Source organism: Falco biarmicus, chromosome 10 (assembly GCF_023638135.1).
Source record: "Falco biarmicus isolate bFalBia1 chromosome 10, bFalBia1.pri, whole genome shotgun sequence".
Classification (NCBI taxonomy): domain Eukaryota; kingdom Metazoa; phylum Chordata; class Aves; order Falconiformes; family Falconidae; genus Falco; species Falco biarmicus.
In genome coordinates this window covers 21,159,448-21,403,240 of record NC_079297.1, presented here as the reverse complement: position 1 = coordinate 21,403,240, position 243,793 = coordinate 21,159,448, and the positions used below count along the sequence as shown (strand labels likewise).

General features: G+C 40.2%; 6 protein-coding genes and 2 long non-coding RNA genes across 13 annotated transcripts; 6 read left to right on the top strand and 2 right to left on the bottom strand.

Moving 5' to 3' along the window:
- The first annotated feature begins 226 nt into the window (after positions 1-226).
- On the top strand, positions 227-15,767 carry CSRP3 (cysteine and glycine rich protein 3). Its single transcript, XM_056353240.1, has 6 exons — positions 227-306; positions 6,589-6,720; positions 11,128-11,296; positions 12,655-12,790; positions 13,472-13,565; positions 14,298-15,767. Exons 2-6 carry the CDS (start codon positions 6,609-6,611, stop codon positions 14,375-14,377), a joined length of 591 nt encoding a protein of 196 aa, XP_056209215.1. The 5' UTR covers positions 227-306; positions 6,589-6,608; the 3' UTR covers positions 14,378-15,767.
- Positions 15,768-15,898: 131 nt separating this feature from the next.
- Positions 15,899-34,223, bottom strand: ZDHHC13 (zinc finger DHHC-type palmitoyltransferase 13). The gene is made up of 17 exons (XM_056353237.1): positions 34,071-34,223; positions 33,137-33,279; positions 32,612-32,734; positions 32,060-32,137; positions 30,654-30,798; positions 28,966-29,030; positions 28,252-28,414; positions 27,167-27,292; positions 26,715-26,848; positions 25,822-25,922; positions 23,007-23,131; positions 21,869-21,931; positions 21,386-21,479; positions 19,888-19,971; positions 18,365-18,522; positions 16,819-16,916; positions 15,899-16,106 (listed from the first exon to the last, which is right to left on the bottom strand). Exons 1-17 carry the CDS (start codon positions 34,092-34,094, stop codon positions 15,971-15,973), a joined length of 1,860 nt encoding a protein of 619 aa, XP_056209212.1. The 5' UTR covers positions 34,095-34,223; the 3' UTR covers positions 15,899-15,970.
- An 11,549-nt stretch (positions 34,224-45,772) lies between these two features.
- DHCR7 (7-dehydrocholesterol reductase) lies at positions 45,773-57,539 on the bottom strand. 2 transcript variants are annotated; one of them, XM_056353238.1, is made up of 8 exons: positions 57,282-57,539; positions 52,102-52,205; positions 50,994-51,216; positions 50,170-50,260; positions 49,348-49,561; positions 48,689-48,893; positions 47,674-47,805; positions 45,773-47,078 (listed from the first exon to the last, which is right to left on the bottom strand). In XM_056353238.1, exons 1-8 carry the CDS (start codon positions 57,537-57,539, stop codon positions 46,614-46,616), a joined length of 1,692 nt encoding a protein of 563 aa, XP_056209213.1. In that variant the 3' UTR covers positions 45,773-46,613. The 2 variants fall into 2 exon arrangements, with proteins under 2 accessions (XP_056209213.1, XP_056209214.1); XM_056353239.1 differs by lacking the exon at positions 57,282-57,539 and adding an exon at positions 56,610-56,723.
- Positions 57,496-76,658, top strand: NADSYN1 (NAD synthetase 1). Of its 4 annotated transcripts, none has more exons than XM_056353233.1 (21): positions 57,496-57,622; positions 57,766-57,826; positions 58,255-58,371; positions 59,261-59,314; positions 59,701-59,790; positions 60,632-60,683; positions 61,427-61,515; positions 63,001-63,118; positions 64,718-64,849; positions 65,626-65,700; positions 65,876-66,000; positions 66,208-66,256; positions 66,920-67,022; positions 67,696-67,864; positions 68,222-68,357; positions 69,827-69,933; positions 70,731-70,862; positions 71,320-71,389; positions 72,212-72,340; positions 73,066-73,242; positions 76,114-76,658. In XM_056353233.1, the coding sequence occupies exons 1-21, from the start codon at positions 57,538-57,540 to the stop codon at positions 76,165-76,167; spliced, it is 2,124 nt and encodes a 707-aa protein (XP_056209208.1). In that variant the 5' UTR covers positions 57,496-57,537; the 3' UTR covers positions 76,168-76,658. The 4 variants fall into 4 exon arrangements, with proteins under 4 accessions (XP_056209208.1, XP_056209209.1, XP_056209207.1 ...); XM_056353234.1 differs by having other exon boundaries at positions 73,631-76,658; XM_056353232.1 differs by having other exon boundaries at positions 73,600-76,658.
- Positions 76,659-79,270: 2,612 nt separating this feature from the next.
- Positions 79,271-110,149, top strand: TPCN2 (two pore segment channel 2). The gene is made up of 25 exons (XM_056354640.1): positions 79,271-79,449; positions 81,600-81,664; positions 82,904-82,980; positions 83,607-83,784; positions 84,470-84,586; positions 86,199-86,305; positions 87,262-87,334; positions 89,955-90,054; positions 90,362-90,427; positions 90,820-90,884; positions 93,830-93,927; positions 94,244-94,325; positions 94,846-94,932; positions 95,978-96,097; positions 96,373-96,432; positions 96,518-96,646; positions 97,309-97,358; positions 99,837-99,936; positions 100,908-100,979; positions 103,684-103,757; positions 104,142-104,232; positions 104,368-104,450; positions 105,154-105,235; positions 106,794-106,879; positions 107,578-110,149. Exons 1-25 carry the CDS (start codon positions 79,338-79,340, stop codon positions 107,654-107,656), a joined length of 2,253 nt encoding a protein of 750 aa, XP_056210615.1. The 5' UTR covers positions 79,271-79,337; the 3' UTR covers positions 107,657-110,149.
- A 6,624-nt stretch (positions 110,150-116,773) lies between these two features.
- On the top strand, positions 116,774-147,650 carry LOC130156234 (uncharacterized). 2 transcript variants are annotated; one of them, XR_008824351.1, is made up of 5 exons: positions 116,774-117,161; positions 117,896-118,065; positions 120,004-120,088; positions 141,565-141,664; positions 147,413-147,650. It is a non-coding gene; the product is annotated as an uncharacterized LOC130156234 (long non-coding RNA). The 2 variants fall into 2 exon arrangements; XR_008824352.1 differs by lacking the exon at positions 117,896-118,065.
- A 116-nt stretch (positions 147,651-147,766) lies between these two features.
- On the top strand, positions 147,767-153,718 carry SMIM38 (small integral membrane protein 38). Its single transcript, XM_056355150.1, has one exon. The coding sequence runs from the start codon at positions 152,103-152,105 to the stop codon at positions 152,232-152,234; it is 132 nt and encodes a 43-aa protein (XP_056211125.1). The 5' UTR covers positions 147,767-152,102; the 3' UTR covers positions 152,235-153,718.
- Positions 153,719-157,249: 3,531 nt separating this feature from the next.
- On the top strand, positions 157,250-213,138 carry LOC130156581 (uncharacterized). The gene is made up of 10 exons (XR_008824479.1): positions 157,250-157,545; positions 159,333-159,498; positions 172,996-173,104; positions 173,515-173,686; positions 174,046-174,429; positions 196,978-197,049; positions 197,442-197,533; positions 200,042-200,128; positions 209,916-209,983; positions 211,545-213,138. It is a non-coding gene; the product is annotated as an uncharacterized LOC130156581 (long non-coding RNA).
- Positions 213,139-243,793: the final 30,655 nt, after the last annotated feature.

Sequence of the window (243,793 nt, the reverse complement as noted above, 5' to 3'; positions counted from 1 at the left end):
AGTCTTTATTCGGGATCTGTTGGGCTGCCGTTCAGAACGCCCCGAGGTATAACCGAGGGGCTGCATTGTTGTCCACCTACTCACAAGTGGACATAAGGGAACAAAATGCCAGGCTTTTGTCAGAGGCTATTTTCAGCTTGGCGATAGCAGTGGCATTGCTCAGATCCCTGAAACTCTCCCTCATTCCCCTCCCCTCCCAGCTTATAGGGCCGACGGCAGTGGCCGCTGCATTTAAAGAGCGCAGGAATCCCTCACGGTGCAGCCCTTCAGGCCCAAGGAGGCAGGGGGAAGCATCAAGCGACTCCGGTAAGTAGCGTGCACCGGGTTCTGCCAGGACTGTCCGATATAAACGTTTGCCTATTTTTTATTTTTTTTTCTCCCAACAGGTGGTAGAAACTTGTAAAAGCTTGTTGCTTGACAAATTAAAATGTATAGCTATAGTGTAGCAATGCAAGTCAAACTGAGCTAAGAGCAATATTTTAGGTTTGGAGTAGCCAACTGATAAGAGAGATTCTTCTGGGCTTCTCAGCCTGTTGAGTAGATACCAGGGTGACCAGATCAGGGTTGTGGGGTTCCTTGGTAATGATATACATTTTGACTACATACAAGACTAGATAACAAAAGTTTCAAAGTCTATTAAAAAATTTTGTTACAAAGCTACAGAATTATATTGTCCACAAAACGTCTGTCTTTTTACACACAAATTTCTAAGCATATGAATTTATGGGCTTTTATACTTTCTCAGATGATAGTATTCTAGAAATAAAATAAAAAAATCCAAAAAGCAACCCCCCCCCAAATCCTCAAAATATTTAATGTCAGCGACCAACTGGTTTTATATCAAATGAGAAAAAAGTTCTATGCAGACTTGACAGAAAATGGCTAGACAACAATGCAGGATGAAAGAATTCACATGTCTATCACTCCATCATTACAAGACAGCACCATTGGTCAAGTTTCCAGAAAAGGCCCAATAACTAAATAAAAAAATAAATATATATTTACTTGGAAAAGTTTTCTACCTAAAGGCAAAGTTATTTCAAAGAATAAAACCTGGTACATAGACTAAATAATTCTGTGTCTGATCTCAGTCATCACAGTACCATTTCACAGCCCATCACAGTTTTGCTCAGCACTTAAAAGACTTAGTGCACAGATAAGGATTTAGAGAAGGATCTTATGGAAGGAAAAGTGAAAGTTGATAGCTCAGGATTAGGTCTGGAAAAAGGAACAGGTCATTTGTACAGCAGGGTGCAGTTCCCCACAGCCACAAGAATCGAACTGAACACTGAGGGAGTGTGTGCAAGTAGCTGGGGGGTCGTGGTTTTGTTAAGTCAGAACTAAGTACCTTGTTCTAGCATCAGGATATCACATCTTTTGGAGGTGCGATCTTAAATTTCTGCAAAAGGGTGCAGCAAGGAAGTTTTAAAAGAATTGTGGCATTACTAAACTAGGAAATAATAGATAATTTAGAAGGACAGAGAAAAAAGCAAAGGACTCGGACACAGGGCTCTGGGGTTTTCAATCACCTTTGCACATCATATCAAGTCACTTAAAATCTTTTGTTTCAAGTGGGCTTGTGTAACTTAGCATGACCACTGTCAATGAAAAATCAGTATTTACTTCCCCATGTCAGTGTGGAAATTCCCATCCTTGATCTGTGTCAGTTTACTGCAGAAAGAAAGGGAAAACGCTAATCATTATGAGATGGTGGCGGGGGCTAAATGTGTGATGCTAACTAATAAGCTTTAAATTTACCCACATCAATAGTCTATTGAATGCATCGGAACATAAGAAATACGATTATAAATATGTAACAATATTGCACCTTCATTAAATGAGCCCAATCTTCAAACAAAAACGTTTTCTCTGTGTGAGTCTATTCTGCCAAGAGAGAACGCTTTCTGCAGCGAGTTGGATTTTGACAAAAACACCTTCAGGCATTTTGAGACCCAGGGGCACAAATTCTGCTTTACCCCGCAGACACAGCGAGATATAACCTAACCGTCTCGAGCATTAGTTGCAGAGAAAGAAGAAAAATTATAGCAGTGGTTTATTGCAACTTTTATAAAGAAAGCTCTCTATTGTTACCACCATGGTGCTGGTGAGGTGAGTAACACTAAGGACAGTCAAATGAGTCACTGGTGGTCACAGGACAGGTCAGCAGTGGAGCTGTGATTAGATACTGGAATGAAGTCCTGGCTGCGTTGGCATTTCCCACAGACTTCAGCTGGGAAAAGAATTTCAACTGTAGCCTTGATACTTGCATTTCAACGTAGACAGTGATTTAACTTCATATTATTAGCATTTATTTGTTAGGTAAGGAATCTGTATTCTTATACTTTTAACCGAGCCTAGACCAAACAGCTAGCTGGGACTGAAAAAAAGAGAGAGAAGCAAGGCACGTCCTATCCATCAGTCCTGATTCAGCATTTTTACCACCAGTGGTCATGAAGGCCGACATTTCCAATCCCACTTATGCCCTTCAGAGCCATCCTGTAGCACATGTGGCACCCTGAGACAATCCTCCCAGCCACACCATACACAGCTTCTGCAGTCCGCTCAGATATGACCCAAGGTCTGGACTAACAAACGTCTAAGCATTTAGAAGGCAAACCCTCGTGTTTAACAGGGAAGCACCAGAATTACTTTCAACACCTTTCTCACCTGCGCCACGCTGCCTTGCACTCCTCTGCACAGCTTCATTGGGTCAGCACTGCATCCACTTCCCACTCAGATCGATGGATCTAAATACATTTTTGGATTATATTCTTATCAATAGCACTCCGATCAGAGCAAGACACGCACCGCAGCAGTTATGTGACATCCAGATTTGTGCAGTATGACTAACAACCCAGCAAAAGACAGCTCACATTTTTTCATGCCTGTGCAGGGCAGAGAAACACTTCAAAGGCTTCCCTGGTGCCAGGCTAGCCTACATAGTAGTGCTACAAGCTCCAAATAACGAGAAGCACGTATCCTTGGCTGCACATCTCACGAGTATCAATTCTACTCCATATAGTAGCTGCATTTTGAAGTGGAACGATACAAGCTGCTAAATGCCATCAGAGCAAGTCCAAGAACACTCCTCCGGCTTAACAGTACTGGCAGCGCCTGCCAACGTGCTGCAGCACTCACCCTCAGAAGTTTCTCTGTCACATGTTCAATACGTTTAGAATGAGCCCACTCGACTTCCCACTAGATCACCAACATGTAACACATACCATGTGGTTAGCAGTCACTGCAAGTGAACCAGATTCAGATGACAAAGTTCAGGAAATTTCAGGGGGATTGAGACACTGACACCCAATGAAATTAAGTGAAATGAAGGCTTTGGGTGCATTTGTTTTCTTATGACAAATAGCAGACAGAGTTCTATTTGCACATTTTAAGGATGGAGCTTTACCCACCCTTATCATTTAGATGAGTAAAAAACTATGAATCCGTATACCCTGTGGAATTCACTTGGTCACAGTAACACCTGCTGCACAGGCAGCACCCTCAGGGATGGCTGCAGGTCCGTGCTCTGAGAGATGAACAAAGCAAGGACACGAAGAGCAAGGCTTGCCCTGGTACCTCACCCAGCTGTTCAGCCAGCCAGTGCACCACCGCAGCATACGCTGCCCTTCTTACGCCGCTATCCTTATGGGAATGTTTATACTGTGACAGCTTCCCATCAGGTGATGCCAAAAAAACATGGAAAATGTGTATGCATGCCCAGTCACGTTACTATAATTAGCCTCAGGAGCAATGGTTCTTTTAAGAGCTCTAACCACAGCCCGCAACAGCACAAGGTTTACTATCACGCATTATCAGACTTTTTCAGAGATTATTTTTTTCCCCCTTCAGCTACTGATGTAATTACAGCTACTTTCCAACAAGCATCCTGTCGCCACAGACTGAGATGCTTGGTGTGCCTTTCAGGGGAACTAAACCAGCAGAGGCAGTTTTACATAGACTGCAGCTCCAAACCACTCTCGTCCCAGGCAGCCATCAGTGCTGCTCCCGCTGGGAATGGGTTTGACTGGAAACTTGATTTGAAAGGGAACAACTATGAACACAAAAAACTCATTTTCATTTTCAAGGAACTGTCACAAAACTAATTTTTATCTCCCACTGCTCTTCCTTCTCTTAAAATGTTTGAAGCTTTACTTGAACTATTTTTACAAAAGAAAAAAAAGGCACCAATACAAAAGTACATTAAAAATAGGAGAAAATATAGAATGGTGCAATGAGACCATTAGATTTTACCCATGTGAAACATTTCTCTCTGTTCCTTTATCTTCCATTCAAAAGAAAGGGAAAAAAGATTTTTAATTTCTTTTCTTTAACAGTGCTGTTCAGTAACGCCTTCACTAAGTAAGAAGGGGCCAAATTCATAGTATGTTCCCTGTGTGCAATTATTTTTGTTTATTTCAGCAACATCAGATTTATGCTTTTTACTCATTACATAACAGATAAACAGAGCTAGAGGCAAGCTGAATTTTCTTTTCATTGTTGCATCATTACTGTTCTCTAACTGTCAGAGCAGTTCGGCTTGTGAACAGCCTCCCAAGAGAACTGATAGGGTGTGAAAGAGATAAATGATGCTGTTGCTGTACGACAGCAGAGGATGAGGCTGCCTGAGCTGGGAAGGTTGTTCAGCTGAGCATAAATCAGCCTCACAGAGAGAAGGGGAGACTGGATCTCGCATGAGGGTAATGGGTATGCTGTCTACCACAGGTAACAGTCACAACAGTGACTTACATATAACCATTATACATGGTTAAGGATATACTAGTAACTGCAGTACTAAAGCAGAGATGTTTGGATATGCTGGTATCTGCATCGTTACCAAACACTGATTGTAAAACTTGCCCATGTTGCTACGTCTTCAGTGCTATGGCTTCAGTGTGTGCACAGACTCCTACAGTACCTTCCTTTTGCTCAACACACACGTCTCTTACACCACTGCATGATTTTTAGTGTTAGCTGCCGGAAAGAATTCCCTCCAGCTTCAGGTTCAGCCTGCAGAGCTGGCATGTAGAAATTGTTCATTTCATTCTGAAATTTGGAAGATAGAGTATCAATACAAACATCACTGAGATGATGATAAACACAGGACATTTACTACAGACATAGTAAAATGTTAGTCTAAAATACAAGCCATTGCAAAGACCAGCTACATTCCATCACTGCTGTGGAAACTCCCCTCTGCCTCTCAACCTCAGAAGAAAATTCTCCAGTAGCGGGCCTGATTGAGCGTTCAAAATTCTTTTCTTAGTTAAGAATATCTTATTGTGAATTTAATCAAACACAAATAGCACAACCAGGCTTTGAAAGAACTATAATAAGAAGGTGACTGGTTTTCCAAGAAGGAGAAGGAAGGCTGGTGCCAGGAGCTTGGAACAACCTGATAATACGGTGTGCAGATGACAAGATGACGTCCCAGTCTTTCCAGAAACGATGACTCAAACAAGAAAACAGAAGGGCAAACCATAGGTTGGGGTTGTTTCAGATGCATGATAGCACAATCATCAGGAAAAGCACTTACCCAGGCTGCCGTCAGGCGACCGAAGCTGGGCTCCTGGCTCCGACACTGCCCTCCTGTGTGACCTTGGGCAAGTCACCTCAACACTCACTGGAATAGCAAGAACTAGAACAGTAACCACTACTCTTTTTTCTCTGATGTTTAGATTTTAAAAGCAACTGACAAATTAAAACACACCTCAAGCACCTTAGGAAGCTATCTATTACTACTTTGTAACAGCTGTGCAGCACAGTGAACTTGCAGCTCTTTTATAAGGAATTCAGAAAAGCAACAAACAACTTGTTTCTATTAAAGTGTCCTCTGAAATAACATTTTATGTGTTAAACTTCAAGGTGGAATTAAGAAGTATGAGTTGTATAAAATAATATCATACTGCCGCAGAAAATTGCCTTTATACAAGCTCATGTGGCAGTGGATGACCTAGCACTTGCTTTGGAGAGGTACGGATAGCAGTATATGCTGTCTCTTAACAGAGGGTCTAGGTAGAATACTGCCTTGTAGAAAACTTAATGCCAAATACTGTCCACGCTTTTGCTTAAAGTCCAGTAAAGCTTCAAAGTGTTTGTTGGTCTCCATTAAAAACCGCCTCACCAAAACCAGACCAACACACATAAAGCAAAAGCTGAGGGGCAAAGGCTACGGTGGAATACAGGGGAGGGCAGGATTGAAAGAAAATTACCATTTGTCAGAAAATAAATCCTAGATCCACTTCTCCAGAAGAGGTTTCAGTGATCCTGGCACCTTTTCACTGAAACACCTCACAGTCATTTCATGTGTTTACCATCATGAGCTAAGGAACATCTTTATTTACAAAGGAGGGTTGCACAACATAGGATTTAGACTGCCCCTGCTCCCTGAAGCACCAGGCTAGCACCCTCACCCATGGGTCGCGTATGTTCCTGCTACCGCACAGGTACTTAGTATATTGCAGGGATGCAATAGCAGTTGACTGGAGATGGGGAAAACCCAATAATTTAAAAGAAAATAAAAAGCAAGTTGTTCTGTTTAAAATAACTCACTTGTGTTGTTGTATTTATTTTTATAATCTGATTTGCCAGGTTGCCCTTCAGATATAAGGATGCCAAACTGGGGAGGTGGAGCCAAATGTGGTGCCTGTGAAAAGACCGTGTACCATGCTGAGGAAATCCAGTGCAATGGAAGGAGTTTCCACAAGACGTGCTTCCTCTGCAGTAAGCTGGGCTACACTCTTTTAACTTCAAAGAATTCCCATAGCTCTGTATACGTTTTCCATCAAAGCTAATAAATTCACTTTTGCATTACTCTGCATGCAATAAAGGCGCTTCCATTGCCCCAGTTCATCACGTTTGCTCATGGGACGCCTACAGCAGGTTTTTAAACACCCTAAGCAACATCCAGCATGGTAGAAGCAACGAGCATCAGACTGAATTTTGCAAAGGAGAAGTTTTGTTAAAGCTTATGCCTCTTACTTGTGGGGAAGTTTGAATAGAGGGCATCACATGTTGATCATCCTACTTGAAGTACAGCACAGCAAAACGCGTTCTGGTCTGGCGCTCTCTAGTAACATAAAGATGAAACCTATTTCCCATCCTCTTAGCAATGGAAGGATGGAAAATGATGGCATCTGTTTTCAGAGCAGCCACCAGTTTTCTGAAATGCCACTGTGGTGCTCCATAGCGGCCCTTAATAATCAAGGCCAGTTTTCCAGCCCTTTCTAGCAGTCTGCCTCTCAGGCTCCTGACTTTTCTTTTTCCAAACGTGCCTTGGATGATTTTTTTGTCAGGGACACTAGAGTGCTGCAGAATCACATATCTCCAAAAAATACTACCTTCTGTCCACAGCAGAGCATGCTATAGGTTTGGTTCAGGTTAGAAAGTCTAGAAGAACTAAACAAACGGCACTGACAGGACAGAAGTATATGAGATAATATGGGATATTATAGGAGATGATTACTTTTATGGTGAATCCCCACATGAATTCATTTCACACAGGAAAGCTGAAAGACATTACCCTGGTGTCATCAAAATCTCCTGCCAACACCCTACAAACACCTGCGTCTCCTCCTTCCCCATATTTCATATAGTCCCATTTCCCTTTTTCACCCCACCACCTCTGCAGTGTTTGGCAGACAGCGTCCAGGAATTTTGCTCTCCCTGCAGATGAGCCAACATTTGAAAAATTAGAGAGGAGGTATCAGTTCAGCTCTGTTCACCTTCTGTGGAGAGAGTAAACAATTTGATAAGAACTAAAGATAGCTAAATAGTTTATTTTGCAGACAACACTTGAGATTTAGTACCTTTGCAGTATGAATTCCAACATGACAGCTTAGAAGCCACTGAATGCAATTTTTCCTCCTCCTCTCCTGGACGGACAAAGAATGCTTGTTTGGAGGCATGAGACTGATACTACATGTTTTGATGACACGGCACACTACTAAGCGGAATCGGTCCAAATAACTTCCTTGAGTCATCTTTGCCTTTCTCCCAGGGCCCTGCAAGCAATGTCTAACAGACTGAGTAAGGAAGAATTCCCACAAAAAAATGTAATGGACAACCTTCAGCCAATTCTTCAAGAACGATAAAAATCTCAGTTTTGTGAAAACCACAGACTTGTCATTGCTTCTTTGTGCTGCCTATAACAGTTAATACTAAGTGTCAGAGAGCTACAGGGAGAGGGGCACGAACGTGGTAACTGAGAAAAGCTTTCACTGACACTTGTGCTTTATCAAATGCTAGAAAATTAAACAGCAGAAGATGACAAATTAGTAGACTCTCCAGCGTCTAACAAAAATAAACAGCTGTCCTAATAAGGCATAGTTAATAATATTTCTCTCCTACCTAATACCTGAACAAGTTTAAGCTTCATTCATAGCGTAACTGATTTTTTATTTTTAGCCATTCGTGATAACCAACGTCCATCCATTAACTTTGCCAACTGTTTCGGGTTTTTGTGGTTTGGATTTTTTGTTTGTTTGATTTTCGTCAATAGGTTGGGGTTTGGGGTGGGTGGGTGGGGGTGGGGTTTGGTTTATTTTATTTTATTTGCTCCTCAGAGTCCTAAGTCTGAATTGAATTATTAATAAGTTAGATACTAAAAAAAGTATTCCCAGCAGAAGTATGTTTAAGGTCAAAAACTAATGATGCATCTAAGCCCGGTTGGCATATGAGGAGTGTTAAATGGCTTTACTTATCCCATGATTCACACACACTCATCAGCAGCTCTGGGCAACTCAGTATCATGTTCATGGGCTTTTCAATGAACCAATTATAGGATTCAGTTTCTCAGCAGAAGAAAACCAATGCTCCTCAACCTAATCTCAGGTACAGAAAGAGTTAACCTATTTAGCTGAGCTTTTATGTATCTTGGTATTAAATATATTCAAAATACGTTTTATATTTTACATTATATTTGACCAGACAGAACACACCAGTATCTTGAGACCAAAAAGTTCAATTTGGCCAAATTCTAACCAATTCAAACCAACCTGTTTACACAGTAAGGATCAGACAAGCTACACTATAAATCACACACGCTCCAATCCACAGTTCTTCCCTACAAACATGGGAAAGAAACTCCTTCCCAACAAGCCCTCCTTCCCACGCAGACTGCTGTTTTTACCTACCTTGTTCCCCCATCAGCTCTTACTTAAACCACAGCTGTGACGGACATTTGGCAGGATCTCACGCCATCGACCTGAAACTTCTTAGTACCGGCTGGCGAGCAGTATCTGTTGGCAGATGACGGGTCTCAAAGTTATTTCAACAATAGCACTTCAAGGGCTTTTGCTCCATCTGTTGCGGTGAATTGATACTCTATCCCTAAGGTGCCAGAAATAGAAGCACTTTAGCTACTGCTAGAGTTTCCATCATCCCTTAACTCCCTTAGCAAACATAATTATCATCTCAAAGCAGAAGAGACGGTAGCACTGGGAGATCAGGTTCACGCGTTCACAGAAGCCCCGTGTTTTATTTCTATTAACCATAAAGGTCCTTGTGAATTATTTTCCCTCTACGCAGCGCAGTGGCAGCATTGAAGCTGCAGAGGTTCCAGTATCAGCTTAAATTTCCTGATGTGGATGAATTTGAGAGTCACAGCAGGACAGTTAAACATGGGGGGAAAGGGACCAACCAAACAGTCAGTCAGCTATTCTACGGCTTGAACTTCCAGCGGCTTTCAATAGTTCTGTATTTCACAGGTTTCTGTTGCTTACATGAGCTAAGCAACTTTATTGTCCAAGCTACCAACAGCCCATCCATGACTGGAATGCCTGCTGTGGGACATGCACTTCTTCAAAGGAAGCTGGAGAGAAACTTTTTGCCATTTTCTTTTTCTCCATCAACCACTGTTGAAACAGTGAACAATTTGTCAGAAGTATTGAAATTTTAATTTTTAACCATACTGCAAGCCCCTGGTTTTCTCTAGGCACTCCAAACTAAAGCTCCATCTTCCCTCGGTGGGGTGGGGGCTATTGCACACCGAGTTCCCAAAATGCTGCAGCATACACAGTCACCAAGCAGATGAGAAGTGTAGTTATTGTTTTTTTCTCCCCATTCATTAACGTCCAATTTCCACGCATAAGCAGCAAAGAGATCCACTGGACCAGTAACAGAGTTCAGCCTCTAAACGCTGACCAGGTTTTAGATGAGTGAAGAACTGGGGAGGCCGCAGTTCAGCTTCTATGGCCACTAGTTAAGAATAACCATGCATGAGACAGGTCTCAGCAATGCTGGTTAGCTCTAGGCATGGCTTGTGTTTCTCATAACATGGATACGTGCTTACTGAGATCCCCAAAGCAGCAGCTGTGAGCACTAATCAGCTTTTGGTCCTTCCAAGTTGAGGCTTGGTTTAAAGCAGTGCTGTAGAGAATCTTAACTCGTATTCCATTATGAATGTCAGGTATTCCTACAGCATCTTCTGTCCACAAGTCTCCAAGACCTTGCTTAGTGAGCTGAGCCAAGCAGTATTTCTCCGTAACGATCACAACTAGGAAGAGGCATCCATTTTTGGTACGGCTATAGTCATATTCTTGCCATATTCTGGAGGAAGTCTAACAGAGCTGAAACTACCAGCTGACGGGGATCACAGCTTCACCTTGCACCACAGCGTAAACAAACACATAACAAAACCCATGTCCTGCTTGACTCTGCCTGGACATGGTATGGATGTTACATCCCTTTTTGGAAACATGCATTAAAATAGCATGGGCTGGCATGAGAGAGCCACCACAGACTCAGAGTGACTATTTTGAAAGGTGCAGATGCACAATACAATCACCCCCGCAACCTCCTTTTTTATTTTTTTTTTCTTTTCTTTTCTTTTCTTATTTTAAGGTTTGGGAGTTTAGAATGATATCTCAAATCCATCTTAAGCTTTGCAGATCTAGACAAATTGTCTTGACAAGCCCATAATTGCCCACGGCAAAAGCAGTGTGTAGTGTGTGCATTCACAACTACTCTAGCAACAGCCCAGTGAAGTTTTATACTGACTACAGGCTAACACCTTTTTTTTTCCTGTGAAGATAAACAAAAAATAAACACTAATTGTAATTATTCTCAGCCATGTAAATTCAAATTTGAAAACGCCAATGTTGATACGTGCCTTTCTCTTCCTGTTTTCAGTGGCTTGCAGAAAAGCTCTGGACAGTACCACAGTAGCAGCTCACGAATCCGAAATCTACTGCAAAACTTGTTATGGGAGGAAATACGGTCCCAAAGGTATCGGCTTTGGACAAGGGGCAGGATGTCTAAGCACTGATACCGGTGACCATCTGGGCCTGAATCTGCAACAGTGAGTTCAATCCCACTGACGGCACTTTTTTCTGGTACTACTTGTCACTTAGCAGGGTATTCTAGATATTTTACTCTGTTTCCATAACAACATCCAGCATAAGCAGCACTGCAGGCTTTCCTACAACCTTTCCTTCAGTGGACACAGTAATTTACCAGTTTTTAATGATGTTCACGCTCTTCAAGCCTTCTTTATAAATTATCTCCTCCTTCAATGGGCAATTACTCTGCAGAAGCAGCCTTTATATGCCACCACAGACATAAATATTCACTGCAATTGTAATTTGCCATTAGTAGCACTGCAAAGTCACATTCACCATAGAACGTGACAGTATTTTTTTTTCCTCCAAGAGACTAAAATACAGTTAGGTTTTACTATTAGAGAAATAATCACACTACCACACACTGTTAACTCTCCTCTCAATATGGGAAATAACATTTCTAAATCCTCCCTGTGGCTCAAGTAACACTTACAAACACACCAAGATGTTTGAACAAAGGAATTCTAATGGGATACCATCTTCCAAAAGCACATAATTATCTCTGACAGTACGTTTTTATAGTATTTTTCTATGATTCTCAAAGCTGCACATTTCCAAATCAACAACACTTTCTTCTGGTATAACTATAAGGAAACCAATTAACCAATGTGCTGTGCAGGAAAGAAAAGCTTAAATAATGTATTTAACTGTAGCTCCTTGTAAGATATGAATCCATTACAGGCTGAGTTCTGCATCAAAAATTGTCATGTCCCGTAGATTTAATGACCTGTTGCAGTTCAACAATCTGGTAATTCAGCAGTCATTCCGTGAAAAGCTAACACAAAGACATAAAGCACAAAGTCCAGAAACACAAAGCAAAGTTACTTTTCTGATGTGCTTTGGAGCCCAGGCCAGTGAAGAACCCCAGTTCCTGGTCCAAACATTACTGTGACTGACAAAAAAACCTGCATGCAAAATCTAACTTATATTTTCCACTCACTGAATGCCAGCAGATAGCCAGTTACAAAGAACAGAGAGGTCTTTTGCTTTTATTTCCCCTCTTGCCTCTTAATAAAATTCTTTTTTACTTTCACTTTTCATTAAGTATAATCTTTTCTGCATGTGGCTGCTGTCAGCTCCATTTTCTCAGCCCAAACCAGGTAACATGGGCGGTTACAGTATCAGCTTTTCAATGACACAACACAAAATTCAACAGAAAACTTGCATCACCTCTTGCCACCACCCCCCTCCTTTTGCATGTCTAAGACCAATAAATTAAATATTCTTTATCCCTTACCAAAAAATGATGGAATTGTACTTCTAAAATGAAGACAACATTTTAAGCTCTACTGTAAAACGCTGGAAACTTCTGTTTTAGGGGGTCACCAAAGTCTGCTCATCCTTCTACACAAAGTAATCCTTCAAAGTTTGCCAAAAAGATGGTAGATGTGGATAAATGTCCCCGTTGTGGCAAATCAGTGTATGCTGCAGAGAAGATCATGGGAGGAGGAAAAGTAAGTAGTTACTACGGCATCTAGAAACAAAACAGACTTTCAAAATGCTGATAAACTATAGCTAATAAGTCCTTGATCTTTTCAATTTTTACTCCTAGTCTCAAGGAAGAAAACATGAGGAAGAATTAGCTAATTGCTAGAGTCCAATATACTTTCAGGTTTAAAACCATGTGTTTTTCATAAACCACCGTCAACTTTTTGTGTCTTGTTGATGTCTAAAGAACAACACCTGGCTACTGTACAGCCTGGCTCTTCTACCACTGTTATTCTACTACCATCTCTGGGAATATCTATAATTTAAACATTTATTTGTAGTGGCAATTGCAGCTATATTACAGAGATCCCATGACTAGAGCTTTTCTCACATGACATGCTAGCTCTCTGCTCTAGGAACTCTTACTAGAATATTACCTCTGCGTATCAAAGAAGTGGCCAAAACAAGAGTAACATCTATAGCTCCCACTTTTTACTACACCTCCGTTAATAACAAAGTCACTAGGTAAGGTCTTGATTTTTGATCATAAAGTAACCAAAAAGACTAACCTAGAATGACTAAAAATGAAAGCTGTAAGACCAACAAAACAGCCTAAACCTTTTCACGCCATAAAAAGCAATTGATTCTTGTACCTGCTAGCTGCACGCTTTCTGTAATATACAACAAATTGTCTTAATTTTACTCAGCCCTGGCATAAGACGTGCTTCCGCTGTGCTATCTGTGGAAAGAGCTTAGAATCCACGAACGTTACAGACAAAGATGGAGAGCTCTATTGTAAAGGTAAGAACCGTAATGAGCTGAAACTGCCTGAGTCCATCTACAATTAGTATTGCCACCATGATTTACCTTGTGGCATGCTTAACAACTTCATGAAAACTCATTTTATCTTTTTTTAAAAACTTCCCCAAAGCAAAGTAAAGAGCTAGGCTGACATCGCATCTTCTACTATTCACATATAAATTTTGAAGTTGTCATTTTTCTACAAATATGACATTCTCTCAGACCTGTCCTCAGACCTTTTAACAGGGACACTGGCCATACCTGCTGGGCAGACTCTTGTACCTGCACAAGCTCACTCAGTAAAGAAAAAAAATGATTAAAAACCCACAAAGACACAGATCTGCAAAGGTCATGGTCCTAATTCGAATTCTTGACAGTAAAAGTAAAAAACACTTTACTACATTGGAAGTGCAGACGGTAGCGCATTAATGCCAAATTATACATCCAGATGTTCTCAGATCAAAAGGTTCACAGACTTCACTCGACTCTTAGATATTGCTTAAGGGGAAAAATATGCAAAGTTTTTATATCCTAGGCTAAACTTTAGCAGTCAGATGTGACTGCTGTTTAATAGTTTCAGTATTAGAACCCGTTGACACTTCTGGGAAAGACATTATTTCAGATTTCCTTCCTTTCATTACCTTAAATTTGGTAGTAGTACTAAAACCAAAAGTCATTTACCTCTATATGAAAACATTCAGAATACCATTTACCTCCCTCCTTCTTTTGCAGTTTGCTATGCAAAAAATTTCGGTCCCAAAGGAATTGGGTTTGGTGGCCTCACCCAAGTGGAAAAGAAGGAGTGCGAATGAGAAGAAATGGATGCAACAGACTCCAACTGCTGCTGATGCCACCAAGTGATAGTTGTCAAGTAAAACATTAAAGATCACATATTGCTAAGGACCTAGGGCATTTAATATTTTCCACTTTGCAGGAAAAACTTGTGAGCTTGTATCTTAAGAAATTCTTAGAATAGCTTAAAAAGGTACAGTGATAAAACAAGATTCATGCTTGTTTTACAGTAAAAAGACAAAAAGCTCTCATGGAACATTATTGCTTCTTAAACTAATATTTACCACACTTTGGACTGGAATTTTAAAGACTCAGCATACTGTCCCATTTAGTTAGAGATACCTTATGGAGCGCGAGGGTCAGAGTGTTCCAAGTTAGGCTGTTACTTTCCTTTGTTCAGAACGTTATGCTGTCTGTGTTTCTACCAATCTCCTAGCGGCATTTTGAACATGTTGACATTTTGTGTTATGGCAAAGTAGATGTTATTCGCTTTGAGACAATTAAAAAGGATTTGGAATTCTTTCAAAGGGAGATATTTCTGAAGAAAAACAACATTTTCTTAGAACACTTTTAAGTTTTGTTATTGTATGATTTCAAGCTACAATAAAGTACTGATATTGCTTCACATTATTTTTACTTCAATTTGCTTGTGATTTTTATGTTCCACGGTGTTGCAGATAAATGCACTTCACAGAGATGAATTACATTCCCTATTTCTTAACTACAAGAATTGCACTGCATTACACTGCTTTACTCTTACATTATCAGTTCTAGATGCTATTTAACTTGAATTTTCTGATCTTGATCCGTTTCCCTGCTGGTTTCCGTTATTACCTACTTTGACTTATATTCCAAACCACACCGACCAGGTGGCTACTCCAGACCGACACTGAAGCCTTTCCTCAGGAACATGGCTGATATCTAGCTATTAAAGATCTATGCACGTAGCTGGGAACAATTCCCACTTTTTTTATACATTGCTATTTTCCATCATCAGCTTACCCATTTTCATACACTAACAGGGCGTATATACATGACAAAACGTAAGTCGAAGAGTCAGACTTTCTCTTAGTTTGGTGCCTACCTGTTCTTAAATACCTCACTCGTCACATATCCCTTGAATCTATTTCAGTCTGTAAAGATATAGTTAGAAGCATGAAAGCTCTACTTTATTACATGTAAACCCCTCAAACAAAAAGACTTACTAGAGCTTTTCACAACATAAGCAATAAAATTACAGGGTAATTTTAACATTAAATTTTTCACTACAAACATTCCCCTTAATTTTCAAATGTAATTTTCTTATATTGTCTGCAAAACAAAGCAAAGGGTACCAATGTGGTTTTGAAATTCTGCCCTAACAAAACTTACCTTTAAAAAATATATTCTTAGTGTCATCTCATCACAAATTTTCAGTTTCAGCTCAAACTATATATACACACATATAGTGATCATTCCATATACAAACTTGCTGAGCTTGTGCAAGAGAGGTTTAATGTTTCAAACAATACTAAAAATAAAACCAAGAAACTTCAGAAGAATTTGTAAAAACTAACAAAATATGCAGTTTTATTTAGCTTTCAGCGCAACAGTTTTAGAAATAAAGTAGAACTTCACACAGAATGAACATTCTTCTCCTTTGCCGGATGAAAAAGATTGTATTGCTTGGTCCAGTCAACTATGTTGGGTTTGAACGTACCAAAGCAACTGCACTGAAAAAAGTCTGCAACATTCTGGAAGCATCCAAGACTGAAAACGAGAGAAATATCCATTAATAAACCAAACAAAAGAAGACTGCAAACTTCAAAAACACACATACACCATGAGACAGTATTTAAACGTAAGGCTGTCAGTGAAGACAGCTCTGGGAGAAGAAACGTAAGAACAGTTCTCTATTGAGCACTATTCCTTTCTTGAACTTTACAACCTGTATTACGTTAAACAATGAGAGCAGATTAAGTTAAACTCAAATATTTAAAACTTAGTAAGGTCTCATCTGTTAACACATAAGAGGAAACACAAACTCCTAATATAACAGCGAAAACTTGGTACTAATTTGTCTATTGAGCTAAACATTGCAAGACAAGTCAGAAAGGGGCCAGTTCGTACCTTAATTCTCTTGTTGAACCTAAAGAACAGACCCAGACTGATGAAAAAATTAAAGGACAACAACCCCTCCTCCTCAAGATGGTGTCTACCGATTAATGCCACGGTCAGATTTTGGCACATATTTTCCCTGTACACTGAGCCATGCAGGAAAAACCCCAGTAGGTGTTAGGCTGCCTGTTTAGGTCCCAGAGCAAATGAAGTTCTCAGCAAGGAAAATAAGGTTCATTTCCTCCTCTTAGCGCAACTCATTACAGCACATCCAGAGATCACCACTTTTTTTCAGTTACGAAGCAGTGAAGCAAATCAGTACTGAAAAAATACACACTTAAATGCCCTATTCATTAATACTCACTTGTATGGAGTTCTCCTGAGAGAAACAGGATGCTTAGAACATTTTCTCTGTATCACCAGGTTCATTCTTTCATGTGAGGTCAACCCCAAGAATGCAATCTTGCCAAAAGGAAAACATAACTAGCGGTTAAGATGTGATAATCACAAATGAAAATTCTGGCAATACCAAAAGAAACTATTGAAAAAGGAGGGAGGGGCAGAGATTTGTTAGGTACAGCCAATAAGTAACTACTGCCATAATAAATAACTGAAAAGTATGTTTTTAAATGTCACTTGGACTAAAGCAGAACCCAGCAAGCTGTAACATTAACGCTTCCACTGAGCTTAACTGGGATAACTGTAAAGACTGTAGGTTTACAGATAGTAAAATCTGTAAACCTCACCCCCCCAAAAACAGATCTGCAGAAGTTTAAGATCTACAGCAGTTAAGCATCTATCTGCTCAGATTTCGTCTATGTTCTACCACACGAATTGGTAGAAAATGATCCTCTGTAGAAGACAAAGCACCTTAGAAAAAAGATGAAGTATATGTCAAAGACTCAAAAATAACTTTTCCATTTTCTTGATTCCACGCCTTCTTTCACTGTGTTTCACAATTAAATTTGTGGGGATTTTTCTGCATTTCTGCTTACTTATTCCTTTTTCCATTATCTTTTTTTTTTTTTTTAATCAACAAAAATCTTAAAAGCCCTTATAAATGGCTGCAAGGGTACTTCACTGAATGACATGCTAAATATCACGAAGTGGTGCATTTACAAATGCCTGTGTACAAAACACAGGAGTTAACTGTAAATATCCCACTTAGATCCCTGGTTGTTCTTCCGCAGCACATCATCTCAGTGTCTTGAACATCACAGAAAACTACCAGTACACATTTAAAGTTTTGGATTTTTGACTTTTAAACAAGATTCCTAACACGTCTTTAGCTCAGTATGCTTAACACATATTCAAATGACAGCTTTCCTAAAAGCTGCTAAACAAGCTGTTTCCTAGATGTTTTAAGACAGCTCTGCTCAGTATCGTTTGCATAGCCAAGCTCTCTCCAAGAAAAACATAAACAAGAAATTTGACAGTCCTCATCAGGGTAAAATCCAGGTCATATATTTATTAGCGTGGCAAAGGGATTTTATACAGTCTAATGACACACTGCTGAGCTCTGCCATAGAATTTTAAATTCAGGACTAATTGTGCTATTGAGCTTTTGTGCCATTTTTAGGGCAGTAATACTAGTTCTATTAGTCAAGTAAGTTTCTTGCCATTAACCACATCTTTTCGTAGGCTTGGAATCTTTGATGAGTAGTAAATCATGAATTCAGTTATAGGAATGATTTGCAAACCGTGATCCTACTTTTAATATGGGAACGCTGAGTGTACAAGTACCTGTGAAACTTAAAGGACTGCACTGAGATTTAAGAAAAGCACCTAAAAAGTGACACTAATTAGTCAAGGAAAGCAGGCACAAAGTTTTTAGGGAGCAAATCATCTAGGGAAAAGTTTTAATGTGATGACTATTTAAGCGAAGAGCATAAACTGAAGCAAAATAATACCTGATAAAGCTGAACAGTTAGCCACAGTGAGGCCCATACAGTATGGAAACAGGCTATTGTGAAGATGTAAGAAATCCATGGAGAGCAATATACTATCTGTGTGAAGTATGCCCATGCTCCATCTTGATGGTAACTTGTTGCGCAATGGTTTGACCAATCTGTCAAGATACATAATCCGCCAATTATGTTTTTAGGCCACTTTAAGAACTGAATAAAGATTATTTATGTGGAATGAATATTACACAGCAATATGATCTAGAAACACCATGTTTAATATATCATGTTCCCACTTAAAAGCACCCATGTAGATATGTGACTGCTTGCTATTCTGGCTGCCTAATCTTTACATTATGCATTCATAATCCACAGAAGGAACATTCAAGGCACTGACTATGTAGGTTTTGTATGATACTGAAGAAACTCATCATCTCTCATTGTCAAAACTTCTGAAATTTTGCTTCATGTTTATTTGTAATTTTAGGACAAGAAGGTATCATTTGTCATAAACACCATCATCAACAAAAGAAGACATGATGGTGACAAAGCCAAGAAAGCAGTAATTTACTACTATTAAACAGACATAAACTGGAATGTCCAACTTTTGTACATTTCTTAAAAGCCTACCACATATGTACTTAACCTATAAAAAAAATAAAAAGCCAAACTAAAAGCACAGCAATTTTTTTTCCTTCTGTGTCAGTGGAACAACAGAGGTTTTCCTTCACACAAGGGAAATGGAGGAAATAATATGCTTTTTGCTATATAAGACCACCACAAATCACAGGAAAGCAACTCATGTTCACATGGGTGTCCTGTGCCCTCCACTGCCATAGCAGGTTCACTTCAGTCTATGTAGAGTATCGACTCATTTCAACATAATGTGAGGTAATATAAAATAAAATGAAATTAACTCCCTCTACTTTTTATTTAAACGGTTAGTGTTATGCCTATTCATATTCAGGAACTACACTGGGAGAGCTCTACTCTCTCTTCCAAGAAATTTCTTGATTTTCAGAGTAACAGTTTGGACTTGTTAAGGAGACAAAGTTCTCTTCTTTTCCAAGTTATCACTACATTAAAAAAAAAAATAACTTCCGCAAGTGTTCAATATAGATATTTCAAAATATCAAGATCAATAAAGCCTTTGCAATAATGTATTTACAGATGTATTTTTTATTACAGTAAAGGGTATCCAGACCAGAACCTGTAACCTGACCTTCCTCCACATGGGTTCCCTATTTCTTCTCTCAAAAAAATGCTTTCCAATACTGTGTTTTCCAATGGCCATCCCAGTAGAGCTGTATCTTAGTTCTTACTCGACATAAATGTAATCAGGTATCTCACCAAAGACTCAGATATGATGTATTTTCACTTCAAGACAGAATTACAAGGTAACATCACTGCTGAAATATGTTAACATTTGGGCAGGTATAATTATACTTGCTGGAAATGAAATGCTGAAAAATAAGTCTATACACACACATCCCTTAAAGGTAAATTGAAGTTAATTTATGGATACATACACAGAAGAGTTCCATAAAGCTGCCAGACACAGGTCATGGACAGGAAAGACAGGAACAATATGTAGTAACGATGGTTCCCAATTCCTGAATTTGCAGCAAGGGGAAAAAAAATAGCCATTTTAAAATTAAGCAGCATTTGCATGTCCCCTTAAGTTTAAAGGAATAAAAAGAATCAAAACTACTTATTATTACCTCTGCTATCCTCAAGAGAGTTTGACAAGGCTGACCTCTTTCTCAACTTTCTCCTGTAAACCATCCCAATTTATAGATCAGAATTAATTCTGATTAAGTCAACCAGGATTTGCCTCTTCTCCAGAGCATGCGTTCTGCTGTTTTAGCTATATGAGGACGAATTACTCAGCCATAGTTCTCCTCACACACAGTACAATTGTTTCACATGACTGAAAAATCTTAGCTAGTCAGTGTAATTGCTTGACCTTTGTGTGCTCCAAAATTGCAAACACACACATAAAACCAAACCAGACTTCTGTTAGATGAACTCTTACATGAAAATATACAGTTACACTTCTTTTAATTACAAACAGTATTGCTTAAGGCTTTGAAACAATCATAAGGATGTTTCACTACCTTGTAAATAGTAAACACTGTAAAAACATTTCCAAGTATTTAACATGACATAAAAACTACTGGCAAAAGAGTATGCTAAAAATATATTGTTACAGATGTAAAGCTCTAATTTTTCTATCTTGAGCATCACCAGTAATGAGACAGCATGGAAGAAAGAATTTCTCAAAGAACACAAGAACATAAAAAACACCCTATGGGGTTATCTCGGTGACCCAGCTGCTCCGCTGCACCATCTCTAATAGCAACAACAGGCAACATGAGCTCAGGAGGACACATGAGCCTGGTCACTTTCTAGAGTTCCTTCTCCTCATCCACAGCTACTGCATCAAAATGTCAGTGTGCATACTTGTCTAGTTCTTTTAGTATCTCCTTTTGGACACATTGTGCAGAAATTTGTCTAATCCCTTTCTGAACCTTCTGATACTGCCTGTATCTGCAATCCCTTACTGCAGCAAAATCCAAAATTTCACTAATGGCCACGTAAAGACATTTTTTCTTTACTGATTTTCAAGCCAAATGCTACCCTCACTAAGCCTTCCCTAGTTCTAGTATGACGGGCTTGGCAAATAACAGTTCTGCATTCAGTTTAGCCACCACCTTCATTGCCTTTTTTAAGGAAAAAAAAAAAAAAGCCTCAATCATATCCTCTGTTCTTTCTTCCTTCAGAAGAAAGAGTTCCAGCCTGGTTCGTCTCCGCTCTTAGGGTGAGCACTCCACCCCTTTAATAGTTTTAGTGGCCTTTCTCTCTGCCATCTAACTAATTTCCCTCTGGCACCTATCAATAAGCCCTTCACTATCAACTGTGTATTCTGGTAACAGGTGTGCTCTCTCTCTCTAAGGTGATAAATGTTATTTCTACAACTTTTAAAATATGTGATATTTTCAAATTTGACAAAACAAACACTCTCACCTATGCATCGTCCAATCCAGGGAGAATGCTGATCGTATCTGGCTACACATGAATCACAAGCAAGGCAATGCACAGATCTCAAAGGCTTCCTTACCTAGTTGAAAATGAAGGGAAAATATACAGTCACAGCAAAAGCATCTGTTTTGCTCAAAGTTTAGAACATCATCTCGTGGGTACCGTCATATTTTGCACAATTACTATATAACAGACCTCATAACACAGAACATAGATGAGAATCACACAATTTAGGAAAGAAAAAAAAAAGAGACGGAAACTGTTATTATTTTATTAATATTAGAGCCCAAGGATCTCAAAGCATCTCTTTTATCACCATAACACAAAATCAGAACCAAAACCTGAGTAATATAGAACAAACCACATATGTAAAACTTGTGTGACAAACAAGGAAGAATTATTTTATTTACAACAGTATCGAGTAAAAGCCAGGTTCAAAAAGAAAACAAATACCCAAGCCTCACTTACAAGACACGATGTGCAAAACGTTCTGAAGTCCAAGCAACCTGCTTCTGCAAGAGCTACAATGTTCTGAAAGACAAAGCAGTTTGCACTTGCATTTGGTGGTTTTGCATTTTCAGGAGGATCTATGAAGATTTTTACATTAGGCCTTCTGCAGTTCATAAGCATTTTGAGTGCCAAGCACTACTAGGAATAAGTACTTGTTATTTAAAATCTTCATGAAAAACACAAAACAGCAAAGTCTAACGCAACTTCACCCATGCAGGATTATTCTGAAAAGTATCTCTATGTTGCCAAAATTAATAAATAATGTGGATGAAATATACTTTAAAAAGAAATGGTACTGAGATACAAGGTACCTCTCATATAGTCAGCCAGACTTCAGAGACGAGGAGAGCTGCTGTATTTACTGTTCCTTTATGAGTACCAGACAGACAAAGTTTACTAGTCCTGTGGCAACCAGTTAAAGCTGCAGTTTATTCTCCCTGACAATCTGAAGACATCCAACCTCACAGGGAGCAATGAGATCACAAACAAAATGCCTTCCTTTATCCACAGGTTGGGGAGACCAAATATTAAATTCTCTACAGACTGATCGGCCATGATTTCTTTTTGCCTTTCTAAACTACAACTAGGAAACAGCCTGTCATTTACATGATGCTTTAGCACAAAAGTGAAACCATTATACACATCTTCAAGCACATGACAAAATTTAAGTCATTTCTAGCCTTTGGTATGTTTTACGAGCATGGAGAATTGTAGGAAAGCACAGTGAATATCTCTTTCTAACCTTAGACAATCGGAGTGGAAACCATACAAAATTTGTATTTTGAAGTTCTATGTAAATCTATTTCATACAACATCAGTGGGTCTGTACAATGTTTGGGCAAAGCTCACATTTCAATTAGAAGATGGAAGCGATGAAATTACGGCAGGATGATGAAGATGAGGAGACGAGCAGTAGGAGGAGAAATTATCTACAATCTGTGTTGCTTATGTCATTGCAGAAAAGTCTTAAAAGAATGAAGAATATTCAATGCTTTCAAGTTTAACAAAGCTGCACATGATAACAAACAAATCAGTCAGAAGTACGTATGTGTTGCACCAGGTTAGCCCTTCCATTTGTTTTTATGAAATCACCTACCTCTTTTCTTTCTTTTTCTGAAGTCTTAATATATCCAGGATCAGTTCTCCAAGTTTTATAGAAAGAGTAAAGAAGACCCACCGTGCTGAACATGACAGTAATTTCAAATATTCTATCTGTTACATGTAATATTCAGGTTAAGGAATATATTCTTATCCTGCATACCATCACTCTTTGTCAAACAAATAAAACATTCTAAAATTAGTTTGTTATTGTACAAGCAATATTCAAGAAGTGGAAGAATGATTTGCACTTTTATAGAAGGATCCCCTCTGTTCTTCAGAGGCCATCACATCAGAGAAGTTGAATATTCTGTCCAGTTTGAGCACTGGAGAAGCCTTTTACAACTGTACCAACTTGCATTACAATATACGTTTCTGTCACCCTCACTAGCAGAGTGCAGACTTTTGCCTTTGAATATTTAACAGATAGAAAATTAATTCTATTTCTTTCTTTCCTCTGAAGTTCTTCTATTTTATTCAAACCATACCAGTCAGACACACAAAGTTACTAAGCCTCCAGCAGCTGAGAGGTTTGTCTGACTGCTGCACACACCTCCAAGTCATTGAACAGGCTCTTCTTCGGACTGTTTCCTCAAGCCTTGCCCTCTCTTGTTTGTTTCAGCTAGAGCAACCAACCAGAGTCAGACAGAAAAACGTAAACAAAAATAATCCTGGAACTATCTTTGTCATTCAAAAAAACTAGCGCACACTGCTAAACACTTCTGAATGTAACGGGACAGCTACTGGGAACTCTTCTTCCCTCACAAATACTCTATAAAATCCATGATGATGAAATGACAAATTTCTGGTCTAATTGGACATTTTTCTTCTTGCATACTGTTGGCTTTTACCCAGCAGTTGTCTGTTTCAATTACAGTATGTGGACAGAATTCATCTTTCACAAACTCCAGAGAAGTAGACTTAAATTTGGTACTTTATATATATAGTTACTTGCTGCAAGTTCTCTAGCAGACAAATTATAATTATACATGAGGGAGGATACACAGTCATCAGGAATGTAATTTTTACACTACAGACTAAAAATATGTGTATATCAGGTGAAAGGGGGAGAAGAACATGTCAAGATTAACTGTCTCTATACAGCAACAGAGGCTTGTTGAAGGGGACAAGTTTCATACCAATTAAATTCAAGCATCAAACTTGAGAGCTTGGGCTGCTAAAGAGCAATCCATGACGCCACCAAGGAGCACTCATGGAGCCCAAGCCTGGATCTCATCTGCAGGAACTGCTCAGTCACTATATAAACAACAGAGGGTGAATATCTCTTAAAAATCAAGTACTGCAGCCTCAAGGTAGTTTTGTCTTATGAACTAATAACACTGCAAACAGGTCTAATTAAAAATCAAGATGGTAAATTACAAAATACCAGCACTGTATGTTACTAGACTTATAGCTGTGTTTGTTACAACACAATTGCAGGGTGCACTTACAGAAGTCAGAGTGATGGTGCATTTCTCGCGGATACTGCTGGTCTGTTTGCACTTCTACCGCTTTTCTGGAGCTGAGAAAAGTCCTCAAGTAGGACAACTGGATTTCCATTCAGTCTAGAGGACCAGTTTGACAGACATAAATACAGGTAACTAAAATACTGAACACTTATGACACTCAGATCCTGTGACCAGTTCCAGAAGGAAAACACATCCGTGAGAACAAAGGTTGGACAGTGAAATGGAAAACTACCCACTTGCCCATCTCAGCAAGCTATGATTAAACCTTCAAGAAAAATCGCTGTTCTCACTATCTTCAGCAAAGCGTCTGACGCAAACCCCCATCGCGGGGATTTTTTTCTTTTCATTTACATGACACCAAGTAAACCTTACAACTTCACAATGCAACACTGAATAACATGATTTTCATTTAGACAAGTGTATGCATGTATCCCCAGCGGGAATACACTTGGTCAGTTCATCAAAGTTTATCCTGATAATTTGATTAAAGACATCTTAACTGGGAACAGTACAAAAGAAAATGCTACTTAAAGGACGAAGTAACAGATAATTAAAATTGTGTAGCAATATATTATAGCTAATTTGTACAAAATTATTTACGGTTCTAAGTATCTCCCTAAAGGCCTTTTCACAAAACTTAATCAATAAATAAATAGATACCCCCTGTGTAACAGAAGAGCAGGGCACTGAAAAGCGAGTGTGAACTACTAAAACATTTTTGTATTCATCAGTACAAAGCCTCTTCAAAGAAAGTAAACAAAAAATAGTGATTAATCCACTGTACACCAAGGATGTGGCATAACCTGTGAAAAAAGACAGGAGACTGTTTTGAAGGGACATGAAGAAATTTGATCCTTGGTTTTTTTGCGGGGGGGCAGTGTTGTTTTTAAAAGCAGAAGCACAAATACCCCTAACTGTCAAATCCTTGTCATTTTAGACAGAAGAGATGCTTCGAAAATTATTATCAACGCATGTGTTATCTGGTTATAACACATGTGAAAATACATTACTATATGAGTGTCTCAATAACGAAGATTAGAGGGTCACACAGAGATGCTAACAATTAGCTTTATTATAAAGACGTCTTCATTTTGATATTCCATTAACATAGGAAACAGTTTAGAATGGCACACAAATATCTGCCAAAGATAAAATAAGGTACAGATTTTTAGTTCGTATGTAACTTCAAACTGAACTCAAAGTTATGTCACCCCTGCCCAATATCAGACATTCACAGTCACACGGAATTATCTGGGACTGCTCATTAATATTTTCGTGACTAGGCTTAGATTTATTAGGAACTGTAATGAGAGTTCTATTGCATTTCTTGAGTATAAAGGATATCAGGCAGGAACCAGAAAAACCAGGTCACAGACATCCAAAAAACTGAACTTAGTAGAAATGCTGCGGGAAGATACCTTAGATTCCTGAGCCCCACAAGTTGCCTGAAAGAATATTAAAAGAAAAAAAAATATTGTGAAAGATACATTTAAAATATAACTCCACAGAGTATAAATCATCTGTTTTGTTATTTTAAAAACTTCACACACATAGCACACTTCAAGTCTCTCAAAGTAATCAAGAATTGTCATTCAAAAGCATTCTTTAGCCAGATGCATAGGGGCTTAACAATGCAAAAAATGAAGAGCACTGTGTTTCACCCTAATATTATATATCAGAAGTGCCGCAGCACCAGGTGAAAAGTACGATCTCTATTTGCACACTGGTAGCATTGCCATGTCAGTGAATGCCGACTGTTGCAGGCACCACTGAAGAAAGATGCAAACCTGTGGAACAGCTTAGGATAACACTGGGATGCCTAGGGACCAGAAGGGGAGGGACTGGTTCAAAATTCGTTGTGTGTCACAAATACAGAAGGAAGAATTGAGATAAAGCACATTTCTAAGCATTGTGCATGGATATCTCAGTGCCTACCAGATGCAAACCTTCAATAACACTCTTTATCATTAAAATCAGCTAACAGACTGCTCACTTCTGTAATTTTTTGAAATATTTCAGTGAGGTAAAACTATTATTTTGCACAGCTAGATACATTCAACTTCTATGGTCATTCTAAAAACTATATACATTTAAATTCTTCACATGCTCTGCAACCATTTCTCAGGAGGTATCTTTTAAGCTCAGTGAAACCAAACTCTGAAAACACCACCACATTAAATACCTTACATGGTGTCTGTAACAATCAAAAACACATACAGAGAGAAAAAGGCACAAACCTCACAAACAGAGCCGTCCCAAAGAGCAGGAAAAGAAGCAGACCTCCTTTCAAAAGCCACGAATCAGAACTTAAGTTCATGATGTATCCTATGGCCCACAGCAATGTCAAGGAAGATGCCAACAGCAAGAAGAGCTATTAAAATTGATTATTGTTAAAATATGACAAAATATTAAAGCAGGACTTGCTTCAAAAGTATGTAGTTAATGCAGTAACAAATGATGAAAGACTCAAGGTGGGTAAGACGAGGTGACACAGAAATCCACCGGGGAGGGAACAAAACAAAACCCCCACCCAAACCATTGCTACGTGCTTTGAAATTATTTTATTTTGGGGCATCCAGTGTCAGAAACCTTAGAATATCCTCTCATTAGAAAATAGTTAAGTGGCATGTTATTCTAAACATGGAATGGTGTTAGCTTTATTTCCATTAGTTATCACTCAGGAAATTACCTCATATTTCTCTACTATTTTCAGTAACCTGTTATTTCTTCTGCTTCTCCTTCCTTCTTCCTCTTTTACCATATAAACCATTAAGCGATTCAGACTTTGATAAGCAAGGTCAAGTGGTGTCTCTCCCTTTAACAACAGAAATCGTTAGTTATTCGTGCACTTAACACATAAATGCTTTCCTTCCTAACAGAAGCAAGAAATAAATATAGCTAAAAGTAGAGTTTTAGCCCACCCTCGCCACCCTGAGTTTTAACATGTTTAATCCAATGCTTTGTAGTTATAAAAACTGATACGTGCAACCAGATGTTAACTATTGGACTGTCATCAATAACCTGAAATGCTGAACTGTCCGCTAGACTATTACAGGCTTACTGAGAGGGAAGGTCTCTCATTCATATTCACTTTTTAAAACCAAACAGCAATATCCTAAGTCACATGTATGAATTAAAAGAAGCAGCAGATAGTAAAGCTGTACAGCTTAATACACAAATTTGGAACAACTACACCGCACAAACGTATCTATATAGTCATAGCAATCAATACTTTCAACGTTTATACTTCCCATTATCAGTTTTTACAAATATTATGACTAAGACTTTCACATGTGGCTAGCCCTTTTGGATGTACAAGCAGCCATCGTCAAACACTGGTTTTCACAGGATGACATACACTTCTTTTCAAAGTCTTTATTAAGAGTCTCACTAGAGGCCAAGACACTGTTGTTTCTAAAATCTGGCCAAAGTCATCACTCCTCATGACAATGTTTTGAAGAGAAAACCACCAACTTAAAGAAAAAAGAAAAGAACAAAGGGAGGGAAGGAGACTCTGCAGAAGACACAATTATGTTCAGAGTGACCAAGGCTTGGCTGTTCACTAAATGAACGTTGCAAAGAATCTCTACGTTCGTACGTAGAGCCACATCACAGGAAAGGTGCTAATTCCTTTTGGGAAAGACTAAGGATGCCAGCTCTTGGTCAACCACCCCTTGCAAAGGATGTCCAAAGCGGAGAGGACTCAGATTTTTCTTTACATTCATTTTACAGGTTCATGCCACATGGAATGAAATATCATGGAAGAAATTGTACCTTGACATTTTTTATGTCCAGGCTAGCACCAGCTTCCAGCAACAGATCCACTGCACCAGCATTTCCTGCTGTTATTGCCCAATGCAGTGCAGTATTCTTTTGAACATTGTCTACAGCATTGAAGGAGGGGTTAAACTTTAAGAGAAACCTCGTGGGTTCTGGTCTAGATGAAAATAAAGCATAAAAGTTAACAAACAGAAGATAACCTATACTGGAGATGAAATTTGAACACCTTATAAAAACCACTGCTCCCCTCTGTGAAATAACAGCTGCACAACAAGCTCATCAATGGCAGATCCAAGTTTACAACTCAGGACCTGCCCAGAGGGTCTTTCTCCAGACTATGTTATCTTACCATTTTAACAGCTATGAGATATATAGACAGATTGTATCTTTCTTCAACACTGTGCATAAGCCTACATCTCCGCATTTTATTTTAAATGCATTTTACTGCATCCATCTCCATTTACTTTCATTTCTGAGAAAGCACAATAAAGCTGCAGGCAGTTCAGCCACAAACCTAAACTTCTTTTAGAAATTCTTTTGACTTTCTTTGCTATACCCAATTAGCTACCTCAGAAATACTGCACATTTTAGTACAACCAAAAACGGGAAAGGAATGTCAGTTTAACAAAACATTTCATAAGAAAAAATTCACCTCACTGCTTCTTGGGTACAATAAAATAGATTTTTCTTCAGTTATTCACTACTTACCCAAGCACTTTTTGGGCTGCTAACATTAAAGGTGTTTGGCCATTTAAGTCTGTCGTGTCGATGTTCTAAGTATAAGAAAAAGATAACAAGCAAGTGATTACTAGTGATTTCAGCAAACAGAGTTAGATGGACACATTGGGAGCTCTACAACAGGCTTAGCTTCACTAATGGAAAGAAAATGGAAAGAAACAAAATTATACCAGCCAAGCAGCCAACACATTTAAACATTTTGTTCCCCATACTGATGGGACTTATTAACAATGATGGCTCCTCTGCTCCATTTTCTTCTGCATCAGACACACTGAAATCAAGGGACCAGACACAGATGCCATTGAGAACTGGGATATGAGGAAGGAATTAGAAAAAATGGAGAGAGATATCTAATCACAGGTTCTTTTTTTACCTTTTTTTCCTCTCATTCCCATTTCAAAGAGAGAAAAAAAAAAGCCACATATAGAGAAAGAGAAGGCGAATCATTTAACACCGAGTTTTAGTCTTGCAAGGAGCAGGGAGTTGCACTCCATGATCCTCATGAATCTCTTCCTACGCCAGATATTCTATGAGCCTTGCAAGTCATTCGTTTCAGACTATGCTGAGTCTCCAGTAAGGATATTTTAAAGAGAACCATGTTAACCATATTTCTCCTCCCCTTTCATGCAAAAATACTAAAAATAAAATGTACCTTGTAAAGCAATGCTAACCATCTTCCTTGTATAAACAGAGGTACATAACAGAATGTCCAAGTACATAAAACTGGTTCATTAAAACAACAAAAAAGGACTGATTATGTACCTCAAGATATAATTATTTAAACATCTAACTTGCATTATCTAATTTTCTTCCTTCTTTACAACAAAGGTTTCCTTCTTCCCCACCTCCACCCATCTTTACATTAGAACAGATTTACTTAAAGAAATGTTTAATCACTTGGATTTTTTAGTATAAGACAGATGTGCTAATAACTTCCTTAAGTTTGTGATATTTACCATGTATACCTACATTCCAGAAGTCAATTAGTCTACTGAAGAGAGCTCTCTAAGAAAGAAAATAAACTCACCGAACCTTTAAATCTTAATACTCCGTGTTTCAAAGAAACAGGCTAAGTCATATAAGAACTCTCCTCTCATTTTTATTAGCAAATTGTTACACTTGTCATGAGTCCTGATTACTTCAGGTGTAAGCTAAGCAGATATCAACTGAAGTGGATACAATAAACCAGAAATTTGTAATAAAAAAAAGCAGACCTAGTCTGATAATCTATTCTGCACGCTTCAACTGAAGAACAATGGAACACATTACTAGTTACAAAATTCTAATAAAATAGTTAATCCCTCATGATGTATATACTTCATATACTGCTTTTTGTTCTCAAGTATAAAAGCCAGTTGTAATTTATAAAGTACCATAAGTTTGCATAGCTTAAAAAAACTCTCTTAAACACTCTCATCTGTATGTCAATGTCTATGTGTGGGGAAGACAAAAGCAGGGGACAGTATTAAAAAAATCCAACACAAATATAAACATATATATAAAATAAACCAAAGCTTCTGTGAATTTGTGGCTCAGGGAAATAGTTGTCAAAAACCTGCTCATCAACTAGAAAACAAACCAGTTAATTCTAAAACGCATTGTACATGCAGGCAGCTGGTCGTAAGTAGAAAACAATACTTGGGACATCAACAACATACCTGGCCTTTTGACAGAAGGTAAGCTACAATGGGCATGTGTTGGAACAGCACTGCTAAATGAATGCTACTGAATCCTTCCCCATCAATAAGGCTGGGATCTGCTCCATATTCCATCAATAAGATGACCATAGGCAGGTGACCTTGTCTGTAACGATATATGAAATGAAACTATAGAGATGACAAAAAAAAAAAAAAAAGATATGGAAATTTTAATGAAAGCATTGCCTAAATAATTGTGATAGATAACCTAAAAAAAAAAAAAAAAAAAAAAAAAGTCCTTTCAGATTCCTGTGGGTTTTTTCCAGGAAATTACTTCGTTATTTTGAAAGTTTATATTATAAAATTATACTGAATATGTACCTTAATAAATCAGCCTAAGACAAACTGTTAATTTAGAATACAATAGTTATTCTACAGTACTTTATCCTGTGAGCAGCCTTTCTCAGAAGTATCTAACTTTGTTTGGCAGAAAGGTAAGATGGCCCCAAAAAAAGCACTGATCTTCCAGTGTGAGAATCTGCACTCAAGAGACGTTATCCCAGAATAATTATTTAAGGTTAGTTTTTCCCAGATGAGCAGTGCCTTGTTCTTTTGATCATTTTACTCAAGTCCTGTCTTCGAAGCCAAAGCTGTACAATTTCAAACTGTATCAGGTTGTACAGATGTAATCTAGAGCAGATGCAGATTACATAGAGCAGATCCAAAGAGGCATGAAACATGCGCGAGCACCAATAGGTACCATCACCCTGGAGGAGACACTGCATGTTTGTGGTGGCAGCTACAAGGAGCCCAAGAGGAAAAGCTAACGTCACTGGGAGATGAAGGCCAAAGACCTCTCTGCATGCCTCCAAACAAGACACCTTACACTGGTCCTACTGCTACGTGCTTGTGCCTTACAAGAGCACACCAAGGAAATCTAGTGCAGAAGCTAAAACAACTGAAGGCCTATCAGCTAGGCAGGCTGCAACCTGAGGGGAACAGCGACCCCAAATTTTTCAGACTTAAACTGTGCCCTAATTAGCATCAACCGCTAACGTCAGTGCCCCAGTGCAGCCAAGCCTCCTTCGCCTGGCAAGGCAGAACTGAGGAAGCAACGTCTGAACAGTCCTGTTTCAGTCCTAGGGAAACTAGAGTCCCGGTGACTAAAACACAGATATATGCATAACACAAATAACACAAATAATAAATGTTATGCATAACATAACATTTGCTGTGCCCTGCAAAGTTGCCAGGGATCACAAAACAGATTTCAGCATTATTATGGACGTGCCATGAAATTCCTTTTATCTCAATAAAATAAACATACCGCAGATTTTTGTTTAAGACGATCACTGCTGCACCACACAGAATGCTATTATAACTGTTAATACTAACAGATTTACAACTAGTAGTTGCAAGCAGCGTACCTAATGGCCCAGTGAAGAGGAGTTGAATTCAAATCTCCACCTAGCTGATCCACTATTGCACCTTTGGAAATATAATACCTGTATAACAGCAACACAATAAGATTAAGAATAGACATAATAAAACATTAAAACATAACACTAAGAATAACATAGTTCTACTAGTAAATACCTCATAATTACAAAAAATTCACTGGAGAAGCAAATGGACAAGAGTTTTCACAGTAAAGGATGCTGTTCTGAGAAAACGTGTAAGAAAAAAATGTATTAATTAGCAAGGCACTTATAAAATCAGCTTTAATCTTTGTTAAACAAAACAAAAAAACCCACCAGGAAAATCTAACTATTTCATGTACTACATGATTTCACATATAAAGAAACCGGGGTAATGTTAAATTTCAGCAACATTTGCACAAAAGTAATTGGGTTAAAATTTGAATTTTCTGCTTTTCTTCTCAAGCAGCACGTTCCTTTGTTTTGAAGTGTAATAGCAACAAAGTGATTATAACAGTGGCAGAACACTCCTGTTACTTGCACGAGGACTCCAGAACTTACTTAACCAGCTCCTGTCTGTTGTTTATTGCTGCCCAGTGAAGAAGAGTCACATTTTCTTTGTCTGGTTGTCGAACGTCATATCCTGCTTCGACCAGTTCTTTGCATCGCTCTAATATGCCATACCTTAAATGAGGAAAAAAACCCCAACCATATTTACTGACCATCCATTTGTTAATGTCAAATTAAGGTCAGAGACAGCCACATACAAAAGAACAAGTAAATCCCAGTAAGCATCAACCAGCAGCTCCTACTTGAGCAAATTCCACCTTGCATTCAACAGAAGTCTTGCAAAATGAATTGGGCGGAGCCTTGATGAGTGGAAATTTGTACCTAACAAACCTGGTTGAGATACTATTGTTTATGATCAAAACATTTGCAACAGGGCCTTTATGTGATTTTTCTTCCTTCACTAGGGGCAGAAAATGGAACCGTAAAACTTCCCTTTGTAAAAACATCCACCCTGGCTCACGCCTGAGGACACTCCCATCTGTTTCAACATTCTGTGGGCACAGTACATGTACTTACTGCGTAGCCTTGACAATGTCGCAGGTGCTGGGGTCTTCGACAATGGGATACGGCCCCGGCACCGCTGGCAGACCCTCGTCCCCATGGGCGCTGTGGCAGGCATGCATGGGAGGCCAATGGGGCCCGTGGCAGTGGTTTTTACACTGTTGGTTAACAAAATATCCATCAATTATTCATACACCACCACCTCGGTGTCACCGGGCATGCTGGCTAGACTTGTCCAGTAGTGTTACTACAGGCAAAGGTGCTCGTTTGAAGCACAGCTACAAGCACCTGATGGAAGAGCTGCTGCCCAGCCAGGGGATGGCCAGGGGGTGCGGAGAGGAGCCAGGGGGTGCGGAGGGGAGCCAGGGCCAAAGGCCCCCTGTAAGCGCCCTGCCGGGCTGGTTGCCGGCCCCACGGCCCTGCCCGCAGCGCCCACCGGGATGCGGCAGCCTGTGTCCCCCGGGAGGTTTGAGACCCCGGCTCTGACCCAGCCCCAGGCCGGCCGCCCCCTCACTGGGCCCCGCTGCCGCAGCACCGGCACGGCAGGGTGGTCCCGGGCACCTGGGCCGCCCCCCAGCACCCCTCGCTCACACCGCCCCCCAGCAGCCCCCTCCTCAGCCCCGCTGCACCAGTGCACCAGCACCCACCCAGCACCCCGCTACCTCACCCCCCCTCAGCGCCCCCCCTCCCGCTTAGCCCCCCCCCTCAGCGCCCCCCTCGCACTCAGCCCCCCCACTCCTCCGTGCCCTCCCTCAGCCCCCCTACTCAGCGCGACCCCCCCGCTCAGCCCCCCCCCTTCCTCAGCGCGCCTCCTCCCGCTCAGCCCCCCCTTCCACTCACCGCCCCCTTCCGCCGAGCAGCCCCATTCCTCAGCGCCCGCCTTCCCGCTCAGCACCCCCTCCTGCAGCCCCACTCCCCCCGCGACAGCCGCCCCCTGCCCGCCGCTCACCGCCGGCCCGCCGCCGCCCGCCATCCTCCCGGCCCGCCGCAGCTGCCCGCTCCCGCTTCCTGGTTACGGGCCGGGAGCGGCGGGGCGGAGCCGGGCCCTGCGCACACACGGGCCGGGCGCCGGGGGCCGGGCAAGCCGCCACAGCGCATCGGCAGCTCCCGCGGGCAGATCAGCGGCTCCCACCGCTTTTTCTTCAGCGCTGCACAGAGGCCCCGGCTGGGCCCCGCGGGGCGGCAGCTGCGCTCCGGCCCGGCCCGGCCCGGCCTGGCCCGGCGGCAGGAGCTCGGGGGCCGCCGGGCCGCGTTACAGCGGCAGTTCGCAGTCGCTGCGGAGCCTGCGGCGCTGTGACCCTCGGCAGGGCCGTGAGCCGCCTCACGGGGGGAACAGCGGCCGCGGCAGCGCCCTGCACCCCCCCGCGCGGGTGAAGCGGCGGGAGGGGAGCCGGGGCTGAACGCGGGGCGTGTGAATTGCGGCCAGAACGAGAAACCAGGCGGCCCTAAACCCCTTCGCCTGCAGCCCCGGCTCCGGTGGCGCAACCTTAGGAGCGGTCGGTTGGTATGTCTTTGGATGTTGTCTCCTGCAACTGTTTTGAAGGGGGGCAAAAAGTACTTTTTGTACAGCCATAGCAAGACTCATCTATCATTAAAGCGTACCTACCCTTTCAGCCATAAAACCCACCCCCGGCAGGCAGCAAACCGCCGGAGTTGGCTGCTACAGCCATCCTGAGAGAACTGAAGACACCCATGGGTGAGCGCTGCGGGCTGGTGTCAGCTGTAAGATGCCCATGTTCTTGCCTGACCCGCTCTTGGATCCCTGAAAAATCTGCTCCAGCCGATGGAGACCTGAGCGGGACTGGGGGCTGTGTGCTGGGATTTCTGATCTGGAAAAGAAGCCTGGCCTGGCACATCACGTGTATTTTCAGCTCAGTGGTGCTGCTCTGGAGAAGGGGTGGCTCGTCATCTTCATTACGAAGCTCATAACCTGTTAGGAAAGTTAGCCCGCTACCACAGTTTCTCTGAGGTGTGTGAACTTGAATGAAAAAGTGTAAAATTTCAGCAAAAAAATTCAAATGTTTTGGTTGGTTGGTTGCAAGAAATAAAAAGAAACTCTTCCCCACCCAACAGCCCTCAGGCTTGTCAGATCTCGGGCTGGAAACAGTGACAGTAGCAGGGATTCCCAAAAATCACCAGAACGCCATGAAGTGGAGAATGCTGGTACATCAGAGACAGGGGCTATCAAAATTCTTCACAGTCATGAAAGGTGCTTCATTTTTTTTATGACTGCTAATAGCACTTTGTATTTTATATAAACTTCAGCTGAGATTTTCAATCATTTTAAATGCATGAGTAAGCTGTTTATGAGGTAGGTAAACATTGCTCAGAGCACCCTCTTAATACTTGGGTTTTATTTGCTTTTCCTGGGTTTTATTTGCTTTTCCTGATCTTCTTACTGTCTGATCTTCCTGTTGCTTGGGCTTTGTCCTTCTACCCTTCTCTTTTTTTTTTTTTTTTTTTTTTTTTCCCCCTGTTCCAGTTCCCCTCTCATCCTCATTTGTTATCTGGAAGGAAAGAGACAGTTACACTGGGGTCCACAACAACTGCTGAAAAAATGGCTCAGGAAACCATATTCCAGCGATTCATGAGCACACTAAATCTCAGTATGGTAAGCTTTTCCCCATTAAGCTCTTTTCATCATTTACCACAAGATTATTTTTCTTCCCTGTGCTTTGCTCGCTCTTGCAGGTCATGCACCCACACCTGCACTGCCCTCAGTTTCCTGCTGCAACCCTACGAAGGTGCGAGTTGAGCTCCTCCTGTTCATGCTGTGCATTTAGAGCTGGAATATCCCAAACTGTGTAGTTCAGGCCCCAAGTTGACTGATGAAATAAAAATAAAGTGGGTTTTCCACTACCAGAGAAAAGTTGGCTAGATGATTTTTAAGTCTTTTTGTTTATAAATTCTTGTTAATTTTAGGGTGTTAAAAAGAAAAAAGGATTAAAAAAAAATCTGCCGTGGAACATGTTCAAATCGGCAAAGAAATAACAATTGTTATAACAATTGTTACTTGTTATTTAAATCAGCTGAAACTGTAAATGTTGGAAATTTTTCAGTTAAGGCTAGTACCTTGTGGAGGCAGTTGTGAATACTGTGGGCATCTGCTGTCCTCTGTGGTTACCAAAAAGTGGGTGAATAATAGAAACCAGATGCAAACAAATACAAAAGAGTTCCTTCACAAGGGCATTTGGAATGAAACCAGAAAAAAAATAATTCTGAACATGGCTGCTGGAGGCTGCTCACAATACATCAGGAAAAGTTGCTTTGTTCCAAATAGACTATCACTTGCTTTCCCAAGCATTGTTGTGGAAGAACAAATGTGGTTACTGATAGTCTGCAAGTTTGGCTAGCGATCAACACGCCACAGAACAAATGCAAAATCAAATTCCAGTTGACGGGTTAATACAGATTTTCCTTCCATATGCAGAACTGATATGTAAATAGATATTAAAGCAGCTCAGGCTGATAAAATATTGAGAGCTTTAATTTGGTTCAATATCACAAATGTTTTATGTGATTTGAATGCAGAAATCATGTTGGGGAAGCTGAGGAAGAAACCTCTTGTGTTAATTATAAAATACCATGGAAAGATGTGGTAGCATTTTGCTGCTTGAGCATGTAATAGATCCCAAAAAAACGCAGAAGTGCAAAAAGAAAACTGAAGAAAAAAAGAAAAAGAGGTAGCATTTCCCAATTTAGGAATCCGGCACACAAGAAGTTAGGATTTGTTAAAGTAGAAGTTAGTTTGATAGAGATTTTCTGCACTACCTGAGATTATTCTCCAACCTTAAATTACTTGTTTATATAGTATAGCGTGACAGTGGGGAGCATGGATTAGAGTAGTACGTGGGCAGTTTTCAGCTTGGTCTCTTTTTATCTCTGTTACCTGTGGATCTCACCTCCAGCATATTTTTTTATATTCTAAAAAACAAATCCACAATCTTTCCAGGCGTAGGAAAATTAAGGCTTTCCTTCTACTACACCTACAGCTGTCTTTACAAAAGCAGCCCTATTTGATCTTGCTGAAATCTAGAGCAAAGCTCCTAGCAGAGGGCAAGATTTGGTCCTCAAAGAGCAGATGGGCAAATTTCCATTTTAAACTACATACTACCTTTTTTTAATTTGTGGTAACAGATAGTGGTTACTGATTTAATTAGTTTTTTAAAAAAATTAATAATCAGCCACGTTTATGGCATACAGTGACAAACTAAGCTTAGACCAAGTCTTTGCTGAACTATTTGTGGACAATACATTGAGGCACAACTGAATAGCTTTACAATTTTTTTTCCTGCACTTTGCTGTGCTGTTAACACATCTCATTTATTTATACTTGGTGAATTAATGTGCTTCAAGTACTTAAGCGTTTGCACGAGTAAGAAGGCTTGGATTAAGTGCATTGTCTTCCAAAGTCCTAAAACAATCATTCTCCCTCCCAAACAGCCTTTTGCAAGTGACTGTGCCTGTCATCAATGTCATTTTGATTAGATGATGGTAAGGAGCTACTTAGGTGTTCAGCAGCTTTCTAATAGCATTTTGCATTCACTTCACTGGATAAATTAGAGAGAAGCAAGTATAAAACAATGCCATTAAATCAGATTAAATTATATGAAAATTGCAATTTAAATAGTATAATTGTTTTTATTATGTCAAAACATCACATTATGCATTTTACGTTTTCCCCTTATTGCTTTTAATGCTGTTTGACTAAGCAGTATAAGTAATAAGATTTTGCACATAAAAGGGCACAGAGAGCATTGGGTTTACTTCTAGAAGCTATTTCCTTATTGTATCTCACCTAAAAATAAAACAACAAAACTCTTTCTCCAATTTTGCTGTACAAGGAGTTTTTATGGAACCACAGAAATAACATCACAGTCTGCCAACAGAAGGATCCTTGTAATTCTGCCTCTGTTTACACCCCGAAAATAAAGCCATCAGCTGTGTCTGTGGAATTTGAATCAGGTGGATTGCATATCCTCAGAATGATTCAAATTCCTTTTCTGTATTATTTATGCGTAGCCACTCACAGCCAGAGCTGGTACAGAGACACTGAGGTATAAGACAACAGGTGATGTTCTCCAGTTTGCAAGTTCTCAAAAGAACTTCTCAAAGTCCATGAACACACTGGTACAAGTTGCCCAGAGAAGTTGCGGATGCTGCGTCCCTGGCAGTGTTCAGGGCCAGGCTGGCAGAAAGAGAATGCCGTATCCCCAGGAAAAGTACAATTTAGAGATGCTGATGCATGAAATTGAAATAATGTTATTTTATTCTCAAGATGTTTAGTATGTAACTGTCTCTTCACCTAATGTAAACAAGAATGCCAAACAACAATACTAATTTTTAGTGAGCTGTTGTCTGTAAGACAGTTAAAAACCAGCACACTCACTCAGTGGCTCTCAAGAAGTGAGGAAAAGACACACAAATAGTAAAAGCACTCAAGAAAACCAGATGTGTTGAGTACTGGCCTGTGTGTACAGCTTTCCCAGTGTTTCATAAACAAATCTAAACACATACCACAGTGCTCACTGAGTTTTAACTAATAAAACCAGGAGAACTGACATTTGTACCGTTAAGAGAGTCCTGGTCCGACGAGTGTTTTGTGCTAGAAAGCAAGAGAGCTCCGTGGGACAGAGCAATTGCTTTCCTATGTTCTCGGCAGATAACAAATGGAGAAAATGTCACCTAAAGAGGCTTGGATCATCCCAGAACCATCAGGCTGATGTCTACGCATTGCCAAATGGCACAACTGGAACAGATGCTGGAATAGCATCTTGTACCAGTGTGTTCATGGACTTTGAGAAGTTCCTTTGAGAACTTGCAAACTGGAGAACATCATCTGTTGTCTTATACCTCAATGTCTCTGTACCAGCTCTGGCTGTGAGTGGCTATGCGTAAATAATACAGAAAAGGAATCTGAATCATTCTTTCCTCCTCTTTATATGTTTAGGTTCTCAAGACTTAAGTTGTATTAGGAACACAATCCTTTAGGTACTTGATTATCTTTTTTTTTTTTTTTCCCCCCCCAAATGCAGAACTGCTGGTGTGAGGCCGGAACAGTTATCTGAGAATGCACAAGTTGTACTTCAGAGCAGCCTCACTTCCTTCTGGCTGACCACACTGGATCTTAACAGGAGAAACCTTTAGAGCATGTGCATAGCCTGCATTTCCTAGAGCTGTGGCTTACGTTGGAATTGTAGGACTTGATCGCATCACCACAGTGAGCCACTTCGTTTACCATTCACTGGCTATACTAATTACAGAACCAGTGTAGAAGCAATCGGTCAACTCAGCCGTGTGAAACTCCACTGAAGCTACACAACAAATGATATTAAACAACAGAACACATAGCTCATAGTTTTTGGTTGGAGAGAAACTTTGCTAATCTAAAATAAGGAACTGCATAGTATAACCGAGGACAGAATTTATATCTGTCACATCAGTTTAACTGTAGGGGATAGACATAAATGTTGAAATGCCAGGCCCTTAGGCTACCCAGCTCTGCTGGAAGCACTGGCAGAGCTGAAGAGCTGAGATAAGAGAGCTCTGCTAAACAGAAGCAACTCCGGGAGGGGGAAGAAAAATATTTACTGGTCTTATCTTAAAACATAAGCAAAATTAGTGCAATAAAACAGCAAGCCAAGTACCACCTTTGTGGCATGTATGATACAAGCTGGAAGGCAGTTTTAACTAGGAATTGTGAATGTCAATGTACTGCTCCTGGTAATTTGTATTAAACTGTGCAACATTTTGAATGTTAACATCATCAGAATTAATTTGTCTCATATTCATGCTTGATTTTACTGAATTGCCATGAGCTCTCTTCCTTTCAGGTGCATTCCACATATGAATTTTGTGGCTTTCTTCTCTTCAAGAGAAGGCAGTGACAAGAATGTATGATACACACAAAAGCTGACACTTGTTTTAGCTGCAGTAAAAAGGGCAAAGAAGGAACATCCCTCTTCACTGACAAAAGCTGAGATTTTTACTACCTAGTTTGTGGTAGTACGAACCTTTCAGCTACAACTGTGCAAGAGTTTCTCACGTTTGCCATCTCCGTTTTGGTGTTTTCCTATCCCTGACGTGTCTTTTTGTGTCAGCTGGGATTTTACACACTAAGACCTACAAACCCTTCAGGCTAATACATACATAGAAATGCTCAGAAAACTTTTTCATAAGCAAATACTTTAGGAACTCACAAAAAGAGGCATTACTCCAATAATGTATAAAGAAAATATTAGGAAATTAAGTATGTCAGAAGGAAGTGACATTTCAACATCTGATAATCACCCTCGATGCTAGAGGATCCATTTCCTGTATCTTTCTCTCCATCTACACATAATTGCACCAGAGGTGCAAACCACTTCTCCTTAGCCACCACAGCTGCCTCCCACCCCTGGGCTCAGGACTGCCTGGTACCCTCACTGACCACATCGCAGCCTGGCTTATATTTGACTTACTGGGGGAAAAGCTCTTTGATACATGACTGGCAGCATTACTGAAAAAAGCCATCACTGAGCCATCCTCAAGAGTAACTACAACATGCCAGCTGGAAAGACAAACACTGCAATGAAACATACTTTCCAGACACCGAGATGGTTACTTGTTACCACCGTAAGAAAAAAGTATGGGCACTTGTTGAGATATTTTGGGAGTTTATGACAGCCATTTGCTTGATATATATTCATTTTCCAGCAGAACTGTAATTCTGGCAAGAACAGCCCATTTTTCCTCACAAGTAATCGGTCTTGTAGCAGCACCCGCAACAGTTAAATGTGTTCCCCCTCCACCAGTACATCTTTCCTGTCAGCATTAGTTTTACACACATAATAAAAGTGATAAACTCTGGCTTGAATTAACAAACTGCTTAATATATACTTGAGTCACCTCTTCAAGAGCCTGATTCCAAGTACACTGAATAAGAGAGCTTCCTATCAATTTCAGTGAGGACAGATAAACGTGGCTATGTGCTTATAGACACTACTGAACTGGGGCAAGTACCACTGCAGCATGAAGTCTATCACACCACAAAAATCATGTCATATAAATTAGTTGTTCTCTATTCCAACACTTGCATAGCACGCAAAAATATTTCCTTGTCCTCTTGGATTGTTTCCGTCCTGCTTCCTGGCACATACATTTGCCTGTAGGTCAAAGGACAGACTCAGGCTCAACAAATGTAATTACACAAGTTCATTCTCATTACCAGGCTGTAAATACTTTGCACTTACAGTCCTTAAAACATCACCTGCCCAAAGGAAATTATTAACAGAAATATTAGCTAATCTAAGTAACAAAGCTTAAGATGAGTCACGGAGGAAAAAATTATTTTGGTTTGATACTTTCAGTATTTCAATAGTCAGAGAAGTGAAGCCCTTTTCATACTTGAGAAATTTTGTTAATAACGTTACCATATGGCATAAGAATAAATTCAGCAGTCACAAATTCTAGTTCATATCAATGTGAAAACTGTATCCTAGGGTTTTGCCTTCATTGTAATCACAGTAACACGAATCCATTTCATATAGTCAATCTCTTATAATTTAGACTTGATGGCCAATAACGCAAAAGGCAAGTTTAAGAGCGCTGGTGTAAGGGAAGCTCTCAGGTGGTTGTCCTGAAGGCAGTTATCTCGCTCCACTGTAACAGAGGCAGAAAGAGCAGAACCACTCCTCCCTAGCCACTGCTCCTGCCTTAAACGTTTCCTCAGGCACTCCCAACTCCCAACAAAAAAGGGCACTGAACATTTTCGTACTCACATTTGACAGGTTTGGCTGCTAACTTAAACCTTTCATATTTCAAGACATACATCTGTAAGGCATTAAAAAGAAAGGCAGGGCAGAGATTAAAACAACTGTTCAATTTTCCAGTAATACATATAAGATGTTCAATTGTAGCTTGACTTAAGTTTTGCACAGTATTGTATTTATTTACTTATTTTAATCTAGGAATTACCAAACTGAATCATATGAGAGGTCTACTTAGTTCAATATCCTGCTTAAACAAAAAAGGCTTCCCAAGTTGACACCTGTAGTAGCCAACTACAAATTAATCAACTCTTCCGTACCTCTTTTGAACTGACAAAAAAAAATTGTTTACACTCTGTCAAAATCTTTAGCTTGATTAATTTTAGTTACTTGTGTAAGTCTTTTGTTATTAGTTCATAACCTGGGTTATAAATCGTATTTATCTGGATAGTCCAGATAAATACTTACAATTAAAAAATAAAATTCTTGATTTCTAGTAGCTACGAGCTCCACGCTGTAATCACACAAAAGATACTTCAATTGTTAGTTTCTATTTTTGCAAAAACATGGTGGATATTTTCCTTTCTATATTTTTCCCTTGTGAACTAATCTCTTTCCAGTTTTCACTTCCTCTACTCAGAAGAGCTTCCCTATGGTTTATTCTTGTAATCATTCTCTGACCCTTCTATAAAATTCTTTATAGAGATGTGGCTGTTGCAACACATATTTATTAGATTTTGGTCTTGTTTTTCATTTATACTATGTTAAGATGATAGAATATATATTTAAAAATACCTTGAATTGCAAACTTGTTACATAATTAAGGGACAAGATTAAAAATGGTTTGAATAGCATAACTAAAAAAAATTAAAATTAGTTTCATTACCTGTCTGGTTACTGTAAAGTAGATTCATGTCTGTAATATATATAAAAAAAAGGTTAAAAATGTTTTTTTCCCCCTTTTGATTTGACACACACATTTAAGCTTCTTTTTTTTTCTGTATGGATTGAGGCAGAACAATACGCTATTACCATTTTATCTCCAACTGCACATCACTTTTACCCTTCAGTGAAGATAGTGCATTATTTAAAATAATCAAACAACAGAGCACAGCTCTAGGTTAGGTTTAGGACGCGATCAGAACTTCAGGCTGATCATTTAGAGCAGAAAATATTTTGTGGCTGCTAACATGAGCAGCAGCATGTACTTGTTGTCATTCATGCTGCCTGAATACACCTGGACCTGAGCAATCCCATTTCATTACATGCTAAGCACAGCTCTCTGGACTAGTCACCGAGTTGCTCAGAAATACAGATTTTAAAAAGCAGGTTTACATACTTATGAACATATTTAAAGCCGAAATGCATTATGTATGCCATAGTCAACCATGGAATCGTGTCAGCGTTCTTGCAGGCTGGATGGGAATACACAGAACTGCAGCTTTGCATGAAGAGTTATAAATGATTAACCGTCCTCACGGGGGCAGGTGGAGCCCAGCTCTCAGAAATGCTATCGTATCGTGATGCCACCCAGTGACAGGGGCTTAATGGGAAGGCATCCTCCCTCCCTACAGGTACTGGAAGTTCCCCTCTCTGTGCTTCCCTTCATTTGTCCATTGAATACTGACTATCTGTAATGGTCATACACTGGAAGACTCCAATTTTGTTTTATTTTTTTCCTTACGTAGATTAGGCAATCTGGAGCTTGCTCAGCCTGCTATGCCATCCCCAAATGGGCATTTGCTGCTTTCCTTCCTACAATAATCTCAGCAAACTACTTAGTTACTGTTCCGATTAATTACCAGAAACTTTTGCTGTATTTTCCCATTAGTTATAACCCAAGTTAAATAAGTACTATTTTACAAATATTGACAATTCTGTATTTGAAATTCCTGGCATAATACAGAGACATACACTCTAAAAACTTGATAGGTGATACTGACAGCAAAGTATCAATAAATACGAAATATAAGGACAAAAGTTAATCTAACACACACACAAATCCTTCAAAGAAAATTTTTTTTTTTTTTTCATTCTGGAGGAAACAAATTAACAGCAGTGCCCTGCATGCAACAACATGTGACACAGGCATCACCCCATCTGAAGATGAGCAAGCTGATAAGTCATTCAAATGATTCACTTTTAAAGGGTGACATTAGTTGGATGCTGCTTAGAGTACTGCTTACACATTGCTTACGTTAGCATGAAGCTTGCAGAACAGACAGAAAATGTTTTTCATGTTTCTCTAAAAATAATTTATAACAAGTACAAAGCTGAATGGAATAAGCACTTTCTTTTCCAGCCAGATGCAGACCCCTGTACACATACGCTATATACTTACTCAGTCTGTGTACCACACAGATGGAAGAAAAAAGATCTGTATGGGCAGCAAACAAGCCTGAAGAAGCAGAATTCATCATCCTTACAACAGATAGGATGTGAGTTTAGCCCAGTGACGGCCCCTTGCTTGAAAAACCATGGGACTAATTGCTTCCTACCAGGAGTTGAACAGTCTGGCTGATGAAGAGTTCTCACTTGAGGCAGCTAGCCTATCTGCAGGGTAAAGTATTCTCAGCAGGAGCAGCAGTCTGCATCAAAGCCACAGATAAAAGTGTTTCCATGCTCCAATGTCAGACAATACAGAAAATCCTTTGAGCAATATTAGATGTAACAGAAATCGCCTAAAAGAAGCATTTGAATGCATAATGCTCTTGTTACTCACAATACTGCCCTTTCGCTTCAAATGTCCCCAATTTTAAAGTGCTGATACTTTATTGGTCTTCAACAGACAATTTCTTCCACTAATCATCCAGGATTTATCAGTGAAAAGAAGGGAGCATGCTGTGCCGAGCAAGGCTACCATGATTTAGAGTTCTGACTATCTAGCAGTATTTAAATAACCTTGGCATTAACAGCAAGCTGTCAGTGCAATTTCCAAGGCTACATAAGAAAAGGCTGCAAGGACGGGGCCTTAGGGAAGCTGAGAAACGAAACTGTCCAATTACTCCAGCAAAGTCAAGGGCAGCATAAAGCAAAGCATTGCCAGGGACTGATGGGGTCCAGCAGCCCTAGAAGCCCACACTTTGGGTTTTCTTTCCTGTGAACTGAGTTCTCTCAAATCAACCATTTTGTAAGCATTGTCCCTTAGTGAACTGTTGAGGTGTTGGGCAGTGTATTTTCAGCAGAAGCCCTCAGCCTGGATTTCCCACCCCATTTCAGTATTTGCATTGGGAGTCCCCTTCATTCATAGGAGTGCAAAGTTCAAATGTTCTACCACAGCAATGCATCTGTTGCCAGCGAGTGTGCTATTATTATGGCCATCACTCCTCCTCTGTAACAATGCTGTAATGTATTGAAATTTTTATCTGCAAAACAGTGACAAAACAGTTAAGAGGTTTTCGTGGTTTAACTCTGGCTGGCAACTAAGCCCCACGAAGCCGCTTGCTCACTCTCCTCTGATGGGATGGGAGAGAGAATTGGAAGGGTAATAGTGAAAGAACTCGTGGGTTGAGATAAAATCAGATTAATAAGTAAAGAAAAACTGCTGCAAAGCAAAGCAAAGCAAAGCATAACAAGGAATTCATTCACCACTTCCCACGGGCAGGCAGGTGCTCATCCATCTCCAGGAAAGCAGGGCTCTGTTATGTGTAACAGTGACTTGGGAAGACAAATGCCACTGCCCCAAACATCTCCCCCCCCTTCCTTCCTTCCTTCTTCCCCCAGCTTTATATGCTGAGTACGATGTCATATGGTATGGAGTGTTGCTTTGATCAGTTGGGTTCAGCTGTCCTGTCTACATCCCCTCCCAACTTCTCGTGCACCCCAGCCTGCTCGTTGGTGGGGTGGGGTGAGAAACAGAACAGGGCTTGATTCCCTGTAAGCACTGCTCAGCAATAACAACCAAGAAAAAGAAAAAAAATTCTGTATAATTAACATTGTTTCCAGCACAAAGTGAAGACATTGCCCCATACCAGCTACTATGAAGAAAATTAACTGTATCCCAGCCAACACCTGCACAGCTCAGTATCCTCACAAAGCAAGTTTGGTTTCAGTATCAAAGTAACGACTCAGTTGGTCATGCACTGTATTCTGAGACACCATAATCAAACTTCATTTTTGAGCTATACCAATTTGTACCAACTTTCACAAACACTTGTATTGGATTACAACAATCTTCTCCCACCCCCCCGCCCCCACCCAGTTTAAGATCAAGTTCCCCAGTTCAGTGTTTCCTCAGCTAACCTCTTGAAAAAGCAATAAACAATATAAAGCCTTTGGGAAGTTACTAACTATAGGTTACGAGTGTCACAAGCAACCACATAATACAACTTCTTTCATTAAGAGATCACAGAACTATTTTCTTCCTCTCCTAAATCACTGGAAACTGGTTGCAGAACCCTGCTACTCTGCAGGGTAAGGCCACCCCGCCAGCTTCAGGAGATTTCAGGAGCCTCAATACATGCAACTTTTCTTCAATTCCAAGTTAATTTTGAGAGAGGAAAAAAGTTCCAAGTAAAAGAGTCGTCTAAAAAACCAGGACACTTCAGTGCGTCATTTCTTTTACTTTAAATACAGTCTGCCTTCACGTTCATTCAGTACAAGGATTACTCTCCAGCTACCTCTTCTCCTTCAGAATAGCATGACTGTCCTTTACAAAGTGTTGTTAGTTTAACTATGTGGATAAACTCTCTTCACCTCCAAAAAAAAAAGTTTCTTTTTTCTTTCCCCCAAATCCTGTGTTAGCCTTAAAATATTCCTGGTATGAGCCGGTAAGGCACTGTAGCAGTGTAGCGCTTCCAGTCCTTCCCATATTTGCTGTAACAACGGTGTTCATCCCTAATGCAGCGGTGGGTTAACAGAATAGCCATATAAACAATGTAAAAGTAAGGCAAGATGTGTTCAAACCCACAAGCCAGGCAATAGGCCAGGGAGCCCATCAAATCTCCCGTGTAGTTAAAATGGCGTGCCCACCCCCAGAATCCCGAGGTCAGCAGTTTGCTGTAGTACTTGGCCCCATCCACAGACATGTACGAGCACTCGATATACTCTGGTTTCTTCCCCCATATCTTGCAGTTGCCGTTTGTACGACGGAAGAGGTCCTTCTGGTGGTTGGTCATTCTGAAGATGTAATAGCCAGCCAAGCCCAACATCAAGATCCCTACGGCATTAGCTGTGCACAGCTGGACAGGGTGGTAAACCAAGTACAAACCCTGGGGAGCAGAAAGAGAGACAATCAGTGATTTACTTTAAATACATGCTCAGGATGCCAGATTAATTCCTTGACCTACAGGGACACAGAACAGAGGAGCAGAAGCAAGGAAACCCACCCTACTAGTAAAACCATGGAAATTTTTCAGAAAGCTGCATCCTACATTTAATTTCTCTCTCTCCCCAAAATTGCATTTCTTAGGTAGAACAAGACAACAGAAGTTGCAAGGATGCAAACAAACCAGGACAGAAGGAAAAAAAACAGAAACAAAACCAAACCAAACCCACACCAAACCTAACCATCCTTAGCGTGCAGGAGTACAAAAAGGGACTTAAAGGATTTAAAAAAACATACAGACAAAAGAGATAGTGACAGAAAAGGGCACAAAAGAAGGGGAGTAGAGGACAAGATGTCAGTTCTGTGCAGGGACAGTAAGCCTTCCTACAAGTGAATCATTGTGGAAGACGTTGTAATGCTTACTCAACATTCAAACTGTTTAGAAACAATTTAAGATACAAATCAAACTGTGGGGGAGAATTGTTTTCTGAAAAGTTTTTTTCCTTTTAGCCTAAACACATATTCTACCACATTTTTACCTGCAAAGTGTAGAGGTAAGGCAACCAAACACAGTCTCCCCAGCCCAAATACCATCCAAAATGATCATGGCAGATATCAATGGTTTTCAAATACCAGGCTTCATTCCAAAAGAAGTCCAAAACATAAATACCCTGAAACAGAATGGTTTCACATTAAAAACAGAAGACTCCCACCAGTTACCCTGCTTAATAGCATCAACCTAATCCTTCTGTGCTGTCTCATGATCTCAAACTGATTCGCATTTTTCCACTAACACCTCAAACCCAGGGTATTAACAGGAACGTATCACACAAATACACTCCATCTAGATAGATAAAGCGGTAAGTAATGCAAAGCAGAATTAACCAAGATGACTAAGGCAAGCGTGCTGCTGAAGGACATACACTTCAGAAGTGTACTCGTATTTGACCACACCTCCCTCTCTTCAGCTTAAAGAGTCTTATGCTTACAGAGAGGGAGAACAGAGCTTCTGTCGAGCAGGCTTCTATCAATGAATAAATCCAAACTAATATCTGTACTTATTACTTCAGGGTCTCTTCAGTAGAAAGAACAGCACCTGACTGGCTGTTTTTAGGCATGGCATTATTTATTTTAGGCATTCTCCCACACAAAGAAAAGTTCACTGCAGTGCTGCCCTCAAAAAAACCCTGCCCAATCTTGCTCCAATGAAAGCCATGGAATTTGTCATTGGTTTTAGATTCAATATCAGGCTATGGCTGTTTCCAGAACATAGGCTCAGAAAAGCATTTCTTAATTTAAGTTTACACTGAAATCTGCTGGTGCAGACATGACCATACCACTGCTGGCACTCTGAATGAGTACAGTGGAGTATTTACAGTGGCACCCTGAATGAATACAAGTTCCCAAAGAAGCAAGTCCCAGTGCATCATCACTAAAAGAGGTTATTCAGGCCATGAAAAACTGTTTAAGTTCCATTTCAATGCAAGGAGTTTTTTCTTCTTTAACACTAGTTTATTTCCAAACTGGTTTCTTACTTTCTTCCTCTGATTTTACCTGAAGGACATTGACAAGGATCATGGAGTTAGTTACTTGACCATACAGCTCCTGTTGTTTAGCAGCATAGGAAAGGTTAATTAGAGTCCAGGCTACAATACCAGGGCGGCCGTTGAAGAACAGCTTGAAATCAAACCACTTTCCTATTCGAGGGTTAAATTCAATCCCCATCATGTAGTCGTAAAAGAAGTTGCTAGTGAATTTGCTAGAAAGCACAAAAAATTAGAAATGTACATAGTTATACACAAATACAGTTCATTACTATTCTGACTATACATTTCAGATTCACTTGTTGTAATGATAATAAAAATAAATCCATATAATATTGTGCAAGATAACACAAATTGACCCAACCGAAACATTACATTAGTAGAGATAAATTTTAGCTTCAGAAGTACCCTAGTTTATTCTTGGTAACACTTTTGAACTGTCTATAACTTATCACAAACAGGATGGATTTATCTGTGACGCTAAGGCTGCCAGTCACATGACATATAGCATGAAACACAGACGATGATGCTAATAAAGCAAAGAACCACACTCATATATTGGCCTATTTATTTGTGCCAATATAATACATTCTCTCATTATGATTCTGTGCAGCATTCACTTCATATGTCCAATCACCTAGCCTTCTCTCATTATTAAAAATCACATACCAGTCTTTGGCATTGGTAGGGAAAAAGTAGCCTTTAATCATTGCAAACGTGGAAACTGCATATCCCAGGATATTGGCACACCACAGGAGAGGAATCCAGTTGTCAAAAATGATGGTAGGCGAGAAGCAGTGGAAGTAATAGGCATTTGCAAACCAAAGCACGTGGGTAATGATCCAAGCCTGAAGTCCATTGATTTCATACTTATTCACTACACCTATAATATGACGAAAGATTTGAATGTGAGTGCCATGTCACTAATACAGCTTTTTATTAATATGGATATGCATCAAATATAGAGAGGCTTTATCAAGTGCCCATGAAATGGCCTCATTCTCCTCACCCTCCCAATTAAATATCTTGTGGCACTCTTCTGAAAGTTTCATTACACGCTGCTGTAAGCATCAGGCTTTGTTAGGCTGAGTTTTTCTCTTCACTCTGACTTCACAAAACAGTGAATTTGGTATCTCTCCTAAAGCTGACTAAGTAACAAGTACCTTAGCTTCAGCAGGTGCAACGGCATTGTCAAACACTAACAACAGCCCACTGCTGATTTTAAGCACCAAAATTATCAGTCCATATTTTTCCATTGCTGGTGTGGTACCTGCTGTATCAATAGTTTTACTAAGAGGTAGAAATTCTAGGATTTATTCTAAAAGATGACTTTGGGTTTTATTTTTGTTTGAAGTAAACATATGAGGAAGATGAAAGCATTTATGTCCACTTCTCCTCCAGCTATTTATGGGTTATTAGAGACTCTAAGTACAGAAATGCTTTAATTTTAAAAGATTGTACGGTGTGCATATATTCTAAGGAAGAACTTACCAGCAGGGGTGACAGCACCTTCTTGTACACCTCCTACATATCCAGGAAGAAGTTTATGGCAGAAATCAGGAAGGAACACATACAAAACCACCTAGAAGAAAGAGAATCTATTAACAGCAAAACCACACAAGACAGAACCCCCAAAACCACTATCCCTTTCATATGCATACTAAATATAACACAAGGCAGTTTCAGTTAAGTACTAGATAAGCAAACACAGCAAGATTTAGCTGCAGTGATTTTAGACTACTAACATATCCAAGCTGTTAAACAATTCAAAATATGTACTTCAGGTATGGTTGTCATCCTTTTTTGGTGGGGAAGCAGGACAGCTGGTAACTCAGATCAGGTCCTTATCCTTTTATTTTCAAGTTTATCTGTGTTATATGTAAGTTGCTTTCCAATTTGGAAAAAAATTGGAGTAGTTTGGTAAGGCTAAAGATATTTTAGTCATGTAAGTTTTATTTCATCCATCAAGTCCTCTTTTAATGTCTGCCTGTAAAAAATATCACTCCTCCCCAGTGTTAGTTTATGACATATTTATTGTGTATTAATTGAAAACAAATGGGTATTGCTGTTACATAGTTGCTTTTTCTTAAAAAACACATCAAGGAATATGTCACACAAGGAATATTTGTGTATGTTCCTGACATTTATTTTTCAAGTGCATAAGCTTCCTTTGGATTCCAAAGAGCCATGGAAAGTGAGGAACACCAAAGAGTAAATGCCAGTGAGACATTCCATTATCCTTCACGTAAAAGGATTCATCAGACAGCTATTTGAAAAACCAACCACTTTATCTAGATCATAACTCAATACTATACCTGGAAAGCGACCCAAAGGGTATAGATGCCAGCAGCCCTATAGGTCAGTCCAGGAGTCTTGTTCCAGATGTCAGACAGATGTTTATTCCCCGTGAGCAAGTCAACGAGTGGGTCAATCAGAGAGCACTGGTACTGGTCACAGGACATTATGAAGTAATATGTGATAAGTGGTGCAAACATGAGCAGGAAAAGGATGCTTGCCAAGGAAAACCAGTCCACTTCCCTGTAATTCAAAACAGAGCATTTTTTTCTGGAGCTTTTAGCTAGGGAAGTGGTTTAATTAAGTCAGGCAATCATTTTGGTGGACCTGCTAGTCTAACCAGATGAAAACTGAAAAAGTTTTCAGGGCACGCACATTTCTTTGGGTCGAATCGCTATAAAAAACTTAGCACGTTACATACTTTACCACAAGCTGTTACAAAACTATGCTAGCTGATCAGAGCAACAGACCAGATAATACCTCTCCTCCAAAAAGCAGGCTTATTACAACCTTCCGGTTTTTGGTGGCAGTCACGGGTATAACTGGTATTCAGCTGGAAGTGGTAACAGGATCATAAAAATATTATGCGAAGTGTGGAAACACAGAAAAGACAGACCTTGGGCAGGCGTTAGTTGAACTGGCTCTACCACACACTGCCTGTAGTGGCAAGCTATGTAAACACCCATGGCTGTTTCCAGCTGCAATACAATATTAATACTTGCACAACTCTTTGAGAACACAGATACGAGTCATAAATCTTGCTACAGCAGGAGACGTCAGATAGCAATACCACAGATGGATGCCTGTTTTCCAAATCTCAGGAAACACTTTGTTTGGCCTTTGATAGAACTACAGATTTTGCTGATTTTTATGATTCACTTTCCTTTTTCTGCAAGGAGGACTGTGTTTTAACCCAAGCCATCTGGCAAGCTCTCTATCTTAAAAATCTTGAAGAACTCTTCTTTGGCATCTGTCACTACAGCTCATTATCCATGAGCTTTCAAGAGAAGGGCAATGCAACAATCTGTTACTAACAGAGTGAAGTTTAAAAGGAATGTAGCATCTCTAAGTCCAAGTATGAACCAATTTGAAATACAATGACTAATCAAGGTCATCAGCTTCTCTCACCATGCTCTTCCCCACTGGACTTGAGATGTTTGAGTACCATTTTGGGTACTCTTGTGTTTTCTTTCTTCAGAAGGCTTTTTCTCCTGATGGGCTGCCATGTTGTCCTGTATGAAAGAAAATATTGATGGTGTTACTTCAGCTGGTTCTCAGTAATTCTTATAGCTCTACAGAAGAAAAACACAAACAGAAGTTATTAAAAATTATTGTACAGCGTTCCGATTGCAAGAAATTTGTGGGAGGAGGGTAGGAAGGTAAAATTGCTTCCCAATTCCTTATGATCTTGTATCAGCAAAACAATTACAACACTGATGTTTAAGTGATCCGTGATAATTCTTGCTGTTAATGTCTTTTAATATACATTGTATAATATATCGCTTATTACTTACATGTGAGATGCAAGGGGGAAACCCTGTTTTGCCCCACTCTTCTAAACCTCTGAAAATAAAGTGTTGTAACTAACTGCCTTTCTTAATAAGAGAAATTGCTGCTGTTAGTACCTGTACTGAACCTTGGCAAATTGTGCACTTTTCCCCAGACCGCTTGCTCCATTATGTGTTAGCTACATCAAAGAAAACAAGGCAACAGTTTATAATCCCATCTAAATCAGAAATCAGTGGGAATGGAGAATGATGTACAAGGCAACACCTAATTCTCTCTGTGGAATATGCTTTATAGTTTTCTTCTGCTTTTGCACAAATACTATTTTTGTTCAAGACCATAACCCCATAACCTGAACATTCGGTAATCCCACCTCAAAAAAAAAAAAAAGTAAGAAAAAAGGAAAGGTATTTTTCCTGAACTTTATCTCATGGGACGATAGACTATAAAAGATGTGGAGTACTGTAGCTAACCATTCAGGGGGAAATTTCCTAAAAATTTATAGTTTTGTACTTTTTCAGGCTTTGATGGTACTTTTTCAGGCTTTGATGTTTTAACTGAAACCAGAAACTAGCAGTTATTTCCACTGAAACAGAAATGACCATAAAACACACAGTCAGGGGCCTGAGGACACCAACGGGCCTTCCTGTCCCTGCCAGGCCTGGCCCAGGGCTTCCCTTGACCCCCACGTGTGAGCTGATGGCCTCGGCCTTGCTGGCCCTGTCACCACAGCCCTGCCTGGCTTTCAGGGGACCTGGCCCTGACCTGCGCACTGACTGCCTGGCTTGACCTGCCTCGTCACCGTGAACTTCACTGATCACCTGGACTTGGTTGAACCTGGCCATAATCTCTGCGCCTGCCCTGCTCACCTCATGGAGGTACTACGGGACTGACAGGCAAGCCCCTGCCTGCAGCCGTGCTATCCCCCCTGAGCTCCCTGCTCCCGGCCCCTTCGCGAGCAGCAGGCACTCACCGCTCCCCGACACGCTCAGAGAAAGGAAGGTCCTTATTCTGGCACCTAGGCAGATCTCAAACACCATCAACCCAGCCACAGGGATAACACGTCACCCTCAGATTCCAAATACGTAGTATGCTACTCTGCAGAAGTCTCCACACTTCAAAAACACCGCTTATTTTCAGAAGTAATCCGCAAAGAAGTCTTATCACTCCCCTTTGCCAACCTGGTTAGGTAGAAATCCTAAGCAAAGAATGCAAGAAGATATACGGGTAGCAGGAAGCTCATGTTATTTACTATTTCCAGTACCATAAGAGCTAACTATCACCCTATCTTCCAGCAGAAACATTGAAGAATATGGTCAGACTTCCAGCTTAGATTTGATCCAGAGGTCTACATCTTTCCAGGTATCAATACGTTCACAACAAGGTTTCTAAAGCAAGTAATGAAACAACCTCAAGAGGAGATTATTGATCACATACAAGAAGAAGAAAGGCAGGACAGGAGATGCACGGTATCAGGGTTATGGAGTGTGGGAGCCTACTCCAGCTGTTTGTGTTGGTTTTACTTTACAACAGTAGTGGAAATTCTTACAAGGAACAGTTATAACACTTTAAGAATTTTACCAAGATAGAAGATGATTCAGGAATCATCAGAATTGGAACTATTTAGGTCACATGAAGCCTTTGACAACATTTAGTCCAACCTTGCCCTTCCTGAGAGCAAGGACAACTTAAAACAGGTCACTCAGTGCCTTGCCCAGTTAATTTTTCAGTATTTCCAAGGATTCTACATGATTTGTCAGTCCTACTGAAACACTGGGCCTCTTTGAGACTCAGAACAGAAAACTTAGGTTGAACATTTTCACAGCGTTTAATTTTAATTTTGTTTTGGATTCTTAAGCAGTCAAATACCCCAGCAACTTGCAGTGCTCAGCATAGTAGATTTCAAAACTCTGCTCCCTCTGCTGAGCACTCGTAAAAAGCCTGCATGCAGCTGGCAGAGCCTGGGGTTTTGTGCAAGATACACACAGAGTTCATCATTAATCCTACCAGACAGCGCAGAAACAAGACAATCATCCAATTAGTAAAACTGGGAACTGGCTAGATGTGAAAGGCTGGCATTCAATAGGTTACATATGGGATCCATGTTTTCCTCCTATTTAAAGGCTAATAATTGCCACCAAGTTTTGCCCTTCTACAGAGTAATTTGAGCAACAAGTGCCTGCTTAGGACTACTCCCCTAAACAAATACATTCCAGTCTGACAGACGGCTACTCTGGCAGTAACAAATTCTCAACGTTCAGAACTATTCCCACATCACTTAACAGATGCTAACATTTCTAGATCAAGATTCTCATTGAAATTATACTCCTACTAACTTCTATAAATGCAAGCTTTCTGTTACCCCACTAAACACGCCCGAAATATTGCTTTCCTAAACCCTTAGTGTAACGGGTTGATCATGGCTGGAGGCCAGGTGCCCACCAAAACCGCTCCATCACTCCCCTCCTCAACTGGCCAGGGGAGAGAAAATACAATAAAAGGCTCATGGGTTGAGGTAAGGACAGGGAGAGATCACCCAGCGATTAGTCACAGGCAAAACTGGCTTGACTCAGGGAAATGACCTTAATTTATTACCAATCAAATCAGAATAGGATAATGAGAAGTAAAAGCTAAATCTTAAACCACCTTCCCACAACCCCTGGCCCTTCCTCCTGTGCACAACGTCACTCCCAATTTCTCTACCCGCTCCCCTGGGGCAGTGCAGAGAGATGAGGAATGGGGGCTGTGGTCAGTCCATCACACGGTGTCTCAGTCACTCCTTGCTCCTTACACTCTTCCTCTGCCCTAGCATGGGTCCCTCCCATGGGAGACAGTTCTCCACAAACTTCTCCAATGTGGCTCCTTCCCAGAGGCTTCAGTTCTTTTACATGCTCCGGCATACGTCCCTTCCACAGGCCCAGCCTGCTCCAGCATGGGTCCCTGCGGGGTCACACGTCCTGCCAACAGCCCTGCCCCAGCCCAGGCTCCTCTCTCTAGAGGGCCATAGGCCCTGCCAGGAGCCTGCTCCATTGTGGGCTGCCCACAAGGCTGCTCCTTCAGGCACTGCCGTGCTCTGGTGTGGGGCCCTCTGCTCCTGCACCTGGAGCCCCTCCTGCCTCCTTCCTCACTGACCCTGGTGTCTGCAGAGCTGTGGCTCCCAGGTATTCTCACTCCTACCTCCCAGCTGCAGTTGTACTGGGTTTCCCCTCACCCCTCTTTTAAATACACTATCCCAGAGGTGCTACCACCACTGCCGATGGGCTCAGCCTTGGCCAGCAGCCGGTCCATCTGTGAGCTGGCTGGCATCGGCTCTGTCAGACATGGGGACAGCTCCTGGAAGCTTCTCACAGAAATCACCCCTGTAGTCCCCCTGCTAACAAAAACCTTACTGTGAAACCCAACACACTTAGTCTGCTTCTTAACAAGATCCTGAAGCAAAATTCACAAGTCAACTATCACCTGCACGGTGAACTCCTGAGACTCACTCTTCCTTGAGTCCAAACTTCAGGGCTTAACGATGCAGTCCGGTGTTACTGCTCACACTGCGTTAAAAGAATAACCATGCCAACCACACAGTCATTTAGGAGCTCTCCCCGTTTGGTGCCTGAGCCACCCATCACAGAGTAAAGTTTGCGTATTCAAGCAACAATAATACACATGGGTGATGCTTTTCATCAGCATGCTCTGGACTTATCGAAGAGAACCTCAAACATGTGGAAATGAGGCAAACAACCTACTTTTACATTTTGTCCTACAAAGATAAGGCAGACTGCTGTCCGTTCACATGTATTGTAAAGGAAAACCCCTAGCTAACGTGTGGAGCCCGGCGTTTCACCCAGGAGAGGGGCTGAGGCACGGGCAGCACCCCCCCACGCCACCCGCCCCTGCGAGGCACGGCGGGGGCAGCACTGGGAAACGCAAGCCAACCTCGGGGCTCTGGGAGCCCGCATCGAGCCGACAGGACCGCAAACGCTCCCCTCCCACCCCGCTTCGCCCCGGCGCCAGCCCGCTCCTCGCCAGGGCCCAGCACGGCGCTCAGCGAAGCGCCCACCCGCGCACCCGCCCCCCGCGGAGGGGCCCGCCGGTGGGGCGGCAGCCGCCCGCTAACCCGGCGGTCAGGGACCACTTACGAGGCGCGGCTGGCGGTGTCGCCCGGCTGGCGGTGTCGCCCGGCCGGTGCGGCGCTCCTCAGGTGCGGAACTGAGCGGCGCGCCCAGCACCCCCCGGCCGGTGCCCGCGGCGGCCCCGCCCTCCTCAGGGCGGTGCCTCCCCCCGCTGACCAATCCCCGCCGCGCCCCGCGCCCCGCCCCTCCGCGCCTCCCCGCGCTGACCAATCCCCGCCGCGCCCCGCGCTCCGCCGCGCCGCCGCATTGGCGGAGCGCGCTCAACCCATGGGCTGAGGGGCCGGAACGGGCGGAGCGCGGCGCCGGCAGCCGGCTGGGTGCTCGCGGGGCGGGGGAGCGGCGGGACCCGCAAGCGGGGCCGCGCGTTTTGCGCGGAGCGGTTTGTCCGCAGCGGGAGAGTGTAGCTCAGGGCCGGTGCCGTGAGAACACCCGCACGGTAACGGGTGGCCAGAAGGCTTGATTCAGCCACCGCGCGGGAAAGGTGGCGGCAGAGGTCTTGGAAGAAGGAGCTGCTGCCCAAGGAGGCAGCGGAATGAGCCGGGAAGCCCGTTCGCGGGGGTCACGGGAGGGACGCCAGGCGGGGCGGCACTCCGCGCTGCTGCGGACTTTGCGCCCTGAAAGCCGCCCGGGTGGTGCCGGGGCGTGACAACGCGCGGTGCCGGGCGCTGCCCCCGGTACCTGCGGTGCCTGCACGCTGAGCTCGTTCCGAGGGGCTCCTCCGATGCCTGGGGGATGCGCGGCTGCAGGCAGCGGGCAAGGGAATGCCGCCGAGGAGGAGCCACGCCGGGGGCTCGGCGGCCGCTCGTAACGGAACCGGCGTTTGCTCCGCTGCCGGTGCGCCCCGCGGTCGGAGGGGGGCGGGACGTACTGCCGAGCCCCGGCACCGCCCCGGAAGCGGCGGGGACATCGGCGGGGAGGCGGCGGCAGGGCCGCCATGGGCCGAACGGTGACCGTGGCCACCTGCGCCCTCAACCAGTGGGCTCTGGATTTTGAAGGCAACCTGGAGCGGATCTCCCGAAGTGAGTGGGGCGGCGGCAGGAGCGGGCTGGCAGCCTCCGGGCGGCGGGCGAAGCCGTGCCGGCTCCTCGGGGCCCGGCGCCGCGGGCGGGGGCTGCACGGCACGACGCGGCACGGCACGGTCGTTAATTCGGTGCTTTTCCAGGTATCGGCATCGCAAAGAGCAAAGGAGCTCGGTATCGGCTGGGGCCAGAGCTCGAAATCTGGTAAGATCGGTTCGCTGGTTCCGCGTGCGGGCGCGTTCCCGGGCGCGCAGCAGCATCAGCCCCGCGGCACTGCAGCGCCGGGCCGTACTGGCGGCTGGCGGCGCGGAGGAAACGGGGCAGCTGCGAGCCCCGGCTCGTTTCTCTTACCTTGGAAACGTGAGAGGTCCGCCCGTAATTCTGGACCTGTTTCAGCGAGTCTTCCTTCGCAGAAACTCGTTTCTCCCAGGCCCAGGCTGCTGCCCTGGGAAGGAGCACCCCGGCGGTGCCACCGGGTTTTTTAAATGCTGTCGGTGGTGGGGGGGGGGTGTTGGTGGCGCTGCTGCTTCATGCTCTGTGTAAATTGCCTGTGCGGACGAGGGGTGCCTTGCCCGAAGTAGTTCTGGTGCCAATTCAGCTGAATTTTGTATTTCTGATGTTTTTGTGCGCAGTGGTTACGGCTGCTCAGATCACTATTATGAGTCTGACACGCTCTTGCATTCCTTTCAAGTTCTGGCAAAGCTTTTGGAGTCTCCAGCTACTCAAGATATTATCTGTGATGTGGGAATGTAAGTTTTTTTGTGTACATGTGACAGAGGGGTAGGGCTTTGGGGACTGCTACCTCTGCCGTGCTTCTGGGGAGTGATGGCTCTGCACCAAACTTTTAAACACATGTTGGGAGCTGCGCTGCTTTGCCTTTGGATTACCATGACTAGGACTGTGGCATGCAAAACGCTTTCTGGAAGGGTAATCCTTTCACAGAGTTCTGGTGGTTGAGTCCTTGAAGAGAGAAATAGGAAAATTGCAGTTATTTATTGGGAGCCTTGATGGCTGGGCCCTATTGCCGTGGGTAGGACATTGTATTATATGCAAAGCAAATTTTGTATAAAGTTTCATATAGGTTTTTGTATAAAATTTTGTATAAAGCAAAGGGCTTTATAAATCGACACTCTCTCAGGATATCCGGGCTGATGTAACTTGCTTTGATTAGCAGACATCTTTAAGCAATATATGTGCATGCCAAAATCACTGTAGCCATTGTAAGTCATGTGCTGACGGTGAAGAGTGATAAATTATAACTGCAGCATTACCATGTACACGTGCTTGTTAGTATTGATATAAATGTGTAAAGCTAGCTTTATTTTGAATTAGCCTGGTAGCATCGTAGGATGTCAGGTTTGATGGAGTTAGCCCAGCCAGGGGGATTCTTCTGTTTCTAGGGCACGTCAGCAATCTGGTAGTAGTTGATATATCTGAGACTGATGGAATGGTCAGTAACTCTGATTTTTGCAAACAACTAGAAGCTAAAACTTGATGTATTGTTTTAATTCTCTTTAGTGATACAATGTAAAAATGTTGTCTTGAAATAGCTTTTGTGCAGTGAAGTCGATTCTGTAGTGCTCTTCTATTTCATTTAATGAGCTTAGCCACTACTATCTTTGCTTCTTATTTTCACAGGCCTGTTTTGCACAGAAATGCTCGCTACAACTGTCGAGTGATCTTTTTAAATAAGTGAGTAGTTCTTCATGGCGTTTTATGAGATAATACATTAGCGTATCCTTTGTGAGATCTGTTGGGCCTTCAAGAAAGATTCTTCAGGGCTGTGTGGTGCAATGGAGTTGTCTTCCTATCTGCTAGACTTTGGAGAGACAATGAATGCTTTCCATTATGTCTTTTTTCTTTCTGAATTTGTAGAAAGTAAATTTCCACCTCTTTCTGAAAGACCCCAGAAAAAAACCCTTAAGTTTGCAAATAGCAACTTTAAAATTATAGTATTTAGTAGTTTTTTAATGTACATCATGATAGAGAAAAAGATGTGGTATTAATCAGTGTTCTTATTTAGTCTCGTTTGGCTGTACATCAGGCCTTGACTTGCCCCTTCTTTTCTATGTTTTAAGAAAAATTCTTCTGATCAGACCGAAAATATCATTGGCAAATACAGGAAACTACAGGGAACTTAGATGGTTTACCCCGTGGAACAAAGCAAGGTAGGCTGACTACCATTAAAACTGTTTTTAAAACCACAACTTGCTGTTTGCAGCTACAGCAGGAGGACTGAAATCTCTATAGCGATGCTACAGTGCTGCTAGAGGGTTAGCAGCAAGACAGAGTCAGCTCAGCTAGGTGATTGAAGCTCTGTTAGAAAGCTTATTAGGTACAGTCAAACTCTGAATCGCCGAGCTGGAAGGAAAACTGGCTGAACGATCCTGCCACCAGTGTAGTAGTGTTATTTTTTTTTTGTGTCTGCTTTCTAACTGTATGCAGCTCAGGGCTGGAAGAGCCTGTGTTTATGTGCTCATTTGCTGCATCCTGCTCAATATTGAACTGTAAAAAAATGTGAAATGGATGAATACGCTTGATGCTCATCTCTGAGGCCATGTGCTCATCCTGTAGTCAGGGAATGGTTGTAATTTGATGGTCTCGGTAAAGTACTTCTGAGAGCGCCCCTGCACATCTGTCCTCTTAACCCCACTCAGTTCTGGATGAGTTCTGAGTTACTCACGTAGTAATACTGCAAAAGGAGAAACTTTTGTTTGGTATTTGACTTGCATGTTGTGTTCTTTGTTAAGTCTAGTTTATCACTAGGATGGAGTTTACTAGGTTTACCATGCAGTTCCAAAGCTAAGTGGGATGTTGCTAGCTTATAATCTTAACATTTCTAATTAATTTCAAATTTTTTTAAAATCTTTTTGAACATACACAGCCCTGTACAAATGCAGTACAATTTCTTTAGTCATTGTTAGAAGGTGAGAGAATGTGGAGATAAGAATCAGTTTTTATGCTGTGATTTACATAACTATGTATTCACAACCTATAAACCTGCTTTAGGCATGTGGAGGAATATTTTCTACCCAGGATAATTCAGGAAGTGACTGGACAGGTACGTTTTGAAAGCATTTTTTTCTTTCCTTTTTAACTTCAGCATCTTCCAGATTTAGCAAATTAATAGAATCTGTGGCATAAAACTGTAGTACACCAAATTCTGCTGTTTTTCATGTTGCAGATTCATAGGTTTCAGTGATAGTTCTCGGTTACATGAAATGGGAGCACAATTTAATATTGTTTATGTTATTATTTGGCAGCAAAGCAAGTATATTTTAAATTTGCCCCAGTTACTTGTATATACAGGACCTTGATTGTCTTATTTTGCACAGTTCTGGTACTGAGTTTATCTGTGCTTGAGACTAGAAATGAGTATGTGTTTTGAGGTAAAAAAAATAAAATACAAAAATTAATCTCCTTGATTCAGAAGGGTCTAAAATTTAGGTTATTTCCTGCTAAAGCATGAGTGTGCTAGCAAAAGAGAATCTGTTTTGTAGATTAATTCAAAAGCAGTTGTCCTGCCCTGTCCTGAAGCATTGGATCTGCGTACTACTGAAATTTCAACATAAAATTTCAGTATGATCCAGAAATGTGCATTTATGGAGTGTTTTTGTTGGTTTTTTTTTAAACTTAAACATTGTATAAAATGAAGGAAGGCGTAATGTGATTGATACTGACTCAATGATTTCACATTAGTGAGTATCCAATTTTTGTATTTTTTTTTTTGATTTTTAGTTAACTTTTTGAATTGAATAGACTCTTCTATTATGTATGTGTAAGGATGTTCATGTTTTTTCTCAGGAAACTGTTCCTTTTGGGGATGCAGTGCTAGCAACCAAAGATACCTGTGTAGGAGCAGAAATATGTGAAGAACTCTGGGCACCGAACAGGTAAAGGAGAAGAAGAAATTAAAAGTAAACTAAAACATACCCTGGACCCATGAAATAAATGTTTGGGAAAATCTGCTTATTCTTCTATGTAGTATATCTTCCAGGAAGTGCCAGTAAGCTAAAATATCATTAGGAGCAATAAATACATCACGGGAAAGATTTCACTAGGCTAGGTGCAGCGTGGCAAAAGACGTTTTAAGTGGTTAAGCTAAATTCATTTGAAACAGAAGGTAGGAGAAAAATACAGAAAAGAAGCATAATGCAGAAGTTGGCCTGAGGAAACAAATGACAGGTAACGGGTGCTTGTTTTCCAGGTACTGTTCAGCTTTAGTTCAACCCGAGGTTGAACTTTCCTCTCTGGATACACCTCTATAATTTGATCTAGGATCAAAGCAACAAAGTTATTTTGTATCAGTTTGTAGTATTGATTCAGTCTGGTAATAATAATCCCCTATTATTGCCAGTTACTGTACCTAGTCTCAAAAATTTGAGACTACTAGTAGGTCTTTTTGTTTTATTTTATTTATTCTTTTTATCTTCGGCTTTGACCAACTTCTCCAAAGCATTCCACTTCACAGGCAAAATTGAGCTCCCTTGTATTTGACAGGCTAGAGTGTAGGCTTCTAGGCAACCTCTTTGAGATGCATACTTAACTTTTTTCTGTTTAGCTGTTAGCTTAATCCTTTTGCTTGATTTTTTTTAACAAGCATCAGACAATGCATAAAGACAATGTGGAAGGAAACTACAAAAGGTCACAAAAGGAAAGCAAAGCCTAGTGCCCTTAAGTAATATTTCTTGTTACTATTCCAGTTCCTCTTACAATTTGAAGTTCTTCCCAAAGACAAGTAAGATCCCATTCACAAAGGTCTAGTGTGGTGTGGGGGTGGAGGTATAGTTGCATGAAAGCTGTTGGAGTTAACAGAAAATAAACAAAATGTTCCCGATGTTTTTACAAATCTCTGTTACAGAATTTCATCTCTTTGTAACTGTGGAAGGTGGGGTATGTTACAAAGATGTGATTTTCTTTTTTTTTTTTTTAGTAATTCTTTCTTTTGACATTGGAAAAGAAAAAAACAGAAGCCTTCTCTTTGTCATGGTTCTGTTTGCTTATGCTTTTGGATTTACTAATAGAGAAGGAAGATGGGACGACTGATCTCACAAGAGTATCTCCACGTTGCCTTTTCAGACCAAGATTGTCTCGCTCTCTCTTTCTTTGAGACCCAGGCTTCTATAAAGCAGAAAGCACTTCATTTAGAACAGAATGAGCAAAAGCCCTTCTGCCTGCTGTGGCCATTACTGGTCTTTGACAGAAGAGTCAGGCAATGAGAGAAAACAGATGTAGAGTGCTGTCCTTATTTGAGCTAAGACATGCGGAAAGCTGACAGTGACGTAGATGGTTTTATTTGTCCTTGGTTTTAAATGATACCTGCAGTATTCACAGCATAGTAGTGCCAGCTGATTTTTTTCTGCCTTTTGCTTTGACAGCCCTCATATTGAAATGGGACTTGATGGTGTGGAAATTTTCACTAACTCTTCAGGGAGTCACCATGTGTTGCGGAAGGCTCACACCCGGGTGGATTTGGTGAATTCTGCCACAGCAAAGGTATACGGCTTTAAAAATATGTATTTATTTTGTTATGCACGTCATTTTTTTATATTATTTTTCAAAACTATCTCCTCTCCTCTGACAGGACAGATAGTGAGTGTGGGGCCTTGACAGTCCTTGTTAGTTTCTTGCTTTCTTACCTATAAATGCTTTCCCTGATTGAATCAACTATAGGGGAAGACCTCTCTGGCTGTGGGACTGTACCTCTCTGGGGCACCCTGCTGTATGCCATGCAGTGCTTCGCACTGTTTCCACCTCTGTGAGCCTAAATGCTGTTTGCTGGTCAGCTCTGTCTGGTCTGTGGAACAGCGAACCAAAGAGAGGCCATTTGGTATTTGTACGGGAATAGGGGAGATACAAACCTACCTGTGTGTGTGGGGCGAGCTGCCAGAAGAAATTTCACATGGGAGCAGGTAGTTCTGCACTGGCATGCCAACTACATCATCTGTCTTTCATGCACATCTATAAACGAGTCAGAATACCTTACAACAGTTTGGTAACTCCCAGCTCTGAAGGATTTATCTGATGTCCTCCATGTTAATTCCATTAAAAGTTGAAGAAAAAAATACTGTGCTTGTATAATGGATAGAAAATAGTTAATCAGAGTAACGGGCATTCAGTAATTGGAGGCATGAAGTGTTGAATCCATTGCATGCAGAGGATAATCAGCTGAAAGGGTGTTGTTGAATACGCATTCTGCATAAAGGGCAAACAACCAGGGGCTGTGGTTTCTCCCTGTAGTTATTTGTGCCTGAAGTCGCCCCCTTATGCAGTTATGTACGGAATTGGCAGCTCATTGCCACTTGGTAGTTCTGTCAGCAGAGGGGGGTATTTTCCTGGCACAGACAGAACCATCCAAAACTCTTCTGCTTACTTAAAGTAACAATTTCTTTCCTAATCTTTGGGTAAATGCTGGTAACTATACTGGGAAGGGGAAATAGAAATCCGTGTTTAAACTCAGGTTTCATTATTTTTTCCCCTATTAGCTTCTTGCTTAAAATATATTCTATCTTTCTACTTTGAAAGCTCTGTTTATTTTAAAGAAGTGAAGACATTTATTTAGACTATAATCCCGTCTAACAGTGATGGAACAAAAATGAAGTAAGGAATGTACTATGAAAAATGTTTGATTTGTACAGCTTCTTTGTCATTGTATTTTAACATGCTTTGGTTATATTTAACATTATCTGCTCTGTCCTCAGATATCAAAACACAACTTGTGTCATCATCTTCCTGCTTTTCTCAATCTTAATTTAAATTTAGCATTTCAATTGAGAAGTGTAGCCCTCCCTATTTGGGCTAAGGGCATGACTCTTGCTAGTAACACATGACTCCTGCCTTCCGATAGTGTGAAAGGGATAGAGCTCACTTACTGCATTTACTTATGTAATTACATGTTTCTGTCCTGTGTATCACATGCAAAATACTTTTTCATATGACAAGAGAGAGCCCCAGCCATAAATCATTCACGATGTAAAGACAGAAGAAGATTATGAGAAGGACAGGAACAGAAAAATAACATTTTGTCTTAATATTCTGTCAGGTGCTATATTCCTAAAAACATTTTTTTTGACTGCATGTTTGTTTTCCTCATAGAATGGTGGAATATACATTTTAGCTAACCAGAAAGGCTGTGATGGTGATCGTCTGTATTACGACGGCTGTGCCATGATTGCGATGAATGGGGAAACAGTTGCACAAGGATCTCAGTTTTCACTCAATGATGTGGTAATATATTCAACTATAGCTTCTTAGTTACTCCTGAAATTAGTATGGCTACACTTAAGCTCAACATTTATCAGACATTCCAGATCCTAGGTCCGTGTCTCTAGACTAAAAAAGATGTATTTTTACTACACTATTAAACTATATCCAAGGTTTTTCCTAATCAGATTGTCCAGACCTGAGCTACAGTACCCTCTCCTGCTTTTGCAAGCAAGGAAGAGCTGTCACAGTGGAGGAATTTAATGAAAAAGTTTGTGTATGCGATCACTATGTTTAGAAGAGACCCTGTTAACTTATATTCCCTTATCTAAGAACAAAAGGACAAAGATTGCAGTGTTCTAATTACGACCTGGTTTGGCAGACAAAAGATTTGATAGCTTAAGCTTTACTTCAAAAAGCCCTTTCTCAGTAGAGTTGTCATCAGAGCTGTAGGTTTCCTCACATTATGCACATTCATCTTTCCTAGTATGCCTCTTGCTTTGTCCTCTTGTCCTTTGCCACAACTGATGTTGAACCTTTTGTTCAGCCGTCTGATAAGTGCTGTAGATTTGCTGTGGTTTATGAGTGTCCCCGTGCACTCAGCAAAGCGAATCAGTTGTTCTCGCTTTGTATTGTAAATGATTTTACCGAGTCAGAAATAACTTGGAAAGTGAGTATAAAAGTCTGTATTGAAAAGTGGCGTGCATTCTTCCTCCTCAGCGTTTTTCCTAGTCCAGGTCTGTCAAACATTGTTTATCTGTTTGTGTAGAATCAATCTAATATTGAAAGCCTTTCCATAGGAGGTGCTGGTTGCTACTCTGGACTTGGAGGATGTTCGAAGTTACAGAGCAGAGATTTCATCTCGTAACTTAGCGGTAAGAATTCTTTACAGAGGTTATGTTTGTAAACCCTTGCCAAATTTGACTAGTAATTGAATTTAAAAACTATTTGCATTTTTTGATTTTCACAGTATTCTACAGACCTGATGTTGCATAGATATACGTTACATTAAAATTGATGTCTTCCCAATTCTTCTGTACTGTTGCTTAGGCAAGTAAAGTGAATCCTTATCCCAGAGTAAAAGTGAACTTTGCTCTGTCGGGTTCTGATGATGTAGCTGTACCTACTTGTATGCCAATCCAGTGGAGACATCATAGTCCTGAGGAGGAGATCAGGTAAGCACATACTGAATCTGTTGCTTGAAAGTTATTTTGAATTAGACTGCAAAACCTCAAAAAAAAAAAAAAAAAAAAAAAAAGAGATAAGATTCTATTTATATTTAAGTAAAGAAAGTATCTTGTCAGAAGGCCACAGTAAATACATTGACATGCTTAGGTCTTATTCCATAACCCTCCTGGAATAAGCGTATTCTGTAATTTCAGCCTTGGTCCTGCATGTTGGCTTTGGGACTATTTAAGGCGCAGCAAACAGGTAAGAACAACTGGTTTTGTTCTTTGCCTTGGCATACACATCATCTTCTGTGCCATAGGGATAGTACACATTGTGATGTGCTGCTGTTAATGTGAAGAGATGTTAGTCCAAGGTGTAAAGTTTTGAGTTTTTCACTTGGTAGCTCATTCAGGCTTAAAACCTGTATGCAGAATGTGACTTCAGTGTGCTCTTCAGACCTTTACCCTGGGAATCATGCTTTCTTTGAAAGCAACATTCAAGGTTACTTCATAAAGGGAATTTCTTTTTCCTTGAAACACATCTTTTTCAGTAAGGAGAACATTTTAATGACATACTGGAGATGTTTAAAATAAGCAGAGTGACATGAACTACTAATCTAATAGTGAAATAGGTATGAAAAATTTTATCCTTTTTATGAGCTCTTCTGTCTTACTGTAGAGTGTAGACATACCGAAGGTTTTTCTAGCCAAGGGGTTTATACTGACTACTTATTTCATTATCCAGTCGATGAGAGTTTAAGAGGGTTTGCTAGGCTTGGTTTTTTTGTTTGGTTTTGCCGAGCAGAACATAAGCAGGCTTGAACAATGCATATGTAATTCTTTTATGAGAGTATGTTTCTGAATGGTACAATATGTTTTTTTCTAATTTTGCTATTTGGAACATCTTCCTTGCTCTATTTTCAAGGCAGGATTTCTCCTACCTCTTAGTGGTGGAATTGACAGCTCTGCTACAGCTTGCATAGTGTACTCTATGTGTCGCCAGGTTTGCCTGGCAGTCAAGAATGGAAGTAAGTAAATACACATGTCTAGCGAGCCATGCTCACTAATGGTTATGGACAGGTTAGTATTAGCTGGATGCAATAGATGCAAGAGGTTGTTAATGGTAGACTCTTGCCTAGTTTTTCTCATGGAATCCTTTGTATCTCTTCAGAAATTTCGATAAAAATGTGTGTCCAGGTTTCAGGTTATTTGAATTGGCTTGATAGTTTTCATTTTGTGTTAAGAATCGGGTGTGGAACACAAAACTACTTTCTCCTTAGAATATTATTCATAATCTTGGCTGGTGTAGTTTTGAGGTTTGAGTTTATCATGAGAATTTTCTCCTGTTAAATTCAGCACTACAAAGCATGGTTAGGCATGGTTCAAGCTCTTAAACTGGGTTTAAGTAGACTATATTCATTTAGGTAAGCCTTTGTATATACTGGATCATATTTTCTATGAAGTTTCTTTAAGTTTTAGAACAAAAGAGTTTAATATTTCTGTGCTCAATATTAGGAGCAAGATCAGTAATTCTTTTATTTGATACATGAAAATATCTTTGGGGAGTTAGATGATGGAGTCATTTGTGAGGGGCAGGGTAAAGCTAAATTGGAATACAAGAAATGTACAATATATTTGCATATCCTGGGTAGCAGGCATGCAACAATTTCTGCTTGTTTGTTTCTTTTGCTTTGTCCTCAGATGCAGATGTGCTGGCTGATGCGCGCAGGATTGTGAATGATGAGACCTATGTCCCTGAGGATCCTCGAGAATTTTGCAAGCGGGTCTTTACCACTTGCTACATGGCTAGTGAGAACTCCTGCCAGGATACTTGCAACAGGGCTAAACTTCTGGCTGAGCAAATAGGCAGGTACAAGTCGAGAAGTGCTGGGAAAAAATGTCATGTTCTGGCAAAGACTTTCATATAAAACTTTTGGACTTTAAAATGGGAAAAAATAGGAGAGGAATAGTAGGTGTGTTAATAGGAGTATTACAGACATTATTATTGAAGTGTTTAAATGTGAGGCAAGCTTAGAAGCATTTGGTGAAGGACATGGAAATTTGGAAACAGGCTCTGGAAAGTGTATTCTTTCCTACATTTGTTCATACCAGATCTGAGCTGCTAGCAGCCTTAAAATGTCATTTTGTGTTGGTGTTGCTTTTTTTAATGCAATTTTATATAGCCAGATTGTGCTAGCTGAGTCACTTCTGTTTGAATTCTTCTCAGTTATCACATCAATCTGAACATAGATGCAGCTGTGAAAGCTCTTTTGGGAATTTTCAGCATGGTGACAGGTCGAACTCCCTGTTTTTCTGTCTATGGAGGGAGCAGCAGGGAAAACACGGCACTCCAGAATGTGCAGGTATGTTTCATGTAGGCTGAATGAGGTCAGACCCATTTGTTTCTTGGATTATTTTGAAAGAATAGAAAATGATAAAGTAGCAAGGGGGCCTTTCATTTGTATTGCTGTGAAAACCTGAACTTGTGGTGTGTCCACAACATGGGCTTCCAGTAAATAGTTGTCTGCAGCAGGAGTCTACAATCCCATGTTACTCAGCATACCGAGATAATTATTGTTTGTGACTTTTATAGGATGGTCATAAAGAAATAATACACACGTGTATTCCATCAATAGCATTGGTCTAGATGCTGTTTAGAAAAGCATCCCAGCAGCAAGGTGCCAGGTCAGGAAAATGAGTAGCAAAGTATTCTAATAGACAAGTGTGATTCCAGTAAGATTGTGGCATGTCAGGACTCAAAAATATTGCTGATAGTGTACTAGACTTTCCTCTGGTGAATGTTCACAGCCTTTAAAAGGCTCTGTGTGAGGTGTCAAGCTTACCCATTCCAACTCCTTGATGCTCTCGGTTTTAGAATGTGGAATTTATTTTTTTTTACGTGAGGAGGTATTTAACCTTCAATAGGCTTATAAAATGCAGCTTAAATACACATTTCCGGTTATGCATTTTCATTGTGTCGGAACAGATTGGTTCTGTGCCTGAGTAGTGCTGGTGTACATATCCTATAGAGTCACAGAAAACTTAGGTCCCTAGTGACTTCTAGTCCCTGGCTCCAGTTGTACCTTTCGTTATCTTGATAGCTTTCTTCTTGGCCTGTTCTTAAAAGCTTCCAACCCAATAAGAAACTCTGTTTTAATTCTGGCTAAATGTTGATTGTTGTGTTTGATAGTTTTTGTTAGCTGAGGACTTGATCTTTCTTCCCCTGCTGTTATTGGAGAAATCCAGCTGTCTCCTCTGGAAGCAAACAGTGAATCCTTGGTCAGCTTTTTGGCGATGGGATAGGCATTAGTCACAGAGAAGTGTGGCGATTTGCTTAACGCCACATGCAGTTGTGGGTAGAGCTGGAGGCTAAATCTCAGGTCTGTTTGGTATTGTTACCATCCTTAGAAAAAGTTGAGTTTCAGAGTGGGGACAAAAGCATAGAGAACTTTTTACAAATTTTATGTAAATAAATGCCTTTAGTCTAATATTCCATAAAAGTGTGTGGTAGACAGATGGTTCATCTGCATACTTCGTGGATCCATATTAGTGCTTGTAGGAGGTAGAAAATGGCAACTACTCCCCATACTGCAATTCAGAGTAGAATAAACTTGCTCAGTCATGTAAGTCTGTGGGAGTGGCAGGTAGTAAACCTAGCTTTCCTCTGTGCGTTTGGCATCTTCTCCACAAGACCATACTTCTCACAGTAACACTTTCCCTCTGGCATGATGTTCTTTATGGGTTTATTTACAGAACTGATTAATAAAAGCAACTGGGGAGAAATTAACTGTGCTCTGTAAATTTGCTTTTTTTTTTTTATTTTGCTTTGCAGGCTAGAATAAGAATGGTCCTTGCCTACCTGTTTGCTCAGCTGACACTTTGGACTCGTGGGATGCCAGGGGGACTCCTAGTGCTAGGGTCAGCCAATGTGGATGAAAGGTTGGTGAAAGTTAGGAATGTAAAACCAGGTGAACTGGGAACAGGTCACTGAATTTCCTTGCAACTCTACCAAATCCCAGTGTAGATCATTACTCAGAAGAGGTAACAAGCTAAGAATATACCAATAGCTGTAGAATTAATGAAAACAGTTGAACCTGCCTGAATGGAAAATTGTGTATTTTTCAGAAGTTTAACAAAAGTATTGTCTTTGGTTCTCCAATAAAATGCTGTTCCATAGATGTTTACAGTAGAGCTCGCCTGTACAGTTACGAGCTTAACCTTCCAGTCTGTTGTTTGCTGTGTTTTCAATTACTGTATTAGGAATGAAGTTGTGAAATTTGAGTTGAAAAACAGGTTTTAAAAATCCAGAGTACTGTTATTAGAGCCAACTATTTGAAGATTAAAGCAATCCCCATAAGATTATGGGATTAATCTCTCAAACTGTGAAAGTAGCGTGTGCTGATTCTGTGGAGTGTTTGGGCATTTGTTTTTTTAATTGGTCAGGACAATATTTTAATTGTTTTGCATCAGATGTGTTACCTTAACATGGGCAGTTCTGCAGTGCTTCATAATTTCTTAAAAAACAGTCTTCCTTCTCCTGGCAAATTCATGGCTTTAGGGTAGCCCCATTGCAGCTGAATATGTTTGTCCCTTGTGTATAAATATATTAACAATATGCAGTCTGTTTCTTCATGTCTTTATACCACAGATACATTGTCTATAGTATAAAGGATTATATATTATACTAACATTACATTATTCTTTACTGTTACTATATAAAATTCTCTCTTGCTTAGTCTCCGAGGTTACTTGACAAAATATGATTGCTCAAGTGCTGATATCAATCCCATTGGCGGAATCAGCAAGACTGATTTGAGGAACTTCATACAATATTGTATTGAAAATTTTCAGCTCACTGCCCTCAGAAGGTGAGTAGTGAAGCAGTAGTATTTGGTGACTGTATTTGTATGCAGCATATTGTAGACTTCATAGTTTGGGTTTCTCAGCTAACAGAGCTGAGCTGCAGTAATATTGCAAAAGTTAATAAAGAAAAGTATTCTGCACATCCCTCTGTTTTTGAATGATTGTGTAGGCTTACGCAATGTAAATTGCTGGGTGCTGAAAATGCCGCCAGTCTCAAAAGTTACTGCATACAAGCGTTTGTGGTGTTAATTCCACTGAAGGAACTGTTTGAACTGGATGCTTTATTTTTTTGTTATAAAGTGTCGCTTTTTAAACCTGGAACAAGTTGAAAGTATGATTTCTTCAGAGTTTTTTAGCCCTTTAGAGTTTTGAATAAAGCACTTAATTTTTATCATACCAGACTGTTAACTAGTACTCATGAGGCTGGATAGAATTAATGTTTTGTTGGTTTTTTTTTTACAGCATCATGTCAGCTCCACCCACTGCGGAGTTAGAGCCTCTGGTGGATGGACAAGTGACTCAAACTGATGAGGTAATGGGCAGTGACTTTAAAATGTTCTGGTAAGCTTTATCCCAAAGTTTGGTTTCTGTCCAGGAACTACTGTTTGCTCTTGTATATATCCATGCTTGCTGACAAGCATGTTATACATGGTCTTAAAGCTGCTAACAAGGCACTAGTATCCCACACCAGCCTTATCCATGTTGAAAACAGTTTCCAAAACACCAGATTAACTTCTTTTGAATTATTTTATGTTTTGAGCACTTAGAAGGATGGGTGTTCTGAAATTCCCTTTGTTTTTTAAAGTTTCTTATTTCTTAATATCAAAAGGGGGTCAGTCAGGGCCTTACTGCTATTGAAATGACTGGTGGCAAAGCCCTTCCTCTTGTCCCTGTGCCTGTCTCTTTGCTAGCCACCTGGATAAGAGAGGACTGGTAAGCCTAAACCTCCAAGGGCTGTTGGATGTTTAACTGTAGGGTGTTGTAAAACTCTTTATGATAAAGCAAAGGGTTGCTGAACTAGAATTAATGTTTGTTGGGTTTTTTTTTCATTTGGCCTTACCTTACTGATACACACTACATTTAAGGGAAAGTGAACAAGTATTTCTCAGGAAAGAAATGTTTTCATTGGCCAAATCAAATACATTCATAGAAGAATTTCAAATCTCATTTCAGAGAGATTAAATTCCCCCCCGCCCCCTACTCAAAATTACTCTCTCTTTGTCTTTTTTATCATTTGCAATTTAATTTTGGTGTTTCTTTGATTAAACTGGGTTATTGTAATTGCTCCATGAAACCAGTAATTAAAATTTGTGTAGTTAATATTTTCAGTGACTTTCCGTGTGTTTGATTTCAGGCAGATATGGGGATGACATACGCAGAGCTCTCAGTCTATGGCAAATTAAGAAAAATTGCAAAGGCTGGACCATACAGTATGTTCTGTAAGCTGATTAATATGTGGAAGGAAATCTGTTCTCCAAGAGAGGTATTATACAAAAAAAAAAATCAAATCATGCAATGTCTTCACCAAAATAGAGTATGTCTGAAGAAAAGTTGAGTAGAGTTCCCTTTAACTGAAGGGGACAGTGAATTATTCTGTGTTTAGAGATTATTCTACAACTGTAGCAGAATATGCTGGAAAAACTGGTATGCATCTCTAAAATTAAAGGAGCTTGTTGTCTGTGTTGCAAACTGTTAGAACGGTAATTGGGTAATTTGAAAACAATTACTTCAGAACTATACCTTCAGGGCAAAATTATTCTCTGAAATATACATGGCTAACTACTCTTGAAGCCTTTGGTTATGTATTCTGAGACAGAAAATGGCTCTTGCTTTGAAAGAATATGTATGCTGAAGAGGTATCAGCTTTGCTGTTACGCAGTTCTTGCCTTCTTGCATAAGAAGTGCGTAAAGGAAAAAGTTCAGATTGTTACCTGAATTGCAGAGGCCAGTGCTTACTGTTAGATTTCTTACAAGGCACTTCTTCACTGGTAAATAATAGAGACCGAGGTAGTGTCTGAAAATGGTCTTAAATGCCTCCCACAAGTGGGGTCATCCATGGTGATTCATACTAGTAGTGGTCGATACTTTCTATAAATGTTAATGTGGATGTGTAAAGCTAGAACACAGTCTCCAAAATACTGTTCTCCTCTAAATTTTTAAATACTAAGGAACTTCATCTGAATAAAAGCTATATTCTTTGTACACCAGGTGGCATCAAAGGTTAAGCATTTCTTCAGGATGTATTCTGTTAACAGACATAAAATGACCACTCTGACTCCTTCCTACCACGCTGAAAACTACAGTCCAGATGACAACCGATTTGACCTCAGGCCTTTCCTTTATAATACTACATGGTCCTGGCAATTCAGGTGCATAGATGAACAGGTAAATGTCCTCTACTTCATGATTGGTTTTATATTTAGAGTCCTTGCAATGGGACTCTAGTTCCAGTGAGTCTCCAGCAGAAGACAGATTACCATATAGGATGATAATTATTACAGAAATAACTTGTGATCATTTTTTTCACATAACTGTGAGGCTAAGAGTTCTCAGGTTTCAGTGTAGGCTGGCTTGGTTTTTTTTTTCATTGTTAAATACAACTTGTCATATTGTTGTGAAAGTAAGAAAAAAAACAAAAAAGAAAATATATGTACTGAAGCCAGAAACTAATACGTATACCCATATTCATGAAGTCTTGTGCTAATGCGGAGAACAAGCTTATGTGTTTCGGTTTCATTTCAGGACTTGTCTGAAGGGATCTGTTTAATTGCAGGATTAAGGCTTGACCTACATCTGCGTGGGAAAAGCCAGTAAGCGGCAGCAGTTCATTGTGAATGCTTCTCCCACCTACATCTGCAACAGTTCCTTTTTTGAACCTCAAGTCAGTTGACTCACAAATATGTGTTTGCTCAAATACAGCAACATTAATGGTACAGTGCTTAGTTTGAGCACTGTGAGGTGTGGAGGGGCTCAAGCAACTATTGGAACCATGCTTAACATTTTGTAGTTTTTAGTCACACCTTTTGACGTTATTTTAATGCATTTTTCTGATATTAAGTGCTGGGCTTAAGAATTTTAGCACCTTGAAGTTTTCTGTGCCAGAGACTTTACACCTCAGTTGCTTTTAAGAATATGTTTATATATGTAATAAAATATTAATTCCCTCGTCTCAGAAATGCCAGACATGCTGTAATAGTGTTTTACTACGTTGAAACTTAGGATAAAAGCTACCACGTGCAGTGCTTTTTTGTAGGTCTGCATGGTGGGTTTTTTTCCATCATTTTGGACTTTTTCCCTCTGAAGTCCAGGACAAAAGTTCTTTTGGCTTCAGTGTTGGTTAAAATATTTTTGTAGGGTTTGGACCAAAATGTAATTATTTTATGCTTACAGTAAATGCGATTAAGATCTTCTAATGATCCAGGATATTGTTGTACTCTTTAAGTAGATTTGTTTGTAATGGCAGTTGTGCTATGCAAGGGTACTAGCCATTGCAATTTACTTTGGAAAGCTGGGAGTCGACTTTGGGGAAGAATCTTTTATGTAGGCAACAGTAACCTGAACTGATTAAGTTCAGCAGTAACCTGAACTGATAACCTATTGTTACGGATAGCTTTTTGCAGGACTGGAAAATAATGACTTGCAAGTAGAGACTGCCCTATTCAAGAAAGGAAGTACTGTAAGGGTTTCCGTGTACTGTGTGTGTTCAGCACAATTGTAATTCTGAAGACAATCACTCTCTAGGACAACGTCCCACTGATAATTATGCTCCTGGGAGTTAAGTGGCACTTAAGGTTTTTCTGGCATAGGAACAGGACTGTGAAAATAAGGCATAAACTCTAAATGACATAAACCCCACCTTTAGTTAGGTAATGCCAGGTTTTCCTGTAGGAGAGTCATGTTACAGCCTGAGCTCGTTTCTGAAGGGAAATGGTTTGAAGTGCTAATGGTGGAGAAATCTGTTGGATTTGTGGAAAGGACTTTTCTACTTCAGATGTTTGTAGTGTAGTCAAGCCAATGTAGTTATCCGCTGTTTTAAGTGCAACACTCCCTCTGTATCTGCTGCAGAAGGAACAGGAGTAAGAGGAAGTTGAGATCATAGTGCTTGCTGGGAATTGCTGGATTTGCCCTTGGAGTCTTAATGTCATTTGGCTCTAGCTGAAGGTTCCACCTGGGTGATAAAATTTCTAGTGGTTTAGAGCAACCTAGGAACTCCAGTAGCACTGTCTAGCTTCTGCCTTTGATTTTAGGATGTGTGGTCAAAGTATGTGTGTTAAGGTAAAGGGCGTGTGGTGAGAGCATGTGCTTCAACCGTTTCTAGGTGCCAAAATGTTCGTTGGGATTTTAATAGCTGGCATAATTTGAAGGAACTGTGACACAGCTCAGAAGAAAGCTGGCACACCTACCCGCAAGGATTAGGTATCTGCAGTCTGTCCTCTGCTTTGTCCAGTGCTTACTGGTCGTACCACAAGATCAGCTGCATTTGGTCAAACCAAAAGATTTATCAACCTGAGTATCATTGTGTGTCTCTTGTGAACAGTAGCAGATGCTGAAGAAAGAACACAAGAACAGGGAATTTATAATAAGACCTTCCCTATATATCCCCATAGATTTGAGGCATGTAGAACTGAATTTTCTAGAGTTAGAGATAACGTGCAGAACATGGTGTTTAGTTTGTGCTTTTGGGTCTACCCTCCCAAGAGTTTGTAGAATCTAAGTAACAGCTTAGCTTAATATAAGGTAATTGCTTTTCTTACATTTTAAGAACAGTGAAGGTCGGTTTCATGAAATTGTGTATATGTGCATGAAAAGCATTTCTTTCCTGTGTTCATTTTAATTATTCTAGGTTCTCAGTTACGGGCAGGGTTCCAAGTTACAGCCTGATCTGATCTGATCTGACAGCTGGCACTGAAAGGGGCAGTCTTGCCTCCCTGTCTCTCCTGGCTTCTGAGATGGCTTTGGTGCTTCTCTCACTCCTTGGTCAGCCAACTGAAGTCACCAAACTGACAAAAAACTAGGAAGTGATGGGAGCATGGAGCTGGGGGGAGGTTAAAGGGGATGGGTGGGAAGAAAGTTTGACCTTCTCTTTTGACTGCAACTAACACCTTGTTTGGCTCAGTTGTCCCTTAGAGCATATCGTGCAGCCAGCTGCTGGTAAATCTGGGCTCTATACTGTTTTGCGATGGAAGTCTGAGAAGGTGGGAGACTTTAAATATGAATGAATTTTTACTACTGAATCAGTTTCCTTTTAACTTCCAGGTGTCTAAGCTAGAAAAAAAGGAAGGAATTTCTCTAGTCGAAGACGTGGACTGATTTGCTATCTTGTTTAACTGTGGTAATTAATTTGCTCAACCAAATGTTCGAAACTGGAGTGTACTGTGATGAGGAGCCGAGGTGACCGAAACAATTGTTGAGATGACCATTGTAAACGGTAGTTGTCATCAAGTCCTGGGTTTTTTTGTTTTGCTTGATGTTTCTTATTTGCCTATTTTTTTAATTGGCTCCCTGTTTTGTTCCAAATATACTTAAACCATAGTTTGGCTAAGGAATAATTTCTTAAGTCTTTTCTTCAACTACTTGAGTTAATTGCCTTTAGTTGAAAATATTTGGATAAGCCCATAAATCATAAATAAATGCAGGTAGTCTTTTGTGAAAGTGAATACACATATTAAGTTTGGTTCTAATAATTGGGATATGAATTTTGAGTAACACTCAGCTGAAAGTATAAGATTTTAACAGTTCTGGCATGTGCTGTTGAGGGAAAAACTTGTTTTATTTTGCAATAAACTTGTGATTCTATAATACTAATTGACTCAGTCTTTATTTTACATGTTTTTTTATTTTTCTAGCATTGGCTATGTAGACTGGTCCAGTGTTTTGAATGGCCACATAAGGTCTAATTCAGCAAGGTATTGGAAGCATGTCTAACTTGAAGCAGATAGGTAATCTCCTTGTTAGCGGGATTCAAATTAGAGTTCAGCTTCTTGTTTCATGTCTGCTTGCTGTGTAACTTGTGACGATTAAGTTTAAAATCTCTTTCTTAGTTTTCTCAGAGAGGAGTAATACCTACTTCATCAGGATATTTAATTGTTACTGCTTTCCAAGATCCTCATCTGTATTTTAAGGGTTCTGAATAAAGTTGGCATGGTGTCTTTTCCCTCCTGGCATTTTTGATGTGTAAAGAGAACTTGGTGTACCTGAAGTAAGAAATGTCTTCTGGTGCATGGTGTCTTGAATAGAGAGGACACACATTTGGTATCCATGCCATTGTTGCCATTACTCTGTGCTCTTCTGCTACCTGTCCATGAGCTGTCATCTGTTACTACTGACCATGAGCAGCTGGACTTGCCCACATGATCCTTTTACTGTTGGAATCAGTCTTGCTGGGTGTAAAACATCTGGAAATGGTGTGAATATTGCAGAATGAAGTATAAAGCCTTTGAGTTTGTGTTACCCACCTTTCACCTACTGTTTTCAGAAAGTTATTTTAACTTCATGACTTTGCTGATCTTAAATTTGTCCAGTGCTTGGAGCAGTAAGAGAAGGTATAAAGATAGGCTTGTTCCTTCACTTGAGTCCCTTTTCTGCTTGTTCATTTAATGTTTGGCTATTTCTGTTTGTTTTATTTGTTTGGTTTGGTTTGGTTTTTTTTAATTTGATTTCAAAGGTGGGCTTTTAATAGGGGAAACTGGAAATGCATTTCTGAGGTTCTGGGGGGCAAACAATGCTGGAACTGTGACAGCAGGGGAGCTTAGACCAAGCGAGACTTTTGTTAAAATGGTTGTACATTGTGCTAATGGAAAATGCTCAAGGGCATGTTCTCCACATTTTTCCGCAAACCAGAAAGGCAAAGTTGATTTACTTGGTGTTAAAGATGCTGCATTGTTCTTGGTGGGTTTATTATATGTTATTCATTTAAATACATAGCTAACTTACCTTAGTGGATGTTGCTGGTACTAAGAATGTATATGTTTGTCTGACGGACAACCCCAGGTGAGATTTGCCTTCCTGCACAATCAGTTGGGCCCTTCCACTTCCCCTTCCAGCCAGTGAGAGCAGATGAATTTTGAACAGAAGTTCAGAAATCTGTTGTATACTTGAAAGCTGCTTATTTGTGTTTTTCTTCCAGAAGTTACTGATTCTCCTTCCTGACAATCACAGAAGAGGAAAGAAGGAAACATTTGCTTTCATTTAAATAAAAAATAATACCAAAAATAATACAATGTTTATATGTGCATCCTGTTACTGTGGTTACCCTGAATATTTCAGATACTTAGTGAAAGGACACTTGTGTTCCTCAGCAGCAGCACTTGCAGCGTGTGTGCAAATTGCATTTTATTTCTCATCTGCTAGTGCTGAGTACAGATTGCATCAGCCCACCCTACTTTCCTTTTACTATCCTGAAATTTTCCCTGTACGTGTTCTGTCTGATACCTCTAGTTAAACTTCTCGTTTATTCGTGCTTTGTTCTCTACTGAGAATGGGAAAGAACTGTAACGTGTAGTTGCTGACATTCACTTTTTACTAGTGATGACGGTTATGGTAATGTCACAGTTTTCCTTTTTATCTTTATCTCCCCAAAAAGGCTGGTTCTTACCCCAACTTATTTAGAAATCAGCATAAAGCTCTAATGTTTTCTTTTTACCCATCAGTTGTGCAACTGAAAGCAAAAACTACCCCACTGCTCATTAAAAAGTATAGGATGGACTTACTTTTATGGCTCTGGTTGGAGTATTGAATTGATGTGCTTTCGTGTTTATCCTTATGCTGCCATAGCTCCCCGTACCTGGCAGGAAAGTGTGTGTAGCTTCAAAATATGCCGACATCTACTCTTTAGAGCAGCTTTATGAAATTCAACAGTGCAAGTGTGTATGAGAGGACCGTGGGGAAAGGGGGAGAGTAGCAGAAGGGAAGAAGCGTGTCCTAGCAGCCGAAGTAGCCTAAGCTACATTCATACTTGCTTCTGCGATGCCTAGGTGACAAAATAAAAATTCAATACTTTCTGCGACTAGGGATGTAGATGATTACCGAAGCATGTGACTATAATGTTCTCCTCACAATTATTCTCTCCGTGAATCCTACCCCCAGGCCCCTGCGGTCTCAGTGTTCCGCGGCTCCCCGAGGCAGCCACTGACTAGAGGTACTGAGTTTACAGCTGCCGTCAGGTAAAAAAGCTGCAACTTTTGTGCAATTTTTTTTTTTTTCTTTAATCTTTAACGTCTCCTGGGATCTGCTCTCGTTAATTCCGGTGAAGAACCCCCGCTTCTTCCGAGGGAGGCCCCTGAGGCGGAGGGCGGGCCCGACCTGCGGCGGCAGCCCCGGGGCGGCGGGAGGAGCCGCGCTCCCGCCCTGCCCCGGCAGCGGTCACGTGCAGCGGGCGGGGCCGCCGGGCGGGCGCAGCCCTCCCGTCCCGTCCCCGCCTCCGTCCCATCCCCTCGCACCCCGGCGGCGGCGGCACGGCGGGAGCTCGCTGCTTGCTGCCGATGGAAGTGGGTGCCGGCGCTGAGGCTGAGCCGCTGTTGCCCCCGCGCAGCTGGCGAGCCGGCCGGGGGCTGCGGCGGGCCGGTGGCGGTGCCCGCTCCGCCGCGGAGGACGGTGAGTGCGGTGGGGCGGGCGGGGGCGGCGTGCCCGGGGCCCGGCACGGCGGGCCGGGCGGGCGGCGCTGAGGTGGCCGGTGCCTGAGGCGGTGAGGAGGCCGGCGCGCCTCTTGCCTTTCCCCCCGCGCTGCCGCTCTCCGGGCAGCGGGCGGGCCGGGCCATGGAGGAGCGAAGCCCCCGGCCTGCGGCGGGGCCGAGTCTCGGCGGGGGTCGCCGCCCCGTCGGTTTTCGGCGGCAGCTCCGCCTGGGCCGGTGCTGAGGGATCCGCCGCGGTCGCCCGGGCTGGCTGAGCCGCTATCGCAGACCTTAGGTACAAGCCTTGCCCTGCTGCAGCGTGAGACTTGATTTTATGTCCCCCAATTATTTATTTATTATTTTAACGTGCTGGCAAGTTTTTTTTCTGTAACTCGGCGAACGTCAGAGGTCTGGCTTCTCAATTTCCCCAGGAAAGGCTCCTTTGGAGACCTCAAGTTCTCTATTTCCAGGGTATCATCACTGAAGTGAACCTTCTCTTTTTGTTGCCTGTTTACTCGTTGCCCGAAGCGCAGGGGGCCGTGAGGGGTCCTGCACCCCCAAACCGAGCAGCGCTTCCATCCTCACTTGTGACTAAGTGTCACTTGCTGTGACTAAGAGTTGCAGAATATATTGTGTGTCTGTGGTAGCGTGTATGGAGAATGTGTAGTTGGTTTGGTTCTTTTTTTAAAAAAAACTGGAATTGTTAAATATTTCTTGGTAACTTCCCTGTTTTAGTTTTGTATTAGCAACAGTTGCTTAGATATCGCCCTTTCAAAATTTTTGGGATCAGCACTAGACTGGCTTGTGCTCCAAGAACCTAAGGCTTTCGCTTGTCCCTGTTTATCCTTTTAACTAATACTGTACCTTTAAACAACTTTATTTTTATATCGCTGTTGTGTCCTGTCTTGAAAGAGATAAGATCTTTGTGGCTTGGGCATAGCTTATCTCCTGTTTACGCTCAGCCTCTTTTGCGCAGTGGTTGATGTAAGAATTAGTAAGTATAAAACTGTGTTGTTGCTTATGCTCAGATAAATAGTGACATGTAAAAGCTGCTTGTGGTCTTTGTAGAAAATAAATGCCGCTGAATCATATCGGATGTAAAATCATCCGGGACTTGGATCCGTGGCGTTTCTGGCATTGCTTGGCATCTGGAGAATGTGCTAGCACTGGGACTGACTCTTTCTCACTGTATCTGGTGCTGAGATCGCTGTCTCCTGTGAGGAGGCAGTATGAAGTGCTGCTTGGGACACTTCCCCTCTGAGACAAGGTTACACTAGCACTTATTTTGTGTATCTCTAGCCTCGTCAGCTTGCTTTCTTCCTCTTTATTTCTCATTTTGGCCTTAACTGCCTTAGTCTCTCTTGTTGGCTTAATTGCCAGTTTAGCTACTCAAAGGTCCTAACTCAAGTGAACGCAGGTGATTGCCTTTTACTATGTATGTATCTTCATATAGGTTTACTAATGGGTTTTGAAATGTTGCATAGTAACTAATTTGGTGATTCTCCCCCCCCCCCCCCCCCCCCTTTGTACTTCACCCCTTTCTGTGTCTTAAACTCTGATTTGTTTGATATGGTAATAATGACTCCCAGGGCAAATTAAAAAAGGACTTAATGTTGTTCTTACCTGGTTGGAGATTTCTACTGGTTTTGGAGAGAATGAGATCAGTCTAAGTCTCAGTATCTTCATGAAACAAAAGTAAAAATGCCTACAGCTCTAGTGTCTGATTTTTCCAGCTTTAGTTGACTGTACAGTTTTTGAAAGAATGATTTGATGGAAGCTCCATTAAGACGTGTGTTACTTAAGACTTAGCTTTGTATAGAAATATTCCAGTCTTATGATAGCTCGTTAACTAATAGTGTAATCTAGCTTCTTAAGGTGAATGTAAGGGAGAACCTTTTCACAAAATACAGAAAAGTGCATGATATGTTTGAGACTACTGCTATTATTAATTTCATTTAATGCATGGTGCTGCTGACAGAGCAAACATGGCAGGAGCTGTCTCTTTACTTTTTGCATGTGTATAGTGCCCTTTGTCATGAGAACCATGGTTGTGGTGCTTCTCTTAACTAATATGCAAGCTGTACCCTTAACTAAAATACAGTGAGTGATTCTTATTTCTTTTTAACTTCATAGGTACTGGAGCTGATCATGACCTTTATATAAACCAAGCTGTAGTATTTATTGAAGATGCAATACAGGTAAATAAGTCATTTGTTAGCTGTTATACTTCTCGTGCTGGATATTTGTTGTATATTCTGGTAGTTTTCAAGTTTCTATGCATTCAGGCGATCTCCTTGTAACATTGTGTTGATTCACAAAGCAAAATCAGACTTCCAGATTCCTTTGGTATGAAAGTTTCAATGAGCTTCTGCCTAGGAGAAACATGTTTTCTATACAATGAAATAGATGGTGTCTTCTCTTCAAGCTTGTCAAAAGAGTTGGTTTATGGGGTGGTTTTTGGTTTAGGGTTGTTGGGTTTTTTGTGAGAGTGACTGGCCTTACTGCTGAAAGAAACTGAGTATACCCTGTAATTTGCCTTTAAATCTGACTGTTTGCATAGCTTAAGAGCTGGTGGAGTTTAAGGTTAGCTTCAAGTGAGGAGCTGGGACTCTTGCTTCAGCTGAACATCTTGCTTTTGCCAGTCTTCATTCTTTCTTTGTCTCTCCTTTTCTGCAGATTCCTAGATCCTGTTATCTCCCAGTTATTACTTGCAGGCAGTGGGAATGCTGGAGGGCAATTCTTGAGCTCTCTTGCTGCATTCGGATAGCTTTTGGTTGGGAGGTTTCAGGGCGGGGTGTCTGTGTGTATGTGTGCACACAGAATCAGACATATTTTAGGTGCAAACACCTTTCTGGAACAGATACTTCTCAGCAGAGGCAGAGTAACAGCAGCAGAGGAGGGTCTGAGCAGATTTCAGCAAAAGCAAGCTTGTTCTGATGAATCATAGGTCCTTCTGTGACTGTTAAACATCTTCTGTTTAAAGTAGTATGTTGAGGTCTCCTATATTCAGAACTAATTTGTTTGCATCTTATTGCTTTTTGGAATAGAAAAGCAAAAGAAGATGCATGAATGGTATGTATGCTAGAAGGGCGAACTAAATGGGTGGACCATTTTGATGAGTACATGGAACAGGAACTGTAATGATGATAATGTTTGCTTTTGATGACTGCCACCCAGTTTGATCATCTGAGCAATGTGTGATTTTCAGATTAGGGAGACTTCGGTAAAACCTTTCCCATTACACGCATGTGACTACAGCTATGATCATTGGTGACTGATTAATAATGTGTACAATAATTTCTTTATTGTGAAACTGGAATTGTCTCAAGACCTGAGCTTTGTTGATTTGAACTTGGTTTATTTTGGTAACTTAATCTTTGCCTTTGAGGCAGACTGAATGTAACGCTTGAATTATCCTTTTTGCTTTCTGCATTCAGTATCGATCTATAAATCACCGTGTGGACTCCAAATCCCTGTGGCTTTATCGATGGTACTATTCAAGAACTTGCCAGTGGTAAGAACTTGGTATTCTTTTTTGCTTTTTCATTTAGGAGTAAGTCTTTATAAAAATTTATTCTTCATTTTTCTTTTTGTTAAATAATTAGATAATTGTGCTTTTATCCTTTTTAGAACTTACTGTAGGTAGCAAGTCATTTGACTACACATGAACAGGATAGAAATGGAAAGCAACAAGTTATATGAAAGTATGGTCATGTAGATTGGCTCTTTAGAACAGCCATAGGACCATTGCAGACCTGTTTTATAGCACTGTGTGTTAGGACTTTTCTCAAGTGGCTGTTTCTAAATGTGTTAAATAGTAGCAAGGTTGTCTGCTGCCGTTAGTTTCAGAAGAATACTACTGAAGATTATTTAGTGGTCAGCAGTTATATTATGCTAATGCAGGCAACAGCATGCTAATCAAGTGCTGTGTTGTGGTCTAACCCATTTGTGATAAATATGATGCTATAAACTTGGTTTACTTCTAAGAAAATTGCTTTGCAGTAAGTGTTTTGTTGTTATTCACTCATTTTTGGGTTTGGTGTGTTTTGGGGTGGTTTTGTGGGTTGTTAGTTTTTTGTGGTTGGTTTTTGTTTGTTTTTTTTTTTTTTTTTTTTTTTAATTTCATCTCTATCCTAACAGGATTTTGAGTTTAACCATTACTGTAATCCTGGCATTGGCTTTTATTGAAAAGCCTTCTTCGCTTACTATCACGTCAGATGTACGATACCGCCTTCCTGCGTGGAATCCTCCGTGTGGCCTAACAGAAAGCATTGAGCTGATTTGCTTTCTGGTGTTCGTGGTTGATGTATCCGTGAAGGTAAGCATTGCATTCATCTGGTATCGAATGAAATACTTGGTGTGTTGGGCAGCTCAGTAGATATAGTCAGTGTGGCTTGTCTCTGTTTTCATGTTTTGGAAAATGTCTTGGAACTGTTACTCAAATCTTGGATTTGCGTGATGAGATTGCTTTGTTTTTAATAAAGCCTTACTTTCAGGAGAAATTAGTAAATGCGTATTTTCTGAATGATTTTTTTTTTTAACCTAAGAAATGTAAACTCCTGTTTCTGTAGAAAAAGTGAAATAAATTTTGCTAAGAATACAATGATATTGGCTTAGCTGCTTGTATTAGGCTATAAAATTCAGGGTACGTAATAGTCAAATATATGCCAGTTCATTTAAACAAAATTAATAATAATCAGAATCTGAACTTTTCTTTGGATACTTGTTTCTGGAAAACCTCTTTTTATCCATATTAAGTAGACATTTTTCTTGCATTCCAAGGATTCGCCTCACATGGCCTCTGTGCACCCCTCAGTTTTACTGCCCTTTATTTAGTTTTTGTAGAAAAATTCTCCAATTGGTGTATTTTTGTTTGGATTTAAGGGAGCTCTTTATGAGCACTTACTTAAAATGACAAATACTTGGAAAACAATTGATGCTGACTTATTAGTGTATTGGAATTTATTTTTTAAATCCTTTGGTTGTTGTTTTTTCTTCCCCAGAGTTACTTAATTGGATGGGAAGAATTTTGGAAAAATAAATGGCTAATGGCTTACATACTGACATTAATTGTTTCTCTTGCTGATTGGATTGTATCGCTAAGCTTTTTCTGCACAGAGGTAAGAACTGATTTCTGCAGAAACCAACAGCAGCTTAGTTGTGGAGAGTGGAAAGGAGAAGAACCTGCAAAGGGATAGTTAGCAGGGAGGATGCGGTATATTGGAAAATTAAGGGAGGAGGATGAGATGGTTCCATTTTGATCTTTTGGTCTTGGGTAGCTGGATAATACAACGAAACACAGAAAATGTTTGGTGTAATGTAGCTTCTCAGGGCATTCTGTTTGATTAATACAAGATGTGAGTTCATTGATAGAATTAGAGCTTTAATGCTATAGTCTGTCAACAATCAAAAAGCATAGAGAAAACTCTGGTTGCATAGCACCAATTTTGTCATACAGTTGGAGAATTATGTTCTTGTCTTAATTCAATGGCAGAGTCTACATCGTGACCACTGGTCACTGCTGACTAGGATGTGATGGTAGTATCAAAGAGGTGATCTTAAAATGTTGGAAGAAGATGTCACTTCAGCTTATAAGCATACAACTATAACCAAAATATGTATGTCCTTTTCATATTCAAGCTGAATAAATATAATGTGGCTGAAAGCAGTTAATTATCTAGGATGAAGATTGTGCTTACAGTATGGGAATATGCTTGAAAAGAATTAATTGTAAAATCTTTAGGTGTGGTAGTGGACAAGGAGTTTGAACAGGTGCCTCCCATGCAAAGCAGTGGTAGAAGGAGCAGTTTGACTGCTGGGATGTATGAACAAGGGAATATTGAGGAAAAAAATGGTTATTTTTGACATTTTTCCTGTTCCGTGTGGCCTTGAGAAGACTGATCCTAAAATGCAGGATGCTGAAATACTTTAAGTAGCTGATAAGTCACAGAAATAATTTGAAGGCTGGCAAACATCTTGAATGCAAGAATCAAACAGCTTAAATGCTTTAGTGCAGGGGTCCTCAAACTTTTTAAACAGGGAGCCGGCGCGCGGATGAAATGGCAGGCAGTCATCTGCGGCTGCTTGGTTTCTGCCCCCCAACCCCTGGTGCGCGGGGGGTTTCTGTAAATACCGGGGGCTGGATTGAGGAGCCTGGGGGGCCGTATCCGGCCCGTGGGCCCTAGTTTGAGGCCCCCTGCTTTAGTGTATCTTACGGAAAATAAAGACTGTGAGCTGTTTGAGTCCTGTCAGAGGCAGAAATTGCTGAGTAATAAGTGGGCCCTTTAATTATAAAAAAAACCGCCACAAATTGAAATCGAGCACTTGTTTTCAAAATGTGCATGTGTGTTTACTGAAAGAAGCTCACTATTAATTCCCTTTTTGAAATGGAACTTGGCAGAAAATATGGAAACGCCATCTCTTGGCCTGCTTCTTATGTCTACTGAGCAGTGAAGTTAGATTTTTTTTATAATTAGTGGCCTGATCAGGCTATTGAAATGTCATAGCACATTTTTAAAGCAATTTATCATTCTTTTAACAAGGCACCCATAACTATAAAATCTTTTGCATATTTTGTGACTGCAGGGGGGGCAGATTTAGCTTCTGAGCACAGCTTTTTTACGTTAAACTGTTGACTTTGTTGATGTGTATCAGCTTTTTTTGACAAACTTGTATTAAAAATACTTGTGGCGCTAGTCTTACGGGAACTTGATATCTGATCTGTTTTTGCAGGATGTGAGGATAAGAAGAATTCTTCGTCCTTTCTTTCTCCTTCAGAATTCTTCTATGATGAAAAAAACATTAAAAAGCATCAACAGCACATTGCCTGAAATGGCAAGGTAGGCAATAGCATAGAAAACATACTTTCACAGAAGGTGTATAGTTACCCTTAGTATTCTCGCGTGTGAGATCTGAGTAACTGTCTTCTTGATGGTCTCCAGCTGAGTGGTGGGTGAGATCAGGTAGCAGTGGATGGAGGTTGTGTTAACTTGTTGATTCCTTTAGTCTGTAAAATTTCTCTAGAATGCTTATAATGTGACTCTGTATGCGGCAGATAAGGCTTTTGATGCTAGTCGAGTGGGGGTTTTTAATTCTGTACGTGTCACATAGAGCCCTGTTTTAAGGGAAGAACTGGGGCATCATGTAGGCAAAGGTCTCTGCTATGTTTCTCCAAGGCAGCTTCTCAGAAGTGTGGGTAGACATACATGTATTTGTCTTTCACTCCTGAGTGCCACACAAGAAGATAAACCTTTCTTGACATCTTCAGAGTGCTTCAGCTTTTTCATTTCTAAATTGTTTTAGCAGTATAAGTGTTAAATGTTACAGTCATGTTGAATTGGATATCCCACTGGAGAAATTGTAGCCAGACAGCATGATGATTTTTGAAGGAGTTCAGATACACAACCCATACCACCGTAAGCGTGTGTCTTAAAGAACTTATTGTCCTTGCCTGTTTTAACTTGTTTTTAACCAACAAGTCCCAGGAGAATCAAAGCTGTACGTAATCCAACATGTTGTATTTTGGTAGGAAGGTATAAATGTGACCCTAACTTCAGCAAAACAAGTGTTTGAATCTCATTGACCACACAATTGTCTAAGCTCATGCTGGAATGATCTGAACAAGTGTGATTCTTACTTTGAGTCAAAACTTAGATCATCTTCTGTTATCTCCATACAGCTTCTTGACAATATCCCTAGTTTTCTTTATATGGCATCCTTTTGCATTTTTAAAAAAAGATATTAAAAATAATATAAAGTTGGTATTAATGCATGTGATATGTTTTCTTTCCAACAGTGTTGTTCTACTACTAGCTGTTCATCTCTCTCTCTTTACCATGTTTGCCATGCTGCTGTTTGCTCGAACAAAGGTAACTGATTATATTTATGCTTTGGTAGATCTCTGTGTGGGTTTTTTGTTTTTTTTCTTTACTCGCGTAGCTGCTGCCTATCTAGTTTTATAATCAAACTAGTGAAACTTGTTTCCCCCCAAAAAGTCATGTTACCTTGTCAAACTTCCTGGCATCAGTGTAAAGTCTGTTCAGAGAGATTTACCATGTGCATAGTATCCATGTACAGTGCTATTTCTGTAAGTGTGCATTAGAAGGCCCCTCAGAATAGTGTTAGAATATATTCATCCTTCAGTGAAGAATTTTTTCTAGACGCTGCTTTGCTGCTTATGTGATAACAATCCTTCCTACTCCACAACTGAAATCCTTCAGTCTTGCTGTAAGCTGTGACACATTATTTTTAGTTCTGCTGCTCAGAGCGAAGTCTGATGGTTCCATTCCAAAATGTGTTTGATGTCTTTATTTGTTTATGATGCTGCATATTGCTGGTATTGATGCTATTACCACAAGTGAGAAATTGAAAGTGTGTTTATACAAGAGGTTTCCTTATACAGCTCTCCAAATTGAGTTACTTTATCTGCTTTTGTTGAAACCTTTTATGCTGTTCTGTTTCAAGGCTCTTCATTTTGTCTCTTTTTGTTTATATTATCACGCATTTCTTTTATCTAGCTTTTTGCTAAGCTTAATTTCCTCTCTGTTTTCTTATCTTCCAATACTGGTATCCCTGGCTATGCCTTGGTAGGTTTTTGCCTGTTTTTGCCTGCATTACTCTGATGTTTTGGTTTCTGATCTCTTTGGGTTTTTCCTCAGTTTTTTCTTTTCCTGCTTCCAAAAAGCACATTTGAAATTTTGTAGTTAAAAGCACTTTTGTGTTCCAGTGCTCTGGGTATGTTCCCTTTCTCCTAAACTTCCTGTATCTTCATGTATCTTACTCAGATTTTATATTTTTTTTTGTCCTTACTTTTTATGGTCTTCCATAAATGTGTTCCTATTAGCACAAATATTTCTTGTGCACTTATCCCATAATTTTACTTCTCTTTAATCTTGGTTTTGCACCTTCATTCCCAGTGCAATTTGCACTTGAGCCTGCCTTTAGTTGTCTTTATGGTCGGCAAATCCCTTGAATTCCTATGTTATAGAATTTCTAAGATTAGAAGCAGAGCTCTACCTTTCCCCCCCATTTGTTTAGCTGCATGCTGGATCTTTGTATTATCTCTGTATGTTGCATCTCATTTCAGTTACAAGCTTTCCCAGCAGATGGGAATGTAACTTGTATACCTAACCAGTCAATTTTGTATACATTTAGGTGAAAAATAACAAATCAGAGGGCAGACTTTCTTTTCTTTTTGATTTTTCTAGTCTAATACTCATACAAACTAATTGTATCTAACATGGCAAAATACTGAAAGCAAGTTCTAAAGCTACCTTTAGTAATGAAATTTATGCCTCTAGATTTTTTTGCTTTGTCTTGTCTAATGTCCTCTAGAAGTATGTGTTCTTCCAGACTTTGCAGCAGATACAAAGGCTGTTTGTTCTGTGCTGCATGAATCATGTTTGTATTGTTTGCACTCTGTATCTTTTTTAGCTGTCTCTACTTCAACTTGGGGGAAAAAAATAAAGCATGCAGATGATCCAAGATTAACCTCTCAGCGTGGTTTTAATGAAAATTCTTATGCCATCTGAGCTTTAGCAGGGCATCTGATGCTTCCACTGAGCCACAAAACAATTGTGATGACCTTAGTTGCCAGAGTATTTGCAAGTATTTTTTGGGTGCTGTAGCACTGACTTTTTGAATACTTTTTTTTTTCCTACAAGATGTTTAAGCTCTATGTGATGTTTTCCTTGATACTGTACCTAGCATTATGAATCTTCATACTTTTCAAAACAGAACAGTTGCCTGCTTTTTACCTGCTCAGCAACTCCTATAATGTGCACTAATGCTAGTTATAGATATGTTTCCTTTCTGTTCTTCAGTATAGCCAAAATGTATTTTAATATCATCCCCAATTTGTGTTACACTTTTGGACAAGTCCTGGAGTGTAGTCCTAGTGTATACAGCTCAGGGTGACTAGGTTTCCATCTATGCTGAGGTACGCTGTAGTTGGAATATCAAAGCAAGCAGCTTTCAGTCTACACTAATTTTTATAATGCGAGTTGAGACTGAAGATGTATTATTAGTCTGTGATTTTATTTTATTTTTTAACAAAATTCATATTTTGGGAGTCTTTATCTCCAGTACACTAGTACCTCTTGCAGGCTAAGAGGTGATGCTTTTTTATATCAGTCAAGGGTGAGTTCACATTCCTATATTGTCTGTGACTTTATTGTTCTTCCTGGATCTGAGGTGCTAGCCTGACATAATTTCTATATTGAACTTCATGTGTCTCTTAGCTTGCTCTTCCTCCTTATGTTTTTTAATGGCTGTTAGTAAGTGGAGTGACTGCATTGTATTCCTACACGTCCTAATTTTTGTGCTTGTCTCGTGCTTTTCTTGGTGGGTAGATTTGGTTGTGTCTGGAAGGAGTTGATTATTGCCCCCCATTTTTTTTTTTTTTTTTTGTCTCCCCTTGTGTGTCCCCTCCTAAGATGGTCTTAGTGATTTTTGTGGTGTTTCTCTAACCATGAACATACCTTTGACTAGGATGGCCAGCAGGATAAGGAGTGGGTGGTGTATTTCCGGAATCTGCCAGATTCACTGACGACATTGCTGGTCCTACTAACTACTGCAAATAATCCTGATGGTGAGCAATCTTTCACAAATAATTCTTGTCTCTCTTTTCAAAGAATAATAGAGTAAGATTAACTTCAGACTACTAGAACCATTCTTTAAGCTAGTAGCTCTTAGTACAGCCAGAGGGAGGTTATATAAACATTTTTCAAGCCTTTAGAAACTTGATTCTTGCCTTTCCTTTGGTGTAATTATGTATACAACTCTAAAGGGGAGCTATATAAGAGCTTTTACCAATTGCCAAAAAGTTGATAGAGGTCTCCAGTTTTCATTGTAAGCATTAAGTTCTTCTTTCCTTTTTTTTTTCAAATCTGATACAGTAATGATTCCGGCATATTCTAAGAATCGAGCATATTCCATCTTCTTCATACTCTTCACCGTATTAGGTAAGTTACCTCTTGTCTTCAGTACTGTAAATGCACTTTAACTTTGACATTTGCGTAACAGCAAAAGAGTGGTTCGGTGTTTTGGTTTTTTTTTTCTCCTAGGAAATTTTAGTCATAAATTTCTCCCTTTTTTGTGTTTCTTCCAATTACTGTATATCTTGTAAGATAATATTCATGGATGGTACTTACAGTTTGGGGTTTTTTTCAGTGACATATTATAGGGGAGTAAATATACTGCAGTATTTTCAAACTTTACAAACATTTTTTGAAATCAAACACAAGAAGAAAAATCCTTTCAAAATTCTGCATCTGACTTATTATATGCATTGGAACTTCTCTGAGAAATAGATTAAGTATTTCAATAATTATTACTGCCCCTTTTTCTCCAACAGGCAACTTGTTTCTGATGAACTTGCTTACAGCAATAATATACAACCAGTTTCGAGGATATCTTCTGGTGAGTAAAGCATTCCCAATTTCTGTGTTCTGCCATAACTATGAATCTGTGAAGCCCTGAGTATTAGGTGTTTCAACTGTATATTAAAGGAGTATGCCCATCCTGGTTGTAGACGTAGTTTTAAGATATAATGGCTCTTTGATGTAGCTACTTTTCCCCTTATGCTGTTGTAGCTTGATCCCCTTAAATGAAAAAATTACGTGGTTGTATACTTCCATGTGTGCTGTGGATCTGCAAATTTGACTATTATAAAACTGAACAAGTAACTTAAACTTGGTCTCTGTGAAGAAAACTTGCTGTACTATTTAAATTGTTACAAATCCTAGCACTTCATTTCTCTGAGTAGTACAGGAGTAGAAGGATACCTTCGATTAAAAAAAGAAAAATTGCTGACTAAAACACCTTCACATTTGGTATTTTTTGCTTTGTCCTTACCATGGTGGGCGGGTGTGATGATAGAATGATTAGGGCAGTCTGCTGCCTCTGGAAGATGGGCTTGAGCCTTGTGATTGTCTTGTACCAGAAGAAGAGGCAAATACCAGCAGGTATAGTGGTTAATCTTGGTAGTATTGAGTCTCAACTAAAAGGAAAGTGTGCTTACTCTGCATGGAATGTCAGTCATCTGTGTAATACTTTAACATGCTTCTGGAAGATGCCTGATCATATGTGATTCTCTTAATTTTGTGGAATAAGAATCTGATGTACAGTATAATGACCTCTTTTTGACTCAGGTGTCTATATTAGAGAAGTAAAAGCTGACAAAGTAAGTGTACTTTTGCATGTTGTTCAAGGAGTGTGCAATCTATGATGACAATTAAACTCATCACTAAAAGTTCTTTGTCTTTTATTAACAAGATGTGTGATGTGCTTTGTTGCATTATGTATGCTAGTTGTGTACTGTGAGCGTAGTCTGAATTTCCATGGCAGGAAACAGTGTTAAGTGCTTTTGTTTTCTGTATGAAATTGTTCAACTACACCATCTGGGAGGAATTTTAATCACCGGAGGTAAGAGTATTTTAGAAAGCAGAGACTAAGTCAGTCAAATGAAAGATGGTCTCAGTTACTTCCAATAAAATGTACTTCATCTAAGAGGTTAACCTTGTGACTTTACTATTTCTATTCCAAAAAGAAGTAACTGACTGGGTAGGTGATGGAAGGAAGAGGCTGTGTGGGTGCAGCTGGAGATGGCTGGGACTGGGTTTATATCCAGCAATGAATACAGAACATCCAAGGTGCACCACAGCTACTCAGCAGTTAACACATGTAGTAGGTTAGTAGAAAATTACAGTGTTAGGCTAAGCATTAATGGTTATCACACTGATGCCACACAAGTGAATCTTTGATCAGGCAGTCATCAGTCAAAAGGGGAAGGGTCAGTCTGTTGTTCCTCAGAGCAGGCAGAGTCTTGATCTAGCTGAGGTGCTGTCTTTGAGCTGTTTGAGATTTTTCTTTTGAGCGCTCTATAACTTCCGTGGTGAAATTTTTCTCTCGAGTTAGTTCTTCAACAATTTCAGTTCCACCAGTGTTATTTACTTTCTTGTTGAATATTCTATAAATCTTCACAGCTCGACAGCAATGTTTTTGATAAAGCTCAGTCAGGATAGTGCTATGCAAAAGCACTTGAGTCTGATGGCTAAACCTCGGGGTTGTAGGTTAAGTTTTTTTCCCCTTTGTGCCAGTACAGCGATGGCCTCTGTAGCTTGGAAGGAACAGTGTTCCCAACCGCGTACGTTCCAGCTGGTTGGTCTTATGTCTATGGTTTACTTCAGGTTTAGTGGTAGGGGAAACCCAGTGACTTTGGGCATATGATTTTTTTTTTTTCTTCTCCTTATTTGCATATGATCTTGTAGTTCCTTAGTTAATTATTTTCTCCTTCACTTATATCTAGTCGTATAGTTCCTTCCCCTTATTTATGTACTCATATAGTTCATTTGGTCCTTCAGAGGAGTGGGGTTGAGGGCTTTGGGGGAAAAGTGAAATAATAGCTGCTCTAGTAGAACTCCAGAGAGAAGGTAAATTTGTTGACTAGGAAGCCCGAGGCAATGTCACACAGAAGGAATGGCCCCCACCCTCTTGTAGGAGAGGAGTGTTTAAACCTAGTATGTGCAAAGAGGAGTTCTTGTAATCCTTCACTTCTGCTCTGTTCTTCCCTTCTTTCTCAGTTTTCCTCTTTCCCTTTGAGAGCATGCCATACTCTGACTCCCAATAATGGAGCTGAGTTTGAAAGTGATTACTATGAAAAAAAAAATGAAGCACGAAAAACTATGGCACTGGTTTTCTTCTTTTTGGTAAGAAGCTGGAGTTGGACAAGCTGTTTAACTGCTCTTTGCACAGTAGTATGTGAATATGTGAATATTTGAGCTTTGCTGTTGTCGTTGTCTCTGGAACAGGCATGTGGCTGTGCAATCCAGGATTAAAAATAAACCATAACCTGGATGTTTACTTGAACTCCAGAGACTTGTTTGTTCGCTTCCTTCCTCCGATGTGGAGTTCTTGAATGAAGCGAGGCCTAGGGAAGTCTCCTGTTACGATCTATAAACACAAATCCGGGCTGTGTGCCAGAGAATCGGTGTATTATCTGGCCATAGGGCATAGTACTGCATGAGCAGCTCAGTAGCCCTGATCTTCCCAAGTCCTTGTGGTAGAAATGGGCTTCACTGATTTCAGTGTATGACTCATGGTATTCCTTGTAAACTGGAGTGTCTGTCTGTCTGGGCCCAGTATATGGACAACTAGAACTAGTGGCTAATGATGGGGACTTCGGCAGTGGGAGAAGGAAAACAATTATCTTCCCTTCCTGAAAAATTATTTTAGTAGTAGGCTTGCAGTAGGTGCTCTCTAAGGGCAGGGCAACTAATTTGCAGATCTTATTTGTATCATCTAGTTGAACTTCCTTTAAACAAGTGTAAGTAAATTGTCTTCTCTGTGGTATCTTTACTGTCCAGAAATCGGTTCAGTCTTCCCTCTTCAGGAGGCGACTGGGAATTCGGGCTGCGTTTGAAGTGCTGTCTTCCCTGAAAGAGACTCCTGGTAATGCACAACAGTAAGTGGAGAAAGTTGAAACAGTAAATTATCGAGGAGAAAAGAGCAGATTTTTTGTCATCTTGTTTTGTTTAGTATGTTTACTGAGGTTCCCTTCCTGAAAAATGGCAGTTTGTTGCTCCTCTCTTCTAAATATTTTTTTTTTCTTCTTTAAGCGGATGTTTATAACACACTGGGACTCTTACAGGGTCTGTTTCCTTTTTACTTTTAATTCTGTCTGCTTTTCAAAAAATTGATGTTCCAAGGGTATTCTTCCTCTATTTTTGCAGTCCAGACAGTGATCCGTTTCAGGGTCCATCCTATTTTCTTTTGAATAGGTCGTGTGTCAGTGTTGGAGCCTTACTACAAGTGCTGCAGAAAGTTGAAATGGATTCTCGCTGCCAGCAAGCCATCATGAGAGTAAGACCTGGATTTTCTTAGTCTTTATGTACTTGACTTGTGGGACAGCTGTGGAAACTGATATTTCCTTAATCACAACATTGATCTAGGAATAGTAGCTTTCAGCTCAGCCATTTCACCTTAAGGTTGCTGCTGCTTTTGTTGGTGCAATGAGGAATGCATTCAGCTGCAGAGAGGTGCAGAGGAACGAAAACTCTTGTTTTGCAGAGCTAACCTTTTCATTTGTTTACTTTCACTCTGAAAGCAAAGCATTTCTCACTGTGGTCTAGAGCTGCTATCTTATAGCAGCTTCTTTCTATGGTATGAAAATGTCTGGGTTTTTTTGTTGGGTTTTAGCTGTGCTGCTTCCTACTCATACTTCTGTCAGGCTACAGGAAGACTAGTTTTTGCTTAGCTAAAGACTTAATGTTGCAGTTCATGCCATGATTTTTGGAGTTCAGAGAAAGTCTGAAGGTGTTGGCAGTCTTTGAAGATGCACCTACTGCAAGTGTTGATCTGAATGTTTCTCTTTCATGTGAAGTCACTCAAAACATGCTCCTGTGATCAGCTGTCAGCTGCCCAGTTTCAGAAGCTCTTTGAAGAACTAGACAAAGATGCTATTAAGCAAGTATGTATGTGACAGTCATTTATAGCACGTCATAAGTTGAGTGTGGTCTTGTGCAAAAATAAGTGATAGTATTCTGCTATAAAGCAGATAAAGAAACTTGTTGAACGCTAGGTATGATCAGATGTCATTTGATTTTTAAGTTGTTGGTGGATTGCTCTTATAAACAACATTTCTTTGGGAGCTTTTACAGCGTTACTTTGGGATTGCCTGGTAGCGTTAAGTATAGAAAAGGCATGGTTGTTAATTCTGTCAGCTTTTTGAAGTGACTGGGCCAGACAAAAGAGATGAGAGCTCTGTGTGTGTATTTTGTTTAATAAGAAGATTCATTACAAGAAATATGAGTTAGACTTATAACATAGATTTTCTGACAAGTGATGGGGAGAAATAAGTACCTCTGTAGTAAATTGTTTTTGATGTAAGGCGAGGGATTTGTCTTATCGTGGCAGTCCTATATTGAAGTAATGCATTTCTTTGCTATGTATTAGTCTTTGCAGGGTAACACTTAAATATACTCAAGCAAAGTTTTTCCTCCAGTCCCTGAATGAAGAATTAAATGTAGATTCTTTAAGCGTTCAGACGAAGATGGGCAGAAAGCAGTCTTCTCCATGTGGAGAAAGAAAGTTTAAAATTACAAGTAACACTTTCAAAGGGTTAGGAAATGTTCTTTTCTATGTTTGCATATAACTTAGACTTTAGAATTTTTTAAGGGAGATCAAATATTGGGAAATGGGGAAGGAGTGTATACTATTAATAGCTTGCTGTTTAGTTTACCTGCTTTGAGGCATTAGAGGAACGTTGAATTACCTCCCTTCTTTGCCATTATCTTGTGCTGTGCCATAATTGTCAACCCATTTGCTAATTGGAAATGCTAATAGCCAGAGCTTGAAAACACCTTCCTACTGAAATGTCAAAGTTAGCCTGTGGCCGTGAAGTTTTGTTTTGAAAGTGTCTGTTTCTTAAATCTGAGATTAGCTGTGGTTTTTTCTGCATTATTATTAAAATGCTTATGCTTTGTGTCTAAACAAATCATATGTGTTCATTTCAGCATCCTCCCAGTCCAGAGTACCAATCCCATTTTATGCAGAAAATGCAGTTTGCCTTTGGCCATCCCTACTTTGGCTACTTGGGGAATGTTGTCGCCCTTGCAAACATTGTTTCTATCTGTGTAAGTAAAAGGGGGTTTTGTGTGGTTCACCCCACCCCATTACAAACTTCACTTCTTTTTTTGCTCTTTAGTCTCTGTTCTGATAACCACTTTTTGTAGCAGACGTCCGTATGTGGCATGCTTTAATCATGCAGTCTTAGGTGAGAATACCTGCACTTAAAAAGTATATTCTGAGCTGCTTGGAAAGGCCTTTGCAAAGCATAAAAGCCTGTTCTTGTGCTTAAACATCTGTTTTATGCAGCAGTGGACTCATAGAATATTTCTTCTTGTTTAAGGTGGTTTTGGTGATGGATGCAGATAAGCAGCCATCTGAAAGAGATGACTTCTTCCTGGGGGTGAGATGCAACAGTATTCCTACAGTTATTGCTCTTGCCTGAGATGTTGGTTATTCTAATAATTATTTTTGTTTTTGGGCTGAAGGCTATCAACTGCTTCTTCATCCTGTACTACCTGCTGGAAATGATGCTGAAAATCTTAGCGATGGGCTTGAAAAGATACTTGTCATACCCAAGCAATAGATTTGATGGACTTCTGACTGTAATTCTGCTGGTATGCTTTCTGTTAACTTCTGTATCCCTGGATTTGCTGACTAGGTTGATCAGGAACTGCAAGAGCTAGTGGAATTACTTTTCATTTAACACTGTTATGCAGAGTTAAAGAGCATGAACCAGTGTTGCGGTTTTCAGTGGCTTCAACATTTTGGTGGCACATGGACCTCTTAGGGTCTCTTTTTTGGAGGTATGCTTTCGTAAATTTGTGGAAAAGGTGAGCTTTCTTATAAGCAGTCTCTTTAATGTTATTTGGAAACATCCAGCTCTTGGAGTAATTCTGTGAGGAATTCTGTTACGTAGCTAAAAATCACTTAGCTTTTTGAAGAAAAAAAAAAAAAAGGTGCCAGAGGATTGTTACCATTATTTGGTAAAAGCCTGAAACACTTATGGCAGATGAGGCCAAATTCATGGTCGGTGTAAATGACTGTATATCCTTTTATGTCACTGTTGGATGATGTGCGTACATTGGATTAATACAAGGAGTACCTAGTCAAATAGGACAATTTCAGAGCTTGAATGTGAGTCAGATTAGTGGTTTAAAGCTCTTAAAAAAAAAAAAAAAATTCCTATCAAGAAACGTACCTAATTTTTGAAACTCAGAATCACAAAGTAAGATTTTGATTTTTTTTTCTTTTTTTTTCTTTTCTCCCCTGACTGAAGGTTTTGGAGATTGCAACTTTTGCTGTGTATGGATTTCCTCATCCTGGTTGGTATGTAATCTGTCTGAACTGTTGCACTTTGCGCCGTGTCTGGGGTAGGTCAGGGGAATATATACACACTTATGTCATTACACTATGATTGTCAGCCCAGTCTGTAATTGACCAAACCTAGTATAATTTCTCACCCTTGTAGTAACTAGAGGCCATACAATATGTATAAGTGAAGGAAAATTACTAACGTTTTTCATAAATTTAGAGTTCTCTTCAGCTGTTCTGAGAAGGGTGCATTTGTATTCCTTGCTATCTAATGAAAAATAGTATCTTAGCAGACCTACACTTACTCAAGGTGCAGGAATAAGAATTTAGTACAACATACATAACCAGCTACTAACCTAATATGTTTCAGCATCAGATTGTCCATAAGCCTAATGATATGAATTCCTAAACAGCTGGCATGCAACCTTGTATGTAGAGTGAAGACTAAGTTTTGTTTCGTAATGTAGAACTTAGTAAAAAGAAATTCCCATGGACTTAAACTATTGATCTATACCAGAATAGCAAGAACTTGTAGTTTGATTTTGTTAAGTTCAAACAGTTCTTGGGTAACTATCCGGAGATTTTTTTTTTGTTATCAAAAACATAAAAATCATTGTTCTATCTCTTGAAAACTGCCACAGCAACAAAAGACGAAAATACAGGACTCCTGGAAGATTTCACAAATTCTAGTTTCAGGTTCAGATACTTTGTTTCTTTATACAAACTTACTCTTAAGACGTTGGCTCTCCTTAATTCTTTCAGGATTATTTGTTATGTTGCCATCGAGAAGTTCTGTCTTAATTTACAGTAGTATCTATGAAGAGACCTGGTAGACCTTATGGCTTTAAATGGATTTATTTTTGAACACTACTTGCATTCCTGTTGCTCAGAAGTGATGGTTGTCATAAGGGTAGTAACTGCTAACAGTCTAATGGCATTAACTATTGATCTTACTTGTAATTGATTATATATGAGTTTGTTTTTGCCCTTTGATTCTTCAATGTAGATGACAGATTGCCCTACAATAGTATCTTGAAGCACTAGTAATCCTTATTAGATCTCTTTATCAGTCACTGCAAGCAGATTGCAACCCAGATGAATCATTCGGAGTCCTCGTGCTGCTTACAGTGTGTGCAGCTGGTAACTGCCTGGTCTGTAGATGTAACATCTTCAGGACAGGACAAAGGCCTGACTGTTACTCTGGGATATATGTTCTATGCAGTGGTGTCTTAAATTATTTCTTTTATTATTAGAGTTGAATGTATTGGTGATGCAGGTCATGATTTAGCATCTGTGTTACCAAGGGCATTTTTCATTAACTACTCTTAACCCCACCACCTGCCCACCTTTCCAGCAAAGCAGCATCCAGCATGCTGATGTAAGTCATGTAAAGCTCAGACTGAGATCTGAAGTGTATCATATCACCCGTGGAATACACGTGTAAGGAAGAAGGTTGGCAAGACAGTCTGTTAGCCTAGTGCTTGTTTTGAAGCCTAACTTCAGTTGAGCATACCCTGAAGGATTAATGCACGTCTTTGTGTAAGTTCCTGAAGTATCTAGCTATAGCAGTATTTTTGTTTTGCTTTGTTTTCTGAAAGGACCTTCTTTGGTGCCTTCCCCTCCAGCAGAAGGAAGGGTGCTTACCCAGGTACTTCAGTACAAACAGAGATTTTCAAGAGCTCTGTATGCATATTGAAGAGCCCAGGCTAAATGAATTGCTTCCTTCATCAGTTAGTAGAATTTACTGTAGCTGAAATTCCTGCTGAGCCAACAATTGTACTTCCTTTTTCAGATCACAGATTTCTATATAGGATAGTTCAGGCTGGAAGGGACCCACTCAAAGCAAGTGTCGACCAAGTTACTCAAAGCTCTATGCAGTTGGGTCTTGAAAACTTCCAGTGATGGAGACTTTCATGACCTCTCTGGGTAACCTGCGCCTGTCTTGCTGTCCTCATGGTTGACAAGTTCTTAAGTTCTTCCTTATGTCTATCTAGTGTGAGCCTCCATTGTTTCAGTTGACACCTACTGTCCCTGGCTCTCCTACTATGCACCACTGAACAGCCTTGCTTCTGTCTTCTTGAGGACCACTTCTGGCTGTTGCCACATTCTCCTGAAGCAGTGTTCTCCAGGCCGAACAAGCACAATTCCTGTAGCTTTTATTTGTAGTGTAGGTGCATCAGCCCCTGATAATCTTACTGGCCCTCTGCTGATCTTGCTGGAGTTTGTCCCTTTTTTGGGAATTTCAAAACTACTGGATGCAGTGTTTAGTCAGTCATAGGTTATAAATCCCGTTTATGTGAGGAAATCTTTTTTTTTTTCTTTTTCTCTCTCCCCCCCCCCTTTTTTTTTTTTCCCTTCTCAAATATTTTAATGTGCCATGGATGTTAACCAAAAGTTGTGGGGAATTTAGTTACCTTCAGCCCAGTAGATTTAATGGTGTCCTCCTGTCATGGGCTGTTTCTCTCACTTGTTATTTTCTTCCATCTTTTCTAGGAGACCAGAGTTCATGGGTTTATTATCCCTGTGGGATATGGTGCGATTGGTGAACATGTTAATTGTGTTCAGGTTCCTGCGGATTATTCCTAATATGAAGGTATCTCTTTATCCCCCCACACTTAAGATTTTGTTGTTGGTAAAATTACAAATTTTGTTAAAGCCTTTCTGAATAACATGTAGATGGCATTTCTGTTTCACCCGAGTGGGAGAACTCAGGTCTGACCGGACTATGGCACAGCACCTCACAAACTCACTGTCTCTCTAGCTGGTTGACTCTAAGTTGGCAGCGAAGTTCTGTTGATGTCAGTGCAATTGATACTGGCATTCTAAAGTGGGCAGGCGCATCCAGAAACACTTGTGCAGCTTGTGTAGTGCTTCATCTTAATTGGTTGAGTGGGTATGATACCCTTGAAGAATTTTGTACTCGGGAGGTGGTAGACTTGCTCTCTCTAGATAATACCAGACCTTTTGGTCACCTAGAGGGTTATTTGGGATGGATCCCTCTGTCCAGTTTCCCAGTATGGGTATTTTCACCAGAATACATGTACTTGAATCTGAAATCACTTTGAGTTGTTTGATTGCTTGTTATAATTCTGTATTGAGACTTACTTGAAAGCTAAGCCTGAATTAGTGTCAGGTGCAGGACTTGTATCTTGGTTCAATAAGCCATGAATATCTACCAGATGTAATCAGGGGTCATAATGTCAGTAGAAAGTTTAAACAGGAAATTATATGGATCAAATATGAAGCAGATACTCTGGAGTTTTGGGGCAATTGTGACTTTTTTTTGTTGTTTTCCTGTTCTAGTCTCAGTAGACAAATAGCCCTTTGAGTCAGTTCCTGTGTATATCTGAAACTTACCATACTGTCTGTGTATGAAAAGGACTACAGCATTGTTTGTTCATTTTAAGTACCTCATGGAAAACATCTCTGTATAAAAAAAATGCCCTGTACTTAGTATAGTTCACTTTCCTGGTTGGTATTTCTTTTGTCCTTTTAGTAAAAATAATTTTATATGGATTGGAAGTGGGATGCATGTCATGCATACAAAATTCTGCTTTGTTTTAGTTCATGGCTTTGGTCGTTACTACATTGCTGGACCTGGTAAAAAACTTAAGAGCCTTTGCAGGAATCCTTGTGGTAAGTGGAGATGCAAGACTGTAATTTCCTTTCCCATAGTTAGCAGTATAATAAGGGTATGTCATCAGCAAAATAAACAGCGTTCTCTGACAATCACCATGAGCAGTAACATTACACCTTAATCAGCCAGTTCTTCTCCAGGGCATGTCGTGGAAAGCTGCAACAAATTACTCTTTTGTTATTGGCTGTGCACAGTGACAGTGCGCTGTTCACAAGTTTCCTTCAGGAGTGCCTTTAAAAGACTGTTTGAAACTTCCTCAGAGTGCTTGCCTCGGGCTGGATACTCTAGTTTCAAATAATTCATCAGATGGGAAAAGTAGCCTAGTTTTCCCTACTGTATCTTGCTTATGTTAAATAGCAAAACAAGGTTATAACTGCTTTCAGTTGAGAAGGTCTTGAGATGACATGTTTGGACATGACTTTTAAAGGCCTCTGGCTTCCTGTTACAGGTGTGTCTGTGTAGAATTTATAGTCTGTAAACATGTGATTAAAGGATGCATCACAGTGGGTGGCATCCACTACATAAATTCTCCGTTTCCCAACTCTTTTGAGTTTCTGGCTTTGCAATGATGTCTTTCTGGTAAAGCCAAGTAATACTTGGGTAGTTTAGCATTTTTTTTGTGTCTTTTTATCTGGTGTTTGGTGTTTTTTCCCCTTCTTCTTAGGATACTTTGACATAATGGTTAGAGACCAAGGATTTGCTGTGTATTAGGCATTGTTTAAAAAGTTATTTTAGTCTATATACTTAGCATGCAGTTTGCTCAGAATATCTGTTTTAGTCATCAGTAATCTCTGCTTTTGCACGGAGGGGCTTTAAGCTGCAGTCTGGAAAGGTTTATGTTGCAATTAGAGATAATGATACTGGTTCGGACAAAGCTGAGTTGATAACAGCTTTGTTGTGCTGTACAAGTCACGCTTGCAACTGGGAGCTACTCTCAAAACAGAAATACTGTGGGGTGCACAAACTTAGAAGTTTGCCTTTACATGTGAAAGCCCATCTTAAGACCTTAAATGCCAATCTTGTATATGATAGGAACATTTAGTTTAATGAAAAACTTTTGATTACTTGATGTAATAAGCCATCTAAAGGCTGACTACGGTTTTGGTAGTTTTGCCAGTTCTTGGTTAAGTATGTACACTGTGCTGAAGGAGCACGCATTTGCTTGTCACTTCTGTCAGAGGCTGGTACAGTTAGATTGTGGACAGGCAGGGAAGGCAGTGACTGGCATCGCTGCTGGATCTGACAGAACCCGTATGTCACAGCCCCGGGAGAGAGCCATTATGGGGTGAGCTGTTCTGTGCTCTGCACTAGGACCCCAAAGCTGTGCTCCTACTGGCATGGCTGTACCTGGGCTGTAGCATTCTTCTGGAAGCTCTTTCCATGCCTGAAAGACATGGCTAAGATGCCAGGAGCCTGATTAATATACTTGATTTTATTTTTAGGCTTTATAAATTACTGTTTTAAATACGGTGTCCTTACCCATATATGTAAGACTTTAACGCCTGTGAAATGGTTTAAGGGTCTGCTGCTGATTGTCTTTAATGCTGGCAGTGTGAAATGTAGTTTTGCAACGATTGTGAGGCAAGGGTGCTGTAGTGTTTGCTGCTGCTATTAATTTAGTTTGCTTTTACTGGAGGCTACAAGGGAAACTCACTGAACTTCTACTGTAGTGAAGTCTGACTCCATTACCAGCTGATATAAAGCCTCTTTCCTAATGTTAGCTGGGAACAGATGCTGGTAAAATTGTGTAACTCATTAGCTAATTTCTCAGGTAGTGTGCCTTTCAAACATATTTTTTTCAAAGAATAAAACTTTATTATTGCCAAGTGAGATACCCCATCTTCTGGCAGGCTGTGGAATGTCAGCTTCAACTTACTTCAGTAGCGTACAAAGTGCTGTGGTTCATTGACCAGGAGTTTCTCTTCTATTCTTCCCAGACTTCCCTCTTCAATCTGTTTTGTAGAAAAACACAGAAATATTACTAACAATTTTTCATTTGAAGATTCAGTTTGTTTCAAGCTGTCCTAGGAAGAATGGTACTTCCCCCAGAGGAGTGAGATTGTAGATTGTTTCTGGAATAATTGGTTTAGGATAAAAATGGCAAACTCACCTAGGTGACAGCTGAAGACTGTGAAAGGTATTTCTTTAAAAGGAAGCGTGTATTTCTAACAAGTAAAAGACAGAAGTTCCAAAATCCTTTGTGTTATTGAAAACTGTATCTTCAGACTAATGTAATACTTTCAAAGAAGTTGCTGGTGTAATATATAATGCTGACTTGGTTTTGTCCTTTGGTTAAGTTTAGTAAAATCTTATTTTCACTGAATCTAGCAGAAAGCTTCCCAGGTATTTAGAATATTCTTTGTAAATACAGGTAATGTTTTGGGGTTTTGTTTTTTAAGTGGCTTTTCTGTAGTGCTAATAGTTAAATATCAGCATTCTGAGGTACAAAGAAGTAAAATAGTTATAAAGTAAAATGGCTTAATGCATTATTAACAACTGAAAATTAAATACTAAATTAAAAAGTAAGAGCAGACAGTTAAGTAATACAGACTTTGAGAAGTATTTTCATTTCAAAAGCTTCAGGCATTGTTGTTGATTAAATTCTTTTATTGTGGTACTAATATGAATTCCATGTTAATTGCATTGTTTTCTTATTTAGTGACTAAAATAACCAAAACTAATACTTGCTTATATCCTTTCCAGGTGGTTTTCTATGCATTTGCTATAACTGGCATAATGCTATTTAAAGGTGCTGTTGTTCCCTTGGGAAATATGAGGTAACATTCTAAATATCAGTATTCGGACAGAATATGTTTTTTTAAAAGCGTCTGCAACACGCTACCTCTGAATTGTTTGTGGTTGGGTTTGGGTTGGGGTTTTTTGCCTTATTCTTGGAGCCACCCTTCTTTTATTGTTAAATCACACAGACTTTTTTCATTTCTTGCTCCTTCTGTTTGTCCTTGCTATATTGATATTGCAGGAACACTTATCGGTGGCTTGAAACTTTACCCTGCTGTAGCTTGCATACTTTTTAAACTATTTCCCTTGTTTTCTGCCCATATGAGAGACTTAAGTTTCTACAATGTGCTCAGAAGTATCTTGTTTTTGAGGTACAGTACATAGAAAGCAATGCTTACATCAACCTGTAATTATCTTTACAGTGCTGTCAATACAACATATAATAATGGCACTCTGCAGTGTGGGACCTACGAACAGCTGGAATATTGGCCAAACAATTTTGATGACTTTGCTGTGAGTCTGATCATTGATGGAATCTGTCCTCTTTCCCTCTCTGCCTGTCTCTTCCCCTGATTCTCTTCATGTGCATGATACAGCTTCAGTGTGTTGATACAGCCACTCAGCTTCTGTTTTACTCATGTTGTTTAGGCAGCGGTGGTGACCCTCTGGGATGTGATGGTGGTGAACAACTGGCAAGTCTTTTTGGAAGCATTTTCAAGATATTCAAGTCCGTAAGTAGCAGTAATATAACTGAAGTCCCATACGAATCTGACTTATAACCGAACAAGAATTACACACATACAATTATATAATTATAGATAGTTCCTACTATCTGCTAAGAGGGATGCTGCTTAGCTTTCTTTTAGGTCGATTCTGGTATGTAGGAAATAAACTTAGTATGTCATGGCTCTTCTTTAACTTGTGTAACTTGATAGTTGGTCTAGTGCTTGGCGGATGCCATGAAATCTTTTGTCACATTTAGAAGGGGTTGGAAACTGGCTTGGTAGTAATCTTGTTCCAAAAAAGAGTGATTGAATTAAGTGGATTATTAACAGGCTTGCAACACATATTGTGTGGGTGGCTTTGTCTGTAGAGCCGAACTCCCAGAAGTGAGATACTAGTAAATTGCTTTAGTTCAGGGGATACTAGCCTGGATGGATCTTTTGCTGTGATCCAGTACAACTTCTACTAGGCTGTTTTTCTGTCCCTTCATAGTTCAATTAGGTATGATAAATGGGGGGAGTGAGTCTGTTTGGCTAACTTAATGGAAGACTGAAGATGATTTTATTTTTTGTTCCAGACCTCCTTTTACATTAAGAAAGTAGTAGTATTGTATTTCAAGGTAAAATGTGATTTCATGGCACTCTTTGGTCACTTTCAGGCTGAGGTTATTTACTGCCTACTTTACTTTTTGTCTGTTAATCTGATCTGCAGGTGGGCTAAGATCTATTTTGTAGCTTGGTGGTTGATCTCCTCTGTCATCTGGGTTAACCTCTTCGTAGCTTTACTCCTAGAGGTAAGGAAGTGTGTTTATTTGGTATTAGGTTCTGAAGACAGGTTCTAATACGTGTGGGAAATGAAAACAACCCAAGCAACTTTTTCGGAAAGTGTGTTGTTTTTGTGCTTGCTTTAATCTTTTCTCCTTGTCACCCTTCCCCAGAGATGCTGAGGAAGCACTTTCTTTTTCCTAGATGGTATATTTTTTCTGCAACTTGGTTACAAATCTGGCTGCTTTTCATTGATTGTGCACTTTTTATCGTTATAGCTTACTCCCTATAAAGCAAAAAATGTTTTTAAGTATTATAAAATTGTTTCTCTTGTCTGTTAGCATTTAACTTCAGCATTAGTTATTCAAGCTGCAGGCTTCTTGCATTTTGGTTTGTCAGCAAAGTTAGCGCTTTAAAATTTACATTTTTTTTTTTATTTTGGTTGTCCTGTGTTTCTTCCCACCCCAATTTGAATTATTACCCTCCTTCAGTTCCACACTAGAGGAGTGGAACTTTACTTACTTTGAAGAGATCAACTTCTGGAGTTTAAAGAAGCTGTGGAAATATAGGTGCCTAAACAATGCCAATGAAGAACATCTAGTTCTGCTTGTTTTTCATGAATGCATAGTTCTCTGCAAATCCAAACACCTTTTGGTTTTTGTTTTATGGTGAAGGGAATGTTAATCACAGGCATCTCCTCCAGATTAATGATTGTAGACTCTCTTACAAGTAATGAAATAACTGAGTACCTGTAGAGGGCACTTCACCCCATCTTAAAACTTATGAACATTTATCTTGGAGATGCTCTTGTTGTTGTTGTTGACTGCATTGAGAACTAAAATTTACTACTGTAGGTAGAATGGTCAACTTTGAGACAGAAACTTAGATATGAGTCTTATGTTGAGCTTCAGTGTTGTCCGTGAGAGTTTCAGAAAAGCCTTTCTATTCCAGCTGGATGCCAATGGCATTAAGTCTTCTACCTGCTTGCTTCAGCAGGGCTGTGTTCAAAGTTTGCTGTAAGAGCCAAGATACAGGATTCTGTAGCAGGAGAACAGAATGTCATCATTTTTCTCTCTTCTGCTCCCTGGCCCGAGATTTTTGCCTACTCCCTAGCTATTGCTTTGTCAGAGTGAATGAGAAGGGATATGGGAACATGGAAAAAACAGAAGCTGAGTTTAGGTAGGGGTGCCTGGACTAGGACTAGGTTTATATATTTGTCAGGTTCTTAAAGAAGAAAAAGTACAAAGCAGGTGAACCCTTGTGGATAATTAACACAGTTATCTTGGGGAGGGAGACAGTCCTTGCTGGGAGTAAAATGCAGCAGGGCTGTCATCTGCTGTACTGTTCTCTCACTGTGTGATGAGAAAGTTACTTCATTCCTGAACAACAGGCTTGGATAAAGTAGTGACCTGCAGCCAATCAATATGCTGATGCCTAAATAAATCGCTGCTTTGACACTCTGTTTTAAAAACAAACCTCACCCCCTCTCCCAAACCTTACCTGCAAACATATTGATGTGATATAACCTCTCTTCTGGTGTCATCACAAGTAGCCTTTTTTTTTTCCCCTGTTGCTTTTACATTTCAGAACTTTATTCACAAGTGGGACCGTCGCTGTCATAGAGAACCTCTTTCAGATATTGAATACCAGAGGACAGTTGAACTAATGTTCAGGTGAGTTGGATCTGGGCTTGATAATCAATCTAGTTGGCTTTTGAAGAAAGTGTGCTGGCTGCAAGAGGGTAAAAGAGTTGTTTTCTGTTTCCTCCCTCTGAAACAAACTGTTTCATCTGTTAGTTTGGAAAAATTCAGTATGTGCTTTAGTGGGGCTTGCTTTAAGCTGACTTGGTAGCCTAACTGTATGTGTTCTGCCCATAGCATGATGGGAGAAGAGGTGCTGGGGGTGGTGGGGGGGCTGTGCTGAGGGGGAGAAGAAAAGGGAAGATGAGAGAAGTGATGCACGTTCTTGGCTTATAACAAAATTGTGGGTGGTGAGTTGTTACTTGATGATCACGCACAAGTGGAACTTCTGGTGCACATTGGATATTCAATAGTAGCATTGGGAACATGTTCTCATTTGGGAATTTTTTCAGGAAAACAAATCTACTGACCTTCAGTTGTGTTGTACTGTGTGCAGGAAATTGCTTCCCTGCTTCTTATGGGAAAACAGCTGCTGGTTTCCATGACGCATCTGTAAAGGATGGATCACTTGGAAGTAGATGCATCTTTAGGGAGCATCAACTTATTGTAACTTTAATTCCTTGTTTCATTCTTGAAACAAGTACATGTTAAATCTCAGGATGTGTATTGCAAAAACAAATGCGGAGAAGTTCCCTTTCCTGTCCCTAACAAGTCATGCTTTTTCTTTGTAGAGATGTTTTGGAAGAGCCTACAGAGGAAGAGCTGATGGAAAAACTGCACCAGCATCCACACCTGCACTTATGTAGGTGACTAGTGGGAAGGACTGTGGTGTACTTAGACCTCTGTTTTCTTGAGGCTGTCAGCTGGAAGAATCTGAAAGGATTTTGTGTGACGTGCTGTTAGGAGAGAGGCTTGTAGGGACAGTATGTCAGGTTCTGCTTGGCAATTCTCTGCAGAAATAGGTTTTAAATTTTTGGTTCATATCTTTGTTTTGAAAAAGATTTGAATCTGGCTAATTTGACTTGATTTTAAGTTGCAATTTTAGAGGAATATTGCAGCTGTTATTTTTATAAACTGTTAATATTAGAATGTTTTATTTTCTTTTTTTACGAAGGGAAAATGTGTTTAAAATGACAATGCACTTTAAAACATGAACTTTGTAACCACTAAGCCTGCTACTTTTTTCAGCACAAGAAAATGGAACTGCTTTTTCTGGTAGGTGAGTGGGGCAAGGGCTGTGCCCTGCAATTCATGAACGGATTAGGCAGGACCACAACAAAATCATTAATCTTTTTGTAGTGAGAGTTGAAACACTATTTTTATTGAAAAGTGACACCAGCATATCTTAACAAATTTCCAGAAGTTAATCATGTCAGAACACAATCGATTTCAACTTAGAAACAGGGACTGCCTACTTCACACGTCATATCTTGTTTTTGATCTAGGGTTTGTGCTGGTTGCTTAATGCTGGTAACTTTGAGAAAAGTTAAAACTTTGAATGGAGTAATTGCACTTGTGGCTTTCAATGTGGTAAAATTGAGCTCTCCTTTAGAGTAAACATTCTCATGTTGCTTTTTAGTGGACCTCTTCCTTTTACTTTCTTCCAAGTCTTGTTCTACACTGTATCACATTCCATGAAAAAGCTGAGGGGAGTGAACTTTGGCCGAAATGTAGCACTGTGATCACTATGAGTGTCCTACTTGAAGGTGGGGGAGAAAAAAAGGTTGAATGGGATAAACGAAGTGTGTAGCAGTTTACATTTTCATTTGAGTCTGTGGGAATGGAAAGTGCTCACCAGTGTTGCAAGATTGCATTCTTTTATAGCCTAATGACCACATGCTGTATACCACTAACTTTCATCTGGGGAATACTTTTTGGGTAAATAACTTTGCTGACCTATCTGAAGTGGAGAATTAAGTCAGCCATGTCCACGTGCTTTTCATTATCCCTTAATATTCCTTTAAAAAAGTGGTTTTGTTTGAGTCTTTGTCACATAGAAGAATCACTTCTATGTGATACTAAATCACTATGAAGATTATGTGATAGTAAATCACTATGAAGAATACAATCAATCCCAACTGATATTTTTATATGAAAATATGAAGCTACCCTTTGGAGTGTTGCCTTATTGTTGACACACTTGTCACCAAAATAGACATTATTGTGATCACCTCTGCATTGGCAAAGGCTTGCAGAAGTTAATTGGCCATAGTACTGCTACTATTTATAAGTTATTTGAACATTTTTCAAAAGTGCCAAGCAGCAGTCATTCTGGATGCTTTTCCTTTTCTCTCTCTTTTTTTTTTTTATTGTGTCATTCATCTTTCCTGCATCAGGGAGAGGAAAATATCTAGCATGATGGTGCATTTGAGCTCAAAAGCATATTTCTGCCTGGTTGTCTTGCTGTTCAGAAGTTGCATAGTGTTTCTTGACTGTTTTTTTTACGTTCTGCTCTTGTGTTTTCTTTGTGCTGTGGAACAAAGCATGTGTTGTAGCTTGTATGTGTAGGACAAATCTGAACTGAATCTGAGCTGCTCCTGCAATCGTTCTTTGCTTGCCTCTTATGCCATGCTCTTGTCTGCGTTCTCTGTTTCAGAATAATCCACCCAGTAACTTGCGCAGTTTTCAGTGCTATTACTATGCTGTTTTTCAGTTATGCACTTAAGAACACACATCATGAGAAGTATATAAAGGCATCAGCACACAGTTCTACTAGATTTGAATTTGTTTTTTTTGGTGTGGCTATGTCGGGACGGTTTCTGCTCCTTCTAGCATGATGTAATCACTGCCACCAGTTTATTGGCACTTACTAACAGAGGTTAAATCTATTTTAGCTTTTTACTGGAGAAAAAAAAAAACTTATTTTTGTTTTCCACTTTTCTGAATACTTGAAGAAGTAACTTTTGTTTTGCCAAAAAGCAAGTGGTTGGTTCTTATCAGCCTGCAAGTTTAATTATTTGGGTTTTTTGTCTTGTGAGGTGGTTTGCTTGGAGTTTTTGGGGTTTTTTTGCTATTTTGTTCCACTACAATCTACCAGAGCAACAGAAACTGGTGTGGGATCATTGTAAACATCACAAATGTCTGTGTTATGCAATCTTGGGATCTGGATAAATGTGGAGAAGGCTTTCTGAAGGCAGTATTCTTAGTCTTGTTTCACATTTGTGTAATTGACTGGAAGCGTAACTGGAACTTAATACAAAATCGTGGTACCTAATGTCACTTGTACTAGAAGATGTAAACGACCATAAGTCTTATGCAATAATTGTACAAATCTTGAAAATAAATGTATGTAACTGGTTAAAATTGGAGGTTTGCATTATTCAAAAAAGATCTTTCTTAAAATATGAAGATAATTGAGGTGTTGAAATGATTCTTGTTGTGTGGTTTTGCCCTTCCCCTTGCTAGTGACTTCTGTTGTGCTCAGCATCTATGCTCTCATTATCTTTACTAGTTGAAGGCTGGGCCCATGGAAGAAGTTACGTGCAAGTGGGACATGACTAGTTTCAAAGTGCAAGACCTAAAGAATGCTGCTCTGTTTTTCTTTGGTTCTAGAGGTGCATAACACCATCTGTAGGTAGTTGATATACTTAGTTCTTAAGGTGAAACATCATTGGAATTGAACTTCATCAACTGTATTAAGCAGCTTGACTTCCATTTGCCTTTCAGTCTTTGCATCTGCAAACTAGGTGGTCCTTCATCTCTTTGCCCCCCGCCCCATCCTGAAAATATCCGTGCAATAAGCATTCTCTTAGCATTTCAACACAGACAGGCTTTGCGCATAACTTGGTAAAGTCCATGGCATTCTTTTCTTTTAAACAGGTTCTGGTTTAGAATATGTTGTTTCTTTAAGAACAGGACAAAATCAATTCTGGTTCAAGCTAAAGGCTTGAGTTTGCTGATGTCTCTGACAGTGGGTGTTGTGGATGCTTGTGTAGCATGTGAAAGCCAAAGCAAATGGAAGGTCATTTTGTGTTATTAAATCAGGCTTAGGTTTTTGTTGCTCCTGAAGGAGGGCCTTAATCGCCAGACTATTGGCTAATTTGAGATTCCTCAGAGATATATTTTTTTTCCTTCCTGCTTTGCTATGAATTTGTATCACTTAAAGATTTAGGAGTGGAGGGAGAGGATGGATGCAATTGAAGTGTTCTTGATTCTTTCAGTAGAACTGCACTGATAAACCTCACAAGCACACTTAACTATGATGACACTTAAAAAGCTTGTAGTGGTCAGAGCTGCAAGCAGTGCAGCTACATTAACCTAGTAACTGTAGAAATTACAGACAGAGGAAGAAATAAGTCTTGGGTGTCAAGGGTTTATGTGAATGAAGTGCATGAGACGTGCTTTCTTGGCCTCTGTTGCAGTGGTTTTGTACATCTTGACATGTCTTAGGGAACGTTGCTTTTTCATCCCTCCCATGCTTTTAATGTGCACAAAAATATAGGGACATGTGAAGCTGTAAGAAAAAATGAGGCCTTTAGGAAACCGATGTAGGGTATAAATTAGGTAACCTCGCATTTTAGAGATATCCTTACCTTGTTAGATGGTTTATCTTATCATCTGCTAGCTTATTACAAGCAGTACATAGTGTTGTTATGGCTTCTGCTGTTGTTGAACATTGTGCTTTAGTCACCTAAGTCATTGCAGTACTCTGTGTCGTGGGTTTTTATTGAAAACAAAATAAACATAGCTATCTGCCTGCTTTTTATGTGTCCTATTTTTTTCTTTCACTAGATTTTTGTCTAATTTAAAAGCCCATTCAACTGACAGGATCAAATGCTTTTGGCTTCATCTGCAGTCTTTATAAACAGCCATTTCTTATGTCAGATCTGGGTAGAAATAATTTAGGGGGTGGTGTAGAGAGATAAGCCTTGGTTTCTATTCAAACTGTAAGCACTTTGTTATATAGGACACTGTTTCAAAAGGACCTTAATAAAATAGAGGAAATGGCCAAAATAATAAAAATATAATTTAGGCGATGAATGTGGTCTGTTAAAGTTTTGAAGCACAAAATGTATAAGTACATAGCAGGGGGTAAGAGGTATTAGAAGTCAAATATTATAGGGCTTAGTGTACTAGAAATTGAATGAGCTAACAGCATCTGAAAAGGATCAACAGAAAATTGCTTTGCTGTCATTTGTAATAGTACTTCCTTTTAGGCCCCACTGTTCCCATTTTCAGCCCTGCATTTTAAAATAAACTGGTGGAAGGAGGCATTTATTATAGAGCAGTAACAGAGGTCTTAAGAAAATTTAAAGGTATGAGTTGGGAAGAACTTTGAAGGAAATAATTGGTTCAGGCAAGCAAGAGACAGGAAACTTTTGTTTTTTAAGCTACTAAAGTATCTTCAGTGGTTGTGAGGAGCAAACTCTTGATGTGGTGTAATTGCTGTGTGCTGATTGTAGGACAAGTAGTTTGGATTTCAGTGAAAATAGTTGCTAGATATGAGGGATGCTTCCTAATGGAGCAGTGTAATGTGGGAGGTCACAGGTGCTCCTTGGCTTGAGTGCGAGTTTGATAGTCACCTGCTATAGCTTTGTCTGGATGGTTGTGAACCTGCCCCTGCTTGATGATGCCTCAGCTGGTCCCCAAGATCCTGTCCCGCCTACCTCTCTGTGGTTTCACTGGAAAGAATTCCCATGGCTGTAACAAACCTAGCTTTTGTTGTTAGAGCATGTGCTGTTGGTTCTAGCTAATGGCTTACAAATGTTTACAGCATGTGAGTATTACAAGGAAGGATAGCAAAACAAAAATGCTCCTTCAGCTTGCCTTTACAACTAAATCTCATCTTCCTGTTTATATGTGCTCATTGCTAATACGTGAACAACATCCCGTGGTTCCTGAACCATCTCCCCATAGTTCTGCATGCAGTTCTCTTTGCTGGGTTCCCTTTAAACTCATTTCTACATCCCTTTTAGGGCAAGAGGAGGAATGTGCTGCCCTTCTCTGAATCAGTGTTTGCTCATTGGCAAGCAAGCCGAGCAGATGGGATAACTTGATCTTTCCCTTGGTGAGAATGCTTAATTTGGGCACTCTGCTCTACTTGCTACCAGCTGTGTGTCACACGTTTTGTGACATCTTTGACACTTTAGCTCTTATATCAAACTTGGTTTAGTGAATGAATGTTAAAGTTACTACCAGGTCACTGACGCTTTGTAATGTCTAGAAGCAGCTAAAAAAATCTTACAAAAGGGAATTGTTAACTGAAATTGGTCTGATGTTTCACTGGATCTAAGGCGGCTTAGGATCTGAAGCCTTTCAATGAGAACTGAGCACCTAAACTCTGATGGGGAGAAGAGGAAATGGTCCGGAGACTTAAGCATGCTCAGTATCATTAGAGAACTCGTAGAAGTATGAGCTAATGTGTTGCAGAACTGTGAACTGGGCTTTCCTGCCATCTCAATATCTCCAATACCTTATTCCTGATACCATCACTCTTTTTAAAGATTAAATAGGTTGTGTAGTACCTAAATGAGAAAGTTAGGGTCATGGGAAATCTGTTGCTTATTCAGGAATAAACACTAAATCCTCGGACTTCTTTAATCATAAGCTTCATATTTCATTCTGTACTTAAATCTTTTTGTATATTTGTAGACCTACTGTTTTCCCACAATGAAGTGAGAAAAAATGTTCAGGAAAAATCCTCAAGGCTGAGATGACTTTCTTCAAATATGAAGTATATAGCGATGAGTACAGCAAACTACTGGAGGAGGCACCTGTCATTATCTCCCATAAAGAATATGAAAAGAACTTCAAGGCTGTATGTAACATAGTCACAACACATAATAAGTATGTGTGTTTTTAAAAAGTGTCCTAGTTAACTAAAACTGATGCTTTCTGGAGGAAACAATCTGATATACAGTTACCTCCATCATATATGCAAATCTGAAATACATGAATACTCATCAGTTGTCCCCACTTTAATTTGATATTTAAGGAGTTTGACAAAAGTGTGACATAAGGATACTATGCACTCATTTATGGTTTGTCATGAATTACCCATGTTACCTACTGTAAGGGAAAACTTAATTACCTTCCCTGACTTAGAGTTCCAGCCTTTTATGTAGTTCATTTGCATTGGTTTTCCTATCTAGTCCTGTACTTGGAATTTTTCCACAGTATTTGTATAAAAAATAGTTTACTGATAGTGATTCTTTTTTTATCTTTGAACTGTAAGTTGAAGACAATTGCAGCTTGTCCTTTTCTTTAATGCTAGAAATTCCTTGTAACAGTCTGTCATCTTTTTTCCATTAAGCTAGCTGAGCAGGTGTTGTCTTTGTTCTGTACAGATACTTTCACGGCCCCCATCATTGCATTATTTGAGTGCCTCCCAAGTACTTTCCTGAAAACATTCTGCTGGGATAGGAAAATATTACTATCCTTATTGTGTAGATGATCAGCTGAGATATTTGGTGATCTGCCCACAGCCGAGCTTGAAATCCGTGGGAGAGTTAAGAATTAAAACCCACAGTCCCTGCTCATTGCCTTTGCTCACAGACAATACTGCTTTCTTTTTTTGCAACAGCTGTGAACTTCAATTGTATGTTTGTAAGATGCTGTTGACACTTCCACAGCGATTGGTTTATAGTTTTGCTACTGCCTATTCTTGCATGTAAATTTTATGTTTACTTTGTTTTAAAATAGGAGAAAAAATCCTGGAACCTCTGAACTTCTAACTCTACTGGTTTCCCACCTTATCAAAAAAGGAGGGAAGTCTATTACTGATTTGCCATCTGATTTATACTTCTTAGGGATGATCTGAGGCTGGCACATGTGCTGGAAGCTTAGTACATGTAAGTAAACTGCTAGATTCCAGTAATTAAGGTACTACTGTAACTGTACAAAAATCCAGGGAAAAAATACAGCAGTTATTTGACTGCTCCAACTTTGACTTGTCAGACCTGAAACTGGCTTCAAGTATGCTTGAGTTTTCCTTTAGCCACGTCTTCCTTTGTGCTGCTTGTGTTTTATTCTTTTTGGTGAGCGACGAGTCTGACTTGTCAGAGCTGGTGAGGGCTTCCAGCATCATACTGAATTTGGAGAAGCGTCCAACAGGCTAATTGCCTTACATGATTTTGCTGACAAAGGATCATCAGCATTTGAGAGAATGGAAATTCATATCAAAATAGAGTGCATCTTTAACACCAAGTTCTATGGTATAGCGGGTGTATGTCTGTGTAACGTGAAATATAATCTCCAGTAGTGCTACAGGTTGCTGGGCTGGATGCAGAAATTACTGAGTCAAATCGTAAGGATTATGTTACACAGCCTGACACACCAGGTAAGACCAGAAGGGATTTTGATTTTTATTTAAAGTTAGAGTTATTGTGTAGGATTCTGGGTAAAATCAGACTGGTTTCTGTTAGCTTAAAGAAAAGAATTACTGTTTTGTGTGTGATACGAAACTGTAACACTATAGCATTGAACTGGGTAGTGGTAGTATAACAATGACCTTGTACAACAAGCATCCTACTGAGGTGAGCTGGAAAGCCAGTCTAGTTTGTATTATTTTATTATGTTAGGTCTCCTTGCGTTTAGGAATGAATTGGTTCCACACGTAATGTGCTGAGCCGTTGCCAGTGCTATTTTTTAGTAAGTAATGATCTTAGAAAGTAAAACTCGAGCCTTTAATGTGTCTTTCCTTACTTGTTTGATACCAGTGAGAGTAATCTTGTATTTCACCAAAACTGCAAGTGTTTGGTTTCCAGTGTCCCGGATAATTGGTGGTTACTCTGAAAAGACCTGAACAATTACTTGTTCTTTAAACATGTTTTTTCTATACCTTTTCTGTAAAATCAAAGGTGAAGGTGTTAAATCAAGACGATATAACTTAGATCAAAGTAGCCAGCAGAAGGGGCCATAGGAGGATTGTCCTTTAAGCTTCACCACGTTGTGTAAGGTGTTACCTCTTTCTTTCTCTAATCAGATTTCATGAAGAAAGCAAAGTTATTCTTTCCTGAAGTAATCAGAGCCCTCGGGTAGATCAGCAAGAAAAGCACCTGCCTTTCTTGCTTTAGATTTGGTTGATAAACCCCAGTTTTTGATAGGAGTTGGTTAATCCATAACTGAAGCATGTGGCCACAGCAACACCTGCCATGCAGGTGAGCTTTTAGTCTTGTTAATATACAAATACGGTATATATTTTTGTATTAACCTTGCATGAACATGCACCCAATGCACCCAGTGATCATTGTTAGTAGGAGAATTTAATGAAATGAGATCATAAATGTCTAATGTACTTTTTGTTGGGCAATAAAGTTGCCCACATGTTGTAATTGAGGTCTGAAGTTAACATGCTTGCTGGGGCCTCTCAGGGGTAGATTACGTAGGCTAATAGAGCACTTGAAAAAATGTTTTTCATGCTGTGCTTTGCCTCCTGTTATGTCCACTAGCCTTTCCCCCTTAACTCTGTCTTGGGTTGGTGCCCACTCTAATATCTACTGCCATCAAACTCAGCACTTGAAAATTAGGCACACGTTTGAAACATCTGCTTGACTGAGACCCTCCACAGTGACTATTAAGCCTTTGCCTCTGACATTTTCCGAAGTCCTTGGTTCTCTTCTTGTCTCCTGAGTGACCCTGCTGTAGTCCTCTGCAGATCTGTAAAGCAGGCTCCTATACTTCCTAATTGTGCAGATACTGGAAAGTGAAGTGGAGGCTGAAGGTTCGGGTTCAGGCTTAAATTTTCTAGAACTCAACTACAGCGTATAGGTGGCCAGTGTGTTTAAATCTGGAGCACTTTATATTCAGTTCTGTCCCAAAGTTTCATGTGTGTGGCTTCTGATTTGCACAGAGAAGTGTTACCTGGCTTTTCACCAGACACTCATGAACAGGTGTTTGGGGAGGACCCCATCTAATTTACCAAATGAGAAAGGGTTGAATTAAATCCCATATAGATAAAAATGGTGTTTCAGATAAAAAGGGTTGTGACCCATCAATGTATGTAAGAATCCCACTGAGAGGAAGGCAAATGCATTTTATAAGAAGGAATTTCACAAGATTTGTGTTAACTATGTTACATTACAGCTCCTTTTTCTGTGGCAACCAATGTGTTACTGTGCTAACAGACTAACCAGAAGACAGAACTCATGTTTTACAGAAACTTGTGTCCTTTTACAGAACAAACTCTTGATGGAATATTTGTCAGGATCTGTAGATCTGCTATTTCATTGCTACGGTTGCTTTCTCCCCCAGCAAATGTACACTGGCTGTGCCTTTACGTGTGACTATCGGGGGATGTTACTGTGCCCAATGACCTTCCCTGACACTGCTTTTCTATGGCCTTGGGTGACAGCTCCACAGTTACATTATGTTTGAGGTAAATACCTTTGATGTGACTATTGTATCATTAGATCTGATTGTCTGTCTTGTACCCTGTGTTGGTGTTCAGGGTCAAGTAAGTAAAATAGTACATAAAAAAAAATAAATGTGTGAAATGTTGCCATTTGAATTTCGAAGTACTTTACTGCAGAGGTGGGCTTACCAGTGGGGTTAATGGGACTGGAGCCCTACAATTAACTGAATTCTGCTTTGCCATATGTGCTTCAAGTAATTTTACAGAATTATGGTCACAGCACTGCACAATCTTTCTAACTGTACTATATCATCTTAGCTGGTTAATTGTGACTTAGAAATGGATTACCCATGTGGAAGATTGTGGTGGGTCAGACGCAGTGCTTGAAAGTGCTTTTGGAATAAGTTTTGAAAAGCTGATTGATGTGACCTCTCATGGAAGGGGACTGGGGGCACACAAAGTCTGCTCTGCAAGCTCCTTGGGGCAGAAATCCCATCTCTTGTGGTGAAAATAGATGATGGAACTGAGGCAAAATGATTTTGGGCACAAGAACTTCTCTCGGGAGTGGGGACTGAACCCAAATCCTGCATCTGCCACTTCTGTTAGACTGTTCTTGGTAAATTTGACATGAAGTTGGAACTTCGGTCCTTTGGCTCGCATGTCTTAATTTGCTGCTGTGATGGTGGATTTCTTGTAAGCAATTCTCCCACATTTTCCTGCAAAGGTCCTCATTATATTGGTTGGCTGTCTCATCACAGATACCATGCTGTTTGTGATCTGTTGGCACTGTTTAAAAAGGAAACTGTGCAGGGCTCATCTGCACAGCTTCCCAGTCACAGACCAGTGCTTCAGGGGAGCAGTGAACAGGGAGATCAGGAGTTTTCTTTTCACATGCTGCAATCTCGTTTTGAGACGCCAGCTTGCTGAGGTAGGTAGGCTTTGGGCAGGAGGATGCTCGTGCGTGTGCATCTGAATACTGGAAATCCCAGGGCCAAGTGGAGCTGCACAGAGGGACAGCCTTGCCTCTTTTTCCTGACCAGGGAGAGGAGGCAGGAGCCTGGGACAGTCTTTTCCCCTGGAAGCAGCATCTGAAGGGGTCCAGCATCTCCTTGTGAGGTGGAGATGATAGGATGAATGTGGGGGTGCACGGGTGCTTTTTGGGAGGGTGTGAAAGGAGGTGTGAGGTGTTAGGAGTTGGAGAGCAGAGATGTATAGAGGAATTAAAGTTTACTTGTGTGAGTTTGTACTTGGTATGTATTTGTAAGATGAATTGCAATGCTATTACAGAAAATGGGGAAGCAGGGAGAAACAAGATGTTTAAAACCAGGACAACTGAAAAAAAAAATTGAATCCTGAAGAAGACGTAAAGATTGTCTTTATTTTAAAAAGCTTCGTGCATACTAATTTTCTTTTTTGTTTTAATTGGGGCGGGGGGGGGCATGGCAGGATTATTTTTTTTAACTCTGTAGTTGTGATGTTAGCCAGCAGAGGGAGGTCAAGACCCCGTTTTAGACTGTGCAGGTTGGGCTGTATGAGCAGCACTTCTGGATGCACTTAATGGAACATTCTCAGCATAGTTAAGTGTTGGGGCCTGAATCAAGGGGTTAGGATACAATCAGGTGGGTTTTTTTATGACAAAATGTAAGAAGGTATCTTTTGAAGCAGTGAATTATCAGTAATGCAAATCTGTACCTGGAACACCCTTGCATTGTGATTGGAGTAAGAAAATGTAAGAGTAAGAAAGTGAAACTTCTTAGAAGCTTCCAAATCAATTTTCATTGTCCCGTCTGAATGAAATATAGTTAAATACCACTAACTTCTAATGAGTCTCAAAACACTTTCTGATCTTTGAGAACACCAGACAGCAGCAGTGGGCATAATATAATGTTTTGAGAGTAACCTCTAAATTTTAACACAATGATCAAATTTTCTTGTAGATGGTTCTTGGGAAAGAAGTTAATTCTACATTTCTTCAGGTTTTTAGTGTATATTCTAGGACCTGTATATTCTAGTGGCAGGGGCATCCTGCTACATCTTTTGTGCCAAAACAAGAGTAATAGTGAAATATGTGAAAATAAATCAAGCACTGCTAGGTTTCCTTTAAACCTATAATTGTGGTCCCTCTGTGACAATAAGCTCTCAACTGAGCATTCATCCACTCAACTGAGCAGTTGGGAGGTTTATACCATCTCAAGCTGATAGCTTAAAATGTAAACCACATTTTCAAGTAATTCATTGTATAAAGTGGTCTTGAAAATGTTAAATTATACTAATTTGAGCAGATGTTGTTGCCCTAGCAATCTGGACAGATTTTTCACAACTGAGCAGCTTGTTCTTGTGTGCAAATACATATTGACAAAAGCTTCTTTGCTAGTTTCTTGAATTTCTTTAGATGGGCATTCTACAGATGTATATTTTTACTGCAAGGAAAGATGAAGTGTTGAAACATTTGAAGACTTAATTATAGGTGAGGTGAATCTCAAGATACAAGTAATAGCGTTTCCCTTTTTCACTTAAATCTGATGGGCTACCACTTGTGTTTATATACCATTGGAAACTTAATGTAGATGTAGTAGTAACGACTAAAACAAGTTGTGCTTTGTAAAGAGACCAAAGAAAGGAACTGAACAGTCCTTGAGTGAAAACAGTGAGGGGAATCAGCGTGTCTGGCATTGACATAATACTGCGAAATCAATGCTTTGATCAACTATAAAGCATAACAGCTGTGTGAAAGGTTTGCTGTGGTTAGCTGGCATTATCTCTTGTGTAAAGGAAAGTACATTGTAAACTAGTAAAAATTAACTGCCAGAGCACAATGATGTTTTTGTGACTAGGAATTCAGATAAAGTTTTGCTTCTGTTGGCAGAATGATAAAAAGAACTGGGGCCATTTGCATACAGGTGAAGAGAGGCGGTGATGTCCCGTGTTCCGCAGAGGCCAAGGCACCACAGGTATGTGAAGTGCTTCAGCTCTAAGTGCTGCCTTTAATTGATTTTTTTTTTTTTTTTTTTAAACCTGGTTAATTGTGGAGTAGGCAGAAATGGTCTTGGGGAATGGGCAATACCAGGAGAAGTCATTGGGTGGCAGCAGAGCATTTAGCACTTCCCATGGCAGCCCAACAAAATAAAAGCAGAAGGAACTGTAGTTCTGCATAATTTTGGTATAGGTAACTGAAAATGAGATTTCAGAATGGTATTTGTGGTGAGAGAGTGCTGTGTGTCTGAGACAAGAGATTTCTCTCCAGAAGTGTGTTTGCATCTCTCTCTGTATATATATATAAATTAAATATTTGTGTATAAATACATGTGTACACGTACACATTAAACCTATGTCTTTGTGTGGCATCTGCAGTTTTTAGCTCTGGTAGAGTAGCGAGGAGCTTTAACGTGATTATTACAACTACCAGCTCCCAAATTAGATCCCATATCCCTGACAGATCAAGCTTGTTCCAAAGATATATAGCTTAGTGCCAGTGTGAATAAAGCCATGTAATAGTTCTAAATTACTTTCCTGCTGGAAGGAATTGAGTGGGTCTCTGAATGTGGCCAGCAATACCCACTTTCAGCAAAACTGATAATTTTTATTGGTTGTGTTTGGCTTTTTGTAACAGAAGGATGAGAAGCAGGTCAGTTAGTATTTGTTTTCCTTTTTGGAAGGAGTTAACCTCTCCATATTTTTTCTACAGTGTAAATATTGAGTCTTTTTGGATTATGTGAATGGTGCTCGAAGGACTTTGAAAATGTTCTGTTTTTGGAACTAGAAGCTCAGTGTGTTTTGGGTGTGTTCATTTCAGTGAAGAGACAGAGGATTTGTTTTTATTTGTTTTGCGTTTTCCTTTTAACATCAGACCTGGAGAGGGGTGATGCTATGTACCTTAAAGGAATGTGGTATGGCCTTAAGAATGCAAACTGTAGCATGCATACATAAATGTACGTGTTTCCTTTTCATCCTACACATTATGGCATTGCAACTCTGTTTGCTAGCTTGTGCTGAGTTGTTTGAGTTGCTGCTACTGTAAGGATCTTACCTTTGAACTGTTCTGTGATAGCCTGTTCTGCTGTCACCACCATGGGAATGCTATCCATCTAATACTTTATGGACAGTGTCCCTGCAAATATGGAAACTCAGTGATTGAAAGGAATGTAACATGTTCCTTTTGCTACTTTGCTTGGGAATAAGAAAGTTAAAAATGGGCAACTGTAAGGAATTATTCCACCATCAAGTTTTAATTTCTGCTGTTTGGAAGGTGCCGCTAACAATTCATGCTGGATGCAGTCTTCCAAGTATAGGTTGAACTGAAGTGTGTGCAACGCTATGCTACAGAGCCATGTTTTATCTTGAAGATAAGCAGTTTGGGGACAAAAGCCCACACTTAGAGTACTTGAAGGAAGAGGCTGCTCACACTGACTTCCTACAGGCATTAGGGACAGTCTGGCTTGAGATTTGCCTCTGCAATAGGAAGGGACTTGTGGTTCATAGCTTCTGCTGACAGCTGAGCTGAACGTGAGCTACCAAATCTGTACTTTCTGGACTCAAGATCTTGCCTTGGTAATGCCAAGTTTTTCCGAACAACACTCATTTCTGTGTAGTTTCAGGACTCTGCTGGATTTGGAAGTCCCTGCTCAAGCTAAAACCCAAAACTTGTAGAAACAAGGTATTGCCTCTGATGAAGAGCTGCCCTGTTTTCAAGCTCTCACTGAGCTCAGAATTCGGTGCTTGCTCCTACACCTCGAAAAGCTATTATCTTTTTCCAGTAAGGGGCAGCAGTACCTGGATCCCAGCTACCTAGGAGTCTTAAACCCATGTTTACTGGTGGCATGTGACCTCTTCAAGGAATAAGGGCTTTTGGCTCCTGCAGAGCTTAATAAAGCCTATTTTTACACCCTGTTTTTAGTACTGTTGGGGACTCTGAAGAAAGAGGTCTCTAAAACTATATTAACACTTTGGCTGAGCGTATTACTGCTGAAAATAGGTATTAGAATAGAAGTTAGCACATCAGTTGACAAAAGTATCAGATGTCCCCTGCCCTGAAAAACTTACAAAAATAGGTAAGAAGCAATGCGTGAAAGGAAACCTGTTCAGTTATAGGAAGGTCTGGTTATAGTGTTTTTTAGTTTTATTCACTCATTCCAAGCAAGAAGAAATGGCATGGAGGTGAACTGTAGAGAACCCAAAGCAGGAAAGAAATTCCACAAACTCAGTATTTGCCAAGTGTGCCTGGACTTGCTCCTTTGCGATGTAACCCTACCTCTGTGTGTTTGTGTGCCTGTGTTTGGGAAGCTGAGAGGGCAGGGTGTGCTCAAGCACAGATGTTTTAGGTGATCTCAGCTGAACACAGGGGGCGGAGGGCAGTCTTGGAGGCATCAGCACTGATTTGGTAGGTCAGAATGTGAGCACATCTCTCAGTAGTGTTGTAACATGCTTTCTGTGAGAAATGTAAGCTACCATGTCACTTAGGGAGCAAGTAGGAGGTAGGTGGTACAGCTAAGGGAGCTGCCTCGTGGAAGGCACAAAACAGAGAATGGGGAAAGAGGACAGTGATGGGTAAGGTGGCAGTGAGACCTCATTCCTTGTATTTGGACCAGATGCCATGAGGTTATTAACACTGCATGATCTTCTTTCTATCTGCAGTGATTAAACTACAGTGAATGCAGTTCATCCCTGCTGTTTTCTCTTACTAGTTTAAGTAATTCCCTCATTACTTGTTGCATCCGCATAGCTCTGTACTTATTTCTATTTGCCTATACAGGGGGGAGATGTCCCCTCATGCAGTGTTTCATTATTTGCTTCCATGCTTAGTGTTCACTTTTTCAGAACGTTAAGGTGTAGACTGGAAAGGACAGGAGTTACAGTACTGAAGGTCAAGGGTACAGGCTCTTAACGATACCTCTCTTTGGCATGAACGTGCATACTAGGAATGCAGTCATTGGTGAGAATGTGATGGTAGAAACAACACTGTGCTTTTTTATCTGTAGAGAATTTATTTGAAGCCACTTAGGGATTATGTCTGCCTGTGGTGATTAAGAGAATTGGTGGTAGAAAATGAAGGTGACTAATGGGAGTGCTGTCAATTTTTTGTTTGTAGTACACATTGCAGAATTTTCTTACTTTCTTTTTGATGAAGACGCTGGTTGAGGAAAGAGGCTGATACTGGAAAAACTTAAAAGGCTATTAATTAGAAATCCATTCTAACTGTTCTGGTACTGATGCTTTATATCCTTTTTGAGACTATGTGTGCTGGTTCTGTCTCTTGGAGGAGTCGGCTTTCTAAATCTCAACTTTGTAACCCTTAATTAATAGGTTTTTGAAATAAATTGCCTCTGGCTTTCATTTCCTTCATATTCAGGGGTTTGTCATCATGACTGCAGAAAAAAACCCACAGTGCCTATTGTCCTGTGCCTATTTTACGTGCTGACAATGAAAAAACTTTCTTTTTCCCCACAAGTTTGCAATGACATTCTCGTCTTTTCTACGGGTTACTTCAAGAGGATAACCACCATTTCCTCCCAGTTAACTTCCCTGTGTCAAAGAGATTTGATCATTTCCATGGGTGGAAAAGGGCAGTTTGCAGGCTGATAATTGCTTACGTACCTCTGCAGGCTGTTGCAAAGGATGCTATCTTAGGGCAAATCTCAAGGAGACACAAAACCAGCATGTTAACAGAACAGCATGAGGATCTGTAAGATAAGCGTTGACTGGTGCGTGGAGTCCTTATAGCCTGAGTAACCACAACCAATGGTCAGTTTTGCTAGTAACTCTAGCAGGAATTCTTGAGGGTTCCCTTGGATCCGTCTTGTATTCAGCAAGTGCATCCAAATCTCACATGTTTCAAAGAGTGATTTTTAGGCGGCTGCCTGTTTTAATGGAAGTTTTAGCTAGAAAGGTTCAGGCTGTGTAATTAAGGAAAAGATTATACAGGAATTTTTGAGCAAAGAGGAAAGTAAGTACTGTCATCTTGAAGGGCAACCTAAGTCATCAAAGCATTGATGTATTTTTGGGACACATTGAGCTGAAATGCAGTTACTCGAAAGCTCTGTAGGCAGGAAAGCAATATACGTACGACTATATGAGTGCTAATGAGGTGCCTTGGTGTCCTAGTATGTGTACTGTTCTTGTGGTGGAGGTGACTTCCCAGAAAAAGTGATGTAAAAATTGTAGAGACACTTGCTTGAATCTACGCTGAGTATGAGCTTTTGTGTTGACAGGTAGTGGTACCGTTACCTCTGCACGTTGTAAATAGCTGTCAATAATCCATGTAGTTGTGTTAATGCTCTGAATTCTTCTGTAATATGGTCTAGGATATTTCATAAATTCTGGTCATGGATGTGCAAAGAAGCATCTCTACTTTTTCTTCAGCGTTTAGGATGATGTTGTTCAAGTCCCGACTCCATTACCCTCGTTCAGTGCTGAATTGGTGGCCCAATTACAAATTAGGGGGTTGTGCCGATTTTTGCCAGTGTACCACAGAACTTTGTCATGTGGCCTTATATATAAGGAAATTAATAATTATGTATTATTCATAAAACAATGTTTCCATCATTTTGTCCGTTTCTTCTCCTTCAATACACCAGCAGAGGGTGAAGGATTTATTGCCTACTGAATTTAGTTTAAATTCAGGGATAAACTACTCTGACTCCCCTTCTGAAAGAACTGTTCCTGTGATCTGAAACACTCTGTGCTTTCTGAATGCATAACGTATGCTGTGTGCCATGCGAAGCTAGGAGGTACGTCCTCTCCATGTCTGAGTAGTGTTCACAGCAAAAACTTCCGATGTACCCTTTTCAAGCTTTTTGAAGCATTATTGTTTTCTTTCAGAGCTGCCAAGTGGATGTCTGTCTGGAATGTGCAGTTTTAAGCTTTTTTTAGATCTGCCTGATAGTTTCTGGTCTGCATGAGGGAGATGATTAAGTAAGGTGGCTGCAAGGATCCGTCTTGATCTGAAACTGTGGCTTTCTACAGCAGGCTTGACTGCTCAGTGCACACTCGGGGAGTTCTTCCACTCTTTGTTGCATGCCCTACTGAGCTGGGTTACAAACAGCACTTTGTATTCTGAAAATGTAGCCAAAGGTGGAAACTTGAACTTCCTGGAAGAGAAAACAGATCCTTTTGGTATCTCAAAACGGGTTAGTCCTTGCAATATCCCAACACGTTTTTTCTGACTAGAAGGCCGGGATTCTGAGCTCTTGATTTCTTAAGAGAGTAGTGGAAATTAGTCTACTATTCAGCAGAATTTTGAGCAAATTTTTTGAGCTGTTCTGCAGAAGGCGGCATTATTTCTTGACTCCAAGTCCACTGAGGAGTCTGAAAGATTTCCACTGCTTTCAGTGGGCTTTGGTCAGACATGTGATGCCTGATTCATGATTATGGAAATAGCACGGAATGTCACTGTGGGGTGTTTTTGGACCCTAAAAGCAGATGGGCAACATACCTATAGCCTAGCTTTTCATATTTTCCAAGTGCTTTTCCACTAAGAAAATGAAGTAAATAGTTACTATAAAATTATCAGTAAAAATTATCTAGATGCTCAATGTGTTCAGAAACAGTTTTTTAAATGGTTTTCAGGGTGTCTTCCTGAGTCTTTTGAAATTTTCTATATCCAAATACAGTGTCTCATAGGACAATTTTTCAAATTGAATGTTTTCCTATTGTATTCAGGCAGCTCAATGAAGAGAAAGGAGTGGTTGTGAGCAGGTATGACTTGCTCCTAACTACCCTGAAAAGATAAATGAGCAAGACTTGAATAAAAACAAATTTGTCACCGTGATTTAATAGTTCAGAGATGCCTAGAATAAAAAGTGTGGTTACATTTTTGTGGTGCATAATTTGTTTGAAATAAATGTTTTTTTCCAAAGAATTTTAGTGATTTAGGTTCTGTAATATTTGGCATGTTTGTTATGTGCTTTCTGGGGTTCCTTTTGCAAAGATGGATAAAGGATTGATATCACTCTGGAGAGCGTTTATCTAGAGTAAAGGCAGTTTCTTTTCATTCTCTGATTCTTATGGTAGTGACTAGAGGCTGTTTGAGATCGGGGCTGTGTTGTATTAGTACACAGGACAGTAATAATTCCTGTCCTAAAGAAACTGTAACCTAAAAAGGCAGCACGAGGAAAGGGACATACAGGGAAGTAATGATAAAATAAGATTAATTTCAGTGGTGTCTGTCTTTCTGAGATAAGGTATCTTGTGGGGGGAAACCAAGTGGATTGGTGAAGGGAAGAACCTGGCTGAACCTGTGCAGGAGGTAAAGGATGATGAAATGAAGTTGAGGTGAAAAAACAGAAAGGAGGGGAGAAAGGTAGCTCCAAACTGGGTGGACAATGCTGAGTCGGAGCCTCTGAGTGATCTCTGACTGAAGACCATTTTCTTTCTGTTGAGAAGCACAGTGTGTTTTTATGTTATGTATACATATTTGTCTGTATGTGTGCGTGTGTGCTCAATTGCAGCCATCTGTCTGCATGTGCTTTATTAGTCGTTTCTCACTAAGTATATCTGTATATATATATTTTGCAACATGGTTATTGTGCTAGGTTTTTATTTCTCTCTTGGGAAAAGCATGAAAGACAGAATATTTGAGAAACAAACTTCTTTGAACCTGACTTCCTCTATCATACAGTGCCTCCTTAGTGCTTCCTGTGTTGTGGCCACACGGTGAGATACTGTCCCAGTGGCAGCAACGGTACAACTCCAGCATGGTCAGTGCTGGGACATCTCGAGGTCTGAGGGGAAGTCCTGACTTGGTGTAAGGCAGTGGAATATTTTGTGGCGATGGTTTTGACACAAAGGTTATATAGCTGGCTCAGTCCTTCTGTATGTCATGGAGTTCAGCAACAATTTTGGTGTCTGAGATCCCCAAATCCTTTTGAAAGCTGTACGCATTTTGTGTGTCTTCTCAAAGACTTGTCTCTTTCTGCACAAGGTTCACCATTTGAAAATAAATTCGCGGTGTGAGGGTTCTTGTTTTCAGTATCTCAGAAGTGTTAAAGTCTAACCCCAAAATTTTGATTTATGTCCTCCTCGTTCATTGACGGGGGGAAGAACAACAGATAAGTTGGGAACTTGCTTGAGTTTCAAAAAACAAAGCACACAGGGGCCCATTCTTTTTGCAGTAAACATCTCTGCTGAAGTGCTCAGAAAAAAGTGAGGGCTTGAAACACTAGATTATTTATTATTTTTCCCCCCTGCGCATTGGAGATGGATTTGGAGTTTTCTTCATTTAGCCCAGAAAGTTGATTTTCATTAATAATGCTACCTCTAATGTTTCATTGTAGTCTTATTTTAATGAAATGTTTGAGCATTAAGCGTTTTTCTCACAGCAGTGAAACAATGTACCTTTCCCTGCCAAAGACCACATTGACTTATATCCTCCTCATTCCTGTAGCTGGAAGGTGAAGTTTGGAATTTTTCCACTTACCCCAGCTGCCAGTTTGCCATCATTGATCATTATCAGGAGTCATTCAACTGAAGTGTCTGATGTACAGCAAAGCATGTTCTTGGCTGTGTGTGATGTATTAGCTGTTTCAGGTCTTGGGGTCCCGCTTGTGCTGGTTTCTGGAAGGCTGTCCTTTATAACTGGTCGTAGTTTGCTGAGAGATTGCTCCTGTGGTATAATTAAGTTGTAGTGCACTGATTAGTTGGGGGAGTGTGTGTGATTGGAGGGGAAGAGTTTGCTGACACCCATGTTATAAACAGAGTACCTAATCCAATTCCTTGGCACTCAGTGGAAGTGTAGCTATTCAATTCAATGAGAGGAGGCTCATGCCTAGTGCTTTTTTGAGCAATTCTGTGTCAGCAAAATGTTATGCTATCTGGTAAGAAAGGTGTTATGAGATTGTGTGAGTTACTTGCATTTGGTAAAATCCTCAGACAGTTAATGGGGCGAGGAGGAGGAGAGGAGAGAAATAAAACAAGGTCTATCGGAAGCTCTTATTCAGTTGAAAAGAAATCAGATTTTTGTCATGTGAAAGTACCTCATAGTATTTAGTACCTTAGAGTTCACCAGTAAGTGAGGTTGCAGGAACCTGGCACATCATGCTAATGCACAAGGCACTGTAAATGCTTTGGATGCTGAATTAAGTCAGTTTCTAAACCCGGAATTTCATCGCTAGTGAGGCTTTTGCTTTTCTGTGACAGCTAAACACTTAGACTTAACATTGTGCTTTGCTTTGCATCAATGCCTTGTTTCAGCAGTGTAGTTAGTAAGTTAAGATATAAAACCAGAAGGAATTTTAAAAATTCAATTGATCTTAGTATTTTATGATCATTGTATTTTGATTTAGTGATGCTTGTTTCATTTTGAGTTTTTCGGTTCCATGTTAGGATTACATATGCTATATGAGAATTTGTTTAAAGATCATTTTTATTGGAAGTAAAATAAAAACTGGAAATCTTTATGTTATTCTAAGGGTTTATAACAGCTTGTTTGTACAAAGTCTAAATTTGGAGCCAGGTTTGACTTGTCCTTTAAAACAAAAATAGTCTCAGAACATTGCTAATAAATGCTGGAGGATTTGTTAGTGCTCAAACAAGTTTGAAGATACTTGAATTGTTTGCCAGACTTACCCTTTACGCTGATGGAGTTTGGGTTAGAAGGTATGGGTCTGCATTGTGCTTTCCTTAAATAGCTGATCGTTCAGTATTAGGTGCATAACAGCTGTCCTTATTTTTTTGTAGTTGTTCATGTTTGGTTTTTTTTAACAATTTCATATCTATTAATCATTTGTTAACCCTTTATAAACCATTTATAAATGTACCTTGAATAAAAAAGTGTGACCATCCAGTTTTTTCCTCAAGTTTAATATTAAAGGCGAGTCCAAGGTCAAGATGGGCACAGGGAGGCTTTAGAGAGCTGGTGCAGTTTATATTTTGGCCAGTCAGCTGAGGAACCACGTGGAACTAAAATTAGTAAAGTGTATGCAGTAAAGAAAGTTCACACGGTGTAATATGCTGTGGGCAGTATTAGCGTTGATTTACCCAATCTGTTAATGGTGTGGTCTGTCTAGACCTTTGGAACATTCCTTAGCTCCTTATTTAATGTAGGAGGAATCATTTCTGAAATTAGCATATAAATTGTCCAGAGTCAGCAGCCCTTTAAAACAGTGTTCTAGCCTTGTGTCATGGCACAATAACTGTTGAAAAAACCATAAATTTCCCAATCAGGCATGTTCTCATGAAGAAGCTCTCAGCTTCAGGTTACGTGCTGAAATAATGTGTAAACCTGAGAAAATTCATTAAGTTTAAAATGGGGGAATTGTCAGGATTTGATTTGGGTAAGTTGTATTTATTTAGTCATGTTAATAAGGGGAAGCATATTATGATAAGGAAACATCTGGCAAGGTCTATTAATGTAGAAGGTGTTAGTCTATCTAACTGAAACTGGAGGCTTTTCTGACTTGGACTTAATTTTTTCTTTTCTTTCCTTGGTCTTCCACATAACATGTATGCAAGCCACGCTGTGTGGTGCATTCATTCCACAGCTCAGTCCACCCGAGACTCATACGAAAGCAAATCTTGCTCCTCGTGCTGGACACCAGCTTGCTGCAGAAAGGTGTAAGGAACCTGTTAGAGGCAAATCCACCTCCCTGGCTCTTGTTCTTTTGTTGGCTCTTCTGAAGTGCTGTACGTACTTCTTCCCACTTTAGCTGCAGAGAGTTACGTACAGCATCCCGTTCCTAGGTTGTGATTTTCAGAGGTAGGTAACATAACACGCATTCTACTTGTGAATTTGTACAGGAATTGGGAACTCGCCTTTTAGATGCGTACACAGAGATGGAAAATGAATTACTGTATGGTGTGGTAGGTTTATTTGGCATGAATCTGAGATGACCACACTGAGCAGTTAAGCCAATAAAATCTTTGTACTACAGAATCATGTGTTCTGAACATGCCATGCACTTCACAGAAAAACTATTTCAGGAATGTTACTAGAGAGCTTTATATGTTTATTTGGTACTTATTTTTCATCTCCCTTGCTCCAAAAGCCAGGTGCTTTAATCACAATGAAATCAATTGCCCAGGTCACAGGAAAAAAAAATGGAAAACAATTACAGAAACTCCTAAAAAATATCTAAAATAACGCTTTAATATGTAACTGAATAAAAATTTTAAGTTGGGATGTTTCCTTACCTCCCAGGGGTTAAATACTGAAATTTTTACTGAAAATACCCTATTAAAAATTATTTTTCATTCCAGCAATGTTTGGCTTGTGACCAGGAAAGCCTCCAAGATGCTGGATCTTGAATTTGTCCTGGTCCCAGTGTCTATCCTATATGGCACCCCAGTGTTCTGGAGAAAGAAAGCATATGTTTCTGAGGAGTGGGGGAGAAAACTTTTTTTTTTCCTTATTGTAAAGAACTGAACGAGCTGTCTGTGTGTGTGGTGATAACAAAACCAAAGCCAGCTTCTTCAAAAGAAATTGCTTACCTGATGCTTTGCTAGAGTAGGGCATGAGAAGAGTCACTTCATAAATGCTTTATCTTGTCTTTTGTTCAAATAACTTTATTTTATACATGAGCAGCCCCAATGACCTTCTGATTGGGATGCCATGTTTAGGCTTGTACTTTCATTATCAGGATCTCAAAACAGTAGCTTCTTTTTGTTTGCTTTTTATTATTTTTTTTTTTAAAGAAAGATAATTTAGATGGCTAAACATAGGAATGCTGATAGATGCAAAGTTACGTGCAGTGAGCACGGTTTGTGTTCTGTGCTGTTCTAGCCTGGCACAGGGAGGCCTTGGCTGGTGTCTGTGGGCCTGAAGCTTGATAGAAACTAAAATTGTGGTAACAAAGTGACGGGCAAACAGTATAGCTTGAAGTAGCGTACAGGAGTCCTGGCTTTTATTTGCACACTCCACTTGGGGTGAAATGGGTACACTGAGCCTTCCCGCTAGAGCAAACGATAGCAGTTATTTTGTGATCGTGAGCTTAGCAACCGAAGACTTGCATTTATTTCACAGGCTTTAGAGGGTGTCTGATCCAAAGATAACTGTGCTCAAAAGTGTCAGAATGTACTGGATGAATCGGTGCAGGCCATTGCTCATGCAAACGTGAGGTGGTTTACAGTGCTTTCCGACAGGCACAGATTTGGAGAGGTGCTACGCGAGGTCTCAGCACGCTTCTCTGCACACCTCCTGCACCTCTGCCGTAGCGCTCCTGGAGAGCTGCCTCTGCCAAGCTTGAGATATTGTCAAGTACCTCTGAGGGACCACACTTGGGATTATTTCACTAAGTTTGTGGCTCACGTCAGATCTAACTGTGTGACACAAAAACTTGCTGCATCAATAATGCATGGTGTTTGCGGGGCAGAGTTATATTCCTACAGTCTGCATGTTGTAAAAGCCACGTTATTTTGGGTAGTCCCCAGTGGAAAAAGGGCTTTGAATTTTCTTATCTATGCTCCTCTCTGACATGATGTTGCTTGTGGTAAATGATGTATGTTTGTTTTTATGTTTTCCTTTTAAAATATTTCTGCTTCAGTGGCACTTTAAATGTTGGAAGGGTTTCCCCTCTCCCTTATTACTCAATTTAATTGGAATTATGGTGCCTATCAAAAAGTATTACTGCAAGGTGACCTGGAAATAATCATTTCCTTTCATCTATACCAAGCATTTGTAGATCATTTAAATGTCACAAATAAAAAAGTCTCATTCACAAAGAAATGGCTTTATATGAGCACAGTAAAATATGAGATTTCATTATATACAAAAAGGCTATGTTTTGTATTCCTGGTTCACAGAGCAAACCTCCAACACATGTGGAATGCATGGCAGGATGTAGGACCCTCTGAGGGCTGTGCACAGATATGTGAAGGGGAAGGGGGAGGGGGAAGCATTTGTGGGTCTAAGGAAACGACCCCTTTCAGTAACAAATGGAGCATGTGCTCTGGGTCTCTGGGAGGATTTGTGCAGGGATCTTGCTCTCCATGTGCGCGCATTCCTCTGAATCAGACAGGTGTTAAAGTGAAATGGTGCCCAGAGGACGCAGCACCCTCCTATGCTATCAGCAGCCTAACCACATGACGGATCCAGAAGCAGCCAAGCACAACTGCTGAGGGGTTTGCCAAGGGGTTAGATGCCAAATGCTGAGAGAGAGTATCCTTGCCAGCTTGGCACCTTTAGGCCATGTGGCTGCTGCTGGCATGGAGTTGTCATTGTAATGTGCTGGGGAGAACGGAACCAGAAACTGTCTTAATAGTTCCTTGTGAATGAAGATCTCTTATTGTTGTGAATATAAAATATTAATTACCTTACAAACGTGTTTGAGAGGCTGTGTGAGGCTTTGGCATCTGTCCAGATTTGCAGTGGCAAAACCAGAGGATTGCCTCCTGGCAGCTGAATTTATTTATGCCCCCTCCAGCATCATGCTGGAAATAAGGGGGGAAGTGTTTGAAAACAATTGATGTCTGGGGAAAGACGTTCATTGGTTTCTAGGATTTGGATCAGTCCCTGAGCTAGTGCCTTAGGAGTGGATTTTACCAGTGCTTACAATCTTTTGGCACCTGTTACAGGTTTTGGCAGTGGCACAGGACAGCTTTGATTGCACTGTGACTGGAGCAGCGAGCATATGTCTAATGCCCATCCTAGAGAGATCAGCCTAGTGCCCTTAATGCCTTTCCTATTGGTTTTTTTTTTCTACTTTCTCTTCTCTTGTTCATCAAGCTGCTGTTAGTAGGCATCGTTACATGCAGGCAAGCACCCATCAGTGTCTTCAAAGTGAACAAATCAAGGGTAAAGCAAAAGGTGAACAGGAACTGGGAGAGTTCTGTATTACCAAATTCCAGCTGCTTTTTGCATTTGATTTTGAATTGTTTTTCAGGCCCTGAATCTTTAAGACGTGTGGTAAACGGCGGACTCCAGGCAAAATGATTCATGTGCTACGTCTGAGATGTAATCACGAGCGTTTGGGTTTATAAATGTGTTAATTGAAATAACCAAGCATGTATCTTCAAGAAGAGATATCAGCGGACCCATTAAAGGAAGCCTCTGCCTACATGTCTCTGTACTGATTGTACATCTGTAAATGGCTGCAGTCCAGCAAAGCTCTTAAGTGCATGCTTAACTCTCAGCACAGCTTGGCTACAGCAATGTTGCTAACTTTGGCGTGTGAGCTTTTATGCGTTTGGGGCATTCACATGCCTAGTGTGAAGCACATGCTTATGTGCACTTCTGGATAACTCACTCTTTCTTGTGTCCAACAGGCCTGTAGCCAGTAGTACGAGTCCGGTTTTCACCTCAGTTTCCCACTCCTGTAGAAGGTATTGAAGATGACAATAGGGCCGCACATCATCTATAGATCTGAGGTTTTTTACCCTTCATTTGAGCATCACCTAAACAGAGGTACAAACCCGTGAATAATGTCATGAAGTTTACCAATACAGCGTGTACTTTACCTTTCCCGGTGCCTTGGAATCAGTCTAAGGATTCCTGGGGGTCTCTTGAACATAGTCTAAAATCTGTTAATTAAAATACATTGCGTGGTTTTTTGGAGAGGTCCGTCTGTAAGCCACTACAGTCACCAGAGCAGTTCATGGGGTCTGATGGATAGACCCATTCTTACAGATTAGATTAGTAAGTTTACTAGATATGAGACTGTTCATAAAGGCTCCCATTATTTTAGATCACTATTTAAAATATTTTAGCAGTACAGTCTGACTCTGAAGAAATCCATTCAAAACTGTGGCAAAGGAGGAGAGCATAGTGGAAAAATGGCACGCTCAGGTATCACACTTAAAATCCATATTGCTGCATCACAGTTGTGTGTGTTTGTGCTGATGGATAGCTTGAGAATTATGTGTTAAAATTTATCGTTGTGTTTACTGCCTTGTGAGAAGTAAGTCTCAAGAGCTGGGGTGATTAGATTTGATAAGAAACTTCTCAGGTGCTTGTGGTGGTAATGCCTCTTGGAATTACAACTCGGCTTTGTTATTTAGAAAGTCAAGAGAAGATCTTAGGCTTCCTGTCTACCTACAGATTTCAAGTAAAATGGACATTGGTAGAGGCAGCTCAGCTGGTAAAGCTCTTAAATGATGAATAATGAGAATTAAATTAAATAAAATATAATTGTCACAGCTCAGACCTCATTAAGTACCTCTGTCAGCCAAACCCACCTGGTTTAGAAAAATAAAAAATAAAAAGGTAAAGGAAAAATTCCATTAGTAGCAAACAACTGTACTCATAAGTAAAGTCCAAGCAGGCAAACTGGGCAAAATATTCTAGTGTGTGCAGTTCAGAGTCCAGCCGGATATTTTCCACACCACCATCTGCATCAGAAGGTTGCTGGACAAATAACCCTGATTCTCTCCAGTAGCTTCTTGGTATGCCTGAGGTGGGATTCCAAAAGAGGAATAGCTGACAGGTTGTTGTGTTTTGTTTTTATCTTCATGAAAGCCTGTTTGTATTACAGGGGTCATAGTGCATCTCTAGTCTTTGGTACCTGTACTCATTTATCTTAAAGTTGATTTTTGGAAATCATGAAAAATCCAGATGGGGAGAAAATACCCTGTTGTGGGAAAGTTCTTCTCTACTGCATTGAAATAATTGAAAATGGGTTTCTAAATAGTCCAAAGAAATCCCATTACAGGTCAAGAACCAAATTTCCTTTTTTTAAAAAATAAAGTAGTAAAAATGCAATTTTGAGAAATACTTTAAAATATCTTTGTCCAGCTTTTTGCCCCTGGAAGAGGAAGTGAGAAATTTAGAAAGCAGCACATGTGACAGATGCTGTTCAAGATGCTTAACACATTACTTAAAGATGCTCTGTAACCATCATGTTGTGAGTAATAAAAGAATGTGAACGAGATGGAAAAGGAACAGTCCAGATTGACTGTAGCTGCATCTGTAGCCTCAGCACTCTCACATGATGTAAAGAGGTCAACAAATTTCTGCCAGTTCCTGGAGCATTCCTAAACGTATTTCTGCAGTGCAAGGCAACATCAGATTAGGGAGCCCTCAGGTTACCTCCAAGTGAGCTGGCATGTCTGTAGTGGATTACCACACAGGGATGCTAGCTCCAGTGCCAGAAACAGTAAAGCTCTGTTACTGCCATACATAGTTAATTAGCTCGGGTGTCACACCAAGCAAACACAGCTATATTGCTTCTGGTTCTGCAGCTAAGTTAATTGAGGCTGGCTTGGGGATCTTTGCCCCAATGTGCAGTGCAGACATATCCAGGAATGCACTCCTATTGTTGAGTGAATACTGTATTTTCTCATAAATGTGGCAGGAGTATAATTGCAGGGTGGAAAAAGAAGGCCAATATACATTCACTTCACTTTCGAAACTAAATTAAACCTTTGACTTAACTCACTTCTATACCAGCTCCCTGCAGGCATTTCTACAGGCTTCATTAGAGCCAACCTAGAGGCCATGGAAAAGGTCTTACAAAAGACTAGCCAGGAAGCCAGTCACAGACCCAGATCCTGCTGCTACAGAACACAATCTGCCTCTTGGCACCTTAGGCTTGCAGCTGCCAGGCACTCTCCTTATGTGGTCACTGGTGTTGGCTCGGAGGCTGGAGCAGATAGACGAGGAGGGCTAAGGGGGAACACATTCATCACTGCCAGCAGCGAGTGGAGGCAGTGCCAAGTCACTATGTAACTAGGCACATGTGCCAATTTGCTCAGTAATTGGATTGCTATTTGAAAAATTAAAGTGGTGTCTAGAAAATTCTAACCTTTGCATTTATGAACTATGAAGTTTGCAGCTGAGAGGCTGAACAGGAAGAGTGGAGGTGATCAGATGTAGGTGTTTAAGGAGAGCAAATGTAGGAAGTAATTTGATTACTCATGAAAGTGTTATACCAGCCTCAGAAGTAGCCTCTCTGTACCGGGGAGACAAAGAGCAAGGCACAGTGCAGTGGAAAGCTCTAATGTTATGGATAAGCTGTAACCCATTGCTTACTAAGGAAAATTAGTGCGGACTTGTCAGCTGAAAGTGATTTGTATAAAGAAAACATAATTACAGGGGAAGGCCTGATAATACTTGTTGGGTTGTTCCCCCCCGCCCCCCAAAGGGAAAAAACTGTTAACGGGCATTATTATATCTTTTCAGTTTTTTTCCGAGCTGGTGAATTTACTGTTTCTGTCTACTGTATATATTGCTCTCAAATACATTTGGTGAACAAATCCTATGTGCTAATATTAAACATAAGTGATATTGAATTTTTCAGCTGGAGAGAGAATTTCTTATTCAGAAGTATGCCTCTGCCACAAACCATTTCTGCTCCCCTTGAAGTCGAATTCAGACCTTGCTTTGACTTCAGTGGAAGCCTGATTATATCCAGAAATATAGTTACCCAAATTGTCCTTGAGGCAGTCCATTTTTCTTTGCTGTTGAGCTCATTGGCCACCCTTATTCAGCTGAAAACTTTGAGCATATGGAAACGATGGTTTATAAATTGTTTCTTAGATAATATTTGTAGTTTAAAGTAGAGTCCAGTTGCGAGTAGACGTATTAAAGTAGTGCCTGTGTTCTTCATCACTTTTAAGCGGAAACTCAAGCTGGAAGCTCTGTATTTAAAATAATGAAAAGTAAAAATCTATGGACTCATACTGAGGAAGAACTATTTGGAACCTCTGTGAAATGTCTGATTATTTCTCATGCACTCAGTCCCGGTAGAATGAGGTTAACACATGTTAAAGCCAGAGGCTAAGGAAATTTTGGGTTACATTTCTGCCCCTAGATGGAGTATTCTACACGCCGGTATTTTTTTTTAATATATTTTGGGAGAATGGAGCTGTGTTAGAAGCCTTGAAATGCCTCTTGTTCTGAATTCCCTTTACAGTGTATCAAGTGCTGTCCATGGGGACTAGACTAACTGGGTCCCGGAGACCATTTAAAAGAGAAAAATCAAAATAGGGCTTGTTTGTATAATTGATCCGATACTATAAAGGCCACTGCAGTTTCTTACTGTCTCTATTTGTTGGTTAGTAATAGACATATATGTAAAAAAGCAAGAAGCCTATCCTTTACAAAGTGTCACTAATTACTATGAAACATGTGATATTTGCAGCTTGCAGTGCTGAATCTTTCTGTGATTTTTCATGGTATTCCCTTCTCTTAGAATACTGTGAATACCATGGTAACCTTAACCGCTTGTAAAACATTTTAATAGTGACCACTGTAATATAGTGCTTGTGTGCAAACAGCATGCACCATTGCTTCGGAGGTGTTTGTAACACTTTGTTTTTGTCACAATCGAAGTAAAATGTTGCCAGATTTCAAGAACTGAATCCTAAATTTGCCAAACAGGGAGCTGAAAGTAAGTTCTCCTGTTCTGCAGCTCCTGCCTTTGATCATCTCGGGAGTTTCATTGATACATTCCTACCCAGCACTCACAAGCTTAGTGAACCATGGCTCCAGAAAGCACGGAGTTGCTTGGGAAAAGCATTTGGCTACAGATGCTGTGCTTGGAGGAGGGGGGTGGGTGTCAAATTGGAAGCCAGCTTTTGAAAAACCTGGATTGTTTTGTGTGTGTGAGTGAGAATTCAGCTGAGCTCTTAGCTCAGGTATGTTCACATGTGGGCTTCTGGTTTAGCCTCCTATAACAGGAGGGACCAGCTGCAAAGTTTGTCCCTGGACCGGGAGCTGAATTCCTGCAGAATCCGGGATTTTGGTTTGGACCTTTTCAGATATGATGTAAATGCCAGCAGCTTCCTAACAACTGTTCTTGAAGCTCAGAGCAGAATTTAGAGCAGACCCTTGTAAGTTAGGGAATTGCACAAGATATCCCTTCTCAGAACAGAAAGAAAAAGCCCAACAAAACCTACGCCATCTGACTAGAGTCCTGAGAAATGCTTTCCAGCTTTCAAAGAAAGAAAGGGTCTTAATTCAGATTTGCCGGAATCGTCTAATTAGTCCCTTTAATGCCATGCACCTTATAGTCTGTGCCACCGGATTCGTCCTATAAATGAGACGATGGGCTAATTCATCTTGGCAGCAGTAAACAGACCTTGTGATTGTCCTCCTTACAAACACCGGCCTGATTTTAGGAAAATGCTTTGACCAAGCCTCTGTCTCTGCTCCCTCCCCCGTGAGCTGAGCACACCCCCCCCTCCTTTTTCTGAGTGCTGCCTGTGCTTCTTGCCCTCCTTCTTCCCCACCAACCCAACCCACCCCGTCTCACACACAGTGACATACCTCACACATTTGCCACTGCTAACAACAACCTGTCAACTCTTTCTTTGCACTGTGCTAGGCGCCCTTTGTCTCTGCAGCCCAGCAAGCCTTGCAGCTGTTGTCCGAGGCCTGCTCCGACAGCCTGTGATCAGTCAGCTGCAAAATCCTCCCTGAACAACTCGGTATTCACAGCTCTAATCGGGCCAGTGGACTGTTTCCTCCTCTCTCGCAGTAAATCTTTATCACTTGCGCTCTGCTCGTCAGTTAGTGGCGCCAGCTCTTTGGGCTGCTCTATCCCTTTCCCATACTCTGCTGAGCTGTGTGCTCTGAATGCTAACTCCAGCCTTGTTTAGACTGGGTGCTGCCTCAGTGCTGCAATCCACATGTTGGGGAGGTCCAAATTCCAGCTCCTTCCCCACCTTTTAAGCTGGAGGTACATCAACTCTGTATCGCTCCAAAGGTGAAGATACTCAAAGGCTCCCTCCCTCTGCCAATTTCATACTTTATCCATACAAGTTAATTACATGATTGTTTTACTGTTTTTCCCCAGCAGGCTGTTGTGCTTCTCTTTAAGAGCTGGCTTTGGTAGGAAGATGAGGGTGAGCTGCCCAGCCTGGGGAAGCTGGTGATGGCAAGGGAAACCCTGGGGAAACTGGCACAAACCTTAATTTGATCGCATGCCCAGGGCTATTAACCTTCCTCCTAATGGTCCTCCCATGGACGGAAACACATTTCCCTCCATCCTGTCCCTGACTTGATGCCATCTTAGTCTTTTAAAAGATTTACATCAAAGATGTTGAATTGTGAAGCAGATTTTTAGAAAAAAGGATCAAAGTTTGCTTTCTTAGTATCCCAGCTGAGTTGAGAAGAGCCCATGGAGCTTTTAGGGTGAGGTTTCCGTCAGTGGGGAGTTGCAGAGGATTTATGCTTGTGGAACTGAAAGCACAACTTTTATCTGTGCCTGTTGCCACTTATGTTGCAGTGTGAAAACTCCCCCTGCCTCCTTTGGCAAAACATCCTGGGTTTTATTTCCCTGCGTGCTGTGTTTGGGCCTGGGGTTGTAGATGACGGTGCAACTGAAGATCAGCTAAACGGCACATTTTGCAGAGAGACTCGGCTAGCTTTTAAGGAAAGGTTGCTGGCGATTACTTTAAAAAAATACATTGTTCAGGGTAGTGAGGGTTTACTCAGTTTATAAGGAACACGGGAAGGTTCTGTCTGAGCATTGGTCTGAGGACCAAAAAGTAATGATTTTTGATCTTATCTCTGAAAGCGGAGTTCACCTCTGGGACTGGAAACCCCATTTCTCTTTTTGCATCAGCTTCCCCCATCTTTGTCTTTGTTTCAGCCGTTCCAGGTGTGTGTGTGCACATGTGCATGCAGGGGTGAAGATAACCAAATATAGAAATATTCCTTTAAGTGTAAAACATGAACTGGCTTTAAAAATGTTGCTGTTAGTTTTATGAGACAGCTGAAAAAGAGATGCTGCTTGGAAAGTCTGGGTTAATTTCTACACAGACTTTCTGTGCCTTAGTTCCTTATCAGTACGTTATTTGCTTGGTGAAAGATAAGGTCATGTATATCAAATGCTTACAGTGTTGGCATCGGTGATCAGGTTGAGCCTGTAAAGAGATGTGCCCAGTAAATTTAACGATGACTGTCAACTTGATGTACAAAAGGACATTGCCATTAGATTGAACTACACATGTATGTCCAGTAACCTGTGGTGCTGCTTAATTACTGAGCTCACAATTTGAGTCTGGCAGCTTTGGGAACAGATCAGCATCCCACATATCTGCAGCAGTCTGCAGTCAGACCGGCTTTCTGGCCATCCTGGTAGTGCTCTGCTGGTGTGCTCTTTGTAAAGAGCTCCCACACACGCTTCTAGGTGGGATGGGTTTTGTTGCTGTGTGAACAGACCTATAAACACTCTGTGGGCTTGATTTGGGAAAAAGGCTCACATCTGGCTGCTGTTTGCCACAGAAGTGCCCTTCTGTTGTAGTGTGTTCTTCAGTGAAACCGAGCATGCATGAACAGGATTTGAATTCTGGCCCTTTTTCTGTAGGCTGTCTCCAAGGGCTGCAGTTAGAAATATGATCTGGAATAGTAGGGAAATAGTATGGAGTGTCCCACAAGCAGGCTGATTGTTCCATTTGTTGGAGGAAGCTTTGCTGTTGGAGGTGCTGTTGGGATCGGAGTCGGTTTGGTGGAATGTAAGATCAAGAGGATACTACAATATCTTGTTTGCCTAGGGCCTGTCATCTTAACCCTTTCTAGTCCCTGGTCTGACTTTCTCTTCTGTTACTGTTCATGCTTTCTTCCTTTATGTTCCAGGGTTTTACTAGTTGTTCTTCAGTGATGTTTTTCCCCTAGCTGTCTCAATGGCTACTGTGGGACAGGTGTGGTGGCTGTGTTTCGTATCTTGGTGCTCTTGGCACAAGCAATGAAAGGAGACCTCCTAGGCAGTCAGCCACTTATGCTTCCTCTGTACTTGCAAATCTCATCTGTCATGTGAGCCTTGATGGGGTTACTTTGCCTGCAGCTCTGGTGGCTGTATCCTCTGGAGGAGATCCTGGCTGTGTTCCTTGACCACTACCAGCTAGAAGTGTAATAGCAGAGTCTGGCCGGTTTTCTTTCTGACAACTAGTAAGCTACTGGACACGGTTTGTAATATGGTTGTCTTTTATCAAATAGTGGTGCGTTTCCATGGTTGTGGGGAGTGGGAAGGGTAATCTATCCTCTGCACAAAAAGCAGTTGATTTTGAAGTGTGTCTCAAGAACTTGATGTCCTTTTAAAGGCATCCTTGAACATCCTAATATTTTTTTTTAAATATTTTTTTATTTATTCTTCTAGAAAACTCATGCTAGCTAGAATTTACGTATAACCTGACACTGTGGAAGGAAACACTTTAGCTTTGAATTACAAAGGAAGATTCTAACAGTCTGAATTAAGTGAATAGAACAAGAAGACTTTCTCAAAATTATGATTTATTTTTTTAATGAAAAAACCTTCAAAACATAGTGCAGTATTTTTACTCTCTTTACGCAGAAGTAAGCAAGGCTGTGCGCAGCCCAGCTGTACTTTACTTACTATGTTAGCACTGTCCACATGTCCTGGTTCTCCTACTTGTCTACTGATGATTGTGCCTTGAAGGGAGGTTTTTCTGAAGGATGCAGCTGGGGCTTACCTTGGTATGTTTGTAATTCGGTGGTGCTTGGTAATGTGGGTCTACGTAATGATAATGTCAAATAATAATCAATTATTAGAAAAATGTCTTGAAGTTATGACAGGCATTTTTTATTTGTTCTTTTCCTCAGAACTTTGTACTGCGGGGGAAAACTGCTCACAGGAGGCAAATATTCCTAATGGGAATGTACTGTTCGAAGCATCCTATCTCGGCTCTCTTGGCTTAGAGAGGTAAGTTCAGTCTTTCTTCTTTTTTACCCAAACCTGTGATGAAGCCTTAGTGTCGTGGTGTTTTGGGTTAGTTAATGCTAGAAGAGGACATGTTCATGGCTGTAAGATAAACAGGATGTGCAGAATTTGAGAACAGTTTATCTGTTCTCTGTTCTGAATTGAGTGGAATTGACTTACTTTCCTAATGCATCTGGATGGCATATATTGGAGCAGGGTATTTTATTTGTCTGCTGTTTTATTTTTAAGAAGCAATGTCAACTTTTTTCCTAGTTCCTCCCATATCTGTCTTTTAAGAAAATCTCAGATCTCAACATCTTTTCTATTTGATTTTTTTCCCCTGAGTTATTGATACTATACTTACACAGTAATTCCATTATAAAATAGTTTTTTAGTCAAGGAATTTTGATGTCTGATTTGTCTCAGACTTTCCAGAAAAATTCTACCTTGGCATAAATTTTGCACCTGTGAAAGTTCAAGGAAATTGGTTTAGCCCTTGCTAAATGAGGAAGGGATTCTGCCAAATTTGAGTTTATGATGAAAGGCTAGTTTGAGTGTGGATAGACTAGTTTTTTCATAATTACTAGGTAATATTAGTGTATAATAAGTCTTATAAAAATATGACTAAATAGATGTATTTTTTTTTTTATTGCTTATAAAAATGAATTTGTGTTTCTTCTGTGCTGCTCAGGGAAGAATGCTTACTACTAACCAATGTGTTTAATTTTGTGAGCCACTTCTTGTGTGCAGATTTCCCATACATCTTGAACAAAACCATGTAAAAGACACAATTTTTCCCCTCATTCTTTTTTTTAAGTGGATCCATGTGACCTGCCTCTTCTCCAGACTCTTCCTCCCCGCCCCCCTTAGGAAGTTGAAAGGGAATGCAGGGCCATGCAGTGTTTGTTAAAGCTGATGGAATATCTTTCTCCCTCAGGGTATTTCTTTAATCAATCTTCCTTTATACCATTAGGTCATCTCCTCCTTTTTTTATTTTTTTTTTCTGAAGAAGCCTTGTTTTGTACATTTTCATGCATCCTGACGTTTATTCACAGAATTATGGCCTGATCACTTCCTCTCTTTTCTTCAAATTTTCTGTCGTTCTATCTATTTTAAGTGTCAGAGTACAAAGATAACCCCATCTTAGTTCTCTCACTTTCCCCAGCAGTTCCCCCCCCTTCCCTCCCTGCAATGAAAAAATGAAAGGTTTCATGGTCTTACAGATTTTCTTTATGCTTATTTTGGCCTATGTGCAACCCAAATACATCATCGTGCTATAAGACGGCTCTCTAAGGCTCTTGGATCAATTAAAGGTAGCCCTATTCATTGCCAGTACAAACCTTTGCCTATTAACTCTTTCAAAGGGCATTTGTCATCGCAAAAAGCTGTGAATGCCGTCTGGGTTCATTGATTAAAAAAAGGTATTGTTTTAAGGCTGCTGAATATCTTAATTAGTTGTAATCAGAGGGTAGCTTGTGTCTGTGAAGTGATACAGTTACCTTTCACCTACTTGCTTTATTTTCTGTGTTTTTGAAGGGGAAAAAAATATCTCAAATGTAATTCAAGCATTCTCATATTTGGGTACAAGAGGAGCACGCTTGCTGATCAAACTATAATTTATGACATTATTTTGAAAAGCCAAATATTTAATGTGGTAACCCAGAATATGTCTCATTGGTCTATGATCAGCCAAGAGCAAGTCAGTTGAGAGGCACTGCTCATTGCCAGCTATCATTCTCCTTTCTTCACTCAGAAATCCGCTGTATTCTGTATTCTGGAAATGTAGAAATCCACCCCGATTCTGCAAGCACTTGCACGTGTGCTTAGCTTGAGCACATCCATTAACATAGAGTATATACAGCTCTGTTTGGCAGGTGGAGGTAGAACAAGGTAACATTTTTTTTTTTTTTAGACCAGTAGTTCATTTGCCACAGATGTCTCAAACAATTTGAAGCTGTTTATCAGTGTGTACCGGAGCTCTGGCAAATTGTTTTAGCTGGAAAAATGTCTCTTTCGCTGTGCCCTGAATCAAAACATTTCTTTCAGTAGTTATAAATACAAATCTGTTTTCTATTTAAAGAGACCTTTTCAAAAATTCAAGTCAACACATTTCCTTGGGCTTCGTGAAAAGTTTTGTTTGTGCTTGTTGCTTTCTTGGTCTGTTTTCCTGAGAAAACAATATAGTTTATATTTCCATTGAAATATTTAATTTAAATCAAATGGTTATTTATGGGCCTTTAGAGGAGAGATTGGGGTGTAGACCAAACCTTTCCAGCCATGTGTCTCGATGGTGCAGCAATGGCTTGTGTTGTTCGACCCTCGCCCTCCGGAGACGCATTTCCAGAGAAGGTGGTGTGGAGATACATGATTTTCTTTTCATGTTCGTGCAAATATCTTCTTACAGGGAGGAAAAAACAATTGACAAAAAAAAAACCCTGACCCTAAGTCACAGTTAGTAGAAATGTGTGCTTGAATAAGATACTAGATACAGTGATGATAATGACACAAATTAAATGTTATTTCTTATGGGAAGGGGAGGTTACATAAATGGTGTCTTATAGGGTGTTCTCCTGATCTGGAACAAAACGTCTTTAGAAAATACCTAACACACTAACCGTGTGTATCAAACTGCTGGTGCAGTTTGGTCATCTGGAAAGCAGGGCAGTGCCATGTCTGGGAGCCACCGGACAAATCCCTAATACACATTTAACCTGTGGTTTGCTTGATGTATTTTATTACAGGAAATCTGTGCATGCACATGCACGGGTTCTCAAGGTAATGTGGCAGAGTCATGTAAATGCAAATGGTGCCGTATTCAATCTCTTACTTTCAAATGAAAAAAATGTATTAGACAATGTATGTCTTCAAGGTAGAATATGTTGGATTTATCTATTTTTTGCAGAAGCCAAGAAGATATGTGTACGCGTCCCTCGCAGGACAATTCTGCTATACATGCCTAGATTCTGCATTAAGTACTTTTTTTGAGTACTTCATCTCCTTTTTTATTTTTTATTTTTTCAAAAATGCTTCCAAAAACCTCGTTCTGTCTTCAGTTGACTGTATGGATAAGAGCCTATTGTCATCTCAGATTCATAGATGAAGAGAAACAGTCCGATAAAAATTAAAATCCCAATTCAATAAAACACAAAAACTTAAGCACTTATTTTAATGCTCCTGCGATTTTGGCTTAAACTATTCTGAAAAGTTTCCTGCGACACTGTCAGAGGCAAAAATAAACTATGCAATTGAGTTGCAGACGGTACCTCAGCCACAGTATTCCTCACTGCAGTGTGTGGACATAACAATTTTTTTTTAATATACTAGATAAAAAAAAATGTGATGCATGGCATGGTCATACAGGACAGACATTTTCTTTCCATAGTTGGTTGTTTAATTTAGTGGTTTATATACTATGGTATTGAAGCTTATTTTGGTGTGGACATCAATGCGGTTCTAACCTTTTTCTTCAGCTTTGTAGATTTTCACAGGAGTGTGTAGTGTCTTTTCTTTGGTCAGGTGCCTTGGAAATAAATTTTGAGAAATAACTATACACATTTATACTGTAGCAGTGATGTGCATATGTATTTATATATAATGGTATTGTGTGTCTTGCCCTATATAACATTTTTAGGTGTCTGTACAAGTAGGAGATTTATGAAGTGTGACTCATTTTTCCTTCTCCACGCTGTTCCAGTGGAAGAGCTTAGACTGTGATGAGAAAAACTAGTACACGTTATTAGGAATTCCGATAAAGTAGGCTGAATAAATTTGTTTTCTTTGTGAGCCTTAATCCTGTGTTGTATTGGCTTCTTGGACATGGCTAATTTATTTGGAATTCCATTCTGTTCTCGACAGCATTCCTGATTAGCAGTTTGATCACCCGGAGCAAAGTTACATACCGGCTTTCAACTCTTGTAATCTAGCAGTGTAATTTTTTCAAATGGACTCTTTTCTTTCCGAGTTTGCCCCAGCTCCCCTTCTTTTTGTGTGCAAAGAGACTTTAAAAATAAGCAGGATAACCTGTTAGTAGAATGAAAATCTTGTTCAAAGCACAATATAGTTTGCTGAATGCCTGACTCTGGTCTGGCCACAAAGCTTCTGATGAAAAGTTCGAACTAGAATATGGAAACTTCCAAAATCATACAGTCAGATCATCCTGTGTTTATTGTAAATCTAGTGTTGTGTGGCTGTTGAAAAAGAGACTTAAAGCAAATCTTTAAGGAGATGGAGCTGAAGCATAAAGCCTGTCATGCACTCCCACACCATTGTATTTTTTTTTAATTTAGCATGAGAATAATAGGTCTGATAATTCATTATTACTCACATGGTTTGAAATAGACGTAAGAAGTTTTTTCTAGCTACACATGTATTTAATAAGGACCTTGTTGAATGCAATCATATTCTTGGTCCTCTATCTTCAGTTTCCCAAACCCTGTTAATTTCCAAGTGAACAGAAATACTTCAAATATACCTTTTGGATAACGTTATTTCATTTTCAAATAGGCAAAAATGTTCAGAGCTGTGTTACTGCAGCATGTGAAATGTTTACTTTCCATTGTTTATAAAGGATAAAAGTTTTTTTCCCCAATAATTGCATTTTAGGGATGGAGTGATATTCTCAGAGTTATTTCCATGGTCTGTAGTTTGCCAAAGCTGTTTTGCCTATGGTAGGTTTTAGAAACTTTATCCTTTACTGTAACCCTTATTTAGTACGTAAGTTTGTCATGTGCTGGACCTTGTATGTAAATTGCAGTTGTCATTGTCACTTATCAATACTGGCTTATGCTGTCAAAGCTAATGAGGACTAGGAAACCCACATTTAAATGTGAACCACAGGCAGATTTTGATCTCAGATCTCTTTTTGGTAGAGTGCAGGAGGAGCATCATCTGAGGGAAACTAGAGGAAGAAATGCAGCATGTAGCAGAGCCCTTCTGTAAGCACTTAATCTGCCAAAGACATGTCGTTACAGACAAGACCAAACTGGGTTTTCCACCCTGTGACACTTCCTAAGGTCCCAGTCTGGTTTTGTACACAGTGAGAAGCAAGGCTTTTAAGTCACAAGAGACTTAGGAATAGCCCAAGAGATACACAGCTCTTGTCAGAAGTCTCAGACTGTGGCTTCATGTGGGAGTGCCTTGGCTGTATAATGTTTTGAAGAGCTTAATCTGTCCTTCTGTCTTGTTCTGATCTTAAATTTTTATGGGTCTAAAAAGCAGCTCTTGACAGACACTTCCTCAAAGCTGGAGCATACTTTAGCAGATTTCTGGTTTTGAAAAACCAGTATTTCAGTTAAACACTGTTTTGTCAAAAATAATTGTGATAAAACTCTCTACCAGATTGATGTGAATTCTATGACTTCAGTAGAAAAAATAAAAATCCACTCATGAAAGGAGAGCTCTGAGAAAGGATAGCTTAGAGCTAGATCCGTAATGTTTAACAGAATTCAGTGATAATTCCTTAATTTCCTCAGTGGCTCTTTCCAAGCAAAAAAATATGTATGTGTGGAGGCTTAGCAACTTATGTAGGGTCTCTGACCACTAAGTAGGGAATTGCTTTGGTAACAAACTATTCTGAAGTTTGTAACGTATATTCTAAATATTTATGCTAGGCTTTTTTCATTTAAGTGACTAAATATTTTTGGTTTTTTACATATGTTTACCATTAGGTTAGTATTTTGGATGTTACTACTCTTAATTAGTTGGTGTGATTAAATATCATGGCATACATGTGGTCTATTCTGCTACTTCTAGGTCATGTTCTGATAATGCTCCTAGTACAAAATTCCTATAAATGAAAGGGAACCAAGATACCTACTGCTGAGCAGCGCAGCATACAGCAGCGTGTGGAGGTGATAATGGAGTCATAGCTCCGTAACTGTGAAGATCTCACCCAGTCTTCTTTTAAAATGCTGAAGTCTTAAGGTAATTAATTTTAAGACTGCTTTATAAGTTGTTTTCATTTTCTCCTTTTTCCTCATTTTTATTACTGGTTTTCCTATGATCTGTGCTTTTTTTTTTTTTTTTTTTTTTTTGCTTTTAAATCTCACTTTTGACTGTGAGGCCTTTGAGGATGAGCTAGTGGTTCTGATTTTATGGACACTGAAGTTATTCTTAAGAGAAAAAAAATGTAAGAAGTGAAGTATCTTGTTTCTGTCCTCTTGTTTCTTGATCATGGAAATGGGCATATCAAACTAGCTGGTGGGAGGAGTGTGTTTGCTGGGGATTTTCCAGTAGAAAACCAGTGGGGCAGGTGTTTGATTTCCTTTGACTCAATGCAATGTTGAATGATCTTGATATGTGCATATTATCACAAGTTATTTGAAGCAGGAATTGACTTTGAACGTTAGATTTTGCCCTCTAAAGGTATGAATACCTTGATCTGGCTCGTTTGAAGTGGTATTTTGGGTTTTAGTGCGATGTAGAATGCTTGTTCAGGAGATTTCACGTATGTAAATTGGAACAAGGTGCCTTCTTGCTTCTTGATAACTATAGAAGGCACGTGATTCTGAGAGATAAGCGTCAGTCTTGTATTTTTTTTATATTCTTAACAATGAACTGGGAACTTCTTGTTAGCCATGCCAACACCTGCAATACTGCTGTTTTCTTGTGTAGATGTCCTGACTTTTGAATGTGGTAAACACAGTAAGTCAAATATCCTTTTTTTTAATTCTAATTTATTTATGTTTTGTGATGTATTTCAAACTGATGATAACAGTGGATGCTTTATTATTGTTGCATTGTCTGCTTTGTTGCTTGTAAATTTACTTGATATTTTAAACTTTTAGGAATGTAGTGATCTTTTGGGAGACAGACTGCTTTATAATTGGAACTGGAGAATTAGAAGTGAAATCTGTTGCCTTACATTTTAAAGGTCAACAAGGATGTATAATACATACTTTTTTTGCTTTTGCTAAACTATCCGTCAATGGGCAGTGATTACCAGGACGATTAACTATGTGCCAATTTAAAAGCAAAATATGGAATTTGGCTTGGAAAGTTTCAAATTAGAAGGTTTAAATAAATATTTGTAACAGAAGAGGGTAGTTAGGTTGGTTATGTGATGAAAACATATGTTAGTAATAAAATATCACCCATCAGAAATACTGTTCTATCATACCATTGTTCTCCAGAGAGATGATTAGTTGAAAAATGATTTTAACAAAATGAACTCTGAACAGAGAGGATGCTTTTGTGTGTGTGATACAGCATACATTCTTTGAAAAGGCAAAGTATTAAAAATGGTGCCAGGCATTAGGAACATCTGTTGTGTGAAAAAGTGTATTTGGGAAAATCCAATTAATAATTATCAATATAGAGGTTTTACATAGTGCTTTTCCTTGCTCAGTCTCAAAATACTTAACAAAGGAAGAACAGCTATCTATATTAAACTGCATTTTCTGAAGCCTACCCACACAATGTTTTCATCTGGCACATAGATTCGCCTTGTTTATGCTGTGTCTTTAATTTTCTGTGGGAGCAAATCTGTCCTAAGAAATGAAATCTAAGCAGGAAAGCACTATCCTTCCATCTTCAGCAACTGAAACGCAGTATTCATTTGTGTGAATAAATGCAGTACCCATGAAGAGTGCCAAGTTGACAGCCGTGGCATGTGGAGCCATAGAACTCCTATTGACCAGGCAGCCGTCATGGAAGCTTACCCGGCTTTGTCAGCCTGTCCCAAGCAGAGCCCAGCGCCAGGCACGAGGGTCGTGCGGTGTCTGTTCTGGCTTTGACACCTCTTGGGCAATGCTGGAGATGGCATAGCTGAGAACCAGTTGTGAGCCCGGGGAGGAGGCACCTGTTCACTTGGCACTGGAATGAACCACCAATTCATTCCTCATGTGCCCTTAAATAACCACTGGGCTTCTCACCACTAACAGACTGAACTGGAGCTGGTGGCCAAGGCATAGGATGTGCTGTATGACATGACAGCCCTGTTAGCTAATACTCAAATTGGTAAAATCCTGCTGGTGCTTGTCCGTGATCCTGCTAGCGCATGGACAGCAGGATTGCAGCAGGGTGAAGGAAGATGGTTGTGATAGAAGAGATGCTTTCAGGTATAGCGGTCACATCCATCTGGAGGAGACAGATATACAGGTGTGCCCTTTTTCAGAAAACCTTGTGTATCATTGCCTCAACCAATAGATTACTTTACAGCTACCAAATGAACCAGTTGCTCAAGTGAATATGTAATGTAGAGCCCCTGGCTGTGGGCTTACAGTGGTTGTATTGTAGCAGATAAAGCTGCTGAACATTTTGTCAAACTGTTTTTCCTCCTTAAAATCCCTTTCAGAAAGATGAAGATGTCCTGTCTTTTCATCTGTGTGGATGTAGGTCCCTTAAGAAAATAGGTTGTAGCTGATTTGCTTGAGGGCAAGCTGGATAGACTTTTTGGGTACCTTTCATACTTTTCTCCTATAACTGGAGGCAGCCCTGGTAACATATATATGCACATATATTTGTCCTTTCCACCCTGCTGCATTTTTTCAGCAAGAACTTTGCTAGTTGAAAGGAGTAGCTCCTTAAAACTGAGCATCTTTTAAGTTTGTAGGTATAAAAAGACACTTATTGTTCAACGTACCTCCACAAAGATTCCTCCTTAATCCTGATTGTATGTACTCATCCTTTGGTTGAGCCTTCCCGTGCAGAGGAATTTGAGTTGATTGGCATTCCTTCATAAACGCACATAGGGTAATACATCAGACTTTCTTTCTAAGCAGTCTGATCAGTTCTGACACTTTCCAACTCCATTTAAAAATCCTTGTAGTAGTTAAGAGCACCCATTAGTGCAAACAAGCTCCTGAAATACCTTAAAGTATTTGCTTTGTCATACCATTTAACTGTTTGCAAAACCTGGAGCTTGGCTTCTGATACACAGTCAATAAAAGGGAACGGACGTGTATGATAAGTACATGTAAATGTGCTTGTGTTGTCCTTGTAGAAGGCGATGTGCTTGCTCTTGTGAGGTTACCCCGGTCAGGACAAATTTGATGAGAAAATGGTCCTGTAAGAGAATACTGACATTCAGTATTTGGGTATGCCATTTCGCTTAATGCAGTTTTGAAAATCAGGGAAGCGGTCCTGACACTGTGCTATTGCTTGGACCTTGTCCAAGTCATTTAAGTGGTCTTTCATATTTGTGCCTTTGGAACTCCATTTGTCCAGGTCCAATTCCGAAGTCCAGGCCCATGCAAGGTATTATTTCTGTAATAGTTCCTATTTTCTTCTTGAACTGGTTCCTGGAGTTTGTGCTTGTTCTAATGGGGACTTGGCCTCAACAAGAACCTCAGCGTATTGCTGTACCTATGCCCTGATTTTAAAGGAAAAAGAATGTCAAATTCACAGAGCTTTATGTCTCTGAATCAGGCTTTAATTTCTTTTTAGATGGAAAGTGCGGTTTCTGGGGAAAGGAGCTTGCTAGTTGAGCAAGTTCAAAAAATTCTTAGCAGTTCCAGTAATTACTCATTTCATCAATCCATCTATATTTAAAGTGAGCTAAACAGAGTTCTTTCCTATAATGTCTACTTCAAATAATGCTGCTTTACATTTGGAGAGCCAAATAAGGAAATAGAACATAATCTTACAGGAGTTTCTTTCCCTTTTAGTTCATATAGCTCAGAGGCTTGCTGTAACAAGAGCTCTTGTTTCTATGAAACCCGTTTAACATATTTAATGAAACAAACTATCTCCTAAAGAAAGCGGGAGCACTTCTTGTGTGTGCCTTGCGCTAGCATTGGCTCTTGAGGACATTTCTGCAGTTGTCGATGTACTAAATGAGTGATGCATTTTGGACAGCTTCTGTGTTCTGATTTGTTTTGTTGTGCTTTTTTTTCTCCCTCCCTCCCTTCTTCCCCTTTTAATTTGTCTAGGGAAAAAAAAAAAAAGTGCTCCTCCAGTGTTGTTTCCTGCAAAGACCATTCTTAAGAGCTCGTTGGACAGCACAGGGCTCTTGAAGTGATAGCTAATTGGTGAAAGAAAGGCCCTGATTGTCTTGAGGGAGCTGGAAAGTGCTGCGTGTGCTGCTGAAAGGGACTAGGGAGAAGGTGCCTGGTTTCGCTGAGCAGCTGCTGCTGGAGATGTTTGGAGATTACATCAGCATTGGAAAAAAGGGGCAAAAAAAAAAAAAAGTCCAACTTCACAGAGACGGAGTTTATGGAGGTTTTTTCCCCCTTCCAAAGGTCTTCTGACAATACTGTCATTGTCAATATAAGAGTTGTTAATTCTTTATGAATAGCACATGGGGCCTCTTGACTAAATAGTACGTTACATGTCCCAAATCTGTCAGCTGGACTCTTCTCTCACATGCTAGTGAGATCACTTTGATTGGAATGTTACAGAAATTGCTGGGCTGGCTGTGCAGAACTGAATACTGCATTATATAATTAGATCTCCCAGAGTATTTTTTGGTTTTTTTGCATTACCTCATTATTCTAGTTTAAATATGGAATCAGTCCTTTTGATGTTTTTACTGGTGGTAATTATATTAATACGATTTGTTTTGTGGTCCTGTCTTAGTGCTTATATAGATTATAAACTGGCTCAAAGGTTTCCTGACACAAGAAAGGAGCACTAAGACTTCAAAAAGTTGTGCAGATTTGAATCGACAGTGATGAGAAGTGGATCAGGTTAAATGGAGCTCGAGCAGATTTTACCTTGGGATCCCATTAGAGAGAAACGACTTGTTGAGACTGCAACCAAGTGAAGATTCTTCAGAAAGCCTCATGCTGACAGGGGGGAAAAACCCCCAACTGATTGAGTCAAATGACTTCCTATCGAGCTCGGGCATGAATTCGTGTTTTTGGGAGCAGACTTGCAGACTTTTGCCAGTTAAATGATCAGGACAAGCTGGAAGGAATCCTATTGCTGGGCAGTCCAAGCCTGCCAGTGGCCCAGCCTCGATAGATGACATGTGATGGCCTGCTGCCTGCTGGCCTGGACGTTAAGATGTCAGCTGCCACAACTGACAGCGCCCAAATGAAGCTGAAGATTGCTGGCTGCGCTCAGTATCCACGTGCCGTGCTGTCGGCTCGCAGGAGTGGATTTTTACCGGATGGTCTGATTTGTTACCAAATTCCTTGTGATTTTTCCTGATCGGTTGGATCTGAAACTGGCTGAAACTGACTATAACCGGCCAAATCTTCACATTTCTTAGCAAGTGATAGATCTGAGTACCAGAATGAGCTGGATACTGTTGAAATAATCTGTTCCATGAAAAACAGATCTGTGCTATAGAGACGGAACTCTAGCTGTGTTTCAGATGCGACAAGGGGTGGGAGGCACATGACAGCATGGCATGCAGTGAGTTTTGACTCCAAAGCCATGCAAAATATCTTCATATTTAGCCTTTAATAAGGAGCTTAGTAGGACACTGAAGGATGTGACTACTTCCCCAAGGCCATAGCAACTTAGGATTTCTTGGTTAACTTGTCTTGCAAAAATGAAATAAGCTGTTCCACGTGAACTCTCTGCTTTCAAATGGATGTTATACTAAGTCAAACACCCAAAAATCTTACTGCATATGCAACTTAACATATGCTTTTAAGAGATGAGTTTTTCTACAGTAAAACTAGGAAAATTGCATTGCCTGAGAAAGACAGTGTCCTAGGCTCTTTTTTTTTTTAAAAAAATAATAGTCCTTTTGATAATTTTAGTCATATAAAAGCGAAGGTTGCCACTTAGTAAACTGTCTTCTATATCTCTTGGTAGCTTGCATGACGATATCAGAGTTCAGCCTAGGTAATTCCAATAAAGAGTTTCTGGCCCATTCACAACCCACACACTCCTACAGGCTTGTCTCATTAGTTAAACAGCCCTTATCACTTTGTCTTCTAAAGGCTCCTGAAATGGGGACATGAGAGATGGGGTGTGTTTATGGTGTGGAACAGGGTAAATGTCAAGTCATTTGATTTCAGTTTCAGATTTTAATTATGATGGATGACCGGTTTACTAAACAGCCAGCAATGTCTGAAGATGCATGCTATTGACTTGAAATGTAGCCAGATAACAATAAATTAAATGTAGATGTAACTAACTGCCTTATCCATTTCTGTGGTTTTTAATGTTAATGATGAGTGTGTCCTTTTTTTTTTTTTTCTTACCAACACCACAAAGGGTAAGTGAAGTGTTATGTACTTGATGTGCAGACCTGACTTTGATAAGTAACTGTGAAAATAGGCACAGTGATCCATTTTTCTTCCTTCAGTTAAACATCGCTATTCTTAGCTGTTATATGCTAAACAAAGCTTGTAGATGAATTGATAGTGCCTTTAAGAAACAAGCCTTCTAATCCTTTATTTCAATTATATTGAAATTGTCGGGTGGTGTTACATTCATACTGTTTAAAAACGTTGATGTAATGAAAAATGATGCAGGTGAAGTTGTGGGTTAGTGCCTTAAACACTTGGTGATACAGGGAACTGACACTGCTATGGAATTCACAGCTCTGATTCCTTTATGTCTGCGGAGCCGCATCTGAAGTCTTCCAAATCAGAGAGCATGGTCTTGTTATGGACCATACTTCTACGCAGGCCAAATTTTCGTTGCCCTCCATGGCACCGTCAGGAAAGAATCATCAGAACGTTGTCATGCCTGAGATGTCGTAACTATTCCCCGCATTGACTATGGGGAAAGAGAACTGGTACTTGGTGAACTTACTGATTGGTAGGCTTAGTGAATAGTAGGTATCTATCTTAGATACAACCCCTATCTCAAAACTCCTCACTGGCTAGACGTGGGGATGAGTCTGTTGGTAGGCTGGTTCTGTTGGTATTTGTATATTTAAATAATTTAATTTGGACCTTACATGAGTTACGTGAGTTTCACTCTGATTATATGAATGGTCTGGCCAACGTTTTACACAGGTAAAACTGGCTGGAACTCTGACTTTATTAGAACATTAAACTTTTGAGGCCCATTTAATAAAAAAAATACATATTTTGACTGCAGAATTCATTGGGATCTTGTTACCTACTCAACTCCTTATGCATTCAAAGTAATTTTATTAACATCTTGGTTCTGTAGATTAATATCACTTTTATCCAGTGTTGCAGGACCTTTTGAACATGGGAGGCAGTCCTGTTTATTCTGTCATTACAAAATTAGAGCAATCATGTTTTCAAGAGTGCAAAGTTTAAAGGAAAGGAGGATCTTCCTCTATTCCCATAGGCATTTGCCCTTTTTCTATTCATGGAGATAAAAATCTATGCCCTCTGAGAGTCGGTACGTGATGATGAGAGAGAACGCTAGCTCTGGAGCTGAAAGAAATGTGGCTCCATTTTCTCTGGTCTGTGTTAATGTGTCTTGACTAAGCTTGGCCCCAAAGTCATGTCTCTGCTGGACTGTGCTGTGTGATAAACCAGCTGGGCCCGCCGTGCTTTGCTTGGCATTGTCCTCTAGTCACTACAGGTTGTACTCGTGAGCCACTACACTGAGTAGCCACGTCCGTGCGGTGTGCCTGGGCCACACTCTCACATAGCAAAGAACAGAGGTGGCTTGGGGAGTGTTCCTTGAGCCTTTGTAACTGCTGGAGGGGGCTTCTTTCTGCCCCCTCCCCCCCCCCCCCCCCCCCCCCCCCAAAGGTGAGGCCATCTCATCTGGAGCGTGGGGAGCCTCTGGCACTGATAGGCAGCATCCTGTTATTCCCGACAGTTGGTGTGAGGAGTCAGAATTCAAACCAGAGTTGTTCTGTTGCTTTGGTGGGAGCTCACCTGGAGCCATCTTCTGCCCTACCTTCTGTCCCAAGCGTAGCCACAATGAAGGTCTAAGTGATTTGTCACCGCCAATGGTGCAGTTGGCCCTGCTTTGTGCTTTTTAAAGTATCCTCAAAGAACTCTCCTGGTGTCTGAAAGCTCATGGTATCGTTATGCTGATTAGAAATTTTCTCACAGATGAATTGGTTTTATCTTGTTATATCCTGATTTAACTGTATTTTTTTTTCTTCAGCAAAATATATTATACAGACAGTATTTTAAATTGCAATTATTTTTTTCCCCCAAAACATAAAAGTTAGATTGTGTCTGTGCTTACCAGTTAATTTCTGTTTAGTGGATGGAGTGCAACAGAAGAACAAATTTTGGAGGATAACCACTTCATGTCAAGTAGTTGTAGTTTATTTAAGATCTGCCTTGAAGCCTGTATTTCCAATGGGATTCAAATGGGCTTGACTGGAAATCACTTTGGAGTCTTTTAAAGTTAATTCCGTTTCATTTAGGTATCAAGAAAATACTTACAGCCCACTGATTTTGTTTGTGGTTAAGGATGTATTTAAAAATGAACATGTGTTTAATGGCAGTTTTGAGCTGTGGCAGTGTGAATGCAGATTGCAGTGTGGAGCACCCTTTCAAGACATGAAACAAAGGTAAACGTAAAGAATTAGAAAAATAATAGTTAACTAGTGTGATGACATTATAATCTTATCTAATGTAAAATTATTTTATATGCATAGATTAAAATCTACTACATATAAATACATTGAGTATGTATCTATGAATTTGTATCATTAACATGCTGTGTACAGTGACTGAAATTACCGTGTAATCTATTGGAAACAAACCCCACTTTTTGCTTTAAGACATTTTCACAAAGAACCTCTTAAGATCAGGTTAGATTCTGTTCTGATTTACTTTTGGAAAAATCAAGATTTTGTGACTCTGCCGACAGGCATAACTACAGATTTGTCTCATACTGTGTTTGATACTGCAGTACCATTGGAACCAACAACTAACGTTGACCTGTTGAGGCACTACTAGAAGCAAGTGTAATTATTGCAGCTTATAAGCCTCTTGTAATGAAGTTTAAAAAAACCTGTTTAATATTCCACTGTTAGTTGTAAAAGAAGTCCTTTGTGTGAACTTATTTCTGTATATGTTTTTGCTCATCTACCAGTATATATATAAAAACATGTTTACATTTATACATGTAAAACAAAAATAGAAATGTACGATGTATGGATGCAGAACTGTTACTGTGATATTGTAACTGCATGTTTCTTACGTTTGTAGGGTTATGCTTTGCTTTGGTTGTAGCCAGTGATTTGAACACAAGTATAGAAGTCAGTCTGTAAGTACTGCTTCCCATTTGGTGAGTACCTTAGAAAGGTTATCCTAATTTCCGTGTCTGAATTTCCTCCTACTTAAGATCAGTGTTATGACAAAGGTCTGCCTTGCAGGTGATATTAGGGTCAATTTATAGAAGTTGTAGCGAGTTTATGAACTTGGCAGTAAGTACATACAGGTATGTGTGTAGATGTGTCTATAAGCATGTATGTGCATGTATATTTTCATATAGGGAAGTTAATATTGGAATATTGCATGATAACAGCATGTCCCACTTCAAGCTGCTCAATCTTGTGCAGCTCTGAAAGAAAAATTACAGATTTACATGCTTATGTAACTGAAGTTGCAAAATGCCATTTGCGTTGCTATATGTTAGGACTGTGTTAATTTATTGTGACTTTTCCTGGTACCAATGATACTGGTATAATCAAACTTGTTCCCAAACCAAATAGCAATTTTGAAGTTCCAAAACTGATATTATTTTTTTTATTTTTTTTTTTTTGCCAGGGCTCAAAATCTTTCTGAGCTGTAAAAGTTCAATTGATTGTGAATATTTTGTCATCTGCAAATGTCATTTGTCCAACGTTCTGTAACATGCCATAAGTTAGCCTTATGGACTGCATTATGGTATGGAGAACTAAGTGCAGATAAGCTCGTGGTCTGATTAGCATGTAATTATATTTATTGATTGCAATAACTCTGCAATTTTATTTTGCAGTGCCATTACAACGGCATCCACTTAAACAATTACTGTCAAACCACATAAACCAAACTGCAGAAGGACTCCTTTAAATGGATCTGGCGATGCAACAGGTGGTCTAACTACTTTAGGTAGGTCCATTTCAGCAAACTCCAGAGTGGAGGAGCTGAAGACACAAGTAGGGCTACAGTTACGTTGGCTCTCGCAGAAGGAATCTGAACAGCTGGAGGCCCAGTGGCTTGTCTGCCAACTGTTTACAATGAACTGCCACATCATAAACTGAGGCTCGGGGGAAATCTTGTAAGCAGCGCTGCTACCCGTGTTCCTATTCTGTGGCACAGCCTGAGGAAACGGAAAAGTATTGTTAGGGTGTCTCTGTCAGGATTCATGTAGGCATCAAATTGTTGGACAATTAAATGGCAGAAGTCTTGTCTTGGCTGTGCTAGCAGGAAGCCAGAGTTACTTAATAAAATGCAGTTGGTTTATGCTTGCTTGTCACCAAAGGGGGTGACCTTATAGGGTGGCCCTTTGACTCTCGCTACAGGCAGGGCTAGTAACAGCGTCTATTACTAAGGCAGCTAGGCACTTCCAGTCCTGAAGGCCTATTTTCAGCTGTTCACAGCTTTGTCAAAGTAGCTTTTCAAACTAAATTTTTCCATGTTGCATTGGGTGTCTGCCTCGGGCTGAATTCTCTTCAGAAAGTTTCAGCCAGAACAGTTTAACGTCTTCCAAGAACAAGACTAGAGAAAAATACATTGTTTTACCCATGCTAAAAAAATATTGGCAATGTTTTTCTGTGAAAAGACCTAATTGTCCCATTCTGGGAGATGATTTCCTCCCGCCCCAGCCTCGTCAGGGATATGTAACTTGTTCACATGAAAGAAACTACGGAACTACCCGCTTCTAATTCAAGGGGGATAAGACCAAATGTGATGGGGAAACGAGGATAAGAAAATTGGCAGGGAAAAAATGTAATGATGTTTTGGGTAGAAAGGGAAAGTGCGCAATGCGTAATTGATGAAAGGCAAGCTGGACCGCACTGTGTAGGAGGACTGGCACTATGAACGGGCAGTAGAGGTAAAGAGGGTGGCCAAGAGCTGCCATAGTAGTGGTGAGAACCAAGGACTGTTCAGGCAGAGGGACTGGGGCAGAGGAATGGTAGTATGCTAGGAAGGAATGAGGGAGGCTGTTTGTACGGATCTGATAAGGAGTAACAGTATAGCGTGGAGAGCTGGGAAGAAGCAGGGAATGACAGTGAAATAAGAACAGCCAGTGAGTATATGGACACTGTGGCTGGATATAGGGGCTGAAAGCAAAACGTACATACAAGTGTGTGGGTGGTTGACTGAGCACCAGGCTGAGGTAGGAGACAGACTGGATGAAATTAGAATAGTTTGGGCTAGCAGACAGGATAGAAGTGGAGTCTGAAATCTATGGTAAGGCTGCAGTTGGGAGGCTAAGACTTATTGAGCCAAGTGATTTGACCTGGAACAAGAAGTCCAGGGAGCTGTTAAAAGAATAAGCGCTGGGTAAAATGTTTGCTGGATCATTCTCCCTGTAAAATATTGATATAAATCCTGGGACTGAAACTTCATAGTGTTTTGGCTATCAGCAAATTTCTGTGAAACCTACTGTCAAAAATTGCTTTGTCCCAGTCTACCACTAACCCTCCAGCATAAAGTGCTCTGCATCTGTACACGCTCCGGTTCTCTTGATGAAGCACAGAAGTGTCAGCGTAGCATTGTATGCTGAGCATCCTCAGGGCTGCATTCATAGGATGTAACGAAGTTGAGCATCGAGATTAATATAGTGATAGATTTAAGGCTTTATGTGCATTTTTTTTTTCTGTTCCCTGAGTATTATGATACAGTCCTGAAGTGCACTTTTCCACAGGTTCTTTTGCTTACTTATTGCACAGGATGAAATGGGCTGGGACTGAAGCTTGCAGGAACAGTGCTTTGAATATTCCAGAAATGGCAAGATGGAGTGTGAAAGACAGAGCTTTAGGAAGACTAAAGTTTTGAGTGCAGTGATGAAGAAATTCTGTCTTTGCCTCTCATTGAGTTAAGTGAAAACACTTACAGGTAGGTTTTCTTTGCTTTTTGGCTGTTTACCTGGAGATCCTGGGTTTAATATGCTTATGTGTCAAGCACTAGCAGCTGCAGATTATCAGTTTATTGAATAAACTAGTACTAGTTTAACAAATAAAATGGTACACAGAGAATGCAAATTCTGAGAATCTGGAGTGAGACATGTAAAATAAGTAGATGCAAAAAGAGTAATTCTTATGTAGCTTTGTTTCTTATTGCAAAATGGTATAATGGGGATATAACAAAAATTTTAATCCACATCTGCAAAACACATAAACATTAAAGGACATTCAGGAGGAAATTAATTATTCTTGCACAGAGGACCAAGCACTGATAATGAAGAAAACATGAGAACTCATCAAGCAGGTGCTGTCCATCCTGTCCACTAAATGGCACCGGAATACTTCGGAAAAGTAATCTACTGGGCAAATGAGTATAACAAAATGAAGAGATGATAAGTTTTTCTCCTCATGTATCATGAATTAGTCAATAGCTGCCTGTCTCTAAACTGCTAGTGGGCTTTTAATGTGTCCACTAGATTAGGCTACTCAAATGAGGAGTGGCCAGGTATGTCTTATTTTCTAGATCCTGTTCACACTTGACTGTGCGATATAAGCAGAGCTTCCAGCGCTGAGATGCAAGTGCTCTGGGTGTATGCCAAAGAAAAAAATGTAAGGGGAATTTATGTAGATTAGACACAGCCATAGCATTTAGGTATGCATAGGAGGTTTGCCGGCTGATCTTAGATCTCTAGACTGTGTATCAGTCGTGCATGTCTGAATTACTTTATTTTTTTATAATCCCAGGTGAGTTTGAAGCCCAAGTCCTATGTTTAAAGGAATGCTTGAACTTAGGACTGGCCTATATAACTTAAGAGACCGTTTTCCTGACTGCCTCCCCTTTGAGAACTGGCAGCTTTAAAACTTTTCATCAGAGTTTCTAATTGATACTTGAGGTGGATAGTCTCTCTTTTTGTTGTTTTAGAATAATTTTTAATTTGTCACCAGGTAATAAAAAACCCCAAATAATTACTACTATATTTTGGGAATTATTAACGAATAATAAAATCTAGAAATATATATTTCTCCTCCCTAGTCTTTGTATTAAGATGAATTAATGGAAAAAAGATTCATCAAGGGCTATTAAATGCAGGAAATCCTTGTGCTACAGTGTCAAAAGCTGAAGAGAATATTAAAAAAGCATCACTATATACTTGTCCTGTTCTTAGCCGCCTCTTAGATATCCGCTGTCGATCATGATGGGAAATGATGCGAAGTTAGCTGATTCTGAAGGGTTTTTCTTTGCTGGTCCAGGACGCACGCTGTTTGCATCTAGAAAATAAGAATCTGTCCGTTATATTAGAATTCGTCAATGGAACAAATGCTCGCAGAGGGTTGGAAGAACTGGCTTCTACTGCCTGTGTCCTCAACAAAGCAGTGTCATGCTAAAAGGATGAAGAGAAAGATGGCAGTGAGAATTATGAACTACCTGAAAGCATGTGACTTTTTAATTAAACACTTTCTATACCAATCCCAGAGCAGGTATTTCCCGTAGCGTACCTCTGTGGCTCTGGTAGTTGATGAGATATCTGATTTTATGTCTGCGCTCACTGCCTCTTTCTTTAGACATGCTTTCTTTGGCGTGCATCTCAGACCGAATATAGAGATTTCCAGATTTTCAGTCCCTGCAAAATGTCTCCCACCACGCCTACATTTAAAAGGGTGCAGGATCCAGTTAGCTAACTTGTTCCTAGGCAGTTAAACTACTTCATATGAGCGCCAGACCACGGAGTAGATTTAACATACTATTTTCAAATATGTTAACAGTGTTGTGTAGGGGGATGTATTGTATCTGTCTTAGTGATAATCTAATTGGATGTCGTCCTTTGTATAACCCTGTTAACATTTTAGACTATTCTGGGAAACCCTGTGGCCCAAGTACTATGGAATGTAGTTAGGAAAAACAGTGTTTTCTCAAATATTTCAGATGTGGAATATTTATTTTGTAGCCAGAGAAACTTGTTTTGTTGCCAAGCAACTGACCATGAGTGAGATCTGCTGCCAACTGTACTTGAAAAAAGCAAAAAAAACTACTTTCCTCTCCTCAGGCGGCATGTGAGCATTTACAACACAATGAAGAGAAACTTTAAAATAAAATCTGTGTGACAAGATTCACTGTTAGTAGGCTCAGGTCTGTTAGGTCTTCTCCCTTCACCTTCCCCTGAGTCATGTATAGTTGACAGAAGAAGCTACTAGTGAAAATAATGGTGCAGGAAATCCAGTCACTTTCAAAAGCATTCCATTTGGAAGTGTGCTTCATCAGAGCCCTAGACAATGCAGTTTGATTGTTAGCTGTTGGCTGAGATTCTGGTCCAAAATTAAGCGAGGACCTTAGATGCAACTCAAAATTCTGCTCAGATTATTTTATTGCCTTCGTAAGTTCACTTGAGCAGGCATCCAGATGTTTAAATATTGTTTGTTTTAGAATTCAGGTACCCAAGCTGGTTTTCAGAGGTGCTAAAGATGCTCAGGTTGCACTCAGTGGATGAAGGTTAAAATGGGACATGAATTGCTTTGAAGGCAGCTTATAGCTATGTGGTTGCACCCATTTCAGCACAAGCAAAGCGCTCCCTACTGCACACATCTGTTGAATGAATAATAGCTAGTTAGGGAATTGTCTGTTAGTAAACAAACCTGTCCCTTGCAATGGACTTAGAGTGAACAGTCATTCTGGATTGACCTTGATGTTATTGAGATTCATTCCTTGCACTGGCTGTGGCTGTAATGAATGCTTCCACCTCTGCTTCTGAACTGGGGCCTTTATCAGCCATAATAATGGGGGAAAAGTGTTCTTTAACTGCTCTTTTAAATATAAATGGCCTGTTTGGCCACAAGTGGGCACAACAGAACATGCTACCCACCTGGATAAACAGGAGAAGGGGAGCATTAATGTTGCTTGATATAAGAATCAGTGTTGTAGCTAAGTCTTACAGAGAACTGAGTCAAGAAATCATAAAATCATGCAAGACAGAGCTGTGAAATTTCAGGGTTTAGGAGCAATGTCCATGACGTTTTGGAACTTTTCATGGTACGTGTATATATGGTACCATTTTTCATAGCATGAATCTTTTAGGGTTTCTCAAAGACGTCCGGGATGCACCTGTTTATCTGTGTTTCCAGTGTGTTAGTCTATCTGTTCTTTGTTGTGTGTATAGCACAGCTCCATGCTTCACTGCCTACTTTGGAGATGTTGCTTGGGTTTCTCCCAGGAGAGGCCAGATGTCAAATTCTTTATGTTTTCAAGCACAAAAGGAGCTTGCCCATGATGCTGCTGTTCAGCCTCCTAAAGCTTCCTCTCCAACCTTAGTTCTTCTTTCCATTTGGTCCTCCTAGTTGAGAATAATGCCTGTCAGTTGACCTCGTTTAGCAGGGAAGGCTACACATGCTGGCATCACCTGTTATGCAGCTTGATGTTCAACTGCTGGTGGAGATAGTGTGCACACATGTTAGTTTGGCTAGCTTCTGTGACCACAGATTTAAAAATTCTAATGTTATGTGAGGCACTTTTGTGGCTCTTGAATTAATTGGGAAGTTCAAGTAGTGGATTACTTCAAAAAATGCTATTTCAAGTTTATTACAATCGCATAAGAATGTTTGTAGTTTTCGATAAGACAGGAAAAGATTTACTGAACGTGAAGATGAAGATGCTTAGCACATTTCTGGTGTGTTTGGGGGAATTAATCTTCCCCAAATTCTACTCATAATGTTTTTCTCTAGCTAAAGAGTACATGTAACTTCTGTGCTGATCAGTTTCAGATTTTTATTAACATAGTTTCATTTGGGAAAAGTTTTGAGGTTTCAGGCTGGCTGGATTCCAAAGATGTAGAGTTATTCAAAGTGTAGCTCACCATAAAACCTGCTAAGTTTACTTACGGTGCAAAATAGTGCATGAGTATTGGTGACTAATTCAGTTTCTGTCATGTAAGTCGTAGTAATATTATCAACAAGAAGAGAAGTTCAGCACTCTGTAATGACTCTAATGTATACTTTTGATATAATTATACGTACAAACATATTTACCATTTACAGGCTGTGGCATCAGTTAGCCAGCCTGTGATACTATTTCTTTCCATTAATTTAAATTTTTTTCAAAGAATAGTGTTGGGAGCTGTGAGATCTGTCCTAAATACAAAGACAATTTACGTGCCGGTAATGCCTATGTGATTCAGACTAGTGATCCTCTACGCTGAGCCATGCATAGGTATATGAAAGAAAATATGCATTTAATACTCTTTAGTTGTAGTACCTCACACTCTGTAAATTTTTAGATGCTGCCGTATGAACTACTGTGATACTGAAGTTTGTGGCCTCCAAAGAGTACTACAGTGGAGTCAGTGTTTCTCTGCTCTATGCTAATGAATTTTATCTTCTCCAGTGGCCTATAACAGAACTCATCTGAGTAGTTACCAAGAGAGGAGAGGGAGAGAATAAAGAAATGCTTGCCTTTCCTTCTTTGAAACTTTGTTGTTCTGTGGCAGCCCAGCCCACGATCAGCAGCTGTGCAGGCAGGAAACAAGTTGTGTCTATACAAATCGAACCGGCAGGTAAATGACTGCGAGAGCTGCCTTGCCTTTTGAAAGGATGCATGAAAATGTGAGTTACTGTGTCTCTGGATGCCAGAGGCTTTCATAAAGGAAGATACTAATGTATCAGGTTCAAAAGGTGCATAGGTGTTTTGATAAAAGAATTTTGTTTGGGAAGATATCTTTTGGTTCCGGCCTAAAACTTAAGCTCAAAATAAGAGAGGCCAGATGTGCCTCACGGTGCTGGAGTGGTTAATGCCCTCCTTCAGAGTTCTTTTTATTCTTTTTTTTTTAATTTTTTTTTATAGGGGGTGTAATTTCCCAGATAAATTGAATGTTGACATACCTATGGTTAGTACTAAATATCAGAATTTTGGGTTAGCCATTTAACATCTTGACCTTAATGGTATGGGTATGTGAAGAATTGTATTTCATATCTAATAATTAATGAACCTGTTTTCCCATCTGCATGCAAGTTAATATGAGAATACTAAAGGACATGACAGGTGGTTTCTTTTTAATGACACTCAGCATTTCAGTCTCTTTCCTGCCAATATTTTTTTGACCACCACAAGCAGCAGAAATCTTAAAAATAATCTGGAGGTTGTGGCTGCCTAAAGATCCAGCCTGGAAATACTGTTCAGCCATCTTGAAGTCTTTCCTGTTTGTGTCACATAATCGTGTGACGAGGGAGCACAGGCAATACTATCTGAGTTTGCTGTCCAGTCATAAATCAGAATAACAGCTGACGAAAGGGTGATCTGGTTCAGTGTTTTGCCCAAATCCATGGTCAGAAATATGGTTGCACATATTTTTTAACAAATAATTTTGAGTAACAAGCATGATAGGTTTTGCAAGATGGGGAACAATGTACTCTCTCTTTTGATCACAACAGCTATTGAAAACATTACCCCACTGCTCATATGGGCATAATATAGGGGCTGTGGTATATTATATAATATGTTGTTTGAAAATCTTTAGTACATTGTGCTCTTACTACGTGCCGTGGCTGCTTGGAAGGTCGTTATTAGTCATCCTGGCCCTGGTTCTTGGCCATGCTGTAGTTAATTTGCACCGGTCTACTGGAACTGTACCATGAAAGACAGTCTATGAGCAGGGTAATCCTTTGCTGTCACTCTGTTGCCGTAACAGTCCCTGTGCTACCTAGGGTGCAAAGCTATAACAAAGGGAGTGTGGTCAAAACATCCCAACATTGCCTGAAAACTGCACTAGCTCTAAGTCACCGACAGCTGATGCAAAGCAGAACAGCTCTGAAGATGCTCCGCTTTACACTAGAGTTTGACCAGAAGGACAGCCGGTCTCATGGGCTGGGGAGCCCTGGTAGCGTGTACCTGCCTTGGCTCTGCTCTGGGCTCTCTTTGTGCAGTTTGAACGCTGCTGAGAGCCTGGCTCAGTGAGTGTATGCTGGCTGTGGCAAGGCTCTCATTTTCTGAGTGCTTGTACGTGTTGCATGCACATTGCTTGTAGCTGGGGCTGCAATGAATATATGCATAAGCTATAGCTGGCAAGCACACAGCTGGTAAATAGAAGTGAGTCAAGTAGTAGAAATGTGCTTTCACACTTCTCGTGGTTTGCAGGTATTACTAACCATATTTTACAGCAACATTTACCGGTGCACCTAATGCAAAAGCTGGGTAAATGTAAAAAATCGTGTATCTGCTGAAACACTGCTTCTGTTTTTTCCAGGATTGGAAAGTACTGAATTATTTTTATTTTCCATAAAAGATAGAGTTCAAGGGTAGTGATAGTTCATTGCCAGACATTTTTTAGTTACTTGTTTTGTCCCGTTCTCACTTTTTCTGCCTGTCTTCTGCAGTTGAAAAAAATGGGCTATGCAGCCTTAACAGTCACCTGTGGAATAGTTAGAGCAAAGTGTAATATTCTGAGGCTCCACTTTCCCAAGGTTTCCTGAAGGAGTCTCTGTTTATCATTCAGCCTGCAGCGCCTGTATTGGGTTACACTAGGAATGTGGAAAGCTATATGGGAAAATCTGTCAGGCTGTGAAAAGATCTCAGCCTTTGAAATTTTATGGACCACGCTTGCTAATGCACATTCCATATTTCAGGGTGTCTGGCTACCCTCCCTCCTTGCAAGGATGTGACGTACTTTGTAGAATATATGTGCATGTTTTGTTACGAATGCTACTAAACTGATAAACAAGGGCAGAGACCTAAGGAAGTCACAGAGAGGAAATCCCATGAGGCAATAAATTCTAGTGACACCTACTAGTGTTGGTACAGTTAAGGGTCAGTTCCCCATTTACAAAATGATCTCTAATATGATAAGGAGCACTGATGTAGCTCCTTTTCTGCAACAGCGTTCCAGTAAAATCCCAGTTTAGGAGTGGGGCCTGTGTTTTTCTTACATACAAATAATTATGAGGCTCATCTACAAGTTAGATCTTCAGCTGCTGTAAATCACATTTGTACCAATAAGAGGATTTGCTTTCACGTATTTCAGCAGGACCTAAACAAGTTGTCAAGTGTGGTTTATAGGACTTTGCTTGGATGTCTTGAGGACAGCTGCAACAAAATGTAATCACTAGAATGATTTCCTCTTCCCCCCCCCCCCCCACCTTGCATGTACTCACCAAGCTAGTCGACTGCCCTGGCTACCTGCTAAAAAGGGGGGGGTTATTAACAGCAGTTCTGTTGGTGGGGGGTTTACAGGTTGGATTATCTATAAGTATGTGCATATATGTGAGGCATAAATTCCACAACAGCACGAGTTTGTCTGCACGGTCATGTCTGTTAGTTTTTCTGTAAAGAAGACGACTCCAGGTTTATGAATGCAACATAGGAAGTCAGTCCTCCAAGTAGGCGGATCCAAAGCCATGTTAGGATTTTGCACATTGAAACAAAAATGGCAAACTGTGCTCAGAAGGCAGTAGACACGCCTTTCACATATAATCAGTGTCCTGTAGCTTTAGAGAGAGGCTCTATTTAACAAGTGTTCCTCCGTATATATGCAAAAGATGAGCTTACCTGTTGGACGAAGTTCTGTGGCCATATTATTGTCATTTGACTGTAAAATGACTCAATACATTTCTTGAGTTACTGTTGTCTTATTTCAGTAGCTCCCTATTTTTAAAAAAACCAGTAATCGTTTAGAAGTTACTAGGGTTTTGTTCAGGGGAAAAAAAAAAGAAATGCTGGTTTTGGACAGCCGCTGCTCCCTTGAGAAGCCCACCCTTAAGAAGACCTGGCCTGGACTTAACTTCAGACTCTAATGAGTGACCGTGGACTTCACCGATGACGCGTGTCTATAACACCTGGATAGTTATTGGGCAGATTGAATCCCTAGCAACACCTAAATTTATGCATACATGTTCATGGATGCATTAAGGCTGATGGATTATGGACACCTTTCCTTAACGTTTGTGTTGTTTTGTTGGGCTTATATCCAGGCCTTAGTGTCATTCAAACCTCATAGTTTTTGTTTAAAATATGAAGCAAATGCATTGTGAAATTGATATACTTCCAAATAATTTTGTCATCAGGCAATTAAAATATCATGTGCTATAAACATCTCTAAGACGCTATGGATGGGAAAGTTGCCAGTTTCACAAGTCACATTGCTTTCAAAAGTACAATGAATGTACAGTACTCTGAACAGTCTGGAAAGAAAAGTAATTTTCCAGCTCTTAAAAATCTTTTTTTAGCTTTTTGCAGTGCTCTGAAGTCAAATTATGATGATTTTAAAGGCAGAACTGCTAAGTGCCAATGATTTGTCAGTACTGGCGCACTTAAATTCCTAAAAACATGGTCAGGCCCATGCTTAATATCTTAATTGTGCATATGAAATACTTTTAAAGTAAAACTAGCCAGAAAATGAGTGCTTCTTATATTAAAAACAATAAATTAATTTGCTTTATTATATTAGAAAAAACTTCGGATAACGTGCCTTTTTACTGCAGTGTTGCTGTTTCTGGTGAAGAATATGACTGTGTAGACTAGGAATTTTAAGAGGCATCTGTGAACTTTGACTTTTTTGACATGATTAGACACTTGATTATTTTCCTTGACTTTGAAAACTGCATCTCTCATGGGCTTGATCAAATTGATTTCAGTTTATAAAAAGTTAAAGAGCACCTCTTGAAGTAATTTGTTAGCTAGAACAGAAAGTATCGTGAACCCGATGCCTTAGAAATGTAGTTAGAGGTCTGAATGTGATGTGATTAACTTCAGACTTTTTATTATTGGTCTGTGTCTCAGTTCACTGAATTGCAGGATGAGGATAGGGATGCTGTGCCTGCCAGGAGGTGGGCAGTTTGGTATCTCTCCTCTCGTGAGCATTCAGAGCGGCAAGGTAGCGTGTGGGAGAGCCTGGTACTGTTCAACAAGGTGCACTAAGGGAAAGATCACAAGCTAGTCAAAAGTTGTGTGTTCCCTGACAGTTGTGGTTGTGCAGGTCTTCAGTGTAGTGTACTTTAAAAAAGAAATAACATTCTAGAGCCTGTAATCGTTATCTCAAAAGAAGAAAAAAACCCAGCATGACAACATTAATGACCAATCCCAAAGTAATAAAAGTTCCTTTAGTCTATTGTTGCTCTTTAGGAACAAGAATCCCAATGGGAAAGCCCTAGAGGAGTGCCAACAATTGGAAAATGTTACCTAAACAATTAAGAAAATTAGCTTGAGTAATATAACTATTTAGGAAGTACCGCGGGCCATGTGTGCTGTATGTTGACGCCCTGAACACATGCATTGGTTAATGCGCTTGTCCAGTTAATTCGAAGGAGTCTGTGTCAGCAGGGCAAGTGTAATAGTATCTTTCTTTCATTAGTACAGAGGAACAGAAATCCAGGCTGGCCTTTGCAATTCTGGCTCGATCGCAGCCAGAAACTCTGATGGGGCTGCTTTGGGGCGTTGGTTGAAGGAGGGAGTTGCCTGGGCAGAGGCCAGGGGGCAGCGAAAAGCCCCAGCAATGGGCACCTCTTCTCCCTGGTCCTTGATCTGTGCGTGAAGGCTGCATAACTGGCAGAAAGGAAAGGGTACGAGAGGAGCACAGCATCCTGCTGGGGCTGAGCCCTTTCTCAGCAGTGCCTTGCTCCAGCGCTTGCCCTGCCTGCCCTGCAGCTCCGCAGAGGTGAGCAGCCCGGTTGGGGCAGCCTGGGACTCTCTGCACTCACAGAGCCTGCAGGGTACAGGCTTCCCCAAGCTTACCTGTCCTGTGCTTCCCTGCTACTACTGCTGGCAGTGTTTGGAGCTCCCTGCAGCGTTTCTCTTGCATGTCCCAACACCTTTCCATGCCGGGCTGGAGACAGAAACCTGCAGCCGGTGATGCAGTTCTGGGTGAGGAATTGCTGCTGCTGCCAAGGAGCAAGAGCAGTCCCACGGCTGCAGGGTGTGCTCCCACTGCCGTTTGCTTGAGAAATCGAGCTTTGTTGGCAGGAAGATGAGGGCAAAATGCTTGATTATGTGTCTAACTCCTGCTGTACTTTGGCACAAAAGGTAACGTTGCCTGTGCTGCGGAGCAACGTTGATTTGTCCTATCCTCTGCTGTAAGTAAGCATGTCTGCAATAACACAGAAGCAGGTGCACCTATTTATGCCAGGTGCAAACCTACTTGCATGGTCATATGTATGTAAATAAGTCCTGCGACCTTCTGAACTTGAGACTACTGTTACTCAGATGAAGATGGAACAGGTATGGCTGTCTTGCTGGAAGTGCTGGGTGCCCAAGAGCTTTTTGCCATTTTTTTTTATTTTACATGTCGTGTGTGTACCGGGACAGTGTCTTGTTGGGTGAGGTAGTCTGTGGTGACAAAGGGGTCATAGAATGGAATATTTTGAGAACCTAGAGTATGGCAGAGAGGATTTCGGCGCAAATTCAGTGTTTTCTTAGTAAAATGTATGTATTTAAAATGATGATGTTTTCAGACACAGAAAAAACAACTTCAAAGTTTTTGAAGAGGAGAATCTTACGCAGAGGTACCTTTTTGATTACAAGGCCTTTTGTCTCCTTTATATCACAAACCTCTCACTTTACACTGCTTCGGCAGCGGGAAAGAACCCTTACAGTGAAGATGTATTTACTGCCGCTGCCCCTGGTGCTACATTGCCCTTCAGGAACGGTGTAAAGAGAAATCAATATAACTGAGAAGCAAGTACTTATGGATATATGCTGAAGGAGTCATTGCAGTCTGATCTGCCATATTTTTGGAAAGTTCACACTTAAATTTTTGTTGGAAATCGTATCTGGAAAAAGAAAGCTTAGTAATGTGGTATATAAATATGAGTGAAGCAATGAGCATGAGATTTCACTGCAAGTGCTGAGGGAGTAATAGATGGGAATTAGCAAAAGAATAGGAGGAATGAATGGGGATATGCACTGAGAGTTTATTCTCTTTGAAAGATGATCTCTCTGCCTGAGACTTAGAGTCACTAAATAGCTAATGGCCGATACAAATGGTTGCAGATAGGATAGATGGCATCAAGATTGATGGCTGACTGTTGTTGGTCTAGGTTTTTAATCCAGGCTTCTGCTGGAATGCAAAGTTCCTAGCTCAAGATCAATTATACAAGGACATCAAGAAGAAAAAGACAGTCACGGTATTTGTCTGCTTCTCAAACTACCCAAAATGTGAAACTGTTTTTGCTTGCAGTGACATGCCTGTTAATTCCAGGCAATGTAATACTTGCTTATTACAACCCTTTCCTTGCAGTTAAAAGTAAAAAACCCTTTTCTCATGCACTGCTTATTCCTTGCACTTTTTGATGAGTTGTGATTGTGTTGTCTACACAGATAAATCCTGTGGGCTTGGGAGGCCACTGTAACGAAACAAGAAGATGCCTGAGTCACTTGGGGTGGGCAGCATGCCAGTAACTGTGCTCTTAACCTAAATTCATCGCACTGCAGATATAACAGAATACACTCAGAATGACAGGGGACAAAAGAATTACACACCAAGCAGGGATGGGCCTGAATCAGTTGGTAGCTCTGAATTAGGAGGCGCTTTCATGCGAGTTCATCTCGGAAACATACAGCTTGTCTTTGCTGGCATTAATAAAATGGAAACTGGTGCATGGAATGGAGCGCTGGATAATGTAAGAAACCTGAACTTTCAAGTGTGGCTCCAAACCATAAGACATACTTAGATAATGACCATGTAGCAGTTGTCTCAAGTGTAAAGGGTTCTTTATAATAACACCTGTTAAACTTCCTTTGATTTTCCATTAACTAAATTCCAGAGGAGAGGTATATGAGTCTGGGAGGCTGAGAAAGAGAGCTATAACATTTTAAGCATAGTTTAAAAAAAAAAAAAGGTAACTATAAAAGAATGTGTGCTATTATCTTTATTTGCTTTTAGCTTCTGATCATTCCTTTAATATCCAGAGCACGAAAATGGGATATACATTATCTGCACCGTGGCATGCATCAGACTTTGAAAATGTGACTTAAACTGTTCCTGTGCTCACTCACTGAATATATTTCTGTGAAGGAGATGAAAAAAGTTCTACTCAGGTCATGGGTGACACAGCAGACTGCAGACAATTGGTGCCGATTATGTTAATTAAGATGATTTGATTGGCAATAGATACGAATAGGATTGAGTTTCCATACAAAATAAAAATATTAATTGAATAACTTCCTGCCAGTGCTAAAAGTCATAGATAATTGAATGAGAAAAGGGAACTAGATTAATTGAACGCATAAATTCTTTACTGGGTCAGTTTTGGTTAAAATGCATGAAAATGCTGGTTACTTATTTTAAATGAAAGCTTTTATCCAAATGTCAAGTGCTCTGACTTCTCACTTCTCTGTAGTTAACCAGCTATGGTCAAAATTCAGTACAAGTGGAAGACTGAATCTTTAAAGATGAAAGCAGAAGAAATTTTTAAATTTTTGTCACTTATTTCTGGTTACTGAAGAATTCTCTAATACAGCAGATAGTGTTGATGCTTTTTCTGTTTTTTCTACTCCCCATTTATGCCCCATTAAGTTACCACAATAGTCTTTCATGGGATATGTAGCAATTGCACCTGACAGTGATGTGCACAGATTTGGGTTCTATCACTGCCATTCTCTTGGAAATAAAAACCAGAACCTACTTTCTTTGCCCTCTCAGCCCCACAGAGGTTCCTTAAGTCGTGTATTTTAGCTACGAGACAGGACATCCTGTGTGATTTCAGCAAGTCCATATGGTTCTTGAATGCTTTTCCCAAGGTGAGGATTAGAGAACATCAAATGCTGCCTGACGGAGAGAGGAAATCTCATGTAATGCTTTTGTTCTGCTAACATCTATGTAAAGAGCTGCCTGGGAGTTTTGGAATGGAATCTGTCATCGCTGTAATCCTGTTCTGGAAAATTGTGATGGAGACAGCACAGGGAGTGATGTCATTGGCTGTCTGACACAGTCATTGCCCACAGCAAACTCATCTCCTTACCAAACTTTCCTTTGTCTCTGACATTTGAATGCCTAATTGGCAAGCTTATTGGTGTTGCTTTTTTTTTCTTTCACAGCTGTGTTAAAATTCAAAACACAGATATGTGAGAGAGAGGCTAAAACAGAGGAGGGTCTGTTCAATGCTCTCTGCAGACTTCAGAGGAATTTTTGTGCACTCTGCCTTCAGTGTCATATGCAGGAAATTTTTCTTTGGTCCATCCAACGCAATAAACAAACCTCCTGTGTATTAGCTTTAGATTTTAGCACTTCTGTCACAGTCTGTGGCAAGTGGTAAAACTATAATAAGCATTTTTCTTTATGTGTAAGGGTTCTGGTCTGCCCTCATTCTCTTAGACACCTGTTTGTTAAGGTCCTGTTGCCATTTAGGGCAATGGTAGCTCTATGACATAATGCAAAACCACTATTTATATACCATGTATAAGCGACTAAATAAGTTGAACAGTCTTACGTTTTGTTTTTAACCTTCCCTGCCTTTGTAGATTGATCCACCAGTGATGAGAAATGCTGTGATCTACACTGCTGGGGTGTGAGAGGGCAGCCTGTGTTGTAATCCTGTGTTAGAAGTGAATTAATTGCCTGTTTTCCTGGGTAAGTTGTGCTGCATATGGGCACCCTCGTTTGTAAGGTAGCGTTGCAGGTTGTGGTTTATGAATTAAATCATCATGGTGTTAGACATTTTTAGATACATGCGGAGTTATTGTTTTACAAGTAATAACTTTAAGTATAACACAAAATGTCTTATTTTTAAAGATTATGATTATCATCAAAGAATGACATAGCTTTGGTTATGGCTACGAGTGCTTAGTATCATTGAAACTTAGGGATTATGTTTAAATGTATCAGGAACATACCTCATGCACATAACTGCTGCTTCTTGCATGTTATACAAGTAAAGGACCTCCAAAATGTTGGCAGTTGCTAAAGCTACACATAAAATGAGGCATCTGCATGTATTTCTGAGTTCTTATGCCAGTGTATATCCCCTGGCTGCATTACAGCTCCATGCCGGGATGATACCAGAACAATTCTCCATCCCTCTTTTCCCTGTTGTCACCCCAGTTTCTACGAGCATGAGAGCTGGATGGGAAGGAAGGAGTGATGTGCTGAAGCTGTGTCCCCTACCTGGGCAATGGGAGACCTCCCGTGCATGCCAGATGATTTCCCTCCAAGGTACCTGACTGATGAGATGGATTTCTTTGCCTTTTGGACTTCATTTTCAGGTTTTCTGAGTGTAAGTTTGCCACTGAAATTTATTACTTTCCTTAGTTTTTCAACCTGATTTTTCTGTTGCTAGCATTATGTAGCTTTGATTAGACTACTGAGTAGTGTTAGAGAGACAGGAGGGAGACGCAGGAGTGAAATATGACCCATTTGTATAAAGGGTCTACTTCTGTTCCACAGGAACAAATCCTAAAATAAGTGGTTAAACTCTTCCAGTCAGTGGCTGAAATAACATGGCTCTTGCACACAATTGTGAGGCCAACTGTGTTGAGAGCCCTACAGCTACAGTGTCTGCTGCTTTGTTATAGAGAAAAATGAACTAGATGGATTGTTTGAATCCATCGGGCAAACGCCAACAGAGGAGACGGACCAATGTTGTCCTCATCACTACCAGCACCACCACCTGCAGGGATTGTTTCCACCTGAGAGGGAAGAATCCCTTCCTGCCAGGATTGGAGACATAGGCGTGAGGACTTGGTATGGACTCAAGTGGTTTATTCTTTGTTCAAAGTGGAATCACAACTGTTACTTCCTGATGAGTCTGAACAAGTGGAAGAATTTTATCTGCTCCTGAGAGATGTCTGGGTCTGTCACATAGACTTTTTGCTGGGGACGAAGGAAGTCTGGCTTTAACCCTGGTTCGGGCAGCATCCCACACTGAGTTGGAAAGAAAGCTCAGCTTTAAAATGGAGGTAAGCGCAGGAAACTTGTGAGACCTGTGGATGAAAATTGCTGCATCAGTGTTTCCTATGAGGCAAATCTTGGTTATGTACTGAGATCATAAATGCCACATGACATGTTGGTGTTCTTCTTGTGCATAGTGTTTCTGCTGACGGTACGTTGGTAGGAAGTTCCACTGAAGCAGCTTGGAGCTGAAAACTGAAGTGAATCTTGTAGCAAGATTTTACCAAAAGCAAGGCTGTGTTTTTAAATGCACTGTGCAGAGAACAACAGAGAGCCACGCAGTCTGTTGGAAACACTATGCTAGATTTGAAGTCTTTAGTTTTATAAACTTTGCCTAATTCTAAAATCTTATATGGTGTCACTAATTATTTTCTAAAAGTGCCTGTCAGTAACAGATAGTTTTCTTAAACAGCATTAATTCTGCTTGCACATGGACAGTATATTTTCCTGCTTTGGTTTGGATGCTCTTGGGTAAAGCTACATGGCGGGGGGAAGGGGAGCAGAGTTCCCAACTGGGAATCTTCAACAAAAACTATTAAGGGGTGATAAATCATTGGAGGCCCAGCATGTGATTAAAAGCTGTGGCCACCAGCAGTGACCCATGGGGATGGAGGTATCAGTGACAGAGAGCAGGGGGGAGGTGTTTGGCATTCCTGTTCGGAGGCCTAACCAGGGCACAGGGGTTTGTTTATGTTTCTGTTCCACTGACTCCTGTGAAATGCCCTCTGTCTGTACAGGGAACACACATTGAGTTAGAGAAAGTATCTCTGGTATTTCTTGAGATGTCAAGGCACAGATACTTGAAGGTAATGTGTGAGTATAATTATCCGGGGTTGCAGAGTGAAAACCAAACACTTAGTCTGTTCAGGGCTCTGTGAATCAACAGTCAGCATCACATAGTTATTGTAATTTTAGGTGAGCTTCCCACACATGCACAGAATATTGTAAATATGACTCCTTTCCTTTCAACTAAGTCCATCTAGAAAAAGTAGGTTTTGTTGGACCAGGCATGAGGACATCCAAGCTCAGGTTCTGTCTTGTTCTTGCCTTAACAGAAAGCTTGATTAAGTAACAGTTTAAAAAAAGAAATGGCAAAGAGCATTACCATTTGGTCCATTTTAATATACATTTGGAGCAGTAACAGTGTATTTTGTGGCTGTGCAGGAGACAGTGGAGACATGATTACTGCATGTTATTTTGTATATCAGCTATTTGCCAACAAACATTGTGCCAGATGTTTCTCAGCAAGTCCAGAGGTACAGATGCAGTTGCAAAATGCTGGCAAAGTATAGCAGCAATGAATGAAAGGGTGGGTTCGGAAGGCAGCGAAGGGCAGGATGAAAGGGAGCTCCACGCCATTATGTGGTGGTAATCTCTGAGTTCCATTGGTAGAGGTAGAGCCAGGAGGGGAGAAGCTTGGTTTGGTAAGTGGAAATGATCACAGAAAAGGACTTGAACAGACGAAAAGAACAATAACTTAGCAAATGAGGTGCCTTTCAAGATGAAAGCAATTTGCATTGGTAAAAGGGCTGCGGAAACTTTTTTTAATGCCACATTGTTTTGATAGGCTCTGTAATTGTTTAGAAACATCCTTTTTTTTCCTGTGAATTCATTCTACCATGTGTGAAAGATGGTCTTGTCATGCTTAAAAGTATCATAGGGATCCCTTTATGAACATGTTGTCTTGTGTTTGACAGCAGCAATCCCAGAATGCTCCAGAGAAAACTGCAAGAAACCTCATGTTAAGCAGACCTGAATATACATGAGGGCTTCTTCCTATCCACTGTAGGCAGAGATTGGCTTAAGGCCTGAATCAGAAGATTTTATATTCCTTCCTATGCTCTTTTTATTAGCTTGGACTGGATATTTTCAACAGCCATATAATTCTAAACAACTGAGAAGCAACTCACTGTAAACTTCTTGACTTCTCACCAGCACCAGGAATATCTTAAAAGTTTCACCGTGCCACAGATAAACAAGTGATTGCTATATAATTGATGCTGCTCAACAGTGTAAACATGAGTGATATGGACACACCTTGTAAAGAAAGAACATGACACAGTAATAATAATTCGGTGTAAAAGGCTGACAAGGACTCTTAGCAAGTTTGGAAACATTATGGTTGCCAGATGTGCTATTCCAGATGTCAGGATTTCCTATTATATGCTGCTTCCGGTCAGGAGAAGTGGTTCCCGTGATAATGTGTTAGAGCCTTTGAGACATGAGGGTTACACGACCCTGAAAATCAATTCTGTGACTTTTGTTGAAAATTACTCTTATTATTAGAAAAGACTTCAATCCTTCACACCCTCTTGTGCATGAAGGGATAGCAAGATGCTTTGGTACATAGGTGAAAGATTGAGAAAAAAAATAATAGCGCAATATGGAAGAAGTCAAAATTAATTCCTAGGCGGGAGGCCAGCGCAGGGTCTGTGCAGTGGTTAACTCCCAGCACAACCCTTGGCCGTTTAGAAATGCACTGTGCGCAGAATTGCAATTGTCCTGCCAGGGTGCTGCTCAGCCAGTGACTTCCAGCAGTCCCTGCTGCATCCGAGTAGCATTATAACACGGAATAACCCCAGCTGATTTCATACCCTGCTGCTAGCTCCATTCCCTCTTCTTGGACTTCCCTAAAACTGGAGCCAGATGTTTACTAACCAGTTATCTGCTGCAGATGGGAGTTTACTGGTGTCAGCTTGTCATGACCTTGTAGCTTCTTCAGATTCTAGACATGGAATTGCTCCCTGAACTTCAGTTTCTGTTCAAGTTACCTTAAGCCACGTGGCTTTGAAAGTCAGTGCTTCTCTCCGTTGCTGCACGTGGCTGCCATGAGTCTGCCTTGGTCCCTCCTGAATCCCTGGAGACATCATTCTCTTAGCAGCTCCCGCTCATTGTTGTGTGAAGGCCGCAGATCCTTCGTGGCAGGGGAGATCAGACAGGTCCTGCCCCCCTGTTCCAGATTTGGGGATTTCCTAGAGGGGCTTTGCCTTAGTTTGACCTTTCTGGACCCTTTGAGGGATCCAGGCTTCCATCAGGCTGAGTCCAGTCACTGTTCCAGTGCCAGCTCTGTTACCTGGGACCCAGTGGCAATGTACATGGAGTGCCTAGGTCTAAGGCCGAAGAGTGGCCTGTGTTTCAACCATCAAGGGGCAAATTCAGTGTTTTCTTGCCGGTCATTTTTGCCAGCTAGAGATCCTTGTGTTTGTGTTGCAGACTTTTTCCCTTTGGCAAAAGCTACCAGCCTAGCTTTCACAGAGCAATTTCTCTAACTTCGTTCCTTTTTTTGCATCACGCTCTCTTGTTTTGCAAAGCATGGATCTAAACCACAATGAAAGTAAGAAGGGAGAAGTGAAGCCTAAATGTTCCTTAATGTTGCACAGAAGTGTTTAATATCCGCCTCTGACTGCCAATAGCAGAAACTCTGTACCAGTTAGAGAAAAAAGGCAGAGTTTATTATTTTGCCCAAGAGCTTTTTTAGAAAGTCTCCTATACCTGATATCAACCCTAATAGACAAACTGAACCGCTGTAGGAAGTCCTTGGTAGAAGCAAGAACTATATACAGGTCTCCCGTGCCTCAGCTCAGTGCTTTATCTGCATGGCACATGAATTACTTGTTCTATATCTAATTTCCATCCCTAATTACAGATTCACAAATTATTGTTATTGAATGCTTTACTTAATAACTAATGTATATTCATTTGTAGTTTATATTCCAGTACCTTGTGGCTTTCTCCAGGTATTTCCTGCTTAGAAAGATAACCACTGGAAGCCCAGTGCTTCCAGGAGCATCAGTCATGCTAATCCGTTCCTAAAAGGAGTTTGTTCTGCTAAGGATACTTGCTGGGCTAGAGGGTCTTCCATGAGGTGATGGGCTGGGTGCCCAGCAAAACAGCAGAGCAGGGAGTGAAGCCTGGCTCAAATGTAAGGGAATCTTCCAAATCCAGTTACTCTCCATTCTGGCTAATGGCAAGAATGGCACCGATTTTAAAGGGCACTTGGACCATGTACCACACCTCCTGGGAGATGCCACTACGCAGGAAAAGTGATGGTAGTACTTCAGTAGTTTTCCAGACACCAGACTTCCTTCAAGTGAACAATTTTCCAGTGGCATTGTCAAAGGCACGATGTTTTCCACCTGAAGAAAACCAAGGTGTGGAAGTCTGCCTGAGTTTGCAAAGAGTCTGGAACAAGAATTCTGAGTTGGTGAAGGCAAGTTAAATGCCCACACTTTACAGCTCATGGAAAGAGTTAAGAAAGGCGAAATATGGAGGGTTCCACCTGCACCTCAGTAAATGTGTGGTATGAACCATTAACCATGTGAGAGGCATAAAGGATCAGCAAATTAGGAAAATCTCATTTTCCTGGACATGAATTCATGCTTGCAAAAGTTTTGGAAAATATGGGTCAGTCTTGAGGTTTTTCCTTTAAGTATGGAGTCTCTGAAAGCTGATCTGTCTTTATGGGACCAATATTTAATATTATATTTTTGCTTCTTGACCAGATGGGCATAAGCCTCGTGTAAGTTAGTGCACATCTTGGCTTTCAGTTGTGGGAGACACTGTGATATGTGTGTGCAGACCATGCCCCTTGGCAGAGCCTCACGTTGCTATATGGAGCTCTGTATGAGCACAGGCTCTCATTAATTCACTTAACATTGCTAAATAAGCCCTCCTGACAGCTTGTGGGTTTTTTAGTAAGGCTTGAGCGGTGTGAAGAAGTGTTTATGGATGGAACGCAATGGTATGATGAAAGATACTGCACATGTATTCTCAGCAATGATCCAGTCCAATATTTCACGTTTCGGCCCAGGCTACTGCTGGGAGCACACAGTGCTGTCTCTTTTTAAATAGTTATCTGTGGCCACTTCAGAATTATTTGGTTTGGTTATTTATATATAGACTTTTTAAAATTGCCTTTTTAAAAGACAGCCTGTGCTTATGATAAAGGGTCCTTTGGCTTTCTGTGCTCCCTCTAGCAAAGTGACTCGGCCTGATTATGGGTAAAAAGGCAATGGTGCTGTGAAAACCAGCTTTTTGCAGACCCAGAGGGTCAAAGCAGTAGCCTGGAAATGCATTGGGGTCACCATGCAGACAGGAGAGTCCTTTAACAATTACATTTAATTTGACTTGCAATCAAACAGAAGTAGATGGAGAAGCAGGAAATGGTATCTTTAGGCATGACATGAAATAGTATTGCTGTCAACTTGAATAAGAAAATCTGACTTTTTTTTAAGTGACTACATATTTAAATAGCCTGTAGGGTCAAACAGCCTTTCCTACAGCTCTTTGATAGCTGGCCTGATAACGGCATATACGCTATAAATATCCTAAATCAATAACCCTGTATCACTGCTGAAAGCAGGCGTGTTCACGTATCACAGCAGATGGGAAGAAAGCAAATAATATTTGTCTTGCCTTTCAAATTGATTTCCTGTTTTTAGTAAGCCAGAGTGTGTCCATATGTTAATCAGATTGCTAAGAAAGATAGCTCAGGGCAGCAGACTTTTTCTTGACCTGCTGGGAGAAGGGGGGTAAGGAAGGGAGGAGGAAGTCCTCCACGGGCCTAAAATATCTGTGGCAGAAGCAGTTTTTACAAATGTTATGCAAATGCCTGTGCTTCCCTGACTTTCCCTGGGAAGTGCTGAGTGCTTTCCTTCCTAGGCAGATGATCTTCACAGCGCTCAGTAAGGTGCAGGATTGCACCTATTCACTGAGTATTCCTTAAGCAGTCTTTTCTTGCCTCTTGGAGAATATTTGCCATGACAAAAATTCTAGTGTCCCGATGTTGGGCAGAAAGACCCAAGGTCCTTGGGAAATGCGAGGGCTGCAGCCCTCCTCCTCTGCTTTCCCTTGTCCTCCTTCAGTGCCATGTGTTTCTCTGCTCCTCCACGCTTGCACTAACACGTGGCTGTTTCAGCTGCCATGTGCCCTACCATAGAGCACAAGGACTGTCCCTAATGGCTTCCAAATGCACTCCCAGGTCCTATTATTTTTCTCTTCAGGCAGGAGATTTTAATTAACTTTAATGACAAATAGTTCAGAGATCATTTGTGCGCACATAAACACTAATGATGTTTATGGGCAATATGCAATTGCCTGGGAGGAAATGATGGTACACTTGATGTTCCAAGCATATTCTCCGTGGAAGACGTTTATGTATGTTCTGCAGGCTTTTCAGTTTTATTCTGTTTTAAAAACCCCAGATTTATAAAATCTTTGGTGTGACAGTGTGAAGAGAATAGTTTCAGTGGACATTTAGTCAATAGCCATGGTCTGCTAGAAAGCTCACATGGCAGCTGCAGTCCTGCAGAAGTTGTTTGCGTGTTCATGCCAATGTGGCACACATCATAAATATGAAAATCAACCATACATATAGAACATTTTCTATATTGAATAAATCACAAATACAAAAATCAATTGATAATGCCCCAGATTTGCATACATTTGGTGTTTTACGCTTGGCTGATAGGAGTTAATACAAGATGATCCTGGCATCTCCATCAAGTCCCAGTTACCTCTTTCAGTCTTTTGAGATGGAAGTGGATCCAACAGGCAAAGCGCTAGCCTTGATTTAGGAAACTGCTTCCAGAACCCTACCTTTGTGTCTGATTTCTAGCAGGTTACTAGTCTATACCTTTGTTCCCCATCTTTTGATGGAGAGCAGTACTTGCTGCCTTGTAGATTTGAAAAATACACTAAAGACCGGGATGCGGTCAGGTTCCACAAAGATATCTAAAAGAAAAGCGGGTGCGCTGTGGATTATTTTAACTCAAATCCTAATTTATGTTGCTTGCTGTTTGGGAGATCACAGGGGAAGCAATGACATGAGAATGAAGCTGTTAACTTCTTTCCTGCATTCAGGGTGCATTGGCTGTGTTCAGGAACCATCTAGGAAGTCCAAGTGCAGGGCGGACCAGAGCTGGTCATTCCTCATATTTCTGAAATTAAAAGATAAAAACAGACCACTCCTTCCTGTAGTGGCTTTTATTATTAGAAAAGAAAAGTAATTTTATTTTGGAGAGGAAGGGTGATTTTATGGAGCTGGAAGCCAGATGATCTCGCTTCTATTCCTGGTGTTGACACAGATTTTCCTGTGTGCCCTTGGAAAATTCTCTTGCTGCATTCCCAATTCCAATCAGTGAAATGCTGCAATCAGTGTTTGTTATCTCTGAGGAGCACCCTGCAGTTAATAAATAATGCATGGTTGCTAATCAGGTTTTGACACATGCATAGATACTTGAAGTTGGTGTTTTGGTATCCAGTGTGGTTTTGGTGGTGTTCCTTTAAAAGGATTTAAACAAGTTAGGTCTTAAGTCCTGTGGCAGTTTAGGAGCTCTGTTTCTGTCTCCATCAGTGTGTAGCTTAATCTCTTTCAAAGTTCTGTCGTGGAGTAATGTGCTGCTGTGATAGAAAAGCGCTAGAAATAAATTGATTTCTTAATGAGCAGCTTAGTAATTCCATTAAGAGAAATAGAGGTGTAATCAAATTAAACTTTATAAAAATATTTTCGAGTCATTTTTCTAAAATATGTAATCAGCTGATGTCTTGGTGAAGAGCCAAACTGCATCTCCAACCTTGCACCTCCTACTTCCATGGCACTGCTAGTACTACTCAGAAAAAGGACACACGGTTTCTTTTCCCACCGTTTCTGCTGTTATGCTTTTACATACATGTTGTCAATACTGTGCTTTCTAACACCTTCCCTCCGTTACCTGCTGTTTCTTCACACCAGAAAAATCCAGTTCAGCTTCTGGGTATCACTGTGTCTTCTGGCAAGGGTTTGCAGGAACCAGGTGATCCTTGCTACTGCCAGTATTTGTGCTCCCTACATCCTGCGGTTTATGCCAGTTCAGCTGATCTGTGGAAATCCTGTGGATACTCGGTACTTTAAGTTGGCCATGGCATTCCCTGTAGTACTTGGGGTGTAACGTTCTCCGAAAGGCCAAGTCATCTAAGGGAAAAATTTGTAGTGGGACTGAAGAGGAGTGCAAGTGTCAGCTCTTTCTGGTGACTCTCTTGTGTTGAATTAGCAGGTAGAGCCTCGACAAAGACCAGAATGTTTTGAAGCAGCCACTGCAAAAAGACTAAGTGAGAAGCCAGAGACAAAGTGACGTGGCGGGGGTTATGGAGCAGTTCAGCGCCCGAGCCGGGAGCAGGTTACAGGCTTCCTGACACTAACGAAGTGCTTTAGCCACCGGTTTGTGTCAGTTGCCAAATATCCAAAGTCTTTATCCAGATCCTTACTGTGTGTATAGCTGGGCTGTAGGGACATTTTCCTTTTTCCTTTCCCAAATAATCACCGTTTAAAAATCAGTACCAGCATTTTTTTTGTTCCTTTCATTTACTTGGAGTCTTCTTAGCTCCACATCTGATTCTTGATAGAGGCAGGTACTGTAATTTCTATGCTGTTATCTGATCTATTTCCTAGTGTGTCTAGCTGGTTTTGAAAGCAAATAAAAAAGTAATCCAGTTAGACTTTATTTAAATTCATTCAGTAGGAACAATTATCTCAAGTGCTTCAGCTCCTGACATTCATCGCGCTAGAAAAGAACACAAAGATATTTATAAAAGTATGACCCTTTAACTCAAGTGGTGCTTGGAGAACATAAGAATAGAATCATTCAGTTGCATTAAATAATATGTGGTTAAAATGTGACTAACAGGTCTTGATTATGGCCATTAATGTTTGTGTTTAATAAGGAGGGTCTAATAAAGGCACTCTAAAAAGGTTACCAAATATTACAAAGAGTTGCTTTGCTGTTTACATCAGCAAATATTTTAGGTAGAGGGAGAAAATTGTGAAGTGTTGGCTGTTAGTCTTGGGCGAATGTAATAGATTCAATTATGTAATGTGAGAATGAATTTGTTCTGCTTTGCCTTAGGTTAGAATTTAAGCTTTTCCCCTTCAGATTTATTCAGATTAAGTGGCTGCTGAGAAGCTGGAACCTTGTCAAACAAACTTGGCTTTAAATTTTAAATTATTTTTAATCAATATGTGAAGAGGCCAAGCTCTGCCATATGTTACTCACCATCCATTAGTTGGTAGCTGGTCATTAAACTCTCACTAAGGTTTCCTAACTGTGACTATTGTGGTGATTCCCCCCCTCCCCTCCCCTCTCTCTCTGTAGAGTATGGGCAAAGGGGAGCATTCGTGGCAGATTGCCTTGAGGACAATAAAAACTCTCATGTAGTATGGTTGTTTGTTCAGACACAAACAATAGAGACATTTTGCTATTACCATTTGCCAGCTATCAAGGGGTTTCGAGCCCCCTCCCCCTTGGTGCCTACAACTCAAAACAGATGCAAAATCTTTCTTTTCAGTCCCCTTGAAATGACCTGTGGTGGTGCAGTGTCATTTAGAGGAGAAATTATTGGAGTGAGAGTGGCTGGTAACAATAGGGGCCTTGTGCCAGGCACATGACAGAACAGTGAGGGGGCTGTTGGTGACTTTATTGGGGAGGAGAACGGCGATCTGGCAGGTGCTGCCATTGTTAAAGGTCTCCGCTCCTAGACAGTGGTCGCAGATGAGTTCATGTCATTTTGTTCGGGCTCTTTACGCCGGGTTCAGTGATGTGACACTGGTCAAGTAGCCGATCCAGCTTTTCTGATCTCCTCGACTTGGTCCCTTCTGTAACATAACCCTTTATTGCTGAGATATGTCAACATGTTTCTAGGCCATATGGCTTCAAGCTAGAGTAACTTTTGTGTTCTCTGAAAGGGACATAATAACTTAATGTTTACTCTGCTAATACAGCCCTGGTACTCACTACTGATCCTGGCATTATTCTGTGGAGATGTCATCCAGAAAACCAATTAAAGTGTATTGATACAAAATGGATCCATTGGTTTAATGCTGAATTTGACAACAGCAGCGATTGTTGCTTACAAGCTGAAAGCTCCCAGTCACTATATTTAGAAATGTGCGCGCTCGGCGTTTTCCTTGTTTTACGCATCACGGTGGCAGGTTCTGGTGGTGGCATTGCAGACCAGCAAACCGGGGTGAAGATGTTTAAATTTTCTTACACTTGAAAGAATAATGTGAGTGATGTTAAGTAGAAAAGGTTAAATGCTTTGAAGTGAATGTATTAATGCATTAATTTTACTCATGCTGTCCCCTTTCTCAAAGCACCAGGCCACACTATAATAGCTACATCTGCTTCTGTTGTACATATTGTTTAGTTCTAGTTTTTTGGCTCAGAGAATAGAAACTGGTCTTTCTGTGGGGAAACAAAGAATTTGTTTTTGTAAATTGCCATTTTTTTTCTGAATAAATCATGAAAAACCTGGCAGATTGAACAGATCAGCCATATGGAAACTGGCAAATTTTAGTCTGCTGAGGATAATTAAACATGGATGTTATGTAGTCTAATGAGATACATGTTTGTGGTACAGGGAAGGACCAGAGAGACACAAAATGAGGAGATGGCACTCCAAAAGAAAAAATTACATCTTTAGGGTTTAAACTGCTGACATACCAGAGATCTGAAGTGTTTTCAGAGCTGTTTGATAGGCCTGGGGTAGGCAGGTCTCATCCAAACAGTACTTGTTCATCTAAAGTTGGCAGACAATTTGTAAGATTCCACTGAAAGGTGTTTTTTTCCTTAACAAACACTGTAGGGTGGTGCTGATAAGTTAAGAGATAGAATAAAGACGTGGCCATAACACGTAGAGGAGTTCAGACCATATAAAATCATTTGTGCTGCAGATAAATGTTATTGTTCTTTATTAGACAAGTCTGATTACCTTTTGATTGTCAGTATATACCATAAAATAAAAGATAAACCCATTTGCAAGCAAAGGTCTTGAAAATTTGGTACTGAAGTGGGCCTGTGAATGTGTCTTTTTTAAAAAAAAATAGTAGTACATATGGATTACTGCAATTGCGTCAAAAATAGAACCAAACCCTAAAAGTAATCAAAAAAGACAACTTTGCAGGAAACAAGATGTAGCTTTTGCTAGGGACAAAGCTAAATCAGGTATTGCAGCCCTTTTGAGATACGAGCCCTCATAAAATACCTCTGTGAGAAGCCTTTTGAATTTCAACTCTTCTGTTGAAACCCTGGGAATTTACCATATTTAGTCCTGTATCCTAAATGCTTATCTACAGGGTCTTCAGTCAGGACAAACAGGTAGCACAGAGAGGAAGTAGTTTCTAGAGTAAAACCTGGAGTCGATGAGCTAGGAACAGAATGGGAAAAGGTGTTAGGGTTTATAGGAATGTTTAATATCAGTGTAATGGGAAGTGACTTGAGGATGCGACCAGCCTAGCCAAACACTGCATAAACAAACAAGCACTTTCCACCTCATTCCCCAAAAATAACGAGCAGAAAAGCAAACTGAAAACAAAGCTAAGGGGGACTAGAGAAGGGTGTATGCGAGTACGATCTGCTAAAAGAATGCCACTAAACCTTCCAGATAGCACTACCTATAATTCTTAGGTGAGGCAAAGGGAGTCCCATCTCTGGGTGTGCCACTCACTTGCATTGTGACCTTTAAACGAGGTAAAACTCTTTTTCTTATCTATCTTATTCTTTCTTATTGTCTTCACAAGCAGTAAAAGGGAAGAGATTTCTGCCCAGATGTGGGGAGGTTTTCATCAGGTTCAGTAATGCACTCTGACGCTTTGGATGGCAAAGCCGAAAGTACCAAGGGAAACAAGGGCACACGCATGTATGGTCAGTGAAATTGAGCCAAGTTCTCCCCACTACCCCAGCTGTGTGACAGGAGCTTGTGTGGTCAGAGAATCCCCTCCCTCCAAGTGGGGGCCTCTTGCAGCTGGCAGAGCTGTGGAATATGCGTTGATGCTGCTACGCACACAAAACTGTGTTAGTATAGAATGCCAAATGCAAGCTTTAAGAAATGCCAGGCTTGAGCTGGGCTGCCTGTTGGACTGGCTCCACTTGTGTGGATGTAATAGGATGTGGTCTTTAATGGTGTGACCGTGCACGGGTTTCCTACAGGGCCCCAGATCCGGTCAGATGATGCGACAGACCTGCTCGGGAATGAGCTGGAGCTGAGCGCTGAGGGCTCGGGGCTGCAGCCTGAGCAGCTGGAAGATAAGTAAGAAATGAGGGGGCTGGAGGCTTACCAATGGGATAGGTGATTTTTTTTTTTTATTTTTTTTTGTACAGAGAGTTCGATTAAGGTTGTGTAGCCACCCTTAATTCTGACTTCTCGGGCTATCTGAATGTTGGGAATTTGATCTTGCCATCCTTTTTACGTCTCTGTGTTTAGAAGTTTCCATAAATTCGTAGCTTCCTACCCTTAAAAAACCAAACTATGTATCTATATCTATATATATTTTGGTCAAAACAGCAAATTCTAGTGTGCTTTGAAAAGTGTGTGCACAGGGAACACATTTGCAGGTATTTTAACAGTAGGCAGGATCCAAGCTTGGCTCTGGTTGCTGCTGCACTATTGTCATCTTGGGCCACTTTGCCACTTGTCCATCTTGCAGCTTCTCTTCTGACTCGTTCTCAAAGCTGTTCCAGTTCTGTCAGATCTCAACTCTTGCTTATGACCCTAGATACGCGTTTTAGGGGAGTCTCCTTAGCCTGAGTCCTATACCCATATGATAGCTCAGTCTCAGCATGTCTGCTTATGCTCTCAGTTCGTGTCTCTGGTGTGTTAACACCCAAGAAATCCATGTGCACAGGTGGCTGCAGGTACTGTGTTCGGGCTGAGGGCCATGTCTGGCTCAGTCTGCTCTCCAGCTGCAATTGCCAGTCATAGTCCCCTTCTCCAACCGGTTCCTTCCATCTCAGGATCCTCTCGATGTTCTCTGTACTGTCTGTAACCTACATAATAAGCATAATAAATAATATGCATAATAATAAAAAATAAATCAGCTTCATAATCATGTTACCAGACCCACTTGAAAGCATATGTTTAGTGGCAGATTAAGGTCAGTCTCACCAGTTTGGGTGTACTTTAATCATCCCCAGGATTTGTGAAACTATGACTATTTTGATAGTAATAATTACAACTTCTTATTTTAAAGTACGAAGCAGTGATGAGGTAGAAGGATGACACTATTTACTTTAAGTGATTCCATTTAAAGGTGATTTTTTTTTTTAATTACATTCCCAGAATTTTCCTAAAAATATAGATTATGTTCATTGGATGAGCTCACCTGTGACTCCCTCTTTGTCATTTAGTAGACTTGGTTACTGTGGGGAAATACCATAGCATATAAGGAATAAATCACTCGTGCACGTATGAAATCAATTCTCTCCATTTCTGTAGTTTAGAATCATTTACACTGGAAAAGACCTTTGAGATCATCGTGCCCAACCATAAACCTAACTGTGCCAAGTCCATCACTGAACCGTGTCCCCAGGCACCACATAAAAATACTTTACTTATGTCTGCATTGATAATCTATTCTTAGGTACATTACCCTGATACTTTTTGCCTCACCTACCTCTCTGACACTGAAGCCAGAAGTTATATGTGTGATAGTATGTATTTTGTTCACGCTGTGTTTGCAGATACTGTAGGTATGTGTTTTGGTCAAGGTTTGCTTATCTCAAGTTCTCAGGCAATAGAATAATAAAAAAAAATTATTAAATTAAAATCTCTAATCTTCATCTTAAAAATACCTAGCCTGGAAATGATGGTTCTCTTTTGGCAACGTGACACAAGAAGTCTGAAAATCGTCACAGTATAACCTTACCTTTAAGATAAGCAAACATGATCAAAACCAAACATGTAAGCAGCCTGCACGGTATGGTGTAAGATACTGGGGACAGATTCAAGGAGGGGTTTGTATAGCAAGAAACATCAGGCTTCTCATCTGATCTGCAGGAATTAATACTGAAAAGGATAAAATCAGGTTTTCTCTTTTACAATAAAACTTACTTTCTCTTGCATACACCCTCCAAAATAGAAGACGTTATTTGACGTTTGTGAGCTGGAAATGGTAAGCTTCAGTAGATTTCTTGTGTTAAAAGGGCAAACTAAGGTATTCCCCAGTAAGTAAGGCTCAATCATGTCTGAAAATACTGATGTGTGGCTCAATCGGTAGGATGGGTAACCATCAGGAGTCGTAGGTGAAAACAGCCCCCAGAGATTTGCTTTCACAGAATAGGCACCGCTGATCCCTTTTGAAGAGAGAATCTGCTAACTAACTTGCAACGTTCTGCTTGCAATGCATTCTTTCAAAAGGAGAATTGGAAATACAGAATAGTGGTGAAAGCACTACAATGAAAATGGGAAATAAACACGGTAGAATAATCTTGGAGGAATGTATGGATGGGATGCTCAGACAGTTAGGGAAAGGGGAGAAGGATATGGGCAAGCTGGAGTCCTGTTGTGCTTCCCGAGACTTTTCTAGTGAAGGGACAAGGTGCTACAGTGCAATGTCATTCAGTGACGGCAGCACCTGATCCCAGGAAAAAGCGCAGGAGCTTTGAGCTTGTGGAAAGCTGGAGCCTTCTATACCTAGCAGAGGCAGGTGCTGCCACCCGCGCTGAGGCTGCTGCTTTCTGCAGGGGAAGTAGAAGGCCAAGACCTGGGAGATGAGCCCGGGACTCTGGTAGTTCAGGACTTGTCGTGGGAACGTTAAGCACCCACAGAGCGTGTTGTCAGCTCTGAGGCACCAAAATGTGCTTCCCCTACCACTGCTCACCAAACACCTTCAGGCACTGCTAAGTAGTAACAGCGGTGTAAATCACTAGCGAGGTCATCAAGGCTAGCTGATAGGAGACCTGAACGTGGCCTCCATGTTTCGTGGGTTTTTTACAATGTCAGTGCAGGTTCTCTGTCCTTTGTTGGCAATGAGGGGGGTTTAGCTGGTTCCTTGTCTGTGAAATCAAATGCTCATGGTGGATTTTCCCTGGCATTTGCATCTTGTTTTGCTCTGGAATAGAAGTGAGTGAATGAAACGGAGGGGAGAGAAAGAAAGCAGGCCGCAGCCAAAGCTCAGGTAGAGGAATACAATGAGGAAGTTAAAACCAGTGCTGGGGTGTAAGGCAGAAAATTAATATTATTTTGTTTATTAAAACAAAAAAAGATCCTCAGGAACTGCTGTTAATACAACTGATCAATTATTTTTAAAGACTGTTTTTGTAGCTGAAGGGGAAGAACAGTGGCCCTTCTATTATGGCAGGCTAGCAGTCCTGGGAATATTCTATTCCTCTTCTGCTTGGTATGGAGTACGTTTGAAGAGATAACAGTGAGGAGCGTATCATAGCTTTATGATCACTCATCAGCTTTGGGGAGCCTGTGAATTGAAAGGCCCTCAGACTGGCCAAGGTTGAAAGGTTGAGGCTATAACCAGACTTTTTGTTCCTGAGACGGCCAGAGCCATTACTGAACAACAGACAACTGTGAATAGATGATGGGCATCTTTGCTTTGTTGCTGCTCCCTGGTTTAAGGATACTCTTGTCCTCCTGCTGCCCCTTCTATATTTGACAAGTTTGCTTTCAGCAGATATGACAGGCACTGGTGGGGGTCACTGGCCCAGTTCCACATTTCCACACTTGGCTTGCTCCAAGTTCACTGGCCTGAACTAATGTCTCCAATGGAGGTCGTACTACTGAACATTATGAGTTTTTATATATTAAACATGCATTAGTGGTTTTACCCTGCTTATCTGACAGCTGTAGAAAAATAAAGAAAATTCAGTTTGAACTTTAGAAAGCAGGGCTTAATTTATGTCCACTACTTTTGTTCCTCATTTTCTTTTTCATTTGCCAATTGCAAAGCTCAAGGGAGATAATAAAATGGAGGAGCTGCTACTTTATACTTCCACGTGCTTCCTAGTGCCTGTGCCTTACTGGGTGAGCTAAATCTGAAACTAGGAAAAGAGTTTTCAGATGGAAATTTGATTAAACAATGCAATCATCTGTCCCACAATCTGTTTTTTTATAAGGAAAGTATTTTTTTTTTCCAGGGGGAATTTTCTTTCAGAGGGTTTTGTATGAAAAGGCAGACGTCATGAATACTGATGGGAAGGGTTCAGTGTTTTGTTATTTCTGTATAACAAAGACAAAATGCTTTAATAAAATCAGAAAACACAGATGTTACTTTGAGTATATTTTGCATCTTCTACTTTTTCTTTTTTTCTTTTTTTTTTTTTTTTGGTTAAAGTTGGGAACAATCCCTCCCTCAGACTGACAATAGCAGCTCATGACAGACAAAATTAGCAACTGGAAACTTAGCCAAAAGTTTAGGCTTTTTAGTTTGTTGTTATTGTTTGGGATTTTCTTAGATGGTGAAAGGCATGCTTGAAGGAAGAAGCATGGATGAAATGAAAGCCCTTGTTTCTCACTCTCAGTATAGTTTGACTGGATTTTAGGTTTTATAAACAGTTTAATATGGGAAAATACACAACTCTTTGTTTAGAAATTAGCCTATTGTGTCTTTCTCTTTTTTGTGTGTGAGGACTTTAGAGGGAAGTTCATATACATGAACTTTATATATATATTGATAATATATACTTTTCATGCTCATTTAAAGACATTATATTTTTATTGAAAAAACAGCCACATGTGATTGTCTGTGCAAAAGCAACACCTATTAATTTCTCCGAAGTAACGTCTGTTTCTATGGAGGAAGCAAGAGATGACTGGAGATACCTTGTCACCCACACTCACAACTGAATAATGAGCAAAGTAAATTAATTTCATTCCTGTTTGCTCAGTCATTTTGAGATGTCGTGGTTGTCTTACGTTCTGTGTATTTTGCAGTGGCAAAGATGTCTACTAGAACCTTTGCAGGGTCCAGAAGAAATCTTCCGGCGTGATAGTGTGTCTCTTTGCCCTCAGTGCTTGCTGTTTTTCTCCCCGCTCGCAGAGCTGGACACTCCCAGGGTTGCCTTTGGAGTGCCTGGAGTCGGGAGGGAGCCTGGTTGGGGATGACCTCCAAGGCCACCTGGTTGTAGAAGCCTCACTCTGTCCAGGACCGTGAAACTATATCTGAGTTTACAGTTTGTATGATGATTAAATGCTTCTGAACACAGCGGAGGAGGAAATCTGCAGAACATAGCTCTCTGTAAGATCTAGCACAGATAGATCAGTGCTAGCCTTGTGGGGGAAATGTCATGTGCTTGGTTTTCGTCTGCTTTTGATGCATCTTGATCTCTGTATCAATGGGGCTATACTTTTAGAGCAATGGCTACTTCAGAGTGGTCTCTAGGTACCTCGCTGCTGAGGTATGTTTTACTCTAAGAAACGAAGATTTGAGATTCTCTGTTCAAGCAGTGATGTATTTAGAGTCATGATTTTGCAGTTTTTCTGGGTTTGCCACAGGTATGTTTTCTCCTTTGTTCAAGCCTCCTGGGAATTTTCTAATGAAATGTGCTTTCCCAGGATTGCTGGGTGGTCAGTCATTGCCTGTCCAACATATTTTTATATGGATCGCTCGCTTCTGCTGTCTTTTGTTCTTTCAGTGTATGACCTCTTCAGAGAACGTGCCTCTGGATTCATACTGCATTTAAGAAATTGAGCGGGATAGTAGGAATTGGGAGATTTGGCTCCTATTTTTTGAATTATGTGTGTCATGTGTCATGAAAATATTCATTAAGTATATGGCAATGGAAGGGAGCACCTTGGAATAATTATAGCTTTAGTACAGGACAGCAATAACACTTGCTGAATTGCACATATGTGAATAAGAAGTGATGTTGTGATGAGAAGGGAGCACAGGGCAGGAGTGGAAACACCACTGTCCTCATTCCATGTAAAAAGATAAACCAACATCATATTCTTATGCCAAACTGTCTAGCATGTAAACATTCTTTCTCAAAGGAGGTACATTAACTGGGATATATATAAATCAACAAAAATAACTAGACCTGATTTCAAAGCATGTTCCCTGCAATGCTGCGTGATCTCTGGTGTGCAACTGCTGGATTAACATGAGGTTACTTGCAGTGGTAGAAAATATATCTTCTGGGTCTACCTGTACATACTATATTTAGTGAAGAATCATTGTAAAAAGGAAAAATGACTGCAAATTCTGATACTAGTGACATTTCTTTATTTCAGTAACTTTTTTATTTTTCCACTTTAGGGAAACTTGTTCCCAAACTAGTTGTGTAGCATTGCTTCATATGTAAGTGTTTTGATTGCCTACCTCTATTAGTGCTGCTGATGCAGGAGAATTCTAGCTGATGAAATCTTTCTTTTTCCAGGTATTAATTTAACTTTTGATATGCAGAATCACATTAGAGACCACAGACTTAACTGTGAAAATGAGGGAACTAGTGAGCTGCTGTGTGACCCATATCCATGGCTGGAAAACTGAATTCTCAAGGAATGGCCTTTTTTCCCGTGCCTCTGAGAGGATTTGGAACAGGCTTATCCACAGAAGAGCTGAATTTAGGGGTGGTAGAGGGAGAGAAGGGGGCCTTGGTGGAAATGCAAGGTAAGGAAAAGACATTTTAGCGCAGGGAAGCATCCTGTATGTAGAAAGTATAGTACTAGGTACTGTGAGAAACTCAGTACAGAGGTTTCTGGCTTTTCACATGGCGTGTTTGTAATAAAGACCATTCCCTATCATTTCCATGTGGAAGCATTACTTCACACTTGCAACTGCACAAGAGCAAATGGAGCAGAAGAGCCTAATTAAAGTTACAGGGACTTCTTTATAACAGAGCAAATGTTAGTTTAATTATACAGTTACAAGTCACAATGACATCGGAGCAGACGCCCCAAGTTTTATACATTTTTGGCAAACTAAGTGGGAAACTATGTGCTGAAGTGAGGTCAACAGATGGAGGAAGAGAGGTACAGGAGGGGAAGAAAGCTACACACCCATGTACGGAACCAAAAAAGCCCCCCAAACCCCAGTCAAACAAACAAAAAGAACTAAAGAGACAAATCTTGGAAGAAACAGATTTTTAAACAAAGTTTGCCAAATAAGCAAACTTTTTTCCCCGAGAGCAGATGCAAAGTGCCTTTTCAGTTCATTTTGGATAGAAATAAGTGAACACATGCTGTGCTTTAATAAATCTTGGCACAACCACAATAGGGAAACTCAGACCTTGATGAACAATTCTGTGTTGGAGTTTGGTGATGCTCACCAAGCCCCTTTGTGTTCTTCCCTCTCCTTTTCTGCTTTGGAAAAAAAAATATTAGTAATCTGCAGAAGTCAGTTTCCTCCATTCTACGCGAGGACACCACCGGGGCAGGTAGACTATCTTTAAAACATCTAGAGAGTCTGTAGTAGTTTGAAATCTGCTCTTTTGAACATGGGGCTGGGAGTCAGAACTGAAGAGTTGAAAATCCAAACCCTCTCGTGCTAAATGGTTCTGCTAACTGACCTTGGGCAAAAGTTAGTGAAGCTTGTATTTTCAAAATCCTTACCTAACCCTTCTTAAATTCCTTCTCAGGAAATCAACTTCTAAATTTCCTTCTTAAATTCCTTCAGCTGCAAAGTAATCTGGTTTTCATAAAACCAAGGCATTGATGCAAACCTCTGTGAATCTTTGGTTCCCTTTTGTGAAATGGGATAATACAGTTGCTAACACTTTATTCCACTTCTATTTTGGGTTATTATTTTATTTGCTTTGAAAAAGCATGGTGATGTTTCATAACAAGTTTGCATAACCATGTAGTGTTCTGTCTCTGGATTTGCTATCAACTCCTCTCAACCTCCCAGTATTGTGCTGTCTGTTGTTTATTTTGGGGTTTTTTTTATGATTTTTTTTAAGACAAGGATAAGGAGTGAAAGCTCTGTCAAAACCAGTGGAAACAATCCTGGTCTTTTAAGAGAATTGGGATTTCATCTCAAATATTTTTATTTGCCTAACACCCTTGGATAATTCATGATAATAATAATAAAAGGGTATCGTACTCTGATCCCTGCCAAGCATTATGGGTAAAGACTTAATACATTTGATAGATCTAGAGTATGCTTATTGTTAGCTATTATAACTGTATCTAACAAGGACAGAGTGCACAGGGGAATATTATCCTGACTGCAGGTGTGTTGACATTGGTGGGCTTTATGACACATCACACGTTTATGCAAAGACCTAAAATTCAGTAGAACACACAGTTGGCAGATTCCTGCCAGTCCGTTTTTCTGGGCTGCCATAACCTTTTTGGAGAACAGTTTTAACACGCAGAATAGGTTTAACGTTTAAATTTCATTACGCTTCCAACAGCTGGATTTTGTACAAGTCTGGTGTTACATGAATCAAAGCTATCAAGATCACAGACAGTGCAAACAGGGAACGTCTGACACGTGAACCTGCCAGGTGTGCTACTCTACTTTCCAGAAGAAGCTTGCAAAATTCTGGCTATTGTATGTCTCCGTACTTTGCAACTTCCTGAGGCCAGCCTTGTAGGTAATACTGAAAGAGGAGTTGCCTTGGTTGAAGGGAGAGTTTTTTTCTGAGTTAAATGTTCTGCTTTGCTGTATGGTCGTGGCTTACCTTTTTCTTAATACTATTTTTGTATGAGATCATAGTTTACTCTGTTCAAATACCTATGGAAAATGTTCAGACACCTCTTTTGGAGCAACTTGGAACACCTTTGTTGATGTCAATGGTCACACTCCTTGGAGATGAATGCTTTGAACTAGATGTACAAAAAGTATCTGTGCTGCAGGCACTGTGGCACAGACAGAATATACTCCAAAACGGAACTTATTTTTCCAGCCCCAGAATCCTTGGAAAGCTTCATGAAATTCATGTCTTTGGAAACTGTTTGGTTAATATGCACTGTAAAGTTACCAGCCTGAACTTGTGTCATGGAAAGACTGATCTTCTCACTTAGTGTAGGTAACTGAACCTCCCTCCTTTTGTTCCTGTAGATTGAATTGGTCTTGAGCCTTTGTCTCCGCCGAGTACACAAAGCACCTAACGGTGTATGTGATGGCAGGCTTAAAATACAGCATTTTCTTGAATCACAATAGTGCCAGGACCTTGATGAGAACAGAGAGGAAAAAATGCCTCTTGGTTTCTCCCGATGTTGAAGCTGACGCAGTGCACACATGAATTGTGAATCTGCATGTGTGAAATGATTATTAAATTGTGACAGAGAATAGGGGAAGACATGAAATCATCTGGAGGCTGTTTAGGGTTAGAAGCAAAGTCAGATATAATTTGAGAGGCCTGTGCTCGTTTCATTCCTTTTTAGTTGGAAAATGGTAATAATCATAAATTACTCTTTGCAAGCAGAAAAATGCCTCCACTACAGTCTTGGGTACTCACATTAGACCCTGTGTTTCTGAAGTGGCCCTTGCCCCTCATAAATTTCCTCCTGAGATTAGGCACAAACAAGATAATTACTCATTTCTAGGCCAAAAATAGGTGAATTGACTGGGACTTAAAATATTTGTTTAATTAATAGATTGAATCAACAGGAATTAAATACTTCCTTGTCTGACTGTGATCTCTTTGTGTTGGGTGAAAAAGCCAGTATATCTACCTATGCGGAATACTTGTAACCTGGAATGAGTTTTCTATATTTGGGAATTATCTGTTTAATGCAGGTAACTGCTTGTTTGGGTTTCATTGAAAGGGTTCATTTAAGACTAGTTTTCATGCTGGGTTTTAGGCATACTGACATAGAGGTCAGATATTCGTTCCCGTGAAATAATGGCAACTGATGGAGTTAAAGACAAACTTGATTTGCCTGTTATAGAAAAGTAGGAAGAGGTACAGTCTGTTCATCACAGTATTTGTTCAATATGCCAAATTATCTTTTAGCGAAACTCACATATTTCATCAAATGTGCTGAACGTTTGGGATTAAATGTGATTTTGAGCTCTTCCTCACACCTCTCACATTGTATTGAACCTCCTTGCTTTCACTTCAAGACAGTCCAAAGAGAGACACCTGTCAGTTTTTCTTCTGGAATGTGGTGGAAATACCCTGCAGACAGCACTTACCAAGGTAGCTCTTGCACTAGTGGGACACTGGGTGTGAGCAAATTTGCAAGGTGGCACTATTTATGGAGTACTGACTCAACTTCGTTGTTCAGAACACTTTAACTTCCGAGATCTTAGGTGAATAATACTGCCAGGTGCTTTCTTGCCCAGTTGGGGCTGGTTTTTTGTTGTTTATTTTTAAACACACACACGCGCAGAGCTCTATTGGGAAACTATTCCGGTTTTACTAATTTGTGTTCATAATGAACAAATGGGCACAGAAGGATGTTGACAGGGATCTAGAACACAGTTCTGATAGTTATGAGGAGTATCTCACCATATTGTGGGAAGTCAATCAAAACTGGATTTGGGAAGGAAAAATTCTGGTGCGTTTTTGACCAATGTCTGGAAACCTTCAATCTATGATGATGTAAGTCACAACTAACAGGCTGGTCCTGGATGTAGAACACTGGTTGCCATTTTGTGTGCTTATTCAGTCTCTGGAAAAATCTGGGCCTCATGAGTAGTGAGAGAAATGTTCTTAATTTTGCTTTTGGGATATTACTTCTTTAGAGAAGATGATGCATTTTGTCGTTTACCGTGTTCCCATGACTCAGAACTTCCTCCTGCACTTTCTGGTTGTGATGCTTGCTGTGACTTGCGAATAGAGGGATTTGCCATTCTGTGTTCTGCTGGTGATGAACAATGTTCTTTGCTTCTCGTTTGTCCACAGCTGAGCTGGGCAGAAATGGACGCAGTTTCAGAGATGGTTTTAAAAAGCACTCGGGCTGTGGCAGCGCTATAGGTAAGTTATGTTTTTATTTACGTGCTTATGATAGTTATGTCTGGGAAAACTTGTAGGGCTTGCCAGATACTCTGCTACCCAGTAGCTATTCTATCTTTCCACCAATAGTTTTCAGACTTCTGCCAAGTTGTTTCTCTTTTGTTATGAAAGAGATAAAAATAAAATGGGCTGGACCTTGATCAAGGAATGATTTTAGATACAGCTTGGCAGCAGCAGCAGACCCTCAGCAACATTTTCCATTGTACAGTCACTCTTTTTTCTTAACTGGGCAGTATGATAAATTGCTAATTTCAGGTCAGGCAGCTTAAAGTGCAGAACAAAAACAATGACACCATGGAAAATAAAAAGGGTGTCCAGCGTATTGAGTTTAAATTTAAGCCTGTCTCTCTCAGGAAGCGGGCTTTAGCAACAAAGATGGAAACACGCCTCAGAGGAATGGCTGAAGTGTAATGAACAGGGTTATCTTTTAAATCCACCGGGGAAAGTGAGTTAAATCCTTTTTTCTGAAAAATGGATGAACGAAACCTGATTTTTCTTCAGCTCACCTCCTTCATATAGAAATAATTCTGTGTCTGATTCACTACTTTTTTCTTTCAAGTTCACCAAGTCTCTCTGTTCTATTTTTAAGAGATAACTTGGCAGCAGTAAAAATTAATTGCCTCTTTATATGTCTCTTGGTCATACAGAATAAAAGATGTTAGAAATGGTCACAAAATGGTTGGTCTTCTGGTCTATACAAGCCTGTACTGATATTAGGAAATACTTCAGAAATGCTTGTTGGGCATTTACCAGCATTTTCAGAAGTATCTAAACAAGTTAGGTGCTTAGATCCCACGCAAAATAATAGGATTTAGGACTCTCTTGATAACTTCAGATATCCAAATACCTATAGAAATTGAACTGGTAGGTTTTAACACACTAAAATCAATGGCAGCTAAGTACTGAGTGTTGCAAAATCTTTTTAAAATATGATTCTGGGCTCTTTAGTCTCCCTTGAATGTGAGATTGAGCTGTTTAATCATTTAAATCAACGTAAATTCTTAACATTTTCTGTGTCCTCTTCCCAAGGGAGGTATCAGCACTGTTTCAAAGATTTCATTGTCATGTCAGTGTTTGATGCATGAACGCTATCCATCTGTGTTCAGTATATTGCATTATTTATCCTTGGTGCTTTTACCCTTTGAATATAAGGAGATGTGGTTACATTGCTGATTGTTTTAAAAGATATGAAAATAATATAAATACCTAAATAATAAGGAATTTATTGAATCTAAGTATGTAAATTTAGTAATTGAGACCTCTCATATCAAACTGGCTTAGTTATGATTTTTGTTGCACGGCTGTGAACAATTTCCAGTGAGACAAGATTTTCTTGGTGGTGAAATGTATGAAAGGTGAATACAAAATTCAGATGTTAATATATGACGGCCCTGTGGTGGCTGTAAAATCCCTGCTCCGTAGGGTGATAAAATGCCTTCTTCCTGCCTGGGTAAGTATCAAAAAGTCTTTGTCCTTTTTTCTACATTTTATCCCATGGCAAACTCATGTCTAAATTACTGTTCATACGGAGATTTTCTAGGTTTTTGGTTCTAATTGAATAACAGAGTTTTAGACAATTTCCCAGACTTATGAGTTAGAGTGACCATCTGTGGGGCTGAAAGTCATTAACTTTCCATGGTCACTTCCATTGTCTTCCTTTTAGGCTACCCATAAGGATTCCAGTTAGCAGCCAAGTGTAACGATGGGTTGGGTTTTTGTGTCAGGGCAACACCTGTCCATTAGGAAGAAAACTGAGGCTTTCCACTTTTTTCAAGTAGATCAGTGAAGGACTGTCGGTTGGGAACATTTGGTCACTAGCAATCTGCTGCAGGCTGCTTCAAATCCATGACTCCAAACTGGAAGATGGTGTTGCCTGATGAACCTGCTTCTTCAGGGCAGACAGTTCAGGCTACAACATATTTTTTTTTTGGTAGGTCATGAAATCACACTTGTGTAACTTCAGGTATGTTTGGCTATAGTTTTAATGAGCTTTCTACGGAATTCTCACCTACACATAACTGAACTTTTTTTATTGAGCACATACCTGGTGTGGAATCAGGGTGTCATCAAGCATAATATGGACCAAAATTATTATTTCATTACAAAGAGATTCTACCTCTAGCTTTATTAATTGAAGTCGTAATTAACTGGCAAATTCAAAGTGGAAGAGAACTTCATTTTTTGTGCGCTTTGCATTCGCATTTCCTATTAAAAAGTCATTTGTTTTTCTGTTTATGGTCAGACACACATTTTGTGTTTGGTACCTGTATTGCTGATCAATCTTTCCTCAGGAGTTGGTGTGTCACTGAATTTCAGCTGCATTAATGAATTCTTATAACAGATTAATCCTCCTGTATATTTTACTTGATTGTTCTTATCTTTACTTTTGTCCTAAAATGTTGCTCAGTGTCCTGTGTTTATAAGAGCTGTATTCTACTGCTGTGACATCTGCATTTCAGGAACAGGATTTCCTGTTCTTTCTCATGTATGATTTCCACAGTGGGCTTGAAATAAGAGAAATACAATTGCCTTTTTTTGTTGTTGTTCTACAGTATATACATGATTATAAGTGCTCTATGGAAACAATACAAAGCCTTTTTCTCTGCCCAAAGGACTTTTCATCATTTTTTAAAAGTAATGTAGCAAGTGGAATGAATCAAAAACTAGTATGGAAAGCACAGAGATGAAATACTCTGTAGCAATTATTTCCTTTGACCCATTTGGAAATTTGACTCCAACAGAAAGTTTTTTGCAGCAGTAATTATTATTGCTCAACAACTCTTGTGGATGTTGTGGAAATAATGATTGAAGTAAGAAAAAGGTTGTGGGGTTTTTAGGCAACAAAAATGAAAAAGTAGAAAAACAATAGAGCCCTAATTTATCAAATTGGCTTTGTACGTGCCTGTCTTTTAGATGTTTGACTGAACTAATGAATATTTTCTGTGAGTTTCAGAAAGTTACACCTGTGTTACCTGTGTTAAAGACCCTTCCTTGGTGAAAATATGTTCCCCTGTGGTACAAAGGCTGTGACAGGAGTAAGGTACTATCGTTCGTTATTATCACAACCTGCACACAGAAAAGAGAAAGAAAAGTTACAATTGGAGACTGACTTATTTCTTTCAGCTTGCAGTTGGTCTGATTTTTTTTCAAGGTCCCTCATGATAGACTGCCACTCTGTCATGTTAAAATATGAAAGTGATGCTTTTTTGAATGATCAGCTTCTCAAAGTGGCTACCATAATTTTGTGACAGGTGCTTTGAAATCTTTTCTGGCTGAGATTGGAAGAAATCAAACTTAAAAATTCAGAAGAAATGAAACTGAGATTTGATTCAACTTGTTTGGTTTTGGAACCAAAAGCAACTGCCCATGCTTTAATACTTTTCTCCCTTGTTCCAACTGTAACTTGTGGTAATTTGTCTCTGAAGTCACTCATTTACTATGGTGCACATTATTTGACCCGTAATGCCAGCATAAGATAGGCAATGAAAGGTTTCTTAATTTTGCAGTGTCTTCAGCCTTCTGTTGTTACAAGGCATCAAGTTCCTTTCCATCTTTCCATTTTATTATTTTCTCTCTCTTTTTTTTTTATTCATGCTTGCTGTCTTTTGGCAAACAGGTTTGCATTTCCTTCTCTTTTTTAGAATTTGTGGCCATATAAGTTATCAACTATAAAAAGGCAAGAGCAGGAAAACTTGTCCTTGACATACCCAGTGGAATTAAAAAAAAAAAAAAAAAAAAAAAAGGCAAACCATTTCCTATTACTTTGTTCTGTTGGTAATTGCTGTAGGAGGTTGCCAAAAGGAACAGTGTCTGTCTTCAGGTCAGGATGGTAAACTGCGGTGTCCTGCCACACTAAAGAAAATACAGTTCTTGTTTCCTGCAGGGTGAGGTGGAACGGATGCAACTCTGACGGCTAACCTTGTGAGCAGGGTTAACTGCAGGAGGGGATGCAAGGTCTGTGTCGAAAGTGAATGAGTACAGCAACCAAGAGAGAACAGCAGGGTGAAGAGTAGCCCACTGGGTTCAAAAGAGGCTCTCTGTAGCTTGTAGTACTGTTTCACAATTTAGAGATTTGCAATTTAAAGCTTTTGGTCTGGACTAGTTGTCTAATACCGTGTGTCGCTCTGAGTGGGGAAGAAGTGACAGAATCACTGTTAAAGGGTCAGTAATAAATGCAGCAACTTGCAAATACCTCAGATGTTTATTGTTGGATAAAGGGATCGTCCTTTAGAAACACTTCTTCCCTTCATTGTCTGTACAGAATACCTACCTGGTGGGTCTGAGCTTTTTGGCTAAGGTATAGAGTATTTAAAACGTGGTCAGACACATTTCATTCTCTCCCTTTTCCCCACTCTGTGCAATGTCGAGTACTGACATTTAGCTGCGAGTAAAATGCTTAGTTACTACACACAGTAATGCTTGCTCTATTCTTAGGAATTTTGATATAGCATTGCAGGAATTTGGATCATAGGCATGGAGGGGATTGCTTTGTGTTAATTGCCCTAAAACACAGAGCAAAACCATGGTTCCTGCTTTAAAGAACTTCCAGCAGAGTATGAGATTGTTAGTGGGTGCAGCCTGGCCAGTGGATGACTACAAGCTGATGCAGAACAGAGAATAATTTCTTGTAAGATGAATTGATGAAATTCCCACCTGTTTTCTCTCTTCTGGGGATCTCATAGCTAGCCGCGTTGGTCTTGTATTTGGACATTTGAAGGCTTTGTGAATCCAGGGATTATTTTACTGTCTGTATAACCCTGTTGCAGGGCTGATGACAACCCCTCAGATGTCTGTCAGGGTGTTCATGAGGGGTTTCTGCTGGCTGACTTTAATTTGAAAGTCCTGTCCTGCTTCTAGAAGGTATTGGCTTGTTCATCCTGGAGTGCAAGGTAGCTTTTTAATCTGTTTTAGAATAAGTAATGCTTTCAGGTGCTAGGAAAAAACTGTTTACCCATCTATCATTAAATTAATATTATATTTATGGAGGTTTTTTTTTAATAGGATTGTTAAAATAGAATTATGTGAGGCATCTCATGGCCACTGCTTTCCTTAAATTGTACTTGAACCTTAGGAATTAGCTGGGAACCCTATTTCACCAGAAATTCCCACACTCAGTGAATTTTTCTGAACTGCAGATTTGTAATGTATGACTGTTACTACTGGAAGTTAGGAATAACTAATATTGATACCAAATATTGCACATTATATATCAAGATTCAATATTTATCATCTAATACTATAAAAATATTGACTTGTCTAGATGCTTTTGGTTTAAGGAAATGGCTTACCATCTGTGAACTGGGTCTATTTTACTTTGGACCACAGCACATCGGCTGCTGTTTGGTTGAATGTTGTAAACGCAAGCGGTTCAAAACCTGGGAGTTAGACCTTCAGAAGGGATGTGACTGGCTTAGAAATAGCAAGCGTATGTTGTGAATCAGTTAGTTGTCTGGGTTTGAACTTTTATCGAGCTTTGAAACTTGTGAGGGGCAGTTATTTTACGACAAAAGACTGCTATCAGGACTATCAGAAAATACCAATAACGTCCAATACAGCTGTGAAAATTGATACCAGTTACAGTTCTGAATGACTTCTGCAGAAGCAGGATCCTTGGGAGGGGGTTACTCGGCTGACTAGGCTTACAAGAGTGGCTGTCTGGGAAAGGGTGACAAACTTGTGCCATCATTGCCATCTCTGCAAACTGCCCTGCTTGAGGGACAGGCAAAGTGACTGAATGTGACTGATTCTGCTTTCAGCTTAGCTGGAATGTTGACAGACTTCAGGGACAACACGGTCACACCACATACACCAGGAAAGCACGAAGCAAAATAAGTTTACCTTAATGCTTGGATAAAGATACCGGTAAATTGTGGGGCATTAAAGCAAGAGGGAGTGGGGAGAGGAGATAGCAACCTTCTCTCCTGCCTGGTTTATACAAGAAGTACTTCCTTTTGTGCTTCCCCATTTTCTTGGCACGTGAACTCAAGGCACTGTGTTTCAGTCTTATTTAATCGCTGCTAATGAGGAAATTGCTCTCTATTCTTCCAGTGCTTACACTGCATTTACGCTCAGGATACAGAGCATCCAGCTAATATTCCACGGTTGATTAGCCCGGTGCTGTTAAGGAAACACTTGAACTTGTTGGGTTACATCTCTTCCCTCTGGATGTAGGAGATCTGACCTGGGGAGTGACTGACTGCCTAAAGAAGTATAGTCTTAGGGCTGCTCTTTTTCATCCTAGAAACTGAGCAGCAGAAAACTCCAGACCCCTAGGTCCTTCTCTGGGTGCCTGAAAATACAGACTGAGATGCCTACAATGAATGGTGAACTTGGTGCTGTCTGCTTTGGAAAGATAATGTTATTTTTATACGCCAGCCATCCCTACAAGAAAGCTATGCTTGCCAGGCTTTTGTATATGGTTGTCTCATGGCTTCCTGGCAGTGTGGATAAAACTGAAGTGTCAGCCGTGCCTCCCTTGTTAGCAGGGTAAGGGAAAGAGAGGGACAGTGATGGATGCTGTTGGGATGAAGCAGCCTTCCACCAGCTGCTGCTGGCTCACACACATTCTTTCCCCCAGTGGCACTAACAGCTGGTTTGGCTTGCTGGGGCTGTGCTATCACAGAGGCATGGCCTTTCTGGTATTTCCTACCCTGTATTACATCTAGTAATAGCAACAATAGTACCAGCAGTATTAGTATTCATCTGTCCATAATCATGATAAGGAGAACAAAATAATTAAAATAATTTCAATCCAAAAAACTTAAGTACTTTTAATAAAATATTGTGCTGCTTTCTGTGAGTTGATAGTTTGAAATTTTCAAATATTTTGAGGCTTGTACTGGGTGTTTAAAGAAAATCAGTGCTTGAATAATAGGCTTGACAAAGTTTTTCTACAAGCTTTAGAAATAATGGAGTTGCCCCCTAGGCTGATTTTCTCTTGACGTGCAGCTGCCAGTCAGTAAGTATTCGTGAAGGTCCCATTTGGATGCTGGTTGTTACAGCTTGATTTGTGTGACATAAACAGGGAAAGCAAGACTCTTACTGTGGGTGTCCACTTTGATAGCACAGACCAAATGACCAAGTTTTTAAAGGAAGCAAAGAAACAAGCAAGCAGGTTTAATTTTTCCTTTTTCTTCTATCCTTATAGGTACCCGGGAGGTTAAACACGATTGCCATAAAGCTTGTAGAACTTCAGCAATGCGGACATTGGCAGTACAAATTATTAAAATGAATACAGCTAAGGCCTTGGTCTTCATATAAGAATTAAAAGATATTCCAAGGTTTATTGAATACATATCTTTGCTATAGAAAAATTTGCTAAACTAGTGACTATGCTGGCAGGTTTTTTTTCCCTGTGTTCTGAACACATCTTTGAAATGCTGGTTCACTTCAGGTAGGCCATTCAACACTCATGAAGTGGAAATGATTTTCAGATAGTTGATTCAGTGGCCGCTGAAGGGAGCAACTGTTAATTTAGGTCAGGCACGCGGAAGATGCAGTGGTTTGTAGCCTCTTATAAGCTTACAGGACCTTATGATAAATGTAGATACACTTTTAAAGATAATTCTCTGCCCATATTTCTTGGGTGGAGTTTTTTGCATAAATTGTTTTTTTCAATCACCCTTATGGTTAAAAGAGCTTAAGATTTCTCCATTTCAGTTCAGAAATGAGCAGAAAGATCTAGAGGTTTGGATGAGTGTATTGGCTCTGAGTTTAAACACAAGCTTAACTTCAAGCAGGGCAGCAGCCTCAGTGATAGCAGTAGGGTTACTCACGTGCCTGGATTTAAACAGGGCTCAGATGCTACAATGAATCTGAACGTTGGGCCAGAGATCTTGCGTATTAGAAAAGAAATGGGAATTTCCTGGCTGAGGTACTGTAAATTGAAGCTAAAATCCTACCACATTCCTTTTTAATAACACATACAATTACAGATTTTTAATCCGTTATGTATTTATTTTATTTTACTGGCCATGTTTTACTGAAGTCCAAGGCTGAATTCTGAAAGAAATAAAATTCTGCTTCCGTTGCCTGTTGCCATTAATTTAGGCGGTTATTTGTAGGTGTTGGGTACTAGAAGTGTGGCAACACTCTGGGTCTACAGTGGCTCCCCTGTGCTGGATCAAGTCTCTCTTTTTTTTTTTTTTCCTTTTTTTCTTTTTTTCCTCCTTTCACAACGGGTGAGATGTGTTTAATTTATTGTAGGAAACTCTTAAAGATGCAAGATCCTTTTTAGAGGCTTCTACAATAGCCGTGAAGCACTTATTTAATCCCATTGAATGGAGGCTAGATTTACTAGCTGGGCTAGACATGATTTTTGTTCAGGAGTCATCTCGGAGTACATCGAAGTTTAAAGATCTTTGCAGAAAACCCAAGGAGAAACAAAAGGAGTAAATTTTAAAAGGAACTTTGTCAAGGAGTTTTAGATGTTAAACAGATAGAAAAACCATGGTGGCTTGACTGAAATGAGTGTTGGGTTAGCAGAATCATTACTGATCCGGTGAGACATGCTAATGAGGCACTTTCAATGCGACTTTGATGGAAAAAGGGGCAATTTCATACCAAAGTGCAGCAAGGTTACTGAATCAAAGAAGGTACACTTCAGTTCTGCAAAAGGGGACAATGCTCCATTGTCAGAACCTTTTTCTTTTGACTTTAAACATGTTTTAACTACACTATTTACTAAATTGTACAATGTGGCTTGCCCACTGATTGAGAATTTATGACCAGAAACAAACCTGTTAGGGGAAAAAAGAAAAACTGAGTGTGATCCATACTGTAGCTGCATAAAATAGTTTGAATGAACTTAACCTGAGCACGGTGGGGGGTGCACAATATGGTTTTCAAGCCCAGGGGCCTAGGATCGGAGTTCAAATAGAATTTCGTCTTTCAATAACAATTTAAAAAAAGAAAAAAAAAAAAAAAAAGGGAGAGTGTTTGGGGACATCTGTGGCCTCTCAACCTGTGCTAATATAGATGTCTTAGTTTTGTCTTTAAAAGCCTGCTTCAGAATCATGCCTTGTCAACCCATCCAGCATGCAAAATTCCTCGGGTTGCATCATGCCTGCAATTCACAAACATCTTGTTTTACTTTCAGACATTACAGCCCCTTTGGTAAAAATAAAGACTAACAACATCAGTACTTGCTCTTGCTGCCACAAAAAAATAGTCACACAGATCTTTCGCTTCCATGAAGGAGAATTCAAGGCTCCTTTATGAGATTTATTGACCAGCTTTTGGGTGTGATTACTGCACACAAACACAACGCAATGGCCTAATTTCTGCCATACTATTTGTTAAAAGAATGGACAAAACTCAGTTGCAGCAAAGAACAGACTTTTTCCTCATCTAGTTTAGCAGAATTGCTCTGGATAAATTATAAAATGTGTTAACACTGTCTCAGCATAACCGAGCCGCAGCTCTAACAGTTGTAAGATATTTCAGTTATGGGCGTTTTTTAAAATTTCTTTTTAAACTGGAACCTGCCTGTGGCAATGTACTTATGATTTCTCGTCTTGTGAAAGGTTGCACAGCTGGGTTCTGAATTTAACCTCCAACTTTCATGGGTTCCCACAGGCGCTCCTAGTCAGAGTCAGAAACCACAGAACCAGCATAAAAGCAGAAAGGTCGCCAGAATGGAGAATCTTGACAGTTCCTTTCTCAGACCTCAAAATGGAATTTTTATGAGGTTTCAGAAGTTGTTTTAATTGTTCTCCATGTTTCTCTGTGTTTTATTGCTAAGCTTTTAGTTCATGTCTTGGTCTAAAAAAGACTCTCCCACTATAAATGTGCTCTTCGTACATCTCAAAATGAAAAATAAATGGTATCTCACTGAGGAGTCTTATTTTGTAAGGCCTTTCTGCAAGATTTTGGTACAGCACCTATATTAAGTGGGTAAGTTTTATTTGTCATTTGCAATGGAAAAAGGTCCATAATAAAAGTTATTAGATTCAGTGTCAGCTGGCAATGATGAGCTGTAGATCTACAAACTTCTATGATGCTGCAAACTCTGCTCTTGTGCTGACCCTGCATAGTGAACTTGACTTGGATTTTCACAGCATGTTTATATTTGGGGTTGGCAATTATTGATCCTAATATGCTTTTCAAGATCGCATCTAGATGCATGTAGGTTTGTTCAGTAAGAGTTTATCATTGCACAGTTTTGCACTATTTATACATATCCTGTGATGTATTTAATAGATGACTAGAATGAAAATTTTCAGGTTTTATGCATATACTTTTTAACGATGGAGAATGCAACTTTAGGTAATAATATTAAAAAATGAAAACTAGGTGGCAGTAATACCCAGCCGTACAGTCCTCCCTCTGATGAGATGTGATGACTCATAGTTTTCTGAGGAATTCTGGAGGTGCTGCAGCCCCATATTGAGTGGCCCAGCTACTAACGAACAGGAAAAGTACAGGGCCATTTAGTTACAGCCAATCCGCTTCTAAAAAGGAGTAACAAGAACTAAAGCGAATGTCATAGGAGAACTAATTAATGAAACTAAGTACATGTGTTAAAAGCGATTTGCTTCCAATGTGCACTGACAGACAAGGAGGAGCTGTGATTACTTCTGAAATTCTTGTTTCTTGTGGTTGTGGCCAGGGGCCAGCACATGTTCGAAAGTCCGTAAGCAGATTGCCGTTCACATCGATGGTTAGATGTAGCCTAGGGGATGGGTATTGCATTCACGGCAGAGTAAGCTAGAAGTAACATGACTAAAATCAGCGGAGTCGCTCTGTAGAAGGACTGCTGTTGGCTCTGATCTCAGGAGTTCACATTGAACATCCTCATGTATTTAGACGCATGGGCTGAGGCTGCAGTCCTAGAAGAACCAGACAACTGTAAGATTTATTGGCTGACTTCATTGTTTAAATGCAACATGCTTTCCTTAGCTTCATACAATTTAACTGCATGTGCAAAGAAGAATGCAATGTCCTTTTCTGGTCAGCTGAACTGCTTGTGTGGCAGAACTGGAGGGAAAGGTTTGGGGAGTCCTGCCTCTCGGATGTGGGTCTCTGTCTGACAGTGCTGGAAATAGGTTGTATTTGCTTTATTCTCATAAACTGTTTTCTTTGAAACTGGGTCACCTAAATATTCTCAGAACCATCTGAGCCATCACAAACTCATCTTACTTCAGCAGATATTGCAGAGATTTGTTCTGTATTACTTTTAAATTTACGTGGCTCTGTCTGACAAAGATATTTTAGTATCTGCTCCTTTTCCATCAAATAGTTCTGTACTTTGCTGGATCTTGCTGTGCAGTCTTAAACTCAGAATAATTCAGTGGCATTCCTGCCTGTAATATAATTAAAGTTCATGTGCTTTCTCTTAGGAGAAGTATTAAATATATTATAACTTCTTCTGTGCCACGTTTTGGCTCGGTCTAGGATGTATCAATGAGCTCAATGTCAACACCTGCTTTTTTGGGGTGAGAGTGGGGCGAGATATTTCACAATCCCGTTTCTGTTATTACTTCTGTCCTTCTGAAATGCGTGCAAGTAGAATACAATGAGGTTGCGCCGATCAGTTCTTGGAAAAAGGGGGTCTCTCACAGATTATCCAGAATATTCACAGAATACCTTTGCCCAAGCCCAGCAATCACAGAAAGGCAATTCATCTTAGCTGTAGGATTACTTGGTAGGTGGTGGGTGTGAGTCACTGGCAGACTTGCTAACTAATAGGTAACAATTAAAAGTAAGTTTTTTCCTTAAAACTAATAGTTCATTTTACTTTCTAAACAACTCTTGTTTTCACAGCCTCACTTTTCATTCTTCCTGACCCATTCTTGATTTGCATAAGTGATGCCTATCAACCCAGTTTTTCTAGTGCTTTATGAAAAATATGATAAGATTATTTTATTTGGTTTTTTTTAGTTTGGGTTTTTTTGGTTTTGGTTGGGTTTGGTTTTTCTTTTTTTGGTTTTTTGGGGGGTTTTTTTGGTTGGTTTTTTTTGCAAATGTTCGGATGTTTGTTATATTAGGAAACAAATCTTTACTCTTTTGTACCTGAGCCAAACTGACTCTAACCTTTCCCAAACTAGATCTCCTGCAGGGGTGGGAGGAGTTTTGACCTACTCTTAAGGACATGTAGAATAGGATATGCTTTGGGGTAATTTACTAATTCTGGCGACTGTGTAAGTAAGCACATCTGGGGTCCAGCATCAATCTCTGCCTGTCAGGAATATAGGCTCTCTTAAGCGATTATCCCCACTCTTGTAGGTATGTAGCCATCTATATGCACCTCACCACTGCAGCTGGGAGCTTGCTTATACATAGCAAAGCCATACCTGTGAATTTTTGTCTCTATATATTTTATAGGCTTAGAGTGCTCTTAATGACGGACTATAGGCTTTTTCTCGCTCTCCTGGAGGCTTAGAGGAAAAAAATTTCCATGCTGGTAGCACGGAGTCAAACCAAATCCATGCATTTATGGACCTTTGCCCCAGCAAGATTGCTGTGGTCTTTTGATGAACAGTGCTAAGGGCCTATTGGATGTGTTCCAAAAAGAAATTATTTCTGTAGAGTTATATTGTTGAGAGTTCCTGTTGCTTATAAGAATGCAATTTAAAACAAAAAATCAAGCTGTGATAGATATAGTTATCAGCAATACAGAAAAAATCTTAGCAATCGCTTTTATAGCAGCAGAGATCTGCTGAGGGTAATTATTATGTATTGCCTTAAACTGTAGCACACTTTACACTTTACAATCACATCATAAATACTAGGATATCTGTGATCTTTTTCATGCCTGTGACTCTGCTTTTGCTTTTATTTAGAGTGTTAACCAGATGACACTTCTGTCCCTTAATTTATTCTAACAGCTTCTCGAATGCCAAAGCTCCCGTTGAGAAGCCTTGTCTAAGGAAGGAAAAAATGAGCAAATCTCTGGGTGAGTTTACTGGATTGTGTTCTCTTCCACATTCTGTGCAATTATACCTTACAGAAGTCAATGTTAGGATTGCAGAATGTTGCATAGCAAAAGGCAACTGAAGATAATTCCTTATCCTTTCTGGGAAATACAGTAATATCCTTCATATTTACAGGAAACCAAAAGTAAATCATTAACTTAAAAAACTTGGAAGTGAAAATACTCTTTGGATCTATATAGGCTGAGGGACAAGAATCAGTATAAGTATGTAGGCAGGAAGATATTTTTCTGTGCACTATTTTCCCAGTTACCCTGCATAAATTAGTAAAGAAAGGTGTCTCTGTTTCAGGTAGTTGCACATGACTGAAGAAAAAATGAATATACTTGCCTTAAAATGTCTTGAGTTTTTGTATCTTCCAATGAGTTCAGAAAAATAACTTCCATGTCTAGAAGTCGAAGACTATTTTGCCTTTTATCTCAGTAGGGTCAGGATTGAACTCCAGCATTACATTTCCATAGTGGTTACTTGTGCATTACATCAAAAAGAAAACTTGAAGTTTTCCAGCAGAAGAAATATTTGTGCCTAAACTAATCTCTTTTTTGGTCTTCATTCTGTGAAAGATGTATCGCCATTTTTCATGTGCACACAAATCTTTAGGGTCCAGGAAAAGAGCACTTGAAATCTTTTTTCACATGCTGTGAATGGTACACGCTAATTGTGATGAATGGAGGTGGTAATTCCTATTTCTATTTGCAGAAACATTCATTGGCAAACTTTTAAACCCTCTTGTGCATGCAGAAAAATAAGCACATATTTACTACTGTAAACCTAAGTGTAGGTGTGTTTTAAGATAGTAATGTTTACAGGATTGAAAGCCTTAATCTAAATGTATACTGATTTTGCCATTGTCTTTATGAGAGTTTTTTATGTACAGAACTTTTCTCTAACTTTTCATTTAAAGCAGTATAATATTGATAATAATGCACATACATGGTTTTATACAATTGCGTAAGGCTTTCACACTAAATGATCTGAAAGACTTGTATGTGGAAGACTACCTTTACACAATAAGATGTCAGATGTGGGGAGCACTTCTCCGGGCAGCATTACATAGCTATTTCCCAATAGAGCATCTGGCCAGGATCCTTGGGTTAACTTCCCCATCTCCTGCGCAAACTATGAAGGCATCAGGTCTTAATGATTATGTGCAGGCAGGACACAGGATTGTTGTTCAGTCTGAAAGGGCTGCAGTCCTTGTAAGTAATAAAGGAGTAGCGGCAGTGAAGGCTGAACAGAGTCTGTGGCGTACAGTCTTTTTGTGGTCACTAAACAACTGCTGCCATCAACCTTTTTTCTTTTCAAAGTCCTAAACACAGGTATGGCATTAATGCAGATCTGAATTTCTACAGATCCAAATAAGCCCTGTCTAACGTATGTTCCCTTTTGCCTAGACTTATCTATACATGCCTAAAGAATCTTTATACTACAACAACTGTGGTATAAATACACTGTAGTGAGATGCACTGTGTTATGCCTGTCTATCTAACTTGATGAGCTTTCTTTTGTATTTAAATGCTACAGCCTGATCCTGAAAACCTTTCTCACTCCCACTGGAATCTGGATTTTCAGGCTAGAGGATTGCCTTAAAAAAAAGCTACAGGTAATACAGAGGAAGTCTTTCTGAGTCAATCCCTGTAGGAAATGTTTAAATGTTTGTGGGTTTTTTCTTTCTTTCTGGTGTGGGTTTTTTGGGGGTTTGGTTTTTGTGTGTTGGTTTTTTTTTCACATTTGGAATACTTACAGATTATTTTTTTTCCTTGCACTTAGATAACAAAATTAACAGTCTCATTTAGTTTTTAGTTCATATGTGCCAGCAAAAAGGCTGACCCTTGCAAGAGGTGTAATGGATTCAAAAGGCTTTAAAGCCTCTTTCATCATATTTCAATTAGTATATCATATGTTTTATGAAGTTTTCCAACAGAAAAATTATATGGAAACTATATAATATCTTTATTGGTTTCTTGAATGGTGTAGACAAAGTGTGTCACAGCTTTATTCTGTATTTCCCAGTGAACCTGATAACAATTGTCGCCTCTTAGCGCTGCCTATAGAACAGTATACAGGGATATGCCTTTCATTGATTTAGTTTTAAGCTACTGTACTTACACAAATATCTATTGAGTTCACTCATGTCAAATTTGTAATCTTATATTGTACCTCTTACACTGATTCTTTTATTGTGATAGCTGAATGCTGTCTTTGGGGACTGATCTGTGAATTGTGAGGATGTCTCCTATACAGAGCAGGAACAATGTGGAGCTTCATTATTCAGCCCTACCAAAGTGCTTCTGCTCTGGTCTAAATTAATCACCCTTAAAAATAAGAGGACGTAACCTTACCTAGTTATTCGTTAATGACTCGTAGTCCTTGCACATCAAGCTCTCACCAAATCCAGCAAGAGGACAGTTTGCAGCCTCTCTCAGACTGCATCTAATGTGACAAGAAAAATACAGAAGTGACAATAGTTCATGATGGGAAAGGTAGTAGAAGCATAAGAGGAAAACTCTGAATACATAAGAAGAAACTTTTGCGTGTTTGCCTGCTTGTTTTTACCCTATATCCAAAGCAAACTCAACTTAGCGTTTTCATAGAGACTCTCTTTCTTCTCTGACCTGATCAGAGATGGTAGGGAACAACAATCTCATCTGAAAACGTAGTATCCTGAGACTTCCATTTTGGCCTTTTTTCTGATGTTTGACAGTTTGGGTGATGATGCAAACTGATGAAGCATCTGCTCACGGTCTGCTTTGCTGTTGTCCTGCACTTTATGTCTGGTTTTCAAGGAAAATACAAGCTCTTATTCTTCACTGATAGTGCTCTGCACCCACTGTAACTGCTTGCTTCACATCTTCCTGATATGCAACATGTATGTATATGAATGACTGATCGCATCTTTCACTGCTGTGCTGCCTTATTCCTAAGGGTATCGAAAAGCTTTACAGTTTATAATAAAGCATATGCTGAGTGTCACTATCGCACGTGAGAGGCATTGGTCTAATTTTACAGATTATGATCTGGAGAAAATTCTGATAGAATTTGATCAGATTAGTAACGGGTTTTGAGGTTTCTGTAGAAAAAGAGAGGGATGTTTCTAGTAAGATGTTCCAAAATTGGTTGAAAAGACCCCCAGCACAATAAAATGGAAAATATTTTTTGTTAGACTACAGGTTGTCTTAATTCTTACTATAAGGTAATACATTTTTGCTGAAATGAAACAGACACAGACAAAAAGTCTTTCTAAAATACCGAGTTCTTATGAGGTTTTTTAGAAACCGCCAAGGACAGAATCAAAATCTTCCTCTCTTCTTATTTTTCTTGCATCAGGAAGAAATTCCTCTCTCTCTCATAATCCAACCAATCTACGTCTGTGAATACCTTTTTAGAGGTGGATGACTTTGATAAAGGACTCTGCCTTTGGAATATGATGCTCTGTGTATGTGATCACATTCGTCAGCAGTGCTGCTTCTGTACCTGCAGCCAAGCAGCCCTGGCCCATCTTGTCAGGAGTGTGCAGCCTCTACACCAGCCTGTAACTTCTATTCCTGGGCACCCTTGCTGCTTTGGGGTGGAGCAGAGGGCCTGGAACAGCAGGTCTCTGCCAGAGCTAATGTGGAAGCGAGTGCCTCTCCTGCCCACACACCTCTCCACTGTTCCTGCAGGTGGAAAGGCAGCCTGTATGGATTTACCTACACCTCGTTGCCTTGGAGAGTGAGGCGGGTGGGGGTGAAAGTAGCCACTGAGCAATGTTATTGCAATGACAGTTTTCTGCATAGTATTTCCCCTTCAGTGTCAATTTTCAAATGGAAAATATTTTATGTGCCACCACAAAACAGAGATACTGCACAGTTACAAAGCATTGCTCCTGAAAGCTGTCGAGAAATAAGTATATACATGAGGTTATTAAAATGGGGTTTGTATAAACCGCCCTCTCCTAGCAAACATTTCACTTCCTATAATTGTGTGCGCTTTTGTTTGAACTTATCAAATATGTGATTGTTCTCCTTCTCCTTCAGCGAGATAAGAAATCCACCCTCCAGATATGCAGAATGATGATGTTGTAATCACTCTTCAAAGGGAGAGCCACAGTAAACAAATGTTGTTCGCCTGTTGCCTCTGCAGCTTCTTTTCAGTGAGCTGCAGAAGTTCCAGAAAAAGGTTGGGACAAAAAGGAGGGGAGAAATTTAGCTTAAGAACAAGTAGATAATTTTCCTTTCTTCAGTTCCAGGAAGGACCAAAGTGTATAGGTCTGTGCAAGAACACCTCAAGTATGTTTTTATATAATCTTTTTTTCTAAGCAGAAAGTGTTTTGCCTCAGAATAGATTGACTCTTTGAAGTTTACCAGAGTTTCTGTAAACCAGCAAGACTGGGAAGCAAAATTGTGTCTTAAGGAAAAGCACTTGGACCAGGTAACACTGTATAACAGCAACAAGGTTTCAGTGCCTGAGGCACATAAGAGTTTTATTGTTGCAGTTACAGCTGCCAAAGTCACATCCCCTCACCAAAGCTGCTATGCTGGCCAAACCTTTAAATAACTGACTACAATTTATAGCTGTATGGTGTGTTTTGGTGGTGTTTTTTCTGCAAAGATAAAATTCCTAAAAGTGATTGGATCAGCCCTATGGAACCAAACTGTCCAGCCCACTTCAGCTGCACTAGCCTGCAAGGTTTCCCAGCCTGCCCAGTGTTCCCCCTTTGTCACAAGGACACCGCCTGTGAATGACACAGCAGACTCTCTCTGCATTTTTGCTCTAGGCCTTCTGTGGTGGAACTCCTCGCAAAGCCACACAGTGTTAATGGAGGTGTGGTCACTTCTTGGACATACAAGTGAACAGGGCAGGGCTAGGGCTGCTGCCTTACCGTGTTGCGGGCCTGAGTTCTCTGGAGGGCTGATGCAGGTGTCTGTAAGCATAAGGTCAAACGCGATGAATAGAATCATAGATCCATTTAGGTCGGAAAAGACCTTTAAGATCATCAAGCCCAACTGTTAAGCCAGGACTGCCAAGTCCACCACTAAACCATGTCCCTAAGCACCACATCTACATGTTTTAAAGTTACCCATGTTTTCTCTCACATGAGCAATGGAGCAGATGCAAAGTTCCAGCCAGCATGGAGTGCTTGTTTCTGTGTTCTGCGTGCAGCCAGATTTGTATTAGTGTGCCACAGATTTCTGCTCACAGCTGCTTATTACTCAAGGAACTAAAAGAGCAAAGCCCAAAAGCCACATATGGTACAAACCTTTGCTTGTTAACAATACAGTCTCCCACTAGAATAGATGGGAATCTGCTCTTTGATTTTTGTACCTACCACCTTAGATTCGTACAAGCTGGAGACTTATCTCTTCAGGTCCTGTGAACAGTTAACAGGGTGAAATTCCATGTTTATTATTTAGAGGTCTGCCATGATTCATTGTCACATAGTTTGAATTTCTACCCAAATCTGATCTGATCGGAAATACTGAATTTTGAATTCTGAATTCTGAAACTTCCAAGATTTGCTGATTCCTAACATAATAATCATGAATTCATAAGACAGATCTTTTAAGGTCACACTGAAGTCAGTGAAGTTAGGTATTATTTAGGTCATAGACAGCTAAAACCAGGAGGTGATTCAGGAGTTATAGGACCTTCTGTATAACTACTGTGGGAAGAATAACTTTCTTTCCTATTTTTTTTTGCCCAGCTTTTTGGGCTTTTTCTGACAACGGTAGCTGAGTAAGGGTTGTATAGTAAATGAGCAAGAGATATAGTCAGCATTTAACAGACTTTAATCTCAGTTAGAAGAGTGCTTGTCTAATTGTATTGCTGTTCATGAAATGTGTTTGTGTATTGTAATTCTGCATGCTATTAATCTTAGCATGCTTAAAGACACCATTAGTTTAAATGTCTTCCTGATTTTGGGCCTTAGATTTTGCACTGTCTGATTGCCTCCAGTTCTGTTGTGTATATTTTAATGAGAATTGAAACAGGCAGCCACTCCTTATGGTGTTTCTGCTCGATTTGAAGCAAAGAGGTGGGTGTGATGCTTAAGGATTCATCTTTCCAAAAGGTAAGGAAAGCATGGAAGCGCAGTAGTAAAACTGAGTAGCTAGAGCTAGTACAGATGGCAGCACCTGGAAACCACTGCAATAAATTAAGTCTCTTGAATACTATCATTATGGCTTTATTGAGAAGATGAATTATGAAATATTGTCTTTGAGAAACACTTTGTATTTTCTGTTTTTTAGTCTTTCTCTTCTACATTTGAAATAAGATTTAACCTAGCAAAGCGTTTAAGCAAAGCTACACGTATCCTTTTATTTGAGCATATACATTTTGCATTTTGCAGATTATTTTGTATTATAATTTTATTTATGCTCTACTCTTGCTTAGAAATCTTACCTATGACTAAAACCTGTCGGCTAATATTAAAGGTCTCGTATTCTGAGTGACTGTCATTACCCCTGCACTCTCATCAAACCAACCCATTCAAAAATGTAAATCCAGGTTGATTTTTCTTGCTTTGAAAACAAAGGCTCAGTTGTTGGAATTGTCTATTATCTAAGCATTTTTGCAGAATGTACATGGATTCATGTCCCTCAGCATAGTGCATCCTTTGTTTGATTTGCTTTCAACATTTTTGATGTAGGTGATTTTTTTCTTTTCTGTGCTAAGAAAGGTAGTTTCATTTTTCATCACTTCTTTTCCAAAGAATAAAATGTTTGTCTGTACAAAGTTTTCAGTGAATGATAATCTGGAGCATATTAACTATTAATTCATTCAAAGGATACTTGGTGACTGCAATAGTGAAATACAAGCCTCGTCTCAGTGGAATCTGGATTTCCTCTCTTTACATTGGTTCAGTTACCTAAAGATCAACAAGTAGGAATTTTGCAAACATTTCCAGAATTAGATCAACATCTGAGCACCCTCATCAAATCCACTTTCAAAGTGTCTAGCTCCTCCAAATCCTGCCTGAGTCAGTGGGAGATGCAGGGTCTCAGAAGTTTAAAAAGTAGGTTATTGCTTTTTAGGTGCTTAAAGATGGATTAAAAAGGCTAAATCTAAACTTCAAGATTGAAAATGGTGGTGTTTTATTCCTTTGAACCAACTTTAATGTCATTGTCCTTGATAAAATGAAGCTGTGGGAATTACGGCTGCTATTATGCCTTAAGCATATGGATATTAGAGTCAGTCTCTTCTACGAACACTGAAGTTTTGTAATGTTTGATAGCTTGCTGAAGATCTCCTGGATTCTAAAAGCGCATAAGAATTCCATTATTCATGTTTCTCTTTCCAATGGTACCTCTAGACACAGAACGCCTTCAAGCAGCTGTATTTTCCACTTGAGCCTGCTTGCATGAAGGACCATAGAGGTACAAATATCCATTCCCAAAGCAATGTATATAACCTCTGCTGTTGCATTTAAAATTTGCCTGAGAATCCCTTTGTTTTCTTGTTCTCACTTTCTTCAAATAGTTCATGCCTATTTTTGAAAAATTAGTTTGCATAGACATTTTATTCAATAAGGTGGTCTTGTCTTCCTTGATTTATAATTTGTACACAAAGAAAACTGAGAAGACAGTTTTCTTCATTATAGTAAGAGGATTTTTGCAAAGCTTGAATTTCACATGCCCTTTTTGATTAGATTTGCAGCATCTTCTTTGACTGAATGTTGGCTGATACTGCAACAAAAATCAGGAGTACAGGCTAGTATGTTTAGCTACCATTTTGGATAAAATCTTAAGCATCTGGGAATGATTAGCTGGAGTGAAAATCAAATTGCCCAGTCATTCTTAAGAAACAACCAGTAAAAATAATACAAGTAAACTTTGCACAGTGATACAGGTTCAGTTCCAGGAATTCAACATGCAAATATTTGTAACACTGTTTCACACTGATGCCCATATTCTTCTGCTGTCCTCTAAGTGGAAGAACTCTCAGGAACAACTCCTGCTTGAAGGAGCTCCTGCATGTTTCCACCCATGTAAGAGTCAGAAAGTTACAGCTGTACATACTGTACAAAAGCATGGCCAGAAATAATTCTGTGTGGCAGCTCCAAATCCATGATCTAGTTACAGTGCCTGGCTAGATCTGCTGTAGCCATATTGCCACATGTATTGGTTGCATGCCAAAATGTTTTGCGAATTCTACTGACTTCACAGTCATCTATGTGAAAGTGTTTATGTATACCTTTGAGAAATAGGGTTTAGTTTATATAAGACATAACCAAGAGTTGCAATAGCAAGGATGGGACAGCACATTGTTAAGTGCAGAAACTACAATCATCAGAAAGACTTTCTGTTTTATTTACTGACCTAGACCACAGGAATTCTTTCGTTACTTTCCATTCATCCGGGTACTGTATCAGGATGGGGAAGCAGTCTCCACTAAGCAAATAACCTGTGGAGAAATAAAACAAAATGCAAGTTGACAGGTTTCTGATTTTTGCCTATGAAAATGAGCTTCAGACCCGAGGTTGTGATTTATGTAAATTAAATGTAACGCCTCACTATCAGAAGACAGCTCCACTTGGGCCACGTAAGGACAAAAACAAGTGTTAAAAAACATGCTAAGGGTCCATGCTGCAACACCAGATTAAGGTATGTATTGTATGGAAAATAAATAATAATACTTTTGCAAGCTTCTCTGTTCTCCATCTGTTACTTGAAACAAGAAGAAACAAAAGATTCTAGCGCAATGATTTCTCTCTTTCCTTTCACAGTGCTAGCTTGGAGCTGCCTTTTGCCACTCAGGTTTATTGCTTTCTTGGACTTCGAATTGGTTTCTTCAGAGTGAACCAAAGATTGTACTGACCTAAATGTCACTTGAATTAATGTATTCTTGTTTAAGTCTTTATTTTTCTGTTGGAGCCGCTTCTAGCTTAAATTACCTGGTATTTCAGGGCTCGAAGACAAGGTCACAGTCATGCAAAGAATTAGAAGTATGGGGCGTTTTGAGTTTGCTTTCAGTATTTTAAGAGAAACAAGTTTGAACACAATTACTCTTGACCTTATGAAATAAAATAACTATATTAGTACTAATAGCCATTATTATTACATAAAACCACTTGCTCAGTGATGTATTCTTCAGCAAAAGTGGAGGAGAGCAACTAGCCAAGCCATATAAAGAACCGCATGTAAATCATAGCTGGAGCTGGAGAACTCCTCAGCTGTAATGCTGCCGCTGATTTTCATCTTATTTTTCTGATGAACATTCCTTTCCCTTTGTAGAGACCACAGCCGTCCTGAGTCCAATTGCACAGCCACATAGCCTCCACGCATAATACTTGGTCTGTCAACTGCTCATGAGTGATATATTGCAACAACTCAGTGTGCAGTTTTGTTGGTTAGAATCATGGCTCTCCTGGCACGGTTTTGAAATATAAGTAGAAAAGCAAAATATTAGTGTCTAGTATCCAGAAATATTCTTCAGGGAGAATAAGCACCATTATTAAAGCTCACTTTCTATGAGAATAAGCAAGCTATTGCATTCTACTGGTTATATGGTCATGGCAATTTTCCTGGAAAACAAAAGCTAGAGGCACTATTCTAGCATAAGTAGAGCTTTTCTAAGAAGTGGCCTCTAATATTTTGTAGCATTCTTTTAATCCTGGTAGTATTCTAGGTGCTCTTTTCTTTTTTCAAAGTACTTTGCTACTTCTTGCCTTATTCTTGTAGCAGATCAACATCAACGTTTTCTGACATTATGGAGAAATATTTGTCTGTGCATAATCTAGCTCTCAGTTCCACTTGTGTGTATCCCAGTGACCAAAAGAGTGGGGAAACTGGGAAGGAGGAAAGGGTGTATAACATGTGATGACCATGCTAGGGGATAAATTAACACAATCAATTGCTATCATAGAGAAAATCAGAGTCCTCCAAACAAACAATGGGATATATGCAGATAAGTTAGAGAAAAGAACAGTAGAAAGTAAAGCCAGACTTTTCAAGAGTGGCCAGCTTCACCAGACCACAAAAAATCTTGAAGCTTGGGATTTTGACAGTGGTGAATAAAGTCCTTTTCCATGATTTTCATCAGCAGAAGCAGCAAGGTATGAACTTCAGAAGGATGAAACAAAGGGGAAAGAAACCATCCAAGTGGGTTTCTGTATTTCATTTCTGGATACTTTATATTTCACAGTTGCCAAATAGTAGTCTGCAAAAGAGAAAATGAGCCTTACAACTCACATTTTAAACAAAACTACCTTCCTTTAAAATAGCTCATACTAATATTTGGCATAAATTTATTATATACTGCCATGCTTCCTGATCATTAAATTTCCAAATAGTAGTGTGTGCAGCTTCAGGAAATGCAGAAATGTACTATAATACTAAAGTAGGCCCTATTATTCCCCAATTCTCTTGTAGCTTTTTCTTGTATGGTTCTTCCATAGACCAGAGAAGTTTATCATATCACATGATCTTTCTGTGAAATAAATAGATAAAATGAGTAGAAACAGCTAAAAAGAAAAGAAGAGGCATATAAACAAGAGATAGGAGAAGCTTTTGCTTATTTATGTTTTCTGTTTATATTCAGTTTGAATTTGTCCACTTACTGTTTAGGTCTTTTTCTCGTCTTTTAGAAGGTAATTCATTTTTATCTGCCACCTTGGTTTTCTGATGCTCCTTATGGAGACAGTTCTACGTGCTGGATACTTTTTACATTAACTAAGATGCCTGAATCCACTCTCTGCTCTCAACTTTCACCATTTAAAAACGACAATCTTTGCCATTTCCTGTGTTTTTCTGAAGTGAGAGCAGCTGGGACAAAGAATCCCTAACTCATCTCTGTTTGATTCATAACCTGTTCCCCCTACGTGTCATTCTGCACTCTCTCACCTAACATAGGTATATAGACTCCAATGAATTACTTTAAAACTGTAATTGTCAAAATTTGTAAAAAAAACTTAAGTGGTTTTCCCTATTAGAATATATCCTTTTGTTGTTAAGAGGCTTTTAACAGCTGCTAATAATTTCTTATGGAGACTTTTAAAGTAGAACATGAAATGGAAAATTTAAAGTGAAGATGTGCCCACTTTTATCTTACTTTTTTACTTATTAGGTGCTCATAAAAATTAGGAAGTTGTTTGAAAAATTACCAGATAGAAAAAGTGCTTTAATCATTTGCATATGACAACAGAAAATTAATTGCATAAGCTGTTTTGAATAGAAATTGCTGTAATGCTGCTAATTCTGGATACATTAGGAGAATTGGCTAGATCTGCACTCATTTTAAATTTGATAGGTGCCTCGGATTAGGGTAACAAGGAAGCTGGAGGAAATTTCTCCCTTTAAATGTCCTGTTCTTTAAGGAGCTGGGTGTGTCCAACATCTAACAGTCTAAGCTATAAAGGCAAACTCCTTTATGTGACTTGCAGCAAGTCCTAAGTTTCATCTAAAAGCTGTGGCTCATCAAACTCATCGGTGCAGTATTCGGGGAAGTATGATGTTGCAATGCACATTACGTCAGTATTGCAGATAGAATACATTTGGTACTGCTGTTGCTTGGAATTGCTGACTTGTAGGTTTTCTTCTGGATCAACTGAGTCAGCAAGTTCAGTGTATTTGGAGTTGTTTTATTTCCACAGCAATTCTGCTTTCAAGTGGTTGCAATGAAAATACAACATTTCCTGCATTCCTTAGCAAAAGTCATTGATTTTAATTTAATTTTTTACTTTGTGCACAGCTGCAACCCCTGGAAAAGGAGGAATCCTCTGTATTAATATTTGACAAGCACTTGAGTCTAAATGTTAACAAACACCAGGGCAGTACTTCACTGCCCTAAATACGATAAATACAAGTAGTTGCAGGGACCTTCCTATCCATTCTTATTGGATGTGGGATTTTACATGGGATCAACATCCTGCAGTTGAGCAACACGTGGTCTTGCTTCATCTCCTTTAGAGAGAAGGACTCAACTGTGCTATCCAATATTGTTACTTAAATCCAGAGAGGAGGGCTTGCATTTCACCCTGCCCCATTGTTTGTAATATAAAGGGTGAGGAGTAACGAGGTATGGGCATGGAAGAAGACCAAAAAGAACATTAGGGTTACATACTGCTGACAGAGTTGCTATCTTTATCCAGACATTGCCGATTCAAGTTGATCGCATGCCCTGGCCCATGTCATCAGGTTATTGTGGCCTAATGCCACCTTTCCTCCTGGACGGTAGGAGCTGCCGTGCAGCACGCACTTGCCTTGTGGTCTAGGCGTTGCCTGGAGTGGCAGGGATTGAGGAGGTCTGGCTTGAGTGCACAAACATTTGCATTTTGGGTATAGAACTGAAACCCGGAGGAACAGCCACAGCTAGGAAAGTCTGTGTCTGCAAGAGAGGGGTTGCAGAAAAAGATATATCTTGCCAGACCTAGGAAAATGTAAAGGAGTGATGTATAACATTGAGGGTTACAGCAGAAAGAAGAGACCAGGCTTATGAAAGTCACTGCTGTTGCAGACACAGACAAAGTGCGGCAGCTGTGTGGGAGGAGAAGGGGGTCACACTGGACCTGAAGTAGAGGCAAAGAAGAGCAGAGAAACAACTAATTGCAGAGAAATGCAGTAAAGCAGAATAGTCTGCCAATTTGCAGAGCTAATATACCCCTGAACACTGAAGCATTTTTTAGCAATTCTGTTGGTCTTTTTGTAAAGCATATGCAAATACTACTTTAGTTAGAATAAGAAAGCAATTAATTTTGGTGGACATCAGAAAAACATTTGACATTATTCAAGAGTAATTACAGCCTCAGAAATCATGAAGTTAGTATGAACAACTGTAGATACCAACGTGAGGGGAAAAGACTGTATATTCACTTGGCAAAAGATGGGAACATATTTGTAAAGATGGTTTAAAAGCTTCTGGCATACACCAGAGCATAGACTCAGAGCAAATATATTCCATACATCACTGGAGCCTAGCTTGCAGGTTGGCAAATGTCCTGCAGGCTTGAGCTGGAGTTTTAAATTTGGTCTTTTCCCTGCATGTTACCTGTGATTATATAGTTATCGTCTCACTGTTTGCAAACATTTCCTGGCTTGTGTGATTTCATCCTGCTTCTTTCTGCTTTGGGGCTACAAGCAGATCCCCATGTCTTTTTAGTGAAAGGCACGGAGGTCAGGAAACAGGCTTAAAGGGTGAGAGCCTGGTGAGTGAAGGATATTCAGACAGAAGAAATAGGCAGCCTTCAGATTTTGTTTCCTTATATGAAATGATTCTGAATTCTCAGGTGTCTGAAAGCTGCCAATCATTTTTAGTATTTCAGATGAGAAATGCTTAGCTTAACCATGGTGGATATCACTAAAAAAAAATCAAATTATATATGCTGCATATGTTACATGTAATTAGTGGAAATCAAAGCTCTGTTGCAATGATTTTTGTCTTTTTTTTCATAGTGTCAACCTTCTTGTGCATTCCTCTGAAACAGCTGGTGCCAGCCGCTGTCCTTCACACAACAGTGTCCTGGAGCTGGAACACAGGCTGTGGACACAGAGAGGTGAAAGGTACTTGGGGAAGACAGTGTGGGGGGAGCTTTTGTACCTAAAATGGTTTTCTACCCACATTTGGATCAAGCCACTTGCTGTTCCAGGAGTGAGAAAAGAAGATCCATCAAGAGGTACAGGAGGGACTGTGAGGTGAGTTGCCATGCTCCAGTTCTCTTGTCCCCCAGGAGGACAAGAAGCGAGACCAGTAGCATTGATTTTTTCCTCGTTGTTACCACGTTCTGTGTTTCTGTGCGAAATACTAGATAAGGTTTGAGTCATAATAACGTGGGAAAAGAGCTATTGAAACTATTTCTTTCGTGGGAGCTAGATGGCGCCGTAGATTAATGCCTCAGCCTTTTATCTGGGGATGCACCGGGGCAAACCCAGTTTGGTCAGGTAATGACTTGGTAATAAATTCATCTGTAGGAACTGAAGTCTAAGTCAACGAAATTGTTCAGATTCTTAAATCCTCCTGAGTGCCTAGCCTCTCCTGGGTATCAGCAAGGACCCATAGCTGGAATCGTACCACCACAAATGGGGCTACAGTCCTCCGTGGACACCAGTACTTGCTGCAACAGGAGCCTTGGCTCACCCCAACGGTGGGCTCTAAAAAGGCAGGTGACAGCCAGCAGAAATCCTGCACTTGCATTAACATACCCAGGTGGATAAAAGTACAGCTGCTGGTGCTGCACCTGAATTTAATCTCTGCTTATCAGCCATAAAAACATAAAGACATTTACGTTAAAAAAAAAAAAAAAATGAAGCCTGGAATCATCCAAAGTTTCCACTGAACTATTAAAAAAAAAAAAAGAAAAAAAAAAGAGAAAAAAAAAAAGTAAAGCACAATAGAATAAACTGGAAAGCACAACTCCGTGCACAAATGTCAGCACACTGTTGGGCATGGGATTTGTATTCAGACAAAATCTTGCTCTTCTTGTGGGAAAGAGCCTTGCTTAAAAACAAATGGCCTATAAAACAATGCAAGGAGACTGAGGAAGACCCCTTCATTGTGAAAAACTGAAAATTCAAAAAGCACCATGTGAAGTTAAACAGCAGTCAGCAATGGCAGCAGCCACAGGACAATTTGGAGGATGATCAGTAGGGACTGGAAATTGTTTAATGGGGGTTAAATATCCAGCTCAAGCAGATACACTGAATTGTTGCTCTGTGTCTGGTATGAAGAAAATTTAGTGATAACTGGCTTCAAACTCTCTACCCCCCAGCCCCTCATCACCGTCATTGGCCCCAGCTGTTAGCAAAAAGACAGCTGAATAACTGGCCTAGGAAATGACTTGTCCCTTGGCTGCTAAAAAGGTTGAAACACAGTGATGCTGTCACCAGCCTCAGATGTGTGGCTGTGCAAAAGACCTCCATTTTCAGCTGAAATGGCAGGCAGGCTTCAGAGCTACATGGGGTATCCAGACCAGAGGTCTTTTCATTTTTCCTCTCCTGGGCCTCTGGGACCATTTATGACTAGAAGCGCCACTGGTAACACCAGGGCAGTGAGGTGGAGACTTGGGCCCTGCTGCGTGGAGGACAGGCTGCTCTGCCCCTCCGCCATTTTCAGTGTGTTCCCGCCTTTTTTCTTCTGCTGATTGCAAGTGCAGGCTCCTTTGCTCGGCAGCCGGTAAATGAGGGTTCTTCTCTGCTGCGTGCCGCCCTGACAGAAATAACTGCTTTCAAGCTTCCAAAGAAGAAAAAAACCCCAAACCCCAGGTAGAAAAATAATATAGCTTGGACAAAGTACCTTTGGGAAGAAGCTCCCGAGATTTGTTCCAGCGAAGAAAGAAGGTGCATGTGCGTATGTTTCCGCTGACTGTGTGAGGGACAGTACTGAGGGGACAGGCATTCATTATGGGACACATTTTTAAAGCTTTACTACTTCTTCCTATTTTTTTCCTGACATTTGCTGTTTTATACTCTCTGGCAACCAGCAGAGCTTCACCGATGCTGACTTGCAGAGCCCAGAGAGATACTAAGGAAATATTTTTCCTAGCAACAAGCGGCACACAAAAACATGAAGAAATGCTTCCCCCACTCAGATTTCCCTTCAGTTTTTTCGGTCATCTGGTACTGAGATAAGAGCTGTGAGGTGAAACCTGCTTGTGTTTTGCAAGGCAATCTGGAATAGAGGAAGATGTAAAAAAACCTTTGTGCCTGTTGTTAACTAGCACGGAGGGCTGTCTGAAATCAGGGCGGCGTGGTGCCAGGCAGACACATTGCCTGCTGTGCCACCTGTCCTCCAGGTTGCTGGGCCGCTGCTGCGCTGCTCACCACCGGCTGGTGCTGAGGTAATTCGCCTTAAAATGGTGGCTGCACCCTGGCCCAGTAGTACAGTGGGTGCTGCCTGAGGTGCCTCTTTCCGCAGACCCTGCTACAGGTGAGGTTCTTAGATGTTACTGTAATGAAAATGGGATAATTAATGAGGGGTAAAGGTGAGGGCTCACAGGTGTAAGGAATGAGCAGCCCAGCCCACCCCACCCCGGGAGGCTATGAGTCAAAGCCCTGGCTGTGCAGGTAGGAACATTGCCAGTGCTTTTCTGAGGTAAATTGAGGAGAGATGATGGAGGCCTGTGTCCGCAGGGCTCCCGAGGAGGTCCCTGCTGGGTCCCTCCATGGCTGACAGGCAGGTTTCCAAGGGGTATGTGCTGTGGCATGCCTCAGCTGCTCTCCTGAGGCATTTCTTTTGGCTGGGCCTGGGTAAGCAGAGGGGCAGCTGGGGCTGGAAGTCAAAAGGAAAGGGTCGGTAGCAGATAAGTGGGGCTCAGCTGTGGCCCTCTCAACTGAATGTGGTGACTGGAAGCAGGTTTGAGACCCAGAGCTAACTGATGAAGTGTGAACACCATTTTCTTTCCTTTGATGTCTTCCCTTCCACCCCCTTATGTCTGAGAGGGAAAGTGGGAATGCTGCTTCATCCTGACATACCAGTGTTTTCTATTTTCTGCCTGCTAATGGGACAGAGCTAAAGTGTTAGTATTATTTTATCTAAACTGTAGTTTTCTGGGATTTAATTATTAGCTATATTGGGGCAATGACTAGTATTTGTGTCTACTTGCAAGTAACTCCCCCTTCCTTTCTGTCCTTGCTCAGCCATGCTGAAACAGCATTTGCAGATACAAGGGCAGCGGCTGCAGCAGAAAGGCTTTGTCAACACCAGCAAATCACTGTTTCTGCCTCTGCAAGGTCAGCTTCTGAAGGCAATGTGTCTGAGACTGCAGCTCCACAACTGGTGAGGAACACTAATTGTTAGGAAGTATTTAGAAATTACATAGTTTTAGTAGGCAGAGAGAAAATATTACCATGGTAGAGCCAACCTCTGAACTTAAGGCCAGCCTTGCACCCATACGGTGAATATTTTGTGAGTAACTTCAGTGGGGTTAGGATGAGGCCCAGGAGGTTCTTACTCATCACTTTATGGGTTACTGACAAGAAGAACATCTGCAGAACATGTTCCTGTGTCATCAGTGTGTTTCCTGAATTTGTCCTCTAGTATTTTAGAAGAATTTATCCTTTGGAAAAGCTTGATATAGCACACTGAAAAGTTTTTTCTGCAGTGGAACACTTCTGTGATTGTTCATAAATAGCTTGCATATAGACAGACATACATTCAGGCAAAATATAAAATTTTGATCTCCAGCTTAAGCCAGCAGATTTGTAAAAATAATTTGAAAGCTTCGTGTAGGTAACAGAATATACACTCAAGGCAGACATACATGTCCCAAGATAAGACACTATCCTGCAGGCTTAAGCTGGAAATCAAAATTTTATATTTTACCTGAATTTATGTCTACGTTACAAGATGATTCTTAAGAACTCTGCTTAGTACCTCTGTGGTTCCTGCATGTCAAGCTGGAGCTGTTTTTTTTCTGCAGTCAAGCTGCAAATAATCTCCAATTACGATGATTTAGCAAACTTTAAAAGAAAACTGAATTGTGAAGGATGAAGTTTTAAAAATAATCCCTCAGGGATTTTTTTAGCTGAACTTGAACTCTTAACGGGTTTCAGATTTGCCAGTTGCTCGTTATAATTTATCCGGGAATTGTATTACAGTGAACATCCTAACATGTAGGGACCAGATAGAAGACCTAAAGACTATTGTGTGAGGAAGGCCATATATTCTGTTTTATCCTTCACTTTGGAGAGGAAAACAATGTGAGGAAATGGTGTGTTGATCAGTATGTTATACACATGATGTTCTATAGAATGAGACAGACAGAGCAATTGCCTTCTATCAATTCAGATAATGTACTATGGGTACGTTGGTACGGTACATACCCTGCTCCGTGGTTTTTTAATGGCTTTTTATTATTTCTTTTCTGAGCTGTTGTTGAAATATTCTAATATTCTAAATATAAGTCAGAGTAAATTCAAAAGCATGTATTTATTTCAAGACAGGAGTGGAAACAGCCCCTCCTTGCAGCTAATAATAGGATCAACATTGTTAAACAATTAAATTGAAAAATATTAATAATAGGTACTTTATGCATGTTAAACAAAACTTCAGTAAGTGGTCTGTTTTATTGTTTAACTGTATGTATGAGTCATAAGGAAAGTGTTAATGTTCAGGATGGGATATGAATCACGTATTTGTGAACAATCTTCCAAGGCCAGCACTGAAACCCCAAACACATTTATTCTTTGTAGTTAGTCAGCTCTGCGCTTGGAAACTGAAAGTGTAATCAAAGTGAGAGTTTGTTTATTAACTAGCGGATGCTGTGCATCTTATTTACACAGATTGATAATGGGGGGTGAAAAATAAGGAAAAAAGCTGGTAATGCATGGAGCAATGTGTCCCTAGGGTACAAATCACAAAAGGAACCTGAACAGCAGTAGCACTAGCCATTAAATGCTTAAAGCACTGTGACTTTAAAAGGAAATCCCATATTCATGAAGGGAATCCATATGGCAACCTATTTGTGAAAAGGGGTGCCCCATTCTCTTAAAACCTGACTTGCAGCATTTATTGTTTTGACTGCTTTAGCATTAGGGTGAGAGAATTCACTTCAAGGGGAACAAACAAAACAAATGAAATGCGCAGGAGTAACTTGAGTGTGTTGTTATATATTGTACTGATTTGCATTACAGATAGGAAATTGGAATTACTGAACAAGGTTTTTGTGCTGGCTGTATTTGGGCATGCAAAGTATATCAGGTCCTTTGTAGCAAGTAATCTCACCTGGTAATTATTTCCAATCATTGGTAATAAGTATGTTGCTAATTGCCTCCTCTCTGGAAAGGCAAAGAGTAAAAGGAAGGTTGAGTTGCCTGTTCTGGAGGAGGGACAGAGGTAACTCCCAGGGTTTATACCCAGTATTATAGGCTCAGAAAAGTTTCCGAGTGTTAGCTGTGGGTTAGGGGAGACCTCTGGAAATCCAATTCAGCCTCTGATACTGTCTGACCTTGAAAAAACTGTTTTTCTTATCTGTTTTCCCAGCTGTGAAATGGATCCTGAAAAGCATTTGGTCAAGCTGCCTGTAGTCCAATGTACAATCCTTCCTTTACGCAGTGAATTGCTGTTCAATTTCAGTGATGCTAGGAGCGTGTCATTTATGCCATTATGGCGTACAGCATGGAACTGTTTTGGCATAAGACTGAATCGGCGTGGCTTTTGCAAAGGTATGTGTTTGTTTATCTAGCTCCATGTTGGCATTCTCATAATTTTAAAATATACTTAACTTAGCAATAACAAAAGCTTTCATGTTTCTGTGCATCTGAGGTTAATGTAACTACCATTCTAACCTCCTAAGATCATAAAAATCAGAATATTAATGATAATACTCAAAAGAAGCAAGTAGTTTAGATAGCTTGGCAAGGCTTTGACTGAACCTGCACTTGAATGGAGAATTCCTGGCCCTGTACTCCTACCACCAAACCTCACTTACAGATAAGAAATGACATGTATTCACGAAATGTGTTCATACACGAAGTATTCTGCTTGAGAGCCTGAATAACTGTTTTGCCGCACACTGAAATAGGACTTGTGCTTTCACGTGACAGGATGCTTGGAGTCATAGCTGGCACACTCCCGGCCTTTTTGGAGGCTACTGCAGCCACCTCCACATTGCCCCATGGCTTGGGATTTCCCTTTGAAATTTTGTGCAGATAAGTGTGGATTCTTTTACTTTCAACTTTAAATGAGGTTACGGTTAGCATGACCAAGCAGAAACACATGTAGAATACAAATCAACAGTAATTTTACATGTAAAATTCATTTCCCAGCAACTTCCTAGTTTGTTCAGGACCTCAGATATAAAATTTCCTTTCTATTTTGTCAACATTCACACATTTGAAGCCAAGCAGTTGCTCAAGGTTTAAAATAACAGAACAGAATATATAAAGAATTAAAAGCAATTCCTTTTGCTATTTTGGTCGGTATTAATGTTCTGATTAAACAGCTGTGTCTTTTTTGAATGGGGTCAGACCTAACTATCTCTGCTACTTTCTTCTGTTGCAGAAACATAAACTGACACTTGATTAGGAATGCGTCCTCCCTCAGCCTGTGTTGATTTCTTTGTATTTCTGAGTGGTATGCTTTATCTGCTCTGTTTAAGCAGAGGTAGGGAATGCCTGCTTTTAAAATGAAAGCAAATCAAACCCTTTGCACATAATCAAATTTAGCTTTTTTAGTTTTGTTGATACCATATAGGTCTCATCTTCCTTGTGCAATTTCAGTTACAGTACAAACACAACTGTACAAACCAATGGCCTGTTGTTGCTTTATAGCAAAGTACTTTCTGGAGGCTGAAATAAAAATTGTACATTGAAATGTATTAGAATTTAAACAACCTATTGAAGATTCTTGGATCAGTCTGTTTTGTGGTTCTGACAACGTTTATTTTATTGCTTGGTATCAGGTAGTGTCTCTGAATGCCAGTATCTGTGGATGCATCTGTATTTATGTTTGCCACTAAAAAATTGCATCTAAGTGCTGTAACAGAGGTCAGGAAGATGTGTTCAAAGAGCATTTCCATTGCAGTCTACTGTGAGCTGATACCTCTTTCTCTCTCCGTTTTCTGTTTGCTGCTTTCTGGCATGGGAACTGGCCAAAATAAAGGGACTTCCCTGCAGTGCAGAGCTGTTCCAGTTACTCTTAATGCCTATCCTTGTTATTGATGGTGAAGCGTGCCCAGAAAAAGGGATGGAGCTGGTGCACTATTGCTCTGATAGTGTTGTAGTTTAACTCTGTTAGCCTGGAGGAGTTTAAAGAGGTCTTACAACCTTTTGTGTTATTTCTTTTCTGTGTAATGCTGTGCAGTTCATATCCATAATTTAGTATGCGATCTATTGGTTTTACTTATTTGTGAGTTTAGCAGGAGGTCAGATTTATTGAATTTTTTTCTCATTGGGAATTAAGTTTGTCTGCCATCTCTTGTCTAAAAAGAGCCTTTCTGACTTCTGCCTGCCTTCAGCAGGGTCAGCTAGGAAAGCTTGCCGCCTTCTCAAGGTTGAAATTTTAAACTTTGCTGCCATACTTTGTCTGGGGTTTAAATAATGACCGTGCTGAGCTGATTAACAGAGAACATTCAGTTTCCTTGTTGCTGATGAAAAGGCTGGAATACGTGTCCAAATCCCATTAGTGGAAATCTAGTCACTGCTGAACTATGCAAGACTTTCAGAACTCATGTAGTAAAAATGTACAAATATTAGGTATGAAAGAGGAAAAAAGAACTAATTTTGAGTTTTCTGCACTATTGCAGTGTATTTAAAACAAACAAACAAACAAGCCATAATCTTTGTTGGTACAGGGGCAAATAATCATTACTTCACATTTTGTAGTTTGAAGGCACATGCAGCATTTGCATAACATAGTAGTTACACATCTTACCTTAATAGTCTTCAGAGTCTTAAAATCTATATACCTGCAAAATCCCCAGACCAGCTGCCAAGCTCTCAGTGATGGAACTGTGAATGGAGGCAAATTAGAAATGGTCCCTTCAGAGTTGCACTTTTTAGGTGCTTGTATTTAGTAGTGCTCAGGTACTTATAGTTGAGTGCCTGACTTTATCAGACTCTGTGCTGCTGAGAGAACAAAACAAGCTGTTTTTTTTCTCCTGTACCTATTGAAATATCCCATTTGAATAATTCATTCAGTCCCAAAGGAGTGCTGATGAACCCTTGTGCTTCACAGTGGTTTTCCAGGAAGAGGAGGAAGGATTGTCCTGTTGTGAATGTTCCTAAGGCTGCTCCACCCTGTTTATAACATCATTGTTGCATCAAGACCTCTGGGTTGGGGCCCTAGATTAGAAAAAGGGGTGGGGTGGGTGGGGGGGTGTTGTGTATGAAATACAAACATTACTGTAAAATGAAATTATTAGAGGATTCTGAGGAAAAACAGAGAGGACTGTTTTAGGTATAAATTAGCAGTGATGGAAAAGATACTTGGTTGAGTGTAAGCTTTTGCATGCTGTTCTCAGTACACAGTAAGGAATAAGTAAATGCATGTCAGAGGCATTTATTTCTTAGTTAATGTAAAGCTGTCCACAATGTGCTGATTACAAAGTTCACTTTACTCAACAAGTATTTGCAATGGCTTGTAGGTATGAAAAGAAGTCTATTAATAATTCCATATTCTGCTTTTCCACGTGACCTGTATTCTGATGGTAAAGTTTTCTGTATCACGTTCATTTGCTAAATAAATTTATTCCTAGAAATAAGAATATGATAACTTTACTCATACAACTAAATTTCTACTGTGTTCTAATACAGCAGGTTCAAGAGTTCTGTACTGTAGACCAATGACTCTTTCAGATAGCATTTTGTTCTGCAGAAAGAGATGTATGATAGAGGAAAATAATACATCCACCAAAAGTTACTTCTCTTCCTATCAAACGGGGAGTGTGGGGCCAAAGACAGATCAGAAGGGAGATTTTGTACTGTTCCTTTGTTTCAGGAGGAGTCTTCCTCAACAATGGGAGTGTTTCAGTCAGCCTCTAAACAGTGACAACATTGAGAAATATGATTAGGATGGAAAATTGGTTGTATTTTTTACTCCCCTCCCCACCAATGCCCATTTGGCTAGCAACAAAAACTCCAAAGAAAACTTAACTGGCATTCAGCCCAAGTATTTTAAATATTGGAATTGGTACACTGGGTTCGCATTCCCACAGTTCCCTGCAGTTGATACCTTTTACTGGGCTATTGGTAATCACTGGTTTTTGTTTGCTTCTTCCACTTCAGCAGCTTTGTTATTGGAGTAGTTGTTTTTATAGTATTATTAACATGTATGCCACTAGCCTGTCACTGTGGAAAATCATTTCATATTCATGCATGTTTATTGTCACTATTTTACAGCCTGCTTGTCAGTTTTTAGGTGGATAAATGTATGATGAATTGCAGAGAAAGGTATTGATACTAGGAAAAAAAAAAAAGCTCTTAGAGACTCAATAGCTTAGAATAGTTTATTTTGGCAAGTTTGAAAGATAAAAGAAGAATGTCATATTTACTGGTATATGAGATTCTAGTGAGAGCTATTAAAATCTGACCTAGGGCATCAGAACAGAAAGTAAATTATTTTTTTAAGCTTGGTACATTGTAGTATTTTGAAGTATGCTTGTCAGCCTTTTGCCTTTTATTGCCTTCAGATTTGCCCGGTCATAACATTCTTTCAATTAAAACTAGAAACAAACTGCTGATTACTGTGTAGGAAGGGAGGGGGGGGGGGAGGGACAAAAAACCCCAAACAAACAAACAAAAAAGAAACCCCAAAAAACAAAACCACTAAACCTCTCCCAGGGTAGGGGGTTGAATTCCAAATTGGCAAACTGGAAGTGACTGACAGTTGTTGTTATTAGAGCTGGGAAAATCTGATGTGCTCAGAAAAACCTCAGGTAATTAAATTCAGGACAACTGTATTCCCATTGACCGAAATTAGGACCTGAATGGGAATTCCCAAAATTGAAAGGGGTTTTTAACAAATACTCTGAGTTTGACTCATTTCTGTTGGACCTTTCTGTGGGTCCCTTACAAGATTTGTCATCTCTGAGTCTTCTCTGGCTACACTGGAAAACATCTACAAGTCATACTTCCTCACATTGGCAACTGAAAATGCAAAGGCAAGAGTTTTCCTCTGCAAATAATATATACTGCAGTCCCTCATTCCCCAGGTGGGGTAGGTGTTATTTGTCATGACTCTCTAGAAATTTTTAGGCTGCCAAGCGCCTGTATGTTTGAAAGGAGCAGAGCAGATGCCTCTACTTTATGTGGCTGTTCCAGCCAGGTTATTTCCTCATTGCACCAAGACTGCACTGGCTCAAACCTACCTTTGTGTTAAACATAACATATAATAATCCATTTAAAGTATAACACATTTATTGCTTGGCTCAGATCAAAGGTGCATGGCTTCAAAGGCTTTAATTAAACTGTGATCATGTAGAATGCTGGCTTTATCTATATAGGTGTTACAGACTATCTATATAGGTTACAGACTGATGGTTGGGTGGTTTGTTCTGTTTTTTTTAAAAAACTTATTGAGTTCAGTATTGCAAAAATTTTGTAAGATGTTTCTGTTGATCGAAGTGTTAAATTCAGATTTTCCCATTAGATTCTTTCTGTTTAGCTATGTTCTGGTATTACTGTTCTTCCTTGATGTTTCAGTCTTCCATCTCCCTCATGTGCTGTCCAGGGTTCCATAGCTTCCTTCCTCTGACTTTACTGGTGCTCCAGTTTGCAAACCCTTAACAAAGATGCCACAGAGAGGAAGTATGTCTGTTTCTAGTTCAATTTTGGTTGTAGAATTCAAGCTATACTTGTTTGTAAACTATTTAGGTCAAAATGTGATTGTCTACTGGAGTCCATAGAGTAACTTGAGCGTTTTCTTGAACCATGGTTTCTTCTGGGATTTGGACTGAAGTTGAGCCTGGTTTAATGGTTTTCAAGGCTTCAGTCAGTGATTTTTAGAGATGGTTAGGAACAGTGTGAGCTGGGCCAATGTCCCCTAATGCTTAGAGAGTTAACAAAACTCTGAGTAGAACCTAGTGATTTTACACAGCTCTGTTTAACTGCAACTAAAACCAACTTTATTCAGGAACACAGAATTAATTATAATGTATTATCATAAGGCATCTCTATAGATTGTCTATGAATTATGTTCCTATGTATTGTTGATTTAGTGAGATGAATAGTAAGGTTATTTCTCTTGGGAAAAAGGTAGATAGGCAGCTAGCATTGACTTGCTGGATTAAAATCGAGAAAATTAAGAAGTGTAAGGAAGGCGCGAAAAAAGGTTTTGGGTTGAAGTTAAAACAAGTTAGGTGCTAAACTAGTAAAAATGTAGCTAACAGAAGTTAGGGTTGTGAAGTAAAAGGGGGAAAAGCTGTGTGTAGTCAAACTCAGCCACAATGTAGCTTTTCTGAAGTCAAATTAAGGCAGGTATAATTTTTATTTTATAACCAAAATATTAGCAAACCAGAGAAATTAGTTGCAGGCAAATCCAGGGCAAAGTCCTTTGCTATAAATGACCCTACTTCACTAAAAGGAAAATGCTAAAGAATGAGGTCATTTGTGACATTTTGACTCAAGCATGTGCTGCCAGAGAGAACGGTTCTGGAACAGTAGAGGTGTTTCCAGAAAGTAAGATACCCAAGACTTCAGCTCTACAGTCTAATAATAATCGATAATAAGCTCAGTATTGGGTGTTTTTTATGGTCAGCAGTTTAGAAACAATGGTGAGAATGAAGTGAAGTTGGAAATACTGATTTCTGTAAATAAAATTTAATTTTTCTACTTGATTTCATACTCTTGTTTTCTGGGTGTCAGTGAAACTTTACTGAATATAAAGGGACAAGCACTCTTTCTCCTATTGTTTTTGCCTTATGAGTAGCCAGGACCATATGTTGCACTTGTCTGTGATTGATGAATCACCATTTGCTTCAGATTCCCTTGTAAACTGACTTATCTAAGTCTTGTGTGTAAAAACTTAAAAGTCCAGTCTTGCAAGCTTGCATGAGCAGCTAGTCAAGTGAACAGTCTTGTTTAATTCAGTGGAAATGCCGACATGCATTTTTTTGTGAGATCAGGCACACCAGATGATAAGCTGTGTTTTATTACATATACTCTGTACTTTGGCCAGTATCAATCAGTGATGTTTTGTGATTTTTTTTTAAATTTTTTTTTTAAATGATATTCAGAAATCTGGAAAGCAGATACTGCGTAAATAATTCACTGTTTTGGTATAAAGAGCGGGGGAGTAGATTTATTAGTATTTTCCTCACAACACATTTACATTTGGTATGTAGGGTCTTAAAAAGAGCGTAAGTGAGAGCCAACTGCCTACAGAGAACTCTTCTTTTTTCGTAGTCTTTTCTTTTGGAGGAGCCAAGTCATCCCTTGCAGTAAACTGCTGAGTCAATACATTTAAAACCTCACCAACTGTTTCTTATTTCTATGTAGTTAACTGATAAGAACCTGTTTAAGGGTTACACCCTTCCGTATTTACAGTGTTAAGGCAAACATGGTTATAGGAAGCAATTACATTAAAAATTTACAGTGTGTATTATATGGTATCGCAGTATTCTTTTGGCCTATTTAAATTAATTTGTGTGTGCGTGCAAATGTAATGCTGGAAGCTGGAGAGCTGTGCTCACAATGATGGATACAACAGGCTGCTGCCAAGCAGCTTCCTCACAGAACCTTCTCGCAGCCTTTCAACTGACCTAATCCTCGATGCTCCTAGAAATAGGCAAGTCCTTCAGTCCCCTTTGGTATTTCAAATTCTGGCTGCAGCAAGGAGTTGCTGTTTATTGAAATGAAGAGTGAAATCATACCAGAAATGGTACTCCTAGCTATGGGAAATAGTTACTTTTCCCCCTTTATATATTAGAGCCCCCTTTATCTCTCTGTGGGGATTGAGGAGATTCTTAGATGACTGCAGAGGAACACAGGGATGTTGAGAGTTGCAGGTATGGCGTGAGATCCATGCAGTCATGGGGGAGTTCTGCTGAAATAACAAGAACAGGCATCCGTAAAGTTTATAAAAACTATTCCATAAATGTTTACAATGGAATGGAAATGGTGTTTCATCCAACAGTTTTTAAAATGTTCTGCAAAGTTTAGTAGATTTTAGTTAGAACTGTCAGTGCAAATACATTTGAGGTAAAGTGATTTTTCTTTTTAGATCAAAACTATAATCCATATTTCAATGGTGTATAAAAAGGTCTTTGAAAGCTCTCTTTTGGACTCCTAAAATTTGCGCGTCAAAGATGAAATAATAAATACCTTGTGGTTTCGGTGTTTAATTGTAAACAGTCAAGAACCTTCACCCCATCGTGTCGCCTCGTTTCCTACTCTCACGGATGATGTTTGGCCCAAGCCAAAAGACAATTCTGAAGAACTCTGTTTCCACGCTCCCTCTGCCTCCTCCTTTCACCTTTTGGATAACTTAAGAAAAAGCAGCTGTTGTAAAGGGTGACAAAACTCAAGAACTATCTCTGGAACAGGGCAGGATTAAACAATGTGGAAGCATGCAATTTCTGTTTAGGATGAATTACTAAAGGGAGAACTTGGACCAGGATTATAATTAGGAAGAAACGTTTTGGGTTTTTTCCAATGGATAAAATAGAAGATTAGAATCTGCTGTCTTCTATCTTCTCGTTTTTCCACTGGTTTCTTCTGTCTCCTTACCTTTAAGATAAATAGCGCGGCAAATAAACTAATTTATAAGGTATATCCAGGTCATTGGTACTGCATTCCACTTGTTTTAAAACTAAATGGTAACCAATGCAAATGAATTTTATGAGACATGATCTTGCAGTGCATCTTAGAACAATCTGAGGAAACTCATCAAATGGAAGCTTCTCAATCCAGATGGGCAAAAAAAGATAATGCCTGGACTCAGCCTTGGCTTAGCCACAATATGTGAACTGAATTCTTCAGCCCTGTCAAGACTGAATTCTGAGTGGGTGTTGGTGCAGAACAGGATTTTGGATGATGGCGTGCATCGTTCCAAAGCTGAGGCATGAGTGACGTTCAGGCACCAGCAGTAAGGTGACAGCTCAGGCAAGGGTTTCCAGGATTCCAAGTCTGCTCTCATAAATTTGCTCAAGGTCTATTTGCAGTATTTACCTCTTTCCTATGCATGACTTCTTTCCACTGGATTTCATGCAGAGCTGGTTACTTTAATAACCTTCATGCCTTTTAGTCCTCCACAACAATATGTATCTGATGCGCGATCCATTTCAAGGGCATTATGAAATTTAACTTGACTATCTTTAGGGCTTTTGAAAACCCTGGGTTATAGAAAAGCTAGTAATTATCGATTGTTTTACTGTTAGCTCATTTGTAATTTTTTGCCTGGGCAAAGAGCAGTGTGTTTTTATGTTGCCTGTGGTTTCTATTTGGAGTAACAACCTTAGGCTGATTTTTAAGGACGTTACAGTAAGAGTCCAGCCGTTTCTCAGAATGGAAACGGAATTACATTTTGTTGCCCATGTCAAAAATATTCTGATCATCTTATTTTTGTTCAGTAGGTGTCCTTATGCTTGAAGCTTGGATTGGATTTGGTATCTGAAAGTTGGCAGGATTATTGGCTTCCTGTGAAAGATTTCTTTAAAATCCCCCCCCCCCCCCCCGCCCCTGCCATTTCTGTTAATGGAACATGGTTTTACATGGGGGGGGGGGGGGCAGGGAAACAACAATGGGGGAACAGGGACATTAAAACCAAATCATAATTTGGATATGCTTATTAAAGATTTGTGATACTGCCATTAGTTCATGCCTTAAAGTATGCACAATGTAATTGGTTTCAAGTCCAGAGCTGAATGGGATCTTCCTAGATCTAATTGCAATCCTAGGTTGCTGTGTCCCGTGTTAAGCACGGACAACTGTAAAAGGAAATTTTATTTTCCTTTCTCTTTAAGAGTTGTTCCTGAACAATGTAAAGGAACAAAGTAATTGGATTACTGATGGGACATAGGGGCTGGGAATGCAAGTGAAAACCAGAATCTGGATGTTAGTTCAATGGATTAGAGTTGCAACTAAGGAAAAGGAGCAATGTTTAGTAGTAGGGTTTTGAAGGCTAAAACAATTTGGGCAAGAGCCATATTATGAGAAACCAATGGGATAGTTGATGAGAAAGGTCTGAGGAAGAATGTGGGCTGGAAGAGAGAAGTAAGATTGCGATAAGCCTGGTATCTGGGGACACTTGAATACAAAGGCTAAAGAGGAGCTAGAAGATGACAGAAGGGGAAACAAGAAAGGGTGTTGTGACTGTAAAGAGATTTGGAGTTTTGCCAGGGTGAGGCTTCTGCATTCCTAAGTAAAAAGACTAGGAGAGGCTGAATGGGAACTGGGGTACGATACCATTAGTTGAGCTGATAAGTTTTGCACTGAGCAATGCTCAGCAGTTATTCCCTTGATCAAGGAGCACTTTCATGTCTTCAGTTTGCACTGGCTGTCGTTCTGCTGAAGGATCAAGCACAGCTTTCTGAGAGCAGCAGCAGGTGTGTAGGTAGGGACAGCCCTATTGCTGCTGGAACTGCACTCATCTCTTTGTAACCAAAAAGTTTCCCATTCAGCTGCAAATTGCATCTCACTCGCAGAAACTTGCTTTGGCAAGAGAAGGTGATGATTTGTGTAGTGGCTCAAGCTTGAAATGGATGAAGGGGGATCTTTCCATTTGGTTAACAATTGTAGAGGATACTCCCAGTGTCTCTGGCTGCTGCTTGCAAATGCAGAATGAAGTTCCAGTGAGCCTGGCTGTTTGTGTGCCACTTCTTAGCTGAATCATCAGCATTAAAAACCGCATTCAATGCTTTACTCAGAGCCCGCGTGGTATTTCTATAAGGGAAGTTACAGTCACACTGGGTGGAGGAACCTCCCTGTCTAGCTATGGGGATAGTGAATACAAGGAAATGCTTGCGGTTCTGGGCATGATGGCATCTTTTGGTATTTCTCTGCTATTTTTTGCACTGATGCATTTAATTTGGCAGTTGAGAATTTCATAGCAAACACTCTGTAAGATGCAGACACTCTATTCCAATGTTTTATGTTTTGGAACGTTAATGGATTTTTAAAATTTTTTTTTCCCCTTCCTGCTGAATGTTTCTTTTTCTTGTGGAGGTAAAGCTGTGTGTGAACTGCATACTGAGGGGGGCTGCTGCCCAACTGAGGCAAGCACACAGATGCTTTTAGTGTTCCTGAGTCATGAGTGGGCTTTGAGAGCCGCTCACAACCCCTCCTGTCCAAGACTGTGGTGTGCTTTCCTTTCCCCTCTCTCTAAATGTGTGACATGCATGTGATCCCCGAAGTGTTTCTTAAGATTCAGATGAGGAAAATCATTATTTATTCTGGTCAGCAGCCATGTAGCACTGGAGAACGGACAGTGCTCTGCTTTACATTCTGCTACAATTGCCATCTCCTTTTTTCCCCCATCCCAGCAGTTTCAGCTGAGGGTGAGAAATAGTTGATGCCCACAGCATCTGTTCATATTCTGTCTTTAATGAGACTTTTGGAATCTGTAAGGAATATTCTGAGGGTCTCGGTGAGTGTAAGTTCCCGTGTATTGTGATGAGAAGTGCATATTACTCAAATTTTTGTGGGCTTCATTGTATTGGCCTAAACTTTGACCCTGTACCACTGTGACCTAGCTTCCTGGCAACTTCTGAATTGAGGCCCTTTCATCCCAGCTGTGTGATAGATCCCAAGCAGGATCGCGGAGTAAATGTGGTTTCTTATTCATGAATTAAGCCTTAAATGAATTGAGCAACACTGGTGTATTGTAAAAGGCAAGGAAAGATTGAAAAGGTCTTTTTAGAGGACCAGTGCTGAAGGTGTTTGGATTGAGACAGAATAACTTGGAGGAGTTACAGCTGGGCGAATCAGTTTATTATTTCTTCAGATTTTTAAGGCCTCCTTTCACTTATTAATAAATTCTACTCCTCTATCTTTACCTATTTAATTTTGAAGAAAAATAAAAATGATCTGTGGCATAATTCTCCTTTCTTTAGTCTTTGTTGATGAAAGGAGTGCTTACATGCAACTTAAATAATGAAGGCTTCCAATGTGCACTATTTATATTCCCTCTTGTCTATACTTATGCTTTCATGAAAATGAAACTTGACTGAATATACTTTTCATTTCCTTTTCAATATTTCGTTAGTGCACAACCACAGTTTATTGAATTTTGCACAGAACAAAATGCAGCCTTATAATGAAATTAGTCCCTTTTGAATGTGGAGTATTAAGATATAATCCCTTTTGCTTTCTGTGTCAATGAGTCTGAGAACAGACAGTAAATCTGACTTTTAAAATATTTCTGTGAAGTTTGAGAAGTCCGAGAAGTCCGCAATTTATCTTTCAGAAATAAAGAACAGCTGCCACTGTTCTCGTTGACTTCAGTTGAAATTCTGGAGTCTCTTGGTTAGGAAACCCAGGCGCCTCTGATGAGAAAGACATTTTTCTAACATAGAATTGTATTCTGTAGCCCACGCATAAGCTGGAGAAACATTTAACAGTTGAGACAAGGAAACACAAGAGCAAATGAACATCCATAGTCATTTATGTGCCTGTTGCTGGTTGTAAGTGCCACACATCACTTCATGGCTGGAACACCTTCAAACGTGGCTTGTCTCCAGAATTTTGGGTTGCTCTTGGTTACTGCTCTGCTGCTAAGAGTTATTAAAATGCTAGTTAATATTTGAATTAAACCCAGCCTGTCTGTTCCAGCTAACTACTATTCTCATCACAGGTTTACTGTCACATTTTCAATTGATTTTATGCTGCATCTGATAAGTGCATTTGAATAAACAAGACCACCTTCTCACCTCCTGATGAACTTCTGTGCACTGGAATGGGTAATTTTTAATTCACCTCTGGTTTTTAAATGTGTTGGTTTAAATTTGTGTAGATAAGATGTATACTTACGTGTTCAAGGAATCTGTGGATGTATTTCAGTTACTGTTTCAGCACTGGCAGATGGATACCTTTTAAAAACATGTAACCACCCTGCTTGTAGCTAGTGATTTTGTGTGGTTGATCAATAGGTCCTGTACGCAGGGGTCTGTGATGCTTCTGGGGGGGAAGTGAATGAAGTGAACACAGGGGTAAGACTAGGTGATATCTAGAGGTCCCTTCCAACCTAAACAGTTCTGTGACAGCAGGAGTTGCTGAAGTGTATGCGTAGCACTACTGGGACACGAGCTGCTTCTGAAGTGGTACCAGGAACTCTGTCTCTTGCCTTTTTCAAAGCTAAGATGGGGAGCAGCTGTTTGGAGAGTGAAGGGCAGCCCAACAGCCAACCACCCCCTCCTGTGCATGGCCTGCAGAGAGTGTGGAGCTGCCATGGCTATGCCTGGCTCCACATGGGCAGGGGTGTGAGGGGCTGGGGCACTCCCACAAGGGGCTGGCTCCCACAAGGGGCTGGCTGCTGTGCTGGTGAGACAGCGAAGTTGTTTCTCTCCGAAAGGACTGTCTGTGCAGGAGGCCGAGCAGGTCCCCTGCACTTGCACTGCTCTTTCCCATTTCTTTCCCCTCTGAATGCATTGAAACAAAACTATGCCAATGTGGGGTCAGTGGGTTTATATAGGAAGTGTTTGGCTTTAGGGTTTAACTGCTGAGGAGCTTTAATCAAAATGTCTTTTTTCGATTATTTGCTGTTTTATAGCAAATAGTTAAATTATGTGAGAATTCTTCTCTTGGTTCAATGTCTCAGTTGAGTTACTGATGTAATACCCTGGGGAATCCTGAGTTTAAAATAAGCTATTGCTGTCATTATAGCCTTATATTCCATGTATTTTCATGCTGTTTTCAATCCATGCCTTTCCAGCCATTAATGCCACACAAAGCTTTCCCTTGGGAAAGTGACCAGAAGCAGCCTGTAGTTGACATTAGGGACCTCTGGGGAGAAAAACAGAGAAATGGAAACTGACTGTAGCATGAATCGTTTCTTGATGAAACAGATATCTTGTGGAAAGTGGATTTTTTAATATTTTTTTTTTTTGCCCCAAGTGGACTTTCTCCTCTTGCTACTGCTGTAGCAAATCTATTTGTTAGTGGTAGAAGGAAAAAAAATTGGTTTAATCCATGCAGACCTGGCTCTCAGAAGTTCACAGCCCTTTCTGTGGCTTCTGCCTTTGCTGAGACACAAACTTCTAAAGATTTGACTCCTTGAAAACATATGATGGTAATAAAGCAATCAAATTAATTATATTGTCAGCAATTACTATTCTAAGTGGACTTTGAAGGGAGTATTGTTTTACCAGGAATTAATCCCACCTGCATCACCTATACTTTTATTAAGCAAAATATCTTTGCCTTTGCCTGTTTGTACACTGGTCACTTCATTTGGTGGTAATCATACGTACATACAGGGAAGGAATGTTTCCTGTGCAGTTTATTTCAACAAACTATTGTGTATCAGAATAGATGCCTACATTCCATTGCAATTTAGTTTTCAGCAGTTTGTCCTAAGAAAAATAGAAGATGAAATAGCGGAAATATCTAACTTCCATGTATCAGGAAATCATATGTAAAAGTGTTGTTATTGCTGGCTTAGCCCAATCTGCTGTTAGTCCTGAATCCTTGTTAGTGACCTGATGAGACCGGATTTCATCCCGTCTACCTGCTGGGTGGAAAAGCATGTCACAGCAGCAAAAGCATCTGCTTCCTCTAGTTCAAAGCTTTGGCAGTGGTGCGTTTGATTCTTAAATTGGTCTTAGAAGTTGTTTGGCAAGTGTGTGCTTAGTCATCTGTATTTTTATTTTTGGTTCATGTCACTCAGCAGCTCTTGGTTACATTCTTCCATTAAAAATGCACAGATTTGCTTTCTTTTATAGATTTGAATATCTCTTGAGTTTGTGTGGTTAACACCCTGAACATCTGGGTGGCAACAAAAGTGAAGAAGCTTTTAATTCATAAAGCTGAAATGATTGCTATATGCACCAATAACTCCCCTGCCTTTTTCCAAAAGGATATATGAATGGGTGAGTCATATTGGCAGAGATGGTGATATCAACAATAATAACTAATCAAGAAGAAATATTTTAAGTGACTTTCACCTGTGTACAAATATACCAGGTGCCTTTCAGCAAACTGAATGGTGTGACAGCCAGAAAGATGTGCAACTTGCAAGTTACTTGATTCAGTGGTATGTGGTGCATAAAGCAATTTCTCAGTCTCTCCAGATTTCAGAGCTATGTGCAGACAAAATACCTCGGCATCCTTCTGCTTGTGTTGATGATATAGTCTCTACCTTTTTAATATTTGGGCTGTACGTTCTAGCTAATGGGTAAGCCTCCCTCCAGTGGTGCGTCTGTTACTCTAGAAGCAGCTCTTTATAAGAGAGTCTAAATTAATTAGACTTAATGTATACAAGTCTTGCAAGAA

What these genes read in the sequence shown, in the direction of transcription:
- CSRP3 (XM_056353240.1), top strand. Translation starts at nt 6,609, where the DNA reads ATGCCAAACTGGGGAGGTGGAGCCAAATGTGGTGCCTGTGAAAAGACC. An exon ending in CTGGGCCTGAATCTGCAACA is followed by an intron (nt 11,297 to 12,654) that starts GTGAGTTCAATC and finishes CTTCTGTTTTAG; the next exon opens with GGGGTCACCAAAGTCTGCTC. An exon ending in AGATCATGGGAGGAGGAAAA is followed by an intron (nt 12,791 to 13,471) that starts GTAAGTAGTTAC and finishes AATTTTACTCAG; the next exon opens with CCCTGGCATAAGACGTGCTT.
- ZDHHC13 (XM_056353237.1), bottom strand. Translation starts at nt 34,094, where the DNA reads ATGGCGGGCGGCGGCGGGCCGGCG. An exon ending in GCAGCCCAAAAAGTGCTTGG is followed by an intron (nt 28,415 to 28,965) that starts GTAAGTAGTGAA and finishes ATTTTCATCTAG; the next exon opens with ACCAGAACCCACGAGGTTTC. An exon ending in CGTTTTGCACATCGTGTCTT is followed by an intron (nt 21,480 to 21,868) that starts GTAAGTGAGGCT and finishes ATTTTCAACTAG; the next exon opens with GTAAGGAAGCCTTTGAGATC.
- NADSYN1 (XM_056353232.1), top strand. Translation starts at nt 57,538, where the DNA reads ATGGGCCGAACGGTGACCGTGGCCACCTGCGCCCTCAACCAGTGGGCT. An exon ending in CTGGCTGAGCAAATAGGCAG is followed by an intron (nt 67,865 to 68,221) that starts GTACAAGTCGAG and finishes AATTCTTCTCAG; the next exon opens with TTATCACATCAATCTGAACA. An exon ending in TCAGCCAATGTGGATGAAAG is followed by an intron (nt 69,934 to 70,730) that starts GTTGGTGAAAGT and finishes TCTCTTGCTTAG; the next exon opens with TCTCCGAGGTTACTTGACAA.
- DHCR7 (XM_056353238.1), bottom strand. Translation starts at nt 57,539, where the DNA reads ATGGCGGCCCTGCCGCCGCCTCCCCGCCGATGTCCCCGCCGCTTCCGG. An exon ending in GTCCAGTGGGGAAGAGCATG is followed by an intron (nt 51,217 to 52,101) that starts GTGAGAGAAGCT and finishes TTTGAATTACAG; the next exon opens with GGAAGTGGACTGGTTTTCCT. An exon ending in AGGTGCTGTCACCCCTGCTG is followed by an intron (nt 49,562 to 50,169) that starts GTAAGTTCTTCC and finishes GTCATATTATAG; the next exon opens with GTGTAGTGAATAAGTATGAA.
- TPCN2 (XM_056354640.1), top strand. Translation starts at nt 79,338, where the DNA reads ATGGAAGTGGGTGCCGGCGCTGAGGCTGAGCCGCTGTTGCCCCCGCGC. An exon ending in CCTTTGCAGGAATCCTTGTG is followed by an intron (nt 100,980 to 103,683) that starts GTAAGTGGAGAT and finishes TATCCTTTCCAG; the next exon opens with GTGGTTTTCTATGCATTTGC. An exon ending in ACAGTTGAACTAATGTTCAG is followed by an intron (nt 106,880 to 107,577) that starts GTGAGTTGGATC and finishes TTTTCTTTGTAG; the next exon opens with AGATGTTTTGGAAGAGCCTA.
- SMIM38 (XM_056355150.1), top strand. Translation starts at nt 152,103, where the DNA reads ATGGAATCAGTCCTTTTGATGTTTTTACTGGTGGTAATTATATTAATA.